This window comes from Acartia tonsa, chromosome 1 (genome assembly GCF_053477335.1).
Source record: "Acartia tonsa isolate MP-2025a chromosome 1, ASM5347733v1, whole genome shotgun sequence".
Lineage (NCBI taxonomy): Eukaryota > Metazoa > Arthropoda > Copepoda > Calanoida > Acartiidae > Acartia > Acartia tonsa.
The window spans coordinates 49,817,964-50,078,995 of NC_137260.1; the positions used below are offsets into that span (position 1 = coordinate 49,817,964).

Below are 261,032 nucleotides of genomic sequence, written 5' to 3' on the forward strand. Positions count from 1 at the left end.
AGACCAACGAATAAGAAAACATTACTCTAAAACTTTGGGGACTTGTGTAATAATCAGCCCAATGTCCCCTCCCTCCCTGACTACAACTAATAATAATATGGTGCAATCATACAAGGGATAACAACAGTTCTTGTTACACTTAATATTTATAACATAGTGCAGTATTTACAAAAAATATTATAAATAAATTATTCTTATACATTACAGTTAACTAACAATAAGCAGTAAATTTTAACTTAAAGGTTATTTGAAGTAAAATACCTCTGAATGACAATTTCTTCAGTATGGTTTCGAAACCGACAAATATCCGCTGGATTAGACACGGTTCTCAGCCATATTGAAAATCATGCATAGCAGCAAGAAAAAAATATTTTAAAGATACATATCTCTTTAATATTTTCTTTTGTAAAAATAATAGGTTAAAGTTTTTCTTTTTAGTATGGCTAGGAATTTCTTCTAAATTAAAATTAGTTTCGAGCCATACTGAAATATCATGGCTCGTATCGTTTTATAGAGAATTTATCACAAGAGAATGAAATGAAAATCATAGGATTTTTTCTATCCGTGGAAAACTGTCCAGTAAACAATGCGATAAACATTTATTATTGATCATATCCTTTTACATGCAGTGTAACATACTTCAGCGTATATATTTATAATATAATATTGTGTAATTATATACTATTTACACTATAATTATAATGGGATATTATATTTACACATAATAGGTGCAACTCGGATTATTGGATATTTTTAGATCTTGGTATAAAGTACACTAAGACATATTTTCTACACTCAGTTATTGTCTGTTCGTCTGTAAATAGGAAAGCGTACGAACTCATTACAAGTTAGTTCAAAAGTCGTCCATGTTTTTTTACACTATTTCTTTCTTGGTATACTTGATTTTTTGAATTAAACTTTATGCCTGTATGATTTGTTGATCATTGCTGAAATAAATAAAAATACCATGGCCGATGCGCAATTAGAACTCCAAGACATATGACATACAATCAAAAAGTCTTTTATCTATTGAATAATCATAAACTCTGATTTTAAAACAAAACATTATAGTTACAATAGATGATGCCGCATAGTTTATGTACGATCACCTTAATTTTAAACCATTTGATGATTGCTAATTTCTATTTTATTTTAAGACGGAAGATAAAGCACCCTGTCAATTCATCTACAAGAATATACAATAGGTAAATTAAAACTTAGTTCTTCATTCCAGATGTGAAGTTACATGTTTAACAAATCTTTGTTCAATTTCAGAAAAAAATGAGGAGCTAAAAATGTAAATTTGTCGAAATTTAAAGTGACAAAAAAATTTGATTACTGGAAGAAAAGAAATCGCGTGACAGAATGTAAAGAAAAAGAACTTTGCATCGCGTCATCACTGTTAACAGCTCAAATGTACCGTTGCTGAAAAAATCTTTCGCCATGAGGGCAAAAAAGTGAAACTTTAAAGTGAAAAGAACACTTCTACATGAGCGTGGGGGATTATGCTAATGATTTTAAACTTTGTTAAAAATTAGCAATGGGTTAGTTATGCACTTCTGAAATATAGCGAACATTAAATTTAATAAATTTTAAAAACTATATATTTTAACTTTTTTAGTGAAACAAGGACAATAAAAAACAAAAAAGCAAAGGGTGTTTGATTATTAATTTGTGTGTTGATTGCTCTGGCGCGCATATGTAGCGGGTTGGGCTGGCTCGCCGAGTATTCCAATGTGCGTGTACTGCGTGGCCGATATGAACTCTACAAGTCAGGCGGCGAATAACATCGCTGCCGCCGGTCACCCGCCTCCGCCATCCTCCGCCAACGCTTGCAACAACAAGGTGTACAGATCAACGGATATTCTATTTTTGAAGAGTATTATCAATTGTTCAGACCAGAACGCTTACCAAAGACAGGTAAAATATAAAATTTTTTGAAATTATAGGTATATATTTTTTATAATTATATATATTTTTTAAAATTGTATATATTTTGTTTAAAAATACACGTACTCCCTTGAAAGCTTTGCGTTTTAGTTGGCAAAGCCATTCGACACTTTTATTATTTCGTTCCTTCTTATAAAGGCAAAGAAAAGTGTTTTTCTATTTAAAAAGGCATCAATAAAAGCCAAGCTTAACCTATCAGAGACCAAGACCAACGAACAAAAGTACATTTAGAACAATATGTCTAATTGCCCCAGTAATCATCATTTTAAAAATCAGATAGAACATGTGAAAAGTTAGTTGCCACACTTTCTTAATTGCTTTTTTTGCAAAGTATGTAATCGACTGAATGATTCTAACATGCCTCTATAATGTTACGGATATACTGATGGACCCAAAATGTATAAATGCTTTAAAATCACCCTCCTTTGTAAATCAAAGAAATAATCTTCAAAACTTGAAAACAACAATAATAACTTATTCCCACTCTTTGTGTATGAAGATAGAAAAGGATAAATGAATTAATTCAATTTTTCAATAATTCAGTTTCTCATGCAACAACTTTCTTTTCCATAAATGGATATAGAATACGTGGATATTGTATGAGATCCTCTCATACCCTGATAAAATGTTTCCCCCAGCTGGCTAATATAAGAAACCTCCATCCCCTATCCTTATAACATACCCTAATTATCTCCCCTGACCAATATTTGAGAACTATATTAGTAACCTAAATTGACGACAAAAATTCTCCGGTTTCAATATCCACGTATTCTATATCCATTTTTTCCATGTTTACATCAAAACATGCAATACACCTTTTTATTGGCGTAGCTACTCTATAACCTGTGTACGTCATTACAAGAACCCGTCCAATACCAATACTCACCTCTTAAGACTGGGATACAAAGACACGTTTACAATGATAAGCCTGAATTTGCATGACTGTAAGTCAAATAAACCTAAATGTAATAATTATTTAATGAGACTAACTCTATCTGTATATTTTTCGTTATATCAGGTTATATTTTTTGCGCTAATATTATATGAATATATTTAAAATTTGTCTAAATTATAGTATGTTTCAAGCGTCGTCTTACTATTTTGCTGCGCCCCTAGTTATTAAAGACTTTGTATTCTAAGAGAAAGAGGGCAAATAAAAATTATCTAATAGGATTCTAACGGAAAAAAACCAAAAAAATCTTCTTTTTATAAAAGATTTTTAAATATTTAATTTTACCTAAAAAATATTAAAAAGAAGTTTACAGAAATAAATCTTTCCTATTGTCATTTAGAAATACTAAATTAATTTTTTTTCTTTTAATTCAAATTGTTTTTTTTGACAAAAAAAACAATTTATTGTCTTTCTCCACAGGTTTTTGAAAAATAAATTTGAAACTTTAATAATTATTTTTGTATTTGAATTCCATGACTGTCCTTTTAAAGTTTATTCTGGGGAGTTCGAATTGATTTTCTTAGCTTTGCAATTTTCCTTGGATGTAGGGTAAAGAAAATAAGGTAAAAAGTTAATGACAAAAAAAAAATTTGTTTGCATCTTCAAAACATGCATTTTATAGAAAGTTATTGAATGAAGTTTTCATACAGCTTTGCGCATATTTTTTAATTACAAAATCTTAAATTCTTAAAATGAAATTTGCTTGTACTTTTACAATAAATCCTAAAGCTGAATCGAAATACTAAATTTTAGTGTCTTCAACAGAAATTTTAATAATCATTAGAAATGTCAATTTTAGAGCTGCTTAAAAAATATGACAATATAAGTAATACCAAAAAGGATCAATATTATTTATATTTTACCTTTTCTAGAAACTTTTTATAATACCTATAAAAAAGGGATACATAAAAAAACTTTTGGCTAAAGTATCCCGAATGACGTATCCCTTTTTGTAGGCACTATAAAGAGCTTCCTTTTTGTGTGACTGCAGTGAATCAGCCTCAAATAATCTGCCTGGGATTTATTTCACAAATTTTACATTTAGCTTCAACAATTCTTTTTATATATTTCATTTCTTGAGGAAAAATGTTGTATTTTCTGCTGATATTGTGTATTGGTCTGTCTTGTAGAGGATTCATAATATATTTTCAAATTATATAAGCACAATTGTTGGGTGGTTTTCTTGAAATAAATCATAGCTGAATATTTCAGATTTTGAAGAAAAATTAAATGTTTTTCTTTAGTCAAAGTGACATTAAATGTGTTTAAATCTTTTTCGACATTAGTAAATCAGAAAACAATGAAAGCATTTTTGTAATAAGATTAATTTTCATTAGATACAAACCGGCTAAGACCATTAAATTAGATTAAATCTAGTTTTGTTTTAATGAAATTGGCCATTCAAAATCCTAGAAAATCACAGTAATATAGACATTTTTCCGCGGATATAAAAATGAAAGTTTTGTTCGCCCCGAGTGACCGAAGTTCATTGCTAACAAAACTAGTATTGAATTAAAAATTTTTACTTTATTACTTGTAAAAAAATTGTCTATAATTGATGTTATATATGATTTTTCAGTACAGCAGAGAACCGGTTCTTATCAAGCGGTTTTTAATCCTTACTAGAAATACAAAAGAATTCATCAGTAATTAATGTTTAAAATATAAACATGATGTAGTTTAAACTTTGAACATGTACTGTAAGTCAGATTGTCCCAATATGTATACAAATATACAAATATTTATATGCAAATTCTATCAGAAAACTTTACTTGAACACACAAATACACATACAAATAACAAGAACTAAATCAACCAAAACGATTCACTTTCAAAGTTATCAAGAATCTTACAAATGTTAATATGAAAATATAAAAATTTAAATGCACATTTTTAGTTTTTGTTTTAAATTTAAAGTTAACCTAGAATCTTGGGGCTATGTATTCAAAGATGTAGTAAGGGGGCGATATAAAACCCTCTTGATGCTTAAATCTAAAAAATAAAGTAGCCTAAAACCATCCCGCGACCTATATGAAGCTTCCATGAAAAGGAAAACTGAATCAGTTAATTATTAATGAAATTTTAATCTTCAGACAAATAAAACCTTACTACTTTATATTTTAGGATTAAACTATGTCAAACATGTAAACACAACAAGATTATAGAAAAGCTTTGCATTTACAAACACACAAGCACACACACATACACGCAAACACTCACACACACACATACACACACACACACAAACACTAATACAGGCCAACCCTTTATCCCTTCAATATTTGAAGTTTGAAGGTTTTGAATTTAAAAGCCATCCGGATTGTAAAGTGGGTTGGAGGATGGGCGACATTTTTCAGTATTTTAATATCTTCTAGTTATACTAGTGGCTGTTTCCCCAGCTTCTAGGAGCTCTTAAATCAAAACGGTAGGAAAAGGGGAGAAAATGGCCTGAAACCTTTCTAAAATTTGAAAATGAATTATACTAAAACCATCCCATGACCTATGTGAAGCTTCATTATAATGAAGAACTTAATTGATTCAGTAATTATCAAAATCTTACGTTTCAGACAAAAAATATCACTGCTTTATATAATAGGATTATCTAATATACTATGCCATTTTTGTGGAAAACCCTTAAAAATTAAGCTCAATTTTTAAAGGCTTTTGACTTTAATAAGACAATATCTTTTAATAATAATCAAATATATAATAAAATTGATTCGAAAATACAATTTTTATATAGATTTAAAAAGATTTTACCACTCTAATGCCGGATTTTAAAAATGCATTTGGTCTCAATATGCATAATGCTTTTCCAAGTTATATTGATGCAATGTTATTACAAGATTTTCTCAAGCTTCCATTATTTTGATTGATTTCAGCATGAATAATCTTTTCATTAATGGATCAAATAATGACTGATCATTTTAAAGAATAATCATTATTAATGTTTTTAGAAATTAAAGCGATCGTCTTAGGACCGTATAACATTATTTATTTGAAATGAAATTTTCTTTTAATCCCTAAGAATATTTGTTTAAAGGGAGTGTGAACGTAAAAATTTCTCATCTGATTATCAAATCTTAACATTTACTAAGCACATTTCACTACACTGATCAACCAAAAATGTCCTATTCACAAAAATATCCAGAAATAATGCCTTGATTTTATGGTATTTTGAGAGGGAAAAAGGAAAAAACAGGGAAAATCTGAACGTTTTTGTTTCTTATAATGTTTGTAGGGATATTTAACTTGTCATATATAGTTGAAACAATTTACTTACTGTTAAGGACTTATTTTATGCTATAAAATTGCCAATTCGTTTTTTTATAACGTAGTAATTAGGTAATAAAGACATATTTCAAATTCGTATTATTGACAAAAAAATACCTCACTGTCTACAAAGGGTTGAATCTCATAGGTTATATAAAATAATAATATCCTTTTTTATTGTGTTGAACAATAAATAACCCACTTTGGAGAATTAGTTTACACTTTTATCAGACTGTTTATAAAGAAATATTGCGTCTTTATTATTTACAAATTTGTAATTAAAGGTGGGCGAGAGATTGGCCATTTAAAGTTAATTGGATACTAATAAAAAACCTGTTTCTGGCTTTGTTATTGTATTTGGTTTTCAATAAAAAAATATTGCTTATTTTATCAATTTCTAAGTAACTATACATTGGATTAAAGCAAGGATTATGTTAAAAGCCAGCTTAACTGTTAGGAAAAATCTAGAACTATGTGAAAAAGTTTAATTTTAGCTATAATGGGAGAAAAAAGCAATTTAATGCACATTTTATATAATACGGAAAATTTCTTCCTTTCCCCGTACCTTATAAAAATCGTCGGAAAAAGCCGTTTTTTAAGCAAACAAAAGCGCGTTTTGCTCTATCTGTGAGATATTATGAATGAGATAATGTTAAGATTTGATATTAAGATGAGAAAAATTTACGTTCACAGTCCCTTTAAACATTACCCACCAGACATCCAACCCTTTTATTGCACGACCATTTTAAGCCAATGCATTCCACCTACTCTTATTACATTGCCGGACAAAGCTGAAGTAGGTGCCATTTTAAACGTCTCTAGTATGATGCATTGTGGTCCAGTCTCGAACATTTTTTGCATTTTTTAATTACACTTTTAATTAATGCTACCATTATTGTGTTTGTTATTGTGTTTTTCTTTTATTTTAGGACCGCCACGATGGTTACTCAGATAGACCGGTTACACATGATTCTTTACGCCTTGCTGATCAGGTAAATCTACAAGTCCATTCATCTATCTATCTAGCTTTCAAGTAAGAAAACGAGTTTTTCAACTTTTTAAAGATTTAGGACTAAAAGTAACAATAGAATGCAATATAACAAGCACCGAATTTTTGGATGCCTTTTTTGACCTAAATGCCAACACTTTTCGACCTTTCAAGAAACCAAATACCGACCTCAGCTACATAAACTCGAAATCTAACCATCCTGCTAAAATCAAGAAAGAAATTCCCAAAATGGTTTCAAGTAGAATTTCTAAACTTTCAAGTTCAAGAGAGATTTTTGAAGCTGAGAAAATTCCTTTCAAAAATGCATTAAATTCAGCTGGCTACAATGATGACTTTACTTACTCTCCCCACCAGCCACGCCATCCTACTACAAGGTGCAGGAGAAGAAAGGTTATTTGGTTTAACCCTCCTTTCTGTCAAACAGTGAAAACTAATGTTGCAAGGAAATTCTTACTACTGATTGATAAACATTTTAAGAACACACCTCTTCAACAGTACTTCAATCGTTCTACAGTTAAAGTGTCTTATTGTTGTATGCCTAGCATCAAAGCCATCATAGCTGGACATAACAAATTCATACTCAAAGATACAGCTGCTGCAAACACTCAACCTGCAAGATTGTGCAACTGCCGTGGTGGCCAAGCTGTGTGTCCCGTTGGAGGCCAGTGCTTGAAGTCTAGCTTGGTATACAAAGCAGAAGTCATCAATGCAGTCAAACCTGCTACATACATTGGCCTGACTGGTAACACTTTTAAAGAAAGATTTACTGGTCACAAGTCATCCTTTAACAATGCCAATGCAGAGCACAAAACCAGCCTATCATCATTCATCTGGTCATTGAAACGAAATCAAACCAATTATGACATTAGATGGTCCATCCTGCAGCAAGCACCAACCTACAACCCTAGCTCCGGTGCATGCAAACTCTGCAACCTAGAGAAGGTGAAGATCATGTTCAACAATGACGTCACCATGCTCAACAAGAGGTCTGAGATCAACAGCAAGTGCAGACACAGAGACAAGTTCCTTCTCACTGAACACCTGGCTGCTAATGATACCTGATACTGCCGCTCCAAGATAGTTTTTTAAAAATTATGTTTATTTCTAATTCAAATATTTTTTAAAAATCCTCTAAACTTTATTGAAAAAATCTATGAATGCTAATATTATTGGCAGTATTAAATTGTAACTGAAGATTGCTTAATGCATGAAACATGATGTTTTACAAATAAACTTTTGTTCATTCTATGTGGACTATATCTAGCTTTCAATCTAGGAATTTACATATATATACATACCTATTTTATCGGAAGTTTCTCTAAAAGGGCTAAGTCGAGCATATAAATCTAAAATAAAGGGAAGAAGGTAGTTTTTCGTTTGTTCATTACTTTATGTCAGGTTAGTTTAGGTTATATTGGGAACTGGATAGCCCTGCAGGGTTAGGTTGCCGAAGTTTTATGCCCCGCAAAGTTAGAGCCCGCTATATAACTGTTGTATTCGTTCACATTTTCTAGTAATTATCTACCTATCTATCTTTATATCCTTCTGTTTCTATATGTATCTATCTATTTATCTACATATCTACATATAAAGGTACGAACAATAGCAGAGCAGCGAGCCTATTTAGATGAAGCTAAAGAATTATACTATCTATATATGTATTTATCTATCTATCTATGTGTACAGGTACGAACAATAGCAGAGCAGCGAGCCTATTTAGATGAAGCCAAAGAATTACACTATATATATATGTACATATTTATCTATCTATCTATGTGTACAGGTACGAACAATAGCAGAGCAGCGAGCCTATTTAGATGAAGCTAAAGAATTACACTATCTATATATGTATTTATCTATCTATCTATGTGTACAGGTACGAACTATAGCAGAGCAGTGAGCCTATTTAGATGAAGCTAAAGAATTACACTATCTATATATGTATTTATCTATCTATCTATGTGTACAGGTACGAACAATAGCAGAGCAGCGAGCCTATTTAGATGAAGCTAAAGAATTACACACCCTTCTCACAAACAAATCCATTCAGGTTACAATATTCATATTTTAAGTAGCGAAGCAACTCTATGATTCGTAAAGATTTCGTAATTTTTTAGTTTTTGCATATTCTCTCTCTTTTTTTGTTATGATTACTGAATATCTGCTCCTTTCGTCCATTCTATGATTTTTTGTCTCGTGGTCTAATATATTTTAACTGTATGTAAATTTTAAAAGAAAAAGAAAAAAATATTTTTATTGGAGGGTAAATTTTTATAGGGGGGATTTCTCATGATTGGGTGGAGGTAATCTTCCCTAAAATAGGTATTTACCTTACCTGGATCTATATCTTCTCTGTAAAGAAGAACAAATATTGCAGCAGTTATCGAGAACCTTCGGTAAAGCCAATCACACAGACATCCTGTGGATAATATTTAGTCAATTAATTGCAAGAATTTTATTTGCAGGGTCTTCTAGAGGTACACGACGAGGTAGCCGCACATATTCAAAACTCTCTGGAGGAAGTGAAATATATTGATGGAGTGTCTTCTGGGGAAGAAGATGAGATAGAAGAGGCTAATGATAATCAACAGGATAATAAGGTCATCATTATTTTCATTTCCCTTCAACTATAAAATCTAGAGTTTTCGCTTAAATTACTTCATTGGTTTTTACTGTGGGTCCTAAAAAATATTTATCTAACATGAGAAAATTGGACAATGTTTTCTATTAAATGTTTTAAAATTTACTGAAATCGATTGGACTATTTGAAGATATCCGTTGCGGACAGATAGACGGACAACCACTTATGTAGAAAAAATATAATTTTTAAACTTTGCATAGTGTTTCAAAAATCTGCCATGTGCCGTCATAAAAATGAGAGGAGAGGAGATGTGGGAAAGAAACCACTTAAAAAAGAGATGACGACACCTAGCAGATTTTTGAGACAATTTGTAAAATACATAAAAAAAATTGAAAGAAATAAAAAAATTTATTTCATAATTCAAATAATAATTGAAACATTATTTTGTTTTTAGACAAAATCAATTTGCTTTTATGATTATTAAAAGAATATTGAAATTTTATTGTTTCATATTTCAATTTACGCAGATTGAGTAACCAGGGATCTAAAGAGATAAGACATTGGCCGACAAATACATGTATAAATCCCAATGATGATACCGCTTCTGTATATTAAAATCAGTGATTGAAACGTTTGAACACTCAACATGATGTACCCAGCTTATACCAATAACGGAAGAAAATTACGAAACCTATACTTGGTTTTCAGCTGTTGTTGGGGGGCAACAATCATATAAGTAAAATTGACGACCTCTCCATTTGCCACCCAAATATTATTTAAGATTTTTTTTCACTTGTTGGTTGTACCTTATACCTGGTATCAACCAATCGAAATTGATTAAAATCCCCAAAGTTTTTAAACAAACGAATTAGAAAACTTTTTAGACTAATGTAATAAATAGCCCATTTTCCCCTCTCTCTCTGAAAGTAACGGACAAACCCCAAACTGTCCCAGTTTTGAGCAAGACGATTCCAGTTACGTCATATACGTTTCGGGAAAAAAAGGGAAGGGGGGAAGAAAATCTCTTCAAAAGAGATGGGAGAAAATGGAAGAGATTTTCTTCCCCCCCTTCCCTTTTTATATGACGTCACAGGAATCGTCTTGCTCAAAACTGGGACAGTTTGGGGTTTGTCAAAGTAACGATATTAGGAAAACGTTATTTACTTAGCCGCTGTGAAAGATAATCACCTGATATTTTTGTGAAGATTTCCTGAACCAAGGAAAAACAAGTATATTACTGCTGGCACGACTGTAATGTCCTAGGCCACATAATGTTTGTTGTGGAATGCCATTTACTCATACCTTATTAGAGATGGATAGCTAGAATTTCATGTTAATATCATATTTACCAATGGGCTTCTTTTTTCTACCCTTACATGTATTTGAATGGTCTTAATATTTTAGTAATATTTCTAGTATGGCTTTGAATCCGATTAATTTTCGCTGGATTAGTACCGGCTACGAGGCATACTGAAAAATCATGTACAGCATCGTATTACAGACAATTTTTCACGTATATTAAATTAGAAATCATAAAATTATTACCAGCTTTATTAGCCCAGGCCTTCGGCCCCTCTAGGCTACAAAAACTGGTTTTAATCATATAATTTTTATTTTAATGTCCGCAGAAAGTTGTCTATAATACAATACGATAGACAAATATTCTTTTACACTTCAGGATGTATTCTAGATAAAAAAATTCCCAATAATTATTTTACTTTAGGAGAAAAGTGATAGTAGCGACGAGATAGTTGATACATTTCGAATGGTTGGCCTCAGACGAAAGAAAGGAGAATCTTTGGTAATTTATCACTTTTAGAAGAATAAGAGGGATAAGGCATTGACTTTTCAATTAATATGTCAGTAAAAATAGGCATGTGATAAAAAGGCATTTTTTTTGACAATTTGACTATATACATGATTAATACCTTTGTAAATAGTTGAGAAAAATGTAGTTATTATCAAGCAAATAGCAGACAACAAACCTTTGTCAGTCTTAACTGGGCATTTGCAAAACTATGATTATCACTGCTGCTTTAGCATCGGTATGTACAATACATAGGTATTTATAGATCTGACTTAGGGCGCTCTAATGTACATATCAACTGCTGTTGTTTTTGGAAAATATTGGTAACAACAAAAAATCTTCGGATGCAATATCACTTCATCCCTGACTAGTTTGTGCCTATTTCTTGATTGCAAGATCAGAGAGAACAAATATTTTTGATAAAGATGTTTTGGGTAATACGCACATCAGTTCAATAACAGGGATCTTAAGAGATAAGACAATGGATGATAAATTGACTCATTGTAGATACCTAATGACGATAAACAAAATTAACCCTCATATACGTAGATCAAACTTATTGGTTAAAACTTTTGGACACTTTTAGTTTGAACTAATCCATCAAAGTGTAATTAAAGTCCATAAAGTTTCTGTGTATGATAAAAAAAGTATAAGAAAATATATGACTCAAATTTAAAGAACATCCCCCCCCCCTCTACCATCCAGTTAATTTATTTACTAAATGAATAAACTGTCCAAAAAACGAGTTCAATGTTAGCAATCTAAATTGACGACAATTCATTATATCCACATATATTCTACATCCATTGATATTATCTAAATAAATAGATTACACTAATTATTTGTAGATGTAAATATCTTATGATATATTTAAAAAAGGATTAAAAGCCAAATATGCCAAACAGAAAAAAATAAAACAGTTTTATATTCGTATGAAAAATTTTCAAAGACTGAAATAAAATCAATATTTTGTTGCAGGGTCTAACAGTGACTGTAGACGACGAAGGTCAGGTGATTGTGGCCAGAATTTTGTCCAACTCATATATCGAGAGCCAGGGACTCCTCAGGCCTGGAGATGTTGTCCTGGAGGCCAACGGCACCAGGATCAAGACTCCAGAACAGGTAATAGTTATTTTTCGCATCGGATTATAAACAGCTTTCCGTGGATAAAAATTTACAATTATAAGATTAAAATTAATTTGTTTTAGCCCCGAGATGCCGAAGGTACGGGTTAAAAATCTGGTTTTAATCTTATGATTATACATACATACATTTGTATATTCGTAGAAAACATTGGATATAACATATACAATGATAAACATAAAATTTTCAGTATAGCTGAGAACCGGTTTTAATCCACCAGATATTAATCGGTTTCGAAGCAATAATGGAAACTTGCTTCTCTATCTTTGAAAACAAAATATATATACCGTTTACTTGTAAGTCTTCAGATTGGCAAAATTTAATTAGAAGAAACTGGCATCTAGTGGCTTTGTTTTTGAAGTTTGAGGTGAGGGGAAGAAAAATAGCCTTAAACCATCCTTAGACTTTAATGTTAAAACAAATAGCCTAAAACCATCCCAGGAATTTTATATATCTTCCCTAGGATTCAGTGGTTAGCGTCATCTAAATGATAAAACTATCCTTGGGTAAAACAATAATCCGTTCTTTTATATAATAGGTTACTTTAAGGTCATTAAATCTTACCCAAATCATAAAAAAATTAATACCGCCTCGTGCTAACTTGATAACATTTCATCAAATTATTACAGTTTTGTTTTTGTAAATTTTAGTAAACAGTTATGCAAGCCTAACAACATAACAACAATATGTACTTACTTTTTGAAATACAGTTTTTGCACAAAAATACAGGGAATGATAAATATTATAAAAAATAACCAGAAAAGACTAAAATATTGAAATTTATAATAGTTTTTGTCAGTAAATTAAAAATAGTATTGAACGAAAACTTTTCAATTTTAAACAAGCTTAATAAATATCTAACAATTAGCTATCTAAATTAAGTAACAACTACTAGTAAAAGCTAGTAAATTAATTTCTCGTATTCATTTGAATCCGGTGGATAGGAACCGGTTCTCATGAATACGAAAAAACTATGTCTAGCATCGTATTATATCCAGCTTTCTACAAATATAGAAATGTACAATCATAAGATTAAAACTAGTTTTTTTAGCCAGTGCCTTCGGCACCACGGGGCTAAAAAACTAGTTTTAACCTCATAATTGTACATTCTATATCCGCGGAAAGCCGTTTATAATACGATACGAGAAATAACTATTCTAATAATCATGCATGTTTGTTATACCTATTAAGTATATGCACTTTTTTACGTCATTGTTCGGCTTTAGGAAAAGTTTTGCAAGTTAGGCAAATATGCAAACACTGTACTAATATTCAGGGATACAGGAATAAATATATTGTTCATAGAATATTACATTAAGTTAGGCAAATATGCAAACACTGTACTAATATTCAGGGATATAGGGATAAATATATTGTTCATAGAATAATACATATGGTTAGGCAAATATGCAAACACTGTACTAATATTCAGGGATATAGGGATAAATATATTGTTCATAGAATATTACATTAAGTTAGGCAAATATGCAAACACTGTACTAATATTCAGGGATATAGGGATAAATATATTGTTCATAGAATATTACATAAAGTTAGGCAAATATGCAAACACTGTACCATTATGTAGGGATACAGGGTTAAATATATTGTTCATATAAATTACATAAAGTTAGGCAAATATGCAAACACTGTACTAATATTCAGGGATACAGGAATAAATATATTGTTTATAGAATATTACATAAAGTTAGGCAAATATGCAAACACTGTACTAATTTTCAGGGATACAGAGATAAATATATTGTTCATAGAGTATTACATAAAGTTAGGCAAATATGCAAACACTGTACCATTATGTAGGGATACAGAGATAAATATATTGTTCATAGAGTATTACATAAAGTTAGGCAAATATGCAAACACTGTACCATTATGTAGGGATACAGAGATAAATATATTGTTCATAGAGTATTACATAAAGTTAGGCAAATATGCAAACACTGTACTAATATTCAGGGATACAGGGATATATATATTGTTTATAGAATATTACATAAAGTTAGGCAAATATGCAAACACTGTACTAATATTCAGGGATACAGGAATAAATATATTGTTTATAGAATATTGTATAAAGTTAGGAAAATATGCAAACACTGTACTAATATTCAGGGATACAGGAATAAATATATTGTTAATAGAATATTACATAAAGTTAGGCAAATATGCAAACACTGTACTAATATTCAGGGATACAGGAATAAATATATTGTTTATAGAATATTGTATAAAGTTAGGCAAATATGCAAACACTGTACTAATATTCAGAGATACAGGAATAAATATATTGTTTATAGAATATTGTATAAAGTTAGGCAAATATGCAAACACTGTACTAATATTCAGGGATACAGGAATAAATATATTGTTAATAGAATATTACATAAAGTTTGGCAAATATGCAAACACTGTACTAATATTCAGGGATACAGGAATAAATATATTGTTTATAGAATATTACATAAAGTTTGGCAAATATGCAAACACTGTACTAATATTCAGGGATACAGGAATAAATATATTGTTTATAGAATATTACATAAAGTTAGGCAAATATGCAAACACTGTACTAATATTCAGGGATACAGGGATATATATATTGTTTATAGAATATTACATAAAGTTAGGCAAATATGCAAACACTGTACTAATATTCAGGGATACAGGAATAAATATATTGTTCATAGAATATTACATAAAGTTAGGCAAATATGCAAACACTGTACTAATATTCAGGGATACAGGAATAAATATATTGTTTATAGAATATTACATAAAGTTAGGCAAATATGCAAACACTGTACTAATATTCAGGGATACAGGAATAAATATATTGTTCATAGAATATTACATAAAGTTAGGCAAATATGCAAACACTGTACTAATATTCAGGGATACAGGAATAAATATATTGTTTATAGAATATTACATAAAGTTAGGCAAATATGCAAACACTGTACTAATATTCAGGGATACAGGGATATATATATTGTTTGTAGAATAATACATAAAGTTATGCAAATATGCAAACACTGTACTAATATTCAGGGATACAGGGATAGATATATTGTTTATAGAATATTACATAAAGTTAGGCAAATATGCAAACACTGTACAAATATTCAGGGATACAGGGATAGATATATTGTTTATAGAATATTACATAAAGTTAGGCAAATATGCAAACACTGTACTAATATTCAGGGATACAGGGATAAATATATTGTTTATATAATATTGTATAAAGTTAAGCAAATATGCAAACACTGTACTATTATTCAGGGATACAGGGATAAATATATTGTTTGTAGAATATTACATAAAGTTAGGCAAATATGCAAACACTGTACTAATATTCAGGGATACAGGGATATATATATTGTTTGTAGAATATTACATAAAGTTATGCAAATATGCAAACACTGTACTAATATTCAGAGATATAGGGATAAATATATTGTTTATAGAATATTACATAAAGTTAGGCAAATATGCAAACACTGTACTAATATTCAGAGATATAGGGATAAATATATTGTTTATAGAATATTACATAAAGTTAGGAAAATATGCAAACACTGTACCAATTTTCAGGGATATAGGGATAAATATATTTTTCTTAGAAAAAAGTAAGATTTTTTTTTGATTGTCTGAGCTTCTTATACATATATCCCGGTAAGGTCTGTTCTTTTAATACTAGAAGTGATTTCTGTTTACTGTATTTCACTTTACTCTTATCTATAATATTATTAGTTTGTAATTGCAGCACTATTTTTATACTGATTAAGCGTACACTCAATAGCAATCCTTAAGTTTCATAAAAGGAATAGATTTTATTAAATTCACTAAAAACTAACACTATTTCTTTATCCCAGTTAAATATTTTTTTTGTTGCATAGGAAGGTTAAAGTACTTTTTCTATTTCTATTATTTTCAGGAATAAACGAACTTCTAACTTTGCGCTATTTTAGAATTTCTCTAGAATTTCATAGAGGAAAAAAAGGTATACTCAAGTCATTTTAGCCAATGATAGCAAGTAGTTTTACCCACCCCCCTTAAAATATATATATATAATACATATAGATATATTACATGAAGGGTAAATTTTAAGGGGGAATGTTCTTTGCACAATTTTATAATTTCTTTAGATGTACCGAACAAAAACAGTATTTAACGCACTTATTTTTTTTTATCAAAATATGTATAATTATTTAGTAACTGGTCTCTTTTCACTTTTTGGAAGTATACTTTTTTTTTATTTCAACTCCCTTATTCCTGATAAGTAATATATTCTACTTGTATTGTTAACAGAAATTGATTTTACTCCAAGGATAAGTTTAAGATTTGAGTAAACTTTTTGATGTGTAAAAACTTTTGTAAAGCTTTTAAGGAATTACAATAGAAAAGGCAAATATTCGTTGTTGAGTACATTTCTATTATGCAAGGCGTAAATTTTTGTTGTTGTTGCAGTTTTATTTTTGCAGCATTGGTTTCTTAATTTACCCACTTTACCTCGCAAGCACACACACTCAAACACATACACACACACACACACTCAAACACACACACACACAAACATTTATTTTTTTATTTTGTTTGATCACAATACACACTTTAGTCATAAAGTGATCAGAAAACGTCGTGTCAGCTGTAATCACAAAGTCAAGCAACTACTGATCGTATTAGAGCAACGCCTTTTATTTTGACTTAAAAGCATCGAAACTGATAGAAATTGAATTTAATGGTACTACATCAAGGTTTACGCTTTGAACTTTGTGATTTTTTTTTGGGAGATAGTACCACCTTCATTCTAAGGAAATCCCCCCTAGAAAAAAACTAACTCTCTCCAATTTTTAAAAAATGAAAGGGGTGGGTTGACAGACACCTCACCCTCAAGTGCCCCTAAGGCTTTTAGCTAGTTTTCTATCCTTACTTTTATAATTTCTAATGAGCAGAAATAAAATTGTGAGATATAAAAAGATTAGATTATGAAGGATACAAGCTTTCATCTTCACAGCATAGGTAATAAGGAAGATCTAAAATACAAGATTTTTTTACTAAAATATAAAACATATACAGCTACACCCCTGGAGACCTTTTGGGCACTTTAAGAAAGATTGGGATGGGTGTGGGGTTAGCCTTCCTCTTTCTATTATATTTACAAAATGAAAAAGAATAAGTTTTGTATTTCAGGGGCGATTTCTCTTGGTATCCCGTCTCTAACAATTGGTAAAATCTCCTGTACTAAACCATATCGTTCAGCAGTTTGAAAGTTCCCAATCCCTCGTAAATGTATTTATATCCATTTTCTTAATCACAAAATCATCTGTAATGGAAAATGATTTTTTTGCCTAATATCTTATTACTCATATTTTTTTCTTATCATCTGTCATTTGATCATAGAAACAGACTAACAACTGACCAATAGACAGAACAACTTTATATTGAGTAGGTATATAGAGTGGCTATGCCACTAAGAAATCTGTCAATTAGTTGAATAAAATTTTTAATCAACAGAGAGAGGATGTGCTGTGCACCGTTTTGTGTATGCAAAACTTGGGCCAAAGATTTTATCTTTGGAAATGGAGTTTCGGTAGAAGGTTGATTGGATTAAAAGTTGATACAACAGTTGGCAAACTGAAATTTATTTCATACAATAAAAAATAGATTGATTTTACTACATATTCTATAAAAAAATGTATGTATGTGTATGTGGTTTGTCTTAAAAGATCTAATAAAGGTCGTTACACAATTTTCAAGAAAGTTACTGATTACATAGGGAGGGTTTTAGGCTATTTAAGCATTTTTCGTACAACTCTTGACATATAAGTGGGCCTTCTTAAGCTGATAATAATAATGTTCTATATTACATGTACGTTTAGTAGTTTCGTAAAAGACAGGCTATAAAGTCGTAATTTCAAAATTGACTCCAACAATATTCTATCATCATGAACTGTAAAAGATCCGATATATTTTCACTGTCCCAACTTGGGAGCGTTGATAGATATCTGGCAGGATCTGTGCAACTTTATAAACCTCAAAATTTCAAATCAAAGTTGCAACTTACCAGGGATATATCAATAGTAAAAAATCTTCCACCACCCATAATGTAAAAATAACAGGGTACTAATAAAGTCAATGTGACTTAAAAGAAACAGCAGCCCAAATTAAAATTTAGAACTTATTTTTTATTATTTTGTGGCAAACTCACCAGCGCGGTTTATTTTGAAAAGATTTATCATTAGAATGCGGAAAATAACAAAGACATTAAATTTTTGTTTTATACTTGTATCTGCATTTCTAGTTAATTTGAATAGGTATTGCAGTTACAATAAATCTTATTTTACAGAAAATTAGTCAAATAAATGCTAGGCTAAAGTATTGTAACAGACTCTTGCTTTTGAAAAACTTTTATATTAGTGTTAAATCGTTTTTTAACAAGTTTGATTCTAAAAGCTATGCTAGAGGACTGGAAGTCAGTATGTTATACACACACACACAAATAAAAAAGATTATTATAAACATAATAAAAAAAATATTTAAAAAAGTTGATTTTAAATGATCTTTTATAAGTTTTGTCATAATGACTGAAACTTTTTTTAAAACTGTACTTTTATAATAACGTTTTCTTATTCGTTGGATTAACATCTTTGGGGAATTTATTGCATTTTGATTGGTTGATTTATTGAGTGAAGTGATCAAACGTTTCAATTACTAATTAATTATGTATTTTGTGTATCATCATATTGGCCATGGTCACATCCCTTTAGATCCTGGGATTTTTAGGTATCAAGGCTTCACATCACTATAACTTTCTTTGTATTTTAGTTACAAAACTGTATTGAGGAGAGTCCTGAGTTTATACACTTGAAGATCCAGCCCACACTTGCTCTTTGCCAGGCTATCCAACCAAATACATCAAAATATAACATTGAACCGGGCAAGGTAAGCTATAAGTAGAATCATATAGGTAGGTAATCATCTAATAAAAGAGGTGATTTATGCTAAAACACCTTTTTAGAAGAAGATAAGTACATTTGTAAATATTCAGTTCATTTTATATTTACTTTTTTCATCTAACAGATTTTATTATACTTAATCCCGCTGATAAAACTTTCGTTCAAGACAATAAAATGAAAAGTCCTATAAACTTCTTGAGATTGAACAATACAAAGATTCCATTGGGTTTGATGTCAAAGTAAGTGATGTATGATTGTCGGTCTAAATGAAACTTTACTTTACTTTACGACCATTTATCATAGGATTTTCGTTTATTTTTACTGAAAACTGAAGCAAGTTGACGAAAGAACGAAAGCATAATGATCTTTTTACCTTGTATTTTTTTTCAAATAAAATTCAAAGTCCTAATACAAAATGTACTATGATTGTACCTTTTCTTTCTATGAAATGAAAGTATTATGATTTGATTATAAAACTTTATGCAAAATATTATTATCTTTATTAGAAAATATTTGCTTGCAATGAAAGAAGCTTGTTATTCGCAAAATTTATTATTACAGTACAACTTTTCCAATTTTGATTGAATACTTTTTTTTTTTGCAAAATTTTGTTATTTTCTGATATAAAAGTAAAGGGATGTGTGTGTGTGTGTGTGTGTAGCTAAGGATCTCACTAACCGCTACACGGATATGGTTTTTTTTTATTGAAACTTCTTCCCCACATTTTTAAAAATTGCTTATTCATTTTCAATTCTACGTGCGTCTAGATGATTCTAATGATTTAGCCCCTGTTAATTATCTAATTAGATAAGGCTTAAAAATTTTTAGGAGCAAACTAGGCGGGGGGGGGGGGGGCAGGGGGGTGAGTTTGTAAATTTATCTTTATAGGGTCGTGGTAATATTAATGCAAAAATGCAAAGCTTACTTTTATTAAATGATTTATAAGATACATAGAACATTTAATTTTAATTTCAACATAATGATATCTATTTTGGTAAACCAGTCTCGGTACAGTCCTACCACATTATTGGTATGTTTTAATTTTCCAAAATTTCGATAAATATATTTTACTAAATATATACGAACGGTTCGTCTTATAGAAATTCCCTTTCAGAGGGATAGATTATTGTGTCTGATTGACCATCTAGGAGAATGATTTATTGTAATTTTTTTAGTTTTACATCCGTGCATTGTTCAATTACGAGCCAAAGAGAGACAGTTTGCTTCCGTGCGCTGAAATTGGTCTACCTTTCAAATCTGGAGATATTATTGAGGTGAGTACGTCCTTGAATGGTAGCGAAGCTAAGCTACTTTTCGTTGCTTTAACTTTTAGTAATTCTTTTAAATACTATGGCTTGCAAACCAATTAATAGCCATAGGATTAGAACATATTCTAAGCTATACTGAAAAATCATGTATAGCATTGTATTACAGACAATTTCCACGAATTTAAAAATAAAAATAATACCAGATTTGGTAGAACGGGCCTTTTGTCACTCGGGTCTAACAAAAGTGGTTTTAATCTTATGATACTTTATTTTAATGTCCGCGGAGAGCTGTCTATAATACGATACGATAAATAACGATTTAGGATATATATTTTTTCCTTTGTTTTTCATTTTTTTTGTTGCATACTAGATTTGATTTAGTCCTAACAAACTTTTTGCCCTGTTAAAATTTTCAATTTTGTTATGCTTTAAATTTCCCAGCAGTAAAAAATAATATTTGAGCAGAAATTATTACTTTTAAATGCAATATTTTCCACGATACCTGTCCCACATATCATGGCGGCCCTAAGCCGTGTTTACTTTTTTATTTTATCATGTTTTACATTCCACTAAAGTCGATATTTCTGGATTAAGAAGCCAATAAAAAAGTCCATAAAAAGCATAAAAGTGTTAGAGGTGCACAGTTTACATCAATGCAAAAACAAGAATGTGAAAAAAGCTTAAATAATTGAAACAAAAAGAAAATCAATATTAAAGTATTAAAGTTATTTAAGGTTCCTTAAAAAGGTTAAAAATTTGTTTTAATGCACATACGGTAATATTTGGTTCAAATTTCTAATGGTATGTTAAATTTGTATTTGAATATTTTTTATTCATTAATTCTTTACAATTTGTTTAGCAATTGTTCCTTTAATTGTCTTTACAAAACCTTAAACCCCTCTTAAAATAAGCTAGAACCTAACAAACAGTTTAGATGGGAAAGAATATCATATGGTATAAATTTAAAAGTTTTACATCTAACGTACCTTTGTGGATAAGCAAGTCATCCAAATAAATACTGCAGCTTAAAAGCAACCTTAAACCCCTCTTAAATAAGCTAAAACCTAACAAACAGTTTCAACTGCAAAAAAAATATCATATGAGATAAATTTAAAAGTTTTACATCTAACGTACTTTTGTGGATAAGGAATTCATCCAAAAAATACTGAAGCTTAAAAGCAACACATTTAAAAAAGAATATTTTATATTCTTAAATACTTTCAACAAAAATCATAAAATTAGAAGCTTTAGAGTTAAAAATAAAGTTTTGATAAACATACAGACATACTATAAATATAGCCTTGTCACGCCTCTCATAATTTTATATTTTACCTTCAAAGCTTTCATGTTACATTTTCACAATTAAAACTGATATAATTTGGAGAGAAAAATGTCCATTTAATCTAACTTTGAAGATATAATTTAGTTTGGAAGATTTAATCAAGCCATATATAGGGATGAATTTAATGTGGTTTTCGTAGATTTACTTTAGAATCAAATTGAAAGATTTTTAAAATTATTTAATACATAACAATTTTTTTTTAAAAATCAACAAATAGGCCAAAAATCAACCAAGGGGAATTAGAATTTTTGATAATAGAAATACCATTTTTTTAAAGCAAAGAAACATCTTTGATAACAGTCTAGGAAACCTTATTTTCGTTAATCGAATGGTAATATCGTAATAATAAATAAAATTAACAAATAAATTGAAAATTGTTGCATAGAATTATATCTTGAAATTCAATAATTTAATTTTATTTATTATATAAGGTTTAAAAAAAACCTTCTAACTTTAAAAGGCTAATAAAAAGTAAAAACTAAAAATAAATATTTATTTTTTATTATAAGAGTATATTTTGTTTATTATCATTGTTAATTCAGCTAATTTCCACCAGAAGAAAAAGTGCATTTCTTTGTAGCAAAACTATTTGTTTGTCTTATGTACAAACATATAAGAACACTTCTATCCATAGGTAGCGCAAAAAGGCCCATTGATATTTTTTTTTAAATGTGAATGTATGATAACTGCATTTAGGCTATTTTATTTTTATATTTTAGTCTTACAGTTATTACAAAGCCCTTAGATGTTAGTGGAATAGCCGCTAGTAATATAAAGTAGTAAGGAATATTTGTCTGAAGCATAAGATTTTAATAACTTCTAAATTGATTCAGCTTTCCTTTTTAAAGAAGCTTCAAATAGGTCCCAGGATGGTTTAGGCTTTTTTCTATTTTAAGACATAAGCCTGGGATGGTTTTATGTTCTTTTTCTGCTCCCTTCTTACCCCTTTTCATAAAGATTCCCTAGATGTTAGGGGTGCAAACGCTAGTTAATAATAAAGATATACAAAAATCAGTCCTTCTTCATATGTTAAAATATTATTACTGAGTTTGAAGTTATAGTGTATTCGATCAATTTAATTCGGGCAAAATCAATTCACTTAATGACAGACTTCTTGAAGCAACAAAAACAGACTTGAGAAGAGGTTTCGCGCCAAAAAAAGATGAAAAAGTTTGAAAACAAAGTATTTGCATTGTGGGCTAAATTAATTTGCTTTTTTCTTCATAAAGACAAACAAGGATTATTGAATAGAAGAGGAAAAACATGTCCATAGGTAGTAAGCAGGAAGAACCAAATAAACATTTGGTTAAAGAAAGTTAAACCTATAATTTAGAAAAAGTTCCGATAACTTAAAGAAGCGTTGGAAAGTGTCATGTGTGACGTCATAAAAATACATCTAAATTCATTTCCCTTTTAGGGGTTTCCTTTCCCACTTCACCTCTCATTCCTACATTATAGACGCATTTTTATGACGTCACACATGACACTTTCCAGCACTTCTACATCAAATATCAGATGCGAAAGGCAGTTATTGAGTAGTTGCACTACTAAAAGTTTGCGCGTGTTTTTATTATCCAATTATGCTCAACAATTTACACTTTTACATTCCTCCGTCAAATGAAATGAAGAACAAATGTTGTGTTGATATTTTATTCTCTCTTTTTACACTTTAATCAAATATTGCCCTTTAGTCCTCCTGCATTCTGAGTTGTTGCACCGTAGCCTTTACAGGTAGCTGGACAAAGTGTATAAAAAATCAGCCATTTGACGTCATAAAAATGAGGGAGATGAGAGAAGAAGTGGGAAAAGAAAATCCTAAAAAAGAGATGTATTATCACTCTTTTTTATGACGTCACAAGGCGAAGATGACGTCATACGACAAGTCTATATTTCTGTGTGTCGTTTGAAGGTTGATTTTAGTTCTGGTTCATACAGGGTACAACAAGAATTACAATAATTAAATATAGCCAATAGAAGATAATTAGAAAAATTGTCATCAAAATTAAAGAATTGATAAATTTGAAAGGTGATACACTTTTCTTCTGCAATTGAAAAAATGAGAAAAATCTACCCTCTTATAGAAAATACATAATCAAAAAATATTTTTTTTCTGCAATACTCAATCCCTGTGAGTAAATTTGTAAATGCAAAATCAGATTGAATTGGAGAAGATTGTTAATGTGAACATTTATTATTCCCATGACCTTGCCCAATATCAGAGGTGGATTCTTAAAAAAAATTGCCCCACTAATCGCTTAGTGGGGCAAAATTGTTTTCGTGAAAATCCTCCAAAATCACATAAAAAATCTACAAAAAATTAAATAAAATCTTATGTTAATAACCCTTCTTTGATTTTGTTTAATTTTTGTAGATTTTTAATGTGATTTTGGTGGATTTTTCACGAAAACAATTTTGCCCCACTAAGCACCACCTCAGGTATGACAGGTTGCAAGGTCATGCACATTTTTTCAAAGATAGGAGTTTCTCTTTAATCATAGTTTGTCCTTATTGCTTTGTCTTCTATACTTTTAGTCACAGGTTACTACTAATTTTCTCCATAAATTTTATAATTCCTATAATTTTCTTTGTTTTCTATTATTCTCTACCTCTACTTCTTCTTTCTTAAATGTCACATTTTTAAATTTTGCAAAGAAAATTGGGAATTTAAATATGTTTTAAATGCAGTAAACAATAATAGCAGAGTAATTTGTAGCAGTTTGACTTTAACATCACGTTTGAATTTTTTTTGAAATATGCTTCAGTTCAGTGATATCATACCTGAGCAAATATGATCACTTTTTGCTTAATAACATTTAGGATGTTTCAAAAAGTACCAAAGCTACTTCAAAATAATAATTAAAGTATATTATTCGGAATTAAATGATACCAAAGTTGTATAATCTTGATTTCGTTCGAATATGTTGTTAGAAGTATATTTTCTAAAACTAATATTATCAGGTTGTGTGTAGTCAAGATCCTAGCTGGTGGCAGGCCCGCCTGCTCCACGAGGAAACTAACATCGGGTTGATACCTTCCCTGGACCTGGAGGAGAGGAGACAGTGCTTTGTGGACAGGGAGGATATGAAGAAAAAGTTTTCATGCTGTGGTTCTGCGGTATGTTGTCTTTCTAGTGATTTCCCTAAAAGTGCCTTAGCAAAAAAACAATCCCTGGTTTTAATTATTTTAAAAAAGGAAAAAATAAGGGTGCCTTAATTCCTAACCCCTGACACCCTAACTCTGCGGGGCTACTCTGTACCAAATATAACGTAACCTATACAATGCAATGTAAGGGGGGGGGGGAGGGGGTTCTGTGTTAGACTAGGCATTTTTATGAAAAGAAAACCTTTTATTTTTCTAAATAATAATTGTATTATACATATTATGATTAAAGGAAAATGATAATTGATTATATTCAACGATAAAAATAGCGGGATGTCGAAACCTGTAAATAAAATGTCAATCCATCCATTCAGTAAAATTTTCTAAAGTTTCTAAACGTCTTTTGATTGGTGTGCCTGCCAATTACTGCTATTTAAAAAAGTTGTTTAAAATTTAACATTTTCATGGTTATTTCTTGAAAATAATTATTAAAAAAAAAAATTTTATACACTAATTGAATATATAAATAAGTTTTGATTTGATATCTTTTTGTAATTTTAAAACGGTTACAATTATTTAATTTTGTAGAAAAAAGAGAAGAAGAATTTTAAGTATCACTTCCGACGAAACGCAGAAGTGGACCGGGCAGACCTTCAACCTTATGAACTTGTGGAAAGAATGCCACCATTTACTAGGTGATTTATTTTATAGATTTAATAATGGATATACAATACGTGAATACTATGACAGGGAAGCTAGGTCGTCAATTTAAGTTACTGCGATAGTCCTATTTATTGGTTCGTACTTTCTCTGGTAGGAGTGATGGGGTTGAGTTTAAGTAGTGTATCGTTATATTAGCAAGCTGGAAGAAACATTTTATTTGGTTAGGCGAAATATCAATATCCACGTATTCTATATCCATTCACTTTATACAAATCGACCGACTGATATCAGTTAGATACAGAGTAGTTGCGGATATAATGAAATAGACATCATTATAGTAAAAATAACGAAAATATTAATAACTAGAGGTGGCGTTCTAAAATCATACCGCTATAGGCTAGATTGAATATTAATCTTTTTCTTCCATTTTCATATCCCTGAATATTCGTTTTTGCATCATTTTTTAAAGATTAAATGTCCCTCTTTCTCACTTCCCTTTCCTTCCGTCTTTTTTAAAATTTCATTATTTTTATTTAAAACCGTATTTATAATTTTGTCTCTCTTTCTTTAAAATATTTTAGGATCCTAGTATTTTTTTGTTTCAAATTATCATCCTGAAAGGGTTAAAATGTTTATTTAAATGTAAAATTTTAGTTTAATATCTGACCACATTGCGCACGTATCGCCAGTATAAAATTATTTTAAAACTAAGGTTTCTTTGATTTGCTATTTTGAAATTTAAATTTTCTATTTTATGAATAGAAATTTAATACTTTAATATAATTCAAATAGCAACATGAAATAAAAGAAAGGAATTTATTCTTCATATAGTAAAACAATGGGTCAATGAGAGTTTATTATGGATTATTGGACCACTATGAGTATTAAACACTCTACCATTGGAAGACTCGAGCTCATATATAGACGTTTATTTCCTATATAGATCTGTCATGGATCTTGATGCAATAAAGCACGTTGTTTTATAAAAAATCTGTCGAAAATAATTCATAAGGTAAAAAACTGAAAAAGTAATCGCTCATATAGGTATAGAATAAATAAATAAAAGTGTTTTATTTAAGACTAATAGGATCAATAAGAACTTTATTTTGGAATGTTATAATTAATTTTTACCATTGATCTTAAAGGATATGATAATGAACGATAAATTGAAAAAAAACTACTAACTATTTTTACTCTAAAAACAAAAGTTAAAATTATTGATGGAAGAGTAAGATCACTGTTAGTTTGTCCATTACGTTTTTTTTCATCTAAGTATAAGAAAATATTAAATTAAATCTTTAGTGACTAGTTTAACTTAAAGTCCAATGTCTCTACATATTTAGTACCCTCTTTCCGTTCAACGAAAATGACCAACATATTGACATGTATAGTAGCTATGTTTCTCCTTTTAAAAAATCTTTAAAAGTTTTCAATTATTTGACAGTACGAAGTTTATTTAAAAACTGGAAATAAAGTAAACCTTTTTATCTTTTTTACTTTTTACCCAAATGTTAGTCTCAATCTTTTAGTGGAGTATTATAGGCTTGTACTAGGGATATAGAAATAGGTTAATGAAAAATATAATTATTTTTTTTCTATCCATAAAAATGTTATATTTACAAGCATTTTTATAGACATTATAAAGAACTTTTTATAAACATGTGGAAATATTTGACCTATCCCTTGATCCCCCAAAATTCTCCACACAATCTAATAAATTGAATCCGGGGGGCTTTACCTTTAGTCAACTTTATTTACCTCAATTTCTTACAATTTTACAAAAAGTTTATTTTACATTTTTATTTTAAGCAGCGCGGCTGTAACTAGACTATAAACTGCTTTAAACCTTTCCTCTTAGTTTAAGTGATCTTGCTTTATTCTGTACGTTCTCCCGTCCGTCTGTTCTTTCTATGTCTGTCCATTTTTCTGTCTGTTTATTATTTTGGCTTTACTTCTGTCTCTCCTTATTTTGGATGTCCTTCTTTCTGTCTGTCTATTTTTCTTTTTGTCCTTCATTCTGTCTATCTGTTCTTTCTTTTTCTGACCAACTTTCTCATTTTGTTCTTCCTTATGTGTGTCCTTTCTCAAGTCTGTCTGTTCATTCTTTCTCTATCCAATTTTTTTTTCGTCCTTCGTTCTGTCTCTCATTCCTTCTATCTGTCCTTTTTTCTTACTGTCTGTCCTCTCTACTGGCTGTTTTTCCTTCTGTCTATCCTTCTTTCTGTATTTCCTTTTCTCTGTCCTCTCTTCTGTCTGTCTTTCCTTCTGTATGTTACTTTTTGCTTTCTTCTGTACTGTCGTCATCTGTCCTTCCTTCCTACAGTTTTTCTGTCCTTTCTTCTGTCTGTCATTGCTTACTATCCGCCTCTCCTTTTTTGTCCTATATTCTGTCTGTCCTTCTGTAAGCCTTATTATGAATCTAATTATTTTTGATATTTTAGGAAAAGTCTTGTGTTAGTTGGTTCTCCTGGACTGGGGAAGAAATCTTTATGTAAAAAAATCCGGGATTCAAATCCTTCTCTATTTGGTATCTGTAAGGCTGGTAAGTTTTTAAAAGTTGAGGTTGAATTTTAATTTTTAATACTTTAATATTTAATGTTATTTTAATTGAAAATTAAGGATTATACTTTAAACGAAGTTAAAATATAATAAAAAATACAATAATAAGTTCCTAGTATCACCATTATAAACCTACTTAAACAAATAGTTTTCTATATTCAATTGACTTAATACTTTGCTAATGAATTGACTTGCGTATGCTCTTGAATAAATCAGTATTGATATAATTATGAATTTTTAATTATCATTATTTGTATTCAGTGACAAACCGCCCCCTTGACGCAACTGGCCAAGAGGGGGACACCTTTTCATTTCTATCAGAGGATGATATTATGACTAGTATGGACAGGGACGAACTTCTAGAGGTAAGTTATTATAGAGTAGCTTTGCTATATACCTTATATTTTTAAAGAAGAAAGTTTATAAAGAAATTGGAATGTTGGTGTTATATTGCATTAAATAGAAAATTTCTATTCTGATATGTTTTTGTTAGAAAATGCACTTAGCAAACAAATGTCGTGCGATCAAATATTTATATGTTTTACTATTTTGAATATCTTGGCATTTTATTGTAATCTATGATTAATGTTAGATTTACGAGGAGGAAGGGTATTGGTATGGGTTACCCTACAGCAATATCCGTTCTATCATATCATCTGGCAAATTATGCCTCATCACATGTAAACCTGAGGTAATTATAGAGATGCTTTGCTCATTTTTTTACTACTTTTGAGAAAAATACGTCTTATTTTTATTGCCTGTAACTTGAAAGCCAGAGGTGGTATTAGAGTAACTTTGTTTGGTACAAGCGGCAATGCCTAGGGATTCCTCTAGGGGCACTTACAAAGGAGTGGGATGGAGAGTATATAACCCCCACTTTTGATTTTAGTTTTAAAAAGAAAAAATGAAATAAATGTTGTTAGTTTTTTTCCAGTAGCGATTTCAATTGGGAGTGGGATTTACCCTCTCTTAAATTAGTTATTATCCTTCCAAGGATTTTTATGAACCTCAACTTTTATCTATTTATAGACATTGAAAATCCTGCATCAGAGTTCTGAGTTGATGCCGTATGTCGTCTTCCTTGGAGCTCCCAGCCTTGACAAACTCGGGGCTAATCACACAGATAATAATAGTAAAGCTCATGTTATTCAATCGGTAAGCATTCTTCTCATTGGTCCCAAAATATTTCTAAGTAGGTTACTGAAAAGAATATTAAATAGCTCCCTGATGAATAATCTATTTTCTCGTATTCATTCGAATCCGGTGGATAGGAACCGGTTCTCATCCATACGAAAAAACTATGTCTAGCATCGTATTATATCCAGCTTTCTACGAATATAAAAATGTACAATCATAAGATTAAAACCAGTTTTTTAGCCCGTGCCTTCGGCATTCTATATCCGCGGAAAGCCGTTTATAATACGATGCGAGAAATAACTATTATCGTATTTAAAACGATAATGTATCTATGACTGTGTTTTAAATAATACTGAAATATGTAATATTATAAGATTGTTATGCTTGTTCCAATATGATTTTTATACTGTACATATTTCATACATTTTCGTTTAAAAACGACATTATTATGTATCGCATTTTTGCAATATTACACATACGGGAATAGATTATTTAAAATTATTCTGTCAATATAGTGATCAATATAGTCCACGAAGGAGACAGAGAAATTTTAGGTTCAACAATGTGATCGCACATTGCCAGAATATTTGGAATGTCAATTCCAGCGTGATCTATATTCCAAAAAATATGATAAATAACTAATGCATTCTATTTTCATAGCACCCGAGTACTCCTTTTTAGTTGTAAAGCTATTTTATAAGTACCAGGAAACTTTATCTTTTGGTAGGTACTATTTACTATTTAGCTTAATTTGACACCTTTTACAGGAGGACGAAATAGCAAAAAGTATAGAGGACAGTCGCAGCATTTGGGAGCAGTATCACAAATATTTCGACCTGGAACTCACAGCGGAAAATTTCGACACCACATATCGGACGATCAAAGACGTGCTAACCAAATTGTCGACAGAGTCCCAGTGGGTGCCGCTCAGCTGGGTATACTCGTGAATTTGTGCTACGTCGTGGCATCTAGTGATTATTAACAATATTGTTGTGTATGGTATCATGAATCATGTACTGACTGCAGATCTGACAAGTGTCTTACAAATGAAACTATTAGTGAAATATTAAGTTGAAATACACACTGTAAAAATTATATTCCAGTATTTCAAAGTTTTATCCCAAAGGTGTATTTTTCTTCAAGATTAACTAAAAATATAAAATATTAAGTTCTATTGCAATTCTTTGGACAAAGAGAGCAAAATCTTATTAAAATAATTGGGTAAAACGTTTTTGTTACGGAAAATTTTTAAAGGTGTAGTAATAAAAATTAGTTTAAGGGCATTTTGCTCAAGAAATATATGTAAGTCTGGAAACGGCCCAGTAAAATTGCCTAGTATAATATAATATTAATTAGTTTATAATCACACTTAAAATTTAAATTTTAAAGAATATACACACATAAACTTATAAAGACATTATCAAAATAATAAAACGCGCAAGTCTCATGTCATAAAACTTCTGGAAAATTGGTGGAATTAAAAATCCTTAACTTTCCTGAATTAGAAAATCTGCCATGGACTTTTGTTGCATTGAATTGTGTATGTAAAAAAGTGTAATTTAGTCATAAAAAGGTATCTCATTAATTCCTATGGATATTGTTAAAAGCCTTAAAATTAAATAAAAAAAGTCCATTGATAATTTAAAAATGCACTTTAATTAAATACTTCATTTTTGAAAAATTAAAAAAATGATCAAGGTATTTTAATTTTAATTAATGATAATTCTTTCTCCTAGTGTTTATTAAAAATAGTTTTTTTCATCTTTGATTTTAAGAACATTCTTTTTCTTTAAAAAATATTATTTTTATTATCATTGTAATGAAAAGACTTTTTTCTTCTCTTAAATTTTCTTTACAATTTAATAATAGAATTTGTTTATCTACAGGAAGTGAATTCAAAAACATCACTCATGCAAAAATACGAAAAAATATTTTTAGTTCAAACATATTTATTAAAAAACTATAGGTATAACAGCATTTCAATCTTATCTTTTTTTAAAAATAATGAAATAGAATGTACAACAAATAAAACAGCACAGACTGCCAAAATATATTCTTCATTTGAAAATATAAAACATGATTAGTAAATAAAATCAAAACTCTATCAATCAACTCTAATTGTATTATTTTTAATATAAGATATAAAAATAAATAATTTGATAATGTTAGGGTATTATGTAAAATTATAAACAAACGACTTAATTACTTGTATTGTATTATATGATTCAAATAACCGAAATTTAAAGTTACTTTTGTCAAAAAAATACAATGTAAAAATTTATTTCCTAATTAAAATCTTTTATTATTAGCATATTACCATCTTTCATAAAAACCTTATTATTTTTAAGGCTATATTTCAACCTACTTTTGATACAAATAGACTTTTAATAAAGCTTTTTGATGTTGGAATAAATTTTTACAATGTAAAAATTATCAGGTAAAAAGTGAAATGAAGAAATATTTGTATAATATATAGTCGTAATTATTACCATAATGGTAAATGTAAATATTGCTTCACAGCTTATTAGAGCTACACAATATTTATTGGTTTAGTATTTTCTTACACAAAATAAAGGTCTTAAGTAAAATATATATTGTAGCATGATTGTCTCAACCATGACACTTTGGTTGAGCTTGACTTCCGAATTAGCGGGAAGTTCACGAGATCAGTTGGCGAACATACAAACCCCCAATACCAGGAACCATCAAGTTTCAACAGCAGGTTTGAATATAGATTTATTGATGAAATTATTTCAAAGACCTGAAATTACAATATCAATTAGTTCATAATTCCAGTTATTTATAACCACGTAATCTTATTTGCTTTTCAAAAATCATTTTTCTCTACGGTAAAAAAATCTTTGGAAACTTTGGCTTTAAAGGAAAATTATTTGGTTTAATAAATCATTGTTAAATGCAACAACAAGGCACATAAAAATTACTAAAACATATATTAATCATAATTAAGTTTCATGCTTAGCTGGCTAAAGCCTTTTTAAAACTACATATAATCGTCCTATACACCATACTTCTTAATAAAAATAACAAATTCTACCTGAAGCTCTTATGGTTTCAAATCCCTGATATACTAGGGTCGTTCACACACTATGAGACCAATGATAGGCCCAATTTTGTTCTCCGAAATCTTCACACTCTCATATCTCATTCAAAAGTAAAGAACGTGCGCATCATAATAAACAAAACAATCCATGCCGCGCCACATTATGAAAGGAAAGCCATAAAAAGACGACATTTGCGCTTGGTTTTCAAATAATGATAAGGAATTAATTTCGTACTTGATAAACACAAAGCTTCCTCGAAAGAGGTTAAGACACACCCCCCGTTTGAAAGTCAAATTAACTTCCTTAACGAGATTCAAGGTTTTTTTTGCGCTGAGCACTAGCAACATTTCTCACTAAACTCAACTCACCATAATCACATGAGAATGGCCACATCCCGAAAACGTGACAATTTTGCTCCTAACTAAATGAAACCCCGTGAAATGCATACACAATATTATACTCCTCACTAGGACTCATAATACCTCACATTTTAGGATAGAAGGATGGGGATTGGTTTGTACCATACAACATTCCATGCACATGACAATCACAAGATCACATACACAAATCCTAAAATAGATAATCCTATTAATCATGATGTTGTAAATATAACAACTATACTAAATAATAATCATTTCATAATCAATAGGTAAAAAATCATTATTAATAAATCAATAAGTACCTACGAAATCAGGTTGAAATGTAAATGTAAACAATAATGGTAAAAATAAAACGAAATAAATCTTAGACAAGAAAATTAAGATTTATAGGTACTTAAAACTAAATTTGTTAAGCATCAAAAAGAGTAGTAAGAAAAAATTTTTCAAAATCCTTGGGCAGAAAGTTTTTCAAACCTAATGAATAAGAACTGTAATATCTTAATCAACAATAAAACTTTTTAATACTTAAGAATAGCAAAATAATAATATCTTCGTTAGAATTTTCATTGAAATTATGAAAAAAATACCAATTTTTCTTTGTAAAAAAAAATGAGACTTTAAATATGAATTTTCAATCATTCCTTGATCTGAATAAAAATGTTTTACTTGATTGAAATTCATATATAATTTTAAAAAAAATCTGCTAAAAAAATACTTGATTTTTTTCTTAGAATAAATATCGAATCACGCAACCTCGACACATTTATTCCTTTTTGTTAAACTTTTCAGGTAAGTTTTAAAATGAATTGTACTTTTGAAAAGAAATTAAACTCAATAAAATTAAATTTGAGCATATGAAATAGAAGAATATTTAATCGCATTTCATTTGATTCTTATTTTAGGCATAAAAATAGGCATATGAAAAATGTGGCTTTTTACTAAAAAAAAATCTCAATTTCCATAAAATAAGAATCAATTATTAATCATAATTTTTAACAACTGCCTGACTGATACAGCATGTTCTTCTAGGGGAGATTTATCTGTCAGTCTGAACAAGACTCTTGCAGTCTTTCTCCCATCCTCAATTCTCGTCACTCGGCCCATCCTCAAACATCTCATCAGCGGATTGGTACTCGTAACCAGAACTATATCTCCGTCAGCTAGTGGCTCCGCCATCTCATCCTTCCACTTGGACATCCGTAATATCTTCGGTAGGATCTCCTGGCGGTAGGCAGTCCAAAACTGGGCAGACAAATCTTCCAACAACTTCAACCTGGAGGAAATTTGGTCCTCCGGTTTCATCGCCACATTGCACAACGGCTGGCGGTCAACATTTCCCAGCAGCTGGCCAGGGGTGATCAGCCGCCAATTCTCCACATCGTTCGCAGCTTCTATCGTCAATGGTCTGCTATTCATCAACTTGCTGACCTCCGCCAACAGCACCAGGAGCTCGTTGAAATTAACAGAACTATTCACCAACTTCTTGGACAGCAATCTCTTGGTTAATCCCACCATTTTCTCAGCCTGCCCAATATAATGGTGGGCCCGGGCCGGGATCTGAGACCAAGAAAACTCTACCTGGCTGCCCAACTTCTGCTCTAAAACCTTGCGAGCACCGGATAATTGTGTGCCCATGTCGCTTACTATGATCTTCGGCAGACAATGAACAGCTTCCAACTTGCGCAGGGACAACAGGATACTGCTGGTATCATACTTTTCCAAGGCATCTAACCACAACGCCCCTGAGAATCTGCAGACCACCACGAACACCCACACCTTCTTCGTTGCTGTCTGACTCCTCGTTTTGGCGGCAGCTCTCCTCGTAACCAGCGGACCCATCAGGTCGACTTGCACAGCTTCAAAAGGCCTGCTCGGGACCAACTTGTCAGGTAACACGTCCTTCATGGTAGCACGACATTCCTTAGCCCTCTCAACACCGCAGGGCCAACATTTCTTCACTTCCATGATGGCCAACCTCCTTGCCTTCACAATCCAGCACCAACGGCGGCTCTCAGCTAAAGTTCCACGGACACCAGAGTGAAGCTCAACATGCGCTTCTCTCATAAAAACAGCAGCTAACCAATTACCAGGCTCCAAAATTATTAAACCTGGCATGTCTTCAAATATCATTTTACGGCCGCCAGTAATGGCGTCAATGACTGGCTGTCCTCGACCAACCATTTTAAGAATCCTCATCTCCCTGGTCACATAATTTCCACCGGGACCAACGACAGGCCAGGTCAATGATACATCATGCACTAATGGATTTAATGACGCATAATTGCCTTTAGCGTCATTTATCCACTCATCCTCTTGGCTTCGTGACACAATGAAAAGTTCCGCCGCCGCCATAAAATTGTACAAAGACGGCTTGTACACAGAATCTGCGGCAGCTACATGACTACCAGCGGCTGTAGTCTTACCTTCTTGTCTGCTCTTTAGCTTCTTCAACCAGGTGTTCGCAACTTGCAGGACAGCTGCCATAATACGTTTGGCCTGTCCAAATGATCTCCTGTGCTTAAACCTAAAGACATCTTCAGCGGCTTCTCCGGCAACTTTCATTGAACATAACTTAACCATCTTGGTATTCAACTCCTCTGGGGGTAAAACCTGCTTGACTTCTTCGGCAGTTTTCACCGGCCACGCACTTTCATCCTGGCGCAACCATTCTGGGCCCAATCTGTACCTGGAACCTGGTCCCAAATCTGATACCTTGCAGGTGCTTCTGGTGCCCAAATCTGCAACGTTGTGCGTCCCCGGGACCCACCTCCAGTCATCCTTGTTGGTTGCAGATTGAATTTCTCCAATACGATGAGAATTAAATGTGTTCAGCATAGCACTGTTGGAGACTATTTGCGATAAAACACACGATGAATCGGTAAAGTACATCACTCTGATAACATCAAAGGGCAGGGCATCTCTGACGGACTTTGCCAACCTTGTGGACATCTGGCACCCCATCAATTCAAGGCGTGGAATTGATTCACACTTGACCGGCGCAACTCTTGACTTGGTGGCTAGCAGAAACGTTTCAAATCCTTGTCTAGTTGGCCACCTCAAATATGCATTACTTGCATAAGCCTCTGATGACCCATCCGAAAACATCATCAAGGATGGAAGGCCAGTTGGTTCATCCGGGACCACACAACGGTCAAACTCCAATTTAGCGACCTCAGCTCTGTCCTCCAGCGACTGAACAAGTTCATCCCGTAGACTTTTTGGAATGAAATCTTGCCAGCCCAAATTCAGCAAACATGTTTTCCGCAGGACAAGTTTAATTCTCAACAGAATAGGGCTGCAAAGCCCGATCGGGTCGAAGGTTTGGGCGGCGAACCTGTGGACCATCTTCTTTGTCAGATTCTCGTCCAAGGCGTCCTGGAGGTTGTACAAATCAGCATCCTCTTTCACCTTCCTTCCCTTGACCTTACCATCTTGGTTGACTCTTGTGGCGATGGACAACACATCGGTGGCTGGCTTCCATATCAGCCCGAGAACCTTGGTAGGCTGGCAATCATCTCCAGAATAAATGACTTGTTTGAAGGAAAAACTACCTTTGCCGATAATTCTGTCGGCCTCCTTCATCATCTCCTTGGCTTCTGGCTTCGATCCTGCTCCCGAAATAACGTCATCTATGAAGCTGTGCTTCTCAAGCTTGACTGCAACTGGAATCTGAGGTAACTTGAATTCCTCATCAGGGTAGGTAGGTATTTGTGGTTCCTTCCATAATTCAGGTTTGGCAACAATTTCACTACCGTTTATCTGTCCCTCTCCATACATCTCCTTGACCTCTGCTTCACTCTTTCCGCCGAACAGGCGGGACGTCAACTTCAGGGCTGTAACTGCCAAATTTCCCGCAGCTAACTCGCCGAAATTCACAACTTTGGTCAGGTAAATTTCAAGTGGACCATCTGGCGTCGGGGAAAATAAAACTCTCTTCATCTGGCTGTCGAACTCTGTGGCCAGGATGGAGTTATAAAACTTGGAGATATCCGCGGTTATACCAACTTTGTAACCGCGGAAAAGCATCAAATGATAAAAAATCTTCTGCATTGGCGGTGGGCCTCCCAGCATTATGTTATTAAAACTGGTACCCTTGAACGTCAGAGAACTATTTGCACACAATCGCATGGGTGTGGAACTTGAATCCTCCTTGAAAGCAACCACTATTGATGAACAAGACTTAGGTCCTTCATACTGCAATTCTTCAGGCGTGGCTTTTTGAAAAACGCCTCTTCTTATGGCGTCGTTGAATACCTCCACATACATTCCATAGGTACCTTCCTTGACCATCCTGGCACGATCCTTTTCAGCAATTTTGCGGGCTAAACTTTCATTGTAGGGTAAAGTGTGAGGATCTTCAATATAAGCATATTGACCTGTCCACTTGTTGGACTGCAAGTCTAGTGTTAAACCTGCCTCAATTATCCTCTGCCTCTCACGCTGGTCCCAGGTAGTGCCGTCGGCCATAGCCTTGCACTCTTGACAAGCAGTACATCCTGGACAAAGTGCCTGCGGCTGTATGCCAAACGATTCAGACGTCAGAAAGTCTGGCAAAGTGCCTCCACTGACACTGACAGCCTTATAAGCTGACTTTTGATCTCCAGCTCCACCATCAGCACTCGTACAGATAAAACCACTACCAAAAATGGTTCGCCACAACATAGACTGGCCCACTTTCTGGTAGGTTGAAGGAAACACGTCAGGATGTGTATTTCCAATGATGATATCTAAGCCTCCACTAATATATGTAAACCTTTCTGGCGGCATTTTAAATATCTCGGCGGCAGTTTCGGGGTGGACCGAGCGCATCTTGTTGGCCCCGCCGAGGGTAGGCATGACAGCTGCCTCAAACTCCCTCAGATTGCCGTCCCTATCCTTCAGATAAAACACAACATTGCGGCAGGAAGACTCACTGCCATCAGCTACAGAAATAGTTGTATATCTGCCAGTAGATTTCAGCTTCAACTTGTTGGATAACTTCTCAGACACAAGTGGCAAATTTGCCCCGGAGTCAAACATTACCGTGGCGTGGCAGGTGCCGCCGCCAGGTGCTACAACAGGAACTAACTGAAGTAAGAAGGTACAGGGGCTGGGTGCAGAACTTGACTTGTAGACTGTATTCACACCAGCACTAGCCTCATGGAGTAACCTGGAATGGTATCTGTCGCAATTATTGGTACCACAAACACCAAGCTTATCAGATTTATTACACTTGTCAGCAGTATGGCCGTCACACAAGCAGAGTTCACATAACTTCTTCTGCTGGACAACTTTCTTGCGGTCAACCACATCCATCTTCTTAAACGTGAGGCAACGGAAAATCGGGTGTTTCTCCTTGCAGCTCTCCACAGGACATGCACTGTTCCACTTGGAAGCCTTGTCCTTTCCAGCCTTTCCATTCTTATTGTCGTTGCGGCCAGATACTTGCGCGGCGGCAGCTCTGTCACGATTTCTCTTGCCGGCGCCAGTGTCATAGGACATATCACCGGCCAACATGGCACCCCTGGTCCTCTCCAGCAGTTCTACAATCTTCGGGATGTTTGGTTGGTTCATACTACCTAGCTCCATCATAATTTTGTCTCTCAAATTTTCAGGGCACTTGTCTTTAAAAATATGAATAAGAGTTAGGTGGTTGTAATCCTTAGCAGCAGAACCAACGATGGCTTCTACCTCCTGCATCATGCTCTTGAAGGTAGCAATTGCGCTAACCACGTCCACAGGTTTATCCACAGGTTTCATCTTGTTCAACTTAGTTAAAATCCTCATGAACCGGCGAGTGTTTGATAAAAACATCTGATCAAGAAACGCCCATTGTTCATTATGATCTCTAATCGCTGACACTTGCTTGCGTAGTTCCGGGTTGGTTATCACCTTCTCCATACACAACATCAGACTTAACCTCTGGTCAGCAAATCCATAACCAGAGCATAGGTCTTTAAAGACCTGTTTAAAGTTTGGGTAATCCGTGTCAGTACCGTCGAACGACGGCAACAAACTGTTGTCCCAACGCCCATACTGCGGGTTGGAACTCCGAATATCCACGGCAGACATACTTCTGGAGAGCATGGCAGGTGTCCCACTCTCATCCAGATTAGATGAACGACGTTCCATCTCTCTAAGCCTTCGGTACATATCACGTACTTCTTGGCGCAACTCCACGGAAATTTTAAGCACTCCCATGTCCATCTTCACCTTCTCAATGACGTCGAGGTTCCTGGCGACAGTGCTTGACCTCGCGTCGTCTGAATCATTGTCAAGCCAGTACAGAATTTTTGTACACTGCTCCAACGACGCATAAACTTTATCTGCAACAGTTTTCTGCTCACTAGCTTCATCCAAATCACGCTTGAACTCGCGCAGCTCACTAGTCTCCACGGCAGGTTTTAGACTTTTTATTAGGTCAGATTGGTCCTTGACCTCACTAAAAATGTCACGAATTGATTTTACAGTCACATTTTCACATGAATTAAAACTTTGGCAGGCTTTTAGATTGTCATAAAACACTTTTAACTGTTCATCAAAAACTTCTAGCCTTTCACTGCCAATAGCGATAGCTCGCTCAATTTTCTGCTTTTTGGTTAGTGGCATATTGATTCACTAGGTACTTATTTCACAGAAAAATTGTCACAGTTTAATGCATCAATAATTCACTGGATGCTATTGATCTCTTGATGAATGCTAACGCCTATTCATCAGATACTTTGAAATTGTCTCAACCATGACACTTTGGTTGAGCTTGACTTCCGAATTAGCGGGAAGTTCACGAGATCAGTTGGCGAACATACAAACCCCCAATACCAGGAACCATCAAGTTTCAACAGCAGGTTTGAATATAGATTTATTGATGAAATTATTTCAAAGACCTGAAATTACAATATCAATTAGTTCATAATTCCAGTTATTTATAACCACGTAATCTTATTTGCTTTTTAAAAATCATTTTTCTCTACGGTAAAAAAATCTTTGGAAACTTTGGCTTTAAAGGAAAATTATTTGGTTTAATAAATCATTGTTAAATGCAACAACAAGGCACATAAAAATTACTAAAACATATATTAATCATAATTAAGTTTCATGCTTAGCTGGCTAAAGCCTTTTTAAAACTACATATAATCGTCCTATACACCATACTTCTTAATAAAAATAACAAATTCTACCTGAAGCTCTTATGGTTTCAAATCCCTGATATACTAGGGTCGTTCACACACTATGAGACCAATGATAGGCCCAATTTTGTTCTCCGAAATCTTCACACTCTCATATCTCATTCAAAAGTAAAGAACGTGCGCATCATAATAAACAAAACAATCCATGCCGCGCCACATTATGAAAGGAAAGCCATAAAAAGACGACATTTGCGCTTGGTTTTCAAATAATGATAAGGAATTAATTTCGTACTTGATAAACACAAAGCTTCCTCGAAAGAGGTTAAGACAATGATTTTTTTATTTATGTAAAAAAGTTTATTGAAAAGTTTCTTTAAAAGATTTATGAAATTTTTAAAATTTAAGAAATAGAAAAAAATACATGATTCTGTTTATAATTCTTTCTAAAATTATAGTATTGATAATTGACACTTAAATTTAAAGATATTAATACATTGTATAGTATAACAAAGTACAAAAATATTATTATAAGTTTTCTTGAATATCAAGAATAAACTTATCCCCAGTAATAATATGTCATTTTAGTACTAATGATACTTTTTATTAGAGTAGGCAGCACCTTTACATAACTTATGTTGGAAACAGTTGCCATTGTTAATATTTTTAATCAAAAAAATTTAGTTGAAAAATGTAAAATTTAAATGAAATACAGCAATGGCATCTTATTCTAATAAGATTATAATTTACATTTTTTTTTTGATTTATTTCATATAAATACTTTTAGTTTATGTAGCTATTCTCTTCAATAAAAAATGAAATACTCAGATTTTTAAAATTTATTTTGATGAAATTTGGGTGAATTACTTCACCAAATAAAAGAGACAAAGGAGGATCTTGTAAGTTAGGTTTGTGGATTTTGTCCTCAAATTTTAGAAGATTTTTTAATTTCATAATTTCTAAAATAAGATCCTAGTACGTTTTACTTAAGAGATGATCCTTAATAACCATTGTCCCTTAGGATTAATGTCCTTTAGTAGGTTTATACAACAATACATTATATTAACAAAATACATATATTTAAACAGAGACGGACCATTTTCTTGCCATTACCCAAGTAACAATTCCGGCCATAAGGAACACACAGCCCAGGCCTATGCTCAAGCCCATCAGATAATTCTTTAAATTATTTGCCCACTCAAGAAATAGTAGCTGCGTCTTCATATCATCTAAATAAGACACAAAGTTTTTTTTATAATTATCATCTTTGAATCAAGAAAGCTTAAGAACAAAGAACGGTTTAAGAGCCAGAGGGAACTGATCTTCGGTATGTAATATGTATTTATTATAAATAAAAATTTCGGATAGTGTCTCGTTCGTGACAATGACTCTTAATATTACCCAATCAAAAGCTACTGTGAAAAAAACGACGAAACGCCCCTTAAAAGGCGTTGTCACGAAAGTGACGGTACCCAAAATTTCAACGGCTTGGCTATGGATAATTAAAAATAGGCAAAGGAAGAACGACTCTGCAGCTGCAGATTAATTGTTGATTACTACCTGGTAATTCAGTATATGTTTCGAACCAGATCATAGGAAACATTATAGTTGGAATATTCTCGTATAATTTGATTCCAGGTATTTCTCGCAGTAAAAGGTTAATCTGCATTCTAAAACAAATAATTACTAGAGTAGCGCAGCAATATCATGTAAACACATTTTAGCAGAAGTAAATTTAGATATGAGTAACTCAAATTTTAAAATAAAGTATTAAGGATATTAGCGTTAAAAAGAAGGTAGTGTGCAATCTCCTTGTTAGTAATCTTGCCCTTTTATTCATGGTTCTAAGGCGATGAGACAATCGCCAATAAATGAATGTATATCTCCAATGATTATACCCAAAATTACCCATCTGTAAATTACAAGAAACGATTGGACACTCAACTTACTTAACAAATCAATAAAAATTCCAAAAATGTTCCCAACGAATAAAATGACGTAATTTTATTTTTTTGGGACTAGTGTAATAAACAGTTCATTGTCCTATCCCTTGGGCCCTCTTTATTACGTTTTTATGGTAATACGTACGGACATACTCTGAACGGATAGCCGCGGTGTTATTTATTTTCACTAAGTCAAGGGTTTAAAGAGGAGTAATTTTAAAAGGTTTTAGAAAAAGGAAAAAAGTGGGTTAAAACCTGATAGTAACATCCAAAGGAATTCCAGGTTCTGGCATCAAGGTAAGGTGAGATGAATGGTCCTCTTCATTGGGATTCAAATCTGAAAAGGTAAAATTTTTAGTGGTCGATGGTTGCCCTCATAATGCATTTGGCACACAAACAATATTTTTTATAACAAACTTATAGTAAAACACATATTAGGATAGGTTAGGTCAAGTGAAGTTTAAAAGACACCTGCAAAGCTAGTACCACGAAGAACAATAGTTTTGAGTGAAAGAACTTAGTAGCAAAGCAAACACAAGTTTTATATTTTTACTTAATTGGCTGCCAATTTAGAAAGATAGACGTCAAAGTATTTTCGAGATGATTCTGCTGACTAACAGGCATTACGGGTCTGTCTGTCTGCAATGCTCTACCTGAATCTTCATGGAACATATCCAGGAGGATAGGATCAGCCTGGTAGAAATGCGGGAAGGACACATAGGACGGGGTGTTGAATTTACAGGAGGAGACATTCAACACTCCGTTGTATAAACCAACATCTATCTAAAATGAGAAAAAATTATCTATGAAAAGTTAACACCGGAAAATCTCTATCGTCACTATTTTAGGAACAGTAGGTAAGCCACACGTTTTAGCTAGTAGTGAGACAAACGGACAGACATCCTTAAACTTTGTAAAAAAGGTAAGAGGAGTCAATCTCTAAAAAACGTAATTTCAGGAGTTGGCGATTTTTTTCGTGATATAAACCAAATCCACTACTGGAACAAAAGAGAATCGCTGATGCTGATATGTGTTTTTTTGTTACAAACAAACATCCAACGGAATTGTCAAATAAAACATTAACCTCTAACGGTCGGTCCAGTTTTTCTCATTTTTGGAGTGTGAAAGATAGAGTGCCATAGCTGAGTGCTTTTTCATAAAAAAGGTTTGACACATAACTAAGTGTTTGAATTTTTTAAATAACTCTATTGGGTTCAGGATGCCAGCAAACAAAAAAGAAAAACAAACGTTTTTTTGACTTAAACAAAGCATTTTATTTTACCAAAATACTAAAGTATCCTATAGTTGTAAATCCTCAAATGAAATATTCAAGTCAATTTCAGGTTACAGCTATGATCCTTATGTTTTGAGATTTCTAATATCAAGGTCTGTAAAGGGAATAGACCGTTAAGGGTTAAAAAAAGCACTAACCGATCCCTCCATAGGAAGAGCACTCCATTCTAGATCTGCTGTATCTAATACATAGATTGGTTGCCGAAAGTCTGGGTCTGGATTGTAACAGGAAGCTGAACTGTTCTGGGTACCATTCGCTACAAATAATTTCATTCATTGCAATTTCACACAAAGTGTCTCAACCCCACCTCCCCCCTCCCCACCCTTCTTATTTTCAAATTAATTAATTATACGGGGGGGAGGGGCTAGTTTTTTTCTGTGTTTAGCCCCTTTGGGGCCTATATTCGTGATTTAAGACTATTATTATATGACGTTGTCAAAAGTTATAAACAAACAAACGAAAAAATAACCATCCGCCACCCCTCATTATTTTTCTTCAAACAGGGGGAGAGGCCTGTAGGGGCAAATCCGCTAGTATTTACAAACAGTAGCTTCACCACGAAATAAATAAATAAAAGGCTACTTATTATTACCTACAAAGCTCTGATCAAGCCAGTATTTGTATCCCTTTATTAATTCAAAGTCTACTTCTTCCTAAAAAGAATAACATATACAGCTAAAATGCAGTTTGTCATTAATACATTTTAAATTGCATTGGCAAAAATATATCTTAATCTGTACTTTTGGCGAATTTCCAAAAGCATTTTTATCATCTTAACTAGCATTTTTTTATAAGTCTTATTATCATAAAGAAATGAATATAGAAATAAAATAAAGCCTTTATTACGAGCCTTTATAACATACAGACTGTTGTCCTTTGGTTAACAGTAAATTTACAAATAAAATGTCTAAATACATATCAAATTACCTTAAAATTGAAAAAGATAGGTCTACACAGATCTGGGGTGAAGTAGTATATGGCATCTTTTTCTCTAAAAAATATTTTTATTTCACCAAACATTTGGTATTTAGTAACGAACTAACTTCATGCTTTACCAGGTAGCACAATATTGATTCGCCGATAAAATGTACCAATAACGCATCTTAATTATTAGATGAAACTTGACAAAGAAGACACGTCATTGGTTTTTTTAAGCGGCAAACTTAAATTTCAAATTTGTCTACCCGGAAAAGCATTCAAAGAATAGAATAAAATTTATTAACTAATGCAATACATTTAATTATTGAATATTACATAATCATATTCAAAATTGCATAGCAAGGAGTAATTAAGCCTTGGAGTAGGCCGTAAATTTACCCCTTTAATTGATTTTATTTTTAGTTAGAATTACACAAATTATGTATTATATAAAGATATTTTCACAAATTGAATAAAAAAATATTCAAATGCTGTAGGTGATCAAATAAAGCGTTACCTTTTTGGAGGAAAGAATTCCCCAGCACTGCCATCCAGCTTGGAGCAGGTATCAGGATACAGCCAGGACAGAGAATCTCTTCCCCGGTACCCAGTTATCTGTCCTAACTAAATATTAAATTGTGAGTAAACAAGGACAAGTTAATTAATCGCTGATAAATTCGTGATTTTGAATTTTTATCTGCCCCCCCCCCCAAAAAAAAAAATTATTTTAGATTTATTTCGCTTGTTGGTCATACTTATTCCTGGGAAGGGGTGTTTTATAGAGATACTATGCATCTAATACATAAAAATACAAAATATACTCTAATGTTAAAGCACAATATCTGTGTATTACCTTCTGTATGTCGTCTTTTCCTGTCCACATTTCAAATTCTCCATCATATTCAACAGAACTGTTTCTCTAACAAAAATAGATCAGTTTAGTTCAGGGATCTAAACTTATAGAACAATGACCGATAAATTGATGTACATCCCTAATGATAATACACAAAGTGACCTCTTCTGTAGATTAAAATTAGTGGTTGAAACGTTTGAACACTCAACTCAATCAATCAACCCATAAGAAAGTCCCTAAAGTTTTTAAGCCAACGAATATAAAACGTTTTATAGGACTTTGGGGACTTGTGCATTAAACATCCCATTTGGTTACTGTTTTTTTATCATTTTTTTTAAAGTTAGAGTCATAGTTAAGAACCTAATAAAAGTGTCTGACTCTGATTATGACGTAAAAAAATTAGCCAATGAGAGGCCACTTTAGATTTTACCATTGGTCAATTACAGTGTATACTGGCCTCTCATTCACTAATCTTTTTTTACGTCATGATCAGAGTCAGACACTTTTACTAGGTTCTATAGTTAAAAAAGCTCTCTCCAAAGCAAAAAAGTTTTATAATCTGGTCGATTAATTTTTGTAATGTTTGGGCCATGCCTGCATGGTTTCAATTAAAAGTGAAGCGATTGTTTTTAAACTTTAAATAAACTAATCCGCTGATTTCTTTCAATTATTTATCTGAATTCAGGTCATATAAATCCCTATACATGAAAAGACTATCGACAATAAACTAAAAATTAAATAAGCAATTACAAAAATATAAAGTAAATATACTTACATCATAAAACCATCCAAATCTGTCAAAGGGAATATCTATCTCAGGCATTTCATCATTGATATGCAACATGTCATCATCAATACCATCAAATGTGATTGCAGAAATGTTTGTCTTGATGAACAGTTTTTCATTAAATTTAGTTATAGTTTGATCCATCATATATCTACAAAAAAATAAAAAAATTTATTTGTTAGAGTGGTTAAGGATTCTTTTAGAGTTGATAATGGGTGGACAATTTTTATAGTCTACCAACAGCTTCACAAAAAGTGTGAGGATTTAATTTCCTGTTGTAATTTCCATAGGGTACATAGGAGTTCTACAACTAGCAAATATGCTTTGTGTAAAGGTGTAGTTTTGACAATGAGTAAACAAATATTGCCAATTATACAGAAAATAACGGATTCAACCTTAACCGAGTGACTTACATAAGCTAACCAATAAGCCAATACATAGACTAAGTCACTCTAAACAAACCTAATTGCCCACTGCATTCATTAATCCACTTTATGGAAGCTGCAGCTTCTCTTAAATTAAGGTTGAAACCATTTACAGCTCAGGAATAGCCAACAAACGAAACAATACAATACATATTACTAGATGTTGTCACTCAAAATCACGACATCATTACGAATACTTTTCTAATTCAGTTGTTAGTTACAGCTGCACTGAGCTGCAGCCTGTTAATTTTTATTAAGCTGTGACCACACAACTGTAAAGGGGCGACAGCCAAGGCAAGAGCTGGATCTTTAAGTCATTTAGTGCTATCCATTGCCACAACCAGTACTGCCAATAAAACATGGATCTTTAAATCAAAATGACAGTGCTTTCCGGCTCAATGCCATTTTGATTAATAGCTATGAGGTGAGCCGCTTTCTAAATCGGCTCACTAGAGTCATCAGCAGTGGCATCGCTGTAAAAGATTACCTAAAGAATGTAAACGATTCTGCCCCACCAAGAAACCCTGGCCATCTAGTTTGATCAGCAGCTGAATAGGCAATTGGGTTCAAGGTGTAAAATTCATCTTCTAAACAAAAGAAAATAAAATTTACTCATACAAACAAACAATTTATTGATTTAGAAACTTTTACACCAATCAATAAAAATATTTTCGCTTGCAGAGAATTAACTTTATTTACAATCATCAATGCAATGTCGACAAGACATCAGACTCATCACTGAAAATATTTCGGGGCAATTTCAATCGCTCAATCAAACCCACCTACTTTCTTTATTTACCTAAAACCCATCATATAATCTTATCTATGTGCCAATCTTAATCTAGACGTTTGAGAACAATATTTGGGTTGAATTGAATTTTAAAACCGATTAACAAAAAGAATCTTATTCAAATTTTAAAAATGCTCATTACTTTTATATCATATTATATAAAGTAGCAAAATATTTTGTCTGTAGCTTAAGATTTCAATAGCTTCTGAAACGATTGAGTTATACCGTTTGGGAAAGCCTTACAAAGATCCCGGGTGATTTTAAAGAGGTTTATGCTTAGAGTTCAGTCTTCGAGTAGTTTTAGATTGTCAAAACCGTAATCATGGATTATATTTCTGCTTCAATAAAAATGGATTCAACTTCCTAACTGTTTTAGGCTAATTTTATGCCCTACTTTCTATCAAAACAGATAGATGCTATTAATGCTGCGACTAGTAACTAATACACCACAATATAAAAATATTATTTAAACACGGTTACATTATGAAAATCATGACATTTCTAATTAATACAAACAACATATTTTGTTCGTTTTTTATTATATTTTGGAAAGGTCATTTATGCAACTTTTATTTGATTACAATAGCAGCGTACTTTCTTATCTGGTTTTGCCAAAATTCTATAAATAAATAGGTTATAAAAGCTACTAGCTGCTTCGCACTTAGCCTCTATGTAATGGGTAGTGCCCCTTATATATAGAATAAATCTTTTTTTCTGGTGGGGGGGGGGGGGTGAAGGTGAATTTTATAAGGGCGTCCAAGCTTTTTTTTTTTTTTGGGGGGGGGGGGGTTATCACTCCTTTACCCCCCACCCCCCATTGGACGAGAACAGTTTTTAAAGTCTTGCTTAGAAAGCAGAGATGTGCTGAGATTCGAAACCATCATCTACCCGACAACAAGGGGATGCGCAACATGTTAAGCCACAATTTCGGAATACGGGATGCATACTATATATTTTAAGACATTTCTTCTTATTTTTTGTCAGATTTCTGTTATCGAATATGACCCAATCATATGTTTCCTAATATAAAGTAACACCAGGTATAAGGTATAACCAACAAGCGAAATAAATCTAAAATAATATTTGGGGGTCAGATTGAAAGTTCGTCAATTCGAATATGTGTTGACCCCCAACGACAGCTGAAAACCACGTGAAAGGTTTCGTGGTTATTTTTCCAAATTAATATTGTTGTTGGTATAAGCTGATAAAGTGCCACTACCTAATGGACCACTTGAAAGATCAGGTTCAAAGTTCCATGACTTGGCTTGATAGTAACTCACTTTGTCACCATCGTCCTAAAAATAATAAACATTATATCCCTATTTTAATTAATTAGCGGTTTCGCCCCTAGCCTTTTTAGGTGGAGGGGGGGGGGGGGTAATCGACTATCCCCTTTTATAATTTTAATTTAAAAAAGATTTGTTTGGGGGGGTTGGATGGGTTGGTGTTGTCCTATCCACCAAGAAAATAGCTTAAACTATCAGAGGACAAGTAGAAATATTCCCTGAAGAGTAGAGCCTAATCGGTTTAGTGGTTACCAAGATCTTAAGCTTTAAAAAGAAAACAAACGGACAGACTGACATCGTTCTACTTTGTATTATAGAAAATAATCATAAATTTATAGTATAGGCTTTTAAGCTTTTTATTTTCATAGGGAGACAATTCATTTACCCTAATAATTTATTTTTGGGGGGGAGTAATACCTCCTCCCCGTTGGAAATATTTTTTTTATTTCGGGGGGAGGAGTTTGGGCATTTTCAGTGGAGTTTAATATTATGTATGTTAAAATATAAATGTTTAGAAATCAAACTATCTATAATACAAAGTAGAACGATGTCTGTCTGTTTGTTTGTTTGTACCGAAGGATCTCGCTAACCACTTAACCGATCGGGTTCTCCTTAACAGGGTAGCTTCTCATAGGTCTCGGGAAGGTTTATAACTATTTTGGGGAAGGGAACCACAACCCTCCTAGGAGAAATCGCCCCTGGAAAAAAATATCCCCCACCCCAAATTTTTTTTTCATTTAAAAAAGAAATAAAATATGTTGTTTGGGGGGTAGCCCCCCTCAAGTGCAACTAAAGGCCTCTAGGGGCGAAACCGCTGGTAAAAAATGAAGATTACAAAATAACAAATAATAGGAAAGAATTTAAAACCTTAAAAGTTATATTGTGTTTATGATGGTCTTCTCTAAAGGTGTATGGTCCAATTTGTTTCAGTCTGAAATGTATTCTTTTCAGTATTAGACTATTTTGTGTAAATAGACACGATTTTTGTCAAATAAAATATTATTTATTCATTCATTAAAAAAATATCGTAATTTTATTTTACCCCTGAGTTCATCAAAAACAGAGTTTAAATAACGTAAGATTTTTTTATAGTAAGGCCAGGTCAAGTAAGCGTTAGGAAAGTCTCGCAAGGTAGGTGTAGAACAGTACAAGAAAAAAAATACATGCAGGGTGCTTGGGGCTACTAGTAAATAAAGTCGTTTTTAGGAGTCGGGGGTAAACATTCTAAAACCACCAAACCTTCTGTAAAAACTGTTTGTATGTTCTTGTTACGAAGCAGAGGTGTACAGAATGGAGCTGTATCCAACCCCTGGCAAAATTAGTTTGGTGGACAAACTCCAAAATGGATCCACCCTACCTTACACCCTCCTTGACAATGTACACTGTTGCGAAGTCGTGCTAAAGTCCCCCTTCCACCATTTTTTTTACTCGATCTAGTTATTTTTCATTAAAATTAAACGACTAGAGGACTTGGTAAATAAAGAGTAGCATTGCTCTTAAAATTAGACAATATAAAATTTGCTTACAAAGGTTTCCAGGTATAATTTCCTTTCTCAATACTTTCCATAATTTCCTCTGCATTTGTTACATTAAAATAAAAAACCTAAAAATTGTTTAAACAGTCAAAAATATATTTTTTAATCGAAGGCTTCCTTTTTCCTAAACTTCCTAGAAAATGCTTTGGTTTATGATAAAATTATTAATTACAATACGTCATGGGGTATAAATACCATAACGATCAAGAGCCTGCAGACGGGGGGTGTATCCAAGCCCCTGACCAAATTAAAAGGGATTGACAAATTTACATTGCCAAGGGTAACCCCTTCTGATAGCATCCAAAAGGAATATTAAGTTTTAAAAAAGTCACACCGTCGTAAAATGCATGGGGATGGTAAAAATTTTAAGCGCATCGAGCATCAAATTACCATTCAAAAGAGTCTTGTTTGACTTTTGATTATATTAATTATTTGGGATGTACATTAAGATATATAAGTTGGAAAGAATTTTAATGTTAGAGGGAGATTTGAAATCTGCATTAAATTTTAAGGATTTTATTTTATATAAAATTCGTTTTTTGTATAATTCTTTATCTAAAAGCGGAAATACAATTTAAGTTAATTAATTTTGACATCTGTGATTGGTGGATTGAAAATTATCTTCGGTCTGATTGGAGAAGCTTAAGTGTCGCACATTATTCAACCAATTAGAGCGCAGGTAGTTTCCAATCCACTTATCCTATTGGTCCAAATTTATGAACTTAAATTGTAATTCCGCTTTTAGATAAAGATTTATACAAAAAACGAATTTTATAAAAAAAAAATCCTTAAAATTTGATGCAGATTTCAAATCTCCCTTTATCATTAAAATTCCTTCCAACTTATATATCCTAATGTACATATAGGAGGGTGTTTCCACCAACCCCCTCCCCCAATCCTTGACAATTTAATAACCTCCCTGTCTGTATTACTCCAAAAAACCATTCAGTTAGAAATTTTTCATTCCGAAAAAAAAACATTGTTCACAATTTGGGTATACAAATGCTGGCAAAATCCTGTGCACTCTGCTGTGAATAATTCAAAAAATTAAAATTGCAACGTGCACAAGAAAATAAAGTTTAAAAGCATTTATTTTTTCCTTTGCTAATCCTATATAATTTTTTTTATATCAATATTATTGTTTCACTTTAGTTTCAAGACAAGAAAACATGGGGGTGTAACTTATAATATTAGACTACTAGCGGCTACGCCCCTAGAGGCCTCTAGGGGCACTTGAGGAAGGGGGAGTCGAATTTGATAACCCAATTTCTTATTTTAGATTTTATAAGAAAAAGTAAAAAAACAAATTGTGGGGTGCAAAACAATTTTTTTTGGGGGGGGGGTGCCCCCCCATAATTTTTGATTTTATAAAAAAATTAAAAATTTTTTTTTTTGGGGGGGGGATTGATTTTTCATTTTTGGGGGGGTTGGGGGTGTCCCACCCCCCAAGAAAAAAGTTATAAACCTTCCCGGGACCTATGAGAAGCTACCTTGTTAAGGAGAACCCGATCGGTTCAGCGGTTAGCGAGATCCTTCGGTGCAGACACACAGACAGATACATAGACACACAGACAAACAAACATCCTGTTACTTTAGTATAAGGATATTAATAAATAATTTGACTGTTTCCTTCATATACATAGGCACTGGTAGATCTTTCCATATTTCATAGCTGTATGAACCTTCTTTCACTATAAGTTGCTGAAAACAAAATCTTATTATATGAAGTTATACGTTTTTTGGTCTGCCTAAGAAAATTTTCCTAACCAATGGACAAAATCATCTTTTATTTTTAGGAAAGCTTCACACAGCAGATATAGAAATGAAAAAAATTACGATAAGATACATGATTTTTCAGTATGGCGGATATTGATCGGCTTCAGAGCCATATTGGAAAAGCGAATAATATGCACTTCTGGTAAAAATAAGGCCAGGTTAACAGTACACGATCACTTATAGAGTAGATTTGCAACTAAAAATATAATTCTTACTGATTCAGTTATGAGATTAAAGATGAGGGGGGTGAGGGCCCCCATAACTATTCCTATAACACCCAGAATTCCTAAAAGCAAAATGTATATCAGTAAGTTAGGATAAATGTGTTGCCAAATTACTTAAACACAGGATACCGTAAAAGGACATATACTTTCATTTTTAGAATTTGATTATTGATAAGATTCGATTTTTATTTTGTATTTTGTTGTCCTATGCATCATTCTTTCAAAAATCAGATGATTAAGATAATCATATCTTACAAAAAGTTATTTTCAAAAAAGTTAAAATCAGCATGTTTTAAACGGACTTACGGGAGAACGGATGTACGGATGGATCGGCTCTAATTATAGAAAAGCTTCGTTTTAAAAATCGTATTACCTAATGTTAAATAACAACATGTTGTTTTTCTACACATTATAAATTATCTGAAAAATAATATATGCAGCATTTAAACGGTGCAGAGTGGATAAAAAATTGTAGATGTCATTTTTTTCTTCAAATTCAAACAGAATTAATAGTGCCAATAAAAAATGACGTCATCTGTCCTACCATGTTCAATTAAAATGTATACTGGCCAGCCATTTGTAATTTAGTCTGTGTATTGGCCGATCATTGGTCATTTGTATTGTATGACGTCATAGGCACTATAAACAGCTTCTTAAATTTGTATTCAGAGCAATTATTATGAATGAAAGCATAACAAGCTATAGAATAAACATTATTAATGTGTAACTTTATGTGTGTCTCTTTGTCTGTGGGTAAAGAAGGATCTTGCAAACCGATGAACTGATATGGTTCTTCTTCACATATAAGCTTATTATAGGACCAGGGAAGGTTTATAGCTATTTTAGTCCGTAAAGAAAAAAGACACATTCTTCTAATTTTTCCCAATATTAATTCTAAAACTGATTTTAAAATAAAGGATTGAATCAACCCCCCCCCCTTTCTTATGTGCCTTTAGAAGCCTCTAGTAATATATATAATCATTCTTAAAAGAACTAATTATAATCTTTAATAAATAAACATAAATTTTCCAAGAAGCCTTTATTTACCTAATAATATTGTAAGCGATAATAAGAGATAATATTTTTTAAAGTTATAAAAGGAATTGAAAATGTGTTTACGAAGCTACTTTACAAGTCCTAAATGTCTAAATGTCAGTTTACCATAAAATAAAGTTATGTCTGACAAGACCTCAAATTAAACCATGCTTTTATTGTTGCTTTTGTTTTGTTTAGCTTTTTAGTAGCAAAGCTACTCTAGAATTCGAAATAAAAATCTTGAGTTTTTCTCAGCTCTCTTTTTTTGGACCACTGAACATCTGAGATCGGTTTTTAATAAATGCCGCGTTTTTTCGACAATTTTTTAGACATTGATTGATTGAACGAAGACGATAGGAGAGTATACAACATAAGAATTCAAAATTTTAAAATTATTATTTTAGCCATTTGTATAATGTCTAATATGGAGATGCGATCCTCAATTTTCAAATTCTTTGAACGTACATATGAGACTTTTACAGAAATGCTTCGCATCCACAACTATCTATCTATGCTTGATATAAAGTCAACACTTTATAGATCATATTATGAACCTTTGATTGACACGTGCCCTGCAATTAACTAGAAGCACTCAGGGGCAAGACACAATTACTTTAGCTAGGCCCAAGGCATTATTTGTATCAATTTATGCATTCATAGGCCTATCTTTACCTATACGACACCATATATGGGTAACGCTAGCCTATTCATGGTAATCTGTATGTGATTTGCTAATAGTATATGTTTATTAAAGATATTATGTTTATAGTTAATGTAATCATATAAACAACCAGTTCAAATATGTATGCCTACAACCATGCCTGATTTACGTCACATATTAACACACAGATATTTAATTGCACAGACAAACACTAAAATCCTGGTCCAGAGCTAATGTTATAGCATGTACCTCTTGAATTTATTCAGTTATTTATTAACTCTCCTACCATCAACTTCTCTTTCTGGCTTTAAAAGGTAATGACTTAGTTGTTTGGCATGCATTGTAGTTTAAATTTAGGCCCCTTAGTACTTAGCATGAATTGAGCTCAGGCCTTATGTTAGAACTCTAACACTTAGCACAATTCACTGCTTGGGACTTAGGGCACATTTCTGTCCTACTCTACTTATAATTTTAACACGTATCCTGTAAATATTTTCATACTTAACTTATGCACTTGTAATATAAATACACTTTATAAAATCATTTCCCTTCCTTAATATTTAATATGCTTATATAATTCTGATCGAATATCAAAACCAACCATTTATTCTTAGGTTAAAGCAACATAATACCTCGCGTGGGACTTTTGTTGAGCTTCCACCAGCTCAACCAAATTCGTATTATACTTGTGGGAATAGAGGGTTAAGCATTCTAAACAAACGAACCGACGATGAGAATGTCTATGTGTATTGCATTAAAATTAGGTTTTAGTAGTACTCATAGAAGAGCGGTCTCCATACCTAACTATGGACAAACGCCCCATTCGCACACACAATGGTGCAACTTACCGGTTGTATCTTAGAAAATTTTACTTCATAAATTTTTTTTCTTTTTTTTCCTTACCGTACCCGAACCGCCTAAGGCAGGTATTTTTACCAAAATCGAATAATTGTAGTTATGGCAAAGTCGGATTTACCAAAACCTGTGAAACTATTTGAGAGCAAGGTTAGGACTATGAGGCGTTTGAAGAGATAGGGACTGAAAGGCACGACACAAATGCAATTGAGAGCCTCGTGTACGAGCAGTTGCACTAGCTGACACTCTAGAGGCCCTAGAGAATGCTAGCATATTTGTGGCCATTGGTCGCCGCCCTATAAGGACACTCGCACTGGTTGACACTCTAGAGGCCCTAGAGAATACCAGCACACCGGCACCTCCATGTCCGCCTCTCTTTAGTAAAACACTTGATTTGGAATAATCTATGATTGAGCTATGTGCAAAATTTTGATTTCTGGACTTAGTCAGAATTTTGAATTTTAGGAGTTGTGCTAGGTGGCGGAGTATATATAAATCTTCGGACTTAGTATGATTTTTACTTATTCGAAAATTCTCTAAGTGTTGAAATACTTGAATCTTTGATACTTAAACCAGAACTTATTAAGAATCAAGCATGGAGTAACTTTTCATTTATAAGCTATCAAAATACTATTTGTAAAGGACCATTTTGAACTGTCTTATTAAATGAAAACTTAGGAGCAAATCCTATAGAACACGGGAAACGCTGTTAGTTGGGATACATATTGTCTTTGGAGCCATGTTTTTGAAACAATATGCCGAAAGCAGTTAGTACTCTTGAGTCGTAGTAAAGGGCCAAAAGATTATTACAAACTTGTAGCATTTATACTCAAGTTAAACTGTACTAATACTTTGGTGCCGTTAGAACCGATTTTCTGAGATTTGCACTTACTTATACATGCCTAGGACTTATATTCTTAATGCAATTCTGATTTATACGCGGATGTATCAAAATAACTATTGCCTCCAAAAATTTTGAGTTAAACAAAATATTTCAAAGTCTCAAAGATATTCTCAACATCGATCGGTTGGAATGATATAAGTGTAAACAAATTGCTGTATGCAATCAGAGAAATAACCCCAGAGACTTCCTGAGACTCTGAGCAAAATATTCCACTTTTGGACTTAGCACCGTTTCTATTTCTTTTGTTACAGAGAGAATCTCGAATTTCTGGACTTATAGTAATTTTTATGAAATTGTGAACTTGGTTGGAAATTTACCAAAATTCGGACTTGTAATAATTACGATTTTTCCAACTAGATTAACAAATTTCATTTTCCACACTTAAAAGAAAATTTTGTCTTAGAGTATTTTTGTCTTAGCCAAAATATTCCAATTATGGACTTAGAGAGATTCTATTTCTTTTGGTGAAGGATAATTCTAACACTCTAATACTTTATAATTTTAAAATCCTTAACTTAGCGAGATTTGCATTTAGTCAAAATATTCCAACAGTGGACTTAGAGTGATTCTATTTCTTTTGATTTATAGGCAATCTCTAAAGTAGCTTTGTGAATGAACTGTCAGGAAATTTCATCTCGGACAAAATATGCCACGTCTGGACTTAGAGTAATTCTATTTCTTTTGTCTCAAGAAAAATTCACTAATTTTGTACTTAGTAAAATTTCATTGAAAGATTTTGGACTTAGTCAAAATTCACTAATTTTGTACTTAGTATAATTTCAATAAGAAAATTTTTTTTTTGACTTAGTCAAAATTTGCTAATTTTTGTACTTAAGATATTTTTAGATTTTTTTTCCTAAGCCAAAATTTATTGATTTTGTACTTAGAATAATTTCATTAGAAACTTTTTGGACTTAGTCAAAATTTTCCAACTTTGGACTTAGAGTGATTCTATTTTATTTTGACTTAGAAAGTTTTTAATTCAATCTTAACTTAGAAAATCTTTTTTTTGTTTGTATGTTCCTTACAAACACATACATAAATACAATAAACAGTTCACTCAACAATAAGTAGGACATGAAAACTAAATTTTTACTTGCTTTGCTAATGCTAAAATTTCTATTTCATGTACCACCAGGATTCAGCAGTGAAAGTGAAGACAAGTTAATTACTAGTGATAGTGACCATTAGTGATATAAAAGTATAGTCAACAATATAGGCCCTATATGTACTGAATAGCACACTTTAAGAGACAAAGTTCTATAAACCAAACGCAGCAGGAGGTTGCAGCAGCCTACCTTGGGAGAGTAGGACGTCTCTAAAAGAAGTAGCAGAAGTACTACGGAAAAGTACCCTACTGTCTTTAAATATCCGGAATCATAATTTTTTTTTCATATCGAGAAACGTATGTTTACTTAGGCTTACTAGCACATAGACTATAACCAAGTAACATAAAAGTGTGTCTACATATAGCCCAGAGTTTTTATAACCTAACAGATTACTTTTAGATAAGTTAGAAAAAAAAAGGTGCACTAAAATCAGTTAGATTAGTTTTCAAAAAGTATAAGTATCGTTTAATTCAAAGTTGAAAGGCTCCTTTGAAGTTTGATTGACAACCTCCACATTATAGGTTGGCCACCTAGTGTAGGATCTCACACTTCCTCAGAGTAAACTTGCACTTGAATATTGTAATACTACTAATTATAATTAGATTACATCCGGTCAGATAATTTTGAAAACAATCTTTACATATATAAATATAGGTATATCTAAATTGTATATCTTACTACAGTTATAAGAATTGAAGTCATAAGTGAAGTCCCAATTTTGCGCAAATTACGTTATAGGATTGGAAGGAAACCCCTAATACAACTATAAGTAAGAGGTGGCGAGATCTTTGACATTCAGGCAAAATTGTTGCAATATTATTAGAATATAGACGATCCTTTGGGAGTGAACCTTAGTAAGTTATATTCATAATAGCCTTACAGGAATAAGTAGATCGTAGGCTATAAACACATATCCTTAGAGTGAAGTAAGAGTTCAACAAGGATTATAAATTGCTGTTTTCTTTTCTCGACAATCATAATTTGCTAGGAAAGTCGACTCCTGAGCAAACTAAAAAGTTAATTTGCGATAGTATATAAGCATACCCAAATTAACTCCGCTGCAAACATTACTTAACTTAATAACCAATTTGAATAGCTAACTAGCTCAAATTGACACCATAAATAAAACTATATAAAAGTTAAGTAGGAGTGTTTCTACAGTTGAGCTTAATTAAGGATAAGGGTGCATTAGCGCACATCTTTAGAATATCAATCAAAAGCTCACACGCACGCATATACGACGTAGAAACAACTATAAGTGAAGCATATATCACACCCATCTATAGCTAAACACAATTTAAAGCAAAGAATTGTTAACTTAAACAGATTCTTGATTGTTTTAAACTATACCCATTATTTGTACTCCTCTCGAACTTCCGCTATTTTTATCATAAAAATAGTACAACAATCCACTGGCATCTAAAAGAACTTACAATCAGTTCTAAGACTTTACAACTATCATCATGTCATCTGCCCGCAAGCAAGGCCAGCAGGATGATGAAGCTGGTAAGGAAACCACTCCTTGTCGGGGACGCTCGACAACACCTGGTATAAACACCCCTTCAGCTAATACAGACATTAGAGACTCCGATGCTTATGAGGAAATACAAATATCCAATCTAGAAGAATCAGAACAAATTGGCAAGAGGAATATGAGCCCTGAATTGAATGCGATATCTCTGGCCTCACTATCAACTCAAGCTAACTTATCAGACTCGTGGAAAACTGTTTCCCGCAGGCGGACAAAAGTAGCAGAACCAGCAGAAGAACTTCTACTATCGCAGAAACTGAACACAATACAACTTGGTAGACCTAACACGAGTGGTTCACTTGAAGTTGGAAGGAATCTCTGCACAAACTGTACAACGAGTGTAGAACATAAGAGAATCCACACCACCAACACTTCGAAATCTAAAGAGAGAAGAGCTAACTACAGAGACAGACAAATTGCCAAAATAGAGGCCATCTCAAATTATCATAGAAGAAAATCCACCATTAAAGAAATGGCTACAAAATCACCCAATCCCAAACCTCATCACAGGGATAACAGGGACAGGCATTTTCAAAGGAATACCAAGCGGGATTATCAGGCTTCTTATAGGTTATCACCTGGACGCTACTGTGTAGCATGTGGACAATATTCTCACAACATATCTGATGGATGTAGATTATTATGTGATGATACAGGGCGGTTATACCCAACTGTATTGACATCAGCTTTCTGTACAAACTGTTATAAGACATATGGTAAAGAGTTATACCATTCTCGACACTTATGTCCTGGAAGGCCAGCCATGATGGAATTATACCATAGTGGTAAGGTGAAACCTAGTGGTGTCTTCAGGCAAACATATGAAGACTGGGCTAAAGCCAATGCTGAGGAATCATCTAGAGATTGTAACTTCAGTGGAATCACAGCTGCCACAGCGGAAATAATTCCCAATGAGCCTAAAGATCAAGTAAGAGATAACATTACACCAGCAAAGGAGGAAGAAAGAAAATTGTACCTTCATTGCTCTGGTTGTATGCCAGAAGAAATAGATTGTAAATATGACTATGATGTACGCATGACAGCTTTACTTGACTCAGCAACAGATAAAAACATCATATCAGCCAGGTACTATAGCAAGTTGTTTGGCATAGTAATGAACGATGATAAAAATCAGCTGGAAGAAAGTCATGATCTACCAGTTACATGTGCAGATCACAGGATCCCCGAACCCAGAGAAGTAACTCTCATGATTCGCCCCACATCATTTTCAAGCCGTCATTACCCAATTCTCTTTTCAATTGTAGCTGAAGACCATGAGGATGTCGCACCTATGATAATTGGACTGAATGGTATTAGAAGCCTACAGCTAACATGGACGCCTGTCACAGACAAATACCGGTTAGCACCGTGTTTGTATTCTATTCTTCACCCTGAAGGACCGCTGAGCAGTATCTTCTGTTCTGAACTTGAGCTCCAGCTCTGTACAGGAGTAGTTAAAAAGATCAAAGCTAAAGAAACCCAAGTGATAGTAATGAATATCAACCACTTTTTCAACCTAGCACCTGGAACACAAGTGATCCTCAGTGACGATCATATTTCAAACGAAAATGCAGGAATTAAGATCTTACCTGGACAAACACAACTCATTATCAATGATGATGGACAACTCAGCGGCAGAGCTTTAATAATCAACAACTCCAATCACACTATCACCAACACAGTTATCACTGGTTACATAGAGTCCAGCGACCAATCTATTGTCAGAGAGGTAGTCGTTGATTTTGACTTCTCAGGATCATTCATATATGGACTACCTATGCTACCAGAAGTAGACGAATCTGATGACGAATTGGATCAACTTGCCATAGCACGAAACACGCCAGCTATTTATTAGATCACTCTAATTACTAGTAACCAACCCAATAATACTCTTATACCAATCTGAAACACAAAATCAATAATTACATTGATTAACTTATTAAGCTGATAGATACACTTTAATTCATACAGCTATCGAACAGGGCACTCACATATCATGAGTGATCTTAATCTGATTATCATCTTAATGCTAAATAAAAATTCCAGTCTCATCTACTCCTGAATACAGTAAATTCATTGAACACATAGATGATGTTGTAGAAATTAGGTTAAGGTGTATGGTCAAGATTGAAAATTTCACACACTACTATTTCAAAAAAAAAGAGAGAAACTTGAATAGTAATATAGCTAATGTTTTATGGCATAATTCTAAAATCTTCATACATTCACATGTAGACAAAAAAAAAGTCCTGAACAATCAACAGTGCCAAAATACCACTGGGACTTTGTCTAAAGACTATCATTACTTGTGAAGCAAATCTTACACTAAAACTCAACCTAAGACAGACAAGACAAAATTGTAAAACAAAAATATAAATATTAGGACATGACCTAGATAGTACACTCCACCCCAGGAGCCCAGTATACTTAGGGAGTATCATTAAATTGATTGAACTATCTAAAACCGAAGTCAGAATTACTGAGCATACATTTTGAATATTCTGAAGAAAGTTGTGGAGAATACGCACATAAAAGATAGAAAATTTAGTTTGAGAAAATTTCACTTACCTTGAAAAGTTGTAACTTTTCCTTGGTTCTAGGTTTACATGTCTATCGCAGTATAAATTGAAAACAAGCATAGCAGTTTTCAAAAGATATATGGACTTACAGATTTTACTGAAAGAAGACTTTTTATGCGCATATTCACAACAATAGGCATAAATGAACCAATAAACATTCGATCTCACTTATACGTTCGGGTTGGATGAACTTTTGTCTCAATCCTAGCACAACGGTGAAACTTAGAGGACACTAAGAAAGTTTGGCAATTGGACCAATTTTGGTAGAACTAACTAGCACATTGACATGTAAAATAACCCTGTCAATAAAGCTAGTACCACCTCTAGCTTTTATGTAATAGTCTTATTATAAACTGCATTATCAGGACTCACAGACCACTTTTATCACCTGATCTAATCTTTATATGAGCATACAATACTATATCACTCCTGGTGATAAGATACCAAGCTTATCGTTGCATTTGCAAGCAAGGGAAAACAGTATTGAATCGCTTGAATTTAATTTTTGATTATCTCGAAAACCCTATGAATTATAATTCCCAAGTAACCTTGCAGTTAACATTAAGTCTAAGAAACACATCGCGGATACTTAACCCATCAGCCTTTAATAATGCCTGAAACATGTACCCAAAACCATGCTGCGGCAAAAGTGCATCTAATTTGTATATAATTGTGATAAAGACAAAAACTATCGATTAGGATCTGTACGAACAAAACTATATCTTTAATGCTCTTATTTAAAAACACAGCAACAGTATACATTGTGATATGCCACAATTTCACCCATCAATGATTTTATTTAAAAATCTAGTAATTAAGCAAAAACCATTGCCTACCCTCTAAGAAAATTTCAATCAAAACAAGATTAAGTTTTCTTTCTTGCATATTGTACTCAGACTTCTTTAAAAACTTTAAACTTCAGAACTATAATATAACCCAAATACCAATGCATCTTGTCAACAAATGATTAACAGGTATATTACAGTTCTAACCAAATTAGATTTGAACTGATATAACAACAACACAACTAATAATAATGCCATAAAATATTTAAGTTATAAACCATATGAACTAATATAGCTCATACTATAAGAAGGGAACACTATTGCTCTTCTTTCCTTACGCGATATTATATGCTGTACGCAATTTTTGATATAACAGGGATATTTAAAAGTTTAAATGATAAAACTCCCCTATATCTATTTTAAAAAGATGCCAAAACCTGTTTTAATTGCTAATTAAAGATAAGATTACAACTAAAAATCACATAAAAAAAAAAAAATAAAGGTAAACTTACAGAAAATTCATGGAATTAACATACTTTCCACGTAAGACCAATCCTAATATCACACATATCCTCTCACAGTATTAATAAATTGCAAGTTTTCAAAATAAACATGGTTGAAAGGAGATCTGATATAAATACAGACAAGTTAAATACCCTTTCAAAATCAAAGAGTTTCAAACCAATTGGCTAATATTTTGACACTTTCATAGAGAATACAAAAGAGTAATTATAAAGTCTTACAATAAAGTCATGGACTAAAGATAATTAACTAAACGAGACATTTCTGCTTATAATTCTGGCCAAAGCAAAATCTGCGACCAGAAACATGTGCACAATCATCTCTTTATGCACAAATAAGCAGCGGAATGATTACCATTATAACAAATGCAAATTTAATTAATACAAAACCTATAATTCTGCACACGTACAGAATTCATATCTATAAAACATTTAACATAAATTATAATATCAGATCTCGAGAGATATAAATCAAGTCCAATAACAATCACTTGCATTTCCGTTTACCCTGTAAACTCGGGAACAATATAATAGTATGTTATTCTAATCTGATAACAGAGATATCATAATTTATGTAGAATTTTCCCACTCAAGGTTATATATCCAGTGGTAAAATTTACGTCTTCTCTCTTGACAGGGGGAGACCAACCATATACAATACACGTCGACTAAATAAGTCGATCCCTTCAAAAATATTTATACACAAAAATATATAAAAGGAAAATTGTATATGTATAAGTTTTGAATCTGTATAATCTAAACAGAGTCAAACGCGTAATACAAACTGTACAAATATACGCATGTCACTGCGTAACCCAATATATACAAAATTGAGTTAAAAGTTAAAATATCTAATACAAACTACGTAAATCACACAAGCATAAAAATATTATTAGACAACCTATATATATATGCCTTGAATTGAGATGAACTTGATTAGTTATTAAGCTTATAACCAATCTACATACAAAAAAAATATGTCAAAAACTTTAATTATAGTTAGAAACCGGAAACGCCCACTCAGGATCTAGCAGTAGCGAAAGTGGGATAATAAATAGATTTTGGAAAAATAAGTTAGTTTATCATAGAACTCCAAGCAGTGAAGACCTTAAATATTAGTGTAAGTGTATCAGTCAGAAAAGTAACTTTTGATTGTGGATATAAGCATCTATTAAATAAACTTAACTGTTTAACAATGTATTCTAAGATAATATTAATAATACTAAGTACGTACTACTATAGTACAACAGCAGACTCAATGATAGACTTGATACCCACTCACTATCAAAGTGGAGAATATATAGGCTACACGGCTGTAGCAATTCAATCCATTCAAGTTGATATATCTGTAGGCAATACAGCGCCTGAAATAGCAATCTATGATGGCCTGAAGACTCAATTAGACATTAGCTACGATGGACGCACATTCACTTCAGCACAAACTAAACTTATAGGCAAGTTATATACCAAAAAGATTAAGGACTTGCTTACTGAAGTAATAAAACTTATCCGCAAAATCAAGGAAGCTATTGAAACAGTAACTCCTTTAATAAGTTCCAACCGCATTGAAGTGACTAATAACGTAAATAAACTTTCTTATAAGCTAGATCATGATAAGTTTGATTTTACACAGTTATTGCTTGCGGAGATAGTACCACAAATTGTAAGTGGTATAACTCTTCATGCCAAAGCAGCTAACTTTGTGCAAACAGCAGAATACTCTTATGTTGATAGCTTGAGCAACTTAGCCATCACGAACTTAGAAGAGCTTAAAGCAGACTTAAACTTCAGACTTACTCTAATTCAAGATCTTGCAAAGACAGACATCACAGACTCTATTACAACTTTTGTAAGGCAAGAGCTTAACCTGGACTATACTCATAATCTTGGATTGGAAGTCCAAAGTCGTTTAAGTGGTGGTACCACATCATTCACCACTATCCTATCCATGGAATTAAGTTCTGAGCCAATAAAAATCTACAGATACGCACCAATTCCTTTTGATGAGTGCTATATCGATTCCATTTATTACTTGGATAAAACCAAAAGAGTATACAGACAATCTTACTATAACGCTTATCTACCGGTTGAAGCTGACCAGTGCCTTAAGGGACTACTTAGCGTTAATGAAACATTGATAACCAAGCACTGCCCTTTGGCAAAACAGACTTATCCCTACGCTCATGTGCAAGATGGAATTGTCTTTACTAGCTTGAGTGAGAATACTAATCGCAGTTTAGAGAATGCATCAATAACCATTACATCCACTCCTTTTATTATAACAGGAGGATCATATAATCTCACATTGGGAGATACGATCACACAGTTCGCATTAGGATATGACCGACAGACCACGGCACGAACTTTACCATTTGCGTCAGAATCACTGTGCCCACCAAAACCTAAAGAACCATTGACCATTAGAACTATCTTCGCTCATATAGAAGAAATAGCTATATACGTGTCGATAACAATTATCATGGTCATAATATTAGACAGGATCACTACATTCCTAGTCAGACTCTTGAAAAGAATATTAAGAGTATTTCAGAGGAGTTTGCGTATACGCGGTAGAACGCTTATCCCTCAACGACCAGATGCACATCATCATAACCTAACGGTAATCTACGGCAGGAGAGGTCACCCCGCCGCGACTACCGCTAGTTATCGACCTAGAAACTCAAACAGAATAGTTAGATAAATATACAAGTTAACATGATTCCTATGACTTAACTTCTAATGCATCCAGATGGAAAGACTTACGGACATTCCCAATGATATAAAAGACTTTGCCAAACGGAAAATATAATACTCTCGTAGTTACCTATACAATATTGTACTTATATTCTTGTACGTTCTTATAAAAATCTCCACGTTATTATTATATGAGTTATCTAAAAGGGTAATGATAGAAACGGTAAGAAAATAAACCACACATATAGTATCTATGATACCAAAAGAACATAGTAGGTAATGTTATTACTCATTTAATTGTTATAAAATAAGCGAACTTTAAAACTAGGCTAAACGCTTCATAAAGGTAACAATTTAATTTAATTATTATCACTACTAACGAGACAAACGAACAAGTAACGCTTATAGAGCAGCTACGTAAATAGAATTTTACACAACATATATTAGACCAGTAATTAACAAGTATATATGTAACTTAAAATCTCTATATTTATTTTAACAAAAGTAGATAATCTTTAGAAAAAGGTATAAAATTTTGACAAATATTTCTCTTTGGTGAAAATTATAAAGTTAAGACACTTTCGAAAACAGAATATAAACTTTCATTTAACAAAATCTTTGGAAAACAAAATTGTGATACTAAGAAAGATTTCTGACAAGTTTTAACAAATTTAGTTAATATATTTCTTTTTTTGACTTAAGCTGTATACTGGCACATAAGAAAAAAATTCCGAGATCATTAAAAACAATTGAGCAATAAATGCAAAAACTTATATATATATATATAGGCACACAGCCTATCAACGACTCTACTTGAATCAGGAAAATTCTATTTGGTGGAAATAAAAATTTAGATTTAACTTTAATGACAGGCCTAAGAAAATTTTACCCCGAAACTTAAGTTCTACGGCTATTGTAGTAAGAATTAAAGGGATGTAAAGTTCTATAGTTTTGAAGAGGAATGATAAATACTCTAAACCTTAATAAGTTAAATAATCTTCCTTAATGAAATTACCCGATCAATGAAACTACTTTAATTGCTCAAATATTAAAATTTACAAACAGTCTTTACATATCTCTCTTACAAGTACTTGAATAAGCATATTTGAATAGCTTTGTCTAACGTCAGTCCTTCAGTCTACTTAGATATTGGTTACAAAAAAAATATATGCTATTTACAGGTCCTCTATATATATCACAGCACAATTAAGATTCACGATTAATGCACAGGGATGGATATAAATGAAAGATCAGAGAAAAGGTACTGAGGCGCAAGTTCGATTAAATATCTATATACATAACCCTTAAAAGCTAACAAGAATGAATAAATTGTGATATAAGGCTGAAAATTAAAATTGTTAATATAATATTGAGAAAAGAAATTTAGTTCAACTATGGCGAAAGTAATTGAGATTACACGAAGTTTTAAATTAAGGGAAAAGAAAATACAACCTTATACCATTATTTCCTTACATACTAAGTCCCTTACAAGCTAACATGTAATGATATAACAAAATAACATTGGTGTAAATTATTTGGTCTTGTACAGTATGAAAGTCATAACGTCTAATATTTTACTAAATAGTAATCACTATTTTGACTAGTTACATAGATTAAGAATTTTGTCACACATGTCTGAGCAGTTTTTTGTCTAGTAAAATTTACAATGTCTATGACCAAGCTAACATTCGCCACTTCAGCGCGTACGCTTAGGGCCGGCAGAACCCCGTCGCCGAGGGACACCTTCAGCATCAGACTCCTCCCTGCTGTTATCCGACGAACGCGCAACTGAAGTCAGGCTAGCCGTCTCTGAGGCAGTCTCTGGCGGAAGAGATGGAGTGGGAGTCTCGACTGTAAGACACAGCCGCTCTAAACCTCCAACCATTCTCTCTGGCAATGGGAACCGAATCTCACTACCCATGGAACCGAACTGGCTGGACGGTATATCAATCTCGAACACGTTCACCAGAGGAAGTGTATTTTCCGCTTCCTAAAATAGGGAAGTAAATATTAGTTAAAACAGAACATCTTAACAAATAATCAGGGAGAAATATAATAATGCTTACCCATATAGATAATTGAGCAGCCCTGATACTTTTAGAAAATTTTTATTAACTCCGCTAAAGTCATAATGCTAACCATTGGAACGGGAATAGCACCATGATTAAAATAACTTATTGTATATACGCATAGCTAAAGTCACCAAATTCTTCACCTCAAGTCACGTAGTTTTGGCGACTAATAATATTAAACGAATGTAGCAAACTTACCGCTGAAAGGTCCGCTGCAGATGGGGAATCAATGCGACTTAAGCATAGAGATGAACTATAGCTGGATCCTTCTGCAGACCCTCCAGTACTGGGTGGGCTAAACCTTAGCATGTTTGTATAGTGTTCCTCCAGATTGATGGAGTTGGTCGCCTAAAATATAATAGATCTTATTAGTTTAATCACAACGCCAACAAAGAATCTAGGAAAATCAGGAAATGAGAATGCCTAAAATCCTGTAAAGCTAATTAGGTAGCAATTCAACCCACTTTATACCAGAATTAAAATCTTAAATCGGTTCAAAAAAAATGCTTATGCAACCATACATTTTAAGATTAATATTCTACCAATAAAAGAATTTTAGTTGCAAATACCTCTAGATACGTGTACAAATGTACGGCCTCTTTCTGAAAATTAATAGAAAACTAAAGCATGGATACTTACATGTAGACGCTCTGTTTGATCAAAGATCAACGGACGGAAGCCAGGACTTCCCGTCGAGGTGTCCAATCCCGCAGGCACATTACTTCCAGTAACTCGATCCTCAGTGGCAGACAGACGGTGTACGGCAAACAGCCCAACTCTGGACCTTACTTCCGCTGGAGTCAATGGACTAGCAGAGGGAGCCTAGAACAAAAAGAAAACATTAAAGTTTTGATCTAACATTTAAACCCCCAATGAGAAACGTGCGGCACGAGCAAACTCTTAACCTTCCCAGAGGGAACTAATATTAGGTTGCTAATTAAGATTTTAGTAAAGGTTAACTGGTATCTCAATTTAATTGCGGTAACCGAGCGGATTTCTCTGGCGACATAAAACGACGATAAACGGTGAGCGATATATATGGAAGAGCCGAAAGTCAACGTTGAGGAAGTGAGAATAGGACAGAACAACCCTGCAACAACATGATGCTTTATTAGACAAAACGGGTGGCTAGAGAAAAAAAAAAAAAAAAAAATTATACAAAACAGAAAAGAAATATACAACAGAAGAAAACTCACCTGTGTATCTGACAGAATATCATCCATCACAGAGGATGCGGCTTCATACATGGTACCCGACGGCTCCACAGTTGGCGACGTAACCTCAGATCTAGTCCTGTTGGTCCTGTTACCGCAGTGAAGAAGCTCAATGGTCCTGACGCCTATGTTTCGGAGGCGCGTACATACATCTCTTATCCAGCGAGCCAGCGACCTGTCTGAGGTGTTGTCTAATCTTGTTAGAGTCTCAAGCCCTACAGCACCGAAGAAGACCACTATGAGAGCACATGAAAACAAGCCAAAACCCAACAACATGTTAATTAAGCCATCCATGTTGAATGTGTCCAGACTCGTCTTCTGGTCTCTCCTCGACTCGGCAGACCCAGAATCACCTCCGGCAACATCGTCACCAATGTCACCGCAGGAGTTCTGCATCACCGAATTGAGGAGAGACCAGATGATTTGTATCGTTCTACTAAGCATCAGTGAGAGATGCTCGTTGCCAAACATCTCCCCTTGATCCCTTTCGGACTCTACAGTATCAAAAGTACTTGTACTCCCATAGTCATCGACATCAGCAAGGCTTGGCATCCCAGACTGGTCGCTGTACACTGAACTCGAGTCGTCTAAGGAATTTTCAAGAAACGAGGAATTGGCAAGAGTGGCCGCAGCCGCTCTCATTGATTCCTCGAATCTTTCCTTAATATTCTGATGCGCGTCCAGGCTGTCAGGTATATACATTATGAGCGAATGTAAATTTAAAATAGAGGACTAGTGATTCTGAAAGGCAATATAGTAAAGTTAATTTTATGAAAAAGACTGTACACACGAATATTTTTTTTGTATTCTAAGCAACTATGGTTGAACCTCCTAACCATTAAAACTTTGATTTATCATCTAAAAGTAAAATTCTTTAAGTTAAAGAATATGTAATTAATCTTACATGATTCAACGCTTAAAAATAGCTATCGTTAAGCTATTCAAACATTAAAACTTTGTTTTATTAGATTCAATTAAGTTAAAGAATATGTAATTAATTTTACATGATTCAACGCTTAAGAATAGCTATCGCTGAGCTATCAAAAACATATTCATTATGATGTATCAAGCAATTAAAAACTTATGTACTAGCTAAATCTGAATATCTTCAATGATGTTTTAAAAACACTTTCGATAAAGCTAGCTAAATATAATTTTTGTAAGCGACCATTTTTAAATATGGTTGAGTTACTCGTAACGTAAATAACCTATCAATTAGCGTCATTATAATTGAATTAAGTAAAAAGAAAATCTTATTTTAAAAACCTATAGTAAAATTGTTTTAGAAGATTTGAATCAGGACTCAATAAATTTTGATTATAAAAAGGGAACGCTGTAATCAAAAGTTAAAACGAATAGAATGATGGAACATATCTGTGTCAATATAAGTTTTGTTTACGATGAACGAATTTAACTTTTGCAGACGGAAAACGTAAACAAAACAAGGTACGTCAATTTACCTGATGACTCAGATATGTCCTATCAAAACTACAAATATTATATAAAACAAAATTGTCATATATTGAAGATGTACCCATATTGCTTCTAACCCACTTTCGTTTAAAAATACAGTGATAAAGGCCTTATCGACGAAGAAAATAAGATTCTTGAGTCTTAAATAGCGGCTAACGAATGCAATAATGGGCATATCAACAATCTATAACATAAAAACATTCATATAAAACAAACGGGTTACTATATTTTATCACTTCTATATAAATTCTCTTGGAATTTAGCGGTAAAATTAAAACACTCGAACGCAAGCTCCGCTCGCAAAGACAATTATTATATAAATGAGCATAATTACTGGGCCGCCAGCTTTTTATAACCTCGCTCAAATCCAACCCCTATCACTTTTGACCGCCCAAACATAAACAAAGGGTTGACAACTTATTGTTACGTAAAATTTAATTACGGAAGTCGAACGATATATTTTGTAGATATTAAGTCTAAAAGGTACATTTGACAGCGACGTAATGTAAGATATTAGTCTTTAAAATGATTAAAATTTATTCATGTTAAAAATAACATAAATACAGCTAATGCCAACAATGGTATAAACCATATGTACATATACAAAATATACAAACAAGGGTTACCAACTATTGTTAGTAAAATCTTATATTTTTACATACATACGAGTAATGTAACCAAAGAAATTAATACGTTATGTAAATACTAATTGTACTTATACATTTTTATATAAAATATTGTTTAAATTCAGGAAACAGTTATATTTAACAGAAATAGAGATAACTAACCAATCCATTATAGGTCTATCTGTAACGAAAAGAATTTCTAGAATATCCCAGGGATAAAAGGATTAATAAAAGATTATTAAAACTTCTTTTGTTTAGATTACCATAGCCAGGATACCCCAAGGCACCGGTTGGAGCACGCGCACTAACTCTTTTTAGGATCTACCATGGACCAGCCTGGAGATAACCTAGATGATCATGGAGTATTGGAGCCCTACCACCACCCTACCTTGGACGGATTGCGGTTGTGTTCCTGTCAACACCTTGACACTATAGACGAGAACAACAACATTATCACCACACCAGAGTACGATGGATTCTCAGAGAACCTGTCCATCACCATCAGGAATTTCTTGTTAAATACAGCCCTGAATACCACAGAAGATAGTAGAGTGGAGACCGATAGTGACATTAGCTCCAGCAGCACACTATCCCTCTCTACAAATGACCTCAACCAACTCTACTATGACCTGGAAAATCACTCAATCACCTTGGACGAGAATGGAAACGAGGTAGCACAAGTGGACGCCCTTGGCTACATATCTACCTCACCCCCAACCTCAACCTACACTTCGAACGAGAGCACTTCACCACCTAGTTCATCATCAGAAGAAGCTGAACTATCCAGAACAACCAACGCGAAAACATTTATTGATGTGACAATGTTAGATAAAACTAAACCCCTCAAGAAAAGAATGTATTCTATTTGGGAGGTTTATCATCTTGTATACCCAGCTATGAAAATACGCAAAGCTTACTTTCTTAATGGAAAGCGTATTTAACTTAGCTTGGAATACATTTATAGTTTATTATATATGCCTATATACTGGGACTACTAAACTTTTTCTTTTTCTCTTTTTTCTTTTTTAACAACTTACCCCCATTGGAGATGCGATCCTCAATTTTCAAATTCTTTGAACGTACATATGAGACTTTTACAGAAATGCTTCGCATCCACAACTATCTATCTATGCTTGATATAAAGTCAACACTTTATAGATCATATTATGAACCTTTGATTGACACGTGCCCTGCAATTAACTAGAAGCACTCAGGGGCAAGACACAATTACTTTAGCTAGGCCCAAGGCATTATTTGTATCAATTTATGCATTCATAGGCCTATCTTTACCTATACGACACCATATATGGGTACGCTAGCCTATTCATGGTAATCTGTATGTGATTTGCTAATAGTATATGTTTATTAAAGATATTATGTTTATAGTTAATGTAATCATATAAACAACCAGTTCAAATATGTATGCCTACAACCATGCCTGATTTACGTCACATATTAACACACAGATATTTAATTGCACAGACAAACACTAAAATCCTGGTCCAGAGCTAATGTTATAGCATGTACCTCTTGAATTTATTCAGTTATTTATTAACTCTCCTACCATCAACTTCTCTTTCTGGCTTTAAAAGGTAATGACTTAGTTGTTTGGCATGCATTGTAGTTTAAATTTAGGCCCCTTAGTACTTAGCATGAATTGAGCTCAGGCCTTATGTTAGAACTCTAACACTTAGCACAATTCACTGCTTGGGACTTAGGGCACATTTCTGTCCTACTCTACTTATAATTTTAACACGTATCCTGTAAATATTTTCATACTTAACTTATGCACTTGTAATATAAATACACTTTATAAAATCATTTCCCTTCCTTAATATTTAATATGCTTATATAATTCTGATCGAATATCAAAACCAACCATTTATTCTTAGGTTAAAGCAACATAATACCTCGCGTGGGACTTTTGTTGAGCTTCCACCAGCTCAACCAAATTCGTATTATACTTGTGGGAATAGAGGGTTAAGCATTCTAAACAAACGAACCGACGATGAGAATGTCTATGTGTATTGCATTAAAATTAGGTTTTAGTAGTACTCATAGAAGAGCGGTCTCCATACCTAACTATGGACAAACGCCCCATTCGCACACACAAATACAACTTAAATCCATTTTCGCTGCATATTTATTAATGCGTCTTTTTAGAGCTGTGTTAGACATTATACAAATGGCTAAAATAATAATTTAAAATTTTGAATTTTCAAGTTTTGTATACTCTGTTAAAATCGTACGGGGCATTGATCTTCAAGATGGAATAAGGTTTTTAGCAGAGTATACAACTAAAGTATTCAAAATTTTAAAATTATTATTTTGGCCATTTGTATAATGTCTAATACAGATCTAAAAAGATGCATTGATAAATATGCAGCGAAAATGGATTTAAGTTGTATGGCTAAAATAACAATTTTAAAATTTTAAATTCTTATGTTGTATACTCTCCCATCGTCTTCGTTCAATCAATCAATGTCTAAAAAATTGTCGAAAAAACGCGGCATTTATTAAAAACCGATCTCTGGTCGATATCTCACTTTGTCTGTTTTACCATCTAGATTTGTACGTGCTGTGCTTCTATTGATATTGTCATCCTTGTTAGACAGCTGCGTCAAGGCGAAAGGTGATTTTGTAGGTTATTATTTAAGATAGACGGATGATTTTTTGTGAAGATTTTCTGACCAATCACCAATGCACATCTACTCTATAGAAATATCATCACGTCAGTCTGTATGTTATGCTCACTTTTACCTTCCACATTTGACTGTTATTATAAATACATCTTTATTCATTTAGAATACTAAATTTAGAAAGGTTTTCTTAGTTCTCTCCTTTACAAACAAAATTTCTGAATGTAGATGTAAACTACAGCTAAATTAAAACGAATCAACGACTTACATTGCGATTATATATCTTATCATATTTTGTCCGTATCTTAAGATTTCGATAGCTACTGAACCGATTGAGTTCTCCATTTTATTGAAGCTGCTTATAGTTGCCTGGAAGGTTTTAGGCCATCTAATCTTTAAATCTAAGTTTGGTTTTAGGCCATTTTCCTGTTTTCTTTACTGTTTCGAATACAGAGCTCCTAGATGCTAGGAGTGCAGCCGATAGTATCTATAGTGGGACACCCCAACCCCCCAAAAAATAAAAATATCCCCACTTCCAAAATTTTAATTTTTTAAAAAAAAATTTTGTAAACAAAAACCAGTAATTGGGGTGGGGGAACCCCACTGCAACATAGGGTGAAGCCCCCATGAATCCCCCCCCCAAAAAAAAAATTTAAATATTTTTTTAAATTTAAATTTTTGTGTATGCGAACAACCTAGGTTTAATTTTTACGAATTGAAATTTTTGTGTATACGGCAAACAACCTGGGTTTAATTTTTACGAATTAAAATTTTTGTGCATAAAGCGCACAATTTGGGTTTAATTTTACCACAGAGTAATTAAACAAAGAATTATTTTTAAAAATATTTCTATTAAGGAGGGATGACTTCCCATAACTATATAGGGCGAAGCCCCTAGAGGCTAGGGGCGAAGCCGCTAGTATATATATATTGTGTTATGGCACATAGCATCCTCTTTAGCACTGTTATCCCTTCACTCGCCAGATTTTGTTGAAAATAAGAGAGGAGGATAATTTTTCTGTTGTTTGTTAATTACTTCAGGTCAGGTTAGGTTAGTTTATATTGGGTACTGAGTAGCCCCGTGGGGGTTAATGATTGGAAAAAGTAACCCTTATTTTAAAACTTAATGGGATGTGTTTTCAGTGCTCAATTTGGCTACTTGTGGGAAATCACCTTATTAATTAATTTGAATAAATCTTAGATCAAACGATTCATCACCAGAGAATTTTTTCACTTATTTAATTGTCTAGTATATAAACTCGCACACCTAAACCGACCTGGAATGTATACTTAAAGTCCACTACAGAAAAAGCAACATCAGCAATAAAAAACAAGTCATCTTTTTATTTGGATGGGTGGAAAGTTGATAAACCTACCCATTTTGGACGTCTCTGTAACAAAATATCCCCATTTTTATTAAAAAGAAAGGTGTCCCATCCTTTGACTTACTAGAAGTTACAAATACACATATTTCCAGGAATGCAAAGACTTCTCAGTTAGCGAGATCTAAAGCTTCATCTAGACTGACAAACAGACATCATTCTACTTTCTAATATAGATACTGTTTATTTGTCTTCTGTGTTCAGATTTTATTTTTCTTAAATTAACAGGCAGAACCTAACTATGTCAAAGTATCCTCTGTAACTGCAATGTTGTTAATAAGGTTTTGTAGAGATAAAGAATAATTAAAAACAATTTTTTTACTCATTATATAACTAAGTGTGATCATTAAACGTGCAGAGGAATCATTTCTTTGCATAATTTCACATGTTAGTCAGAATAATATTTTTGCCAGATGATTTAAAACAAATTGGGCCAAATCCTATAAGATATCCTAAGCTAACCTAAAAGTTAGGATTTTCTTACAATACATAAATATAAAGGAATATACCATACTTAGATATCAGTGGCGTGCGAACCGAAGGGGGCGTTTGGGGCAATCGCCCCCCCCTAGCGACCAAAACGCCCCCCCCTGCCCCCCCCTAGTGACCGCCCCCCCCTGCCCCCCCCTAAATGTTGAAAAATGCCCCGTTTTGCCCCCCCCTGGTAAACAAAAATGCCCCTTTTTGCCCCCTACCCTACAAAAAGCAAAACTCTCCCAATTTCCAAAAAAAAAGATCAAGAAATACTCAACAAAAAAATTTTTTGGCGCTTCGCGCCAAACAGACAGTTACTGTTCATTTAACCTTAATAGGAAGTATCTTTTTTTTTGTATAATATAAACTTTTTACCAAAGAAATTTTGTACATCCCCAATGATGATACACAAAATTACCCCTTATATAGATTACAATTAGTGGATCAAATGTATGGAAACTTAACTTAATCAACCAACCAATCAATATTCCATTTAAGTCCCAAAAGATGTTGAGCTAACGAATAAGAAAATGTTTATATGAAATATTGGGGACTAGTGTAATAAATAGCCCAAAACACCTTCCCTCCTCCCTGCATATTTGAAGAAAAAAATTTGCGCTTCGCGCCCTTCCAATTGGTTTCTGCTTTTTATCACATTGTATAAAAACATTTGTAAAAATCAAATATTTAATCAAAAAGTTATTTAAATAAAAATGAAACAGCGTTGATATTTATCTAAGCCTTTTTTTCAACATTGTATGTCTGTCTAAATGAATAACTATATATGATGTCATATGATGTTCAGGATAAGTTTATAATTTTTTTGTGTACATACCCTTACAAAAAGACATGTTTTTTTATGGCAATTTTCATTAAAGAGCCTTAAAACTAACTACACTCTATATTCCTAACTTGCTAAAATACGTCACTCTTGTTGTAGTTAATTGATTTTAGTTCAAAGAGGAAATAAATATTTTTCGGTGCGCTTTGCACACTGCCCTAATAAATCATTGAAAACACCACTTCATGAAAAATTGACATATTGTTAAATTGCCATTTGAAGAGGGTAGGATAGGTTGATATAACTTTTAATCTTCTCTATAATAACTATGGCTGTCAGTTTGTAATGCTAATGGGGAAATGTAATTTTCTTAACTGCAATTTAAGATAGAAGGCTAAAACTTAATGTTAACACTCCCAACATTATGGAGTATAATTAAATATTAGAAATTTCTAGAGGTCGGGCTGCTTTTTAGGACGTTTTTGGCAATTTTGTATCTTTCACAATTCCCCCATTGTTTGGTCCAATTCACAAAATTTTTGTAGCTAAGGGTATCAAAATCAAATTTCGGGTATAGTCCCTTTCGTGACATTGCCTCTTAATTTCTTCATATTTTCACAGTAGCTTTTCCCCTATTTATAGCCCCTGTGGGGCCAATTGCCTAACCCTGCGGGAAAATCACCTAACCTAACTTAACCTATAATAAACTATTAAAAGCTACTATGAAAATACGACGAAATGCCCCTTAAGAGGCGTTGCCACAAAAGAGACTATACCCCAAAGTTTTCCATATTTCTAAGAGATTTTCATATCTGTAGATGAAAGGACAAGTATTTTTTTTTATTTTTACAAAGTTCTTTATATCTTTGGATTTTATAGCACAATAAATTTTTTTGTGGATTATAATATCAAAAAAATAAAATCTCTCGTTGTTCCGAGCATCTAGTATATAATTTACTTAGACTGTCATCACACAACATACAAGAAAAAGGATTTGTGACTTTTTCTACCTAAAATATATATTTATTTAAACTAATGCTCTTTAAATCTTCTTGTCTATATTCTTATTATTAATTTTTTGTGCTTTGCTACTTATAGATGTTGTCATCCTTGTTGTCATACAATAAAGAAATATTTAAAATCAGTTCTACATATTAGGTTTATTTTTGGTAAATTATTTCCAAAATGAGTGTTTTTATCTCCCCCCCAAAAAAATTTTTTAATGGGGTTATTCAACCTTCCTGCTGAGATTTTATAACATCCCCTTCCACCCATAAAAAATGTTTTGTGGTGGTGGGGGGGAGGGGGGTTGAAAGGTTAAATTATCTTCTGTACTTTTTTTTCGAAGATGCTTTCTAGCTCCCTTCCCTTCAGTCATTGCAGGGTGGGGAGAAGGGATGGGGGAGAAGAGAGGGGGGGAAGAGATGGGGGATATAAATGGGAAATAGGGATGGGGAAGAAGGGATAAGGACTAGAAGGCCCATAATCAAATAATTCCACCCCTTAAAACGCCCTTATTTAAAATTAGTATATATAATCAAAATGCCCCCCCCTAAAGCAAAGTGCCCCCCCGGGGCACTTTGATTTAGGGGGGGGGCAAAATTTTACAAAATCTTCAAAATGCCCCCCCCTAGACAAAGTGCTTCGCACGCCACTGTTAGATATCATTGGCTAGTCTAATAAATTTATAAGGATTGGACCCATAACCCAAACTAGAGTAAAACTTAATTATAATAGTTATTCAACGCATCGCTTTCCGCGGATATTAAAATGAAAAATCATAAGAGGGACTGTAGGCCCGGGCTAACAAAACCCTTTAATATATTTTTTTTAGCTTTAGTTATTTAGATATTTTTAAATGTATTCATAATCTAATTCTTTTATTCTGTTAGTTTTGACCTCGTTACTAATCAGCGATGTGGAGCCGACATTTTAGGTGGCTCCGCTTTAACTCAAGTGAAAATAAGCCACCCACTCTGGCTCTAGCTTCACATCGACATAGGAAAAATAGAGCCCCTGGTATATTTGGGCAATTTGGATCAACTGCAGTTCATGGTAAAATATTCATGGTAAAGAATTTTTTCAAAAATCTATGAATTTTAAAGGCTGCCAAACGGCTGTACGCACAGATCATACCCGCACACCATTTTAAGCGGCATAAGAAGGCCTACAAATAATCTGGAATAGCCAAGATCCAATGATGCACAGGGAAAGCTTCACTGAAGAAAAACGCGTAAAATAGGTCTTTTTCGCGCATTTCTCTGCACTGCGAGATAATTATGCATTATTGATTTATAGCCTTCTTATGCCGCTTAAAACAGTGTGCAGGCATGATCTGTACGTTCAGCCGTTTGGCAGCTAGCAGCCTTTAAAATTAATTGATTTTTGGAAATATTCGTTACCAGGAATACTTTTCCGTGAACTGCATGTTAATCCGGCAATTTTATTATCAGCTACTGAAAAAAAAACAGGCTAAAGCTCGATGGATTTAACCGTTTAAAATTTAATTATCCTATTATATAAAGTATTATTATATGTATAAACACAGTTAAATTTTTTAACTTTCTTTATTGATGGAATACATATGTTTCTCTATAAAAATAGATCATCAGTTCCAATTAAGATGTATAAAGTAAGAGTTAAAACAAGGATGATAACATCCATAAGTAGCGAAGCACAAAAATCTGTGGATGGGACTGACGTTCATATTTGTTTTCTTCAAACGACGGGAAATTTAATTTTGATATCTTTAACTGAAAAATTTTTGAAAATCGATCCATAAACACCAAAGATATGGGGGAAAATGTAAAAAATAAAAAAAATAGCCAAAAACCTGCAAAAAGGCAGTCTGACTCTCATTGTTGGTTCTCCAAACGACGGAAAATTTAATTTTGATATCTCTAACTGAAAAAAATTTGAAAATCGGACCATGAACACCAAAGATACGAGGAAAAATGTGGAAAATAAAAAAATAGCCTAAAACCTGCTAAAAAGCCGTCCGACCGCCATTGATGTGTTATAGTTAATTGTGCTCCTTAATGATGGTAATGTTGTAAAAAAATTTCAGCATTCTATCTTTTATAGGAGCTGAGTAAATCCCATTTCCCCCATAGCGTTACGGACGGACGGACTGACGGACAAAGTGAATTATAAAGTAGCTTCGCTACTAAAAAGAGCTTATATCCTCTTTTTTATATAATATGTATTTTTTATCTATAATACAAAGTAGAACGATGTCTGTCTGTCCGTCTGTCCGTCTGTCTGTCTGTCTGTCTGTCTGTCTGTCTGTCCCTTATGATCTCGGTAACCACTGAACCAATCGGATTCTACTCTTCAGTGAATATACCTACTGGTCCTGTGGTGGTTTTGGGCTATTTTCTTGGGGGGTGGGACACCCCTAACCCCCCCAAAAATAAAAAAAAATCCCCCCCCAAATTAAAAAAAAAAAAATTTTCTTGCGTAGGTACCTATTATTACACAATTTTTTTTTCTTCTGGGGAAGTTAGTTCACATAAAACTACTAAATTTCCTCTTGGGGCAAAGCCCCTAGAGGCTTGGGGCGAAGCCGCTAGTATTATATAAAGTAGTAAGCTTTTTGTCTATCCCTAAAGATCTCGCTAACCGCTGAACCGATATAGTTCTTCTTTACAGTGAAGCTTCTTATAGGTCCTGGGAAGGTTTTCAACTATTTTTTGGGCAGGTGTCTTCACCCCCCTACACCCCAAATTTTTTTTTAACTCTTTTGAAACTCAAATTTGAAATGGGTTGAGGTTGACTTTTCCCCCTCCTACCAGTGCTCCTAGAGGCTTCTAGGGGGCGTAGCCTCTAGTATGTATATAATTGTTTTTAACCTAATTTTATACTTATCTTTATAGCACAGGATTTATACAAGTACTTATGTTTATTTCAATTGTGTACAGCTCATAAATATTTTTTAAGCCCAGGCTTCTTACGTCACTAGGTTGCTAGCGTCTACGCAACCTTAATTATAATTTAACAAGGATGACAACATCCATAAGTAGCGAAGCACAAAATTTCGTGGATGGGAATGACCGTCATGGTTGTTTTCTTCAAACAACGGGAAATTTAATTTTGATATCTAAAACAGAAAAAATTTTGAAAATCGGATCATAAACACCAAATATATGGGGAAAAATGTAAAAAATTTAAAAAAAACCCTGCAAAAAGGCAGTCTGACCATTATTGTTGTTTTCTTCAAACGACGGGAAATTTAATTTTGACATCTTTAACTGAAAAAAATTTGAAAATTAGACTAAAAACGCCAAAGATATGGGGGAAAATGTAAAAAAATATAAAATAGCCAAAAACCTGCAAAAAGGGTGACCTTCATAGTTGTTTTCTTCAAACGACGGGAAATTTGATTTTGATATCTATAAATGAAAAAATTTTGAAAATCAGTTCATAAACACCAAAGATATGGTGGAAAATGTAAAAAATGTAAAAATAGCCAAAAACCTGCAAAAAGGCAGTCTGACCGTTATTATTGTTTTCTCCAAACGACGGAAAATTTAATTTTGATATCTTTAACTGAAAAAATTTTGAAAATTAGACTAAAAACGCCAAAGATATGGGGGAAAATGTAAAAAAATATAAAATAGCCAAAAACCTGCAAAAAGGGTGACCTTCATAGTTGTTTTCTTCAAACGACGGGAAATTTGATTTTGATATCTATAAATGAAAAAATTTTGAAAATCAGTTCATAAACACCAAAGATATGGTGGAAAATGTAAAAAATGTAAAAATAGCCAAAAACCTGCAAAAAGGCAGTCTGACCGTTATTATTGTTTTCTCCAAACGACGGAAAATTTAATTTTGATATCTTTAACTGAAAAAATTTTGAAAATCGGATCATAAACAACAAAGATATGGGGGAAAATGTGGAAAATTTAAAAATAGCCTAAAACCTGCTAAAAAGCCGTCCGACCGCCAGTGATGTTTCATAGTTAATTGTGCTCCTTAATGATGGGAATGTTGTCAAAAAATTTCAGAATTCTATCTTTTATAGGAGCTGAGTAAATCCCATTTCCCCCATAGCGTTACGGACTGACGGACTGACTGACGGACGGACGGACGGACAATGTGAATTATAGAGTAGCTTCGCTACTAAAAAGAAAAAGTTAAAACAATGGGGGGTGGGCGGAGGGTTGCTTTTTTTCTAGAGGGGATTTGACTTTGATACAAACTGACATTCATGCTCATGAAAGAGTTTGTTGAACCATCAATTTGTTTGGGTATAGTCCATTTCGTGGCAACTCTCCTTAAGGAGCGATTCTTCGTTTTTTTCTAGCCCATACAGTGGGCTCTAACCCTGCAGGGCCAATGGCTTAACCCAATATAACCTAACCTAACCTAAAATAACCAATCCCTTTAAATAAAGACTATAATCTTTAGTAAAGAAAGAAGTTAATTATGACTTTAATGTTATATTATCTTAATAACAGAATTATAAATTTGATGTACTATTGAAATTTTATAATATACAGATTATAAAATTGTTCAGTAGAAATACAATAAATCAACATTTTTTATGTTTAGTACAAAGAGCAAATTTTGAAATAGACAACTGACTCTTACTTCAACTTTTCTACAGTAACCCAATTCCGCAGGGAGGAGGGTCAAATTTTTTGTTGTGTAAAAGGTACAGTTACACAAATTTTTACTTTTCAAGGAAAAAAACCATCCTCTTGGCGGCCATAACCAAATTCCAGGTTCATTTTTAAAGGTGCCCAAGTAAATCCTGAATCAGATTCTTTTTGCTCAATACACAAAGTAAGACTATCAATAAGCTTTTTAAATGCATGTAACAGTATTTAATCATGCATTTTATATGATGCATTTAATTTGGAAATTAGTTGATTTTGATATTAGGACAACATTTTGACAGTTAAATCAATTTACGTTGTTGGCATTTAGACACTAACTTTGTTTTTCTCTCTACCTGTTATTGTAATAATGTATGTCAGGGCTAGTCAGCGGCTAAATTTAAGATTTTCGCCTATAGAAGAGGGTAGCTGCTGCAAACAGTTGATTGGAGTGGCTGATGATGGCTTTGGCTGAGTAAAGCTGATGGGGGCTGCGGGTAAGGGTAGCTTAGCTGCTGAATGTGATTGGATAGCTTATGTAAGCTGGGCAGCTGTAAGCCTCGTGGTATTAACTAACTATTGATAAGTACACACCGTTCAGAGCATCACTTTGATATTAAGAAATTACGATTTTTATTTACACAGAGTAATAATTAGGGAGTGATTTGTTTAGTATTGTTAATTTAGTTACATTTCTTTATCTTTTTGCTTGACCTTCTAATTTCTTAGGTTAACATCAAGGGCACAAAAAAGTACTTCAAGGATGATAATAAATAACTTATAATACAACTTCGCCCACAGCCTCTAGGGTATATGAGCAATGGGGGTCAGGGGGATATACATATTTATTTACATGAACAGGTTACTGATTTGCATTCTCTATAAAATTAAGCATTATGCATTCCACTAAAAATATTGTATATGACCTTAATTATGATTATGTTTGCTTACGAAATATTTTTGAAAGCGAAGCTTTTCCATGAAAATGTGGTCGGTCCGTACGTCCGGAACGGTTAGCTCTGTTAGTTAATTTAGACAGTTAAAATTGTCCTATCCATTTTAAAATTCGATTTTTAACCCCTTTACAACTTTTTATGTGATTTAATTCCTATTCTTCTGATTTTAGGAATTCGATTCCTATTACAACTAGGTACAATGTCAAAAGCGAAGAATCTCTATAATTAGGTCCTAAAAATGAAAGTATGTCCATAAAAAGTATCCTGCATTTAGCAGTTTTATACAAATTTAATTACAATTTTTTATACTTTAAAACTTATATTCTGCTTATTTAGTTCTGACTCTATATAAGTATTAATGTTCTGTTGTCCTACCGTTTCAGAGCTTCGCTTTCATGGATTTTGTTATCCTTGTTTATACTGTACAAGACACAGTACACCTGATGAAATAATAAAAAGTTTTGTAGTTTAATCTTTGTGTAATTGCGTTCTCCTTTCTCGTGAAGTCATTATCTTTGAAATAAAATTAATTCCGTTTTTGTTGCATTGCATTGCAAAGCTTTTCTATAATTGCAAATATCCGTTTGATGAACGTGTGGAAAAGTTATTTTCTCGTATTCATTCGAATCCGGCGGATAGGAACCGGTTCTCGTCCATACGAAAAAACTATGTCCAGCATCGTATTATATCCATCTTTCTACGAATATAAAAATGTACAATCATAAGATTCAAACCAGTTTTAGACAGTTTTTAGCCGGTGCCTTCAGCAACTCGAGGCTAAAAAAAATTTTTTTAATCTTATAATTGTACATTCTATATCCGCGGAAAGCTGTTTATAATACGATGCGAGAAATAACTATTCTGGGCTCCTATTTAACAACAAAGAAACAAACGAGGTTTCGTGATTTTAAAACTATTAAATTATTTTTTTTATTAATTTGATTTTTTTGTGTAGATAAGGCTATTATAATTTACGATGAGTTAAATCAACAAAGCTATAAATTTATTTAAAATTAAAATAAATAAATATTGTAAAGATAAGCAAAACATTTAATACTTAAATAAAAAATGATTTATTATTTAGATAGTACTATTTCTTATTTTAGGCAAAACTATTTTCAGCTTTTTTTTAACGCTCGAAAGCAATTTTCTAAATAAAAAGTGCTTTTGTTCGTCCGTTGTTATGAGTTTTACGTAATTTCTTTTAATTTTAGGATCTACTAATTCAACAAAAAATCCTCAGCTGGAGTCGCAACCGCATTTATGCAAAATGCTTAGAATGCTTAGTTGCTTAGGTAGACAATCAGCCACTTTATTCTGAATTCCCCCTCAACACGTTCTGTCTAAGAAACATGCACCATACCTATGAATTACCTTATACTGGCTAGTCTGCTGCCAATTACACTTTAACGTCACATGACCAACAACCTAGGATAACTAAGATGTTAAGACGATCTGCTCAGCCAAGATTTGAACTCATCACCTCACACACGACAAACGGAGCCGCTATTTGTTAAACCACGGCAGCGGGTAACACCTGTATCCTGCCGCAGCTTCATTTGTACGGCTGCTGATCCCTGTTTGACAGATTTTAAACATCCAATTGAATAAAGTAAAATTTACCAAAGAATGCTAAAAATGCTTTCTTTGTGAATTAAATGTGATTGAATAAATACATAAAAGTTTAAATTAGATTACTTTTTATCGTTCTTGGCCGTTCTCTTAAAATTAAAAACCTTTATTACAGTTTGCATATTATTACATCTTTTTATTATATTGTATTTTATGCATAATCTTTGTCCCTCTATATAACAATATTGTAGCAAATTTTATTTAAAACAATGTTGTATTGACTATGAAGATTACTTTCCTTGTTCTTCAATATATAAAACCCTCGACATTTGACATATAATAACTTGAATGTTACACCAGATTTCCATGTGCATTTATAAAGTGATACTCGCAGCTGGCTAAAATTACGATAAACCCCCCTCCCATTCACTATCTTCACCTCATTAACTCCCCTCAGACTGGATGAATAAACTGACCAATAAATGCAGTCCATATAAGAATCTTAAGTTGACGACAAATTTTCCAATGACAATATATCCACGTATTCTATATCCATTTCCATAAGGCACCACAGTGCTTATCTATGAAGATTTTAGGCGGACACCGGTGTAATCCGTTTCTAAATATATCTTAAATTGTGTAATAACAGTACAAAAACAATGATTCAAGCATATCATGTTATGTTACTGTTCTGTGCAAAAATTCTATGGACCCATCCTCAATGCAAACCTGTTTTAGTATAGTAACACTTTTATGTGAAAACTACTTGTTGTGAAAAGTTTAACACTCCCACAATTTATTTTAGCAGTTAATTTTTTGTCTATGAAAGAAAAAATTACTTTTAGTGATGTTTTTAAAGAAATATTGTTAAAATAACTGCATTTTAATGGATTAAAAATTATTAAGCAATAAAAAACTACGTATATTTGTTTTTGTAGATAAAAGTACATTTTATTATTTGTTAGTGTATACTACTATGTTAAATGTGAACTAAAAACATATTTTCTTATGGTTATTATTTGGAGTATTCAATTTTTTAGTTTGCTACACCCCCCCCCCCCAATCTTACCTATTCTAAGTCAAATCCGTTGGCGCTATGTCGACATGTAATTTCAATGCTTTATGTCGGTTATAGGGCATTAAATCAAAATATCGATATACTATCTACGATTCAATTTCCTACTTTAAATTTTTAGATGCTTTTCTTGGACGTCACCGAAACTGTCCCAATTTTGTATAACTTTTGCGGAACAAGTTCCAATTACGTCATATTTTTCTTTCCCGAAAAAGAGAAGGGGGAAAGAAAAAAAGGGAAGGGGGGAAGAAAAAAGAGATGGGAGAAAAGGGGGTTTTCCCTATCTCTTTTGAAGAGATTTTCTTCCCCCCCTCCCTTTTTCGGGAAAGAAAAATATGACGTAATTGGAACTTGTTCCGCAAAAGTTATACAAAATTGGGACAGTTTCGGTGACGTCCTTTTCTTGTCATTTTTGTACATCTATTTTTAGTACTTTTTGGTTGAACATAATCGTTTTAGAATTGCCAAAAAACCTAAAATGGCTATTCCCGGGATTGAAATGAACACAGGAAGATCTATTCCAGCTATAAGCTTTGGGACAGGTAAAGATATAACCGATAGCATGCAAAGATTTTAAAGGGGATATATTTCTTGTTTAAGTGAGACCTTTCCAATGCCTAACTCTTTGGTGACTTAATTTATTAGCTTCACTTTACACCAGACATTAAGTGTAATTATTGTTAGGTAGAAATTGTAAACTATAGCTTATAACGTATAGCTGCATAACGTTTTTTCCAGTATGGCTTCGATACCGATTAATATATTCTGGAAAAGAAATGGTTTTCAGTGTTTTTGAAAATCATGTCTAACATTAATACCTTCGGCCCTTCAGAGCTTTAAAGGCTTTTTATTATTTAATCTTATAATTTTTCATTTTAATACCTATGGAGAGCTTCTATAAGACTATGCGATAAATAACTATTCCTCCTCTCTTTTAAGTCACCTTTTTGCATTACTAAAATACAATCTTACAACACAAACACTTTCAATAAAAAATGATGTTATTTTAATTAATTAGGAACCTCATTTTTCAACAGACCAGATGATGTGGCCTCAAACATCAATGATGCATATAAGGTACTGGCTGAACTTTCTGAAGCTTTTTATAGAGCCTATAACAAATGACGTTATACTGGCCTACCACTGGTCAATTCAAATGTATAATGACCTGCCATTGTTAATTTAGTCTGTGTATCGGCCTAGTGTTGGTTATTTGTATTCTATAACGTCATTTTTTATAGGCACTACAAAATGCTTCGAATCTTTTCATTTGTTTATTTGAAATCTTAGACCTTAATAATATTACCATGCAAAGCGTGTTATATAAAGCTCCATTTCCCCTAATCTTTCTGTATAAATTATGTAACTGTGGATGTTTGTAACGCTTATTTATCTTTTAATGGGCAAATCCTATACAAATTTTAGGCTAGCCTAGGCAATCCCTAACAAATTTTCTCGTAATTATTTGAATCCGGTGGATAGGAACCGGTTCTCATCCATACGAAAAAACTATGTCTAGCATCGTATTATATCCAGCTTTCTACGAATATTAAAATGTACAATCATAACATTAAAACCAGTTTTTTTAGCCGGTGCCTTCGGCTCCTCGGGGCTAAAAAAACTGGTTTTAATCTTATAATTGTACATTCTATATCCGCGGAAAGCTGTTTATAATACGATGCGAGAAATAACTATTATGGAATTTGTCCTATTTGATTTTAGAAAGAATTTTTAGATATTTGCAATGCACTGTAAATATGTTTGCATTATTACTTTTTTATCCGACTTCTATTTTAATCCTTTGACATTCCATGCCAAATTTTTTCTTCTTCTTTATTACATGTAAATGTTTTTTGAAAGGCTGGATTTCGTTGCTTTGATACAGCTACAATTTATGGAACTGAAATTGGACTAGGTAAAACTAATTAAATTAAAAATTACATTTTGTAGGCAACTTATAAATTTATTTTATAAGATTCTAAGTCAAGTTTTCATTTATTAGCTTCCATGAACATCGATATTGATATTTTTAAATAGGCAAGGGCCTTAAAGAGCTGAATTTGGACAGAAAAGATCTTTTTATTACAAGCAAAACTCCAGATTGGGCGTGGGACAAGGTAAGTTAATTAATTGAATCCATAAGTATCCAAGCTCATAATATTCTTCATTTCTATTTTATTGATAGTATTTTATTCACAGCTTGAGATTAGCTCCCACCCCCTCCCCCCTCCTAAATAAATCGATTCTAGACAGGGAAAATAACTCTTATTTTGCTCACGAAAGAACGAAAATTACCTTTTTATCCTCATTTGTCAGTTGTTCTTTGTATTTTTAAAAATTCAAGATATCTCTCAGCATTATTGTGCATTTAATCGTCTTAGTCATGTAAATTACGCGACAAGTGGGTGATGATATATTATTTACATTTATATATCTACACTACATATATATTATTTTAGGATAGCATTGTGGAAAGTGTAAGAGAATCTTTGGCTAAGCTGCAATTGGATTATTTAGACCTTGTTCTTATACATACACCAGCACCTAGGTAGTGTAGCATCTCTATATTTAGTATAGAATAGGTTGGATTATTTAGACCTTGTTCTTATACATACACCAGCACCTAGGTAGTGTAGCATCTCTATATTTAGTATAGAATAGGTTGGATTATAACTTGTATAACTTGGTTGTATTTATAGTGCATATCTAAAAATTTATGTAACCTCAGGCCGGGTTAAATATGGAACATTATAACCACTTTCTTTTTAACATATAGCAATTACATTTTTTATTATGATTTTATGATTTGCAAGTAAAAAGTACTATTACTATGGCGTTTTTTTTTTTTGGGGGGGGGGATTAAAATTGAGTTGGATTAGTTAGATTGTAGATCAAATCCTCTAAAAATACAATTCACACGCCTGTTTATATTTATGATCCTATTTAAAAAATTGTATTCAGGTATGACATGCTAAGAAGATTGGGACTAAAGACTGAGGAAGAGATAAAGAATCTTCCAGATTGTTCCAACCAGGAGGTGATGAATGGTGCTAGGCTGCAGGCATGGCTGGGCCTCCAGGTCTGTGTACAGAAGGGTCTGGTCAGGTATATATTTTTTAGATGCTTTGTCTTTAAAAATAATAAACATCATTGCCAGACAGTTGCTTACTTTCAGGGTTGCATGACTGCATATTTGATTAAAAAAGCTTGACTGCATGCAGTTGAGGTTCATTATATATTTTTAAATGGCTAGAAAAGAAAAGTTGCAGCTTCCAAATCCTAAAATCCAAATTTTACTTTTGTTTTCCCGTATTCAAATAAAAATATTAGTCAAATCTACAATTGATTTACATCTTTATTTTGTGACTGAGAGACAGTGGCGTGCACTGGTTTTGCCAGTAGGTCACGCACCCGTTAATTTTGACATCTCCTAAAATTAAAAACGGATTGAAGTGGGGTAGAGGGTGTAAGCTTTAAAAGGGTGTAATAATACTGTGAAAGAGATGTAATTTTATTTCGGGTTTAGGGGGGGGGGGGTGTTATACATCCCCAATTTGTCCATATACTTATTCACCATACTCAAAAGTGCAAAATGCCTACTTTTACTAGTAAACTGACAATCCCCCACCCCCTACACCCCTATTTCTGCACGCCTCTGCTGAGAGACAAATTATATAATCAAGTTATGTACCTTTTTTTTTTGTAAAAACGTGTCTGATTGTTTATTTTCCTTATGTTTTATCTTATTAAATATGTAGAAGTATAATCTATGTAAATATAATGCATTAAAATTTTATCACCTGAATTATTATATAATTTTCATATTTTGAACTTATCTCATTAAACCCTTTCAAATGTGAACATTCTGTTATTCTAATAAAATCAGGGTGACAATACAATGGCCAATAAATTGATATACATTCTCTTAGTATAGATTAAACTTATTGTTTAAAAAGTTGAACACTTCTTGTTTGGAACCAATCCATATAAAGTACCCAAAGATTTCACCCAATGAATAAGATAAGGTGGTTATAAAACTTTGGGTTCTAGTGAAATTTAAAGTCAAATGTCCCTACCTTCCACTTAATAAATTCATGACGTTGACTATATGAAATTGTAAAGAAATGATCAAGACTGACATATTGACGACATTTCTATATTTTAATGACATTATAATTACATACACAGAGTTGTATATCTCTGACTAAGTTTTACAGAGAAGCTTCAAGTCAATAGTCGCTGATTTTTGCTATATACATATTTTAGGGATATTGGAGTGTCTAACTACACTGTAACCCATTTGAAAAATCTGCTCAAGCATGAAGAAGTGACAATTGTACCTGCTGTGAATCAGGTAAACAAACTCTTTCTTTAGCTGTTTCATTATGCAACTCAAATTTGAATGCACAAAAAAATAGAACAAAAAATAGTGGCTTTTTGCATTATATTAACATTAGGCCTATTTCTATAAAATTTTCTAGACTAGTTTAGGATTAATTGTTTCCTTAGACCTACTAAGACAAAGACTTACAAACTCCAACTTCTATGCTTGCCTATGAAATTTTATATAATTTGACCAAATAACTACATATACAAATACAAAGAAAAACCAATAGTAACTATTCAAGAAACAAAGACATATTAAATTATTAGACCAGTTCAAGTAATTTTTTGTTTTTAATTTTAAAGGTTGAGTATAATCCATACATGGTTGACACGCCCTTGTACGAATACTGCAAGGAAAACAAAATTCTCATTCAGGTTATTTATGTTTCATTTGTAAACTTAGTAAATAATTCAATGGATTTACAGAACTCTGGATAACTTTAAAAAAACAATGTATAAACCTCTTAAACCAATTTAACTTAATTTCGAGGAGAGTGGTATAAATCACTGTCAAGGGAGGGGGTTTACCCCTAAGCAGGTGTATCCACCTCCATAATTTTCCAAGGAGATTGTATACACCATCTTGCCAAATCTTATTACAGGATCTTTTTACAATAAAAATTAAGGCGTTTGCCCCACTTGGAAATGGAAAAACATTGATGGAGGATGAAGTTATGAAGAGAGTTGCCCAGAAGTACAATAAAACCCCAGCTCAGGTAAAATAAATATAAACCCTTTGTTCATTTAAATTGTTTGCTTGACTTATTGGATATCTTAAACAGAGAAAAGGAAATGTGATTCTGACAAACAATTTTAAAACCCCCTTCCCCTTTTCCTCCTCTTTTTACCCACCCCTCTTCAATTACATAAGAAAAGGATATACTTTCACCTTACTTAAAGGTTTCGTCATTTTTTGTAGAATTTGTTGTTAGAATAGCTAGGCCTGATCTTAACAGTAATTAGGTCTGAGAAGTGCTAACCCTTACCGAAGTTAATACTTGCGCTTCATTAAATCAATTAGTATTGGGTTAACTCCATTGGCGTGCACATTTTATTATCAGAGTGATGTAAATCTTATTGGGTCAAAGTTATGCTTAAGTAGGGGCCTACAAAATTTCAATATGATGGAGGTTTTGATACCCCCCTGCAACTCCATTCTGCAAGCCTATGATAAACTCAACTCAACATTGAGAAAATTCTTCATTTTCATTTTTTTAGGTGGCTTTAAGATGGGCCTGGCAACTGGGAATTCCAACTGTCAACAAAACAGAAAAGGTAGTTCTAAATATTAAAAGTTTTGTATATAAAAACTTAATTGCTATATATTGGCAATAAGACCTAAATACCTGCATTCCTAGACTTTTTCTTTTGAAAGCTCTTCATTCAAATATTGTCTTTGTTAAACTTGAATTTTAGATGATATCTAATACATCTATTTTTTAGAAAAACAGAATTTTATGCTATATTTATCAATACCTTTGTTCTAAAAATCCAGAGTTTTTTTATAAGACACGAGACAATTAAGATAATATTTTTTATCCTTCAGCATGATACAAAATTATCAAAAATAAAGTTACGAAATATCAAAAAGCAAATAGTTACAAATTAAGTTTATATAAGAAGCATTATCTTACTAGGGCGTTTATAATGCAAAAAAAATATAAAGATAATTTATATTTACATTGCAAAAAAGACAAATTTAAGAACTTTGAATTTCAGACTGCAAGAATGAAAGAAAATCTCGACTATTTCGACTTCAGCCTGACCAATCAAGAAATGGAGGTATGTATGATGTGGGCATTTATACAAGAATAAAAACTTATATAGTAACATAATTTCTACATTTTTAAATTTCTTAGGACAAATTTGGGGCGATCTATTTATGGTTTTCCGGGCAAAACTAATTAAGATACTTATTTAAGAAGTATTTATAGCTTCATTTATTTTTTACCAAAGTAAATATGTTAAGGATTGTGTTCATATGTTTAACTCTAAAAAGTAATAGAGTTTGTTTAAAAGTGATAAGATAAATTCAACACAATAAAACTATTTGTTTAGGAAATTACTTCTTTGAACAAGAATGAGAGGAGGTTTGGTGATCCAGCTAGATTTCCTTGAAAAAATATAATCATTAAAATTATAATTAATTGATCTAAATCATGTAGAACGATTTTTTATGTTATAAATAAAAGCTTTAAATTTCCTTTAAAAAAATGTCAATAGTTTTCACTTCTTCCACCTATTCAACAATTGATTTTGGAGCTTTCTAACAGGTATAAGGTATAACCAACAAGCAAAGAAACTCTAAAATAATATTTGGGGGGCAAATGGAGAGGTCGTCAATTTTACGATGTGTTGCCTCCCAACGACAGCTGAAAAACACGTATAAGTTTCGTGATTTTTTTCGAATTAATTTCGTTATTAGTATAATTTAGCTTTATAGTATTTTTGAGTACGTGTGATGGCTGTGTAAGATATTTTTGTTTCGAGTTATTTTGAGAATATAATAAAAAATAGCGTCTAATTATCCGAGGCTTAATCATTTAGTGAAATCAAGAGGTAAGTTTGGTGCAGCTATTTATCTTGCAGCTAAATTTGACGGCTTGTTTAAGTGGCTTACTACAGATTGTCAAGAGAGTTGGCTAATAGAAAAACAAGGGTGTCCCATAGTGTAGTGGTTAGCGCACTACGCTGTGGTTGGGAGAAACAGAGTTCAAGTCCCCATATAGACTTTGCACTTGGTTGACAAATGATGTCGCAATTTGTCAGATTATGATCACGCAACCTTCCCTAAGATGCCCTAGGGTTGTAAGGGGGGAGATTTGTAAAAAATTAGGATTCTACAAATCAAGCAGCTCTAACCATGCTTTCCCTCTTCCATGCTCCTCGTATGAGAGTGCCGTTAATTAGGGTGGCTTAATATGGAACACCTGCCAAAACTCTAGGCTAGGGTGATTTAATAATTGAGTAGCTTCCACGAGAATTGCGGGTCAGCTTGTAATGTAACATAGAATACAATCAGCTGTGCGCGAAGCTTACCAATCTAAGATTGGTCAAAGGATTCTCACTTCCAGTCTCCATAAGCATCTGAATCCTAACTTCAGAGAATCATGGCTACAACAACAACAATAGAAAAACGACAAAATTTAACTTCTACTGAATCTACTAACAAACTGAGTAGCTTCAACTTTATAACTAAACTAACAAAACATAAGTATAGCTAGATAATAAACAACATTTATTTAAAACTGAATAATCTTTGGTATAACATACATAATACATACTATTACATATGCGAAGACTAAATAATAAATGCAAATAATAAAAGGAAGTGTAAGATTGGATTCTCTAAGAACTTGAATAAAACTTAAAATAAAATAAAATTCATTGCTTAACTAATTTAGAAATAATGGAGAAAGAAACAAACCTTACACCAAAGAGTTGATTTTAGCAGATAGATTAAAGTTTAGTAAATTTTTGAAATATTATAAAGGGTAACAGAGATAAAAGAAAATTGAAAAAAAGAATTCAAATAAATTAAGTCAGTACAAACAATTTCCAAATTCGAAGCATTTATACCATTTTCTTTGTACTCTTGTTACAACAAAATTATTAAAGCTTTCTTAATTTTGAAAGAAACAAGGATGACAACATCCATAAAAGCGAAGCTCTGAAACGGTAGGACAAACGGACATTAACACTTGTATAATGTCAGAACTGAATAATCAGAATGTGAATGTATAAGAGTCAAAGCAAAATTGTAAGTAAATTTGTTGAAAAACTGCTTGATACAGGATAATGATTATGGACATACTTACATTTTTAGGACTTGATTATAGAGTTGCTTCGCTTATAACATTGTACTTTGTTGTCCAAGGAATCAGTATACCAAAAATCAGACTAATCGGATAATTAGGTCACTTACAAATTTGTTGTTAAAAATGAAAAAAAAATCAACATGTTTAAAATGGACGTACGGACATTCTGGTAATGATTATAGAGTTGCTACGCTTTCTAACTCGTATCTAACTATTACAGGAATCACCATGCAAAATTTGAAATCGATAGGACAATTCTAACATGCCTAAATTAACGAAAAAAGCTATTTAAAAAAGAAAAAAAAATCAACATGTTTAAAATGGACGTACGGACATTTCGGTGATGATTATAGAGTTGCTACGCTTTCTAAATCGTACCTAACTATTAAAGGAATCACCATGCAAAATTTGAAATCGATAGGACAATTCTAACATGCCTAAATTAACGAAAAAAGCTATCCGTTACGGACGTACGGACGTACGGACGTACGGACGGACGGACGGACCGACCCTAATTATAGAAAAGCTTCGCTTTTAAAAATTATATGGTTTATTAAGCTTTGTTGCTAGACTTAATTTAATATTGGAGATATCTCTTTTAAAAATGTTACCATTTTTTCACCATGAATTTTAGAACTTTTTATAGTCATTGCAAGGTGGCCATACTTGAAATATTTACATGTGCATTATTATAATTAAACTTATTGAGTGGTCGCAAGACTAGATAAAAGCTCGTGCATATAAAATTAATATTCTTTCATAAAAAGGGGGGAAGTAATGAAAAAATAGATCTCGTAATTTAGGTGTTTCTTAGCTTCTGTGAAGTTTCCACTATACTTAAATTACGAGGTCTTTTCAATTATCACCTCCCTTTTAAAAATTAAACAGCAAAAGGGTATTTTACATTAAATTGAATTATTTTTAACACAATTAACGAGCTAATAAATGATAACGATAGTGCAATATAAACATAGCATTGTGATACAAGGTCGATACTTGATAAAGATTTGAGTTCTGACAAATTCAAATCTATGAAAGCTCGCTTCAAATGATTTTATCATTTTTCAGACTACAATTAAATTACAAAATTAATAGGAAATTAATCAATGTAAAAAGAAGAAAATTATTGGACATTTAGAAAATTAGAAATTGATTAAAAATATACAAGCAAATGTTTTCAATTTACTACAGGGATGTAGGAATAGATCAATAGAAAAAATAAAATCTCAGGGGGCAGATAAAAAGGTCGTCTTTACTACTAAGAAAGACTCCCAAAAACAGCTGAAATAATGTTTTTGATTAATTTAGCTGTTGGTTACAGCTGTAAAAATCTATTTAAGGTAGAAACCTGTATAAATCTTCCTATTGATCCTACATCACTGATTACTTAAATGCCAAGTAAAAAATACATTGGTAAATACATATTAAAGTGATTGGACTAAGATCACATATTACACATAAAAATCACAATTATAAAGGAGTAAAAATGGACGTATTGTATTATTTTAGCACTTCAGGTTTATTTAATATAAAAAAATCGAGGATTTTTGTATTCATTATCAAGTGCACTTTTGTAATTAATTTTATCACATTTAATGTGAGAATGTTGCTATTCTCATATTCAAAATAAATGCTGTAATAAGCTTTAAAATATTTAAACACTAGTCTCTCATTGGACACAAAATGACGTCCAATAAGAAAAAGGAATAAAAATATTGGAAAGAAAATTATTTTATTTCAAAATTAATTCTTGGCATTTTGGAATAAAAAATATAGGGGAAAGAAAATTATTTATTTCAAATTTATTTCTGGTCTTGAAATAATATTCATTATTTTATTTTAATTCGAGTGTCAACCAATAAGAAAGAGGCATGCTGTTTTAAAAGTTTGGAATAAAAATTATTATTTTTTGTCAATTCTTTTTTTCAGAGTATAAAATGAGAATAAATTTTCCAACATCATTATTGATTTCTAATTTAACATTTCATACAGTGGGTAATATTTATTTCAACATTTTTTGTCATTCAAAATCAAGTGTCACAAAAATAATAATATTTAACATAAAAAAGAAATTTTTAAAATAATTTTGTTTTCTTTATTTGTTGAAGATTTAAGCCCAAGCTTTTTCTGAGGGGGGAGACCCCCCTCAACCCCCCCTCTCCTGAGGGGGGAAACCCCCCTCGACCCCCCCCCTGACGCTCTCTTCTTTAAATCTTTCATTATTTCTGTAATTTATTCTAACTATCTTATAAATTTCAAAACATGAGATAAAAAGGAAATAATTTGCTGTACATTATTAAAAAATTTAAAAATTGTAAAAAAAATTCCAACATGATTTTAAATTTTAAATACAAGAATATTTTTTCCTATATGATATGTTAAATTTAAATACAGGAATAATTTTGTACTGTGGAATTGAAGAAATAAATGCTGTACATTAGAGTGGCTTGATTTTCAATGATTTTCTAATTTTAAATGTGCTACATACACTTTCTGTCTGAACATCATATAAGAGACCAAAAAATGAGAAGAAAATATTTTGAATAATGGGGAGGCTCGCTGATGCATGTAAACTTTTAGAAAGACACTTGTGGGGAGAATTTTTTTTTTTTTTTGAGGGGGGGGCAATTATTTTTCTTTCAAAGTATAGCTTTATGCACCTTCCCAATTTTATCTTGAAGAGTAGAATAAGAATAAAAAATCTGTTTTTAAAACTATTGATCCTAGCAAGAAAAATCCATAAATAAATTTAAAAACCAAGAGATTTTACATTTAATTTAAGATTTTTCATGCTTGGATGAATATTTTTTAAAACCAATTTGATATTCTTAGATTAATCAACAAGACAAATTCAAAAAGATGCATAAAGCAATACTTTGAAAGAAAAAAAGTTGCACCTCCAGAATAAACTTCTAAAATTTTTAATGCATGGAAACACCTTCCCCCCATTTCCCCTCAAGGACAAAATCAATTTTTTATATTTAGGTTTCTTATATGACGTTTAAACTGTAGATGTTGATTACAAATTCAATGTCCAAAATTGATCCACTCTACTGTACATTGTTATAATTTAATATTTGATGTGGGTATAAACATTAGACATAGATGGTCAATCTGACCCCATTTTTTTCTTAAAAAGAAAACTTTGTTCACTTTTTGTTGTATATGAAATACAGCCCTATAGGCAACATTATTTGCAACTAAATTTTGCAATTATATAATTTTTAGAAAGATAACTTTATTATAAGAAATTAAATTATTTATAACTAACTTATTATATGTTGTGTCATACGCTTCACATTATATGATGGAAGAAATATTTTCTTCAAATATTTCACCCAAGGAAAGCTTTAACCTAAGATATTCAACAATTTATAGCTGATACATAATGTAAACAAAATTCCCTTGTGCTGTCTCTAGGTTATCTCTATTGTATAAATGAACGTACAAAAGAGGAGGAGAGAGAGAAGGAAATAGACAAAAAAGTGAGGGAGGGGGAAGGGGGAAGAAATATAGAGAAAAATAGACAGAGATATTTATTGTTCACACTTAGATGATGTAAATTTTTTGATAGACTTTTTTGAATTTAAGAAAAAGATAGAGAATGAGACAAAACCAAGTATTATATTTTATTAATATTGCTTATACAAGAAAGGTCATTCAAAATTATTTCACCAATATTAAGGTCAAGTGACAAAAATTTAAATTTCCACCTACTTCGCCCCCAGAGGGGGCAATAGTAGAAGGAAAATTTAAATTTTGATCACATGACCAAAATTGTTGAAATAATTTTAATATCCTTTCTAGCATTCACAATATTACGAAAATATGATAAATAACTATTAAACAATTATACTAAAGCTTTACAATATAGAGAACACTTAAATTAAACAATTTATTCAAATTATAATGAAACTAAAAATAATAAAGATTGAATTTAAGTGAGTAATTTCATAGAAATTCTAATATTATGAACATACATATAATGAGCAACTTATTATGATGTTACAATTAATTAAACTATAAATTTTCAGAAATTTAATTCATATAAATTTTCAAATAAACTAAGAATAACCATGTTTTGGTAATAATAATTTTATCTCAAAAGTAGCATAGCTACTCCATGCTATTGGTTAAACTTGAGTGATATTTCTGTTCTTTGATTGACTGTTTCTGGAGCCTCCAGGTACACCACTGTACAAGGAGAGTTGGGAACCAAGTAAACTAGGGTTGGCCATGCCTAAAATAGAAAAAAAATATGTATAAAAAACATAAAATTAGATAGACAATTTTAGATTTAAGTTTAGGAATGATTTTAAACCATTTGCATGCCCTTCCCATTAGAGTAAAACACTAGAGGGAGAAAAAGTTTAAAAACTGTATTTCCCTATCACAATGACCTTGTGCCGACTCTCAATTGGGTCTTTGAAAATCAACCATTGGTAACGGGAATATTATCTGCAGCCAATTAGCAGAAAACAATTTGCTAGCAGTCGTAAGTCATTGAAAAAAATGGGGGAGGTAGTTATCTGTATATGCATCTATAGATCTGTACCTTTCCCTAATCTTTTGATAACCAAAATCAGTATCATTATTGTATGCTATTCGAGTAATATTAATAATTACCTAAAGTGGAAGAAGACACATCACTATTCATTAATCTTTGGCTGGACTTATTGAGCACTGAATCATAGTCTCGGATACCGCTGCTACCGGCGGAGTCACCGGGAGCCGCCACTACGCCCGGCGGCAGCTCACCGCCGACCGCAGTTATGCCATAGTCATTGTGTATCGGTCCGGTATCATAGTCGCTGTGTATACCGCCGTAGTCACTGTAATCATTGTGGATGGCGTACTCGGGACGGTAGGAAAATCCGGGAGGGCCGTTGGTGGAGTAATGTCTGAAAAAAAAAAAAAAAATCATTAAGATCTCATTTCATCCACAAAATAAGTTAATTTAGGAACAAGCTTTACTTCTACTGGTCAAAAATTTCATCAGATTGCGTTAGAAGTTAACTAAATATAAACAAATCCCTTCGTCTGCTCGACATTCCTTTTTGACCAGGGCGGATAATTATGACTGATGTATGTGAAATATTAATCTGTTAAAAATGAACTGACGTAGAAAAAATTGTAGAGAAGCTGCGCTGTTAGAAAATATTCTTAAAATCCATCTTAAACCAAATTAAAAGAAATCTTCAAGTCCATTAATCATAGTTTCCAACCAGACACAGCCACGATGAAAACTTATGAAGATAGATAGTTGGTATAATTGCGAATATATTGTGAAAAAGTGGTTATTAAAGTTATTATCTAGGCATAAATACGAGCATTATTAACTTCATGGATGCACGATGGATATATTTTCGGTAGCGTAGAAAATTCTTAAGTCATGGTTGTTGGTAATAAAGTATTTTTATTTAAAAATCCTATCATATAAATAAGTAAGCTTTTTTGTGAATATTGAATAATCTCGCTAACCCCTGTGAACCGATATAGTTCTCCTTCACAGTGAAGCCTAATTTCGGTTCTAAGATCGTTTTAGTCTGTTTTATTTTTATAAATAAGTTTTGGTATGGTTTTATGCTATTTTTCTTTTGAATAAATTTTGAAATGTAAGTGGATTGTTACCAAATACAAATTTCTAAAAAATAATTATTTAATATTTTTCGCATTTTTGCATGCTGCGCTAATACTTTAAAAACAATTCGAGATCTTAAGAGACACACATACAGCCAGGTTTCTAAGTATTCAATCTTATTTTGTTAAAATCTTAATCTTCTGTTAAATAAATAAGCATACGTCAGCAAAGATTTGTTTGTTTGCAATTAACAATTCTATTTAAGCTTATCATTTGTGCATATTGATGGCTAAATTTAACATTTAAATGGTGCACGTTAAAATTAATAAAATAGGCCAAAGATGCATTAATATAAAGGGATAAAATGATAATTAAATTGGGTTGTTTATAAGTTTATCTGCTACTAACTTATAAAATCAAGGATAATTTCATTCATAGCGCAGCTACAATAAAAGAAGATTCTATTTGTTAAAAGAATCATTATATAAAAGTAACAGGATGTTTGTCTGTAGCTTATTATCTCGCTAACAATAAAACCTACGATATGATTCTCCTTTACAATGAATCTTATTTAAGATCCAGGAATGGTTTATAACTGATTTAGGGGAGGGTTTATCTACCCTCCCTAGAAAAATCGCACAAGTGCCCATACAGGCCTGAAGAGGCGTAGACTTTAGTGAAAAATAAAAGTATTAAGTATATTAATATGTAAAAACTATTTTTCGCATAAAAATGGAGGTAAGGAGATATCTTTTGGACAAAAAAATATAATTTAAAAAAGTATCTTAAGGCCAATTTAATGATTCCTCTTTCAGTGCAGTTAGTGAACGTCCAACCTTTAATATTGTGTAAAAGCGAAACTCATCCATGTCGTAAATTTAGCCATTATGAGGCATAAATTTACTAAAAACAATACAGATCTTGGTTAACTATGTAAAGAGTTTACCACTAGGTAATCAGGGATACAGGGAAATATAAAGAAAGTAAAAAATAATTTTCCCCAAAAAATATGCAAGCTACACAAATGAAATTAGTAGTTGTAATTTTGGGTAAAGTTGATTCATTGGATTATCAATAATCCCCAGACCAATATAAAGTCATAAATCCAAAATAAATACAGTTAGGGAGTTGAATCCATTTTTATAGAAGCAGAAATATAATCTATGATTATGGTTTGGACCCTCTAAAACTGTAATCTACCTTTCCACTTTCCCCTCTCTTGGTGAAGATATCTTCAACAAGAGAGACAAAAGTGGAATCTTATATTTCAAAAATCGTATCGGCGTTGAAGATATCTTCACCAAAAGAGGGGAAAGTGGAAGGGTAGATTACAGTTTTAGAGGGTCCAAACCATAATCATAGATTATATTTCTGCTTCTATAAAAATGGATTCAACTCCCTAACTGAAATAAACACTTTAGATAGCTGTGTACAAAAATAGAGCTTTTGTATTTTCAAAAATTACTTTTACAATTTTCAGCGCAATGGTATTATTGAGTTTGAAAAGTCTTTGTTATTTATATACTTTGGATCTTCTTGAGAGCAGTATTTTAATCTTCGCTCTTAAAAAAATCTGCACATCCTTTACTTATGACGTTCTTGATAATCATATTTCCAGTGTGGCTTCGAAACCGTTAAATTATATCCGTTGGATAAGAACCGGTTCAGAGCCTTTCTAAAAATTGATGTATCATAAAGTATTATAGACAATTTTATACGGATAATAAATATCAAAATCACAATATTAACACCAGTTCTGTTGACCCCAGACTCATATGGTCCACCAAACTAAAATTATTCTTATATTTTTAAATTTTACTATCCGCAGAAACTGTCTTAATAGATGATTATTCTAACCTTTTCTACACTGTGTTTAGTAAATAAATAAAAAACATTTACCTGTTTCTATCACTAGCCATGTGAACATCCTGAACAGAATAATTATTGCCAGGATGATAGTTCACCACATCCGGATAATCAAACTCGTTTCCGCCGCTCGGATGACCGGAATAGTCGGCGTAGCCGCCCGGAATCCGGGTCATGTAGTCCTCCGGCTCTACCCACAGCCCCTCGTTGGTCCGGCTCAGGTCGTGGTTTGCGTGACCGTTGTGGTTGGTGGAGTGGCGCAGGTTCTGGTGCTGCTGCTGTTGGGCCTTTAAAAAAAGATTTTAATAGGATTATACTTATAATATTGTAACTGAAAAAAACCTTCATATATGTTAAAATCGGTGCAAAGTGTCTGTTGAGCGGGACTATCCAGTACCAAATATAACCTAAGCTTACCTGACCTAAACTATAAACTGTCTTTATTACCAATTAAAAAAGTATTCAACAATATAGGTAGGTGAAAGCAGAATAGAAGACAAAGGTATAATATTCTGACTTAGGTATTATGAATACCTTTAATTTTCGTCTAATTTTACAGTACTAAGACTACAATTTTTGTAACGTTGTTTAGATTTTTGAAAAATAACATAACCAAAACACTATAATATTGACCTAAAAATTAATAGGGTATTGTTCAGTTAATAAATAGAAAACTGTTTACCTGGATCTGTTCTAGTTGTTCCTGGTGTTTCCTTATTTCATGTTCAGCCAGTAGTTGGGAAGCACTCCAGTAAGTTGGAGTCAGGTTGTTCGCGAAACTTGTGTTGGAAACCTAAAAAAAAATATTCAACATTAATTTGGGATTGATATAACTGTCCTATAGTATTCAAACCTTGCATTAAGATAATTAAAATATTTTTTACATGATTGAATCATCTCATTAACTTTTATTATTGACAACTAAATTCCTAGGACGATTGGGTAAAATGGTATAAATAGTATACTCAGTTTTGCGACAAATATAAATTGAGTTCTATATCGTCTGATCAAAAACGAAATTCCCACTTATTCATTTGAAGGACTGTATGACTAGTTTGAGCTTCGCTGATATTGTTATTCTTGTTTATGTTCATATATTAGCCCTATCCTAATATAAAGAGTAGTAAGCTTTTTTGTCAGTAGCGAAGGGTCTCGCTAACCGCTGAACTGATATGGTCCTCCTTTACAGTGAAACTACTTATAGATCTCAGGATGGTTTTAGGCTACTTTTTTTTTTATAAAAAGTCCGAGTATGTATGCTATTTTCCTTTGATATAGAGCCCCTAGATGCTAGGGGCACAGCCGCTACCTAGTGATTTATACTTTTTAAAAATTGAAAAGTAAATTAGAATTTAATAAATAATAATTATTGTTCCAAAAGTAATTTTTGATGCTATATGTTTTGAAGCTATAATAGCATGGTTCATATGATTCACACTATTTTTCTTCCATGCTTACTGATCTTATCATATCAATTTATAAGGAGCAAAGCTTTTTAATAACTCGGGTTTATCAGTACGTATTTAAGTAAGCCAAGATATCATAAGAAAATTGACTGTATATCTTAGGTATTTTAATGGATTTAAAAAAAATAATAGCTCAGTTTTCTTTGATTTAATGACAATATCTGCCAAAACTTGAAGCATTCTAATCCTAATATATACCTAACAATAACATTTGGAAATTTCATACTTTTTCTTTAAATTCAATTTTTTAATTAAGGGGTTGCCTGTAAATTGCTACGATGCGTTACTACCAATGTTTATATTTGTTCTTGTTTACTCAATTATCAAGTCACAACTATAATTTATTTATCTAGAGGTTAGAAGGGGGATCAGATCATTTGCTAATAAATCAAAAGAAATTTTAAAATAGTTTTAAAATTATTGTTATCAAAAATAAAAAGAGGAAGATTATATTGGCAAAATCTGTATTTTCTTTAGACAATCTAAGATGTCTGTTTGTCTTTCTGTGTGCCCCAGAGTATCACAATGATTACTGAACCGATATGGTTCTCCTTTAGAATCTAGCTTGTTCTGGAAAGGAACTATTTTCGGGGAGGATACCACCACCCTCCCAAGAGAAATCACATTTTAATTACCCCCCCCCCCATTTTTTAACCTTTCCTAGATAAAATTGAAAATAGGGGGTAGGTCGACTTCCGCCCTCCCCCCCTACAAACCTCAAGTGCCCCTAGAGGCTTTTTCGAAAAAAAATATCAACTATGTATACCTTAGGGTGTGGAAGATTATTAGATATATTATTTGTCTTTTCTGCCTCATAGCTGTCTGTTGAAGTGCTCTCTTTCCTGCTATCCCCATCTGTTGTACTCGGGATTCGAACTCCATTGCTTTTCAGGTGGCTGGCAAACCGAATTTTGCTAAACCGTTGATTTCTCCTAAATTAAATCTTTTCATTAGATACAATTAGTAATTTCTCATTAGAAATTTAAGAAATAAAAAAAAATAAAAAAATTATGTTGGTTAAACAAATTTTCGAAAAAAAAATTAAGCTAACCTGAAAAATCTGCAGTACAGACCAATGAGAATAACCAGGAGAACTACTACAAGAGCTCCAATAATGGCTCCAACCAGAGTCCAATCATTTGTCTTCTCCAGAATAATTGGCTCTGTTGAGGTGACGTCAGTTGTGGTCGGAGGTGCCGGGACCCTCACGAGCACTATGTTGGACATACGGCCACGGTTGCCAGCTTCATCAAAGGCATACAGGCCAATGTAATAATAGGAATTGTAGTATTTGAAATTTATTTCCTTTTTCACAATAGTTCCTGGTGAAAATGTTTCTTTGAGTCCGTCCAAAGCGGGGGCAGGCGTTGATGGTGTCAAAAGTTCCTCAATCTTCTGCGAAAACACAAATCTGTAGGTCATAACATTGCCGTCATTAAAGTCTCCGCCAGGCGCCGTCCAGGTAGCCAACAGCTGTTGACTATCCACCAGATTTGTAACTTTTAAGTCGCCAATTTTCCCTGGACGAATTTTATCGCCAGATCCCAACCGGACACTCTGAATGTAAACTGAAGGACCAGTAATTTGGCGCTGGAATACGCCGAGTCGTTCAGTACGTTCAACCGGGACAGGTACAAAAGATCCGCAGCATGGCTGGGGTCCGTAAGGTCGCTGGTGACCCCCTGTAATGGGTTGTCCAGGACTCACAGTGGAAGCTGCACCAGATTGGTCGTCGACAACAACCTAAAAATGAATTATTTTAACCCAAATTAGAACAGTTATTTAATAATCCTTGTTAATTTACAAAGCGAAAAGAACTAAAAGAGCTCCGTTACATGTGTAAAATAGTTTGCAAAAATATCCGTAATCAACCAGAAAATTACAAGTCTGCAATTTAATGCCAGGGCGTGTACAAGTGGTGTTTTTTACCCGATCTCAAACCCCCTCAAAGAAAAAAAGTCTTGTACAGCTTTATAAAAAAAAGAAAGAAAAGTTTACATTTTCCACCCCTATTATAAACCCCCCGACGATTTTGATTTAAGGAGTTGAAATAAGGTGAAGTAAGCCTTTACACTGTGTTACACACCTTCTAAGTATATTTATGTGCACGCACTTGGTTAATTGTACAAAGGTTTAACTCGAAGAATAAATTCTACGTAAACACCTTTTTTACAAGTACATTTATGTATACAATTAGCGCTGTTGGGTAATATTTCATTAATAAGAAAAAACATACATAAACAAATGGTTGGTCTTTATTGCTATCATTACAGATTCTTTCTTTCTGGGGTCAATTACAAATATTATAAATCTGAAGTAAAATAGAGAGTAGCTGTGCTTCTAAAAATTAGAGCGGAAAGGAATTCTGACACATACCGTTTGTATTATCCAGTACTTTTTTTTGTTGAGTTAATAAATAACAGAGAAAGGTCAATGGGGCAAAAATTAATCTCTTCCCTCCCACTTTGAAAAAATGATGGCTTGTAAGTAGAAGCATTATAAAAGGATTGTTTTCCCCAAAGAATATTAAAAAAATTTCTTAAAAAAACATAGTTCCATAGACAGGCATGTGTATTTCTTTAATTGGGGGGAGGTGGTATGGTTAACTTATTTTTTATTGACATATCTCTTTATCCCAGATATAAAAGAAGGATTTGTATGATTCCATGGTCATTTAACTTTTGATAAAAAACACTAAATATTTGAAATGCAAAAATCATGAATAATCATAACATGAACAGAGCGTTTTATTAAATCTTGATAAAAAAAAATAATAAAAAACTACAAACAAAAAGCATTTTGTATTTTTTTTGAAGTGCTTCATCTTGAATATTAAAATATAAACCTTGAAAATACCAATAAAAGCTTTACTTTTAATAATTACAGCAGTTACTTAAATCTCTGAGCAGACAAACAGACGGACAGACAGACTCTAAACTATTTTCTTTTTACCTGATAAGTATATTTTCCACTTGAAGGATATTCCGTGATAAACTTGCTATAGATTCCATCTCCTCGAGTTATATCAGGCTCTAAAATAAAATATCAATATTAATAAATCACGAAACCTCTAACTTAAAAAACTAGAGTAAAACTCTAGCAAAATGGTATAATGCAATTTGTACAAGGATAGAAGGGAGTTGGACTGTAAAGTATAACCACATTATCTTCTTTGTATTTGGATTAAGACATATTTGGAATTGTGATTGGTTGGTTCACACTTCACAACTAATAATTTCAATCTACAGAAAAGGGTAATTTTATTTTTCATCAATGGAAATGTACATTAATATATCGTCTTATGCCGTAGGATCCCTGATTTTGGAAAAGTTAAAGTATGTTATTGTTAAGGTTGCAATTTCTGCTAAGGCAAACAAAAAAATTACATCAAATTGGCCATAATCAAAATTTAAATACTTAACAAACTTGTTATATTGTAGTTTATTATGTTCTCATTTGTATTTTATAACTTTTACATATTTAGAAATAATTGAAAACTTGCTTAAACGTAAAATTAACACACATGGTTATTATTGTAGAATTAAATGCAATTTAAAAGTCCACCAAATCAGGGATGTGGAGCCGATATCATGAAATAGAGAGGATGCAATTCAAAGGAATGGTTGTCTTTTATGGAAATTATTTGTAATCTAAAGACACTTAGATTGGTTCCAGGACAAACGCAGGAGTGACAAACGTCGGAATGGATAAAGGCAGTAGTGACAAATGTCGGAGTAGATAAAGGCAGGAGTGTGTAAAATAATAAGCTAATTAAGTATTTCTATACAGGTTAGGTTAGGTTAAGATATGATTATACAAGCCCCCCGCATTTAAGCATTAAAAAACCTATAAGATGGTTTGAAATAAGTTGGGTGTCCACTCCGACGTTTTTCACAACTGTTTTTGTCTTAGAACCTTTAGAATTACATCAAATGATGTAATTTTCGCCTATAGATTTCTAGAAAGTAGTATAAAGAGGCAAATTTAAAGCGTAATTTAAAGTTAGTGGTAAAAAGTGTCAAAAAAGCATTGTAATATTTACAGGATCTTTACAATAGTCAACCCCAACTTAAATATTTTTTAAAGCATTCTACAATCTAGATATGCCGATAAAAGTTACTGGCAGTTTTATCATGGCTCTTGCTTCGGCTCCACATCTCAGCTCTGAATGACTTACAAGTCCTAAATTAACCAAGTCATAGCCTTCAAAACAAGCGAGATTTTACTTTATTTCATTTGACATAAATCTGGGACAATTGAGTTTATTAGAGTAACACAAAAACGACTTTCAATGGAAAAAAAAACACTTGAAACTAATAAAGGAACAAATCTCTGAAAAGTAGGGTTGGGCCGGATACTTTTTTGGCCGGATACCGGATATCCGGCTGATTTCAAATGCCGAATATCCGGTTATCCGGCCAAATTACCGGATATCCGGCCGGATAACCGGCCAAATTACCAGATATTAAGTAGTAAAAAAAAAATTTCTTCAGAAATCTTATATAAATTTACATAAAGTTAAACATATTTAGAAAAAATGTTCTTCTAGCTTCAATAATAAGAAAATTATAGCCATTTAAAATTTTAAAAAGCAGAGATTTTTGGTGTAAAGTATAAAAAATTATAGAGCCGGATATCCGGCCGGATAGTTTCAATATCCGGTATCCGGCCGGATATTGAAAATGGCCGGATATCCGGCCACACCGGATATCCGGCCCAACCCTACAGTGAAAAGTAACAATTGACTATTTAGTAAATACTCATTATGAGTAAGAAAATGAATAAATATTTACAAAATTATATAAATAAATTGTATATGTATCTGTATGTCAAATAGACAAAGAAAAGAATTTAAAATGAGTTTACAAATTCTAAATATGTTCTATTTTAGTTGGTTGTTATTTTAAAATTATTTAGATATCCCTTTATTCCAAATTGGCAGGCTAAAACACAAATGAATGACTTAACCAAAAGTCCTAACACAGACAAACACATGTATTTTGTCAAGAAAAATTTGTGACATAATTTTCAGTTATTTTAATCGATTTAAATTGTGTTAAATTATTTTTGGGCTAAAAGCAAGAAAGATGAGTTTTTTTTAATGAGGGCACATGAATTTAAAGACTATAAATAATCTGAGAGAACAATTATTAAAATGTCAGAATAGTAATGCAATTAATTGGCCTATAAATTGATGTAAATCCCCAATGAATTTACACAAAACAGCCCCTTCTGTAGATTACAACTAGTGGTTTAAACGCTAGGACACTCAACTTAATGAACCAACCAATAAAAATTCAAGAAAAGACCTCAAAGTTGTTAAGCTAATAAAAAAATATAATCATAAAACTTTGGGGGCCAGTGTAATAAACAGCTTAATGTCCCCTCCCTCCCTCCCTCCCTTCTTGAGGTTTATCCGATAGTTTTTGTTTGCTTTTGCTGCGCTTCTTTTAAAAATGGACAAAATAATTCTTGTTAAATATGCAATATTAATATCTAAGAAATAAATTTCCCTCAAACAGACGAAGGCTAAATGATAAACGTAAAAGAATTATGCTTAAGACTTTTTCTATTAAAAACTAATTATCACAATTCCTAATTTTGATTATTTGATATGCAAAATAATATTGTTAATCCGCTGAATTTTGGAAAAGCCTCCTTTACGCCCACCAATTCATTTATCCTTCATACCAACTACAGCATTTGCAGCTTCCTTATTTTAGCAAAGGGCAGGGAAAATTATGCCATAACGGGGTGGTGTTTACTAGTGGCGTACACAAGATTTTGACAACCCCTTTACAATGAAATCGAGCCATGACGAGCAGTGGATACATCCCCCGTCCGCATGTCTTTGGTGTTAATACTACCCTTAAAGTTGAAATCTCGAAGGCATGCTTTCCTCATTTTTGGCCCCCTTAAGGTTCACATCCCCTGGCAAAACTCTGCGTACGCCACTGTCTTAATGGACTTAAATCCTGTATTGTTTTAATATGAAATAACAAATTTAATTGTGAAAATTCGAAAAGCTTGGAAATCTTGCTTTTTTTCTAGTGGTAGAAGTAGCTAGACGTGCATGTCGAGTAAGATCTCAGGAAAGGTATAAGTCAACAAAAAAATTATCAAGTAACAGGATAAACATCTTAAGATATTTATTGATACAACTGTCATTACTTAATAATCAATTTTATCACTAATATCATTACAAAATCAAATTAATTAACTAGATTTAAATCCTTAATGTGTTAAATAATTGCTTACAAACCAAAACTTAATAACATGGACGAATAAATACGCCTACGTAATTTAATCAGTTATTCACCCAATCAGAGCAATTAATGCAGAATAATTAAAATTTGGATTTTATTCATCTTTAGAAAAATGCTGGTTATCGTTCATCAGATAAACTAAAAACTTGATGCCAAAAAATCTAAAAATGAACATTAATTTTCCTACATTTTTAATCGCATCTACAAGTGCTCACGAAAAAAACCTGGTTAATTTAAAATCAATTGCTTTGCATCGACAAAAAAATTAAATATGTAGTCATAGAAAAATTTTGATGAAAAATTAGGTAGCTAAATATTTGATGGTTTCACACGATAGATTTGAAAAACTGTCATTATCCCCCCAAAACTTTTCAAACAGTTTCAATGGCTTCTATATTTATCTTTGATTTCTTTATCTATAAGAGTACAATTTTGGGTCATTGTTTGTATTCTAAAGTGTTAAATGATTTTAGTACAGAAAAAATGCAAACTTTTAAACAAGGAATCTGCCAAATAAAATCAATTAGATGGCGCCAGTTGCAATAAAATAAAGACTTTGCATTTATTCATGCAAGAAATTAATTTCAGATTTCTCGTGATGATTACCAGTTCAGATCAACCAGATATGCAGTTCCAGGGATATTAAAGGACAATAGCACGAGCTCTTTTTCTCTAATTATTTGCGTCAAAGAGATACAATTAAGAAAATAAAAATACAGAAAGAGCAAATATATACTGTTGATCAAATTTACATACATTGTTTACTTCCCCCCCCCCATAAAAAAGAAAAAAATGTGTAACGAGTTACTAAATTAATTCAATATGTCCATCTGTCAGTCAGTAAGGTTTGATATTGTTTTTTACTGTGTTTTTTAAAACTCATGACAATGGCAATAATACAATTGAAGGTGCTGAATTTATCCTTTTTCCATGAAATATCAAAACCTTTAAAATAATTAATAAATTCAATGGTTGAAGATATCCAGAATATTTCCGTGCAATTGATACCTACATATCATCCAGCATTTACATAAATATAATTATGTGAAGCCTTTCATATTAAGGATTAAAAGATTGTTTCTAAACAGCTTAAATTAAAAATATTTTTTTTTTATAATTAAATATATGCTGTATTATGATGTTTAAATAAACAAGGCCGCATATGGTAAGGTCACAAATAATGTTCTAAAAAAAGTCTCTAAGAGTTAAAAAGTAGTTAAGAAATTATAGCAGGAAAAATGAAAATGTGCCAAATCTTTGCAAAAAAAGGTAAAATAAAGGACAAACTACCATTATTATTTAAACCAGGAATAATTAAGGAAATTTTTATGAGAATTTTTTCAAAAAATAAGATAGAAGATAACTACTCTAATATATATTATATATATTATAAAATTGAAGGGATCCATTTCGTCTAGAAATACTCTTTACAAACAATAAACATTTCATAATTACAGAATAAGAGGAAGAAACAGCACAGAATAGTTATTTATCGCATCGTATTATAAACAGCTTTCCGCGGATATAAAAATGTACAATTATTTTTTAAAAACCAGTTTTTTTAGCCCCGAGATGGCTAAGGCACAGGCTAATAAAATAGCATGTCGGGGCTAAAAATCTTTATATAATACGATACTATACATAGTTTTTCAGTACGGCAAATATAAATCCAAACTGGAAATTTAAAAAAAAAATTCAAACAGAATTGAAACTGAATATTTTAAGAATGATCCTGATTATCATATCAAGCTCATAAACATTGAATTCAAATATTTTTGGTAGAGATAGAAACTACCCATTAGGAAAAAAGGTCTATCATCAAAGAGGACTATCCACGAACAAGAGCAAGTGATTCTATGCATCTTCCAGCATAGACCCATAGTATTTTTTTAATAAATAAACTAGGTTTATGTTTAATATTTGTTTTATTGACTAAAAAGTTAGGTTTCACTATGGTTTTATATGAAAAAAACTTTTAAATGTTAAGCATTGTTTGGTGCAATATCATCGAATGTTTTGATGAGCTTAAAAGCTTTGACACAAAATAAATTATTGTGATTAAAAATGTATATTGAGAAAAGGGTTGGTAACTTGTAAACAGTTTAATTAATGTACTTTTGCAATTTACAACATTTGATGCTTTTCTGCAGTGTTATTGTATTTTGTCCTTTGAACTCAACAAAGCATTTGATGATATTGCTTTAAAAATTGATTTACATTTCAAAGTTTTTTTTCATATAAAACCATGGTGAAACCTAACTTTTTAGTCGATAAAGCAAATATTAAACATAAACCTATTATTTTCACTAAAAAAATACTATGGATCAATGCTGGAAGATGCTTAGAATCACTTGCTCTGGTTCGTGGATAGTCCTCTTTGGGCTAAAACTTTTATTATTTCCAAAACGATAGTTTCATAAAGGTTCTTTTACTATTTGATATACTAGTTGATTCGTCGTAGCCTCTAGAGGCATTTCATGAGCTGCTTTTTATTCTTGCCATATGAAAACCTTCCCCAAAATGCATAACTATGCATTAACCTACCATTCAAGAATACTTTTTACGTAAAACAAAATGCAAATTTGAAATTGATTTTAATTAAAAAATTAAAAAGAAACTATATATAAAATAATAGGACAAAAACCTATATTACTCATCTTTGCGAAAAATCCTTAATAAGTTAGGGTCTATTTCTATCACTATCAATATATATTGTGGACTGTAAGTGGTTTGCAATACCTAAATTGCATGCCCAGTACCTATGCATTATTTTTGCATAGTGCAATATTTTCACTGCCTCTCTGTGTACCAGTCATTTTTCTTACACAAATTTGAGCCAAAGAGTAATTTTAAATACATTGATATGATTGCAGCCTATATCTAGGGTGTATCCGTTTGTACTACGTTTGTTCGTAAAATGACTGCAAATTCTTTGTTTATAGAAGGATTTTAAGATTAAAAACAAGGCTCAAATCGAATGTAAAGTATAATTAAAATGTTTAAATTTTTAAGCGCAAAGCTTTTCTATAATTAGAGTTCGTCCGTACGCCCATCCGTCCGCAACGGTTAGCACTTTTTTTGAGAGTATAAATAATAACTTTATAAATGATGACAAGCGAACAGAAAGGGATTCTAAGCTGTATACAATATACTTGCGGGTTAAAAAGATTCATTGAATCATAATATATAAAAAACTAAGCACAAAGACAAAATTCAATGAATTGCAAAACTATTTATATATTTTTTTGGTTCCACTCTTTGAAAAAATACAATAAGCTTTATGATAAAAGTGCCCGTATACATTTATGCATTATATTTGCGTCCAAAAAACTGCGCTCTCGCCTAAATTGAAGTGAATTATTAACGTATTAGCTGAGTTCAGGATATATAATGTACATTATAGCATTAAGATTACAAATCTTAAAAATTGGAGGATTTTTGTTTATTGCACTAATTAAATAAGAATATGAGTATTTTGGTTAGTTTTATTTAAAGCAAGGATAATGTTTCATCAAAAAAGGGAATTAAATTGGTACTAGCAGCTACGCCCCTAGAGGCAGTTAATGGAAAGAGGAGAGGCTATTTTTTCCAGGAGTAATTTCTCTTTTTTAGGGGGGGGGGGGGCTGAGGGAATGAGGTACAATCCCCCAAAATAGTTATAAACCTATCTTGGACCCATAAGAAGCTTCACTAAAAAACCTTATCTAGACTCAAAAGAATCTTTAATGTGAAGGAGAAATATATCGGCACACAGAAATCATGTTAAATTATATAAGGATAACAAGGACATTAATATGTATAGTATAGTAAAGCTTAGTAAATAGATAAGGATAAAGACTATAGACACGTTATTGAGAAATCTACTGCTATATTTTTTATCAACTATTATAAAAGTTTTGCTTTTAAACTCTAAGAAAGTCATAAAGCTTGGCAGATAAACCAAGAAATTAAATATCAATTGTTGAAAATTTGGAAACGGATGAATTAAGTACCGTCAATCTTTCAACCATGATTATAATACCATTGCATTTGTGAATTAGAAGGTTTAACAAATTAAAGACTTTGTGAATTATATATATGTTATTCATTTTCATACGAATATTAAATTACAAAGAAAATTAAATCGATTAAAATACTTCTTTTCATATAAAAATTAAGTTAAGGGTCTTGATACAGCTCATTTTTTAATGACCAAATGTTTTATTTTAAGTGGACTAAATAATCTATTATTACTATATTTATAGTTTTACTTAGTTCTAAAGCAAAAGAAAATAAAAATCGACGAATCTTGAAGCCCTCTATTGCATATGTATATAATACAAATATATTATAGTATTATTAAACTTTCTTAAACACACTTAATTGGCCATATAGAACGTGGGGGTAATTGGAATTTCAAAGGGGGTGGCCTGGGAGGTGGAGAGGGTTATTCAGGGAAATGGAGATAAGTAATTTACCGCTCTAAACAAGGGTGGTTTTATTCCTGATCGCAACGATTAGATGTTTATGTTCTTATGCTAAAAAAATCTACATTGTCTTTACATTCGGCAGAAGAATCATTGTTTAAAAATTGAATTACTAAGGTAATTTTATTTTGTATTTATTTGTATAAATGAATTGGGCTGTTTTTAAACTTGTCCCAAAAGTTTTATAATTACATTTTCTTATTTGTTTGCTTAACAACTTTAGGACTTTTACTGTCTTTTGATTAGTTGGTTCATTAACTTTATTTTCCAAACGTTTCAACCAATGATATCCCTGGTATAAAATAGTTTTAAAAATTAACATTCTATGTAAAAATTGTTAATTTATTTTTCAATAACTTTTTAGTTTATTACCTTTTCCATATTTCAAGGGGTTTATCATTTAATAAGAAGTAGGAAGAGAGAATTTTTTGGTTAGGCATGTGTACATAACAGTTGTGAGGTAGAACATATTTTACCACTTTTAAGAATTTCAGTTTGCAATCTACTTCATCATAAAAGCATGTTTTTTTCTTTAGGTCAATATTCACTTTCTACGAGTATGACGAAATATATAAATATATAAGGCTTAATAGATTTTGATTACTAAGATGATTCTACAATTACTAATAGTTAAATTTTATAAAATGATATGATACCATAGTAATATGAGTCTTCCCTGAAAATCATCGGACTAATCCTTTCCTAAATCTTAAAAATCTGAAACAGTTTTTAAACCCTTACTTTTTTATATTAAAGATTTAGTTTTATTCTTACCTATAATCGTGCTTTACAAGTCAGAATTTAAGCAAAGATGAAATATATCCACGACCCTACTGGTGTGGTGTGTATGGTATATTTCACGCATGGTCAACAGAGGGTGAGTTACTCTTCACTCAATGAACACACGGAGTTTCACCTGCACCAGCACATATATACTTGAAAATTTGGGAGAGCCACAAAATTTAAAAAAAGATATATTTCTTTGGTGAGGGGGGGTGGTAGTCATTTTTTTCTAGGGATAATTTCTCTTGGGAGGGTTGTGGTAACCTACCCCAAAATAGTTATAAACCTTCCTATGACCTATGCAAAGCTACACTGTAAAGCAGAACCATATCGGTTCAGTGGTTAGTTCGATCCAACGGTTTACGCACGCACACAGATCCTGTTACTTTATTATTAGGATTTAATAAAAAAAATAAGAAAATTAGGACCTATAGATGTATAAAGATATTTGATGGATATTATTTAAGCTCTAATCTTATCTTAATATTTAAAACTGGAATTAGAATAGAGTAGCTGCGCTAATTTTTATTCGATTTTTTTTTTTTCTGTAACACAATAATTTAGTGATATATAGTCTTAGTATGGATAAAAGTAGTTTCTATCTCTAATAGAGGGAAAGTTACAATATATAGAAAATACTATTTAACTAAACTATTTCCTGGTTTATAGTAGGTAATTAGTAGGCTTTCAATAACAAAGAAATTTTAGATAAACAACCAAACTTATGACCCATACATGGTATAAAATTAGCAAAAATCGCAGCCTAACAAAAGTTTTAAAATGAATACGAGGAAGATTACGTCCAGTAAGAATACATACATACAGAAATAAACGAACATTTATAGAAAAGCTTAGCAACAACAAAATATCACATGATCACGAAACCTTGCTCATAATTTATCAAAGAAAATGATTTAAATATCAAAACTGTCATATTAAAAATATTTAATATAAAAGGTAGTAAGACTAAATAAAAAGAAACATTTAATAACTTTATTTTCATTTTATGTTAACTTTACTATTTGTGGGGTGTATTTCAACTCTTCTGGATAAGCATGACATTATCAAAACATAAAAATTGCATAAAAGATTCCTCTTTAAAAATATCAACGTTGAAATTATCTCCCATCCCAGTATTTTTCTCTACTAAGTTGGAAAAAAAGAAAATAACTAATTTAATTGCAATAAAACAGCATCGAAGTATGTAATTGAATTTAACACCTTTCTGATTCAAATAATTACATAAAATGTTTAGCTTTTCATATTTTCAAACAATTAACTTTCTCCATAAACGTTCAGAATAATTCCCCTAATCATTGCTATATGACTATGGATATTTTATAGAAAAGTTTTGTGTCTAATTCGTCTGGTGGTGCCAGTTGTGTCATTTCAATTAATAAATGTAATCCTTTGAAAATGTTTAATTCTTCGTAAGGCCAGTTCTAGACGTGCATTAAGTCATATAATATAATTCATTTCAACTGGAAGAAAAATTGCTTTCAACTCTTTGAAAAGATTTTTTTAAAAATCTGTACAGTACAGTTTTACTTTCTATCTATAATACAAAGTAGAACGATGTCTGTCCGTCTGAAGCTTAAGATCTCAGTAACCACTGAACCGATTGGGCTCTACTCTTCAGGGAATATACCTACTGGTCCTGTGATGGTTTTAAGCTATTTTCTTGGGGGGTGGGACATCCCCAACCTCCCCAAAAAAATTAAAGTACCCCCCCACAAAAAAAAAATTTTTTTTACTTTTTCTTTTTAAATCTAAAATACGAAAAATTAAGTTGATCAAACCTCTTGGGGCAAAGCCCCTAGAGGCTAGGGGCGAAGCCGCTAGTACTATTATATAAAGTAATAAGCTTTTTTCTGTCTGTAGCAAAGAATATTGCTAACTAACGAACATATATGGTCCTCCTTTACAGTGAAGCTCCTTAAAGGTCCTAATGTGGTTTTAGGCTATTTTTTTGCCCATCCATATCCCTTTGATTTTATAGCCCCTAGATGCTAGGGGCGCAGCCACTAGTAGAAAATACAGTGACAACATAAAAAGCAAAACAATTCAAACAAACCTATTTACAAAACGAAAGAAAATATTTTTTTTTGTAAAGGCAGTTTCTCTAAAAACGCCTAGCCAAATGTGCGTTTGTTTTTAACTTGAAATCAAGTTAGTTTATGTTAAATTAGGTAGCCCTAACGGGTTAGGGCGCCGCAGGTATAGGACTCGCAGGGTTAACATCCCCACTAGACCGGAATTATATTAGTTATTTGTAAAGTTTCAACTCGTTTGCAATTTTCATAACACAGTCAATTATTAATTTATCTAAATTTTAGACATTTATAGAGTGGCTACACTGTTTAAAATGCTCCTACTAGGCTCTGACTATTAATCTATCTAATATTATATATTTATAGAGTGGCTACACTGTTTAAAATGCTCATACAAGGCCCTGACTATTAATCTATCTAATATTATATATTTATAGAGTAGCTATGCTGTTAGTAATACTCATACTAGGCCCTGACTATTAATCTATCAGGCTCAACGGTTTTTATCCATGCAAAGTAAGCTCAGTAATTTATGCTTTTAACTACCACAGCTTTAGGACATACATAACTAGGTGTAAACATAGGCTGCAAATGTAAGGATACAGAAACGAGTTTAAATTTATTTTAAATTTATTCGCAAGTTAATACTTTAGTTTCAGAAGGAAAGGTACATAAAAAGATTGAATTAAACTATTGATCATATATAAAACACTTTAAGGGGGTGGAGGGAGTTATTTTCAGAATAAATTTGAAGTGGAGATTTTTTCTGTTTCACCGCCGTTTTTTCAAGGTGTCAGTAACAGTCTTTTTGTATGGCTTAGTGTCTTAACCTCTTTTCGAGGAAGCTTTGTGTTTATCAAGTGCAAAATTAATTCCTTATCATTAATCCTAGAATTAAGCGCAAATGTCGTCTTTTTTGACTTTTCCTTCATAAAGTGACGCAGCATGGATTGTTTATATGCGCCCACGTTTCACTTTTGAATGAGACATGTGTGTGTGAAGATTTCGGAGAACAAAATTGGGCCTATCATTGGTCTCATAGTGTGTGAACGACCCTAGTATATCAGGGATTTGAAACCATAAGAGCTTCAGGTAGAATTTGTTAATTTGATTAAGAAGTATGGTGTATAGGACGATTATATGTAGTTTTAAAAAAAGGCTTTAGCCAGCTAAGCATGAAACTTAATTATGATTAATATATGTTTTAGTAATTTTTATGTGCCTTATTGTTGCATTTAACAATGATTTATTAAACCAAATAATTTTCCTTTAAAGCCAAAGTTTCCAAAGATTCTTTAACCATAAGAAAAGAAAAAGATTTTTTTTAGTGCTCAAAGTTTTAAGATAACGAATAATATTTTATTCTGTTTATTAATTGATCTTGTAATTTCAGGTCTTTGAAATAATTTCATCAATAAATCTATATTCAAACCTGCTGTTGAATCTTGATGGTTCCTGGTATTGGGGGTTTTGTATGTTCGCCAACTGATCTCGTGAACTTCCCGCTAATTCGGAAGTCCAAGCTCAACCAAAGTGTCATGGTTGAGACAATTTCAAAGTATCTGATGAATAGGCGTTAGCATTCATCAAGAGATCAATAGCATCTAGATTATTGATGCAAAAAAGAAAGAGCTGCACAAGCAATTTCAAATGAATGATGGTTGAAGGCGCTGCACAAGCAATTTCAAATGGTTCTGAAGAATAGGCATTAGCATTCTTCAAAGAATCTGAAGAATAGGCGTTAGCATTCTTCAATAAATCAATAGCATATAGTGTATTGATGCAAAAAAAAAACATTGACAATTTTTCTGTGAAATAATTACCTAGTGAATCAATATGGTGCTCACTAAAAAGCAGAAAATTGAGCGAGCTATCGCTATTGGCAATGAAAGGCTAGAGGTGTTTGACGAACAGATAAAAGTGTTTTATGAAAATCTAAAAGCCTGCCAAAGTTTTAGTTCATGTGAAAATGTGAATTTAAAATCAATTCGTGACATTTTTAGTGAGGTCAAGGACCAATCTGACCTAATAAAAAGTCTAAAACCTGCCGTGGATTCTAGTGAGCTGCGCGAGTTCAAGCGTGATTTGGATGAAGCTAGTGAGCAGAAAACTGTTGCAGATAAAGTTTATGCGTCGTTGGAGCAGTGTACAAAAATTCTGTACTGGCTTGACAATGATTCAGATGACGCGAGGTCAAGCACTGTCGCCAGGAACCTTGACGTCATTGAGAAGGTGAAGATGGACATGGGAGTGCTTAAAATTTCCGTGGAGTTGCGCCAAGAAGTACGTGATATGTACCGAAGGCTTAGAGAGATGGAACGTCGTTCATCTAATCTGGATGAGAGTGGGACACCTGCCATGCTCTCCAGAAGTATGTCTGCCGTGGATATTCGGAGTTCCAACCCGCAGTATGGGCGCTGGGACAACAGTTTGTTGCCGTCGTTCGACGGTACTGACACGGATTACCCAAACTTTAAACAGGTCTTTAAGGATCTGTGCTCTGGTTATGGATTTGCTGACCAGAGGTTAAGTCTGATGTTGTGTATGGAGAAGGTGATAACCAACCCGGAACTACGCAAGCAAGTGTCAGCGATTAGAGATCATAATGAACAATGGGCGTTTCTTGATCAGATGTTTTTATCAAACACTCGCCGGTTCATGAGGATTTTAACTAAGTTGAACAAGATGAAACCTGTGGATAAACCTGTGGACGTGGTTAGCGCAATTGCTACCTTCAAGAGCATGATGCAGGAGGTAGAAGCCATCGTTGGTTCTGCAGCTAAGGATTACAATCACCTAACTCTTATTCATATTTTTAAAGACAAGTGCCCTGAAAATTTGAGAGACAAAATTATGATGGAGCTAGGTAGCATGAACCAACCAAACATCCAGAAGATTGTAGAACTGCTGGAGAGGACCAGGGGTGCCATGTTGGCCGGTGATATGTCCTATGACAATGGCGCCGGCAAGAGAAATCGTGATAGAGCTGCCGCCGCGCAAGTGTCTGGCCGCAGTGACAATGAGAATGGAAAGGCTGGAAAGGACAAGGCTTCCAAGTGGAACAGTGCATGTCCTGTTGAAAATTGCGAGGATAAACATCCTATTTTCCGTTGTCCCACATTTAAGAAGATGGATGTTGTTGACCGAAAAAAAGTTGTCCAGCAGAATAAGTTGTGTGAACTCTGCTTGTGTGATGGTCATGCTGCTGACAATTGTAATAAATCGGATAAGCTTGGTGTCTGTGGCACCAATAATTGCGACGGTTATCATAGTCGTATGTTGCATGAGGCTAGTGCTAGTGTGAATACAGTCTACAAATCAAGTTCTGCGCCTAGCACCTGTACCTTCCTGCTGCAAATAGTTCCAGTTGTAGCACCTGGCGGCGGCGCCTGCCATGCCGCCGTCATGTTTGATACTGGTGCGAGTCTACCACTTATATCTGAGAAGATGTCCCACAAGTTGAAGCTGAAATCTACCGGCAGATATACAAACATTTCTGTTGCTGACGGTAGTGAATCATCCTGCCGCAATGTGGTGTTCTATCTGAAGGACAGGGATGGTAACTTGAGAGAATTTGAGGCAGCTGTTATGCCTAACCTCGGAGGTGGCAACGAGATGCGCTCGGTCCATCCGGAAACCGCCGCCAAAATATTTAAGATGCCGCCAGAAAGATTTACATATATCAGTGGAGGCTTAGATATCATCATTGGAAATACACATCCTGACGTGTTTCCATCAACCTACCAGAAAGTGGGCCAGTCTATGTTGTGGCGAACCATTTTTGGTAGTGGTTTTATCTGTACAAGTGCTGACTATGGAGCTGGTCAGCAGAAATCTGCGTTTAAAGCTACCGTAGCTGTTGATAATGAACCGGTTGGTACTACCATAGCTGTTGATAATGAACCGGTTGGTACTGCCGTAGCTGTTGATAATGAGCCGGTTGGGTCTGCCGTAGCTGTTAATGATGAACCTGTTGGTTCTGCTTGTGATGCTGTTATTGAGAAACCTGTTACTTCTGCAGTTGATGTTAGTTGTGCTGCAGTTATTCCTGATGATATTGGTAACGATACTGTAGCCGTTGAGAATATTGTTACGGCGGGTATTGAGCCGCTGAATGATTCGGTTCCAGCCGGACAAGAGCCGACGGGAGTTTCGGTTCCGGCTGGACAAGAGCCGATCAGAGTTTTGGTTCCAGCTGGACAAGAGCCGACGGGAGTTTCGGTTCCAGCTGGGCAAGAGCCAATAAGAAATTCGGTTCTGGCCGGACAAGAGCCGACGGGAGTTTCGGTTCCGGCCGGACAAAAGCCGGTAGATGATTCTAAATTTTATGACAGTCACACTATTATTACTTGCCCTGGTGCTGTCATGAATCAAGAATCGACTTGGCTGCTGCCAACCTTGCCGCCCGACACAGGGTAAGAGGCCTGCAAATGGCGGGTGGAAATATGGCGGGTGTTGCCGCCAGAAAGTCATTGAAAAATTTCAAAACACACAGATCTAATCTACAACATAAACTATTTATGTGAAAATGATCTTTAAAGAAAAAATATTACAAGTTATATATTAAGCTTGTGAAGGGAACCTAAAAAGGTTCTGCAAAGAATAAGTATTCATTATTCAACTAATTTTATTGTTCATATTTAAGCAAAAAAATTCTACAATTGTTTAGACTTTTAAAGCAGATTTAAAAGATTTTGTTTCTTTAAGTATGATTTTGAAAAGCAAAAGTTCGTGTGTTAACTACAAAGTGATTTTTGCAGATTTTTTTAGATTGAGAAAAATAGATTTTTTAAAAGTATTTTTCGAGGTATTTTTTTTTCATGGTTCACGTTTGCTTAAAAAATGTTACTCTCAGATTCTCGTATGAGATAATGCATTAAAGTAAAGAACACAACATGTAAAATTATTATGATAATGTTTAAAATATTTCTTATTATTATTTTAAAAAGATTATCGCAAAAAATCAAGATATTTGTTTTAATTTGTAAGCAAATAAAGGTTTTCTTTCACTCCGGAGGCAAGGATTCCTAATAATCCACGCATAAAGATTTTTCTTCATTCCGAGAGCAGAGATTCGTAGTAATATATGTACCTAGCGACTTCAGACAAATTTTAAACCTTGAGAAAGTATTTTATAGCAATTATTTCCTAGGTACATATATTTTCGTTCATGTTTAAAAATGTAAACTCTATTTTCTATGAGATAAGCATTTATAATAATGAGCATGATGTATGATATTATTAAAATATTGATTATTATTTATATGAATATCACAGAATTAATTTAAGATAAACTATGCATATTTTAAATTAACCTTTCCTTCATTTTTATCGCAGATATTAAAATAAAAGCGGTTATTAAAAATTATGATAATAATTGATTCTTATTTTATGGAAATTGAGATTTTTTTTAGTAAAAAAGCCACATTTTTCAGATGCCTATTTTTATGCCTAAAATAAGAATCAAATGAAATGCGATTAAATTTTACTCTATTTCATTTGCTCAAATTTAATTTTATTGAGTTTAATTTCTTTTCAAAAGTACAATTTATTATAAAACTTACCTGAAAAGTTTACCAAAAATGAATAAATGTGTCGAGGTTGCGTGATTCGATATTTATTCTAAGAGAAAAAATCAAGTATTTTTTTAGCAGATTTTTTAAAAATTATATATGAATTTCAATCAAGTAAACATTTTTATTCAGATCAAGGAATGATTGAAAATTCATATTTAAAGTCTCATATTTTTTTACAAAGAAAAATTGGTATTTTTTTTATAATTTCAATGAAAATTCTAACGAAGATATTATTATTTTGCTATTCTTTAAGTATTAAAAAGTTTTATTGTTGATTGAGATATTACAGTTCTCATTCATTAAGTTTGAAAAACTTTCTGCCCAAGGATTTTGAAAAATTTTTTCTTACTACTCTTTTTGATGCTTAACCAATTTAGTTTTAAGTACCTATAAATCTTAATTTTCTTGTCTAAGATTTATTTCGTTTTATTTTACCATTATTGTTTACATTTCGACCTGATTTCGTAGGTACTTATTGATTTATTAATAATGATTTATTACCTATTGATTATGAAATGATTATTATTTAGTATAAGTTGTTATAATTACAACATCATGATTAATAGGATTATCCGTTTTAGGATTTGTGTATGTGATCTTGTGATTGTCATGTGCATGGAATGTTGTATGGTACAAACCAATCCCCATCCTTCTATCCTAAAATGTGAGGTTTTATGAGTCCTAAGTGAGGAGTATAATATTGTGTATGCATTTCACGGGGTTTCATTTAGTTAGGAGCAAAATTGTCACGTTTTCGGGATGTGGCCATTCTCATGTGATTATGGTGAGTTGAGTTTAGTGAGAAATGTTGCTAGTGCTCAGCGCAAAAAAAACCTTGAATCTCGTTAAGGAAGTTAATTTGACTTTCAAACGGGGGGTGTGTCTTAACCTCTTTTCGAGGAAGCTTTGTGTTTATCAAGTGCAAAATTAATTCCTTATCATTAATCCTAGAATTAAGCGCAAATGTCGTCTTTTTTGACTTTTCCTTCATAAAGTGACGCAGCATGGATTGTTTATATGCGCCCACGTTTCACTTTTGAATGAGACATGTGTGTGTGAAGATTTCGGAGAACAAAATTGGGCCTATCATTGGTCTCATAGTGTGTGAACGACCCTAGTATATCAGGGATTTGAAACCATAAGAGCTTCAGGTAGAATTTGTTAATTTGATTAAGAAGTATGGTGTATAGGACGATTATATGTAGTTTTAAAAAAAGGCTTTAGCCAGCTAAGCATGAAACTTAATTATGATTAATATATGTTTTAGTAATTTTTATGTGCCTTATTGTTGCATTTAACAATGATTTATTAAACCAAATAATTTTCCTTTAAAGCCAAAGTTTCCAAAGATTCTTTAACCATAAGAAAAGAAAAAGATTTTTTTTAGTGCTCAAAGTTTTAAGATAACGAATAATATTTTATTCTGTTTATTAATTGATCTTGTAATTTCAGGTCTTTGAAATAATTTCATCAATAAATCTATATTCAAACCTGCTGTTGAATCTTGATGGTTCCTGGTATTGGGGGTTTTGTATGTTCGCCAACTGATCTCGTGAACTTCCCGCTAATTCGGAAGTCCAAGCTCAACCAAAGTGTCATGGTTGAGACACTTAGTTTCCAAGTTTCAAAAGTTGCCAATTTTTTCGCACTTTAAGTTTACTTACCCCTAAATCTCTAAATTACAGGGGAGTACAGTGATAGATGGATAAAAAGTTTAGGGGGGACATTAGGTAGTCCTTAAACTTTTAAAACCATTAAAAAGATAATTTTTCATTAGGACAAACAGCCAATATAACAAATAAGATTTTATAACCTTTAACAAAACCGACATATACCCCCGGGGCCCGCCCCCTCTCTATTTTGTAACGTCTATATATGCCTTTGTTGAATAGTGTTTCTACAATTAGGGAAAAGTTAAAAAAATCTTTGAAATTTAGCGAAGGATACTAAATGCTATTTGATTATATTATTGTAGTGGCCTAAAGATTTTTCTTTTTTCACAAAAAAAGTCAAAAGATAATAAGAAAATACATTGTAACTCTTAAAAAATAAAATATTAAGAACTTTAGTAATATTATAGCTGCATTTTAAAGGATATTTGCTGTATTGTAGGCCTACCAATATGTTGTATATAGGAACCATTAAAATAGTTTTAAACTGAGGACTGTCGACAAGACAAATGGAATCATTATGAGCGTAGCCGTAAATCAGCTGTGCCTAATACATTCTACATATAAAATACATATATTTATCTCCCATCCTATAAATTAATGCTTTTTGATTCAAATAGTCATTCTCAAGATATAAATTATTCCTTATAAATGATGCCTGAAAAAACGTAGGATAAAAATTTGTATCCTTAAATAATACCTATATGGTTAATGGTTATATAATATATTTTAAAAACATTAAATAGTGAGACTATAAGTGTATAATAAGGTAAAAATATGAATGTATTTTTTTTACAATGATTAAAAATAAGATGTAAACATATAAGCAAAAAAGACCGTTCATCTTAATATTTTTATGAATTTCAAATTTTTGTTTAAGTTCTAGTTATGAAGTCATTAACATAACTCAGTTTATTTTAAAAAATCAAAGAAAATAAGTTTTGTAATATTTGAAAAGGTTTAGACGTCCAGAGCTGGATCTTTAAATCATTTCAATGGTGATCTAAACCACCCCGCGCGAAATTTCAGCCAATCACAGCGGTGCATTTTAAAAATCTGCCGCTGTGATTGGCTGAAATTTCGCGCGGGGTGGTTTAGATCACCATTGAAATGATTTAAAGATCCAGCTCAGTTGATTATATACATAAAGCGTCAATAAACCAACGGCTTATTGGTGACTTATGTGCGGCTGCCGAGCTTTGATGAGCACACAACGACGATACGTTTCAGTAATGTTTTAAATATTCATTTGTTATTTTTTACTCAAGAACATTCATTTATATATTATACACACATATGTTAATATATATACAGATAGGATGCTAAATATAGATAGATACATCTTTTTTTTCAGCCACTTTCGTAGTGTGCATTCAAATCTAAGTTTTAAAGTATAACATTTTAGAATTTTACAATAATCAATTTTCGTTGCAAATATTGTCTAATGCTTTTATTTCCAAATTCTATTACAAAAACCATAAATTATATAACAAGCCAATATCTATTTGTACTGACTTAAAATTGCTCAAAGGTACTTTTTGAAGCTTTTTCAATTATTATCCCCCATAAATAATTAAATAAGCCAAAAAAGATTTGTTTAAAAACTGCTTTTAGAGTGTAAAATAGCTCGGAGGTGGTAGCTGTTACTCACAAGTCTGCCAATTATTGTCTACATAATATTGTGTATCCATTATTGAAACAAATTAGTTTAATTTTCCACCTGTCAATGGGAAAGAGAGAACCTTCTTGGTAAGCTTTACATTCTAGATCTGTTTATGATTTATGCTAGTTTAATCTTTTCAAAATGGAAGCATTTTTCTTGTTCAGGCCATTTATATGCTATATGGGCTAATACAAAACAAAAGAGTCCAATTTAAAATCGTCTACACAAAAGTATAAATATGCCAATAAAGATAATTGGAAAATAAAACAAAAATATGCCCTTGTTGTTTGGTTCAGAGGTGGATTCTTAAAAAATAGGGTCTATGCATCAGTGCCTTACCAAAAATGTTTATGTGAAAAAATCCTCCAAAATCACATAAAAAAATATGCAAAAATTAAATAAAATCATAGAATGGTTATTAACATAACAATTCATTTAATTTTTGAAGATTTTTTATGTGATTTTGGAATTTTTTCACTAAAAAAATATGGTGAGGCAGCGATGCAGCGAAACTAATTTTTTTTAAAGAATCCACCTCAGTTTAATTTGAATTTTAAATTATTTCAAAGACTCTTGTTTTACATTTTATAATTTGACTTTTCTGTAATGTAAACGAACCAAAACTAATTGCCTTCGAGCAAGATGAAGTTTAAAATGTAATTAAAAATTTTGGAATTGTCAGTAGAACTTGTTATGGTCAAAAAGATTTTAAATTTGATGATTCTCATGTCATTAATATTTGCTCTCAGATATTCTGCCAAATTATGAAAGTGTGGTATCCGCCGAGGATAATGGCAGACACCGGAGTTCAGTTAGATTACGGCAGTGTGACAGACGTGGACACCTTACTATAGAGAAGCTACGCTTCTCTAGCTTTCACTAGATAATGATCAACATCTATTTTCAGTTGTCACTTTATTGAAGGTTTAAAAGATACTGAAGCTATATACAACAAACAATAATTACATGGATAGAAATAAATAATCATAACATAAAAGCATAAATAATACATATACAATGGTCAGTTTGGGCAATAATGATCCCCCATCCCTGAAAAGGGTGGGGGAGAATTAAGAATACAGTTAACCATAATAAACATGACAGATTCAATCATTAATTCTAAGCGTAGGGAGGGGGTCACTAGACCCCTTCCCCAGGACTCGGGGGAGGGCCATTGACCCTCCACCGAACCCCAGATCAGGGGTGCCATAGGCATGGCTCACGGTTGCCGAATACCACAACTCTCCCCTCGGAAGGCTGGGAGGTGGTTTCCCTACCAGACTTCCGACAGTGGTTGAGGCCTTCGGTCCGCTCCTTAGGGCTAAAATATATACAAACGATAATGATTCAATGGAATCCTAGTGGTGAGTATCTTCTTAGGGTTGATGGGCTCCCAATGTGGGATAGAAGGCAGAGGCTGGCTTGGGTTGGACACGTTGGTCAGCGCCGGCAGGTATCAGGGTTGCTGGTGGCACAGTTGTTGCTGGAACAGTCAGCAGTGGGGCCTGCTGGTTGTTGTTGGCAGCGGCTGGGGCACTGGCTGCCAGGTTGATCGTCTGAGCAGCGGCCTGTCCTCCTGAGGGGCCGCGGGGTCTGCCAGAGGGCGGTCCTGGCCTACCTGGGCGGTCATGCCCGCTGTCAGTTGATTTCATAGACACCATTTCCTCGGCTGCTTCCCTGCCGATGGGAATGGCATCCCAGTCCACTGAAAAGTCCCGGGACTTGGCATGGTTGAGCCTGGCTCTAGCCAGCGCTTTCCTATATAAAGCTGGATGGTACAGGAACACTTGTGATATCGCATTCAGGGCTGCTCGGACTCCTCCTTGTGCTGCTGCCAGGGAAATGATGGTTAGGTCCCCCAGCAGTTTGAGGATCAACAACAGCAGACACAGTATGGCTGCGCCATCTCCCCACTCGTGGATGGCTTGTCTAAATCCAGCCCAGACATCCAGGGCTGCCTCTCCTTCCTCCGCCAGTCGGTCAATGTTGTAGGACACTATCCCATGGTCTCCTGTGGCCGAACAGCTGCCTTGCTGAACGCAGGAGCCATAGGATAGGCCGGTCAGCATGGCACTCTTGTATGCTGGGAACGCCAGCAGTTGTTGCCAGTCGTTCAACTCAGCCTGCGAATACAAGCCACCTGAACTGAAGTCATCTAAGGGTTCGGTCAACAACTGTTTAGGCGTATCCAGCGGGGGTGGCCTCTTCTTGGGAGCGGGGGTTAACTCTATCCAGCCTTCCTCCGCGTGCACAGTCAGGGGGTAGGTGGAGGAGCAGGGAATCTTGGTGGCGTGTTCACTGTATACCCGTGTCACAGCGTCTACAAAACCTGTGGGCTCTACTGGCACTTTGTCCCAACACTCCTTGTGCTCGCGGACAACGTACTTGTGACGTTGGCAGGTCAGCTGCAGCAGGATGTCTCCCCTCAGTACCGAGAACGTGCTCCCCTGGACACGCACCGGGTGGGCCGGGTCTAGTTGCTGGAGCTTCCAGCAGTTGGCCGCTACTTCTTCTGCTGCGGTGCTTTTCATGCGCGTTTCCAGGGTAAACCCAATATAACCTGCATGTATCTGTGCTTGAAGGGGAACATCAACATCCCTGGCCGACACTCTGGGCAGCGCAGCCGCGGCTGGGTCAGCTGCCACGAACAACGCTGGATGGTTTGTGGCATGGGCCTCGAAGTCGCAGTTCACAATCGAGGTGGGGTTGGTCATGTTGATGAAAAACTGGGCCTGATGGTCAACCAGATATGCATCCATCACCAGGCTGGGCTGGAGGCTGCGGATCAGCCTCTGGTGCAGGGGGCACAGGCAAGGCTGGGTTTTTACAATATCTTGGATACAACACATTTAACAAATTCAACTTATCCTGATGTTGAGCAGCTGGCTGGCAGGGGGCTCTGGATGGCATGTAGCTGGGCTCTCCCTGCAGGCTGGTGGCGCTGGCTGACTGGGGGTGACGGGTGTCACCCCTTCCTCTGGGACCGCTGGCTCGTTCCAGGACTCAGGTCTCTCGGTGGCGGCGACGGTTGTCGCCCCAGACATCAGGTTGGAGGCTGGCTCGTTCCAGGATCCAGGTATCTCGGTGGCGGCGACGGTTGTCGCCCCAGGCACCAGGTGGGAGGCGCTGGATAGCACCCCCCCATCATCCCAGGTGGCGACGACGGGTGGCGTCCCATACAGCGATGCAGAGGTGCTGGCTAGCACCTCCTGCCTCTCTCGTTCGGCGGCTGCCAGGACCTCCCCATACACCGTCTCAGGGACGCTGGGCAGCGCCCCTCCACTCTTGCTGGGTAGGCTCAGTCGGGCAGGTTCCATCATGTTGAGGCTAAAAGGCTGGGGCCTCAGCACCTCTGGCTCGGCTATGTTGTTGGGCTGTATCAGCTCTGGCCCCAGATGGTTAAGACTGAAGCCTAGGCCAACCCGGTTGGGTTCAGCCGCGCCGCCCAGTACGTTGATCCTAGCTGGGACAGTCCCAAACTGCGGCATCCCATCGGCTCGGTCCGCAGCTCTGGGGGCGGCTGCTTGCTGTGGTGGTGCTGGGGGCGCGCTCCCTTCCATGTGGGCCACTCTGCTGGGCTTCCCTGGAGGGGCACCCTTGTCGGCGGTGCGCCTGCGGCTGGCTACCTGGGCCCAGTCAGCTCTACAATCGGCCGCCGTGTGACCGTCATAGTGGCAACGCTCACACTTGGCAGAACGGTCACGGCGTGGCTGGGTGCGTCTCTCCTCTAGGCTAACTTCCACAGGCGTTGGGCAGTCTCGAGCTTGGTGGCCTCTCCCCTGGCAGCGGTAGCAGCGGCCTGGAACCTTGTCATCTGGAGCGACCTTCCCCATCTGGTGGAGACCCGGAGCCAAGGAGCCAATCTCCATTGGCTCCGACTCGTCATATTGGGGCAACTGGATGCAGGCAGATCCAGTCAGCCCGTCGGTCGAGTCCACTAAGCACACACCTTCCTTCAGCTGCTTAGTAACCATGGTCACGGTGAACATGGCCTTACGAGTGTACTCAGGTACACTCGTAATTTCATGGTTCATCATGAGGCGTTTTACATTGGCGTTACGAATTCCACGATTTAATTCGTCCACCAACAACTCAAGATCCTCATGGTTGTAGGCGTCCCTATACAAGGCGCACTTAGTTGATATGTACGCTTGTATAGGTTCTGTCGAGTGTTGCTTGTAATCCCTAAACGCTTGTTTAAGCGTTTGGGATTCAAAAGCAGGGCGAAATAGCAATTCACACTCGGTCTTGACCTGTTCGTAGGTCAAGGCTTGGCCTGCCTCGCCAAACAGATGGGACGCCATTTCCGCCGCTTGCCCTACCAGTGACAGTAGTAGGGCGTTGCGGCGGTTGAGGGAATCATGAGGTGGCACGCGGTAAGCCGCCCATGACATCTCGAGTCTGCGGATATGTGCCGACCAGGATTGCTTGGGCGGCCCTCTAAACTCCGGCAGATTGCTCAGCATCAGCTTGCGGTACTCGGCTGGGGCCGGCTGAGGGTCATCCTGGAGCCATCCTGGGGCTTGGTCACCTCCTGGGGCTTGATGCTGGTCCATTGGGTCAACGGTGCAACGGCGGGCACAAAGTTATACAGTACTAAAATGGATGGTTTGTCACTTGAGGCTTCCTAGCCTAACAGCCAACACTGTTTGTATCACTAGGTTGGGAGTTTAGTTGCAAAGATATAACTTAGCTGTACTTATCACTAGTTAGGTGTTGAGGTTGTAGGGTAGGCTGGTAGAGGTAGATAGATGTTGAGGGTCTGAACTGCTGTCAGGAACTGATTGGGTTTTCCTTTATCACACTAGAGCTAGAAGGAAAGAAACTTGCAATTCTTTATTTGCTAAAAATACCCCTGTTAAATGCTATGGAGTAGCTCCGCTCCGGTGTGAGTGTGTGTGTGTGTGTGTGCGTGAAATCTCCTGTCCTTGTAACGCGCGTCCGCGCCGTCAAATCCGCGCACACGGGGAAAACGCGCTCTCACCCCTCAACTCGCTCTCTCATTGGTCCGCTTCGTCCGTTGGATTTATGATATTTTCCGCACTCTGTTGCGCTACCCGTGAATGGCGCTCTGTGTGTCCGATCGCTAGCCCCACACTACAGACGGACTTAGTCTAGTGTGGGTAGGAAGGGGGAAGCGCGTGAGGGGACGGGGGTAACTCCGTCCGTTCCCCCTGTGAGGGAGGGGGGTAACTGTGTGCTGGTGTAATAGGGCCTTTTCTTCTTAATCCTAGGCTTATCTATTATATCACCCTGATTGTATTTGCCTTCAATGGAGAGGGGCTCCTCCCTTTCCCTTGGAATAAGGGGTGTATTGTTGTTGTGCTGTGGGCTTGAGATGTTTTGATTGTATATCAGGGTCTTTATTATATTACATCTAGCTTCTATTTTTGTCCTTATCACAATTGCATAACAGATTTGTTTACCAACTCTGTTCTATTTTTAGCTGTTATCACAATACACAATAATCCAAGCCTGTTCTATTCTTAGATTTATCACAACACAACAATTTGTTTGCCAAGCTTTGCTCATAAATCTATTGTTTGGCCATAACACCAGGGTGGTAATCCCTGCCATGTAACATAATATCTGTTTTTCTAGATGGGTGGCTGCGTTGTAGCTTCTCAGGATACTCGGAGTTGACGTAGTTTTTCTCTGTTCTGGTGCACTACACTCGTATGTTAGCTCGCAGCTTGCAGCTATGTGGCATGTTTCAGCCTATCGGCGGCAGGGAATGTCCCGTCCTGCTAGCGCCGCTGATCCAAATCCGGCTGATGGCGGCAGGGAATGTCCCGTCCTGCTAGCGCCACTGGTTCGGATCCTGCTATTTCTTGCAGTAAAGTTGGCCTATTTCCAGCCGTTTACACTTATTTGGCTTGTTTCAGCCGGTCCGCAGGCCTGTTTCAGCCCTTTTGGCGCTCAATTCTCCGTTAGATATCAGCGCTGCTCGCGGTTATTCGTCAAATTTCGCTGTCTCGCTTCCACAACTGCCGGATGCAGAGTTAAACTTTGCTGTCCAGGGTGGGTAATTCAGGTTGCTTGCGTCAGTTTTGCCAGATTCACTGCTGGGAGTACCTTAGCCTCAGATGCGCGTCTGCTCTACACTTGTGGTTCGCCGTAATCTCACACAGCTGTCACCAAAGTTGTGGTATCCGCCGAGGATAATGGCAGACACCGGAGTTCAGTTAGATTACGGCAGTGTGACAGACGTGGACACCTTACTATAGAGAAGCTACGCTTCTCTAGCTTTCACTAGATAATGATCAACATCTATTTTCAGTTGTCACTTTATTGAAGGTTTAAAAGATACTGAAGCTATATACAACAAACAATAATTACATGGATAGAAATAAATAATCATAACATAAAAGCATAAATAATACATATACAATGGTCAGTTTGGGCAATAATGATCCCCCATCCCTGAAAAGGGTGGGGGAGAATTAAGAATACAGTTAACCATAATAAACATGACAGATTCAATCATTAATTCTAAGCGTAGGGAGGGGGTCACTAGACCCCTTCCCCAGGACTCGGGGGAGGGCCATTGACCCTCCACCGAACCCCAGATCAGGGGTGCCATAGGCATGGCTCACGGTTGCCGAATACCACAAAAGTACACACAAAACTAAAAAATTAAAGAGCATCTAAATTCTTTAGGGACTGATTTGTTTCCCACAAAAATAGTCTACATTCAATATTGTCAAAATTTGAAATTGTATCCATTATGGCTTATAAACCGATTAATATCCTGTGTATTAGAACCAGTTCTCAGCCGTACTGAAAAACCATGTATAGCATCGAATTTCAGACAATTTGCCCCTTGGGACGAACAATTTCATTATAAAATCCACGGAAAGCTGTATACAATACGATGTGATAAATAACTAATCCGTATTAAATGCAGTCAGTTTTTAGGCTAAATGTTTCATTTTATTTAAGATTCTATATCTTTATCACTGAAATTTTCTTTCTTCAGAAAACAATTATTTTTATTGGCGTCAAGATGATATTTGTCAGCAAATTAAAGGTCCAATTATCCTGTTTTGTAGTGTAGTTGCCACCACTGCTTGCAGCCAATTTGTCAAATTTGCTGCTCATGAATCATACACACGACATATCAATTACACTGAGAACTTATTTTTTGTCAGAGCCTTTATATATAACTATATTACATATTTTAGAAGGTAATATAAAGACACGAATTAAAAAAAATCTCCATCAAGCAAACCAAGCAAAACACATTTTTAAAGAAGTCTTTGTAATTTTCAATGTACAAAAAAAAATATTTCAAAATCTACATCTCAGTTACTTTAAATAAGAGTAAAAGGATATAACTAATACATCACCCTTGACACATCTAAACTTATCTCATTAACAAACTCGCAAGCAACCTTTATTTTTCTTACAAAGCAATTTTTTATTGGGATTACGTCTACTGAAAGATTAAAGATGTTATGTAATACCCAAATTGAGATATTAAATAATCAGTAAATTATATCTATTAATCTTCTTAAACTATACAATTGCAAATTTTGATTTCTCTTTGAACCCCTTTTTAAATGTTATTTGTGTACTTTCATAAATCAATTTTCAAAAAAATGAGACTATCATTGATTAAATACTGCGTATAAAAAACCCTATCTTATGTTCTTTGTTTAAAAGATAGAGGGCTATAACGAGATAAAGTCACTTATTGGGACCCGACTGTTTAGGGTTAAACAATAAATAAAAAGTAAGAAATTACATAACAATAAAAAACTTGTTGACAATGCAACTATAAGAAAATAGCCCAGAGCAATTGTTAGTAACACAGCTACCATATAACATAGGCCTGTTAGTTCGTCCAACCTACAGAAAAATTGTTAAACTTCAACAAATCTCTTTCAAATCTCTTGCATAGTATAACAGAAACACTTGCTGTATTACACTATACAGCTCTTTTTTCATTGAATTATTGTTAACTTGTTGTGTCACTTATAAATATTATTGCTCTTCTTCCTAATTAAAGGATTGAAAAACAAATATCTTTCATAATTTTTCTTGGCTGTCTTTCATTTTAATAAAATAATAAAATGGGAGGAATTTTCTTTGAAAACAAAATTTCATTCAAAGATATCATGTTAAATTATCCTTATTATTATTGTAATATTTTAAAGGAAGCACTATAGAATTGAAAATTGTATTTAACTTACTTTCTTTGAATTGTTACATGAAAGTGGAAAAAACATAATTAATCTACATTCCTTTCTTCCTCTTAAGAATCAAAGCTACCAACAGAAAATTCAATGTTTAATAGAACCAAGGAGAAAATTATTAAACGTCCACACTCCTTCTTGCTAAATTATTTAGTCTAATACAGAAATAGGTACCTGACCTGATCCTACATTGACTATTCATTCCTTACCTCCATAGCCATCATCAATAAGCAGAATCTCCTTGTCCTGGAGGACAATGCTTCCGTCCCCGGCCTCTACACTCAGGTAGATCTTTACACGGGCGTTGGCCACTGGCCTCTGTCCTTTCTCAACCTATAATAATGAAATGACAAATCAAAAAAAAGTAATATTATGAATAACAGGGATCTTTAAAGATAAGACATTAAACTGATATAAATCCCAAATGATAATAAACAAAATCGTACATGCAGTTGATAAAAATCATAAAAACCACTAGTTTGGAACAAATCAATCAAAATTTGATAAAAGTTCCCAATGTTTTGAGCCTTTTAGGTATTAAGAAAATGTGCTTATACAACTTTAGTACTAGCAGTACAATGTTCCTTCTTCTCATGGGATTACAACAAGATGAGCAATTCGTCGAGTAATTACATCAACAAAATAAACGTCTTTCACAATACTCAGATATTAAATTTAACTATGACTACATTTAATAATAGTTATTTCTCGCATCGTATTATAAACAGCCTTCATCGAATTGAACATTTTGTCATTCGTAGAAAACTGGATATAATACGATGCTAGACGTAATTTTTCCTGATGGCTACCGGTTCTAATCCACCGGATATTAATCGGTTTCGAATGAATACGGGAAAAATCTTTACCTGTACAAAAATTGCCAGCAGGTTGTCTGGGGTAATGTCTTGTCCATCTTCAAAATTGGTCCAAGTTTTAACCTGAAAAATGAAAATTCTTTAATTTACACTTAAATTACATTTGTTTCTTTTCCCCTCTAGTTTTTAACCCAATAACATTCTAATATAATCTTTTTAGTTTTTTTTAAAAACAGGCTAACCAGTACAGAATAAAATCTACCTTTATAAGATCATTCTCATTGAACGCATTTGGTTTGGATCTGACAGTGACAACATTCTCTTTAGTTGAATTTAATCTCATTCCCTCGTACCATTCGATCTTGTACTCCCAGCGAGTTCCTCGTTTCTAAACATAACAAATATTAGATGAAAATTGAATTTGTTAATTGGAATAAATTTTAGTCTTTGTTCAAAACGAGATTAATAGAATCATCCTATATTTTTAATTTTTTTATAATTGTACATTTAAATCTTGGAAAAATCAGTACATTTCTTTCTTTTATACAAGCTGCTGCGCCTCTAGCTAGGGAAGGGTAGAAAAATAGCCTAAAACCATCCCACGACCTAAGTGAAGCTTCCCTGAAATGGAGAATCCAATCGTTTCTGTAGTTATACAAATTTTATCAAAACAATATTTTATTTGTCACAAGCTAAAAATATTTGCATTTCTGTTTTGCAAAAAATGCTTAATTTTGTTTGTCGTACAGTTTTTTTTTCAAGTTTACAAATTGCATTTGATAAACCAAAAATGACATTGACCCGTTGAAAAAAAAACTAAATTGTAAACAAAACTTTCATGTGATAAAAACCACAGTAAAATCTGCAAATAGCCGTGTATCAAATCAATAAAATTAGAGGAAATATATTGGCCCTGAGTGAGTCCACAGCTAATATATGTGTGAGGTGTTCCTAAAGTCAGGAGACTGTTTCAAAGACAAATTAGCAAATGTCAGTTTGTTCTATGTTGCTGAAACTTGACATGATCAATCCTATTGGTACTAATAAAACCCAACAACTGTTACTTAATAATCAAAACTTTTGCGCAGGTGCGTGCACATAAATTTTAAACGGGGTTAAGTGCATCATGATCTGGGGAAAAGCCTTTGTCTACACATTCTTCCAAAAAGCTGTTGTCTAAGCTACAAAAATAAAAGCACAGGTACTCTATATAATTTACTTTTTTTTAGAATTGTTGGTTTTGTCATTTTGGCTAATTTATTCATTGTAAATAGTAATGCAGAAACACTTTAGTGCGGTGCGGCAGTTCTGTTTTGAAACTGTGATTAGTTCCAGGTCATTTAGTCTTGCTACACAACCAGTCAGCCAAATAAATACATGCAGGACCAGGGAGGGTCTTCCAGCAAAACAATTCGAAAAAATAAGTAAAAACCTATCTTTATTTTTTTATAGGTACCATTTATGTGTATTATTGTCCATTTGCCAAAATTTAAAATCTTAAACTTAAATTCTAATTAATATTAACATTATTTTCTTTTAATGTTAATTTGAAAAAACCAATTAAAATTTCCTTTTTGGCTTTGTGAATTCATCGGTTCATTGGTGTAAAAAGAGATAAAGATAGAAAGAGAGAGGAAAAGAGAGATATAGAGGAAGAGAAAGAAAGAGAGAGGAAGAGAGAGAGAGATACAGATAGAGATGGATGATGAGAGCGGGTCAACCATAACATATGACAAATGATTTTCACAATAAAATGATGGATTTGACGGGAACTAAACCAGAGTTCACAAAAGTTCATGGAAATTAACTTAATTGATAATTATTTTTGTTTTATTAGTCTGGTTACTTTTATTTTCAGATTTTTTTTATATCAAAGCTTTTATAAATCTCAAAAAGCATTGATACAATACATTTTATGTTGATTTTTAAAGATAACAACAAAAATACATTTTATAAAAAGAGCTGCTTCACTCCCCTAGACTTTATAATAGTCTTTGAAAAGATGATTTATGTAAACTTATATAATCAATCAAGTAATTGCAAAAAGACGGCAAGTTTTAGACAAAAGTGAAAACAACAATTCCTTGTTTTGCAAGAAAATTATCAAAATGATCATTAGCACAAATATTTTGATATTTCACCATTGAAAGATTGTATATACTAATATTTTCGCGTTATCAAAATATTGATTTTTTACTTTTTTGTTATCCAAATAACCCGATTTAAGGTTATTCAAATCAAAAGTATTTAACTCTTGTCCTAAGAATGCTGAGTTAAAAAAATGTTAATGCATTCGAAAAATGTATCAAAGAATGGACGATTTCAATTGAATTTAACAGATTTTTAAATGATGCAAAAAAATGCGATTATTGATTGATTGAAGGTCGAAAAACAAAGCCAATTTTGCAGTGCATTGTTATTGCGAAAATTGAAAGAAAAAACCGAATGTATAGGTTAAAAATTTTATTGCAAAAAACTATTTGACATGATTTATGACTTTTTAGATTGCAATGTTATACTTTACTACATTTATTTATACATACAAACAATTTCAATTGGTCTTAGAGGCTCATTTCAAGGTTTTCTACAGACTTGGTCTTTTTAAAAATTTACGTTTCAAATGCCTGTATCCTAGAAGAATACCTTCTTTAATTCTACATCAAAATAAAGCATAAAAGGTGTACATAGATACTGCACAAAACTTAAAATCAGCTTTAACAACTTTTAAAATAATATTTTGAGAATAGAAATTTATAGTTTTGCAATTTTCGGAATGATTTATAATATTTCAAGATTGGTGGCGTGTGGTTTATGTTTATTTTCTAGAAAAAACTTTACTCAAGCATAAATAAAAAGAATGTATGATGAATTTATGAGGGAATACATGAGAAAGTGTTATTTTTATAGCAAAGTTATTCTACAAGAGAATGCATATTGGTACCCAATAAACATAAGCTTAATAGCATAAGTTAAACTTTCATAATTATAATACAAACAGGTAAGGGTTGGATGGATGGAATTTTTAAAAAAAGAACAGTAACTTATTGGGTAGGTAAAGTTTTAGAATAGATGTAAAACCAATAATGAAAGCGAATCATATCAGAGACCGAGGGGACAATAGGCTGTTTATTACATTCAGTGTTCAAACGTTTCAACCACTAATTTTAATCAACAGAAGGTAATTTTGTGTATAATCATTGGGGATGTACTTTAATTTATCGGTCATCGTCTTATCCCTTCAGATCCCTGCACTCAATTAGCTTAGCTGTCCTAGCTATGGATACGATTATACTTGTTTATATCCCTATTAGTGAAAGTTAATGAAAACATCAACTCATATTAAATGAAAGTATCAAACAATTTTCTCAATACATATTTCTATATAAAAGCTTTTAACACGCAATCCGAGGGAAGTTATTCTTTTTTTTTACATAAAAATCACCTATGAATAACTTTTAAAATAAATGTTTTTATGGATAATAATGGAACAAAAAGCTCAAATTTACTTGAATAATTTGTTTTATTTTGAACAAGAAGCTTAGCCCCTTGTCTCTAGGTTAAGTATTATTTTTTTTCTCACTCCCCAAAAATAATTTTAAATAAAAAAAATAATTCGAATCTTTATTGACCCTGAATGGAATGGTTTAAATGGAGGTAATATTTGAAGAAAGAAAAAATACATAAAACCAACAATCCAAATCCCACATTTATTTACATTTTTTGTTACTATAAATATTTGTTTTTGGTCCATTTACTATCTTTAAAAAGATACCATTTACAATTTAAAAGGCTCTTTTGCCATTTAAACTTGATGTAAAAGGCGGGCAAACTAAAACTAAAATTAACATTGCACAAGTTTAATGTAATTTTAATTTTTAATGGGAAAAATAGCAATTAAACCGCCCACCGGGGATGTAACATTTCTTATAGCCATGGATAAAGGGATAGGTCTTTATGATTGATAATTTCCCAGATTAAAAGACAAGTTCTCGCAAAGTGACTTGTCGAGCACTGAACCATCTCCCTTATTTTTGAAATTATTTGTAAATAAAGTTAGGCAAGGTTAGGTAATATTGGGTACTGGGTAGACCGCAAGATAATAGCCTCCCGCAGGGGTTAGGTTAATTGCAAAAATGTCCTTATGTTAAAAAATAAGGAGAGGTTTTCTATGCTCGATAGGCACTTTTTACTTATTTTTTTTACCGCTGGACAAAATTTTTAAAACAAGATTAATTTATCCACATATCACTAGATCCCTGAATATCATTGGGCAGTAAGAAGATATCAATTGTTGACGTTTTTTGTTGCCTCTTTTCTTAATCAGAAAATGCATCTTTTTTTTTGTAGAGAAGATCCTATACAATTCACATGTTAGTTGGCTGGTCTGTTATAAAGCAACTATTGCGAGAATCTACCACCTAACATAAACAAGCTAAAAGGTATTGTTTAAAAAAAATCTTTTTCACCGGTTGGGATCCGGTTTGATTCAGCAGGATAAAACCAATTATGTACAAAATAAAAATAAAAATGTATTCTTTGGTTTTTATAGAAATCATCTACAAAAAAGAATAGAATCTTGATTCATTTTGCTTTTCTCGATTATATTACAAAAATAGAAAGGTTACTTTACAATTTTAAAAAGAATAAAATTGCCGTTTTTCTCTATTCTAAAATTTAACATAATTGTCCTTGTTATATTTTAGCAAGAGAGTGAGTAAGTGAGGTTGATTTAATTTCTTTATATACAGTTTAATAGCTGATTGTGAAATTATGGGAGGGGCCGCACAGCACAGATACGTTTTATGGCCCTGTATAAAACATCCCAGCGAGTTTACACTTTTTGTGGCTATAGAGGTTTGAAAGGGATGAATTGGCTACAAGTTACATTCAATATCCATCCATCTTCATTTGTTTAAACAAGAATGATAACGCGAATTAAGTAGCGTAGCTCAGAGTCGGAAAATTATTTCAAGAGCTCGGCGATTGAATTATTTCTTTGCATATTTAAGTGTGATTGAAAAATCAAAAGATATAAAAGTATAGTTTTATCTCTTAAAGTCTTTGATAATCACATTTTCTAAAACAAATATAAGAAGGACAGACAAAGGGAAATTATAGAGTAACTGTACTACTATCAATCTCTTCGGGAGCAAAGCTTTTGAACATGTTTTTGTTGGCAAATAATTAGAAAAATGAAAGATGAGCATAATTTTATTTCACAGTATAGCTTCGAAACCGCTGGATTCGAACCGGTTCCCATGCCTTCGGCACCTCGGGGCTAAAAAACTGGTACAATTGTACGTTTCATATCCGCGGAAAGCTGTTTATAATACGATGCTAGAAATGACTATTTTCGTCTTATGCAAAATATATTAATGCATAAATGTATGAATTTATATTTTGCTGAATATTCAATTGAAATATCATTTTCTTTTCGCATGGTATTTAATTTTGTTCACGTTGAAATCAACATATTCTTGATGCAATAAAATTCTTAAGGAGATTTATATCTTGAAGAATTTATCTAAATAAAAAAGTTAGCAATTACAATTTTTATTGATTTGCTAATTTTTAAATGAATCATCATTTTACTCACAAAAATAAAGAAATAGATAATATAGAAACATATTATTTATTTATTATTAATTATGTCCAAAGCTTAACTTCTACAAGACATACTTATAAGAATTAATTCAATCGCTAAAAAGAAATTTTGCTATTTATGTAACTTTGGTAATTTGTAACTTTGTGTAAACATCCATTTTTTGTTAGTTGCCTTATTTAGATAAGAAATGCAATGGGTATATAATTGCACAGATTTATCAATAACATTTACTTAATATTGCATAATAAACTTAAATCATTGTAGCGCTATAAAGAGCAATTTATTATCTGGTCTTTTTAACATCTATTTTATGCGCTATTTTAATAGGTATTTAATGAGTTATTCAAATTCAAATCAATCACAAAAGAATATAAAACGCCAATAAAACAAGTTACACAAAAAACTAGCAGAGTAAGAAAGTCAGATTCAAGATTAGAGTAAAAATCTAGAGGGGGAATGAGTTAAATAACTGTATGTCCCCATCCCAAGGACCTTGTGCCGACTCTCTATTGGGTCTTTGAAAATCAACCAATAGAAGCAGGAATATTAACACAGTCAAGTAGCAGAAAACAATTTGCTAGCAGATGAAAAAGGTCCTTGGAAAAGGGGGGGCAGGTAGTTTTACATCTATACTATAGATGTGTTATACTAACCCTAAAACAACTATAAAGATGAAAGATTTTATTCTGAAAGAAAAATATCTCAGAAATAGCTTATTTGATGAGGTGTTTTTTTTTTTTTGGGGGGGGGGAATTCAGTGAATTATGTTCTGAGGTGGTTTTAGGCTTAGGGCGCAGTACAATATCATTACAATTTATGTATACTTCTTTCAAATGAAAATAATTGCTTATTTTTCGATGATTGCTTAAAATATAATATCATAGATGTAAAAAAACGTTGCTCCATAGGTAATTTTCTCAATAATTTTTCGTTTTGAATTTCAAGATAAAATAATAATTTCGTAAATTCGGTAAGGCATGTCCTGCTAAATATTGGGTCTTTACATATAAAATAGGTTTTAATCATTCTATGTACATTGTATTCTATGGTTGCGTGTGTATTTTCATTACAGATATACCCATTTTTAACAAGGTTCTAATATTTCAACATTCTTTGCATTAACAGATCTGTCAATTCATTACCCATAAAAAGAACCCCTTGAGACTTTCATACAAAATTTAACAAAATTAAGTTTTTCTTTAATTTAAAAATATGAAACTGCAGTGGGTAAACCCTAAAAAAGGCTATTTTAAGTGCCATGATAAACTTTTAAGTTTTAACAACATTATTAGACAGAAACTTTCCAGTTAAAGTGAAAAGTAAAAAATCCTTGTGTTGTAATAACTACAAGGCCTAAAAACCTTGAAAAAGAAGGGCACCCAAAAGAACTCAGTATATGATATTCTTCACAATAAACCCATAAAAGGAACATCTTTTCATTGAAAATTCATGTTTTTCCCATTTAGAAAAACCATTAAAGTAATTGGATATGATTGGAACACAGCCACTAAATGTGTATATTTCAGGGCTATAAGGATAGGTAGTTAACAGGGAGGGAGGGGACATAAGTCCCTAAAGTTTTTAAATAAAGTTTTCATATTTGCCGGCTTCACAACTTTGGGCACTTTTATTGAAATTTGATTGGTTGTTTAATTGGGTGTTCAAAAGTTTCAAACACTAGTTTTATTCTACAAAAGGGGCAATTTTGTGTATCATCATTAGGTATGTACATCAATTTATCGGCTATTGTATTATCCCTTTAGATCCCTAAGTAGTTAATCTACATCCTCCTAGACATTATTATTAGGTTCCTTTCATTGGAAGTGAATTAAAGTAGGACATCTGTCATAATTAGGCCAATGATGTGTAACAATTAGTAAGATCATGAAAGAAATTTTGGCCTAACAGATGAGGATATTAGGCTCATGCATTTGAATTATTTGGTTATATCTCAATCCTATACATAAGAACACTATAGATGTCACAATGTCAGTGTAAAATACTAAAAACATTATCTTTTTAATGAAGTTCATTTGTAATAATAAAGGATTTAATAAATCATGCATTGACTAATCACTTTACCCCTGTCATATTTAAGTGGGAAGCTATATCCGTAAACACTAAACATTTGCCATATAATAGGAATTTAAAACTATTTAGTTCACCGCGTGGCATTGAAAAGGAATTATTTTAATATATTTTTGATGGTTATTATATTTAAATTCATACTTAAGCTATTTAAAAGCCATAAACTTAATAAACAATTATATTTCATTGATCCAGAGATGTTGATTTTTCTTTTGCATTATAATTTTTGAATATCTAATTTTACAGGAAATTATCAAATGATTTTCAAGCTTTGCTTTTCTAAAAACTGTAAAATAAAGTTTCCAGATATAAAATATCATCCTAAAACATATAAAGATAGCAGCAAGTTTTTTTGTTTGAAATAAAGATATCAGAAATGATGGTCTGTATTATATGTACTTTTATAAACGTCTTGGTGTGGTTTAAGGCTATTTTTCTGATCTCTTTCCGCCCTCTACTAAAGGCTAGGGGTGAAGCAACTAATAAAATATAGACTAAAATGAGAAACACTTACCGAATCAAAAGGTGGCTGATTCTCCTTGACACTAAAGCTGATTGTCTTGAAATTGACCACATTATGCGAGGACGACATCTTGGTGTAGGGTCCATACTCGACCGACTCGTTGTCGGTGAACGTGACCGACTTGATCTCGTGCTCCTCGCTGTCCTCGACATAGATGCCGAACTCTGTGTGCCTGCCCAGCGTCGAGTCTATGACAAAGCTGCCGGTAACGGGCTCTGCATCCTGGCGCAAATAGAACTCCTTGTGGATGGTGATGGCATGGTTCAGAGGGTCCTAAATAACAAAATTATTGAAGATAAAAGCATTTTTATCCTAAAATATAAAGAAGTGCCTTTTTTGTCTGTGGCGATGGATCTCACTAACCGCTGAACCGATATGGTTATACGGTGAAGCTTCTTATAGGTCCTTGGATGGTTTTAGGCTATTTTATTTTTTTTATCTAGGTGTGTCTTTATGCCATTTCCTGCACTTACATAATCATATCCAATTGAATGTAGTGCCCCTATTTGTTAGGGAAACAGCCGCTAGTAGAAAATACTAGAATACTGCATAGAGATTCTTTCACCGAAGGTCTGTTATTTCATTTTTACCTTAAGTTTCGTCCAGATGATATTTTAGTTTTGTTAACAATGATCACATTATAATACTAAAACTGTTTCTGTTCATTATTATTTTTGGTTATTGCAGATTTAATAAGACCTGAAGAATCATTTTTAAAAAAATGAATACGCAAGAAATAAGTTCTAGGCCTATAGGTCTAATAACCTTTCAGAATTTTTGACACATACAAAATACATACATATGTTCATAATGCCAGAAATTTTAATCACTGCAAGAAGTATTTATTACAATAATAGAATGCTGAAAATTAACTGTAAATCCAGGATTAATTGTTCCAAAAATTGTTTCTAGATTGAAACTAAACATAAATCGTGTGATAAACACACCACTGCATTATAACCACCAATTTTCATAGTTTTACAAATTGGAAACGCCCTCAAGTTTTTGTCAGACTTTTCCAGCCGATTAAAGTCCAATTCAAACTTTTTTGAAGCACAGCTTCTCTTTAATGCTTTTGTTTTGGTCAGTGATTTGTAAACTATTTGTCAAACATTAAAATTGTACGTCTTAAAGTCATTAATGATCCTGAACGTAATGAAGAAATTGAGACAAAGTGATGGAATCCCTGGGTGCTTTCACTCTTGCAATAAAACTTTCTTGTCCCTTAGTGGGGCTCTATCCCTGCGGAGCCCTATGGAATTAAAGGATGTTTTCACTATTAAATAAAATGTTCTTGCCCCATAGTGGGGCTCTAACCCTGCGGAGCCCTATGGAATTCGGGTGTTTTAGCTATTAAATTAAAAGTTCTGATCCCTTAATTGGGCTCCAACCCTGCGGAGCCTTATCTCTCAAACTTTACTTACAATACCTAATCTTTTTAAAACAAATGGAAGCAATCATCCTTGTTTATAAAATTTCAATGATAACAGAGATTATTTGATATGCAGCTTCAAATCTGTAGATTTTTTTTTAAATCCTTAATATTAATCAGATAAAGCAGATAATGGTAATTTATTGTACTTTTTTGATGCAAAAAAATACAAATAGCAAATAATTGCAACGACATGAAAAACTAAAACGAATTTGTTAACATTTTTGTTACTGTAGAAAAACCTTTTCAATAAATATGGTTATACAATAGCTACGCTAATGAAATAAAATAAAAAATATTTCACTGTTGACCATTGAAAAGCATAAAAATTCTTTTGATTTTCCAGTCGTATACCCCCGCCCAAATGCTAAATATTCAAATTGTGAAAATGTGCAGAAAAATAATTGTTTTCTCATCAATTTTCTTTAACACCTCAAAGTTCAAAAAGATTTGGAGGATTTTTTTCCAACAGCAATTTGCAAGTGTAATTCGGACAAAAACAATTTTATGCATAAGTAACGCAGCATTAGCAATCTAAAAAACTATATACATACATGGTAAATGAGATAATAATAATTTATTAACGAAGGAGAGTTATCGAATGCTCTGTAGAATAAAAAGTTCTATTACAGAAAACATTTGCGTGGTCGGACGGTCAGACGTACGGACATAGATATGCTTTGCTACAAAATAGGAGTGGAAACAAACAGAATAATTTATTTCTTCTCACTTTTATTCATTAGCAGCGCTATAAATATCAATTATTGTTTTTAAATTGTCTTTGAAGAACGCGCCTTTAGTGTTAAATATCCCATAAATCACATTAAATACACAAAAATCGTATTTAAATATCCTGCCCAGGATATTCAAATATGATTTTAGTAATTTCCATTTAAAATTGAGTTTAACTACAGTAACTAATAAATATTTAAATCTTAAAACTATTAAAGAACCAATAAGCGTAAAAGATGTCAATTCAAAAGATTTTTTTTATAAATAGTGTAGTAATATTAATCTGAAATTAAAAATCAGAAATCACTAAAATATCAGAAAGATAGGGGATTATAGACTGTAAATTACCCCAAGTTTTATAACCACATTATCTTTTTTGCCGGCTAAAAAACTGTGGGTACTTCTTTTAATTTTGATTGGTTTCGGCCATCCTTAATAGTATCCCACTCTTTAACTAATAATTTAAATTAACAGAGAGGGTAATTTTGTTTCTAATCATTTGAAATCAACTTATTGTCAATTTTTTATCCCTTAAGATCACTGGCAAAATTAAGAAATAAGTAGTAACTTTTTAAACTTACAATGTCGGACCGATGGACATTGTATATTAAAAGAGTAGCTGTACTACAAAAAGGGTTCTGTATGTTACCTTAGTATCTGTAGAAATAATCTGGCTGAGTGACTGTATAAAATCTGTATACATCTGTAGGGTGTATAGATCTGCTGATATGGCGGTACTCACACCCCCCGTACTCTTACCCAGGGCCTCGAAGAAAAAGGTTCCTGGCTGCGGGGAGTTCAACCTAGAAAAAAAATAATAAAAGTAGTATCAAAAATGCTTAATAAGAGAAGAAAAAATGAAAATCTGGTTTAAGATCCAAGTAGTAATAAATCCAATGGGATAACTCAGAACATAAATTACAAAACATGAAGAAAAATCGGTAAAACGGTAGAGATACCTGTTGGCTGGTGAGTTCACCGAAGAAGGAGAAGTAACAATGACACTGGATATCCTCACTCCAGAGTTCCTCGCATTGCTCATGATCTCCTCTTGCTGAAAAAAAATAATATAAATAAAAAAAAAATTAAGTCCAGGTTTTAGATATAATAATGTATATTGAATACTGGGAGATATTGACAGGGGAAAATTTGACAATTTATGTTGGTACTCATATGTTGGTTTATTTATTAGAAGCGAAGTGGTAAAGGTAGTGGATGGGGGTGTCATCATTTTAGCCAGCTACGAGTATCAATTTGAGAACATGAAATATGGTGCAACATCCAATTAATAATATATCGATTAATATGCTATTCTATGACTAAAGACGTAATGGTTTGCAATAAAAAGATATTATTAATCAATACCAGTATTAAACAAACAGTTGTGTTGATTTAGAAAAAAAAATTAAAATGTCTTAATTTAAATAGTTTAAGATAACCTTATCTGTCATTATCACTAATATTAATTAAAACACACACGATTTTCCACCATAAAATACACGGACATGTTTCTTTAGAGTATATCAAATTAGGAAAAATCCTATTATTTGCATAAGCTCTCCCTCTCCCCCCCCCTCTATTTACATTTCTACAAAGTATAATAATACCCGTGAAGTTAAGTTATTTAAAACAATAAGGAGCCCCACGGGGTTAAAGTATATAGATTAGTTTTTTTCTTTAATAAGAGAAGGGCATTTTTCAGTATATTTGTTCTCGTTACCAAAGTGATAAAAAGAAACTTATCATTTGGCACAAAACTTATTCTTAATTTTTGGGGAGGGCTGAAACCGATTATGTTTAAAGTTGTATCAATTACATAAAATGTGTGTGGGTTGTGGGGAAAACTGTGGCCAAATTTTCATTAACAGAAATTACTTTTAGACTAAATCAAAATTGTGATGAAATTAGCATCACGCAACCACCGCACAAAATGTTAATCAGATACAAGCTGAGAGAGCGGCATGGCAGCCTGAGACGGCTAGAGAGGAAAAGCCGCTGGAGATTTTTTCGCTAATGAACTTATTTTATCCTACAATGTCAAAGAGACACTCTTCAAGTAAAAAAAATACTGTAAACTTAAAAACACAATAAAAGAATATGTGGTATCAAAATCTTGGTAAAAATAGTAAAAATCAATCTTTTTTATCTTACTTAATTTATACTAATTTTATATTTCATTAAATGCTAAACAATCAAAATAGTAGCACAATTTTTTTGTTATTATAGAAATAATTGTTCTGCTTCGTAGCAAAGAAACATATTATAAGCATTAATATTTTGATAAAAAAGTCAAAAGTATAAGTTTCTTTTTAAACTAGTTATCACTCTAGGTGGGGGTTGCATGTTAAGCTAAATGGATTGTTCTTGTATATCGTCTCTGTTCCAGACCAGATATGATCTTGGTATACTCTATTACCATTAGCACTTGCCATACTCTTAAAAAACAGCTTAATTTATTCTTATAAAATCAAGACAGGTAAAATGTAGAAAATCTAGGGATTTAAAGGGATAAGACATTGGCCGAAAAAATTTATATATATCTCCAATGATGATAAAATAACGAAATTATGTATTTCAATTAGTGGTTGAAACGTATGTACAAACCAATGAAAATTCAATTAAAGTCCCCAAGTTATTAAGCCAACAAATAAGAAAGCGTTATTATAAAACTTCGGGGACTAGTGTAATAAAAAGACCAATATCCAAAATTATCAAAAGATGTAAACTGTAGAAAATCCAGGTATTCAAAAGATTACAATTAATTTTTTAAACGTATGGACACTTAACTAAATATAACAACCAATATAAATTCAATTAAAGTCCCCAAGTTATTAAGCCAACAAACAAGAAAGCGTTATTATAAAACTTCGGGGACTAGTGTAATAAAAAGACCAATACCCCCTCCCTTAAAGAGAAAATTAGTGTTAATTGAATATGAATCATATAATTCTTAAGTTCTAAAAGTATTTTTTACAGACTACCATAACAATAAAAAAACGGATAAACTTTTTTTTACTCAGAAGCTTGCCGCTGAATAAAATCCGGAACAGTATTCTGAAGCAAACAGAAAAAAATGATAACTTTTAAGAGTGTTTCAAGACCTTTCTTTTGATAAAGAGTTCATGATATCATAAATTCAAAACAATATACATAAAACTATAACAATTTACGGATGGATAAACAAAAATTAACATGAAACTTTTTTGTCAAAAATTTTCAAGATAATAATTTTATAAGTACGTTTTGTATTTGTCATATTTAACTTACTCATACTTTTAATTTTATTGAACAATAATTTCAATTTTCATAAAAAAAACTTATTTTCTTAGCATGTGAGTCATAAAAAATATACTTACAAAAATTACTTTATTATATTTAGGATGAGTAATATCTTGTAAATATTGAAAAACTGTTTATCCCATCATGAAATTAAATTGATTTATTGAAAATTGATAATCAATGTAAAAGTAGGACATTCATTATTTAATACCTATATATGTGACGACAACTTTTATTATATCATAAGAGCAGATTTTTATCATGGCCGTCTGATAGATAGATTACTGTTTGAATCATAATTAAAAACATAAAATCCAGTTTTTTTTCAGTTGAAAGAAAATTATAAATTTCTTTATTGTTGTTTTATGAATAAAAAAGCGACAACCTTGATTTTATCAAGAAGTTTTTTTTAAAGTAAGAAAATAAGTTACTTTAGATATACCCTAGAAAGACTTTTTGGAGACCATCGTGTTAAAAGTCCTTTGGGACTTTAAAAGTAAAAGAATTGATCCTTTTTTTGAAATTATTATAAAAATTATACTACTTTACTGTATTACTCTTAAGTGGATTTACCATTTTTTGCTGACTGTCCTTAAAGAAAGGCATAAAATAAAATAGAATTCCACTATTTTCTATCTTTTTATTAAAAAATCCTTGGAAAGCTAACAACAACAACGGGTCAGGAAATTTTCTCAGTTAGAAATATTTCAATCTGGATAAACATGCAATCTTGAAGCTGGTGTTAATTTAATGTAACAAATTGTTATTATATTTTTATTAGCAACAGATGTTTTCACAAAAAGAATTAGATATTGCAATCTGCAATGGTTTAACTCTAATGTATTCCTTTAATTCTTTAGTTAATGGATTTTTTGGGATCAGACAGTAAATTAACACAGGAATAAGGTAAAACTAACAAGGGAAATAAATCTAAAATAATATTTGTGGGGCAGATGTAAAGGTTGTCAATTGTACCCGCAACGACAGCTGAAAACAAGTATAGGTTTCGTGATTTTTTTCATATTAATTTCGTTTTTGGTATAAGCTGGAATTAACAATCCACCAAATAAAAATTAATAGGATTCATCCTTAGTTGGGAATAGAAAAGATGTAGAGTAATTATTTTCACTTTTCAATAAACACCAAAGATGAAAAAAGGGACAGACAAGAAATCTTAAAAGTCATTGGTGGTTGGTACTCATTTTCATGACCAAGATTACATCAAAACTTATTTAAACTCTGGACACAATGGAATGCGCCAGGGAGTCAGGGTAAGGGCATTGAAATAAATAATGGACCATGAAAAGAAAACGAAGTAGCGGGTTTTGTTCGGGTATTTACAGTTGTTTTTGATAGGTTTTTTTAGGTTAGGTTAAGTAAGATAAATGTTAATGATTGAAACGCTGGGTTAAAGCTCCCCGCAGGGGCTAGAAATAGGAGAAAAGCTACTGTGTAAATGAGACGAAACCCGCTACTTTTCTTTTCATGATCCTATATATCAATTCCCGCCTTCATTTCTTAAATCAAAATAGAGCAAACAATCATAAAAAATTGAGATAAAAAAATCTATTTTATCTTCCATTTACCAACCATATATCCCTGGAAAACACGGAATTCGAACACAAAAGAGGTGTGAGCGCTAATAAGCACTAAATTTATCAAGGATTTTTACTTTTTAGTATTTCAGGGAAAAGCGACAAACCCCCCCCTCCCTCAAAAAAAAAATAAATGAAAGAAAATAAACAAAAATGCATAATACGAATTCATTTTCTGAAAAAAAAACAAGAAAATATCAAAAAATAATCTGTAAAAAAATGGTAGAAACTGAATATCTTCTTATTTAAAATAATACAGAATAAGACAATAGATGACAAATAATCTCCCCTTTAGTCGAATATGGATAATTCTGCCTTTAATAACTGGCAAAGGAGGGAAGGGGAGGGGGGTGTTGAAGATTTCGCACCCTAAAGAAAACGCCACCATATCTAAAGTTAGAAAAAAGGAAAATTATCTTAATCTTTGTGTGTAATATGTTTTATGTAATTGTATAAACATGAAATATACACTTATCCTCATGCAATAAGGGAATAGGGAAGATTATTCATTGACTTCAATCGTGTAAGGTTTTTGCTATTTTTTACTTTTTTAGTAATATTATTTTAAGAATATTGGTGCATTGACTCAAAAAGGCGACAATTTAAAGGGTAATTAAACAGAAAATAGACGAAACCCAATAAATATATTAATACATTTTAAAGGGATAGTTGCATGAATTGCATTTCAGAAAAATGAGTTCAAGCCTAAGTTACCAGTATAACATCAAACAACTTTGATTTTGTATTACAAAAAAAAACAAATAATTAGCCTTTATGCTGTTTTTGTGGAAATAATCCAGCTAGTATATAGATTGCATATATCACAATTATAGGATTTTCAAGTCATGATATTTTTAAACTACGTGATAGAAAAATTAAATTGTTTTAAATATAAAACGAATAAAATCGTAGATTATCTGTCCTCTATCCTACACGCAATATCATAAAGAAATTATAAAAAAATGTAATTTTTCTCACATTATGGTCAAAGTTTAATCATGCTTTCATTTGGATGGAGAAATTGATGATTAAATTCTGATTTCTTTATTGATAATGACATGTATCTTGTCAGTAATAAAAGTATTAGGACTTTAAATAAAGCATAACATGGTAATTATGTATACCATATATGTTTACATCTAGGACTTTGTTTTAAAACAATTTTAGAATAATGATTGTAGAGTTGTTATGTTTTTAGGATTATTCCTTATTGTCATAAAATTCGTCATCTCCAAAATCAAATTAGTACGGAAATTGTTTCATATAAAAATTTTGTGTCAAAACAATGATGCTGAGATTTTCAAATCATTTTCAACTGCTTTTGGAAATCAATGTGCAAGTTTATAAAACCATTTAATGAAAACTTATATACTTGTATATCTTGTAACTATACGTTTATTTTGTCAAGATTCAGAATCCCTTTAATTCCTAGCCACCAATCAATCATAACTAAGAAAAACCATTTCATTATGAGAAGAGAAAGTCTGAGTTATTATTATTACTGAATGCATCTGAGATCTTTAGATAAACCGTATTTATTAGACATATAATGCTTTTAATAATGTTAACAACAAGTGCTAATTTTACTATCTCTTCAAGCTATTTTTTCATTCTTTAATACAGTTTAGATAATATTCTAATATGAGAGTAACAGGAAGTTTGTGTGTAGCGAAAAATCTCGCTAACCGCTTATTCAATATGGTTTTCCTCTACATTATAAGATTCGCATAGGTCCAAGGAAGATTTATAACTTTTAGAAAGGGTACCACCATCCTAAATAAATAATTTGTCCCTAGAATTGAAAGTGGACTCCCCCCTCCCTTTAATTTATTGCTCCTAGAGGCCTTTAGGAAATCTGATTTTAAAGGAGAGGAAGAGGAATAAAAATAGCATAACATTATACAAATTAACTTTTTTTAACAGAACAGCTACAAATCTCCCCTCAAGTGAAGAACTCAATTGGTCCTGAGTGGTTAGGGAGATCTCAAAAGACAGACAAAAATGTATTCTTCACATAATAGAATACAAAAATTAGGGCTTACCTTTTGCAAGGATTGGGTTGAAATTTCTTCATTGGCAATGATGATAATATGGCCTCCTGCACCTTCAGATCCTAGCACGTTTTCCATTGCCATCTAAATAAATTGGAAGATTTTAAGAAAAAAAATATTTTTAATGTCAATGATTAGCCTATTCATAACTACTAAGTATGATTTAACTATTGCATATTTGTTACTGAAACAAGGATGCTTTAAATCAATAATAGCAGAGATAGAAATATGGAGGATTAATTAATCTGTCCATCCCAGTTATGACTCACAAAATAACTCCTTTGGAAGATTATAATTTCTTGTCAAAAATCTTAATTTGAGCAATCCAAAAATACATCCAGCATTTTACTCTATGAAAGATTAAGCTAACCAATAACAGGACAAGTTTATACAGTTTAGGGTTAAAAATTACTCAAGTTCATTGTCTCATCTAAAATTTTCAACGTAGAGTAACTTTCCTACAGAAATTATGTTTACCTGTATTCCACATGGTACACAGCCCTTCTCAGAGTTGTGGTCCAACTTGTTAGGACTGTCAGGTATGGAATCTGCCATTCGGGACCTACAATTTTTGAAATTTAAAATCATTTATTTTTTAACATCAACAGATGAGAATAATAGCATTTTATATTAGAAATGATACTGTAAGCATTGGATTAGATATGAATTTTACCGTTCAACCTTTTTTTTTTTTTGCTGAAGTCAACTAAATAATCTTTACCTGGCATCTTCTGTGGTGAGCTGTACCATGCCATGCTCAACCTTTGCCTTGGTGTTGAAGGTGACCACAGCCACGTTGCTATTATCAGGCACCACGTATCTGATCAGGTTCTGCACAGCCTTGCGCACCCACTTCCAGACAGGAGACAGGGAGCTAGAGGTTTCTATTAGCAGCACGTACCGCGGTAATGGTTCACGGACTATGTCGATCCTGAAAAGTATTTTTTATTATCATTCAGAAGAATGTGAACAAATTTTTCAACAAAAAATATTCTATAATGTAAAATAGGTAGTTAGAAAATTGCTGGGTTGTACTTTTTAGGGAAGCTTTACTATCGCCCTCCCTCAGAGATTAGGGGCGAACCAAACAGAAGGGGTTTATTATACTGCAACTTTATATTATCATTTTTTGAGTGATTCAAATAAACTAAGTTGAGTATTCAAATTTCAAGTAAAGCGTGGGTTATAATAAATTGTGCCTATGTATAAATGTATGTACATTCACATTTTACAATTATGTAAGAGTACGTCCATATCAAATGAATATATTCAATTTCAAAGTTTAATTCTAAAAAGCATTAGTTTATTTTTTTAAATTAGTTTTTTAAAAGAAAAGTAAATTTAGAAGAAAAGCAACACAAACAAATCATAAGGGGGGGGGGGGTGAGCCAACACCTGCCCTAAACCTAGGTTTAACGCCTCCTTGGTAAAACCCTGTGCACACAACTACACTGAAACATCTTTAAAATACGGGTTTTTACCTGGGGCTTAAATCTGAAGGTATGCTGGAGGATGACTGGATAACCTGGAAATCTGGGTGACTGTTGATAACCTGGAGGGCAGATTTACCGGAACACAGGACATTATGTTTAGTTGGCGCAAATGGTAGACCAACTTTGTCACACCATCTAGTATTAGTTTCAAAATATTGCATATAATCTTGTAATAAATCTATAATTGAAAGTCGGCAAAGGGTCCTCGGGGTGGGGACATACACTTATTTAACTTCTTCCCCCTCTAGTGTTTTACTCTGATAAATATTCTTAGGACTCATTTTAAGTACAAAAAAGTATGTTTTAATTCAAATTAAAAGTCCAACTTTTGATGCTTTAAAAATTAAGTTTGAATAAAATTGTATACATTTTAAAATGCAAAATTAGAAATTATCTAAGAATTCCATTCTATGAAAAATTACTCCTTACCAAGCAAGGGGTGATATCTTGCTGTCATCAATTACCCAAGATGACAAAGCTTTTTAAAATTAAACTGAGCAATAATTTTCAAAACTTTCCTTTTAACATTGGGTAGTTGTGGCATGTATCCCAGGGAACAGGTGACCTCCTGATTCGGACCCTCCACTTGGAAATGGCAGGCTCCGGTTTTGGGGTCACAGCCGAGGCTTCCGTCAGGATGCATCCAGACACCTGAAAAAAAGACATGATTAAAACTGATTTCATGCATGCATTAATAATCAATAATAAGTAAAGATTGTAAAGATTTAACAATTATATCATCAGAAATATTTTTAATATGAAGAAATGTAAGTAAAATATTAGTCACTCGGAATGCAAACACCTTTCTTATTATACATTCCTAATATGATAATAATAATTTGTAGGCATATGTAAAAAGGAATATAGAGAACACAAAAATTCCTTTTCCATTCATAAGGTAAATTTTTTTGTGGTGTGTAGCAGAAGTTGAAGTGGGGTTCCTGTGAAACCAATATATATGGCTATCAGGTACAAACTTAAGACTGAAGCTAGTATCTGCCTTTGATAGTCTATAAATCTATTTAATAACCTAATATGTATCTCAGATTTTCTTTAAATTGTTGATTTCTTTTTATCAACTAACCTTTATTCCTTAATAAGAAGGTAAATAAATAGATAACAATGAATAGTAAATAACACAAGTGTTAGATCAATCAAATTAGATCAAGGCAGGAGCTGAGTAAATAAAATAATTATATTTATTTATAATTTAATATTATTATTATGATTCATTAGAATAGTATTAATAATTTGAGAATGATAGCTAATTTAGATACAAGTTTGAAGTTTAAATGGTGACAAAATACTAAATAAACTATCAGTGGGTAAATATAGGGGATAAATCAGTAGTGTTCCGCCAATAAATAAGGAACTTACGATCTTCAGGTCTCGGTCAAGCACTTCACCCTATATAATAGCTGCATCATTCATATAACAAATTAAGAATATAACTAAATTATAATTTGCATTTTTGTATGCCCATTCCCTTTAAATACAGGATTAATAAAACATTTGATGAAGTAAAGGGATAAAATGCACAACACATTTTACCGCGTATCCACTTAGCCTAATGAAAAGCTTAAAAGTAACAATAATTCAAATAAGAGCATTATTTTATGCAGTTTTAATGTTGAGCAAAGTAAAGCATAAAATGTGCTTAATATTATGCATTATAGTTCACGAACAAGGACGTCATAGGTTTCAAAGCATTGCTATTGTAATGAACCAAGATGGGTGGGTAAGAAGGGGGGGGGGAGTAAATATTCTCTCTACGCCAATTAGCCTAAGACCTGCCCAGGACCAATACTTAACCATTCTGAAAATTGTGTGTCTGTAAGCTGAGCAGTTTACAAGATATTACGCCTCATGCATAGTCATACACAAAACGTAATTCTTCACAAGTTCTTCAATACATTAGAAATAGTCTAATTTTGATAATTTTATAGATTATATACCAAAAGTTTTAAACTTTCTCAATATTTATTGTAACTTGCAGACGGACATTGCTGTAGTTATAGAGAAGCTCCACAACTAATAATATAATGCATTAAATGCAATGTCATTAAACTGAAGGAGCTCTACTCATGACAATGCCTTCTTAAAGTCAGTGATAGTTACTTATATCCAGTAATTTAAATCATGTAATTTTTAAAAATATTATGAACGAAACTTCCAAACATTCTTAATACCAAATACTTTTGGGAGGAAATTCTAAAAATCTAAAGTTTAAATTCGCTAAATCAATTTAAATCATTAAATGTCTGTGCCTGTTCAATTATACATACAAAGAAATAGTTACTTTTTATTTTCATTTTTATGTACTATGATTTTATTGGGTAGTATCTAACTTTTTACGGTGCAAATTTTATAATAGTGAGGAAATTAAGGGTTATTCTTCTCTCCGTAACAAATAAATTATAATAGAATAAATCTTCTTATTTAAAACTTTTACTTTAGCAAATATATGCTGTCCTGTTTTTAAGAGGTTAACTCACAATAAAATATGAATTTTATATATTTCTTTACAGACTTCTAAAATAATTTCCAGCATGTTTACTAGGTATCTATTTTTGTGTTTATTTTAAAATTAGGGGAAAAATTGGGCTTTTTGTAGCACCAAAACTTAATTTAGATACATTTGTAATTGGCCTAATGTGCTGAATAATTTCAAATCATGTTTTAAATTCACATACAGACACTGCACTGCCTATATATCATTATTATTCAAAGATAAATTTAAAACAAAATAACCATAAACGTAGCGTGGCCACTCTATAAGTTAACTTCAATGCTAAAAGTTCATCCTGTTGTGTAAAGTAGTAAGGTTTTTTTTTGTCTCAAGCTAAAGATCTCTAAAAACTATGATCGGAATAAATTGTACATATATCCTATGATGTTTTTAGGCTATTTTCTGACGTTCTCCTAGAGGCTGGGGGCTAAGTAACTAGTTTAAAACAAAGGTAATTTTTTTTTCATTTTGATGTACTAAGATATTATATACATTGAAACATAAGAAATATGAAAATATTTAAAGTAAGTTAAAAAGAAACCTGTAAAAGAGATTAGCAGACAAAGGCTTGCAGGAAGAAGGGACGAAAAACATTTAAAAATAAAGAGGAAAGGGGTTAAGCAACGAATAATTCTTAGCAACCAAAAGCTATTAATATTTCGATTTATTTCATGTCTGTTTTTAAAAACTATATTTTCTTTAACATAAATATAGGTTCCATCTCACCTACGGAGGCCTTACTAACCGTTCATCAAGCCTTAAACCCCATACAACCTAACCTATGTGACATAAGAAATAAAGTAGTATAAATATTGCCTAAAAAGATTTAATATAAACATAAATACGCCATTTCTGTTGTAAATTTTAAGATTGAACCCCCTTAATGTCTATGAAAGGGGTACACGAAGAAATTCTCATATTACATTAGATTTACAAAAAATGTCCAAAATCTGAATAAATTTAAATAAATGCTTCTGTGTATACTTTGCATTATACAAATTGAATTACTAAAATATTCAATATATTATTTTTATTGTTAGGGAGATAGTTTTCAATTACAGCTCTATTAGGTTTTAGAAACTCTTCGAAATATTTAGAATTAGGAATTTTTATTCAGCAACTTGACTCATAGCATGCTTTAGTGTATTTTAAGTTTACAATCGCCCTTCTGTTCAGCTTAACCTATTCTAAACGAAAATAAATAGTTTGATTTTTTTTATTAGCTTCATGTACCGACAAAAAAGACAAGAATTTTACATTTTATTTATGTTTCAGTGGTCTATTTTAATAAACGCCATGAGTGATATAATTTTTACCAAAATTTGTATTCTACCGTTTGTTGTCTTAGGAAAAAGTGTATCAAAACCGTGAATTCAACTGATTATCTTAAACAAATCTTACAAGATTCTAATTCCGTGGCCATATTGCATATGTTTACCATATCAAATCGGATATAAAAGAAGTAAAAAACTATTTTAAACAAAACAAAATAGAGCGCAAAAAGTACGCTTTAATCTTTGCTATTGTATTGATCTTTTATCTGCGTAGCTTCTCTATATTTGTATATGTTCACAAGTCAAATTAATTCAAATAAATAGAAACAAACAATCCTATTATATAAAGTAGTAAGGTTTATTTTGCCCGAAGCTTCAGATTTCAATAACCACTCAACCGATATAGCTCCATTTAACACAAGCTTTACATAGGTCCTAGTATTGTTTTAGGGTATTTTTCTGCCTTTAAATACCCCCACCCATAGCTCCCAGATGCTTGGGGCGCAACCGCTAGTATATATAAGATTTATTAATTTAAGTAAAAAATGTTGATTTTAAACTATTTTTTATGAGTTTTGAATCATTTTAATGATTGACATTTTATTAAGAAATGTTGACTTTAAACGTTTTCATCCCTGTTTAAATAGTATAATTATTCTTACAAATTAACCACTGATTTCTCCAACCAGGAGGGAGATGTAATCAGGATATCATATTTAACAAGGACAATTTCAATACTTTTGTGAGATTAGGGAATAGATTAAAGCTGCCTTTTGCTATGGGGGTTAATATGAGACATTAGACATTAGACTGTAAATTAGAATGGTTTCAAAACAGAATGTAGGAGTGTACAACATTTTCCACCAATAATTTTAATCTATAGATGGTAAAACTTTGATTATTGTAACTTGAATTGTATATCAACTTGTCTTCAATTTTCTTCTTCCTTTAGTCTTTAGATTTCAGAATAAAGATATTTGATGTTTTTATCCTTATCTTAAATTGTCTTGAAAATGTTTAAAAGAATGAAGCTAACAAAAGAAAAGTTTGACCACGCCAAACTTCAGAAAATAGAAATAGAAGAGTAGAAGAATATTCTGAACCCTTTTTTCGTCAAATCTAAGAGAGAACATTCCTAGCAGACAAAAGTATTGTTTACTTTCGACTCAAGCTGATGTGGATTCTTAAAAAATGATAGACTCGCTATTCGATAGTGAGGCAAAATTATTTTTGTGAAAAATCATCCAAAAGCACATTAAAAATCTACAAAAATTAAACAAAATCATATGTTAATAACCCTCTTAAGATTTTATTTCATTTTTGTAAATTTTTTTATTCGATTTTGGAGGATTTTTCACAAAAATAATTTTGCCTCACCAGCGAGTTGCCAGCCTAACTTTTTTTTTAAGAATCCAACTTTGTTTCAAGCTTTCAAATTGTAAACGAAATTTTTGGGCAATTAATTCTGATTCCGCAAAGCTTTCTACTAAGAAAATATACTGTTAACAGCTGACTTTTATGTATGTATGAAATGAAAAAAAACATGCCTTCGTAGGAAAATGTGTACATAATTTCAACCAATGAGATCCAATGTAAATTCCGATGCGATTCTCCTATTCGCTCAATCAGACATTCCCTCTCTTTCTTAGTACCTTTATTCTTCAGAACTGTGAATAAGTAGATCAAATCAAAATTACATTAAGGGTTATTTCAAGAAAATTACCAACATGTCTTAGCTGCAGAGTAGCTTTGCTGCGCGCAAGTAAAAGTAATCAAACTCCACATCAGGTGGTTAAATAACTTCCAGAGCATTCTCAACTTAATTGATACAGATTAAGATAATGTGGTCAGCAAGTATAAAAAGGGTTCTAATCAATTGTTTCACTATCACCAGTCCCCGCCCACGCGCCCAAACATTTCAATTTAAAATTCTTATAAAAAGCTGTAAACCAATTTATATCTTGAGAATTACAAGGACAAACATATTCAAAAGCAGCTTAGCCATAAATAAAAAATAGTTACTGTTTAGTAGTAAGGTATGAGAGTTAAAATGAGAGAAAAATGTGATTTCAATGAGTTACTACTAAGAAATACAATGATCACTCAAAAACCTTGACAAGGGTCTACACCCCTCTAATACAGCTAAGGGGGGTGTCATGGTAAAATTTCACACACCCCTTAAATTAAATACACTCCCTGACACTAAAAATAAACAACCCCCTACACTGCGTTGCTAACTTAATACAAAGAATAAAAAACAAACGTACAGACATACTTTACATGTTGAGAAGCTTTGCTCAAATCAGCAATTAAGATTACAAAGGGGGTAAATTAGAGTTTGATAGCTCAAAAATTCAATCACTCTTAAAGGTATTAATTGCATAAATGAAAAGGATCAAGCTTGCAATTTAATAACAAGTTTGTAATTGAAAAGCTTTATGATTCTTTAGTTTTAAAAAGGCAAGACAAATTTTAGAGCTTAACCTTGACTGAAGACTAAAAGGTTGGAATTTTTGTTTTCATTCGGTTGAAACATGCATCATAGGCTAGCGATAAACAAAACCAATCATTGACAATTTTTCCTTGAAAAAAATAAACAAAAAAATTCTTTGTGTTTTATTCTTGTGTTGTGTAGTATTTGAAAAAAATTGTTGCTATTTGTCAGTGATATTTGAAAAATTGTTCGGCAATAAGCTTGGCATATAATGAGAGGGCCATTTTGTCATTATACTATTAGGAGAGGGCATTTAGTGCAATTATCACTTGCCTTTAAAACGCAGTGGTCCTAAGAAACCACCAAAATGCATTTTGATATAAAATATGATTAGCATCTTTTAGGAATACTAAAAAACCATACAGGACAATCATAATTTTACATTAAAAAACGGAGGGCTTTAAATTAAAAATTACCGTTTCCTTTAATATAAGCAAATTATTTGTAAACATTAAACAGTACACATTAAAAACTTTAATTTCTGCTGTTTTGTTTCGTCTGCTTACTTGTATGCCAACTTTAAACTGCCTATGAACCGCACAGGTTCAAAACGGGTCAACATTAGTCAATTATATAAACAAGAACAGTGACAGTTTTTCAGACATTTGAATCATAAAATGTTTGTGTGAATCAAAACCATAAAAGAAAAAAGAATCGAAACACTAAGTGGGGAAAGGTATTACTAAGAACGTAAAAGAAGCTGGTTAAATTTCTTTAAATATATAAAAGCATTTCATGATTTAAATTAATTAATATCTATCCTGTTTCTTATATTATATTTCACAGTAAAGTAAACAAACTGCATTTAACATTTAAACAAACAAAAGTATTTTAATATTTTTGGTTTGCATTTTAATTCACAAAGATCTAAGGTAATATTTAAAAAAATTTAGTAGTCCATTGAGAAATTCATATTTTTAGGTTTAAAATCTTAAAGACCTATCAGTAACCGAAAATGTATCTACATTTCTATTTCTATCTTTTTTTTTAATTTTTGTCTTTTAAATCATAAAAATCGTGACCTAAAACATTAAAAAATTAAAAAAAACTCACCAAGAACTGACGCATCTGTATTGCCGCTGTGCAGTACTTTGTCCTGGACTTTATAAAAATTTTGATACATGCTGTCATCAGGATAGCCCTGCTCGTCAAAGACTCCATACCTCAGTTTGGCCCACTCCTAAAAAATGAAAATATATTAGACATTAGAATACTCATTTCAGATATTTTATGGCCTTGATCTTTTTTGTAGTCATGAAATTAAGTTGCTATTATGCATTTTTTTCTGAATAATGATCATTTCAAATATTTCTACAAATATAATATCTCTATGAACAGCAGGTATTTTACAAAAAAAAAGTACTTAAAAGATTCAGCTATTTTTGAAAAGCTTTAAAAGTTTCATGGACTTTTCTTTTGAATAAAAGGAAGTCTATTAAATGTCCATTATATGTACATTTTACAATAAATAGACAGACTTTTTTAAAATTGGATCTTCACCAACCAATATTTTTATGAATATTTTAGGTGGCAAAGCTTCTCTGTAATCTTTTATGTCCGTCTGGTCAGTTGGAAATAACTTTTACAGTCTTTCTTTTGCTTATTCTTTTCTAATTATGTTTCTAATTTATGTAATCTTGTTGTTGAAATAATTGATAAATGAACAGAAAAACATGCGTAAAGCTTTGAATATAGGTACATATATTTTTATTTTATTACAAATTCATTTGATTTCCCTAGCTACCTATGAATGTGCTGGTCCTTGTTTAATCACGAATATTTGATATTTGAGAGTCTGTGAATACGCGCGTAGGCGAGACGAGATGGTTTATTTGAATTTAATACATGTTATCTGATAATTCAATATTATTAAATTAATATTTTAGCACATAAATTAAATAAACTTAATATTTGGTGGGTTAAAATAAGGCATCCGTTATCATTGATTTTTATATGTGTTGAATAAAAGGCCTCACCATATAAAAAATACGAAGAATTATTATCAAGTAGGGGAGATGTATTGGCCTTTATACAGGCATATAATCTATCAAATGTAAACTAAAGACATAAAGACAAAGGTTCCATGATAATAATTTTATAACAGTTGTCAAATAGTTTGGCGTTGTAAATTGTTGAAACTATTATCATTTAGAAAACTGTGCAGGCTATGCTATTTTTAACTTAATATCCTCAGAGAGAGAGAGGGGGCAATGGGGAGTTTATTACAATAGTCCCCAAAGGTTTATGATAAAGTTTTCTTATTAGATGTCTTAACAACTTTAGTGAATTTTGATTAGTTTAATCATTAAATTAAGTGTATAAACGTTTCAACCACCAATTTTAATCCAAAAAAGGTATGTATCATCATTAGCGATGTACATCAATTTATCGGATCTTTTCTTATCCCTTTAGATCTCTACGATATCCTTGTTTTTCGTATTTTCATCAGCATAATAGCTCTGCATGGTACTAGAGAAAAACTCTCGTAGTTACGTCCATACCCCACAAGAAGCTAAACAAAACAAAGCAAAAAATCCAACTTAATTTGACACATTTGAAAAAACTTAATTTATGAAGTCTAAAATTCATAGGTTAATGTAAAAAAGGGACATAAAGACTGGCAGGTTATGGGCATGTTACCAGCGGGCTCAAATTCTTTCAACTTTTTGTTCAATTTTCATATATCTCAATGGCCTTTGTTTATGGAAGCGGTAAATAGAGTAGCTTATGAAATAAGTTCTGATACATTAGGAAGGAAAATAAAAGAATTTTACCCATTACTTGTGCAAATGCTTATTCAGATAAACAAGAATCTTTTATTCAAATAACAAATATACAAAACGAAGAAAATAAGACATTCATCATTAAATTCTGATAACTATAAGTAGGTTAAAATTGCTTTCAAAAAGTTCTCATAAAATAAAACATACTGTATATTTATATACAACATGGATTTTAACTTTACAACATTTGAATAAAAAAATCTTTAGTTGAAAGTTTTAATACCAAACTATGTAATATAATTCCCTTATAAATAAAATCCAAAAATGAAAATTTTTCCCTCTGCTATCTAAATGTAAACTTTATAGGCAACACTGAAAAGCAGTGGTTTTCCAGTTAAATATGGTTATTATATGCATCTCTCTCCCTATTCACTTCTAATAAACAACCAAAAAATTGAGTGTTCTCAAATGTTATAATTTTTATCCACATTCTTTGTGTTTCAGATTTTTACAATTTGTATAATGTACATTGTACATACATATATTAAAATAATCCTAAAAGGTTATATTTAAATTATACTATATCCAAATCGCAGCTATTCTTTCTGAAAGTCACATAACTTTGTTTAAAAAGCTATATTTTAATAGCTATCAGGGATCTTAAGGGATAAGCCAAAGGTCAATAAATTGACGTACATCCCTAATGATGAAACACAAAAATAACCCCTATATTATTTTACAATTAGTGGTTGAAACGTTTAGACATTAAACTTAAGGAAACAACTAACTAAATTCAATATAAGTCCCCAAAGTTGTTGAGCCAGCAAATAAAAAAACGTTATCATAATACTTTGGGGACCAGTGTTGTAAACAGCTCAATGTACCCTCCCTCCCTGACAAGTATTAGTATTTAGATACACAATTTTTTGTTAAAATTTAATCAGTATTTAATTCCACAAACTGTACAAAACCCTATAAACATATAGGCAGTAAATTATAATTTTCTGTTGAACTCCAAAAATAAACTGACAAAGAAGAAAAAGAGATGTTTAAATCTTAATTTAGAAACAACTTGATTGAGCACCTACAAGCGGCCTATAATTTTCAAAAGAAAACATTAATTTTTATCAAAAACTTGCTTAAATATTCAAAACAAAATTGATAAAATTATAAATTCCTTAGCGTCGTACCCAAAACAAAGGTATCAGATTGTGCATGTGTTAAAAACGCATTTTTGTTCTCAACATTATTTTTGGACAAAATTGAACGACGGCGGTTCTCTTCACATCTGACAAGAGTTGACGGATTAGTGACCATTACACAATAAGATTAAAAAGATTTCTACGGCATGGTTATCTTGCGAAAAAATCAAGAATGATCAATTCTGAACGAAGGCCACGTCTTCTTTGGGGACTATTGACAAACAGCTCTGTTAAGCTTCACTGAGCAATAACTCAAAGAATTGACATTTTAGAAAACATGAATTGTTGAAAATACACAAATAGAAGTGTTTATTTGAAATTTTATTCAAATTTTAAGATAATGAATATTAATATTAGACACAAATAGATTCTTATACATTAATAATAATGATTTAATAAAAATTATGAATTTAAAGATCAAAGAAACATAATGTTTAAAGTTAAAATTGTATAAGTTGTAAAATTATGACAACAAAAAATTTCGTGAGTGATATTTTTCTTTAGTTGAGGTTTAAATCAATTTGCCAGAAAATTTGTAATGCTTGGTTTCCCCCTCTGCGGTCAATTAATTTCTAGTAAAAGAGGGGAGGAGGGTCATTATTTACCAACTTTGTTAAAATTAACCATGTGATCATATAACTATTATTATTGGGATAAAAAACTAAAGGTTTGTATATTATGATTTGACAAGAAATTCAAATAAAAATATTTTTCAATACCTTTTTTTCAATTTGTTTCAATCACGACATTAGAACACACGTGTAATTTTGACAAAGACGGTGAAAAATGTACCAATCCTATGTTACATAGTCACAGTGCCTTCGAAGATGCTTTGACTTCAGTGGTAGAACCTAAATTGGGACATAGTGCATTTCATTACCCTAGGTTAGGTAACTTCATTTCACTTTTCAATAAAATCTAAAATGCAGCGGTTTTTCAGAAAATTAGATTTAAAAATTTCAAGTTCAATTTTCACCCACTAGGAGTTACCGCATAATCATGACAAGAAAAGCAAAGATTATTTATTTAAAATTTTGAACAACTTTGCTTTTATAAAGTCAGTCATAAAACCTCTCTATATATGATTTATTTAAGGCTGACTTTCCGTGACCTTAGCAAAGCAATTGATAAAAATTGCCATTAATTAACTCACTTCAGGAGTGGTTTTATGAAGAACTTTATGAAAAAATTTCATTTTCTGAAAAACCGCTGCATTTTAGATTTTATTGAAAAGTGAAATGAAGTTACCTAACCTAGGGTAATGAAATGCACTATGTCCCAATTTAGGTTCTGACACAAAAGTCAAAGCACCTTCATTTGCACTGTGTAGTAAGATATAAAATAATATATTTTGATTATCAGGATATATCTGAAAGATATACTGTACATTGTAAAGTATTATTATCAGAGGTAAAAGATTAATAATTTGGACTGTTTAGTGATAAAGAATATAAACAAGCAAAGAGAGAATAAGAAGGGAAGAAAAAGAAAATAGTTAGGACATAGATAGGGATATTTATTTTTGTATCATTTACTTATCTTATAATGCTGTATCCCTAAAACAAAGAATCTTTTTTAAAGACCATAAAAATATCCAAAGTAATGAATTGTAAAATGTAAAGCAGAAAAAAAGTCATCTTAACACATTTAACCAAAATGACTCTCCCAGTTTACCCTCCTACTGTTTTAAACCATAAAACGGCCGTACGACATTTCCGCCTGCCTGTCGCGCGCAGGAAGTTTCAAATATTCAATATTTAGATTAATTTATGTGCTGGGAAAAAGAGAACTCCCCTAAAATAATATAGGGAAAAAAGGAAACAGCAAAATCACAAAAAAAAACGTGTTTCGACGTAAAGTTTAAAGCAAATGTTCCCAGTTAGCAATGAACATTGATTAAAATTGTTTATGACAACTACTTAATAATGTATAAGTACAGATGTTAACCAAGACAACTACCTTGCCCAAGTGGTGGGGACCTTTTTTCTACTTGCAAATTGCTTTCTGCTCTTTTATAGCGAATTGGCTGTGTTTATATTTCCGAGGCTTTTTGCTGATATTCAAAGACCCAATTGAAAGTAGGCACAGGTTCCACACAAAATAAACAAGATTTTTTTGCATCATTGACAAATTCTCTTAATCCCTGAAAAAGAAATAAAGAAAAGGATGTTTTGAATTATCGAGACGAATTTAAAATATACATGAAAACTAATGGTCCATATCCTTAATCATAAAAGTATTGAAATGTAAAAAATTTCGACATAAATCATCAAAATTTGAAATATTGAATTATATTCTACAATAATTATATTAATTTGGTATGAAAGGCTGAATATTCATAAATATCTTGCTAGAAATATTAATGATGTAAATTTCAATCTTACCTCATACTTTTATTCGAAGTCTTTCAACATTTCCATCAATAACCCACCTTTCCTATTTTAAGATAAAAAGTGCCTTTGCCCATTCTTGAAGCATTGCTTTTTGGTTTATTCAATATTGGTTAGATTAATGTTGGGTTTAACTAACTGTCAAGGGATGTCCAAACTGATTAACAAAAGGAACAAATATACTATGTAAACTTTTTGAGAAAAAAAATATTTGAAAATTAAAAAAAAATGAACATGGTCAAAAGACTTTTTGAGTGGGAAATGAATTATAGAAGTAAAAGTAAAAAAGTTAAGTAAAAAAGACTTAAAAACAAATGTTGTTAAATAAAAGGGTGATGGACGCGAAAATTGACTTAGACTTATAAAAGGTTGGAAATTCATTATCAAACAGGGGACTTGCACAAAAAAATTTAGCCTTCTAGCTCTAATAGGAACTGAGATAATAGGGGGGGGGGGGCGTTGAACACCCCCCACCCCGGACCGATTAAGGTGCGGCAAGGGGCTAGACTGTAAAGGGTTAAGCTGTAAAAGCATAAGAGATGGTTATAAAAAAAGGATACTGAACTGAAGCCTTACATATAACATAAATAAACAAAACAAAAAATATACAAAATCTTACCTTTACAAAAAGTTTCCCCGGCTCGGGCCATATTCTGTTGGTTGTATTCCAATCCGTAAGGAAAGACTGCGGAATAACCAGCTTATCACCGGCTTGGCCGCAGCCCTTAGACTGCTGGGTATGCGGACTAGATCCATAGATCGGCGAATCGGGCATTATCATTATGTCAGCATCCTAAAAACAATGAAAAAAAATGATAGTTTTCGATAAAAAACTTAAAATAAAAAAGCTTATTGTTCATTCATGGGATCAAGTAAAGCAGAGCATGTCAATATTTTGTCAAGAAAAGCATAGTATGCAAATTTTTCATCAAGTAAAGCAGAGTATTATAATTTTTTATCAAGTAAAGCGGAGTATAGGCAGAAGTACAAGTTAAAAATCATAAAGTCAATCAGACGGTTTAACAGATCAGTGTTTTGGAGATTCTCTAAGTAACCTAACATAATGATCAAAAGACAGGCTAACAGACATATCTAATATGAATATAACTAACTGTTGTAAAGAATTTGTAAAAATTAAAATGTCAAAAGAACTTACTTCATCATAAATCAAAATAAATATATTAAAAATGTACATATTTTTTTGTTGACAAGTATGTTTTTATCAAATTATCTTATTTTAATATGTTAAATCATATTACTAATATTATCAAAATTACTTAATCTTTGTTTATTATTTGTTTTAAGTTAAAAGAATTAAATATTTAATATTTATCAAAACAAAATGAATATTGATTTTTACTTGAATAATAATAATTGTATAAATAAGATTGTATAATAATATCTATAACTACATAAATACAAGGATAAAAGTAAAAATCAATAGGCTTACTTCCCTGATAGGATGATTATATCCACTAACGGCGTAGCTTTCAAAATTTATCTTATTTCAGGGATCTTAAAGGATAAGACAATGGAAGATATATCTATGTACTGTACATCCCTAATGAGCAAAGACTATACCCGTTTGAAGATTAATCTATTGAGAACGTATCCAATAAAGCTTTGGGTACCAGTATAAAATATAGTCCAATTGGCTACTTCATATTATCTATTCATGTATTTCTAAAAATGTAGATTAACTTATGTGGGGTTGTATGTTAAGTTATGCCTGTAGAAAAGTAATTAAATGTGTAATTTTTATTATAAGCATTACTATAAATAGGAACCTACGTTAGTTTTGGAATAGCTGCACCCCTAATAAACATTAGGGGATTTAAATATGCTTTCCCTTGGATTAAAAATTATTAAGCACATGTGTCTGTAGGTTATCTGTCATGACTGTAAGGATAAGTAAATTCTCTCAAGAACAGTAAAATGTTATTCAGTAACAAAATATTTTCTTATAAAAAGGTTTTTGGTCATTCTAGTAGGACAATATATTCGGAGATATAAAGGGACAAGAAAATGGCCGATAAATTTATGTACATCTCCAATGATGGTAAACAAAAATATTTCCACTGTAGATTAAAATTAGTGGTTAAAACGTTGAAACACTCAACTTGATAAACCAACCAACCAATCTAATTAACTCAAGTCCCTAAAGTTGTTAAGCCAACGAATCAGAAAACGTTATTATAAAACTTTGGTGACTAGTGTAATAATCAGCCTATTGTCCCCTATCTTTCTGATTATTTTTAGTTTCTTTTACCATTCCTAAATCTAATGATGTGTGTGTATAAATTTCCAATGATAAGTATCAAAATATTACAGCATACCTTAAATTCAAAACTATGAAAAATCAATATAGAGGATCGATAATAGTCTAATCTTTATACGCTAGCGCAAAATGCCTTAGATTATATCAATAAAATAAGCATTTTTGATGCATGTTATTTTTGTGAAATTTCGGCTGCTTTGGTGCTTAGAAAAAATAATCAAACTGGCACGTAAAGATAATTTAAATAAACGCTTAAGGTTAATAAAATATAATGGTTAGATTTCAAGGAAAGAAATGTAATAAAAATAAAACAATTATGTTGTTTTTTGTCTTATTTGAAAAAGCAACGATTTTCTATAAATATTCGTATTATATAAAATGTTTTTCTCATGTATGTAAAGGTAAAGTTTTACAAATATTTATGTATCGTGTAGGTTTCAATCATTTCTACCATACATGCAAAGATATCAAAAACACATTAATACAGATAAAGCTTTTTAAAACAATGTCAAAGAATCTATTTTCTCGTATTCACTCGAATCCGGTGGATAGGAACCGGTTCTCATCCATACGAAAAAACTATGTCTAGCATCGTATTATATCCAGCTTTCTACGAATATAAAATAAGAATTTACAATCAAAAGATTAAGACCAGTTTTTTTAGCCGGTGCCTTTGGCACCTCGGGGCTAAAAAACTAGTTTTAATAATTTAATTGTACATTCTATATCCGCGGAAAGCCGTTTATAATACGATGCGAGAAATAACTATTACAATACATTTTGTCCGGCTGTACCCCTAGTCCATAAGACCTTCATATCACAAGAAAGTGGTAGGGGTGATGGAACTCGTTGAAAAGAGGAGGGGTGAAGTAAATCCTACTAAAAACAGCATAAAACCTACTCTGGACAAATAAAAACTTCACCTAACATCGTTGTGGAACGGACGGTCATTCATATCACAATTGTACTATGAACAAGTTCAAGACCCTGTCATTTAAAACTATTCTTGCATTGTATTTTTTGTATTGTTTTCACTACGAATTCCTTTTCCCAGGCAAAATCTAGAGAATCTAAACTTCAATTTCCTCTTTAGTTTAATTAATTGAACATACTTCCGGATACAATGATTTATAGAGCATCTACACTATCATTTCTAGGGGGAAGGGGTGGTTTATAAGATAAAAGGGGTCATATGAAAAATAAGCCAAACATTCGATTTAACAAAGTAGATAAATCAATAAAATAAAGAGAATATGAATGCTTTAACGTAATTATACCTATATTGTTAATGATATTGCCTATACTAATGAACCATACGTTACAAAAATAACAAGAATAATATCATTCTTAAAGCAAAGATTAATAACTGAATAGCAAAACATGAAAAAACTAATAACTTATTTAGTTACAGAGTTACACTTTAGCTACACTTAACAAATCATAAGTAATAATCGTGAAAACAATTGTCATGCAAGGTTTAAAAACGATAGAGTAATTTCCATATCCAGAAATGTGACAAAAACTAACTGTACCTAATTTTGAGACAAACGGCACCAACCCAATTATTGAAAAGGTTTGTTTTTAATGAGATAATTACTAAATTATGTTTAATGTTCAACACATTAGCCTACAAAAGCAGTCATTTAAATTCAAATAGATCTAAACAATAATCATTAACAGAGTTTCAATAGAGCGCTCATCGTCGTTTTTGTACACAATAATAAAAATTGGCCAAACTACCAGACAAACGGACAATGATAATTATACTAAAAACGCTACTTAAAACCTAAAAATGATTTTATAAAAAAGAATTGAGTCTACAATAAAGTTCTTGAGGCTAATTTACTAAATGCTAATACTTTAAAAAAACCTCCTATTACTCTAATAGTTATTTGTCCAATATCTAGACCAACAAAACCCCACCCCAACCCTCATTTTAAACCTTCCAAAAATTGGGATAAGTTAGAAGAAAATTTACTGAAAAAAAGTAAGAAATAAAAGACTTTTGTTTTTAAAGTAAAATTTTAAACTGATATTTTTCATCACAATATTTCAATCCATTTTCATTTTTTCCCCCATCATTTCTAATTCAAATAATAAGTATATACAAAATAAATATATATTAGGTAATAGACAATTTTACGGAACCCCACAGCCCTGCATAACCCTTAAAGTCACCTAACCTAACCCTCGAAGTCTACATATTGCCACAAACACCCAACACAAAAATACCGATGCATCACCAATTGTGGTTGGTGTGCTGGCATTTCCGCTCATTTATTTTAGTAAATATAAGATTTTTGTATTCTACATAACCGTAATTTTACTATTACTAACTTGTTGAAAGATGCTTTATTATGATAAATTTGGTTTTATTCTAGGGTGACATATCCCGTAGTCCAAGTGTTTTGTACATTTTTTATCTTTTTGTAACATATTGACATAAAAAGTATTTAAACGAACAATATCCATAAAAAAATTGAAAAAATCTAATTTTGTGTTATTTTCAATAGATTTGCAAAATGCATTTATATAATTGAGTCTTAGCGCTCGTTGATGCTTTGTTTTACTGGATCGAGTCCCGTTTTCTTATTTCTTCTTTGCAAATGTGACTGTTTTTTCTGTGTATATGATTGTACACCCGTGTGGTTAAGGGTTAAGCGATCAAAGGGAGGGTCGCAATATTCTAAATGCGGAACTAACATGGGATACTAACTAAACCTTAAAATGTATCTTGCTTTAAAGATGTATATCCTTTTGTATAAAGTAGTAAAGTTTTTTTGTCTGTAGCTAAAGATATCATTAACTTCTGAACCTATTGAAATCTCCATTCTATGGAAGCTTCATATAAGGCTACTTTTTAGGCTATTGTATCAATTGATCAAAGTTTTCAGATGGTTTTAGGCTATTTTTCTGCCCTTTCCTATCCATCAAATAAATGAATACTTTGTTTAAATAGCAAAAAATGTAAATTTTACAGAATTTACTCTCAGAAGTAGAATTAGCTACCTAAACAGCGTTCTATAGGTCTAATAAAAGTAATAACTTAGGTTATGTCAAACATCATAATAGGAACTTTATTAGATAAAAAAATAAGTTACTCTAGCTTATATGAATTAGATTTATGACTTTATTAAATATTGCATGAAACTTTAACGTAAATAAAAAGGAGGGGGGGGGGGGGGGTAATACAAATAATACCCACACGCGGTCTCAGTTTAAAAAGACATAAATCACAGGATTAAAATTGCTTGCAAGGGAGTATGCTGTATGTATGTAGCCCCTTTCGTGTCCACTCCCATCCTAACCCCTTAATTGGTAGACTGCTAATCATTTCAAGTGAGGTTAGGAAAAGGTCATGTTTTTCTCAACTAGACCATATTTATTCAATGAGAGCAGAATTTGCGGATTTTTTTTGATTATTGCAATAAGCTGGCTTTCAAAAGATAATAATATTGTAGTATTATATAGACATAAATACTACAATAATTAAGAAACAAAAGAACCTAAAAATACTTTTATTTGGGTAAAAATTTAGAAAAAAAACCAAATAGTTCAATAAAAGTTTATTTCACTAAATATTTTATATAAAAGCCCCTCAAAAATTGTAAGTAATAAAAGTTGCGTGTGTCTCGGTCCCATTATGTTTGATATCAAATACAGTATAGACCGTCTGTTTTTAAAGAATATGTACAAAGAACCAACAATGTTTATTACTATATTATTAGTTCAAAGCTGACCTACAATTCGTTTTTTAAACTAAACTTAAAATAAAAGCTATATATTTTTTTCATATTAAAAACTATCATTCTAATGCCAAATAATCTAAATTCTAATGTATTATATGATTATAAATTGATTCTAAAATTCTAAAAATTTAAACCGAAGCCAAAAGTTATAGATAATGTCATCCTTGTTCTTTCAATGATGTGTACTGTACATCTTAATGCAAAATTCCGCTGTTTGATCTATTAACCATTAGAATGAATATTCAGATGTTGTAAAATTGCTTTTACATTTATCAAACTTATTTTAACTCAGATTTAAGTGACAATATAGCTTCAGTTGCGTTTTAACAAACAAAATTTGCAACCACAGCTGCAAAAAGCCAGCCCGCAACTGTATACAAGCCGCCTTAAAAGTGAGCGACTGCCGAGCCATTTGTATAGTATGTAAATAATAATTTAATCCATGAAACTCAATTCTTAAATCTATGTTTTGTTATTTTGTTGCCAGCTTAATATAGCGAATCCTGACGTACAGGAAACTGTGTATAATTTTACACCATAAACTAATGCATACTCTTGTTTTTTAAAAGCAGCGCAGATACTCTACAGTAGCCTTTAGCTGTCTGTCTGTCTGTCTGTCAAAGTAATCTCTTTCTTTTAATCTTTATTTCTTTCCCCTCTATTTTGCCTTTGACATTGTCACTTTTGTCTAAATGATCTCACTTTGTGCATTCAAGTCACTTTCCACTTTATTTTAGTTAGTATGTCCTTTGTCAACGGCTTCGTATCTTCTTGCAAAAAATTCCTTGTTTTTTTTCACTCATATTTAGTTAGCTAATCTTGAGTAAAATTATGTATGTGCAAAACTGGCATAATAAAACATATATAAGCTGAATCATATGTATGTTTTATATATGTTTTGGTATAGAATATCTTAAATTTACATTTTATATACAGTGATATGAATAGGTATTCAATCAAATTAATTCTTTCTTTTCATCTTATATGTTGGAAGTAAAAAAATTGTAAAATAATACATAAAAATTAAAAATCGAAAACATTCTGCTATTTTTACAATATTCCCCAAAGTTTTATAATAACGTTTTCCTATTCATTGGCTTAACAATTTTGGGGATTGGTTGGTTTAATAAGTTGTGTGTTCAAACGTTTCAACAAATAATTTTAATCTACAGAAGGGGTAATTTTGATTTTATCATTTGGGATGTACATCAATTTATCGGTCTTTGCTGTTTTCCTTTAGATCCCGTAATTTTAGACATAAACCATAAAAATGTGCGAAGTATGAGTCTGTGTTTCTTCTTTTTATAATAAACGAGGAACAAAAGAGGTACATAGCATGGAATTGTAAACTCCTTACCTGATAAATAACACCAGGCTGTGGTAAGTGTACAGGCATATGGCACCTGGGATCCCTCCAGAATGTTGGTATGACCAGAGTAACCTGTGCCAGGTACACACGTCCGTCCAGTGCTGTGCTCAACACATGACTGGCTTCGGTTAACAGTGTCTACAAAAAAAATAAAAAAAAATTAAGTACAATTGATTATTTCTACTTTTTTTTATTCAGATAATCAGTAAAGCAGAAAAGCTTGACCAAAATACACGAAGAAACTAAATATCAAATTATGAATCGGAGAAAACACAACAAAAGGACACATTTTTTTCAATTGATAAATATATGTTTAAAAGGTGTTGTTCTGTGTGGTTTTTTTAAGTGGTAAAATTTTGGCAAACGCAATTATATTTAACCTTATCAAAAAAAATCTATTAAATTTTTCACACAAAGGCAACGCGACATTCATAATGTAAAAAAAACATAAAACAAGTTGAATTTTTTGTGTGTCCATTTTTTGTTTATTGGACAATTTTATTTTAATATATCACCTTTAAATTTTTAATGTAAATGTGGCAGTAATCTTCAGGTACTGAATTATCTATCTTGATCACTAAGTTTCTATACCCTCCATCTCGTTCTAAAATTAAATATAAAAAAGTTAGTGGAAAAAAATTAATAAGCAATTTTTATCTGGTCGAACGCCTTATGCTTAGTAACACTTTGTAGACAATCACTGCTCAGAGAGGAACCCCTCATATAAATAATCAAGTAACGCGACTGACATATCTGTAAGTACTCTTTTAGTGTCTTTTGTATGATAAATATTGTGTAAACTGGGAACAGCCATTAAACGGACAACACGTAACCATTTTCTCTTATAAAATATTTGCAATAATTTTTGCAAAAAAAAGTATGCACAATGAGAAATTAGCATACTTTGGTTGATTAGCCCTACCTGATATCTACACAAACAATCTTGAAAAATAATTATTAAACTACGGCTAATTAATCAGATGACAACCTATGCAAACATAATGAGTAAGGTGAAAAATTGCTGGTTGCTTTCTCTCAAACTTCCATAAGTGAACCAATAACCCCCCTTCCCCTTTAATATTAGAAAAAATGCTCCTGCCCTTTACAAGGGAAATTAACCTTGCGGGGCCTCCTTATCCTTAACCATAAGTTAAATATCCATATTAAGGATAAAACAGTCATAAAAAGCTTTAAAAGGTGATGCAAATTTAAGAATCAAGAAAGGGAAAAATTTCTAGCATATTCTTGTATTTCTAAAAAATTATTGCAAAAATCATTTTAATATAGTCCCTACCGAACCCTACAAAAATACAACTTTTTGCAAAAATTTTACACAACAAAAAAGTACAACAGAGCATGTTATTAAAAGTATAGATGGAATCTGCTCCAATTAAGGTGCTGGGTATTGTCAAAACCAACACGGGCTAACAGATTTGCATAGTATAATATTTCAAAGGACTGTACTCCTAAATTTTTATGTTTTATTAGATAAAAAAGAAATAATTTTTTAGGACTTTGCTTAGACAAATAGCAAAGTTAAAACATTTCACAAGATACAGTCCTTTTCTAGTGGAAATGTATTTGACTTAAATTTTTTATTCGTACTGTCTTTTTTGATAAATGAAAGCATAATTTGTTTGGCACGTGGAATGAGAGAAAAAGCGGTGCATTTTTTCCTGGTATAATCACAACATTCTCCAATTATATTTTCAGGACAATTTTACAGAAATTTTTTGGTTAGCTTTTTAAGTAAAAAAAAATATTTTAAAACCTAGTTAACAAAACTAAACACTTTAAATCTAGAACCCTTTCACAGCACGATCTTTATCTGTAGTAGCTTTTCCTAAAGGGCTATTAGATGCGTCCTTCTTTAAATCAATACATTCCCCCTTGACTTAGAAGCATTAAATACTTTTTACATCATTAGTATGGCTCTGTTAGAGCCGAATGGAAACAAGTTTTCCAATAAATTACCTATCCATGTTTTCGTGTTATATAACTTTCCTTGCAAAAAATGACAGCAAAATGCAATTTAAGGTTTTTAAAGTTAACTCAAATTGAAAAAAAATGATGCTTAGAGAGAAGTTTCACCCATCTTGACGTAATATCAAAATAAATTTAAGCGAAGCTATTCCACAATAGGTTATATCGGTTGAACGGTCATGTAACTTGGTGAACACAAAGCTCTTTGGATAGGGAAGGTATAGGGGTCTAAGGGGATAATAATCAAATCATATCTTTTGTATATTATAATTAGTGGTTGAAACGTTTGGACACTCAATTTAGTGAACCAACCAATTAAAATTCACTTAAAGTCTTTAAGCCAACGAATAAGAAAACTCTATGTAAATTCTATGTTGAGAAAATCCGCCACAAGCTTAATAATGGTAAAGATGAGCTTAAATTCGATGATTTTATGAAATTCATCTGCCCTTTTACAATCATGCAATGGGTGTTTTCTCATTTCAGTAAAATATAAAAAAAGCAAAAGTTGTTTTAAAGGGAAAAAACATGGAGAAAACTAAACCTATTTCTTTACATATACTGAATAAAAAGCTTCAAATTAATGATTATAGTACATTTACAATTGTAACACAATTGTTAATTTCATAAAAATTTTGGGTGATTTTTTCACGAGTTTTTATTCATACCTTTCATAACATGTAAACCCTCCATTTTCTAATAAAAAAAATATTTTTCTTCTTCATTTTTAAACCTTGTTAAACTAAATTATCTTTACCTATTGTTATGGAAGCTGTGTTTTGAACTCCAATTGCCAGACAGAGCAGCAGAAGGAGGAAAGCCTTGGGAAGCATTGTTGAGTTCAGTAGCAGCTGTGATTAAGCAGCTGGCAGCTGGTAAAATCAGCTGGAAGCTTTTCTTTCATTCAATCGAGGACCTCGGCATCATATTTACCTGAAAAATGAAAAATAAATTAATCTTTTATAAATAAGAAGCTTAATCATACTAGTTCTGAATTTTGATCTAAGTAATATTAAGGCACACAAAAATAGGATTGGGCAGAATTTTTTAAGATCAGTCATCCACCTAGTAAACTTAAATTGGAAAGTTTATGTGGGTGAGAAAAAGGGGCATTTCTATTTTTACAATTAGCACGTGAGACAGTAATCATGTAGTATAATCCCCCACCCCCTCTCTTACTTAAACTTCCATTTGACCCCTTAAATCAATTTTGAGGTAGAGAGTAGATCGCCTCTCTTAAAAAATAACTTCAGATAATTGTCTCCTCCCTTCATAAATGTAAAAATCTGATTTCACTCTAAGAATATCTGTAAGAAATGAAGAAAAACACTAATTTTAGGCTTAATATAAAATTATATCATTACTTAATGGAGGAGAGAAATATTCAACCCCTCAACTGAATTTGCTAGTCATATTGATTTGTAGTAAAATAATAATAACTTTACTCATTAGATTCTACACGAAATATTTATATTACATACACGAGATTGTAATATTCTCATGTATGTACAATACATACGCATATAAATGATTTCTTAGCTAAATAATTGACACCAATTAAAACAGTAAACTTAAAGTTAAAATTATAATGATTATGAAAATATCTTTGCCAGTTCTTGTTATTTAAGTAAATGTTAATTAAAGGAACATTTATAAGCTACGCTTCTTATGAAGGGTTTTCATCCTTGTTGATATTATATTTTAAGAGTTTATAATAAGAATTTTTTCGAAGTAAAATTTTTTTTTTTTTATAAAAGACAGTTTTAAAAGGGGCCTTACACCCAAATTATATAAAAAACTTTTAATGGCCATCCTGTTTTTTTTTCTCCCATTGTTATTAACATTTCTTTCAATTTAAATTCATACTCGAATGCATATATTCCAAGGAAAAGACACAAATATTCCAAAATATGAATTTGTTGGATTCGTGTATTTTTAAATATTAATTGTTGCTAAAATCCTATTTTTTCTTTCTAAAAAGTAAGAAAAATCCGTGGTTTAAACAAATTAAAATCTGTGAAAATCCGGCCATGTTTGTATATATGTAAGAATGAACAAATCAACGCAAAATTCTATTTAGATATAACATTGTGCTTGCTATCAGGGAAAAAGGAAAATTAGATTTTAAAGAAAAAATACATCTTATCATATTTTCAGCAAATGTAATGTTGAATGCCTTAAAAAGAATAAAGTTATCGTATGTGAGTGTGTGTATGTGTGTTTGTGTATGTGCGAAGAGAAAATCAAGAGATTGCGTAGATACTGTTTTCCACAGTAACCATTATTTTCTTAGTTTTTTGCACGAACTAAGAAGTCTGAATTATGAAGTAGCTTCGTTCAATGATATCCTATAACACATAGTAAGTTTTTATTATGTAACTAAGGATCTAAAACGATAAAGTTCTCCTTTACAGTGTAGTTTCTCATAGGTCCCGGGAAGGTTTATAGCTATTTCGGGGGAGAGCACCCTTATCCCTCTATAAAAAAATCCAACTCAAAAAAATTTGTCTTTATGAAACTAAAATAACAAATTCTACATAACCTAAAGTGACCTAGAAGCCTCTAGGGGCGTACCGCTAGTTCTTGTTATAATATAATTGCATAACAAAACATTGCATTATTTACTGATTACATTATCCTATGATATATCTACATATGTAAAGGCGTGTCCCAGTTAAATCTTGAATGTCCATTACATAGAAAACAATTTCGAATTTCCATCCGCTTTCATTGATACCAAAATTAACCCTCCTTTAACTTTTCTTACTGCAGGAAATAAAAGGATGTTTTAAGCGAATATAATGCTGAAATGACGTACACGCACCATATGTAGAATATCTTCGCTGTATCTTACTTGAATTTTCTCAAAGAAAACGTACAAAAAGCCTAATTTTATGAAGCTACGCTTATTAAATAGAGGAATCATATAGGGCTTGATTATTCAAAGATGGAAAATGGCAGAAAACATTCCTCCTACAATTAGCAGAATAAACGTTCAAATATGAATCCAATTCCAGCCTGAATAGAGGAGGCAATAAATTTTAATCTTAACCGCGTTTAAAAATGTCAAAGTGAATTTCGAAGTTTGGCGTTTTTAAGATAGGTTATCTCTTAAAATGTTTGGGGTTTTTAACATCCTGTCAGTTTTCATTCTTCTGACACACTAAATTTCACCAAAATATGACAATAAAACGTCTTGAATAGAAAATATAACGAGATGACAAAGGTTACCCTCCTTTTTTTATGATAAGTAAATTAGATGAAATTTATGCTTAATTTTCTCATAATATAAAGAATCCAATAAAACAATTATTAAAATATACAAGAAAATGTTTTGTAGCTCTGTATGGATGGCTGTTTTCAATACCAATAGTAAGTCACTGTCTTTAAGGATAGGCAGGCAGTCTCCAGTAAGTCATGTAGAAACCGCAGCCGCAATGGCTGATATAAGTTTAAAGCCGTCTTTTGACGGATTTGTAAAACACACAAGACAAAAGACCAAAAGATTTTTATAAACTAAAACGTTGTTAAAATAATCTTATCCAAAAATAACGCTAGTCCAAAAGTAAACCGATTAGTTTTTTACTCTCGTTTAAAAATGTACAATGTGAACAAAAAGTTTTGATCAATTAAGCAAGTCTACATATCCTGCTAATTAATCAAAGGCGAGGACAGAAACATATACTGAGAGAATAATTGTAATAAAGTATAGATCCATAACTAAGAAAACTACCTGGCCCATGCCTTGGGGTCTTTTTTCGTCTGCTAGCAAAATGCTTTCTGCTCTTTTGTAACGACTTGGCTGTGTTAATATTTACGACACTATTAGCTTTTATTCAAAGATCCAATTGAAAGTCGGATCCCCCATCTTTTGTTTTACTCTAATTCTAAGAGTTTTTAATTATGGAATGTTTGTGTTATTTTACTTCTTGGTAATTAATCTTACCCTTACCATGTTTCTGACAAACACTAATTCTGGAAAAAAATTCTAGAAGTTCTAAATACAAACATAACACAATTTAAATTGATTAAAATTATTGAAAACAAGTCCTCATTCCAGATCGAAGGACAACGTAATAGATCGAATTCTAGAAATTCTTTCAATATCATAAAATAAATTAAATGTTCCTATTCAAAGTATAATAGAATGAACTGACGGCTGCGCAACTAGCATCTAATGGCACTATATTTAAAGGAATATGGAAGGACATAAAAATAGCTTAAAACCATACCTTAATTTATATTATAGAAAAGACCCGATAGACAAAGTTTACAAAGGCCCTATATTGTCATATTAATCTAACCATATTTTAACAAAATTGTTACCTTGTTGATTAAGTTACACCTAATTATGTATTTTGTAAATATAATGAATATGAGCCTAAATCCCAACTTGACCCTTTTCCAATTCTGAAATTGTTAATGAAATTGATCATTCTTATCTCAGAGTTAGTGGATTAACTAGTTCATACCAGAGATTTAAGGAGAGGTAAGTGGAAGAAAAATCAATCCTTGTATCAAGTAAAAGAATGTCGCTCTGTGCATCTGTCTGGCTATACCGAAGGATCTTACTAACCGATGAACTGATATGGTTCTACTTTACAGTAAAGCTTGTCAAAGGTCCAGGGAAGGTTTTACCCACAACCCTACCAAGAAAAATATCCTCTAGACCAACCCCATTTTTTCCCTTTTCTTTTGAAAACTAAAATCAATAAAGACAGTAGTAGACTTTACCCCGCGACCAGTTTATCTTTAAAATAAATAGTTATGCAATGAATTAGTCAAACATATTTTCCTGTATTCCTGAATTCATTGACAACTTGAAGCAATTTGTCAAAGAGTGGCATGCACAAAAACAAAGAAAATAATATCTGAAAAATCCTAGAAGGAGATCTTTGCTGTTCATCTTTGCCAAAATATCCTATATGATAAAAAAATGTAAAAAAACGTTGTAGACACAAATATTTTCAAATGTAGTTTATGTTTAAAACATAAGCATGTAGAATTCTCGCGATATCGAAATTGGGATGATTAACTTCCTTTTAATTCGCTCACTTAAGAAGTACATCAACCTTGCGAAACCCTGTAAACTAGTTTATAATCTGTAACTGCCAAAAATCCGATAGCCATTTGATTACATAAATAAGTTTATAATAATATACTTTTTCTTGATTAATAATAAAGAGTAGCTCAACGCCAAAACTAAATATACATCTTTTAGATATAGCCAGGATTTAATAAATATAACAATCTACAACAACATATGTATACATATTAAAATATAATATTCGAAATCAATTAAAAATGATTTAGAACTCATTTAAATGTACATGCCCATTCTTGGGTAGGTGTTCATTAAATAGCTCTCATAAAAGGATTTATATCCATCTTTTCAACTAACTTATTAACACACAATTAAGCAAAATAGCCTTGTTAAATTCTTAGCAAATAAATTTCAATATAGAGAATCAAATCTAGTATTGACGAGATCAAAAACTTAATTCAGTCAAAAAAAAAATTTTAACAATAGACAATTTATAGGATCTTCAGCTAGAGACAAAAACCTTACTACTTTCAAATTTAATTTTCTGCTTAAATGTAAAATCTTCTGACTTAAAATTCAAATAGGGGTTGAGGTTTTGATAGGGAAAGATAATGAGTACTGGGCAATAAGAAATGAGATCCAAGGGAAGTATTAAATTTAAAAACAGGGATTAAAGGGATAGGGTTCAATGAATTTTCTGATAAATTGAAAATAAACTTTATGTTAGGTTAGGTTATATTAGGTACTGTGAAGCCCCACATGGTTAGGTAAAACTATCCCCCTCCATTTTATTCAACGGGTTTTCGCAGAATCTTACTATATCGCATTTTCTGAAAAAAATATTGGGGGTAGGTTAGTTTGACTTCTCTACACCTATCCCACATCCCTGAAAGAATTTATTAGCTGATACAAATTCTTCACTAATCAGCTGGAAACATTTTAACCCCTCGGCAATCTTAAGGACATTTCGGTGATAAGTTTACATTTACATTCATGATATTAACATTTATCTTATCATACATTCAGAATTAATACACCAAGTTTAACGCTAATTAAACATATTCTTTTTTTCATTTAGAATATTTAAATATTCAATGATACCTAATAAAACCTTTAGCATATTGAAAATAGTCCTTAAAAACAATGTATAAAATACTTTTAAGTATATTACGCTTTTTTTTCGATTTTTAATACCTTTAAAAACAATTTTTTCTGTATCTAACAACAAAAAAAACAAAACATCTTTTTGGTATGAATTTGAAAGTGGGTGTCCTTGTTAATTATGAATATTGGCTCTGAATCTACCAGCCATAAAATAATATTTCTGATGCCGGTAGTAATCAATCTCGAATGAAAGTATGTTTATACATATCAGCTGTTATTAATTTGGAATAAAATAAAATCTACCAAAATATAAGATAAAAGTTCGCAAGATTTTTGTCGAGTAAGCTTTTTTTATATTATTTTTACAGACTTAAGTAATGATCTTTTAAAACTTTAAGTACTACGCATAAATGGATCCAAATACGTTTTACTGGATTGATCAGATATGAATGATCTAAATATTAAAATTTCTGGTTTAGTCAGTGTATGAACACCATTTAGATGAAGTCAGAATTTGGAGTGGGAAGATTTGGATTAATTTTTGTAAATATTATTCAATAATTACATAGGATATTTGCATTTCTATGCATGGGTACACATTTTTATATCACACATACGTACAGATCATTTCTAAGAACACTTCCTCGTTTTATGCCGTTGACTGACTCTTAGAATAAGCACACACAAATTCATCTTAAATTTCATTCTTTATATAGCTTTATATATTTAATTTTAATTTATTTAACATAAACTAATAATTATGAATATAAACTCAGTGTTTAATATTTGAATTTTCATATGAGTAAACCTTGATATAAGAAATAGGACAATAAGATTAGTCTAATTAGATATACAATACGAGGAATATTAATGATTTTTATAAGTTTTCTTTCTGATTTTAAATATTTACCCCCTCTATAAATAGATGCAAATTAGTTGAATTTTGATTATTTATGATAATACTTCCACTTTTAGTGTTCATATATATAAAGCCTTTGTATTGAAAAACGGCCATAGGGCAGAAATGAAAATATTAAATTTGAGATAATGCACCAATTAAGGGCGGTACAATGATTTTGATTGTGTAGCAAGCAGTTTTATCACTTTTTATATGGTAGCACAGCTGCTATACAAGTCATAGAAGGCTTTAATATACTTGTGATTATTGGATATGACTATTATTAGATTGGATTTATTAGATAAAGAAAAATGAAAGTACTCAAGCAAAAATATATCTTTATTCAATTTCAAATATGTAATTCTTAAGTTTTTATTTATATGTTTACTATTTTCTTTTGAGATTTGTTACTCCTGGCCTCAATCGTTCTAGTTTCCAAGTGCTTTTTTCTGATAATGACTTGTGATAGTAGTAAATGTTTGTTTTTCCAGAAATTGAAAGACCAAAGAAAATAATTTAATCCTTTTCTAAATCTTAAAATTGTAAAAAAAAGTTAAATATACAGTATGAAAACACTAATCGATATTTTTAGCCTGTTTTAATTAGTAGCCTCACTTCACATATCCTCCATGCTTAACAAACGATCAGACAAGTAGATGGTTAAACATTACAAATTATAGAGAAGCATTGATACATAAAAATAATCTACCATGGCAAATCCTCTTGTTATTCATGATTTCAAAAAATTATTATTATTCTTGAAGTATGATACCTTTATTCATGTTGATAATTCACCTTGAAAGTGTAAACAGTAAGAAATCATATTAGAGTATTTATTTATCAATATATTAAAAGATATTATCATAATTTGTTTAAAATCTAGGAGAATTGTGGCAATAGATAACTTAAAACTTTTAGAGCGGTAAAAGCTATACAGTAAATATTTTTTTGGTTAATAAAAGATAAAAAAAAATGAAAGCTAATTTTAGCAATTTTAGTCAATAAATCACTATATATGACACTTATGTCAAATACCTTATATCACTTAAGCCAATTCACGTTTTAAAAACTTAATAAAATCTGTCAAGAAGGTTTGACTGGACATACTCAAATTCTAAAGTAGCTATATTACTTTACATACAAAAAATAGGTCCAATTGTGAAACTCAAACAAAAGTAGTGCCAAACAAGATTACAAGTTGGCACTATTTAAAATAAACCAAATTCCAGACCAAACCCTATTATATAATAATCAGAACTAAAAGAACAATATCAGGGATCTAAAGGGATAAGACAATGGCCGATAAATTGATGTAAATCCCAAGTGATACACAAAATTACCCCATCTGTAGATTAAAATTACTGGTTGAAACGTTTGGACAATCAACTAATTTCTCCAACCAATCAAAATTCAAAAAAAGTCCCCAAGATTGTTAAGCCAACGAATATGAAAAAATGTATTTTAAGGCTTTAGGGACTAGTGTAATAAACAACCCAATGCCCCCCTCACCTTCTTCCCTACTACAATGTACAAAAGTGCTAGAGTCGCGAATTGCACAATGGTAATGAAAATTGTAGAAAAAAATTATCACTAGCCACCAGGGAAAATGTTAAAATTGGAAAGTGACTAAAATGATGGTAATCTTGATAATAGTGACCACCTTCTTACCTACAGTGTGGTAAATAAACCTCGTTCTAGATATGCGGGTCGTGTATTTCATTAGCAAATTAACCCTATTTAAATGAATATTTTGCTTTCAATTCATAATAAAAATTGTCACAATTAATTTCAGAGAAAAAGAATATATTAAGCTATGACACAAGAAGTTTAACCAAGCAAATAATCAGGGCTAGACTTAGAGTACTTGGTTCATGAGCTACACTATACTAAGTGCCTGCCCGGTCATTTCTTAACAAAGCAATTTCAAATACTTAACTTTAAATATATTATATATTTACTATGGTTGCAGGGACAGGTAAATGGAAAAGTGAGTAATTTGACCACCTAATTCAAGCCAGTATTTTACCAATGAAAAGGTGAAAAAAACTCTACTCTTGTAAGACAAGGATAAAATACTGTTTTATGTTAAGGGAAAAAGTATCTATAGCCAATTGACTTATCCCTGTTTCCCTGTTACATATGTAGAAATATATATATAACTGTGTCGATTATTCACCATTACCTTTTTCTAATTTGTGTAGGGTCATTTCTTACCTCCCCCTACCCCCTTTTTAACATTGGACCAAATAATGTAGACCAATAAAAAAGAATGATAATCCAATAATATAAAGTAGCAAGGTTTTTTTTTAACAAAATTGATCAAATTAAGATTGTAATATTTTAGGTATGCTGGCTTCATGATACTAGCAGAGCTTAAATTAGTTATCGATTTTTTTACCAAGAGTAATAAATATTTTTAAAATCTTTTTGATATAAAAAAAACTAGAGCTAAAAGCTTAATATTTATTAATGTCCCTCTACCCTTTTAGAAAAATAGAGGATTTTGACTCTTCTTAAATGGTCTGAATTTATTGTCCTAAATATCACAGCCCTACTAATAGTGACAAGATAAATGTGGACAAAAAGTTAAAGCTCATAAATAAAGGAGGTATAGGCTGACAAGACCCGGGTTTCTGACTCTGTGTATGTGTATGTGTGGAGCCAAAATGTTGCCTGTCACAGGTCGCTTTAGTTAAAAATGGTAAAAACAAGTAAATACTAAAAGGACTATTTTATTTCATATAAATGAATTGGAAGCTTGCTAATGAATTGGAACCAGTGGTGTGCGATAGGTGTACAGGGGTGACAACACCTCCCTTTTTTCACTTCCTTGTGTACGGTTTCACACCCCCCAGCCCCTGGTGAATCTCAGTGCACGCCACAAATTGGAACCTTGTGTTTTTCATAAGATGAATAAAAAATAACTGAAATATACTAAAAATCTCCTCTAATATACTCTGCAACTATAAAGTTATGAATAAAGGAAAACATTGAAAAGCATAAATGTCAAGCATATTGTTTTCAAAAGCCTTCTTGGAAATCTGTCTTTTTTCACATAAGAAGTTGTGTTCTTATTTTTAATTCTGAAGCAGTGTGTTAGTTATACATAGTTGCACTTGAACTGTCTATACTCCCAATCTTGATCTATTCATTTATAAGACCTCTCATACACAATACACTAACAAATTATGCTTAATCAAAAGGCATAACTGAACTCGCTAACTAAATCTAACCCGATTAATCAAGGATAGTTGTATAGAGGAGGGGGGGGGGGGGGGGGGTGGATATAGAGAGGCGTTGAAAATTGATTTATTCTTGCGCTTGGCAAAAAAATAATTGGTTGTACATATTCCTAATTAGGTTGATAGCAACCAATAAACATTGAGGGTTGGGTAATTAACAGTCGTACTACATTCAAGACCAGTCTAGCTAATATCAGGGCTTAACAGCTTATGGCTTTTAGTAAATACATTTTTACTTAATGCGATGTTTCAACTTTTTGTTTTTAAAATTCATGTGATTTATGCTAACAATCAAGTGTTCTTAAATAGTCACCTATCCAATCACAAACCAACAACTTTATTGTTTTCAAAATGAGCAACAAGTTTTTTTTTACAGTAGTTATTTTTTTTTTCAATGACCAGTCATTATACCTTAAAAATCCCTTAAAACAACAAATGTAAATTATTGGTTGCGCATCCATTTTATTGCTTTAAAATGTACTTGAAGCACTCAATAAATTGTAATTGGGGGGATATTAAACCTGTATTAATTAGTAATCACTTATCATTGCTGATTTTTATGATAATTTACCAGCAAAGTTAATTTAGTGCTTTTAGATTTTACACAGATGTCTAACAGTAAGGCAGATAAAACAAAATCGCCCTCATGTCAAATATAGGCAGTTTATTTTTTATAATAGTAATTAATAGTTCATTTTTATCTACTTAAAGATTTATAAAATCATGGACCCTTTCGAGTTTAAGGGGGTAAAATTTCAGGGTGGCCACAAGGTTTTTAAAAAAAATCCGTACATTTCCGTGCATGCTAAAAAAAAAATCCGTACATTTTTCCGTACATTTCCGTACATTTTTCTACTATGTAGAAAATATATTATTTAGTAAAATTGGTTTCATACTAGGTACTGATCAAGATCTCATTATCTCTGAAAAAAATAAAAAAAATAATAGGATAATTTTACAGTGTGAGAGTTCATAGGGGTATTTTGGGAATGATCTTAAGTTTATTTGCCATTGTCTTTTCCCTTTAGATCCTTGGTTGATATGTCCTTAATAATATCAGGGAATTTAAGGGATAAGACATCAGACAATAATTTCATCTACATCCCCATGAATGATTATCAAAAAAATACTCCCGTTGATTAAAAATAATGAAACATCTTAATACTTTGGTTACTGGTACCTAATAATTTACACAATGTCAAAGGGCAAGACTAGAATTAAAGTTACATCACGGGTAAAATAAACTTTTAGGGGGGGGGGGGGGTATTTTGCTGTTTCATAATGGGGACAAATACAGCAGATAAGCAGATAAAAAAATAACAACTTGAACTAATTTATATCCTGAAAAGGGTATTGTTACATACTAATGTTTTAGTTAAGTTAACCCTTACAGATCGGGGGGGGGGGGCTCCAAGAGCCCCCCCCTCTAGTTTTTTCAATCTCATTTTTTTTGTAGGTAAGATGGAGTGCTGTGACTTCATGACTTTTTAAGTTTAGTAATTATACGTCGGCAAGAGTTGATTTTATTAAGATATCTGATCTGTGTCGGTCGTGGTGTCCGGTCAAAGTCGGTTGGGTAGCACCAAAATTAGAAAAAAAATTCTAAAAAAATCTTAATTTCTACATTATGACTTTTGTGTATAAGGAGAAACCTAAAATTTTTTTGGTGAATACTTAGATATCAATGACCTTCTGAGAAAAAATGTGTTATGACCGTTTGACGGCTCCCTGACCGACTTTATGACCGATTTTTGTCCGGCTTTTACTACAGACATATATCATGAATATCGTGGCTTCTATTACAGCTAGAGTCCTATAAATTTTTTTGGTAAATCCTTGAGCAACATCAAACAGATAAAAATATTAATCGGCGCCGCCAACCGCCGTTTTACCGCCGTAACCGCCGAAAATGGCGGTTTCCGTTATTTGCCGTTTTTTGGCGATGATCAGAAAAAGTAATTTTTTTGTTATGAAAAATAAAAGTTCGTCCTAAAATTTGGTCATCCTAGCTGCAAAATTGGCCGCTCTACAGCTGTTTTAAAATTTAGCGGCTGGCCGCTAAAAAGCGGCTAAGGAGCGGCCTGGCTGCTATGACTAGAAAAAGTAATTTTCTCTAAAAATACACATGAACCACCAGAAAAAAATTTTACGTCTTTATCTGTAACAGGAGCCGAGATAGAGGGGGGGGCTCTTGGAGCCCCCCCCCCGATCTATTAAGGTGGGAATTGGGGCCCGAGCTGTAAGGGTTAACAATTGAATAGAAACTTTGAAGACAAATCTTGAATAGTTTGAATAATTCAACTTCTGGTACACCATTCTTGTCCAAACTGGTTCCCGTGAAATCTAAATGTAACTTACAAATATTATAATGATACAGAACAAAAAATGGATCATGGAAAGAAAACGAAGTTGCCGGTTTCATCGTATTTTTTCACAGCAGCTTTTGAAGGGTTATTTTAGGTTAGGTTAGGTTAATTAAATGTCAATGATTTCCCCGCAGGATTAGAAAATATGCCCCGCAGGGCTAGAGCCCCCCGCAGGGGCTAGAAATAGGAGAAAGGCTACTGTGAAAAAACGACGAAACCGGAAACTTCGTTTTCTTTCCATGATCCCAAAAAATGATACATTTTACTTAATTTTTAAAGATAATACACTAATTATAACACCATGCTCGGAAATTCCGTACACCAAAATGAAAAATCCGTACAATCCGTACATTTTTTTAGCACTTTTTTAAAAATCCGTACATTTCCGTATATTTCCGTACATCCGTACATTGTGGCCACCCTGAAATTTCTTTTTAAAAAATGGTAAAATCTGCCTGATTACAAAAGTGTTTAATTTCATATCAAAATTAAATAAAACTGATTTACCACTTACAAAGGTAGTTACAATATAATATAGCTTAATGTTATTGTATAATGTTTATAGCTGGATTTAAACAATAAAGCAATAACTTATGTCCTGGGCCCTTTTTATACTACCAATTTTCAGGGGTTTAGGCATACAAAAGTAGACCAAATATTGATTAATTCATTACCAAAAAAGCTCACTTACTAAAATGGAGGATAGGACAATAGCCGATAAATTGATATACATCCCAATTGATGATGCACAAAATACCCTTTGTGTAGATTACAATTTGTTATTAAAATTTTCTCTGGGGTTATTGACAATAGGTTAAAAAAAGTAATTGACAGATAAATATAAGATCACAAAAAGCCTATTCTTCTAAATACACTATTCAGGAAAATTTGATTCAAATTTATGAACTTATTTCTAAAACTTTAGCTTCCAACTCGTCTCTAGCAATTGCATTAATTGACTTTCACTCAGCCTTTGACTGTATTGGACATGAATATTTAAAAGATGTATTAGAATTTATGAATTTTGGCCCAAATATGATAAACATGATTTTAACTTGCATGAATGATAGATTTGTCCACATTCTGACTGATACTGGAATAACACCTAACTTTCCCATGAAAGTTGGTTATATGCAAGGTGATAGGCCAAGTCCTAACATATTTAAAATTGCCCTAACCCCTTTATTACTTACTATTTCAATTAACAATGAAATTGCAATACCAAGAGCTATACCTTTTAAATTGACCGACACAGATACACAGCCAGACCCTGAATCAGCATTTGCCGATGATTGTAATGTTGCATTTACTCCTAGAGCCATTGCTTTAAGAACTATTTTTCAAATTCTTACCTACTTTGCTCAAGTTTCTAATTTAAGAACCAATGTTAACAAAACTAAAATTTGTATTATAGGTAGGAAGCCATCAAATGATTTTTTTCTTGAATTGGATTTAATTGGTATTGAATTGGTTGATGATTTTGATATTTTAGGTTTACATTTTGATTCAAAACTGTCTAATATGCAAGATAATTGGAACAGAATTGTCACTAAAATGTCAAAAGTTAGAAATTTTTGGGCACTTTTCTACCTTACAATTTGTTATTGAAGCGTTTGGACTCCCGACTTTATGTAAAATCCAATCTAATTTCAATAAAAGTCTCCAAAGTTGTTTACACAACGAATACTATAACGTTATTAAAAACTTTATGGACTAGTTAATGTAATAAACAGCCCAATGTCCTCTCTCTCCCTGCAAAACCGACATGAACTGAACTGAACAGGCACTAACACAAAAACAAATCCCTTTATCCCTAGCCCATAGCTTGAAGCGGCGCAGCAGCCAAATTATGTCAATATTTCATATGATGAAAATGAGCCAACTTTTCAAACTTTTTAACGCGCATACCAATTTTAAAGGACTGTACACTTAAAACTTTTTTAACTTACCTATAAAAAGACAAAATTTATTAATATTTTTTTTCTCAAAATTTAGATTTCATAACATAAAATAGCTTAGCACATTTATTTTAGCTTTCTTATTTGCAAATAAAATTTAAATTAATTTTTAAAACGGACAGTCTTTGAAATGAGCGCTACTATAGCACCAAATCAAGAAAGCATTTTAATATTGGCAATGAAAAAGTGGCCTACTTGTAATAGTCTTTAAAATTATCTATCTTTTTTTATAAAACAACAAGCAAATAAAAATACATTCTAAATCGACTCTGCAAGAACATCTTAAATGATATTAACAAAAAATATGTAGAATGTTAACTCGAACAAGGACAATTTTGTGCATCTGTTCTAGGTACGATGCACAGCAATAAGAAGTTAAAAAAACAAAATATATCAACAAAGAAAGAAGTTACCGTCTCAGTGCACATACAAACCCTAATTTAATAGCAGCTGTACTACAAAAAAAACAGGAATTTATTTTGGGATTTTAACCAAACAAAGGCCAGAAGTGTAAGTCACGAATGTGACAAATATAGAGATTAGGCTGAGATTTTGCCTGATGCTAGCATAAAAGATTTAGAAATGAAGGAAGCAGACGCGTATATAAGACAGCAACATTTGCATCAATTTAAATCATGTTATGTTCTAGTAGAATAAAGTGTGATTTTTCACAGAGAAAATTTTTAAAAATATAATTTTTAATGAATGAAATAAGTGGAAAAATGCCACTTAATTTCTGTTTCTCTTTATAAAGACTAAAATTAATTTTGACAACCCTTTTATGATTTTGCGGCTACCAAAAGATCTTAAAATTGCGAATTTAGCAGCTGCTAAACACCTTTGAACAAAGCCTTTTATATTTTTGACAAACCGGCCACTGAACCATTTGGACAAATTTGCTGTGCATTCCCGCAAAATTATTTTGGCTCGTGCTAAACTTTTTAACGATGTGTCTGCAATTGTAACGCATACAACCCTTGCCAAGTTTCGGGGGGAAGGGGGATAAATGGGAACGGGGGCAATAATTGACGCGTTTTATTCAGGGGCAAGCCAATATAATACATAGGATAACTTTTAAGATAAATTTTGGCTGCCTGGTAGCATGATATTACATTTTCTATAGAAATATTTAAATCTGTCTGAAAAATATAATGTGCCCATAGAGATTACATTTTTAGTAGAACAGCATCTCTATAAGACACAGTGTCAATGTAGTTATAATACTTAAATAACTTTTTTGGTGTGATATAGACATTCCCTAATTATCAGAATAATTACAAATTAATTTAAAACGCTGTCATAATGTCGTTATACAAATTAAAGATAAATTAAAAATGACTAACTACTGCAAAAAGATGATAAAAAGCTATGTTACTATTGGATGTTGTCGTTATTGATTTATTTTTACAAAATTCTAAATGTCAAACATTCTAATTATGCACCAAATTTGGCACCAATTTATAGTACAAAATAAGAAAAACAATTAAATAGAAAAAGACACAGTAATTAAACTTTTATATCCAACACTTTACAGCATGTATTTTTATTTCAAGTCCCTCCAGTGCAAATTTAGAGTTAAAAATCGAAGATTTTTTGGTGTTAAGAAGGAAACTATATCTTTTTATTCCTCCATAAATCTTGTTGGGAGATGTAAATTTGGCAAAAAAAACTAAGGTGGAAAACACAGGCCTCAAAATGACATTTACGGGCCGACATGTTTTAATGGTTGCTGATAAAAATATAACAGTTTTGTATAGAAAAAAATATAAGAACACGGTGGTATCCCCCAAAGTGTCTTGTTAAACCTCCTCCCCCCCCCCCCTTCTTATTTTTAAATTGATTTGGCCAGGTTAGACTAAAATGGGTACTAGCACCGAAGGGTTAGGATACCACAGGTACAGGCCCCGCATGGATAGAGTCATCTGTAGGGGTTAGGCACATGAAAAAACAGTGAATCCTAGATTAAAAGAAGTGCAGATATCAATGCTTAAAACTGGATCGGTTGAAATGTATAAAAAAAACTGTATAAATCCTGAACATTTATAATATTACCCATTTTAGTTAGTGAGGTGCATAAACATAAAAACAAACCCTTAGTTTCTAAATAAAACTTCCTAACTGCTTTACATAGAAAAATCATAAAAGAATAGAAACTCTATTTTGTTAATAATGGCAAATACAAGAAAAAGATTGAGAAAGTATTAAAAAGAGTAGTTTTAACATATTTTTACACATTGTTTTTTTTTTTATAAAATCAAAGACAAAGTTAATTTTTGACAAGTAGATTATTATAGTCTGCAGACAAGAAAATTAAATTCATCTGTAGGTAAAGAAAGTAGAATGAAAGACAGCAAAAATAGAAAAAATCTTTTGATTATATCATACCTATTATATACTGTACAGGTATATAATCCAGATAACTACCTGGATCCAGTGTTGGGGACCTTTTATGTCTGCTAGCAAATTACTTTCTGCTTTTTTGTAGCGACTTGGCTGTATTGTTATTTCCGGCGCTATTGAAAGATATTCAAAGACCCAATTACACATTTGAACTCTTTCCATGGATATTCTTTTAAAAGTTACTCCTTGCAAATAGCGTAACAAACAATCGAGTAAATAAATTTTATGTGTTTAAAGAAAACACATACTTGGAAAATTTGCATTGCCAAAGATTGAAAATAGTAAATGTTTTTGTCTATATACAAATATGTAAATACAATTTGGTATTCAAAATTGTAAATTCTTTTTAATTTTAATTGCTTCAAATAACGGTAAAAAGTTATCAGTAGCGCAAATTATTACTTCATTATCAACCTTTTTTACTTTGTATTATTTATATTATGTGGAACTTGAATGGAAGATTTGACAAAAACCAAATATAAAAATTCAATCATACAATAATTTCCTAATTAGTAACGGACAGAATACCTTAATGATTGAAAACCCCCGCTTTTAATTAGTGACAGTTTATGATTGAGCTAACCAAAATCATAAAATTTAATCCCCGCATGATCGATGCCCCAAAAGATAGGCTTAAGGATAACATTATCTAAATTCAAGATATTTCAGCTATCAGAAGAAATCACTTATTAACGAATACTAAACTATTTGTGTAAGATTATGTGTGTGTGTGTGGGTGTGCTTTTGTGTGTGTATGTTTGTGTGTGTGAGTGAATGTGTGTACGCTTTGAGGTAAGTAGAAGATAAACTGATAAGGAATATATATATCTCTATACGCAGGTACACTGTAAGAAATAATTCCGGTTGCCTTATTTACAGATACTTTAAAAAAAACAGAGAGCTGACTGCGGCTTGGACCTTAAGTCAAACCACAGCTACATTCCTATGGTCTAAGTTTTTCAGTATTTATATTTTCAGCCGCCTATAAGGCAAAAAGCAGCTGAAATTTTAACTATCGAGATTCGCAGCTGGTCTAAAAATTAATGACTCTGCTTACTGGGATCTTAGGTATAAAAAAATGTGCGATAAATTGATATAATTCCCCAATTATAATAAATAAAAGTATCTCTTCTGTATGTTGACTTAAGAAACATTATAAAAATAATGTACAAACAAGCAATCGAAATTCAAATTCAAATCGAAATTGTGCAAACGTATGAAATAACGCAGTTTTAAGACCTACAGTCCAATATAATGCATGGTTGCTAATGATACATTTTTTAGAGTGTGTTATGTATCTAGATTTTGTTGCAAATTTAGATGCTGTATGCACACAGTTTTAATTAATTGTAGAAATATTTTCAACAAATTGGTATAAAGCATAGCTACAGATATATCATTGTATGCACCTATATCAGGGATGGAAGAGATATTGGGCTGTTTATTACACTAGTCCCCAAAGTTTTATGATAACGTTTTGCTATTCATTGGCTTAACATTGTACTTTAGTGACTTTTAATTGGTTGATTCATTAAATTGAATGTTCAAACGTTTCAACCACTAATTTCAATCTACAGAAAGGGTTATTTTGTGTAACATCATTGGGGATGTACATTAATTTATGGGCCATTGTCTTATCCCTTTAGATCCCTGGCCTAATATACAGGCTTAACCATGTTTGTATATTACCTCTATTTCTCGAGTATATGCAGGGAGTTAAAGGAATAAGACAATGGCCGATAAAATGATGTATAATGTATATCCCCAATGCTGATACACATAATTATCCCTTTTGTGTATAAAAATTAGTTGTTAAAACGTTTGGACACTTAACTTATCTTCAACTTCAACCAATCAAAATTCAGTAAAGTCCCCATAGTTGTTAAGAGTAATCTAAATTCTTAACTACTGCAATCTTAATATTTTGAAACGGCTCTGATTTTATTTCATAGGCATTTTGTTGTCAATTTTGTTTTGATGCTAAATTATCTGATATTTAAATATGCATATGAGTAGGAAGGATACTAAATATGTTAGCGTCTAATAGGCCAATGCCTAATTGGCCTTTTTCCATAGAAATAGGCCTATTTCTACTCAATTTATAAATGTCTAAGAAATAGAATTTTTTCAGCATTAAATTGTAAAATATTTGCATTGATTAGAATCAGTTTTTAGAAGCAACGCTACTCTTCAAGTTTTGTCTATTAAAAGGTCAAGTGGATGTTAAGCTAACAAAATATTGCAATGCAGTAACATTGGGAGTAAAATTGTTAATTATAGAGAAGCTATGAATAAAGGACATTATCCTATACTTTAAATTTTTTGTTTATAAATCTAGCTAAGCTCACAGATACAATCGTCCTTGTTTTTATTCTCTTCTTAGTTGCCAATTAGATTTGCAACCATTGATTTTTGCAATGTAAAGAAAAGAAAGATCAAGTGCAATATAGGAGGTATTTGCTATTAAAATTTGATATAGGTTCCATAATGGTTTTATGCTATTTATCTGTCCCCTCCTCCATATAGGCCCTGGACGCTGGGGACGTAACCGCGAGTTGTTAATACTATCCCGCTAACCACTGAACCGATTTAGTTTTCCAAATTATGAAAACCTTATATAGGGTCTTAGAGGGGTTTAGACCATTTTATTTTTAGATTTAGGTCTTAGTATGGTTTTAAACTATTTTTTACATCCTCATACCTTTTCAAATACAGAGTCTCAAAATTAGTGCCCTTATAATAGAAAAATATGTGGCGTAAAATATTACATATAATACTGAAGTTTTTGTTCTAATTATATAGTTGCAACGCTTGCATTCTTATAGCCTTAAACCTAAACGATTCTAATCTTCACATCATAACAGAGGCAATTGCTATAAAAATTCTAAATTCGAATACGATAAAGTTTATTGCCAATTTAAGGTCAACGGGTTTTGCGTTTTAATAAAAATTAATGCTTTTTATGTGGGTTTGTATATGTGTGTATGTGTTTATTATTTAGTGTTTCAGTAGTCAGTTGATAGGTAAAAAATCTTTTAAAAAAATTAAAAATAAAATTCAAAAATATTGATGATTTTAAAATCTTATATTAAACTAGGATTTTTAGCATATGCTTATCTAATTAGATCTCTCATTTGTTACCCAGATTTTTTATCCCATTTTTCGTGGATTTATTATGTAGTGTATGTAATGCCCATGAATATGGCCAATAAAAAACACATTTCAGAGCTTTTTTTCAAGGCTGTTATATACACACTAGCGGCTACGCCCCTAGAGGCCTCTAGTGGCACTTTAAATGTTTTTGTTTGATAAAGTCTCTACTATAATTTTTTACGTACGATACCTCTTCATTTGACGTTGAAGTCTCCTAAACGTTTTTTTAAAATTTCGATTTTTTTGTCATTTCTCTTAGGAGGGTGGTGGTACCCTCCCCCAAAATAGTTAAAAACCTTCCCGGGACTTATGAGAAGCTACCCTGTTAAGGAGAACCCGATCGGTTCAGCGGTTAGCGAGATCCTTCGGTACACACAGACAGACACACAGACAGACAGACAGACAAACATCCTGTTACTTTAGTATAAGGATATATAGGAAATTTTACACTTTAAGCAAGAATCAGAAACCCACATTTTCCTTATGTATTAAAGTAATTCTAATATTATTGTAATTTGGTCTGTATATGTAACAAAATAAGCTTTCAAGGCGTCATTTTAATAACAAGTACAATAACTTTTAATGAAAGATGTGTTTAGGTTAATTCTCGGTGTAATGTTGATTACTAAATATTCATTTTAAGTTTGGATGCAATGATGTAAATCAGAGATTTAAAGGGATATGACAATGTCCGATAAATTTATGTATTCACCCAATGATGATACACAAAATTAACCCTTTGGTAGATTAAAATTAGTGGTTGTAGAGTTTTAAAACTCAACTTTTTTAACCAACCAATAAAAATTCATTAAATTCCTCAAAGTTGTTAAGTCAACGAATTAGAAAACATTATTTTTAAAAAACTTTTGGGACTAGTTTAATAAGGAGCCCATTGTCTCCTCTCTCTTTGGATATAAATACAACTGCAATGATTTATTGACGCAGAATTGAGTAAATATCTTTATGAACTGAATGTTACCATTAGAATATTAATTTTATGCATTTAAGTAGATGGACAGAAAAGATAGTTGTGACAATGATGAAAACATGAAAAGTAGAGAAGGAAATTTCATCGTTTTTTGAGCCAAATTAAAATCAAATTTCCTAAAGAATTTTACTGTCTTCAATGGCACTTTTAAAGGATCAATTGAGATATATTCTGAATCCTTGGGGAGTTTTCACAAAAAAAGCTAAAGTATGTAAAGAAAATTACGCTCCCCCAATATACTCAAGACGAACAAATGGTCATACAGACGTAAAGAATTATAGAGAAACTTAGCTACTAAAAACAAAGTACACAAAAACATTGCATTGTATATTGTACCATAATAAAAGGGTTACAAAGTTCTCGCTCAGTATAAGAGTATCTTTCCCAAGGATGAAGGGATAATTCAATGGCTATGTTTAGGAGGTATTAAGGTTTATATAGCGTGTATAAAAAAAAACTTCCGTTACTATCAACCTATATACCAGTGTAAAATATTGCCTTTCCATTTAAGCCAGAGAATCTACATAAATCAGCAAACCTTAAATTTTTTTTTGTTTAACAAATCCTTTATGACTGTGTATCTGAATTATATACCATCTTATTGCTTATGTAGCCACAAAATAAGTGGCTATATGTCCCTCTACCCTTGAATATTTATGAATTATTTAGAATAATCATAAACAATCTATCTATTTCTAGATTCTATCTATCCGCTTATCCCTATACTTCTCTTCTCAACCAACTATCCCTCTACCCCTGAAAGTTATGTATTAAGAAGCCTGAGCATACAACAATAAAGCATCTATTTATCTATCCCTCAACCCCGAATTCTTGTGTAAGTAAATCCAACTAGTCCTTAATTCCATCCATCTATTTGTTTCTTTATCCCTCCAACTAGCCACCCCTCTATCCCTGAGAAGTTATGTATTATATAGCATGAGCATATAGCCCCAAAGCCTGGTAGATTAGCAATCTCCATAGTAAATCTAAAACACCCAGAACATTACAATGAGGTGGAGCCCTAGTTAAACTCAAAATAGTGCACGACGATTTTTTATTAAATAACAAATATTTTAATTTGTTTGATAAAACATACAAACTACCTAGGCTTTTGAAAAGTGAATAAAGTTTGTTTTTAAAAAATTACTTTACCAATAAAATAAGCTTTGAATACCAATTCTGTGGCTTGAAAGTCCTTACCTGAAACAAAACAAAATCTTTATATTTTTCACAATTTAAAAGAACAATTTGAAAAGTGATATTACTAAAAGAAAAAGAAGAGCATATTTTAATACACTAATACTTATAACTTTGGAAGCAGAGAGAAACTGCGTAGGTATTATCTAGGAATTTCTAATTTCGTACTACTTTTAAGTACAGACGTGATACAGAGGTAAAAACAGACAGAAGTTATAGTGCAGATGCGCTTATACGACTTTTACAAAAATCGACTGCTTCTAAGAATCTCCTTTATCTAGTCCCACACTTGCGCCAAATAAAATTAATTTTTATTTCCTTATTAAGATTATATTAATTTCATTATTTCCTTGTGTCTACATTATTATTATTATTATTACTTTATTTGTTGTAAATTTTTGTGGTTTAAAGATAAACAATAATCATCTTTTAAGCAATTTATCTAAATTTTTATCAGATTTTATAATTCTTATCACAAGGATAATCATGTTTTAAGTTAATTATACTGGATGGAAAATTTTAAGCCGACTGAAGTTCGGACATACATACTTTCATATTGAGAAGCCTTGCTAGTCCATAATTTTATATGAAGTTAACCATTTTATGTTAACGAATGTGAAGTAAAATGATTTTTCAAATATGAAAACAAGGCTTGTTGAAATAAGCTGGGAGTGTTTTAAAATTATGATGATAATTTTTTCGTTATATTAAGATCATATTTTAATTTAAGACTTTTTTTAGTCAAAAAGCAAAAGATAATATCTGTATTTAAAACATTAATTTTCATATTTATTAACATAGTATTTATTAACATATGAAATGTATGAAATAATCATGTGTGTATTATCTAAAGAAACAGAGATAAAGAAAAAGAAAAATATTTTAGAAAATGGTATATTACACCTTAAGATTATCTTTTTTTCTTTTTGCTTCCAGCTTTCTTTCAGAAATAAATACTTTATTTCAGATAAAATGTATTACTTTTCTGCAATTCTTCGTTTCATATTCCTATCTAACCCTGTATTGGTTAAAATAGTCGATGGCGACTCAATTAAAGACGTATTGTTATATTGGAATCAGGCAATAATATATTCTTGAGTTGGACTTTCCCTGTCCGAGGTATAGAGCACATACAGAAAGCTTTGATAATGCGAGCAGTCAACCAAATTATGAAGCAATTATGAGTGCTGAAAAAAAATGGTTTAGCCGCCTTTACACACTCATACACACACACGCTTAGGCCTTTTCAATGCCTCAACACATCTTGGGTTCTTATGATAGGTGTTCACACAAAAGATTCAAATATATTCTTTTTTTCTAAACAGCAACAAGATAGAAGTAAGAATATTTTTCAATGGTGATAATAACATCTGAATAACCCTTTTTCAATAAGTATTTTCTATATGACTTATACTCTTGTGTTTTTATTCTATGCTTGAAAATTACAATTTCTTATCATAACAAATGGAGTATGATACTATTTTTATTTGTATCATTTCATAATCTTCATGTTACATTTTCAAACTAGAAGATCGAGAATAAAATCACGGCCTACTTAATAGTGTATAAAAAAGAATACTGGCATATTTAGCTGTAAAGTTGCAACACCATTGCACGTATGTATGTGGGTTGAAAGGTAGAGAGCTGTGTTGAGTTGGCATCAAAAGAATTGAATATATTGGAATCTGGATAATAACATCCAAGTGTTCAGTTAGGCAGCCATTTATGTAAAGTTGTTGAGCTTGAAAATATTCTATTTCAATTGGAAATAACGTTTTATTTTCAAAAATGGGCACAGTTATTATCATTTAAATAATATCTAAAAAATATGTCTTTGAAATGCAAAATTTTTACAATGATTCCCAATGACTTTATAGGATTATTTCAGGTTAAAATAATTGTATATTTTATACTTATTATTTAAATACCTATGAAATAATCAAAATACAGTTTTGTCAAATTCTACTAATAAAATTAGAAAATAAATTGAAAAGATATAAAATTAGATACAATAAAGATACATATAAAATTCCATTGTTAAAATATTAAAAAGTGTTTAGATCAAAAAGTAAAAATTGTTGAAAATACATAGAAATAAAACTAGATTTTATTTTCTCGTATTCATTTGAATCCGGTGGATAGGAACCGGTTCTTATCCATACGAAAAAACTATGTCTAGCATCGTATTATATCCAGCTTTCTACGAATATAAAAATGTACAATCATAAGATTAAAACCAGTTTTTTTAGCCCGTGCCTTCGGCACCTCGGGGCTAAAAAACTGATTTTAATCTTATAATTGTACATTCTATATCCGCGGAAAGCCGTTTATAATACAATGCGAGAAATAACTATTAATGTATTTATAATGTGTAATCCTTGTTTGTAGTTTAGGTGTAAAGCCCTAGTTTTGCAGATTATTTAAAATCTTTCTTTTCTTCTATATAACAATGTTTATTAACAGTTTTGAGGTTTAACTAGATAAAGCAAATTGAATAAAAGCTGTCAGGTCTTATCAGAAATAAGGCAATGGAAGAAACAATTATCTATTAACAGTCATAAATTACAGTTAATCTATTCTAAAAATTAGAAAATGTTTTTGGCTTTTTAACAGGCGGGACTATTTGCGTAATTACACTTTTAGTTTTTCCATTTTGATCAATCCTTCCAGCCCTGGGTCTTGCATATGAACCCTTTGTCTTGCTAAACCTTTGCTTTTATTATTTCTTTCTATTGAGATTGAATTATAAATGTATTGTGAAAGTATTGGGCAGAGCCCGAGTAGTTCTTTCATACCAATATTCAATTCAATATTTTAGTTGCATCCCTCTACTTTGAAATGGACCACATTAACCATCACCCCAAATATACAATGGATAGAAGAGATAACGTTCTCTCATTCGTTGCCCTTAAAACTTAGGGGTTTAGATTGATTTGGGATTGCTCTAATGACTAAAATTTTCATTTTAACATATTTAGAAAATTTGTTTTTTACAATATTTGTTGAGGGTTAGATTAATTTAACGTTCATTGACCTATCTCTCAGGATGCTATGATTAAGAATTTAACATTTTCAAGATTCTAATATCAAAATCTCATGGGTAGGTAAGATGATCCACTAAAAAATTCGGGAAACTGCCAAATATTTTGTACATCTATTTAATATGGGATCCTAACCGTAATCTAATTTTCTTATTTCCAAATGGGGCTCTATGAATTTATTATAAATTGTGAGTAAAAGAATTGTTTCAATTCTCAGGGTTGATTGTTTTAATATTAGATTTTACATATTTGATAGCCATTTAGCAGATTTATTGATAATTTAGATGGGCATTGTTTAACATTATAGATATTGATTATTATTTTATGGTGAAAAAGATTAAATAATTTAATGGATTTTTTTCCCTGTATCATAAAACAAAGTAATAAAATAACACACATATTTTGTTATTCTAAAATGTTATTAGCTCGCAGGGGCGATTCTATCCAGGGATCTATAGGGACAATGGCCGATAAATTGATGTAAATTGACAATTATGTGGTGTGTACACAAAATTACCCCTTCTGTAGCATGAGATTAGTGGCTAAAACTTTGAACAGTCACTTAAATTAATACCTAAACTAACCTATCAAAATTCAAAGTTATTAAGCCAACGAATAACGTTATCAAAAACTTTGGGAACTAGTGTAATAAACAGTATATTGTCCCCCTCTTTCTTCCTGGATTCTATCACTAGTGCTTTCAAGAAAAAGTCTAGCCCTACAGGTCTGACAGGTTAGGGTTATTTCTTGCTGCATCCCAGGACAAAGCAATCTATTATTTGTTATAACCTAAACTACAGGAAACCACTTCTTTTGAAAATTCAAACTTCATTTTAAGGCGGGAGCGAAGTTCATCTAAAAGTCTTTCTTTTGTTCAACATGAAAACAAAACACAAGAAGGGTAAAAAAAGATTTAATAAAAAATCATTTAAGAAAAGGTAAAAATTGTTAAATAAACTATGCCAAAATTGTATTTGATCTTTCTAGTTTTTTTTTCAATATACATGATAACTCATGTGTAAGAAAACATGATATGTGTGTGAGTGTGTGTGTGTGTGTCTCACACCCACCGAGAAAGAATTTAACTGGAAAGAATTGGTAATTTTACTTTTTGAATATTTTTCTCATTCCAGATTGAAAATGATTCTCTTATTTGGAAATGAGGACCTTTAGGGCCGCGGACAGCCTTCTCAAAAATTATAATTTGACTCGCATTTTTCTATAAAAAAAGATTTTAAAGATTTTTATTTAAAAAGCTCTCTTTAAACTTTGAATTTAAAGCAAGAAATAAAAAAAATATTATAATAGAGCATTGAAAATTGATAATTTTGAATAAATATTGAAATTTGGAGTAACTATTAATCATTTTAAAAGGATGAAGTGTTTTGAACCGGCTTGACTTTAAGAGGATTTTTGTCTACGTAAATAAGTTTCAGGCTATTTATACTATTTTGATCCCACTCCCTTATTAAGACTAGAAACCTAACCGTTAATGATTGAAATCCTAGGTTATAAATATTATTTTCTCTGTCTTAAAGGGTTAAAAATGCAGGAAATTTGTATAGTTTCGTCTTGTAAGGGTTGATATGATTAGCATGTCTTTTCTGATTGATGATATGCATATTCAGCACAAACTCAAACACAACATTTTAAGTATTCAAACTGCATTCTTATCATCATAGCATACGAAATACAACTGAAAATATAGCATAATATAACTTAAGATAAACTACATGACTATTCCTCTAAAATAATCTAAGATACAAAATAAATAAAACAAGAAACAGACTAAAAACTATGGCATTAAAAAAACAAAAATGTAATAAAAATTTTGCTGATGATTCAATAGCCCCAACAAAAAGCTTAAATTTTAACAATCAAAACATCTTAATATGGTCGAATTCACGAAAAGTCCAATTTTATTTTTACACAAAAACTAGATAATTTTTTTGTTGGGTTTATCTAAGAAACCTTATTCTGACTTAAATGTAAAATTGGCATAAATGAAATTGTAGTTAAAGCCAAATCAGTTTATAAAAATCATATAAAAATCTTCAAAGTAAAAAAACTGTTAGTTCGTTAGTGGAAAAAGGGTTATAATAAATTGATTACTATATCTAACGTAACTCATTTTTACTGACACACATGCCCTAGTTGTAAGATTAGCTGCGCACAACTTTAAATGTCCTTGGAAACTTTATGAATCCGTTGCTTATTATGTTTCGATATCTTTATGGGCTAGGCATCAATTTGTGAAACTGCTCGATGGCTCTAAGATACATATTAACATAATGCATCAGAATTAGAGACTTATTAAGTCAGGATACAAGGATAAAAGTTCTTGTCAAGAAATCTGCGAAAGGGACAAATATTCACACATTTTAATCTATTTGAATTATGTAATAGTTGTGTGTCTTTATAGCTTTCTTTCTTGGGCATTTCCTTTTACTTATGCCATTCCTCATAATCTTTATTTTTAGTAAATCTCTATTTTGATATATAATTTCATCAATAACATTACATGAATTTAATAAAGAATATCTGTCTTTGTCCCTTGTCAAGAAAATGTTGAAAATAACTGCACTTGATTTGAATTGTGATAATGGACAGCATGGAACGATAAAGAAAGCTGATGAAAGGTTTCATATTATGATCAAAACTACTAATATCTTTATTTTTCAAAATTAAACAATATCATTTTTCTCAAAAGGCAAATTCAATAGCCAGTTTGGCGGTTTACCTCATATCGCATTTGGTTTGGGCAACAAAAGAACTTAAAAGGGGAGTTTTTGGTGTTTTATGTTGGTAGGGTTAGGCTATTTGAAGAGTAGATAAGCCCCGCAGTTAAATTAAGATAGTATGTATCCCAAAGGGTTAGAAGCTAAAAATACTTTTGAAAATAATACCACTTAAAGACATTCCTTGAATAAAAAAATACCTATTGCCTGATCTATATTACTCCATGCAGGCAAAGATAACAATTGCATAACAAGCTTAGAATTTTAAAACTATTTTTATCTATCTAAAGATTTTAATATTAGTGCTATGAAAATTAAAAACATAAATCTTACATAACAAGACAATTGCGTTAAAAATGTTTTAAAAAAAAAATGTCTTGAAAAGCTTAACCTACAATCTTTAAGCCGTGTTCTGTTTTGAAAATCACACAAGATTAAAAGTAAAGAAAATGTTTATGATGAGTCACGCACTTATACATATGACGTCGCAAGAGCAACATAGCTACAATTAAAACATCCTTTAATGTTTAAAAATTAAACGAAATTCATATTCACCCCTGCAATTGTATTAAAACTGTACTTTTTTTGAAGAGAACCTATCTACCAAGTGGTTTGAAACAAGGAAATACTTGTAATGGATGGCTGGGCATAAATTGTAATTTTTATTACAACTCCTCACCTTCCTTCTTTTTAATTTTCAAACACATGATGCACAATTGCCAAGCATTTACTTAATACTTAACAATTATTATTTAAAATTTAAACTTAAACTTTACCGGGCTGCATATATTTCATTTTGAATAGCTGCAGAAATTTTCTTGGAACACTTAACATTTTGCTGCTGAAAAAATAAGATATTGGCACAAAGAAAGACGGCAGGTGCAACCGCCAAATCCAAAACAGAACGGAAAAAGAAAGTATTTTACACAAAGAATATTAAAAAATTTAATTGTTTTCAACAAAATGTATAAAATTGTAAACTGTAACAATGGATGTTACGCTCATCAAGTTAAATTATTTAATAAGCTTAAAACAACAAAATCTCAAATATAAAGCACAGAAGGCGAGCAAAACTGAAATAGCTGTTCGAAATGAAAGGCTTGGCAGCTGCAGCCGCAACAGCTCAACCATTTTTGAACGATCCAAAGCCGAGATGTACTGTATAAGAACAATTTCAGTCAATGCCGCAGTTATATTGCCGCTAATGGCAGCTGAAGTCGCTAAAAAGTCAACAATCTAAAAATAGAGTTTAGTCGCGGTTTAATTAAAATTCAGAGTTAAGCCGTTTTTTATGATCCGCAGCCGTACCGCATTAAAAAAAACATGTGGCTGCCGAACCCTATAAGAATGAAAATATTTCTTGATGAAAAATTACACCCTCATCAAATTTCTAGCTGTTTGAAATAAGCGTGAAGCCTAGATTTGATAAATACGACTAAATTATCATTTTCAACGCCAAATTAAAGCCAAATTGATACCAGTTTTAATATTACTACTTTATTCCAGCCTACATTTATAAGATGTAATCTTATACCCCCTAGCCTATATTTATTGCTCTTCTATCAAAATTGAAGTAATATTAATTTAATTTTTATGTTAATAAAATTTTGCTGATATGAAATGTAAGAAATATGTAATCTTGATGTACAATCTTATAACGTAGAAAGGAATTATAGTTTTTCGAGATAGGACAACTGCAGATATTTTCTCATTCCCCAAAACTTTATGAGTGAAACCATTCTTTAAGTAGTTTTAGTTGAAAGTAGGGTTGTAAATTTAGTAATGAACACTGTCCCCGCCTCGAATGTTAACTTTTTGTAATCTGCTAGTACAAAAATTGATTAAAAGTAACAATAAGTGTATTTTTAAGGGACGAAAAAAGAAAGAAAAAAATACTCAAACATTAAATGATTAGAATGTAAGTAACATTAAAGTAAAGTGATTGTTAGCCCTTTACAACAACAACACAGATTTTAAAAAGATGCATTGACTAAAAAACTTTGAAATGCCTATGATTAATCATAAATAACTCAACTCTATGATGTCAATTAGCGCCAATCCCATTTGATCCACAAATACAGACAACTATTATGAAAGTTTGATTATGTAAAGTAGTAAGGTTTTTTTTTGTCTGAAGCTTAAGATCGCAACAACTACTTAACCGAATGGGTTCACGGAGTAAGCTTCACATGGCTCCTGTGATGGTTTTTAGGCTATTTTAAGTAGTGAGATGGTTTTTTGCTATTTTTATTTCTCCTTTGAATACATTGCCACTAGAAGCAAATATGGTTGTGCTTTTCAGAAAGCTTAGCTTTTACACAATAAGTATAATTCTTAAGATGTAGAAAATTTTCAACCTTTTTCCCCTCTATAATTTAATGGTTAGTAATAAGGACAGTTTTTCATAGATTAAAATTTGGTGGAAAATTTATTTTATGTACAGTCCTTTAGTATTGTGGTACTCTGGTCTCGATACTTTATATGATTTGATTATGTATTTTTTTTCTGAAACGATATGTATAATAAACACAAAAGCACAAAGAAATAAAGTGGGATAAGATCACATATCCAAACTTATATTTGCATAATCACATTGAGGTGCGTGCACAGGATTTTGGCGGAGGGGAGGGGTGGTTGACAATCGCACTGAAAATAAGTAAATTTTCAACAAATATTAATAATGTTAACATTTTTTAGGGAGTATACTTTGGACAAAATAATGGAGGGGGAAAGTGGATAGAACGAAAAATATTATCAAATCACCCTTACACCCCTTCTGCACGTCCATGATCACATTCATGTGTAATTCTTTTTACATCAATTGAAAAGGCCAGAGAGAGCGCACAGAGTTTTGATGGGTATAAAACCTAAATCTCGATTCTGGAGAGGTTACCCGTGGGGTTAAGCTAGGTTAAGTGTTGCGCCATGATCGATTAGCAGAAATAATGTCGTGTGTGTTAAACATAGAATAATATAGAATCAGCTGTAACCGATTACTAAATTCAATAAATGTTTTTTTCCCCGAAATATTTAAGTTTTCGGTATAGAATACTAGCTTTAGATGACAAATATACACTAATTGAAATTTGGTACCTATAGACTGATGAAATATATATATATATACATTGAAATTGGAAAAATAGATTGTAAAGATATTTTCATAAATCTACAGGTATATGACAACGGAAATAAAATCTTCCAACCAATTCATGTATTATGGAAATCAATAACGATAGCTTATTTACGACAGAGACGCCATAGGCTACCCAACATTAACATCTATTGTATTCTTTGGACGAAACGAGGAGCTCAACTTTAAAAAAAGTGTTTGCAAGGGTTGCCAAAAGTAACAAAAAATTTCTAACAACATTGACATTTAAAGTGACATAAGTTTATAATTCACATAACTGAACTACAATTAAAATATTAAATGGTGCAAGAAAAGAGTTAAGGGTCATAAAATAAACAATATTAAAGCAATTGTGCGACTTTACTTCTATTTTTTAAAACGTGAACAGCAACCGCCAAATTTTAGACCAAAAACGCTTAACCGTGTAAGGATTTAAATTTTTCTTAAAAGGCAGCCCAGCTGCATCTTAACAAAGTTTAAACGGATTTTGTTTAGTGTTCAGCATTCAGCTACTTTTATTATCCCGGCTTCGGCTAGCGATAAAAATTAGGCAAGTGGCTGTGGTTTTGATTTGATGAATGTAGCTGCGGCTGCCAAGCCCTACAAAAATTGAATATAATATGAGAAAAAGATACATATAATATGTAAGAATCAAAGCTAAGTTAAATTGTAAATATAAGAAATTGTTTGCTTAGTGATATTTGCCTTTTGATAAACTTATATTCAACTCTCAATAAGTTCGTTCACGCCCAAGCAAGTCATCCTAATCTTGGACAAATTTTAAAATAGAAATATTAATAATATTTTAATCAAGATTTGGTGGTCATCATTCAAGTAAATAATAAGTATAATAATAAGAAAAACCCAAAAAAGCATAAAAGTTACAGTTTATTACCCCACGGATAGACCTTTTTAGTTTTAAGTTAAGTAACACAAACTAAGATTTGACAGCCCAATTTATCTAATAATTAGTTAGATTGTCAGAAGGTTGACAATGGCTGAGAGCTGACTATTTACAAATCATCTCTCCACTCGAGAACGTGTTTCGATAATTTTATGCATATCATCCGTATTTCCGTGAATATTTTTAACAAGAAATGGGATTTTTGTGCCTATATTCTCTCAAGTTTAGACGGTCTTAATGATTTCTAAATTCTGATTACCATAAAAACAAAAACTTTTGTTACAAAAACAAGGAAAGAAATATTCTTATAAAGTGAATCAAGAAAATACTAAGATTTTTTGGGTATCTTTTAGTAAATATACATAAAAATGTAAAGCTCTATTAATTTAAAAATAAGTAATCGGAAGGAAACAACTTATTTGTTTATTGATCTTAAACTAAAAGACTGTCATACAGACGGACAACCCCTTGTTAGTAATGGAGCAACTGCACTGTAAAATGATCAGCCATTACTTTTCAGAGTTGCTTTAGATAATTGCTCGATTGTAATAAAGACAATTTATAAAGTACTTTTATAGTCTAATACAGATAAACCAGTGTTGTATCATATATCGAACATTATATTCAAATACAATTTTATGACTTTAAAATCACGATTATATCCTTTTTGACTGTTAAATATACATCAAAACTTACTTCAAATACATTATGGAAAAAAATAACTAGCTGAAAGTTCATTAAAAACGAGGACATGTTAAAACCTAGAAGTAGCGTAGTTATCAGAATGAAGAGGCCATTCTTTTAACTTTTGTTTGTCCGTCCATCCGCCTTTGTCTCCTCTCCGCTATGGAGTAAAGGTGATTTTATTGGCTGCTATCAAAGATACACGGCTTATTTTGTCAAGACTTTTCTTTCAAATAACCACCGGTCCAACAGGCATTTTTTGGGAGGCTGTTGGTTCGTTGGAAAGGTTATTGGACACAGTAGTTGAGCCTATTAACAAGCAAACTAAAGAGTAGCTACGCTGTCAAAATGGCAGGAGGGAAGAGAGGTTTAATGCATCTTAATAACTATTATGTTGATGGGGTTTTTATGTTTTGTGTTGTATTTAGTCATTAACCTATTATGAGTTATAGCTTCATGTCAATGGATAAAGTGCTCATAAATTAATATTCTAAAGTACCAAAACAATTTACAATATAGCAATTAATTCATTATCAAATCTTTATGTAAAATAATGCATCAGTTTCTTAATTATTTTGCATTTTCAAAATGACTAATGCAACAATAGCGCAGCTTTAGCTTAATGTTAATTTGCAATAGATAATCAGCTGACAAACACTTTTATGCGAATTATTTAGAATACAAACTAATTCTAGAAGTAAAAATATTACTAAGTTGCAAAACTACCCAAATATCTTCCATGGAAATACATATTTTTAGAAATATTCTTTTCAGTCTTCTGTGAGTAAAAAACTAAAAACTTTAATGAAAACAAGCCAATAAAACAATAAATTAAGTTAAATAATATCAAAAATAATAATAACTTCTTTAAGGCAGGTTTTTCAGTCGTTTCTAAGTCTTGGTAAATTGACTTAATTAGAACAACTAACTTGCAATGAAATATAATATGAACATATCATTCAATTAGGCTTTTGGGTAAGAATAACTTAAGAATAATATTATATTCTTTTAGTTGTGGATCATTTTATATTACTTCCCTCAATTGAATTTCTTTGTGCGGATACAAAATTGGCCTAGAAGTGCCGGAAACGGACTCAATTTTTGGAAAACAATGTTTTAGAATTTGTCACAAATAAAGTAATCTTGAAGTCCATAAAAGGAAAAAAGAGCCATAAAAAAGCAATTATCAATATTGAAGATACACTCGATGGTGTCTGTGCCGTGGAATTTTTATTAAGAATCTATTTAAAACTTGTTGTATCATAAAAAAAAAACTAGGTGCAGCATTATTGCATAACATGTAAGTCATTTCTTTTTCAACTTATCCTTTTAATAAATAAAAATTTAATTAAATAGAACATGAATGCTCCCCTTTGTTTAAAATAAAAATCCATGCAAAAAAAATAATCCATGTGCAACCAATTCTCGTAAAAAAAAACACGTTTGTATGACAATATATAAAACCATCAAATTTAGAGGGTTTTTACAGCCATGGGTGACTTGCCAAAAATTGAATGAAAAGTCTCAAGACGTTGATAAGAAAATATCCTTAAAACACCTGGCTTAGGAAATATGGAAAGAAACACAAAAAAAAGTTAATGCAAAAATTCTGCAAACTGATAAAAGCTTGGGAAATATCAGTTTTTTCCCAATAAATGAAGAGTTACATTTTCAATGAAACTTGCATTGCTCTAATTTTTGAAGAAAGTCGGGGTTGTTTGAGAATTTTTAACAAAAGAAAATTGGTGGTAAAGCTTTGTAATTGTAGAAACTAATTTTGCTATAGAAAATTTGTAGAAATAAAACATTTAGTAAGCCTGTTGTAAATCACCTTTCATAGCTTTGAAATTAGTCCAAGCCTCTCCCTCAGATAAACTTAAAAATCAGGGAGAAAGGAATATATAAACTTACCTAAAACAAACGAATGAGATTAAGTATGAAACATTTAATTACAGCAATATAGGTACATATTTAAAATAAATGAAAAAGGACATAAACATTATCATAATATAAACGTAGGTAACCATCACCCCCCCCCCCCCCAAAAAAAAATGGAATTTTGTGACTGTGTTTATTCGCTTTTTACCAGTCTTTCCTGAATTTTTTCTTGTCTGCGGCCAAATGACTATGAAACTAGATAAATCATAATTTTTCTATTCAAAGCAGTTATCTTAAATTCGAGTTATTTAACAATCACTTAATCCCAAATACAAATAGAAACAATTTTAACCAACATTAAACAATAAATGGTTTGAAAAGCTGTCTAATTTCTTGAAACAAACCACCATGCAGCCCCTGCCTGCCTTGTCTTGGAACAGCGGAAGTTGGAAGTAAAAAGAAAATTATTATTGCTTGGTGCAAGTAAATTGAATGAAGCCCTAATCATTTGATTTGACCATATACACAAATATTGAATGGTTACTAATGATCAGTTAAATAGAAAATTACAGAGAGATTTAGTTTAAACAGGCAGTGCAGAGGGTTGCAGGGCAGGGAGGGAGGGGACATTGGGCTGTTTATTACACTAGTCCCCAAAGATTTTATTATAATCGTTGGCTTAACAAGTTGAGTGTCCAAATGTTTCAATCAATAATTGTAATCTACGGAAGGGGTAAATTTGTGCATCATCATTAGGGATGAACGTCAAATCAGCCATTGTCTTATACCTTTTTATCCCTGGCTGCAGAGGGTGTCATGACAAGTCAATGACTGACTGACTTTTCAAACATCTTACGGTTAAAAATGTCTTTCAGGAATGGGTATAGAATACATGGATATATTGACCGGAGAAAATTAAGCGTCAATTTAGGTTGCTATTGTGGACTTCATTTATTAGTCAGTTGTGCATCCAATGCGAGAGGACGGGATGAGGTAAAGTGGTGAATGGACTATTGTTAGATTATCCAGCTGTGAGCATCACTTTATTAAGCGTACATTAAAATCTGGTGCAATATCTAAGTAATTATAAATAGATTCTTTCAGTGGAACTTTTTATAAAAGGAGTTTCTGAAACTTACATTGTAGGTTCAGATTTTTAAAGCTAATATACGCCTTAGCTGTCATACTTAAAAATCGTTAAATTCATTATTAAGAATTTATTCCACAATATAAATAAAAACATAAATACTATCTTTGTTATTAAAACAAGTAAGGATTACAGTTTTAATGTTTAAGTGAATGTATTGACAAATAGTGTTGTGCACTTTCTTTATCTAATCATCATTTTCTTTTTGCTTTTATTCACCTTGTTAAGTTGTTACGTGAGAAACTTGTTTTTGTCAGATGCGTTGCAACTCTACAATATTTTTCAGTTGGTTAATAAGCTTCACTTGAGCTATAAAATATTAGCATTGAATAAATAGAAAAAGTGAAATATAAAGCTATTAATGGAAATATTTGGATACTGTTACTTTCAATTAAGATTGTCCAATAAAGTCTTGAAGCTTACGAATTGCAGAACGTGGAGCATTTTAATTTACAGTCCATTAAACCCTTTCCATCATGAGAAGTTTTTTTTTAGGCATAACATTTTATTTCTTCTATTATAATTTATTGGACAATGTGTTTCTTTTACTGCTTTGCTTTTTGGTTGTTCTCTCTTTTTTTGTTCTACGGCTAAGAATTCCAAAAAGTTAAAATTAAAAGAAATTAAGAATATAAGCCAAAAAAAATGTAAAAGGATTATTTTATTTGTAATGTATGTTTTAAAAAGTGTAAATATGTGTACACTATTGTTATTTTTACCCTAACAAAATCATTACTATGTTATTATTTTATGTCAACCCTAACTAATGATGTCTACTAAATAAAAAAAACTATTATCCCGACTAAAAGGTTTATATACCCGCATTACGATTCAAAACAAGGACGAATATACCAATTATCAGCGAAACATAGTTTAGAAAAAAATGAAAGTATTTCATAGAAACTATTTAAATCTAATAGATATTGATTATTGATGTAATTTAAAAAACACTATTTTCTATTTAAAGTTTCGTGTATAGGTGACTGAATAATTTTGTATTAGTTTAAATCACCTCAATAAAAAGACTTGTAAAGTTGCTACGCTCCTAAAAGAATGACTTTTATGAGCTACACGCAGTAATACACTACTAGGATATAAATGTGATTCTCCAAAGCTCAAAGAATTGGAGAATTACAATAAAAATTAATAAAACAAGTAATGTTTTTATTTCTAATGAAATAAGGTTTCAATAAAAAAGCGAGAAGTCTATTTACCCCTTAAGATCTTTTAAATAGCTAGTTTGGAAGCTTACTACAATGTAGTGGGATGTAATCAAAATCTCAAACTCCCTTAAAGGTAAGGGCGCAATCTGCTGGTAATATAGGTATTTAAGAATAATGTAGGTACCTATTAAAAAAAAAATTCAGGAAAAAATTAAATATTATCCTAATTATATAAATAGACAAAAAATACAATTATGCAGACTTAATGAACTGTTTACCCATGATATTTTAGCTGCGATGATATTCATAATTATAATATGGGTTTAAGACACAGTTCTTTACACTAAACAAAAGAACTCGTGATTCTTAAGGTGCATAATCATTTTTAAATCAATTCATGCAAAAAGGCCACAAGCAGTGATAAATGATAGTTGAACGGTCAGGTAGCTTGCTGTGCCTTGGCTGGTTCAGCGCATGATTTCATAAATTATTTAAAATAATAAATGCAAGTTAGTATTTAAAGTAAAAGTGTAGGTTTATGAAAGGTGCTCTAAGAGTTTGATAGGAATTGTGATTTTTCATATAATTTAAGGTAAAAAGGGGATAGTTTCACTGTGTTTTTAACCTATATAAAGCTTATCTAAAATGAAGAACTCTGATCAATTTAGAAATTTTAATGAGATCTTTAAAGATAAAAAAAATCTTGCGAATTTATGAAATAGCAAAAAAAACAATAAATTAAAAACACATTAAAATTGTTTCTTAAATGATTATGAAAACTTAAAACTATTTGTATGTAAGAAAAATATTAAGATCAGCTAAATTTAAGCTATTTGTTACTATTCTACAATTACTCTATGGTTTCTAAGCTAGCCAGATAGATAAAAGTCTGTGTCTATTTATTCAAATAATAATAGCTAAAGTAGACATTAGTTTTAATACGCCAGGATTAGTATTTTTAAGTCTTTGTATTATAATATTTTTAGCAACCATAATAAATATAAAATCTTCAATATTAAAAGCAAAGCTTTTCTGTAATAAAAGTCATCTGTACTTCACATACTACTCTGTTTGTAGTAATCACATTAATTACTTTAAACTTTGCATGGGGATTCCTGCAACAATGAGTCATAGGTTACAGCGTAGCAGCTTTACAATCAATACCAGAAAGTCAACTAATACAATTTTGAATGTAATTTCTTGAAAGCCGCTTTCAAATTAATTGTGACGCAAGAAAATTAAGCATTAATTTTATTTTTATAAGAGATTATTATGGCGATAAGGCACTAATAAATTCCGCGAGGAATCTAAAATTGTTTAGACTTACATACATATTTAGGCAATTTTTGGTAGGCTACTTAATTTAATTTATAATACCTATTATAAATTATTTATAATTATCCAAGTTAGTTTGTCATAGATTATTCAACTTCCCTTTTTAGTCATCCTTGTCTTTTTTTTTAAGTAAAATGAATCATTAGTCATAACTCTCATTTAATCAATAAGCAAAACAGATGAAAACAAAATCAATAAAATAAGAATACATATATTATTATGATTCTGATAATTTTTATAAGCAGCTTAACGGAAGGACATAAAAACAAAGTATAAAGCATTATCATTGTTAAATTGACTGTATAGGAAATAATAATTTAAATCTTACCAATGGTTTCTCTCTCTCTCTCTCTGTTTAGCTTTTGTTATAATCTTAAACACACTTGACTGAATTTGAAAGTTTTATATACAACTTTAGCTTTAGTTGTGCCGTATGCACCTTGATATAACTTTAAATTCAATATATACACCTCACGTAGTACTGAGATATCTTATTATGTAAACTTTAACATAATATTTGTTCACAAACAGTTGGTTATTTTTATAACAAGCATAACCATAAGTCACTGGGGATTATAACTCATGTATATATTGGCAGACCGGCTTATTTTAAGGCATGTAAAATAAGTGGCACCTGCTTCTAAATAAAGGTAGATGGTTTATGTATAGAGTTGTGTCTATGTATAGTTGTGCCACTGCGCTCTGACGGTGGATTACTGAGTCAAACCGTGGTCATCAGTACATCCCGAGACCAGGTGTTAGTTACGCCATTCAATACTGTGCGGGGGCGGTGGGGGGAGCGTAAATAGAGAGGTGGGTAGGGTACGATCTATACGTAAAGGGAGGTGGGGGAGATATCTTAGATGGGCGGAGATGGGGGGAAGAGGGCAGGTAACCACGGAAAGATTAAGGAAACTATCACTGTGAGACTGAATTCCATCTTTTATTTTCTCTTCCTGTTAAACAAAAGAGATGACACCCTTTTTCCAATTCAATTGCAAAAATTTTATTCAAAGTATATTTTATAAAAGAAATTTAAATCAACAAGTTAATTCGTTACAAAATAAATAATGTTATTGTTCGATAATATTTCGGTAGAAAATTTAAATATTTTAAAATTCAAAGAGTTCAAAGTATATTAAAAAAGATCTTTGTGTTTTTTGACATGGTTTTCTTTTTCAAAAACAACTTTAAAATAAAAAAATAATATAGCCAAGGAAATAAAATACAAATTATATAAAATTTTTATCTTAATCAGTTAAAATACTCAAAATGTGATAACGTCTTCTTCAGTTAGATAGATTTGTTACATAGAAGGTTTGTCCCTAGCCTCTAGGGGCTCTGTTCAATAGAGGAAAGGTATCGGCCCCTAAACCTACAAAAAAAGTATTTGGAGGATTCATCAATTTTCCGGAACCAAAGTTTCTTCAGGGTGACTTGCGCCTCACTTTAAATAGTCTTAAACCAGCCCAAAACCCAATACTAAGATTTTTCTTAAGAATTATAGTTCATTTGCAGATCCTAAACAATAACAACTTTTATTATTATCTAATGATGAAATAACCGTTAAATTATCAATAAAGCAGCATTCTTCAATTTTCAAGATATTAATATAGAATTAAGGCAGTAGGCATAATGTTTAAACTAGGCATACAACAGTGATTCTATAAGGATCACCATAGAGAGAGAGAGAGAGAGAGAGAAGAAAAGGAGAAAGAGGGGATGTTCTAAATTCATGACTATGGAGAGAAAAAAGTTTAGATATAGGGAAAGGAAAAAAGATCATGTAATTTTTAAAGCAGGACCTGAGTCCGTAAACATTTGTCTTTAATAAAAGTTTCTCATATATTTCCGCCGGTCATAATGTAAAAATCGCACTTTCATTGACGTTCCTATAGTTTAACTGCAGACACAGTTAAAATGAAATCTGCTAAGCATAGAATTTAAGGGCGATTGGATGGATATCTTATGTTTTGAGAGGTATTCCACCTCAAATCTTCAAGTACAAGTTTACGTATCTGTGAAAAATGCAATCACTACCAATACACTAGAATTTAGTACATAGAACTTAGGAAGCAGTTATAATTAGGCTGTACAAATTAGATAAAATTACACAATCTATTCTTAATCTAGAACTTTTATACTAGAATACTAGAATTTCTAAAATATATATTTTTCTGTAAATTTCTCTATCCATACATCTGCCATATAAGAGAAAAGAGTTAGAGAGAAACAAGAATGCAAAAAGTGAGTGGACGTTGCTTGGTAAAGGTAATGTTATTGAATAAAAAAAGGAGAGGGAGTTGTCCCGTATTGATCTCTCTTCCTCCCACTCTCTCTATCTCTCTCTCTCTCTCTCTTGAACCGGAAACAAGTGTTTGAAACTCTTGGCTTGGGAGGAAGATAAAGAAGAGTGAAAGGAAAAGAGAGATGACAAGGTCCAATGCTTACTAATAATATAGAGTACCATAAGAGAGAGAGAGAGAGAAAGAGAAAATAAAGCTAAAAGTGAGAGGGGGGAAAGAGAAAACGATTAGGAAAGAGAGACAAAGAGAGAAAGAAAGGGTGACAACAGAAGATTTAAAAAGAAAATTAACAAGGAAGAGACCATTTTTGTAAGAGGAGCTTTATCTAAATTTGTCAAAGAGAATCAATTTACAATTCTAAAGGTTTGAACTTTTGTATGAAGCCTTTTTTTCTTTTGGGAACCATTTTGGTTCATTCTTTGAAAAATGTAGTTTTATCATTAATGAATTATAAGAAAGCTTAACATATATTATGATAACTTCTTTAACGAAGGACAAACATATCATAATAATTTTAGAGTAGCTACGCTTTTCTACAAATAGAGACGGAAGGAAGGAGGGGGGGGGGGTGGAGGAAGTGTAAAGGTAAAATTATGTTAAATGCTTCGGCTCTCTCTGCAGTTAAATTCTTTTAAATAGCGAAGCTTCTCTGCAATTAGCCAGAGTCAGTTAGTCCATTATGTGTTTTATATAAAAGAAAAGCAACAACTGACACATAAACTATTTTCAAAATTTAAAAAAGTACAAGAAAAATTATAAATACATTATTACTGAAAACTCATGTATTGAATCGAATATAAAAAAATTCACTAATAAAACAAACAAAAAATATAGACATTGATTTCTGTCCTCCGGGGCCAACAAATTGAAGTTAAAATTATAATTTTTCCTTTTACTATCTGCGGAAAACTGTACACAATACAATGAGATAAATAAACATTCTTGAATTTGAATTGATTTAATGCTTTGCACCTATGAATGTTGGTATCCTTGTTAGAACAATTCTTCAGCATAACATGATAACAACCACAGTGAGAGAAAGAGTTAAAACCATTCATTTCAAATTGATTTCTTCTGCATAGGGTGGGAGGGATAACACAATGGCTGTTAAATCAATCTAGACCCTATTTCATAATAATGATAAATAAAATAGAAATAACATGATTTCTTTAGTTTATGTATGAACTAATTTATGCGCCCCTAGCCTTTAGAGAAGATAAAGAAAATAGTCTTAAACATTCTAAGACGTTTATAAAGCTTTCCTGTCCAGTATTTTTCGAGATCTTTAGCTTCATACACATATCTTTACTACTTTATGTTATAAGATTAGATTAAGTTATCTAAAAGAAAATATTTCATTTAGTAGTGAATTTACTTTATCATTTTAAAAGTTCGTCCGTCTTTCCTTCTGTCCAAGCCGTGGAAAAACGTAAATTTTTATCTTTTTAAAATTAGAATTGTCATAATGTGTTAAATTAGAATTAGCTTAATATTGTCTTTTTATTAATTAAAGTGTATGCACAGAAATTTCTTTTGGTGGTGTAACCCTTGATGAGTTGGAGGGTGAGGATAAAGGAGCACCTAGGTGTTAACATTTCATTAGCCAAGGGGGGAGGGGGGTGTTGACACTCTTTTTAAAATCTTAATGTATTAACAAATATACTACACAAATGTTTTAACTTAATAGAATACAGTTGTACAAACATTAATACTGAAAAGGCCTGTACAAATAAAACATATGTATATTTTATGTATTACAATCATATGGTACTTATAAATTTGTAAGATATTTTATGTCTGATTTAAATTTTATTAGCTTATTAAGTCATTGCGTACTTTGATTTCATTTCAACTACGTTTTTTTATATATAAAAAATGTCGTCATCCAATCAAATTAGGCCAATACACAGACTAAATTACCAATGGCTAGTATTATGTCATTTTTATAGGTACTATAAAAAGCTTCCGTTTTTCTTCTTTGGACATAACTTTCCTTGTTTGTTATCTAAATCCTTACTCAACCATAATATATGAATATGTAGAGCAGAGAATGAAAACAATAATTATCAACAAGAGCTCTCTATTTAAGTTCATATGTTCATTATAATCTTTAAAACTAAATATCCAATAGAGTTTTATATAAAATAACCAATTAACTTTTTTTAGTTACTTCGAGCTAAAGTAGGTAAAGCAAATGGACATTTTTCATGTTAAAAGACATTAGATGTATTAATTTTTTATAAGATTCTCAATATTTTATTCTACTACAGTTTTTTCTTTCCTTTTTCTTGTATTATATTGTAGTTACTACAGCTGTACTCCTAGCATCTGGAAGCTATGAATTCGAAGGAGTAAGGAACCTAGGAATTTAGCCTAAAACCATCAAGGGACATATAAGAAGCTTCCATAAAATGGAGAACTCAATTGGTACAGTAGTTATCGAAATATTAAGCTACAGAAAAAAACCTTATATACATGGTTATATGTTTATAGGTGTGATTTAAAAAAAACGCAAAATATGTCTGATTATTCTATACCCTTTGTGTCTAATAATGGTCTATTCCTGTAAGCAAGTTATCTCTATTAGAGTATTCCTATGGTATTTGCCCTCTAGCTCATTCTGCTGGCCCTGTTATTAGAGTAGGACATGTAGACTTATCTTTAATAAGTTTTTAATAGTTTGATGGAGTTGGATGACCATATCTTTTTTTTAAAGATAATAGTTTAAAATTTGACTGCATCTTTAAAGTAAAAAAAATCCAATCTACGTTTTCAAAAGTTTGAATTTTTAGGCATAATTTTGTATCTTTAAATTTGATATTTCTTAAAACAAAACTTAGGTAAAGTAAATCTTCTTATAGTTCCATGGAAGGTTCTATATTTTTTTTGTGGTGGATACCTTAACCATTATCCAAGAAATCGCCCTTTGCTTTACTTTTTATTTTTAAACCCAAATTTAAGTTAGGGTCAACTTAAGCCCCAGCCCGCTAATGGCCTCTATATTTTTTTTTGTGGTGGATACCTTAACCATTATCGAAGAAATCGCCCTTTGCTTTACTTTTTATTTTTAAACCCAAATTTAAGTTAGGGTCAACTTAAGCCCCAGCCCGCTAGTGGCCTCTAGGGGTTGGTAGATAATAAAATGAGTAATTTTAATTTCATACACTCTAATTTAATTCTAATACTCTAATATAATGGTCTATTTGTAAAATTATCTGTGCGTTTGAATATTACGAGATGTGTGCGTGCGCGCTTTGGTATGTGTGGGCGTGTGCGTGTTGTGTGTGTGTATGTGTATCTATGTGTGTGTGTGTTGTCTGTGTGTGTGCGTGTATCTATGTGTGTGTGTGTTTGAGTAACCAGCAGCTAAACACTTTATTATCTCTTCATTTATTGAGGGCTTAATTATCCGTTTAACCCCTGGCATGAGATCATCATGGGATGTATTGTATTTATTTTGGGGGGAGAGGAAACCCCTGATTAACCCATCCTCATCTTAATATTGAGTTTATACAAGACAGTTAAAATATTTAAACTAACAAAACCAATTAGGAACAAAAGTAAAATTAATAAAAAGCTTTTAAAATTTCTAATGACAAAAAAACCTGTTCTCAGAATATAAAAAGAAGAAAAACTTCTTTTTATTAGTTTGCTTATCAAATATACGAGTTTATATAACACACCAAAAATTACGTTAAAACCTATCTTAATTTCAGAGTAGCTGCACTAATTTATTACATTAATTTTATTTGTATTATTGTTATAACACCAAATTTCATCTATTTTTCATGTTTCCTTTTTCTTTCAATAACCAACAAAACCAACTGTATGTTTTTATGTCAAATTAAATGTTAAATTTTATGGATCCCTTTGCAGTTTACAGTAAAATGTTCCTGGTAACGAAAATCTCCAAAAATCTATCTATGACTGTTTAGATTATGCTCGCACAAAATTTTAACCAATAAAAGAAGGCCTACAAATAATCTGGAATGTTCATTACTCAATGATGCAAAATTATCTCGCAGTGCACATAAATGCGCGAAAAATGACTTATTTTACCCGTTTTTTTCTTTCGTGAAGCAATTGCAGCCTTTAAAGTTAATAATTTTTTTGGAGAAAATCGTTACCATGAACATTGTACCGTGAACTGCACTTGATCCATTTTCTATTTAAAATAATTTGCTTACAATTAAAAGAAACATAAATATGTTCTTGTCAATTAAACTTCCCTCGAATAATCTATGCAAAAAAAAGAAAGATGAATATGCAAGGACAATCCTTATAAAGGGGGAAGGTATAAAGCACGCTTTATTTCAGTTGCTGCTTACCTTGATATCTGAAATAAATTAGGTTCAATAGGGAACACATCCACACGGGATTCCACTCACTTGCGATAAATTAGCCTATTTTTAAAAACTTAACCATTCACCCTTTTTAACATATGTTTTGTAATATTTACATTCTCGTGAGTGGGAATTTCTATGTCCACCCTAATTTATTTTCAGAATATATATTCCTGACTGTGAAAGTTACATCTTAATATTTTCTCATCCATGTTTGCTTATTGATGAAATTCCTTCAAATTTTCTGGCTCAAATTACCGCGAGTTTAAAGAAATGTGAGAAGGAAGCACGTTCATCAAATTAACCCTTGAAACCCAGTTAATTCGGCGGTAAAGGGTTTGGTAAGTTGTCTGATTATCATATGAAAGTAACAGGATTATTATCTGTTTGTCTGTTCTGATGGATTTCTTTAACTGCTGTACCGATATGGTTTTCCTTTACTGTGTTTCTCGGGAATGTTAATAACTTTTTTGGGTGAAGGTAATCCACCCACCCAAGATAAATCAGAGAAATCGCATGGTTTAAGCTTACATCAGTTTTAATGAATCAAAAATCAGCTAATACATAGACAAACGCACAAAAACACTAAAGTTACAGAAAAGCTGCACTTCTGAAATTGATTAAATACATTTCACCGTATAAATAATTGAATTTTCTATCTCATTTACTTATCTATCTATTCCATAATAAAGTGGACTTAATATTGTGTAATGGTTTTAAAATAGGTCGAACCATCCAAATTTTGACACGAACCTAATTTTTTATGGTTTTCAGCGTGATGGTATTCTTCTTTTTTAATTATCAACAGTTCTTAAATAGTGCATATAGAAATTAAATTTCACGAAAAAAAATATTTTGAAGGTAACAATTATGTCTATAAGTAGCGCAGCAATAAGAAGCTAAAAACAGACAAATAAGCTATAAAATAAGAGTTAATTTACATTAGTAGAAAAAACGAATTTATTAGAAACTTTTTTTAGTTACTGGAAAAACAAAAAAATATTATTGGGGACCAAGAAAAAACGTTAATAAGTCGATATAAAAATCATGAATTTAGGTATACTTACATCAGCTTTTGCCTAGATTTTAGATTAGTATATTGGGTTCATGGAAAGAAAACGAAGTTGCGGGTTTCATAGTATTTTTACAGTAGCCCTTGAAAGGTTATTTCAGGTTGGGTTAGATTAAGTAAATATTAATGATTGCCCTGCAGGATTAAAAAATATGACACGCAGGGCTTCTGTGAAAATACGACGAAACTCGCAACTTCGTTTTCTTTCTATGGTCCGTATATTGTTTATCTAATATTAAAAGTGTAGACATTACATGTTAGTCAATGTCTGTTTGTCCGTCTGATTTGATGAGCTTTGCTATTATGGATGTTGTGATCCTTGTAAACTTTTGAATTATGGTTTATACTAAAAGTCTTACAAAGCATTTGCATAGTTTATGATCATAGTAGGTCTATCAAAGATTAATTACAAAAAGTCACCAAAATAAATCACCTTAAACTAACTACAAAGATAATCCGTGTTGATTTTAGAATAAATGTGTTGCCTGAAAATAAATCGCAAAGGTTTATGATTATGGTTGTCATTCTATTACATAACTATTATCAATAGAAATGATTTTGACCACGGAAATTAATACAAAGTAGAATTTGATTTTAGTATTTTTACTTTAAAGTTAAACGCATTTGGGGCATTTTTTTTAGAAATTGAAGCATGCTCAAATCCCATAATAGAAAGTAAAAATACCTTTCTAGTTTTTAAGTATATTTTTCTTGAAGTTTATGATAACTATTAGTTTAAACACATGTGGGGCAACTTTTGAATATATTACATGATTACTCCTGCCTCGAGGTATTCAGATTTCATAGATTTAAGAATATCATAATTATCTCCTCAACATGAGATAAGATTTTTCAAGGTTTTCTAGAAGGGTTGGAGGATTGGATGCAAGGAAAGTTTAGGCAAAAGAAGTTTTTTGATTATTCTTATTTTCTTGTATATTTAGGAGTGAAAGAAAAAAAATAATATAATAAATGGATCACAATATATTTATTTTTAACCAAAAAAAGGATTCATAAATTAATTTCATGCAAATATGATCCTGATCCGAATTTAAACATCAAAATAAAAGCCGCAACAATCCAAAATCTTAAATCTACTTTTTTTATAACCTTGAAATGGCTAGTTAGTTGGTTATGAGCCGCGGACAAAGTTTAACAAAAGATTCTAGCAAGGTTACAAACTAGTATCTCCAGGGATACAGGAATACAAATATTCTAGCAAGGTTACAAACTAGTATCTCCAGGGATAGAGGGAAACAAATATTTTAGCAAGGTTACAAACTAGTATTTCCAGGGATACAGGGATACAAATATTCTAGCAAGGTTACAAACTAGTATCTCCAAGGATACAGGGATACAAATATTCTAGCAAGGTTACAAACTAGCATCTCCAGGGATATAGGGAAACAAATATTCTAGCAAGGTTACATACTAGTATCTCCAGGGATAGAGGGATACAAATATTCTAGCAAAATAACAAACTAGTATCTCCAGGGATACAAATATTCTAGCAAGGTTACAAACTAGTATCTCCAGGGATACAGGGATACAAATATTCTAGCAAGGTTACAAACTAGCATCTCCAGGGATACAGGGATACAAATACTATAGCAAGATTACAATTAGTATCTCCAGGGATACAGGGATACAAATATTCTAGCAAGGTTACAAACTAGTATCTCCAGGGATAGAGGGAAACAAATATTTTAGCAAGGTTACAAACTAGTATTTCCAGGGATACAGGGATACAAATATTCTAGCAAGGTTACAAACTAGTATCTCCAAGGATACAGGGATACAAATATTCTAGCAAGGTTACAAACTAGCATCTCCAGGGATATAGGGAAACAAATATTCTAGCAAGGTTACATACTAGTATCTCCAGGGATAGAGGGATACAAATATTCTAGCAAGGTAACAAACTAGTATCTCCAGGGATACAAATATTCTAGCAAGGTTACAAACTAGTATCTCCAGGGATACAGGGATACAAATATTCTAGCAAGGTTACAAACTAGTATCTCCAGGGATACAGGAATACAAATATTCTAGCAAGGTTACAAACTAGTATCTCCAGGGATAGAGGGAAACAAATATTTTAGCAAGGTTACAAACTAGTATTTCCAGGGATACAGGGATACAAATATTCTAGCAAGGTTACAAACTAGTATCTCCAAGGATACAGGGATACAAATATTCTAGCAAGGTTACAAACTAGCATCTCCAGGGATATAGGGAAACAAATATTCTAGCAAGGTTACATACTAGTATCTCCAGGGATAGAGGGATACAAATATTCTAGCAAAATAACAAACTAGTATCTCCAGGGATACAAATATTCTAGCAAGGTTACAAACTAGTATCTCCAGGGATACAGGGATACAAATATTCTAGCAAGGTTACAAACTAGCATCTCCAGGGATACAGGGATACAAATACTATAGCAAGATTACAATTAGTATCTCCAGGGATACAGGGATACAAATATTCTAGCAAGGTTACAAACTAGTATCTCCAGGGATAGAGGGAAACAAATATTTTAGCAAGGTTACAAACTAGTATTTCCAGGGATACAGGGATACAAATATTCTAGCAAGGTTACAAACTAGTATCTCCAAGGATACAGGGATACAAATATTCTAGCAAGGTTACAAACTAGCATCTCCAGGGATATAGGGAAACAAATATTCTAGCAAGGTTACATACTAGTATCTCCAGGGATAGAGGGATACAAATATTCTAGCAAGGTAACAAACTAGTATCTCCAGGGATACAAATATTCTAGCAAGGTTACAAACTAGTATCTCCAGGGATACAGGGATACAAATATTCTAGCAAGGTTACAAACTAGCATCTCCAGGGATACAGGGATACAAATACTATAGCAAGATTACAATTAGTATCTCCAGGGATACAGGGATACAAATATTCTAGCAAGGTTACATACTAGTATCTCCAGGGATAGAGGGATACAAATATTCTAGCAAGGTAACAAACTAGTATCTCCAGGGATACAAATATTCTAGCAAGGTTACAAACTAGTATCTCCAGGGATACAGGGATACAAATATTCTAGCAAGGTTACAAACTAGCATCTCCAGGGATACAGGGATACAAATACTATAGCAAGATTACAATTAGTATCTCCAGGGATACAGGGATAAAAATATTCTAGCAAGGTTAGAAACTAGCATCTCCAGGGATACAGGGATACAAATATTCTAGCAAGGTTACAAACTAGTATCTCCATGGATACAGGGATACAAATATTCTAGCAAGGTTACAAACTAGCATTGTCAGGAATACAGAGATACAAATATTCTAGCAAGGTTACATTAAATATCTCCATGGATAAAGGGATACAAATATCCTAGCGAGGTTACAAACTAGTATCTCTATTCTCTAGGGATACAGGGATACAAATATTCTAGCAAGGTTACAAACTAGTATCTCCAGGGATACAAATATTCTAGACATGTTACAAATTAGTATCTCCAGGGATACATATATTCTAGCAAGGTTACAAACTAGCATCTCCAGGGATATAGGGATACAAATATTCTAGCAAAGTTACAAACTAGCATCTCCAGGGATAGAGATATACAAATATTCTAGCAAGGTTACAAACTAGCATCTCCAGGGATATAGGGATACAAATATTCTAGCAAGGTTACAAACTAGCATCTGCAGGGATAGAGGGATAAAAATATTCTAGCTAGGTTACAATTTCGCATCTCCATGGATATAGGGATACAAATATTCTAGCAAGGTTACAAACTAGTATCTCCAGGGATACAGGGATGCCAAATATTCTAGCAAGGTTACAAACTAGCATCTCCAGGGATAGAGGGATACAAATATTCTAGCAAGGTTACAAACTAGTATCTCCAGGGATACAGGGATGGCAAATATTCTAGCAAGGTTACAAACTAGTATCTCCAGGGATACAGGGATACAAATATTCTAGCAAGATTACAAACTAGTATCTCCAGGGATACAGGGATACAAATATTTTGGTAAGGTTACAAACTAGCATCTCCAGAGATACAGGGATACAAATATTCTAGCAAGGTTACAAACTAGCATCTCCAGGGATACAGGGATACAAATATTCTAGCAAGGTTACAAACTAGTATCTCCAGGGATACAGGGATACAAATATTCTAGCAAGGTTACAAACTAGTATCTCCATGGATACAGGGATACAAATATTCTAGCAAGGTTACAAACTAGTATCTCCATGGATACAGGGATACAAATATTCTAGCAAGGTTACAAACTAGTATCTCCAGGGATACAAATATTCTAGCAATGTTTTGTGCTATTTTGTATGCCTCTCACTTAAAGGCTTGGGACAAAGCTGCTAAGTCATCAGTATTAACATACACTATATTCCTGGAATTTTCCAAGGATTTGTAATAATTTTGTGTTACCACATCCCTTGATTCCTGAACTTTGTAACCAATAATCCATCATAAATATGAAAGAAAAGGTATTTACTATTTATGCAATGAAATAACATATGCACATTGTGACGATGGTGCGTGCACGCGCGTTTGTTGGTGTGTGTGTGAGTTTTTATGGGATTAAGGGATGATCAAAAGACCATATGAAACTAAAAATTGAATAGCGTTTTTTTTATGTATTTTTTTAATAATTGTATAATTTGTAAAATTCAAATCCTTAGAAATACTTATTTTCCAAAATTCTTATTCCTGCAATAATGGTGATAGGACAATACTTATATGTTTGTATATAAAATGGTTTGCACAAACAATAAGGATGTCAGAATCCACAGCTGCTGAACATACAATCATTATTATCATAATTTGTTAATATATAAAGATGTTCAAAATGGATAATTTATCATGTTAGAATAAAAGAGTTCATTAGCATATATTTGTTAAACCTATCTGTCAGAAGCAATAGTGTAAATTAGCAAGTTTGTTTTGGTTAGCTTTGAAATAAACTATTATTTTAGTAGCTTGTTAATCTATAATTGACCGTCTTACCGTCCTTTTTTTATTCCTCAAATTTTGCGAATATTCTACACTAGGTTTACTAAGTTTATTTCAATGGATAGTTTTAAAGATCTTCTTTCTTCGCTAGCATTGGACGGACTGTCCTAATCTTATTAACATTTAAGACATTTTGACGTTTTCAGCTGCATAAACAGAAACTAATTAGCTGCAAATTATTAAAGATTCTATATTCAGACACCCAAAGATGAACTATATTCAAATTTTATTTCATTTCAGTTAGGTAATGTTTATGTTGCTATAATAAAATAATATAATACAAAAACTAACAAAATGAATTATGAGAAGCTATGTATAATTTTCAATTGAAAGAACTCCTTACATTTTTATATAAATATTTGAATGTCCTTTAGATAATGTATAGATAATAGGATAAAAAACGGTAAAAATGGGTTTTTTTCTTCTTATCAATAGGAGGTGTTACTAAACAAACGTATCATGTTTTTTTTAATTGTCAAAATCGAACAGTTCTGGATATAACTATTAAAGCACAAACTGGTATGGTCTCTTTCGTGACAACGCATCTTAAGGGGCTTTTCGTCGTATTTTCACAGATGCTTTTGATAGGTTATTTTAGGTTAGGTTGGGTGATTGTCCATCAATTTTAGGCAATTGGCCCCGCAGGATTAGAATCCTCCGCAGTGGCTAGAAAAAGAAGACAATCTAATGTGAAAATACGACGAAACAGCTTTAAGAGGCGAAAACTAACCCATCAAACGCTATCACATAATAGAAACCTTGAAATTTTTGATATGGTGTCTTTTGGCTTGCAGAAAAGAGTTAGCAGTTTTGAAACTTTTGCGGAAGCTATGGTACACCAGAATAGGATAATAGTATTAAGTAACATATGGTAGCTTTTATTGAATATTATTTATTTTTATATAAAAACTTAAATCTATCTTCTGTTATTCACTTATTCAATGTGATTTGCACTTTTTGATGTTAGTTATGGTTATACAATTTTATTAAATTAAATAATAATTGTATTTTTGGGTTTGTAAATCATCAGCAAGTTAACACAGAGATAGATAGATAAAGAGAGAGAGAGAGAGAGAGAGAGGACAATTGACTGTTTAATACACTTGTCTCCAAAGTTTTTCAATAATATTTTCTTATTCGTTGGCTTAACAACTTTGGGGACTTTTGATTAGTTCGTTAATTAAGTTGAGTGTTCGAACGTTTCAACCACTAATTTAATCTACAGTAGGGGTAATTTTGTGTATCATCATTGGGAGTGTACATCAATTTATCGGCCATTGTCTTTTCCCTTCAGATCACTGAAGTTCACAGGACAAACTTAAAAAATATATATTGCTTACAAATTAAGTATACACCAGAGCTGGATCTTTAAATCATTTTAGTGGTGAGCCAGATCGGGGTGAGCCAACTTTTCACCAATGAGAGCACAGCATTTTATGAAATGAGGCGCTGTGATTGGCGGAAATTCGGCGCACCCCGATCTGGCTCACCACTAAAATGATTTAAAGATCCAGCTCAGAAAATCAAAAAGTCTACATTTCACTGTAAAGCAAAATATTGGTAAAGATTTCTGAAATGAATGGTTATCTATATTTCTTACTTCTTTCTTTGCAACTTTTCAATAGCTTTAACATTAGTATTTAAAAATCAAATAACCCTAATAAAACTCGGTCTATTCCAAGATTTAATAACCGAACCACTTACAAACATAAGACCGGGTCGGCTACAGGCGAAAAACAAACTACATCCAACTTTAAAAGGCTCCGAAAAAGGTAGCTTTTTAAAAATGAATACTTTGTTTGTTTTTTGATATTTTGAAAGAATGAAAAGCCATAATCCTCACTGCATCGTATTATAGACAGCTTTCTGCGAATATTAAAATAAAAAATTTAAGTTTTTCAGTTTTGACATTTCAGTATATCTGAGAACCGGTTCTAATCCAGTGAATATTAGAAGCCATACTTGAAAATCGATTAAAGTTGTTGTTTAAGGTTGAATAAAGGAAAAGTGTAAAAAATATTTTGTATACTTTGTTTAAAATGTAATCAGACTTGCAAAAAGTTCCCTTGGGAACTTAGTTGTTACAGGGACTAAGGATTGACAATAATTTAATGTTTCTTTTACAGGAATTGAAAAAAGGGATAAATAATATACATCATACGTGGATATTATGACAGGGAAACTTTTCGTCAATTCATGTTGCTTACATGGACATCATTTATAGGTAACATACGGCAATCTAGTATGAGGGGATGGGATGTAGCCAGCTCTAATTTTCTGATTAAAGTACATGACAATCATTTGAAAGATCCAAGTAATAATAAATTCATTCTGAAAGAAAGTCAAAAATATCAGAAAGTAATTTATTCACATTTTAAATTTTTTTTGTCTTCTGTAACCATTCTTTGACATATGTACTTCCATTCCAATTTTAGAACACTGGTGGTCGGTGTTAGACATATCTATTTAATTTACTGATCTTCTTCTCGGTTTCAATTCGAGTAAATTGCCGACCGACTAAAACCAAAATAAAATCCACTAAGTTTATTGAAATGATCAAATCTTTAAAAAAACTTTTTATAAGTTGTTTTTCCCTATTCCTGTATTTTAGTATTCCCTTGGGTGAAGTCTCGCTTGTTTTAAAAAAAAGAAAAAGAAAGTGGGAAAGAAGGAAAAGAAGAGGGAAAGAGAGAGAGAGAGAGAGAGAGAGAGAGAGAGAGAGTGTGAGAGAGAGAGAAAGAGCATAAGGGAATGTTATTATGGCTTTAATGGCATGTATATGATAAGTTCTAGAGTATTCACAAATTATCAGTTCTTTACAATTTTTTTATTTAGAGCAGCAACATTATAATCAGTGTATGTCCGTTCGACTTCTCATCAACCACTGACTATTACTATGACTTTGATCTATGTTTCTTTGCAATATAACAATAACATACAAACCTGATACACCCTTCTTATACAGCCAAAAGGGGTGTTAAATAAAATTCACACCAACCTTAAATTTAAGGATGACTGTTTCACTTTATAACTTTATAGTATGTTGATTTTAAGGGGGATGGACATCTAGGAGGGTGTATCCACCACCTGACAATAATATCACACCCCTCTTGTTGTCTGTATTACACCCCTATTAAGCTCACAGACTCTACACAACCCTCGAGTTTGTTTAAGGGGGGTAGTAGGTTGCACAAATATCTGTACACGGAACTCAATACTCTACACCTCCCCCCCCTCATTTTTTTACGGGGTGGGATGTACACTTTGGTTTCAGGAGTAGGGGGGGGGGGGGAGGGTTATCGTTGTGTACGCCACTGATTGAAACATTTATAAAAATGACTCTAAAATAGCTCTAATCTATGCTATAGTTTGTCTGGGTCAAGGCCAAGAAAAAAAAGAGTTATTTCTGATCACTTTCATTATTAATCATGCAATATTTGTGTAAAAAAACATTGATATGTTTTTAATAGACTTTCATTTTTTATTATTCATTGGTCGTAATTGGCAGTTATAACTTGTTACTTAGTAAAAAAGGACAATTATAGCCAAAATAAGCAAAACTTGATAAATATTATGACAATTGTCATTCTATCTAAAATTTTGCAGAAAACTCTCCAAATCGCCCTTATCACTGAAAAATATCAAAATGCATTAAAACTCTTTTTACATGAATATAATTATTGAAAATATTTTTGCAGTATAACTCTAATTATTTTCTGCTGGATTAGAACCAGTTCTGAGCCATACTGAAGAGACATGAATCCTATTTTATCACGAAAAATAAAATTAAAGCATAACATTAATTTCAGTTTGGTTGGCCCAGTCATTTGTCCCTTCAATGCCAACAAGAGTTTTTCATTATACTTTCCACGGAAAGCTGACTATATAATACGCCGCGATAAATAACTATCCCTAAGATGATTTGTCCTTGTTTGTGTGATTATGTATAGACAAACCATATGCAACATGTTTATTGTCTTCCTTGTTTATTTATCGAACACTCAACCTAATGCCCAACCTACTAGAAGCCCAATCTTTGCACAAATTCAAGGGATATAGAATTTTTTGGATCGAAGAATTTCCACTATATACTTATTTATGTTAGTCATTATCATTTTTACTTTATTCTTTACAAGAATATCTACTCCTTTACTTTTTTCGTGATGGTTCCCCAATGGCTGTAATTTGTTTATTTGTTGTTGTACCGCATCGCCTTCACTAAAAAATCCTCCCTCCAAAAAATACGTTTAAGAAAATATGAGTAGTGGGTAGGTACCCACCTAAACTCCTCTTGAGACAAAGCTCCTTGAGGCTAGGGGCACTGTCATTACTTATTAATTGGTAAAAGTATTAAATACTATTGAACATGATTGGTCTTCTTATTCCATAAATGATCATTATTAAAACAAAGTGCGGTTTCCCCATACATTATATACCTTATATTCGTGAATATTCCATCCTATTCTTGTTATCAGTTTTGGGATTTGATTGTCTTTGGTTTCAATTGTGTTCTCCTGATTAGATGAGAACAATGCATATACGTCCAGGGACTAGGTATTTGAAATTTGTTTTGATTCATATGTCTGTTTCTTTGTAGCAAAAGATTTCGGTAACCTATTTGAGAGATTAGATTAAATTTTCTTGGAGAACTTAATGTTGTTAATTGGCTTTATTTCAATTCTAAAAAATAACTTGTTTAACTCCCTCATCCCTGTTATAAACTCAACTTAGTCAGTAAGTGACCTTGCAATAAAGTAAATTAATTATCAATTGTCAAATTAACTAACTAAGTTAAAATCTTTTTTTTTACCAAAATTATTTGATATTAAAATGATTTTATAGTGCAAAGGTCACTGTAAAATGTTGCCGAAATCAAAGTCAAACATCCCCCCCCCCCCAATGTAAATGTTATGCATATAAAAAAAGGCATAATAAGATCTAAATATATTATGTAATAGACAAGATACGATTATGTAAATTAAGCACCTGGCTAAAGAAAACACGCGTAAAATAATTCTTTTTTGCACATTTTTGTGTGCTGTGAGATAACTGCATTATTGAGTATTGGCTGCTCCCGTTTATTTGTTAAGTGGTCATAATATGCACGATTTGCCGTTTGCCTTTATGGTTCTTATTTTTTTTAGGGGGGGGGGGGGTGAATGATTCAAGTAATATTTACCTTGAACAACACCAGATAAATAAACTAATCATAAAATATATCCACTTTGTAAAAACACCTTCTAGGTATATACTTCAACTTTGTAGCTTCAAACAATATTTGATTCTTCAAAGTGAAAGAATAAAACAATTGGATTCAAATAAGCGTATTTATATGTATAAGGCTGCATTTATTGACTTATAGTAGCTCTAAAAGTGAAATAAAGATTTAATTTATGGTTCGTTTAATACCTCATTAAAATGGACAACACAAAAATTAAAACATTTAACAAATAATGTATTATGTATAATACAAAATCCATTGCCGAAATGTCGTATGTTTTTCTTAAATTTTTGATTTTATATTAACATCTTTGGGGACTTTAGTGAGTTTTGATTGGTTCGTTTATTAAGTTGAGTGTTCAAAATTTTTTAACAACTATTTTTAAGCTACATTAAGGGTAATTTGTCTATCATTCTTGGGGATGTACATATATTTATCGGCCATTGTCCTATTCCTTTTAGATCCCTGATATTTAAGAGTTATTTGTATTTCAAATGTGGTTATTTGGCCCATAATTCATGTGATTTTATTGCTGCTACTATATGGTGGGTTAGATCATATAATATATGTTTAAACAAGGATGACAATATCCAATATAACAGCGAAGATCTAATAGGAAAAGGAGTAAATTTAGCAAGAGAGAGAGAGAGAGAGAGACAGAGAGAGAGACAGAGAGAGAGACAGAGAGAGAGAGAGAGAGAGAGAGAGAGAGAGAGAGAGAGAGAGAGAGAGAGAGAGAGAGGAGAGAGAGAGAGAGAGAGAGAGAGAGACAGAGAGAGAGAGAGAGAGAGAGAGAGAGAGGAGAGAGAGAGAGAGAAGAGAGAGAGAGAGAGAGAGAGAGAGAGAGAGAGAGAGAGAGAGAGAGAGAGAGAGAGGAGAGAGAGAGAGAGAGGAAGAGAGAGAGAGAGAGAGAGAGACAGAGAGAGAGAGACGAGAGAGAGAGAGAGAGAGAGACAGAGACGAGAGAGACAGAGAGAGACAGAGAGACAGAGAGAGAGAGAGAGAGAGAGAGAGAGAGAGAGAGGGGGGGGGGGACATGCTGGTCTGTAATTTATGCTGGTTCTTAAGATTTTATAAACACATCTCATTTGAACAATAACCCATTAGGTTGGTGGTGCATAGTAGAAATCAAGGTGAATGTTTTAAAATAATTAGTATTTTATATGTTTAAGAACCTTCCAATTAAGAAATCTTCACCTTAAAGCTTTTGTCAAAATCATCTCTAAATGTTAGATTAACTTATTTATAGCCTAAGGCATTACAGTCCTTATCATGCTTTTAATGTCTTTTGCCTGATAAAGCAGAATCATCAAATTCTATTATATAAAGAAGTAAGGTCTTTTTTTTTGTCTAAAGCTTAGGATTTCAATTACTACTGAACCAATTGTGTTCTCTTTTTTAGCTAAGCTGCACATAAGTTCAGTGATAGTTCTAGGCTATTTCATTTTAATATTTTTAGATTTAAGTCTTAGGATGGTTTTAAGCGTTTTTTCAAGCCCATATCTGCCCCTTTGAATACATAGCCCAAAGATGCAAGGGGCGCAGCTGCTAGTATTATTATGAAAGACAATTATGACTTTTATTTAGTTATTATACAGTTAATAGAGTCAAATATTGTTTTGTTTAAACATCTACTCTTTATAATATTTACTCTATGTTAAGTGTTAACCCACAGACTTTGTCAAATTGCCCACAAATCTATTTATCTCAAAATTCACCCAAAATTGTAATTTAATTCCATTAACCCAGGGGCGTCCAAGCTTTTTATTTGTGTGGGGGTAAAAATTTTTTAAGGGGGAGGTTAATTTGGTTTTGTAGGGGGGGGGGGTAAAATTTTTTTACCCCCCCTGAAATCTGTTGGCAGGGGTAAATTTTTTTCACCCTACCATAATTAACCCCCCGGGTAATTTAATAATGTAAAAAGGTACATAACTAATTATGAAATATTTAGTAGTAAAAATGCGCGCCAAAATTTTCTTTGTTAGGGATTATTTATTTTGGAGGGAAGCATTTCCCCCCCCCCAAATTTTTTTTTATGGGGGGGGGGTAAAAACCCCCTCCTAAATGGATGGGGGTGCCTATGGCACCCCCAGGGTAGGGATAAATGTTAAATGGGGGGGGGGGGAGGTAAAATGGAAAAAATTTTGGGGGGGAGGGGTTATCATCACTTCCCCCCCCCCCTTGGACGTCCTTGCATTAACATATCTTATCGCAACGAGTTTGAAATGCTGAAATTAATAGAGTAATCAGTCGTTAAAGGCGAATTACTTTTACTTTTTTGACCAATCAAGTTTTTAAAGATTATTTGTACCTTTTTCTCTTTATTGTATGTCTCCATTACAGGGTGAATTTTCAAAAAGATAAGAAATTGTATATCTTTTAATTAACGAAAGTCAATGTCAATAAAGTTTCTTAATAAGTAATTTCAATATTTTTCCTCAAAAATTAGTCTGGAATGGGGAACTATAATGCCTAAAATTAGCGCAGCTATATCAAGATAATCACATCTATTCATTGTCTATAAATGTAATAAATGTATACCTATAGTAGCTCAAAGTAAAAAGTTTGCAATACTTATCTGTTTAAAATATTTTATATGGCTCACCCTGTTACCAAAATGACAGATACTTTTAGAATGCAGCAAAATATTCGTTACTGTGACTTTGTTTTTAGTAAGACTCTTTATTGAAGCCACCCTGTAGCCAAAATGTACAGAAGTGTAACTTTGTGGTTGAAAAGACTCTTTACGGGGGACACACTGTAGCCAAAATATTCATAACTGTGATTTTGTTTAGTTAGACTTTTTATGGGGGCGATCCTGTAGCCAATATGTCCATAACTGTGCTATAAGATTAGTAAGACATTTTATAGAAGCTTAAATGTCAGGAATTTTTACTTTGTGCATATTATCACTATTTAGGGGGCCACCCTGTAGCCAAAATGTCCGGAACTGTGACTTTGAGGTTTGTAAGACTGTATAAGGGGGCCACCTTGTAGCCAAAATGTATACCACTGTGACTTGTAGTAAGGCTGTAGAGAATATGTCCACTACTGTGACTTATGGGCAGTAAGACTTTTTGTGGGGCCACCCTGTAGCAAATATGTCCTCTACTGTGATATTGAGTTTAGTAAAAAAGTTCATAGTGGCCACCCTGTATCTTAAATGTTCGGAATTGTGCTTATTATCACTATTTGGGGGGCCACCCTGTAGCCAAAATGTCCGGAACTGTGACTTTGTGGGTGTTTGTAGGATAGGTGTAAGCCACAACTTATTATTATGCAGTATTTTAGTGGTTGCTAGCTTGCTATGCATATACTAACGTGTTACAAAATTAGCAGATTTTTTTTGAAATTGACAAAACTAACTTTAAGCATTGCTACTAGAACGTGCATAATGTGACTGGATTCTTATGTTTAAATAATTCAAGCACAGATGATGAAGGGATTTTAGGGACTGATTTTTTTCTAACCTGTAAGTATTTGTGTGGTTTTTAGCACAAGGTCAGGGATGCGTGTGTTGTTATCAAGGAGTATTTTATACAAAGTTTGGTATATAGATGGTTTATGTAACACGTTTGGTAAGTTCTAAAAAGATAATTATTTTATGTCGGATTTCACTAATGAAAAATGTATATACGTTCCAACTACTACAATAACTACATATATGTAATAATGTTTAGCTGTGCTCTTTATAATGTTTCATTAACAATTAATATTATATTACTTATTATCGGCCAAGTTAATACTTTTTATTTTAAGACATTATTTGATATTATAAAGTTCAATGCAATAAGCTTTGATTGCTATCGATAGCAGTAGAGAACCATTTTTACTAACTCTTATGTTTGTGAACTTAGGATATGTCAAATGAATATTTGGTAATATAATATGTATTAAATTACCAATTCAGACAATGACGATTACATCCATTTAATTAAAGATTTACAGAAGTTATTTGAAAGATGAAATGAATATTGTAAATGCTAATACAGAAAAGTTAATTTTACAAAACAGTATTCACTTAAATTCCTTTAAATTTACTAAAATATCAAAGGTACTTTGGTTTTGATATTTGAAATTTAATTTAAATGCTTTTGATGCATATTTTGCTTAAATGTATTTGATATAGTTGTCTTTTTCTGTATTAAAATAAAGTAGGAAAGTCATTTGCGACGTACATAGTAAATTTCAACGTACCTACGCTATAGAAAAAAACGATAGATGTAAAGCAGTTGAGCTTGGACAAAAGACAAAACTTTTACATAAAATAAGAAAAGGTAGACAGCTGACTAGAAACAACCTACTTTTAATTGATTAGACCGATAATAGACTTACAGACAATGCTATATAAAGAAAAGCTTCTCTGCAAACAAAGATATCAATGTTACACGAAACAAGATAAGCCTAGACAGCTCACGGTTGATTTTTTATTAAATGAATAAGTTAGGGTACAATGTTTGGCACTTTCAATATAAGTAAATGATAATAACAAAGCCACAGAATACGATAATACCTTCAGAAAAATCGATGAAAATAGTTTTCATACTAAATTTTGTTTTTTTTATATTTTTTCTAAAATGTCATGACAGAAGATGTAAAATGTCATCTTAGTTTTTTGAAAGGATTAATCTTCTCTGAAATCTAAATTATCAAAATATTTTTTTTGGTAAATGATTATACGATATATGTCAAACATTTTATCAAAAAGAAATATTTAAAATTGTGAGGTAGAAACCTGAATAATTTTTCTTGTGGAAATAGCTTTCTGCAAATGTTGATAAACATATGTCTGCTAGCATTAAGATGTTTGTACTGCCAATACACGTTGGGTTTTATTTAAATAATTTTTTTAAAATGTTCTTTTTTTTACCTCGTATACTAATAACGAAAATCTGATTCACTTATAGTCGGAAATTCATTATGAAACAGGGGACATGCACAAAATTTTTGAGCCCTGATCAAATAGGAGCTGAGATAATAGGGGGGCAGGCGACCGACTGATAAGTGTTAAATAGAAGTTGATTGAATATTGGTTGGAAAAGGTGATCATTAACCACCCCCACCCCCCCCCCCCACCCCCCCAATCGACTAAGACTCGCCTACGGCCCGATCTTTTAGGATTGCTTTGTAATTCACATTTTTGAAAGTCTTTCAACAGTATACACAGCAAATTCTCTCTTTTTTAACTAACTTTCCGAACAATATACCTAAAGCATTTGAATTAACAAAGGATATGCTAATATTTTTACCATTCAAGTTTATTTAATATTCTAATAAATAGCGCAACCCTCCAAGTTATGGCTACTTTTCATGAACATATGATCTAAAGAATAAGCTCTGACGCAATGTCATGTAAGGATATTATAATATTCATTAAAAAAATTGTTATTTTTGCATATATGTTACATTTTACAGTGTTTTGTGGCTCAAAAGAAAGACAATTAAAATTTATTTCATATTATATAGTTTAAATTGCATAAGATAACCTAGAAATAGTAAAAAAGTCCCTTTCTTTTTTTGTCGTAAAACAGAAATTAACAAAGATTTTTATTAAAAAACACCTTAGTGTAAAAATTAAAAATTCTAAATATGGTCACAAAAAGATTCAATTAGTTTATTAAATGTTTCATTTTCAGCAAATGACGATTAATCTCTATTACAAAGAATAAAGTGTAAAAAGATATTCTCGTTTTAATTTTAAGCAACTTAAAATGCATTTTAATACCTTTTAATGATTTATTTTTTAAAACATCATTTTATAAAATGTTATTGATTTTTAAAGTTTTATATTAGAATGTTTTTAAATTTTGTTAACATTTTGTTTTAAATGTAGAAAATTGGTAATTCTAAACATTCAAAAAATGATTTTATTAAATTTTCATCACTTAAATTGCATGTTTGATGAAATTTTCAACTGATAATACAAGAAAAATCGTTTAAGTTTTATTATATTTTACTTTGAAATGTTAAAAAATATAATTATTGTCAAAAATGTGGAAGTTATACTTTCCTCAAAAAAAGACCTAAAACATGCAAATTAACACGTGTAATGAGATTTTTTTTCTTTCAGGTTTAATTTTAAGTAATTATTGATATTTTTTGTAAAAAGGATTTTATATAAAAAGTTTTAAAACTCGAGTTATGTAGTGGTTCTAAAAAAGCTTGCGAATTTATGCAATTTTCTTGCAAAAAAAATTTTCTAGGATTTTAAAAATAGCATAGGGTGTTATTAGACGTACTTACAGATACAATTGCTAAGTCATTTTGGCCAAACACTAAAATAAAGTTTTGACATCTGAGGGACCATACGTGAGCTGATTAGAAACAACTTGCTAAAATAAAATAGAATGATTAATCTAAAATTAAAATACTTGTACAGTTGAAATGTCAATTGATAAAATTGGCTTGAAAAGATTAAAATAAATTATAAATACTTAATGTTTTTAATGTTTTTGTGTGTTATTTAAGATATATAAAACGGCTGAAACGCAAGGAACATTGGGCTGTTTATTACACCGGTCCCTAAAGTTTTCTAATAAAAATTTCTTATTCGTTTGTTCAACAACTTTGGGAACTTTTATTGATTATTGATTGGTTGGTTCATAAAGTTGATTGTCCAGACGTCTCAACTACTAAGGGTAATCTGCAGAAGGAATTTTGTGTATCATCATTGGGGAAGTGCTTCATTTTATCGGCCATTGTCTTATCCCTTTAGATCCCTGGCTGAAACGTCAATCTTTATTGAATCTTATTATTGTTTGTTGGCGGGCAGGTTTTAGGATATTTATTATAAAGTTAGAGAAAATGGTCAAATAAATTAAAATAAATGGCCCAATTTTAAGAATGTGTTTAAGGAATGTATTATTACAATCACTTATAATGGTTTTAGGATATTTATTATTTGTTAGAGAAAACGGTCAAATGAGTTGAAATGGCTTACCAACCATATCTAGTCTTAAATTTTAAAAATATTTTAAAGGAATGTATTATTTGTAAGCACTATGATATGAAGAAATAAGTATTTATATCCTATTATAGTCAAAGCAAAAATTAAAGAGTTCTAATTATAGAAAAGCTTTGCTTCAAAGATAAGCCATTCACAAAACCAACTGAATAAGACTTAGTGTTTGAACTTGAATGTTGAATGTTTGCTAAACTTTAATTATATTTGCTTCACTTTGCTTAAGATTAAGCAATACATATGTTATGAATAGATGCTTGAATTGAACTTTCAAATTGTTAAGAAAATTAGGATGAAAACATCATTAAAAGCAAAGCTTTACAAATCAGAGAAACGAATATACGAAAATATATATTTTACAATATTAAAAAAGAATATTATTTCCAATATTACAATTAATTTCCGTCAGAACAAGACTGGTTACTTAGCGGCCAAATTGGCTAAGGTCCTCTTACATTAGGTTCTTTGTCTTTCTGATAACACTTTTATAAGGGGTAAGCCATTGCTATAGCAATTCATTAATCTCCCACTCTATATCTCATAACTTTATTTCTCTGTAGCTGTATTCCTTAGCACTTAGCGATTCAAAGCCCATCTTTTCAACTGTTTAAACAAGGACGATTTTGTCAATATCAATAAATACGGTTCTTTGCGTAGAAATTTTACTCTAATTTTCAAAAATAAAAAGTCTTTTTTGGTACCTCCAAAAAATAGAAATTTAAAGGCTATTTAGTTACTGAGATTTTAGTTTATTTATACAAGTACTGATAAAAGATAAAATATCCTTTTGTAAAAGTAACAGGATGCCTATCTGTCTGTCCGTTTATGTGAAACTAGCAGACAAACATACCAACCAACATCTTCAAGTAAAACTATTAAACAGAGATTGAAAAGAGACAAGTCAATAAAAATAAATTACACTTTGTTTGCTGAGTTAATTCTTTACCAAACATGGTTGCAACATTGAATAAACATAGAGTTATCGTCAGGTAGCTTATTATATCCAAGGTTTCCTAGTTTGCCTCTTTGGAATATAGATGTAATTTATTTTTTTGTCTCAGCAAAACGTGACTGCAAAAATATTACAGCCGCTTCAATTTGTTAACCTAATAATAAATTTGGTTGCAGATTGTCAAAAACAGTAAAAAACCTTTTTTTGTCCTTCTGCAGCTTTTAGGACCTAGTAAATTGGTAGGGAGAAAAAAAACTATTGGTATCTTAAGACCTTTAACTTAGCCAGGGTAATTCTCTTTGGTCTCAATTGCTTCTTTTGGTCTGCCAACTTAATGCTATCGGATTCCTAGGTTTTATTTATCATCTGTGGTAAATATTCTATAATATTCTCTGGTGGTTCGCAAAGCAACAAATTTGTCCTTTACGCCTATGCAATAGAGATATATTAGAACGAGATAAATATTACATATAAAGAAGATTATAAACCTGTAACACTAATAAAAGAAGAGAAACTCATATAATGTTAAAGCAAATTTTTTTTCTAAATTTCACATACAACAGGCTAACAACATCATTTTGTGAAAAGAACAGTAACATTTTTCGGTGTTTAAGTTAATAAAACATTACAATAATTCATTACACATTGAATGAAAGCAAGGCACAGTGACGACATTTATTTTCTCTCTTTCTATTTTTCCTCTTTTCTTTCGTTTTCTCTTTCCCATAATCTATGTTCTTATGTTCAGTTTATAATTTCAAACAGCTTTGCAACTATTTGACGTAATCGTCCTTGTTTTATATGAAATCCACCAGAAATATTTTTAACACCAGTTACTCTTACTGTATCATTTTTTGGCATGTGATTGTGCAATAATGTTTTTAATAGGGTTAGGCCGGATATTTTTTTGGCCGGATACCGGATACCGGATATCCGGCTGATTTCAAATGCCGGATATCCGGTATCCGGCCGGTTATCCGGCCAACGCCGGTATCCGGCAAATATCCGGTCATCCGGCAAAATTACCGGATATCCGGCCGGATAACCGGTCAAATTACTAAATATTAAAGTATCAAAAAAGGATATAGTCCCTTTTGTGGCAATGCACCTTAAGGGGCGATTCGTTGTATTTTTAAAATTGCTTTTAAAGGTTGTTTTAGGTTAGGTTAGGTTATATTTTGTTAGGTGATTGCCCCGCAGGGTTATGCAATTGGCCCCGCAAGGTTAGAGTCCCCAGCGAGGGGCTAGAGGTAGGAGGAAAGCTACTGTGAAAATACGAATAATCGCTTCTTAAGGGGCGTTGCCACGAAAGGGACAATACCTGCAAAAAAATCTGGTGTTTTATATTATACTAGCGGCTGCGTCCCTAGTATCTAGGAATATTAGAAGGGACATGAAAGTGCAGAAAAATAACTTAAAACTTTACAACAACTTTTTTATAAAAATTAAACAGCCGAAAACCACCCTGGGACCTATAAGAAGCTTCACTCTAAAGGAGAACCATATCGGTTCAGCGGTTAGCGAGATCCTTTGCTACAGACAAAAAAAAGCTTACTACTTTATATGATAGGATAAAATTAAGGTTAAAACTTAAAAATTAAGTAACTATTAAATGATCTTTCTTCTTAGCAAATAAATCTAATTAACTATTACTACCCTCAATCTGTAATATCAACCCCTAACGGTTGGAGGATTGGCGAGGAGGTGGCGTTGAATGCCTGCCCCCCCCCCCTCTGTTTTTTCTATCCCATTTTCTGTGTATAAAAGGTAGAGGGCTATAACTGAGTGGCTTTCGAAATATGGTTATGACACATAACTGAGAGTTGAAATTTTTTAATACCTCCTTCCTTGCGGGCACAGGATGCCAGCAAATCTGGTAAGATCATACAGGTAAAAAGTAAAAATATTTTTTTACTTAAACAAAGCATTTCATGTTATCTAATACTAAAATATATAAAACTAATATAAAAAAAAGTCCTGAACCTCCAGGTCTCCTGGAACCTTTAAACGGTTTCTGTGACCGCAAATGTTTACTTGAATATTTCAAATTTTAAAAGGCTTTTTTATGATGAACTCCAATTTAGTTTCCGAAAGTGTACCTAGCATCTTCCAAAAAAACTTCCAAAAAAAAAAATTTAAATTTTAAATGTATAATATATAAATCGTTTTTACATTATATCGCTTTTCTCTTTGACAGGAGTAGCTGAAAATAGCGTTTGCAATAATTGGGTTATCTGCTGTACACTTTAGGAAACTAGGGCTCAAATAGGAAATCCATTTGGAGCTCATCTTTTTTATATATCTTCATGACATTACAATTTCATAAAATCCGTTGCCGTTTACTTGCCAACCGTCGGTTTGCGGCTGGCAGCTGCCAAGTACTGCTGCCACCGCCAAAATTTATGTTTTAAGATTTCTAATATAAAATTTACTTACAGATAAACATATTCAGAAAAAATTGTTCTTCTAGCTTCAATAATAAGAAAATTACAGCCATTTAAGATTAAAAAAACAGATTTTTGTTGTAAAATATAAAAGGTTATATTGCCGGATATCCGGCCGGATAGTTTTAATATCCGGTATCCGGCCGGATAGTTTTAATATCCGGTATCCGGCCGGATATTGAAAATGGCCGGATACATGTCAGAAAATGAAGCAATAACAAAATTAAAATCTTTTAGAGAACAACTGATAATTTTATTTTCTTTAAACTGTCAATCGATAAATTCTAAATTTGATGAATTGGTGGCGTGTATAGATAAATTTAATTGCAAAGGAATACGGCCCAGCGTTCTTGCGTGTCAAGAACTCTGGGCAAATTCCAATGCAAATTTTGACGTGTATAATATTGAAGGCTATAACTGGCATGTCAACCTTAGGAAAACACAAAGGGGGGGAGGGGTGGGATTACTCGTGCAAAAACATTATAAAGTAGTAAGAATGTTTGACAATATCTCCTTCAAAGAACGTATATGCGAATCTATCTGTCTCAAATGTTCGTTTAATGGATTTAAATTCTTAGTGTTGAATACCTATAGACCCCCTAATCAAAGTAGTGCTGAACTTGAGGAATTTTTTGAAATTTACCTTGAATTATTGGATAGGATTATGTCACTCAACCTACCGTTTTTTATTGTTGGAGACATTAATCTTGACTTGTTCAGGATTAATGAAAACAACAGCCCTAGTATGCGTCTGCTAGAGTCGCTAAATTTCAACGGCATTTTGAATACAATTACCAAGGCCACCAGGATTACAAAAAACACTTCAACATTGATTGACATTTTCGGCGTTGGTAATTTTATTCCAAATCTTATGTTGTCTTGTGTCCTAACATCACAAATAAGTGACCACTTGTTGCTGATAAATGCGTATAGAATTAATGCTAACAAAAAACCAAAAAAACCTGATACGTATGAAAAAAGATTGCTAGGCGATGATAACATTAATTCACTAAATGACGCACTTTTCAGTACCGATTGGTCAAATGTACTTAACCAAAATGACGTCAACGTTGCCTATAGTAATTTCATAGCTAAGTTTCTTGAGTTATATAACATCTCATGCCCCATTGTAAAAGTCAAAAAAAATTCTAGGGTCCAACCTCAGCAGCCCTTCATGAACGAGTACCTCTTGAGAATGAGGGAACACAAACACACCCTCCACGACAATTTTCTTAGGGAAAGAACAAGGGAAAGTGAGCTGTTGTATAACTCTTATAGAAACTCTTATAATAGGAATGTACGTCGTGCAAAACTAGAATACTATAGGTCAAGTATAAGAAATTGCGGCAGAGATAGTAAAAAATTATGGCGTTGTTTAAAAGATATGCTAGGATTTGATCAAAAGAGTGCTGAGTGTTCATACTTAGAGGTCGGGGATAGGAAAGTTGAGGGTGACCAAGCTATCGCTAACGAATTCAATTCCTATTTTAGTCAGATTGGAACCTCCCTTAAACCTGAGATCCCAACAACAGAAAAAAACTTTGCAGAATTTTTACCCCCCCCCATTCAAGACTCAATCTTTTTTGAACCCCTTTACCCTTTCAAAGTAATAAATTTGATTAGAAACATCAGGCCCAAAAGGTCCACAGACATCAATGATGTCAGCATGTTCTTAATTTCCCGCTGTGCGGATGTTATCGCACACCCCCTTTGCCACGTCTATAACCTTTCCCTCCAATCTGGCGTCTTTCCTGACGGTATGAAAGTAAGCAAAATTCTTGTCCTCCACAAATCAGGTTCACTCAATCAAATGGATAACCACCGTGGTATTTCATTGATTGATAACCTAAGCAAGCCCCTGGAAAAGTACGTATGCGATAGCTTGGTAAATTTTTTGGATGAAAAAAACTTTTTTAACTGCAGACAGTTTGGATTTAGGAAAAATATTTCAACTTACCATAATGTCCTTGACCTCTCAAATATGATCACTCAGTGTCTAGGTCGAAACAATTCCTGTATGTCCATATTTTTGGACATACGGAAGTGTTTCGACATGATCCCTAGGAATTTGTTGTTTGAAAAGTTAAGGAATGCAGGGATAAGGGGATTACCATTACAATGGTTCCGTTCTTATTATAGTAATAGACGTCAAAAGGTGTATTTTAAGGGGCTGTTTTCATCTACGTTGGAAGAGATTATCATAGGCGTATTACAGGGGTCAGTCCTTGGCCCAATATTGTTTTTGATTTTCATAAATGACCTTGCAAATTGCAGCCCAGAAGTTTTTATTAATCTTTTTGCTGATGATGCCCTAACCTTCATGGAAAGAAACTCATTAGCAGAATTGATTGAACTCGCAAAAGTAACCATCCCTAAACTGACCGCCTGGTATAACGCAAATGAACTCTTAATCCATCCCCTCAAGACCAAAGTTATGGTCTTTACTTCCCCTAGAGAAAATCTTACCCCTGAAGAAATTCAATTAAAAACGGAATTTAATGTCTTCATAGACATGAACAACGTAGGTGAAAGCATCCCTGAAAAGATCACAAAGTTAAACCTTGTAGATGATAATAATGAGGGTTTTGTAAAGCACTTAGGAATCAGCTTGGATACAAAATTAAAGTTTTCTTATCACCTTAAAAAAGTACATGCAAAAATTTCAAAGATTATTTACTCTATGCGCGTCATGCGCCACTTGCTCGATAAGAAACACTTAAAGATTTTATATACAAGCTATATTAAATCTAATGTGGAATACTGCTGCCTTCTGTTCACAGCTTGTCCAGCCTATCTTTTAGATCCCATTTTGAAGATACAGAAGGCGGCAGTAAGAATCATAGAAAACTTACCTAGCAGAGCACACACAGCAGAATATTTTAAAAGTAATGGGATATTGCCCATTAATTTATTAATTAAATTTAACGTCTGCAAATTTATGTATAGGTACCTACATGGCTTACAGCCAGAAATTTTTAATAATACCTGGGAAATCTCCCGTGATCGCCACAGGTATAATACAAGAAATGTAAATAACTTTGCATATGCAAATGGAGTAAATAGAACTTTCTTACTAAATTCACCCCTTCATTCTTTCCCCACAATTTTTAACAGTCTCCCCAACAATATAAAGCAAATAGTAAATGAAAAAGAATTCAATAGAAAATGTTTTACCCACTTTCTTAACCAAATTGATTTTACATAGGTACCTATAACTAACAAACTTAAAAATGGTAAGTGTTCTAACAATATTTTATTCATCCATGTCTTATACTCAAAAATCCAAAAATAGGATCTGTAAGATCCGAACTCTCACCCGGGTAGCTAAGGAGGGGGGGGAGGGGGGTATATAGTGCTTCCTACAAAACTTCACCAAATTCTTGCATTCTAACATTCTAACTTCAAACTTAATTATGTTTTCATACTCATTATATTCATCAAATATCATTAAATCCACCGAAAATCTTTTTTCCATTAACCATAATTTCACCAATTCCATTGTCATCCATTCTACAATTCATAGTTTTTTGTTGAGGCCGGAATGTCTTATATTTGAACGCACGGAAACATCCAATTATAGAGCAGCGTTGGCGTTATTAGGCGTTATTAAGTTATTAAGTCGTTGAGCATTAAGCTTAGGCGTGAGGTTGGGACACAGCGATACAGGTTACTGACAACTGCAACAACAGTAAGGTTGTTGACATGAAAATTAATCCATTAAGTTGGAGAAATTATTTATTTCAACAATTATTACAAACAAATCTAACTCAAGCACTTTTATTTATTTTATATGTTGCTGCAGTTACAGGTTAATAAGCGCCGGAGCTGGGTGGCTCTAGCAGACTCATCTAAATATATAAACGATAGGTTGATACATACTTTTTCACGTATACATTCATCACTACAAAATTAGGCGTCAATATTACAGGGTTCAACCAAAATTAAATCCATCACTCAGTCTTATAGTCTTTAGTCTGTAGCCTACTCTTCTCACACTCTTCTCAATCTCTATTCACAATCAGCCATACCGTCGGTCAGTTCCTCCTCAAATCAGATCACTCAGTCATTCAATCCTCATTAGCGTCAACAATCTCTGGCAGGTAAGGTGACCGACGCCGCCCACTAAGAGTCTGAGCGCATCTTTCCGCGCACGCCATGAGCCGTTCCTCGATGATAGGAACGGCGGCTTGTGTGCGCCGCAAAGAGCGCAACCCGGACAGGCAGCCTGTCAAGCTACGGGGTTGTCTGACAAAGATAAATGAGCGCAGCTCATTTATCTCGTCATAAATCCCAAGCATTTCGAGGTAAACAGCGTCCTCAATTGAAACCTCCCAGAGGTAGAACTCTGCCAACAAGGAAGCGTTTGTTAAACGCTCAGATAGGTTATTCCAGGGACCGGCCGCCGCGGTCAGAACTCTGGTGCGCAGCCACTCGGACACCAAACCTGCCATTTCTTTCTTTAATTTCTTTCTTTAATTCTTCTTTATCTCTAGTCCAGTCCTTGTCGCCAAATCCTCACCTCAGTCAAAACTTTTTCTCCTTAAGTCTTAACGTCTTAGCGTCTTAACGTCTTAACGTCTTATAAATCTTTACAAAAAGAACCTTCACTTGAAGAACAATGCTAGTAAACTGATGTGTTTCTAAAAATGATTTTTAGCCTTCTTAAATTGAATCTAGCAAAAACAATTTCTTAATATCAAACTTAACAAGATTTTAATTTCAAAGCTGCAAAGCCACTCTACAACTAATATAGCCGATATTGAATACACGATCAACTTAGGATATCCATGTACACCGCCACCTGAAACGCCTGACAAAAATCCAAATAATGATCAGTTTTTCTCTAAAATACTCATAAAACCTTCAGATTTTATATCTTGTTTAGTTTTATTTTGGTTTTATTAAGTCTTACTTAACGTACTAGGTACATATGCGCGCCTACCACGCATATGTATTCCTTGTTATTGCAATGTTCAATGTTAAATGTTTAAATGTGGCTAAAATCCATCAAGCCCTCTAGTTTTTACTCAACAAAAAACTCAAATATGTAAATTTATTCTTATTTAATAAACGCCATCAGGGATGTAGGAATATAGTGACGGGTTCGGAAATAAATTACAGGTATCAAAGAAGTGTGGGATTAAAATCCCACAGGATTTTAAATTACTCAGTTCTTATAATCTTTTAATCCGGGAACGTTAGGGCGGTGGGAGTCGCAGTTTATAACGGGAAAAAAAACATGGCTAACTTCCATGGCACCGATAACATAATTGTATTGGTCTTATTTTTGGAAACCCCGTATGGATTCTAGTGGAATGATTGTCAGATGGTATATTCAGCATACCGTAGTATAGTAGTCTTATATATGTTTTTATATGTCAATATGTAACTAAAACAAATTGTTACAACTATTTTCTAAAGCTATGAAACGATTTGGTAAGCGCCGCGAAGAACTGCGGTTCAACAACCCCGGCCGGGGTTAAGCCATCCACTCGCTTCACAGCTTGCTCAGTGTTCAGTTATATAATAATAATTGTATAGTAAAATGTAAAATGTAGGTGAACGGGGAAGGAGAAGTTCACTACAACCCTGAGCTAGGTACATAAATAGTAAATGTACTTCAGGATCTTAAAATTGCTAATAAATTACAATTTAATTGATTATTTATTCACTATAAAATGTAATAATTTATTTATTATCTTGCCTGCAATCTCTTTCAGGAAGAAACCTAGTATCTTAATTAACATGCAATCTTTTTCAGGAAGAAACCTATAGTTAAAAAATTGTAAACTTTTATTAGTAACTCGCCCTAATTATATGCACCTTAGAGGAAATAAAATCTTATCTTATCTTATCTTATCACCCTAGTTTTTAACTCTATTTTTGCTCTAGTCTTCAAGTATAAGATAGTGAAATAGTCAATCAGGTTTAAAGGTGTCTTTCTAACGTTTTTCACTAAGCATTATTGCTGTTTTATTGAGCTTTTACTACACTCTTAAAGTTACCCAATTAAAGTAATATTCAGGGATAGAGGGTAGGTCAATAATGGATAAGTAATTTACGAAGATTTAAATGTCTATGAAAATGACGTCATACTGGCCTGCTATTGGAAATTTAGTCTGTGTATTGGCCTATCATTGGTGATTTGTATGTATGACGTCATTATTTTAGAGCCTGAAAATATGTGAGAAAATAATCTTTTTACCTTGCTTTTTGCTGTTACAGCAACAAAAGACTAAAGTCATTACATTAGTGTTGTCAATAATATGACTACTATGAATCACTTTACTTAATGCCATTTATTCGACACACACATTAACAATTTCACTATAATGACTGCAAGTCGATAATGTTTCAGTATTAGACATTTCAATTTAACTATATTTTTATTGTCGTCTTAAAATATGCTATGTTGATAATATGTCAGTCAAGATCACATTTACATAAAATTCGACGAAAATCATTATAATTTCATGATGACAGAATGCCACAAGTAGTGTTCATATAACTAAAAAAAGCTTTTTGACGATTCCCTAGAAAATTAGACTTTTCAATTATTGATTTGTTTATTTCATTTACATGAATTCTACAATCTGCATTGATGGAATTTGAAATAAAAAACATTTAATTTCTCTGGAAATATTTTAGATATACAAAGAAAAAGTATCTGTCTTTGTTAAACTTACAAATTGTAAGTTTTTAAGTTAATATATAAATATTTGACCAAGAAAACCACCTGCTCTGCTCTTCATTGCAGTGACAAAGAAATAATCAAATCAGTCGAAAATTATATAGTTTGCTGCTAAATCCTATAATATAAAGCAGTACGCTTTTTTGTCTGTATCTTAAGATTTTGAAAACTTCTCAACTAATCGATGTATCCATGGTGGTTTTAGGCTATTTTAATTCTAAATTTAAGTCTTGGATTCGTTTCAGGCTATTTCTCTGCCCTTCCCTACCTTTTTGAATACAGAGCCCCTAGAATCTAGGGCTCAACCGCTAGCATAAAAAGATGTAAACACGTACACAGATGGCTTTTTGTATTATTCGAAACTTTTTCTTTGGCTACTTGTATAGAGAATCTAGGCGACTATTGATTGAATCAGCATCGACATGAATGTCCAAATGATAGAATGCTAGATTTTTAAAAGCGGGTGCCTAAAACTACCGACTACTACATTTTTCCGTGCAGATATTTGATATAATGAATAAAATAATATTATGATAAGCTTGAGTAGTTCAAAAATGTTTCATATTCCCACAAGTGCAGATGCTCAAACAGATTTTTTGAGAGCAGTTTTGTATTTTCCTAGGAAAGTTAAATAAAACTGAGTCTCATATCAGCCCTCCTCAATTTGAAAATGCTACCTCCTAATGTTTTTAAAAAATAACTTTTATGACACACACAATAATTAGTGGTAAAAAATACAATAATATCACATCAAGGTTAAAAATAATTCCTTATTTTGGATGTTATCTTACTAGCTTTCTAAATTTTGTTTTGGCTGGCTAAATTAGGGTTAGATGAAAATAAGGGATAATTTTATTTTGCCCAAAGAAAAAATAATAAAAAAAAGAAATCAACTAATGAATTTTAAAAAATTGTTAAACATTATTTTTCATTCATTGTCAGTGACGATTTCTTAATTATTTTTATTGATTACTTTGATATTAAACTTTAATTATGTTCATCTATCTATTACTGCCTATACATTTTTATTAGATAAATAACAAAAAAACTTGATTACAACGGTTATAACCAAAACCATTAACAATTTATGTTTAAATCCTATAAAAAGTACCATTAAGAAGGGAGGTTAGCTTACAAAAAAAATATAATATATGAATATAAAAAGTTAACTAAAGGGGGGCTATAGGTGGCAATGAGAAGGGAAGGTTCTTTTTCAGGTGACAATTTTAAATTTAGGGAAGGAAAAGTATTGGGGAGTGGCTAGAAAAAAGGTGTTTTTACATTCCAGTAAAAAGTACGGATATTAATATTATTTCAGGTGCAACATAAATATTAATGTCTCTTAGTCAGCATGTCACAGTAAGCAATGCAAATAACCATTTCTAGAAAATAAATACATAAATTGCATAAAATCATATTCACTATCTGATAGTTATAGTATATTTAATAGTTAATTGACATTGTCAGCAAATGATTTTAGAACGAATTCATAAGTATAGATAAATAATCCAGATAACTATCTCGATTCGGTGTTCATAGACGTCCAAGGGGGGGGGGTAATGGGGCGATTACCCCCCACCCATTTAAAATTTACCCCTACCCTGTTGGTGCCGTAGGCACCCCCAACCATTTAGAAAGGGGTATTTACTAGGGTTGGGCCGGATATCCGGTGAGGCCGGATATCCGGCAATATAATCTTTTATATTTTACAACAAAAATTTCTGTTTTTTTTAATCTTCAATGGCTTTAATTTTCTTATTATTGAAGCTAGAAGAACAATTTTTAGTAGCAAAGCTACTCTATAATTCACTTTGTCCATCAGTCAGTCAGTCCATAACGCTATGGGGGAAATGGGATTTACTCAGCTCCTATAAAAGATAGAATGCTGAAATTTTGACAACATTAATATTAATAAGGAGCACAATTAACTATAAAATATCAATGGTGGTCGGACCGCTTTTTAGCAGGTTTTTAGGCTATTTTTGTATTTTTCACATTTTTCTCCATATCTTTGGTGTTTATGGTCCGATTTCCAAAATTTTTTCAGTTATAGAAATCAAAATTAAATTTCCTGTATTTTAAAGAAAACAACTATGACGGTCAGACTACCTTTAAACAGGTTTTAGGCTATTTTTGTATTTTTCACATTTTTCTCCATATCTTTAGTGTTTATGGTCCGATTTCCAAAAAAATTTCAGTTATAGATATCAAAATTAAATTTCCTGTCGTTTAAAGAAAACAACCATGACAGTCAGACTGCCTTTATGCAGGTTTTTGGCTATTTTTAATTTTTTCCTTATTTTTCCATTTCTCTTATGTACATGTCCAGTTTTCCAAATTTGGTAAGTTAAGGAGATAAAAATTAAATTTCCTGTCGTTTTAAGAAAACAACCATATTCCCATCCATGAATGGCAGCAGTACTTGGCAGCTGCCAGCCGCAAACCAACGGTTGACAGGTAAACGGCAACAGATTTGATGAAATTGTAATATGTCATGAAGATATATAAAAAAGCCTAAGTTTAAAATTTAAAATCTTCAAGTAAAAATTTGCGGTCACAGGAACCGTTTAAAGATATCTGGAGACCTGGAGGTTCAGGACTTGCAGGATTATACCTGGAACCTGAAATCGACTTTAACACCTATATTACATATGAGGATGTACGACTATAGGATATTTTAGTATTAGATAACATGAAATGCTTTGTTTAAGTAAAAAAATATTTTTACTTTTTACCTAAATGACCTTACCAGATTTGCTGGTATCCTGTGCCTGCCAGGAAGGAGGTATTAAAAAACCCATACCCATATTTCGAAAGTCACTCAGTTATAGCTCTCTACCTTTTATACACAGAAAATGGGATAGAAAAAAATCAGAGGGGGGGGGGAGGCATTCAACTCCACCTCCCCGCCAATCCTCCAACCGTTAGAGATTGATATTACAGATTGAGAGTAGTAGTAGTAGATTTATTTACTAAGCTTTTTTTGTCTGTAGCAAAGGATCTTGCTAACTGCTGAACTGATATGGTTCTCCTTTAGAGTGAAGCTTCTTATAAGTCCCAGGGTGGTTTTAGGCTGTTTAATTTTTATAAAAAAGTCGTTGTAAGGTTTTAAGTTATTTTTCTGCACTTTCATGTCCCTTCTAATATATATCCCTAGATACTAGGGACGCAGACGCTAGTATAATATAAAACACCAGTTTTAATTTGGCCGGTTATCCGGCCGGATATCCGGTAATTTAGCCGGATAACCGGATATTTGCCGGATATCCGGCGTTGGCCGGATATCCGGCCGGATACCGAATATCCGGCATTTGAAATTAGCTGGAGATCCGGTATCCGGCCAAAAAAATATCTGGCCCAACCCTAGTATTTACCCCCCCCCAAACAATTCTGGGGGGGGTAAATACTCCCCCCCCAAAATAAAAAATTTTAAGACTAAATGTTTCAGAAAATTTAAATTACCCCCCCCCCAAAAATTTTACCCCGGGGGTAAATTTTGGGGGGGGGGTAAACAAAATTTACCCCTGCCAACAGATTTCAGGGGGGGTAATTCCCCCCCCCCAAGCAAATTTTAACCCTGTGGTAAAAAATTTGGGGGGGGGGTAAAAAAATTTGCGCCGCCCTTCGCGCGCCATTTTACCCCTCCCCAAAAAGCGAATTACCCCCCCCTTAAAAAAAATTTCTAATTTCATTTTTGATAAAATTAGACCCTTTAGAGTTAAATATCTGCTAAGATATTAGAGTAAAATACTAGAGAGGGAAGGGGATAAATAACTGTATTTCCCCATCCTTAGGACCTAGTGCCGACTCTCAATTGGGTCTTTGAAGATCAACCAATAGTGTCATGATTATTTACACAGCCAAGTAGTAGAAAACAATTTTCTATCAGACGAAAAGGGTCCCAACAAGTGAATCCAGGTAGTTGTCTGGTTATACATCTATTGTACATCTAATATGAATATCAATCATGAAAGTGAAAGTCTTCGCTGTACAGTAGGAACACCACTAAAGGGGGCTCAATAGGAACAAGCCGTGTAAAATTTAAATTCGTGCCGCGTGAACAATCTTAGAATATTTGTAAGAAATTATGAAGCAAATCAACCATTAATATGTCTCTTTATCTCATTATGTCATGTTAAAACAAGGATGACAACATACATAACAGCGAAGCTCGACAAATCAGATGGACAGATAAACGAACATTAATAAATTTATCGTGACAATGAATTTAATTATTTTATAGTCTTGGTGAACATCAAGAGATTATGGTAATTTTATAAAGTAAAATCATTTTCTCGTATTCATTCGAATCCGGTGGATAGGAACCGGTTCTCATCCATACGAAAAAACTATGTTGAGCATCGTATTATATTTAGCTTTCTACGAATATAAAAATGTACAATTATAAGATTAAAACCAGTTTTTTTAGCCCGTGCCTTTGGCACCACGGGGCTAAAAAACTGGTTTTAATCTTATAAATGTACATTCTATATCCGCGGAAAGCCGTTTATAATACGATGAAAGAAATAACTATTGTTCACGAGCTACGACTCGGATATGCTGAAGTTTTGGTCGTAAATATAGAGTTGCCATTCATTTTTAATTGTAACTTACTAGTACAGGAATCCCCATGTAAAAGTTTGAAATATATTGTACATGCCTAATTTGTGATAAGAGTTATCCCTTACGGACGGATGTACATACCCTTAATGTATTTCAGCTTCAATGTGAACAAGTAAATGTAGCGTTGGATTTCCATAATTAAAACTTGTAAGTATTAAGTTAGATTTCCTGACGATACAAAATATTATCATAGTAGCTTGTAAGCGAATCATTCAATAGGATATATTTTCATTAGAAGAGAAAACAAGAACGATCAGGTTTAAGGTATGCCAAACATAAACACCTCTTCAAGCGTCTTATCTCAACAAAAGAAAAAAAAATATAGAAAATACGTTTGTGTTTTGTGTTTTAAATGATTTATTCTTCTTATTAGACAAATCATAGACAAATCAAATATGATAATATTACATATTATAAACATATTTATATATATACATGTTAAAACATAATGTTATATTTTGATTTATATTGATTTCATATTACTTTTTTTAAAACAATGGAGATCGGACGTTATCTAACAGCTAAAATACTTTGTATTGTCCTTATATTCTAAAACAAAATCTATAAAATTAGTTACTAAACTGTAATTTAATCCGATGGAATTAAGTAGTTTTATGGTAAATTGTGCTAACAGTAAAGTTTGTGAGAAAAAGTTATCCTCATTCCATCTTATAATACATTCTTCCTTGCTTGCTTTTAAAGCCCTATCTTTTGCTATCAGTATAAGTAAAGTTATTTGTGTGAAGTCATCCCCTTTAAAACAATCATAATAAATATTAAATAAATAAAAATTTTCTTTTAGAAAGATAAATTCAGGACATTCATTATTATATATTTTATCCAAAAATGTGGCCATACAGTGAGCAAAATATTTTGCAAACTTGCATTCAAAAATTGCATGCTCACTGTCATTTATAACTTTGCATGATTTGCATAAATTGCTTTCAATAATATTCCATTTAAAAAGTTTGTTAGAGCTAACTAATGTACGAGTAAATTGTTCAAAAAGAAAACTCTTAAAATACATAGTTATGGGCAAGTTAAGTATTATATTAAAACTATATTTAAAACTTTCCATGTCTGGGAACCATTTTTTGTCAATTTTTCGTGAATTCAAAGAAGGATGTGCTGACCAAATCTTTTTCTTGTGCATTTGCTTAAAATAAAGGGCAAAAATGGAAGGAGAATTAAATGACATTGTCATGATAGTTTTATTTGAGTTTTTGCTTTGTTTTGAAGAAATACATTCTAAAGTATTAAACTCAAATTCATTTGATATATTTTTAACTATTTTTGCTATTTTCTCATATAATTGGTTATGTCCAGACAAAGTTTGCTTTAAATTTTCGTTTATAATAGGAAGATAGAGAAATTTATGTTTAATTGGCATGCATTTAATAATTGATGCTAATGTAACAATATTAGAGTTAGTGAGTATTCTATTTTCTGCGTTAGTAAATTTAATATCTTTAGACCAATAAGATGTTGAGATAGTTGAGTTAAGAAATGTTAAAGGCTTCTTTTCCAATTCTTCCATAAAAACACATAGTTTTCTGAAGTTTTTTTTATCCTGCATTGGATATAGCAAATCGAATTTTGTTCTGTACTTTCTAATAGTCTTAGAGCCAAAATTTTTAGTTATGGAAGAAATTGGAACATGCTTGTTTGCAAGAATTATAGCTAGATTTGATTTTGGGTACTTTTCAGCATGTTTTAATACATTAAAAAAACTAGTTAACCAGATTGAAAAGCTCTGTTGTTCTGGTAACAGCATATTAAGTCCCCCATCAATAAAATCTAACTCTATTCTTTTTTTAGCTACTTTAAATCTATAGCCAGAAGGACTTGACCAAAGAAATTTAGATGTATGTTTCCAAATTTGTTTGTTCATTGCTTCATTTGGACTATAAACTCTATAAATATGAAATGCTAATGAATTCATGAAAGCAAGGCAAACATTTCTTCTTTTAAATATGTTTGATCCATATTTGAAAGATATCTGTCGAGAACGGTTTGAAAACTTTTCTAATAATTCCTTGTATGTTAATTCATATGCATTTTTAAAGTCAAAGGAAAGATATACGCCTAAATGTTTTACATGGCTACAGGGTGCACCCAAAATATTAAGGTTTGCAGGGCTATTTCCATAAACGAGTATTTTTGTCTTTTTAAAATTGACTTCTATATTTACTGTTGATTTTAATTTTTTGAGAACATTAGAAATGGTGTGAACATCATTTTCTGACTTTAATTTGAGACCTTTGAAACCATCATCTGCGAAAAATATTGCTGGAAGATTTTGCTTGTTTATTTTTAGCATTAAATGAGATATCAGATTGCTATTCAAACATGAAAAAAATAAATGGTTATAAATAACAAATTTATTAGCGCTGCTTGGTGCTCCCTGTGCAAAACCTAATTTTATTTCACGTACTTTGGAAACATAATTATCTACGACTACCCTAAATTTGCCACCGTTTGAAATAGATGCCCAAATTTTGGCAAAGTTTTTTGAGAATATATGACCTAATATTGCATCAGATACTTCGTATAATGTTTTATCATATGCTTTTTTCAAATCAAAAAATACTAATTGGGAATCTATTTCTTTGGTTTTTATATAGTTCATAATAGCAGTTATAGAAATAGTTGCAGTAGCCATCTTGCAGCAAGTTTAAAAGAAAAATAACATGTTCAGTGTATTTAAGAAGACCCATATATGAAATACAATAATCAAAACTTTAAACAATTAATTCTTATTCTACTTTTCAAAGCTAAATCTATACTCATTGTTATACTTAAAGACAGAAATTGTCACCTATTCATTTATATAAAAATGAATACCAAAGCTAAATCAGAATTGGTTTCATTTATGTGTCAGAAAGCTTGAAAGATTCAATTGATGATAAATTTTATAAAGTATTAAATTATTCATTGAGTCACCCATTTATCTTTTTTGTTAAATCTTTTTATTATTAGGGTCGTTCAGTCCATCTGTCAATCCTTTTCGTTGATTTAACATGCTAGAATTGTCCTATCGATTTCAAACTTTATGATTTCTATAACAGGTACGATTTTGGAGGCGTAGCAACTCTATATTCGTTACTAGAAAGTCTATTTAAGAACGCAGATTTTTTACTTTTATGACAACTACTTATAATGTGATATAATTTTCCTTTTTATCTAATTTTTAGAATACTGATTCCAATTACAACAAGGTAAAATGTTATACGCGAAGAATCATTATAATCAAGTCCTAAAAATGTAAGTATGTCCTTAAACAAATTTACTTACAATTTTGTTTCGACTTAAACATTTAAACTCAGTTTTTTCAGTTTTGACACTCTACAAGTGTTAATGTTCGTTTGGCCTACCATTTCATAGCTTTGCTTTATGGATGTTGTCATCCTTGTTATATATGTATTCATTTTGTCCCTATCGCCATTCTATAATTCTATCTATCTATCAATCTACTGTGCAATATACATCTACATAATATGCATCTATCTATCTACTTGGCCATGAATCAGCTAAAAAAGGCTGGATTTTGTTGAAAAAAGGGGGATTTGTATTTTAAGAATCATAATTCACTAATATGCCTATGCAGCCTACCTCGCCCAATTTATGGCATGCTTTAAAGGGGTAAAGGAGTAAATAAATTTTTTAAATTATCTTCTTTTTTATCAACTTTTAAACAGGATAATTTTCATAAACAGATAGTTTATTAACATGATAAGGCTGTAGAATCTAGGGGCGCTTAAGTGAAAGGGAGTAGGGAGAGGGGGGAGACTAAGCTCTACTTTTAATTTTACAAGAAAAAGATTTCTCTTGAGAGGGTGGTGGAACCCTCCCACAAAATAGTAATAAACCTTTCCTTAACATATGCGAAGCATCACTATGAAGGAACCCGGTATTAGTGTCGGACTGATTATGACGTAACAAAAAAAATTAGCCAATGAGAGGCTACTATGAATTTTACCATTGGTCAATAATGTCCTCTCATTGGCTAATTTTTTTTGTTACGTCATAATCAGTCCGACACTAATACCGGGTTCCTATGAAGATGAATTATATCGGCGATTGACGAGAAGATTCGCTAAACAGACTCATGCAATAGACAGAAAGACATCCTTCTACTTTTATTTCAGGATTATAAGTGTTGTATCCATAATTAATTTATTTGGCTACTTTTATATTTCATTAAATAATCACTTTTCTCTGGTTGCTTTCATACTTAATCGTAAATTGCATCAAATCATGAAATCAACTTCTCACAAAGAATTTGCTGCAGTTTTGGCTTTTACATTTTTTACAATGAAAATATCTAGAAATAGGAACATTTTTTCTATGCCAAGTTCATAGGTAAATATAGAGGAATGATTATGTAGCTATTTAAAAATGGTTTAAATCTTTTTGATGCGTTGTAAGTAGTAGCATAGATACTCTAAATTTACAAATAACCGCCAATACATTCGTCCGTCTGTCAGCTATGTTTAGAAGAAAATGTAATTTTCTCAACTGCTATTTAAGATAGACGCAAGAATATGCTTGTGAAGATTCTCTTAATCAAGAATAATCTACTCTATAACTCAATTGGTACTTCAGTCTGTCTGAAATGTTCTAGATGACATCAAATTTTTACTGGGGGAAAATGTTTTTCTCCTCAGCCATTAAAGATAGAGAACTTATTGTTTAATTTTGTCAATTATCAATATCAGCGCGTGGCGGGAGAAGTAGAGTAATGTCTTAATTTAAAAATAGTCACAGCTCAACTCAATTAAGTAAGTAATTATCAACTTAATTATTCAATATTCATCTCAAAAATTAAACGTTGGTTGGGGTCCACTAAAATGAAACTTTTGGGTAAAGTGTCTTGTTAGTATTCTTAGTTATTATCGCCAAGCCTTATTCAGATGAACTCAAATTTTTATGATTTAATAATACTTATTGGGTTTTCATTTTTCAAACTCTTTTTGAATTACTTTTCTCATTGTACTTAATTTGATGTAAAACAGTTATTTCTTGATCGATCACAAAAATGTAAGTTTTCAATTTACAACAAAATAAAAATATATTTTAAAAAATAGCCAGCGACAAAAGCGTAAAACGGTGTTATCTCAGATAGTTGGTTGTCTTCAGGATGTTTCGCCATGAACTTCAGTAAGCCAGATATGGTTCAAAGATTAACCAAAAGACGATCTTGTTGTCTAGAGTTTTACCAGGTGAACCGAAGATACACACTGACATGCTAACAGACCAACACATCAGGGTCATAAAGTATACAATATTCTAGGATATTTATGTTAAATCATCTATCTATGAGTCTCATCTTCAGCCCTTTTCACAAGACTAAACATCTCATAAGCAGCAACAGAAACAATAAGACAATTAATATTAGACTCCTACTTACACAAAATAGTTTAGACACTTCAGCTACAAGCACTTTTATAGCACAATTTTATTTAAAATAAATTATGATAGAAATGTACATTTTTATGAAATTTTGATATGTTATGTAGCCATGTTAGAAAAGATTAGGTTTAAAATTTGAAGTATATCAGTAAATATTTGAGGTCACAGGAGCCTTTCTAAATTTCTAGAGACCTGGAGGATGAGGACCTGCAATCATACCTGGAACCTGAAATTGACTTGAACAACTGTATTTCATATAAGGATATACTACCATAGGATATTTTAGTATTTTGGTAACATAAAATGGTTTCTTTAAGTCAAAACAAAGTTTTGCTTTTTACATGTATCACCCTGGCAGGTTTGCTGGCCTCCTGTGCCCACCAGGATGGAAATATTCAAAAAATTCCAACTCTCAATTGTGTTTAATACAAATATTTTAAAAGTCCCTCAGTTTTAGCTCTCTATATTCAACTCATAGAAAATGAAATTGAAAAAAACGGTCCGTTAAAAGTATTTGAATGAACAAAATATATCGTATTATTATGTCTCTAGTCTAAAATATCTAATATACAAACCAATCTGTGAGTTTTTAATGCGTGGAACACAACCTAAATGAAAGCTTATTAATCATATATTTAACCCCTTACAATCCAACAAGAATAAATATGTCGCATAAAAACGAAGCCTTTTTATTGTGTTTCTTAAAATACGCACCAACAAGGTTTTAAAATACTTTTACGATCAGATTATAGGATTTTGTGGAATATCATTAGAATAACGCGACAAGTGATAGTGGTTTCTGTACTATCTATCTAAATTGAATTATCTATTTAAATTGAATTAAACTACAGTTAAACTTTTAAAACAATGTTAATTAAATGATTCTTTCAAAGCTATACTCATCTGCAGTTAATGCTGCACTGCTTTGTTTCTGCGGGATGGTTTATAAAAAGAAATTAGCGGATTTTAAAACGCTGCGGCTGACAACCCCTTAGAAATAAAATAAATGTAAAATTTGCAATTTTCTAAAAGTTTTTTTTTCCAACTATTTATTGTTGAATTTGAAGTAAAAGTTTGAAATAGGAAGTAATTAAAATTTCCCCTACAAATGTGGTTTAATAAATATTTCATAGGAAGGGTTAAATTTAGTATATTTAAGGTGGTTTATATTACTCTCTATGTATTACTGCCAAACATCGAGTAATTTCAAAAGAATGTACATTTCTCATTTCCTTGAATTGTTTAATAAATGATTTTTAGGGCCATTTTTTCTTTTAAGATAAAATTTAGTTAGATGATTGTGTAGTATTTAGTACTATGATAGCATAAAACTAAAATTCCATGCTCTACAGATATTACTATTTCAAACATATTTGTCATATCTTTACTTTATTACTCTAAGCACTAATACTTTAAGCACATATATATTTTAAAAGCCTTTATACAATTCAGATACATTTACAAAAAAAGCCTACGTAAATGATAAATTTTGTTATAAGTAAAATAATTATATGTCTGTTGTTATGAGAATCAATTTCCAGATATTTACATCGACATTATGACCAATTTAAGCACAACTATTAGATATTGCCGTATCTTATTATGATATTTAAACGGCACAAAAGCTTGAGTTTTTAAAAGCAATTCTTTTACATATTAGGAACCTGAACCTTTATCTACAGTTTCTGAGATATCTGTATACACTTTTTATGCTATCTAAAAGAGAAAAAATATATGTTTTAAATAAACATTTGTATATAGTGTGATTTCCCGCTGGCTTTGGTAATCAGGTGTGTGAATACAATATTAATCATTAATACAGCTTAAACAATACTTGATATACTGCAAAAATAACTAGTTTAATGGCAATGGCTGATAATAATTATGGCTGTTTTTCAGATATATAAAACAATATCTTTTTAAAGATTTAAAAAGTATTTAACCAAACAAGGATGACAACATCCATAAAAGTGAAGCTCTTAAAATGAGAAGTGAATAGGCAGAATATAATTGAATAAGTTTAGATACAATTATTTGCAAATTTTTTGCAAAACTGCTGAAATACAGGATACTTTTTATGGACATACTTACATTTTTACGGATTGATTATAGAGAAGAGATGTAAAATATATAAAATATCAACACGTTTTAAATGGGCATACGAGCATTCTGGTAACGATTATAGAGTTGCTACACTTTCTAAAGTGTACCTAACTACTACACGAATCACCTTGCCAAGTTTGAAATCGATAATACTTTTCTAACATACCAAAAAATAATTTTGTTATTGTCCATCCATGCCAATTTTAAACTTGGTCAGTGTTTGAAACGGTTCTTGTAAAATAGTGCCAGATGATATAACTGTCTAATGTATCAATATTGCCTGTTTAGGTAATGGTTTCTTTTTCCTTTTTTTCCTTTTAGTGTCGCGCACCACTCATAGCTGCACTCAGTACTTTTTTTCAAAATACATACAAAACAGACTCGAACCTGACCTAACCAGTGGCGTGCACAGTGATTAACAATTTCAATTTTAGGGGGTGTAGATACCCCCATACCGTACATTACAGGGCGAAACATTACATACTGAAAGCACATTACATTTCACGTAAATTCTGAATGTTATTTATTTCTTTACAAAGAGTGATTTTTGTTGCATGTAAAGAAATTTCTTCTGGCCTTCACGGATTGATTTGGCCAATTTTGCAGAAACAAATTCTGTTTATCATCTCCACAATGCTCACTGAACTTTTTGTATGTTTATGGTTTTAAATCAGTAGAAACAAGGACAAGTTTGGTCAAAACCTACCAGTTTTTAAAACAAATATTTGATCCAAACCTTTAATCCTCGTAAAAAATAACAGTCTGTTTATTCGCAAAGTTGTTCCAAATGATTTCGCCAAACCCTGTCAATATGGCTTTCCTTGACAGTTAACTACTCATAAAAATACCTTCCAAAAATGAACCCTTAAAAGTCACCCAGCCAAAGTAAGTCGACAGCCTCACTCCTTTCTTTATGTATTTCCTTTCCATTTGATACCGTTTAAATATTTCATTGTCCTTAGAAAACTGTCCTTTATATTTTCTGTAATTTTCATAGGTACATTTCTAATTGAACACCTTTGCACGAGATTCCCTACAAGTTCCCCTTTAGTGTGTGCACAGGGTTTTGTCAGTGCAGTGCAAAAAGACTGATGCTCACCCCCCCTTTTTCGATACTCGCCTAATGGAGGATGTGTAATAGAGAAAAATAGTGGGTTGTTATTTTATTATCAAGGGGTGAATAAACCCCCCTAAATGTCTGCCTTTCTTATATTAAACAACTAAAATGTTAAATTAATTACATCAAATATAATAACATGAATTAAGAGAAAAACAACAAAGATTTTTTGTAAATGTTTTTTTATTTCATTCGTACATATGATTCCAGATAAATAAAATTAAAATCGGGGAAGAGGGAGCAATACAAATAAATAAAGAGGTCAAAAAGAATGCCAATCTAATTATTCCATTTTCAAAAAGTGATTTTCAAAACTTGTAAATAAAAAGAAAATTAACCAAATCA

General features: G+C 32.1%; 5 protein-coding genes and 1 long non-coding RNA gene across 6 annotated transcripts; 3 read left to right on the forward strand and 3 right to left on the reverse strand.

Annotated features, from left to right (window-relative positions):
• Positions 1–1,273: 1,273 nt before the first annotated feature.
• LOC145323022 (protein PALS2-like) lies at positions 1,274–32,359 on the forward strand. The gene is made up of 15 exons (XM_080165411.1): positions 1,274–1,920; positions 7,105–7,167; positions 9,154–9,234; positions 9,650–9,784; positions 11,489–11,566; positions 12,551–12,694; positions 19,565–19,681; positions 20,871–20,969; positions 25,264–25,419; positions 25,993–26,099; positions 28,509–28,609; positions 28,888–28,991; positions 29,219–29,317; positions 29,656–29,781; positions 30,531–32,359. The coding sequence occupies exons 1-15, from the start codon at positions 1,735–1,737 to the stop codon at positions 30,708–30,710; spliced, it is 1,776 nt and encodes a 591-aa protein (XP_080021537.1). The 5' UTR covers positions 1,274–1,734; the 3' UTR covers positions 30,711–32,359.
• An 8,288-nt stretch (positions 32,360–40,647) lies between these two features.
• On the reverse strand, positions 40,648–52,566 carry LOC145323032 (protein croquemort-like). Its single transcript, XM_080165422.1, has 17 exons — positions 52,513–52,566; positions 52,131–52,201; positions 51,768–51,840; positions 50,131–50,206; positions 49,472–49,535; positions 48,538–48,613; positions 47,016–47,115; positions 46,092–46,254; positions 45,317–45,382; positions 44,981–45,087; positions 44,473–44,536; positions 44,138–44,198; positions 43,683–43,801; positions 42,905–43,034; positions 42,507–42,588; positions 41,869–41,978; positions 40,648–41,537 (listed from the first exon to the last, which is right to left on the reverse strand). The coding sequence occupies exons 1-17, from the start codon at positions 52,547–52,549 to the stop codon at positions 41,389–41,391; spliced, it is 1,548 nt and encodes a 515-aa protein (XP_080021548.1). The 5' UTR covers positions 52,550–52,566; the 3' UTR covers positions 40,648–41,388.
• Positions 52,567–85,078: 32,512 nt separating this feature from the next.
• Positions 85,079–91,280, forward strand: LOC145322937 (glyoxal reductase-like). Its single transcript, XM_080165336.1, has 12 exons — positions 85,079–85,222; positions 85,699–85,757; positions 86,541–86,595; positions 86,718–86,797; positions 87,140–87,228; positions 87,642–87,785; positions 88,947–89,034; positions 89,370–89,441; positions 89,693–89,782; positions 90,285–90,341; positions 90,786–90,848; positions 91,125–91,280. Exons 1-12 carry the CDS (start codon positions 85,159–85,161, stop codon positions 91,182–91,184), a joined length of 921 nt encoding a protein of 306 aa, XP_080021462.1. The 5' UTR covers positions 85,079–85,158; the 3' UTR covers positions 91,185–91,280.
• A 1,007-nt stretch (positions 91,281–92,287) lies between these two features.
• On the reverse strand, positions 92,288–92,619 carry LOC145323063 (uncharacterized). The gene is made up of 2 exons (XR_013880862.1): positions 92,494–92,619; positions 92,288–92,367 (listed from the first exon to the last, which is right to left on the reverse strand). It is a non-coding gene; the product is annotated as an uncharacterized LOC145323063 (long non-coding RNA).
• A 4,107-nt stretch (positions 92,620–96,726) lies between these two features.
• On the reverse strand, positions 96,727–213,221 carry LOC145323043 (calcium-activated chloride channel regulator 2-like). The gene is made up of 24 exons (XM_080165432.1): positions 212,753–213,221; positions 174,812–174,987; positions 172,587–172,675; positions 172,060–172,209; positions 165,295–165,468; positions 159,414–159,540; positions 152,602–152,734; positions 152,072–152,218; positions 151,312–151,521; positions 151,068–151,152; positions 150,582–150,674; positions 144,625–144,719; positions 144,315–144,468; positions 141,493–141,774; positions 133,548–133,673; positions 133,337–133,408; positions 132,680–132,803; positions 104,750–104,829; positions 102,849–103,540; positions 102,564–102,729; positions 101,014–101,124; positions 100,365–100,618; positions 97,511–97,785; positions 96,727–97,124 (listed from the first exon to the last, which is right to left on the reverse strand). The coding sequence occupies exons 2-24, from the start codon at positions 174,885–174,887 to the stop codon at positions 97,018–97,020; spliced, it is 3,822 nt and encodes a 1,273-aa protein (XP_080021558.1). The 5' UTR covers positions 174,888–174,987; positions 212,753–213,221; the 3' UTR covers positions 96,727–97,017.
• Positions 116,309–122,429, forward strand: LOC145323053 (uncharacterized). The gene is made up of 2 exons (XM_080165441.1): positions 116,309–116,455; positions 116,757–122,429. Exon 2 carries the CDS (start codon positions 117,200–117,202, stop codon positions 119,780–119,782), a length of 2,583 nt encoding a protein of 860 aa, XP_080021567.1. The 5' UTR covers positions 116,309–116,455; positions 116,757–117,199; the 3' UTR covers positions 119,783–122,429.
• Positions 213,222–261,032: the final 47,811 nt, after the last annotated feature.

Bases quoted from the DNA above. Each gene is read 5' to 3' on its own strand.
- LOC145323022 (XM_080165411.1), top strand. From the start codon at position 1,735: ATGTGCGTGTACTGCGTGGCCGATATGAACTCTACAAGTCAGGCGGCG. The intron at 11,567-12,550 runs GTAATTTATCAC...ATTTTGTTGCAG, and splicing joins GAAAGAAAGGAGAATCTTTG to GGTCTAACAGTGACTGTAGA. The intron at 12,695-19,564 runs GTAATAGTTATT...TTTGTATTTTAG, and splicing joins GGATCAAGACTCCAGAACAG to TTACAAAACTGTATTGAGGA.
- LOC145323032 (XM_080165422.1), bottom strand. From the start codon at position 52,549: ATGTGTAGAAAAACAACATGTTGTTATTTAACATTAG. The intron at 51,841-52,130 runs GTAAGAATTATA...TTTTGTTTTCAG, and splicing joins TTAATCTCATAACTGAATCA to CAACTTATAGTGAAAGAAGG. The intron at 45,088-45,316 runs GTAATACACAGA...TTTAATATTTAG, and splicing joins GAAAAGACGACATACAGAAG to TTAGGACAGATAACTGGGTA.
- LOC145322937 (XM_080165336.1), top strand. From the start codon at position 85,159: ATGGCTATTCCCGGGATTGAAATGAACACAGGAAGATCTATTCCAGCT. The intron at 85,758-86,540 runs GTACTGGCTGAA...GTTTTTTGAAAG, and splicing joins ACATCAATGATGCATATAAG to GCTGGATTTCGTTGCTTTGA. The intron at 86,798-87,139 runs GTAAGTTAATTA...ATATTATTTTAG, and splicing joins CAGATTGGGCGTGGGACAAG to GATAGCATTGTGGAAAGTGT.
- LOC145323053 (XM_080165441.1), top strand. From the start codon at position 117,200: ATGGTGCTCACTAAAAAGCAGAAAATTGAGCGAGCTATCGCTATTGGC.
- LOC145323043 (XM_080165432.1), bottom strand. From the start codon at position 174,887: ATGCTTCCCAAGGCTTTCCTCCTTCTGCTGCTCTGTCTGGCAATTGGA. The intron at 159,541-165,294 runs GTAAGATTTTGT...TTCATTTTTTAG, and splicing joins CGGGGAAACTTTTTGTAAAG to GAGTGGGCCAAACTGAGGTA. The intron at 104,830-132,679 runs GTAAGGAATGAA...ATTTTATTTTAG, and splicing joins TATTGATGATGGCTATGGAG to AGCCTGATATAACTCGAGGA.